The sequence below is a fragment of the Schistocerca gregaria genome, chromosome 8 (assembly GCF_023897955.1).
Source record: "Schistocerca gregaria isolate iqSchGreg1 chromosome 8, iqSchGreg1.2, whole genome shotgun sequence".
In the NCBI taxonomy this organism is placed as follows: Eukaryota; Metazoa; Arthropoda; class Insecta; order Orthoptera; family Acrididae; genus Schistocerca; species Schistocerca gregaria.
Genome location: NC_064927.1, coordinates 487,128,041 through 487,416,398, shown reverse-complemented (window position 1 = coordinate 487,416,398; position 288,358 = coordinate 487,128,041).

The window sequence follows — 288,358 nt, the reverse complement described above, 5'->3', positions numbered from 1 at the left end:
TAGTGGAGGTCAGTGAAGTGTAGTGGAAAGAAGACAAGGATTTATGGTCAGATGAATATAGGGTAATATCAACAGCAGCAGAAAATCGTATAATGGGAGTAGGATTCGTTATGAATAGGAAGGTCGGGCAGATAGTGTGTTAATGTGAACAGTTCAGAGATAGGAATGTTCTTATTAGAATCGACAGCAAACCAACACCGACACCGATAGTTCACGTATACATGCCGACGTCGCAGGTTGAACATGAAGAGATAGAGAAGGTGTATGAGGATGTTGAAAGGGTAATACAGTATGTAAAGTGATGGGAGACTGGAATGCAGTTGTACGGGAAGAAATAGATGAAAAGCTTATAGGAGAATATGGGATTGGGACAAGGAATGAGAGAGGACAAAGACTAATTTTCTGTAACAAGTTTCGGCTAGTAATTGCCAATACTCTGTTCGAGAATCACAAGAGGATGAAGTATACTTGAAGAAGGCCGGGTGATACGGGAAGATTTCAGTCTGATTACATCATGGTTAGGCAGAGATTTCGAAATCAGGTATTGGATTGTAAGGCGTACCCAGGAGCAGACATAGACTCAGATCACAATATAGCAGCGATGAAGAGGAGGCTGAAGTTTAAGACATTAGTCAGGAACAATCAATACACAGTGGGATACGGAAGCCATAAGGAATGACGAGATACGGTCCTTAAGGCTATAGATGCAGCAATCAGGAATAGCTCAATGGGCAGTACAGTTGAAGAGAAATTGACATCTCTAAAAAGGACCATCACAGAAGCTGGGAAGGAAAGCATAGGCACAAAGAAGGTAACCATGGATTACAGAAGAAATATTTCAATTAATCGGTTAAAGGAGGAAGTACAAAAATGTCCCGGGAAAATCAGGAATCCAGAAATACAAATCGCTGAGGAATGAAATAAACAGGAAGTGCAGGGAAGTTAAGACGAAATGGTTGCTGGAGAAATGTGAAGACATCGAAAAAGGAATGATTGTCTTAAGGACAGACTCAGCGTACAGGAAAGTCAAAACAACCTTCGGTGACTTTAAAAGAAAGGGTGATAACACTGAGAGTGCAACGAGAATTCCACTATTAAGTGGAGAGGAAAGAGTGGACAGGTGGAAAGAATACACTGAAATCCTCTATGAGGGGGAGAGTTGTCTGATGTGATAGAAGAAGGAAGAGGAGTCGATCCAGAAGAGAAGGAGGATTCAGTATTAGATCAGAATTTAAAAGAGCTTTGGAGGAATTAAGATCAAATAAGGCAGGAGAGATACATAACAGTGGTCTCGCGGTTCTAGGCGCGCAGTCCGGAACCGTGCGACTGCTACGGTCGCAGGTTCGAATCCTGCCTCCGGCAGTTCTAAGTTCTAGGGGACTAGCGACCATAGCAGTTGAGTCCCATAGTGCTCAGAGCCATTTGAACCATTTTTGATACATAACATTCCATCAGAATTTCTAAACTCATTGAGGGAAGTGGGAACAAAACGACTGTTCACATTTGTGTGTAGAATGTATGAGTCTGGCGACATACCATCTGACTTTAGGAAAAGCGTCATCCATACAATTTAGAAGATGGAAAGAGCTGACAAGTGCGATAATTTCCGTGCAATCAGCTTAACAGCTAAGTCATCCATGTTGCTTCCAAGAATAATGTACAGAAGATGGGAAAAGAAAATTGAGAATGCGATAGATGCGATCAGTTTGGCTATAGGAAATGTAAAGTCACGAGAGAGGCAATACTAACGTTGTGGTTAATGATGGAAGCAAGACTAAAGAAAAATCAAGACACTTTCATAGGATTTGTTGACCTCGAAAAAGCAAGATCTTCGGAATTCTGAGAAAAGTAGGGGCATGCTATAGGAAAAGAAGACAGTATGTATAAGAGCCAAGAGGGATTAATAAGAGTGGACCATCATGAACGAAGTACTCAAATTAAAAAGGGTGTAAGACAAGGATGTAGCTTTTCGCCCCTACTGTTCAATCTGTACATCAAGGAAGCAATGATGGAAATAAAAGAAACGTTCAGCAGTGGGATTAAAATTCAAGGTGAAAGGATATCAATAATATTATTCACGGATGAAATTGTTATCCTCAGTGAAAGTGAAGAAAAATTATATGATCTGCTGAACGGAATCACAGTCTAATGAGTGTAGAGTGTGGATGGTAATGAGAAGTAATATAAATGAGAACAGCGGGAAACTTAACATCTGCATTGATGGTCACGAAATAGAACAAGTCAAGGAATTCTGCTACCTAGGCAGTAAAATAACCAATGGCGGACGTGTACTCAAGATCGAACTCACAACAACAACCGATCGTACTGTACCAACGTCGCTATGCCGCTGATGTAGGGCTTCCTGCCGCGCAAAATTGCTTGAGCGAACCAATCGACCACTACAGCATGAATTTTGTACTGTTTTAATTTTACAGTCGCTGTTATAACTAGATCGCTATTAGTTTTCAGAAGATTTCAGTCGTAGCGAAGCATTAGCATTCCGTCTACAGGTCACAAGTGGCCCATCGGGGCCATCGAACCGCCGTGTCATCCTCAGTTGAGGATGCGGATAGGAGGGGCGTGTGGTCAGCACACCGCTCTCCCGGTCGTTATGATGGTTTTCTTTGACTGGAGCCGCTACTGTTCGGTCGAGCAGCTCCTCAATTGGCATCACGAGGCTGAGTGCACCCCTAAAAGTGGCAACAGCGCATGGCGGCTGGATGGTCACCCATCCAAGTGACGACCACGCCCAACAGCGCTGAACTTCGGTGATCTCACCGGAACCGGTGTATCCACTGCGGCAAGGCCGTTGCCACTCAGTCGTAGCGAAGCGCCTGTCAAATACCCGAAGTCTAGTTCGTATCGTAGCTGCACTCTTAAAAGACAAATTGAAAACAGATCAACCCTCGTATAATTAATGGTTCAAATAGCTCTGAGCACTATGCGACTTAACTTCTGAGATTATCAGTCGCCTAGAACGTAGAACTAATTAAACCTAACTAACCTAAGGACATCAAACACATCCATACCCGAGGCAGCATTCGAACCTGCGACCGTAACGGTCGGCCGGTTCCAGACTGTAGCGCCTAGAACCGATCGGCCACTCCGGCCGGCCTCGTATAATTAATACTGCAGCAATCATAACGATTGACGAGACGGCAGACTCAAATGTCGAATAATTATAAACAGCACCTTTACTACACACAACATCGTAATCGTACAGTGACGCTATTACACCACGAATAGGAACGCTAAAACATTCCAATGACACTGACAAACAATATAGAACAGCAATTACGAGACAGATAGATGTAGATAGCAACTCCATTTATCGTACTATCGGAGAAAACTAAACACCAACCACTTTAAATAGAATACCTGTTTACATTACGTAAAGCTAAATGTTACTTCTAGCTTGCAATTGTTCTCATACGCAACAAAATTCTCACAACGCAACACACTTGTGGCGACGTCATTTATCCACTGCACCAAAGACAGCGGGTGAAAGCTGCAGCTGATAGATATTTATCTTTGCCGTAGTCGGCTTGGTTTCGAGTTGTTTATTCTTGTTAGTTTTTGATCTGTGCTTAAAAAATAAAATGTTTTCTCATCTCATGAAAAAGCTGTTACTTCATAAAATATAAAGGCTCCCATAGTGGTGATCCCGAAAAATCGTAGCAGAAGCATAGAGAAAATATATAAACCGACGAGAATAATGAATTCAGAGACAAAAGCATGGGGCAGTGAAATCAAGATTGAAGACTACAGTCTGTTCGACCAAGGATGGCGGTCCACGCCCTTTGATTCGCCACAAAATGGAACGACAGATGTTAACGCAAAATATAGGAGTAGCTACGTGCGACACGGAAATGTTAAGCTTTCCGCGCTCTGGCCGACGCGCCCCCAGCTTTGATTTACGCAGGCTGAATGCATATTTCGGCACCGTGGGGTGTCTAACAACACTGACAACTTTAATATAGTGGTTTCACATCTAAATTTAGAAGTGATAGAGCAAGTAGAAGAAACCTTGTCGCAACAAAATTACTTTGTGCTAAAGGAAGCTCTCATACAGCATTATACGTTGTCACCAGACTTGCGACTACAAAAAATTTTCTTATACGAAGATTTGGGCGACAAGACTCCGTTACAAGTACTGAAAGCCTTACGTACGTTAGACGGCCCGGAACTCCTACCTGAAGAGTCGTAAACTTCCTGCCAACATCCCTGCCGTCATTGCAGCAGAAACAGACTTACCATTGCAAGTCTTAGCAAAAAAGGCAGACACCATCGCAAATACCTTAACCGAAGTTTCTGCGTGTTCCGAATCCAACTACAGCCAAGATAGAGGCCCAAGAACGTGTAGTGTGATGGAATCTAACGTCAGTGAGCCATGAACATGCAATAATACTTCCCAACAGCAGTGCTCATCGACCGAGCCCACCATACAGCAATTGGCAGCACAAGTGGCAAAACTCAACGTACAAGTAACTTCACACCACCAGCAGCTACGAAGTCGCAGTTGGAAAAAGGCGAAGAAATGCTATCCAACAGGATTTGACAGATCAATGGTGCTGGTACCACAGACGCTTCGGTAACACTGCCCGTCAGTGTATTCAACCCTGCAGTTCCCCAAACTTAAAAGGCGGGCGTTAAATGGCGCTAACGTTCGTCAACAACAACATAGGCGCCCGAGTCATAGCGTGATTCAAAGAGGTTAAAAAGCCACGGTATCTGCAGCCAACCAATCACACCGATTGTTCGTGTTGGACCTCTCTTCAGGTGAGATGTTTCTGATTGACACAGGTTCAGAAGTCAGTGTTTATCCAAGAAAGAGAGGTGATATACTCACGACAACAACGCAACATGTGCTGACTGCGTAAACAATTCCAGAATATCTACCTATGGTGGCATTACATCTGAATTCTAACTTCCATCCAAAATGGACTTTTGTGGTTGCTGATATGCCGAGTCCTATAACTGGAGCGGACTTTTTACGGAGCTACCGACTTATGCCCGACCTGGTTAACCGTCGTTTGGTGACAGTTCCCACAGAAGGGATATTGCCTACTGCGTCTTCCGCGTCGGTTCAAGTGCAGTGCGATGTGCCCGTGTCTTTCCGCACGAAGATTTCCGGCTCCTCTACCGCGTCATCCGCGTCGGGATATTGTGATACGATTTCGTACCCGCAACTAAGCGGGGCGCACACGTGTGCGTCACGCAAGAAGACACCCAACAGTCGTAACGATTCGTACACTGTAGGCAATATCAGAGCACTGTCGGAGGAATCACTTTTTAGTAAACTGCTTCAAGACTTTCCAGCACTTACCGAACCCGTCAACGCAACCAGGAAATGCAGACACAATACTCAACACCACATGAGCACGACACAAGGTCAACCCGTTGCCTTCCGCCCGCGGCGTCTGCCTCCAGAGAATCTGCTAGCGGCGCGAGCTGAGTTCGACAGACTTCTAAAAACAGGTATTGTAAGTAGGTCTGATAGTTCATGGGCACCTCCAATTCACATGGTCCGTAAAAAAGACAATTCATGGGCAGTATGTGGAGACTACAGGGCGCTCAATGCCCGCACGATTCCCTACCGCTACCCAGTACCCAATGTGACTGATTTTAACAGTACGATTAGCAATTCCAAAATATTTAGTGTGATTGATTGCGCCAAAGCATTTTCCCAAATTCCCATGGCTCCATCTGACATGAAAAAAACAGCAGTTATCACACCATTCGGTTTGTTTGAGTACAATTTTATGCCATTTGGCCTCAGAAATGCTGCCCAAACATGGCAAAGATTCATGCACGAGGTGCTTCGAGAATTACCATTCGTATTTTGTTATATGGACGACATTTTAGTATTCTCTGGTTCTGTATATCAGCATGTCGAACATCTGCAGCAGCTTTTCCGCCGTCTGACAGAGTATGGCATAATTATTAACGAAACAAAGTGCACGTTTGGAAAACGCGAGGTTAAGTTCCTGGGATATTTGGTTTCAGCAGCAGGCCTGTCACCTTTGCCTGAGCGGGTTGAAGCAGTACAACAGATGCCCCTTCCCACAACTTACAAAGGACTTCGCAGATTTTTAGGCATGCTCAACTATTACAGACGTCACTTACCTAAATTAGCTGCCGCCCAAGAGCCACTCACAACGTTACTTGCAGGTAAAAATACACCAGGAAATCGTAAAATTCCATGGAGTACAGATGCTGAAGCAGCTTTCCATGACTTAAAGAAATGTCTTTCTCGGGCAACACTACTGGGACATCCAAGATTGAGCGCTCCTTTAGCGCTCATGGTTGATGCGAGCCAAACAGCAGTGGGTGCAGTGCTACAGCAAGAAGTTGATGGCAGATGGCAGCCGCTCGCATTTTTCTATAAAAATCTGACTCGACAGCAGCAAAAATGGAGTGCTATTGACCGTGAGTTGCTTGCTGTTTACTTAGCCATAAAGCATTTTCGCACGTCTGTCGAAGGGAGGCACTTTGCAATTTTTACCGATCACAAGCCGTTAGTAGCTATATTTCAGCAAGACACAGAGCTCAATTCACCACGTCAGTACAGGCAAGTCGAGAACATTGCCCAGTTAACAACTGACGTGCGTCACATTTCAGGAAAAGACAACCTGGTCGCAGATTGCCTGTCTAGGAATTGTGCCAGTTTAAATTCAGTTCGTTGAGCCGAGTTAGCGTCTAAACAACGAGAAGATCCTTTCTTGCGCCGTCTAATAGAGGAACAGAGAACTCCGCTGCAGCTCAGACTTGTGTCTGTCCTAAATGTTCCAGACGGAATTTGGTGTGATGTAGCAAAAGGAAAGGAGCGACCTTACATACCAGAACAATATCGTCGCGAGATTTATAATGCACTACATAACCTATCACATCCAGGAGTACAAGCTACAGCCAAGTTAGTTTCCTCCAAAGTAGTGTGGCCTGGAATACAAAAAGATTGTCGTGCATGGGCGCGTGCATGCCTAACATGCCAGCGTAATAAAATCAGCAGACATGTCTTTGCACCTATTGCTGACTTCCCGACGCCATCTGCAAGATTTTCACATATACATGTGGACATTGTGGGCCCGCTATCATGCTCTTCAGAACAACGCTATTTGCTCACAATCATTGATCGTTTTACCAGGTGGCCAGAAGTAGTTGTAATACAAGACATTTCTGCGGAGTCGGTTGCAAAAGCACTGTTGCATTCATGGTTCCCCAGGTTTGGCGTTCCGCAAAACATAACAACAGATCGCGGAAGGCAGTTTTCAATGAACTTTTACTACTGTGCGGGTGCAACCATCTACACACCACAAGCTATCATCCATCTAGTAATGGAATGGTGGAACGATTACATCGCACGCTCAAAGCTGCATTAATGTGTAGTTCCACTTCATGGCCTGAAGCACTACCGCTGGTCCTACTCGGATTGAGAACGGCCGTGGAGGAGGACTTACAATGCTCTTCCGCAGAATTGGTTTATGGCGAGCAATTGAGGGTTCCTGGAGAATTTATCGTTCCAGCATCTACACAGCCGTTCGCCCCTGAGCTATGCACGCAATTCGCGAGACAACTCAGCGTTAGAATGAGGAAACATCAAACCCACTAACCCTGTCAGACATGGAGACCGGAGAGTGTTTTTACATAAAGACCTGCAAGCAACGTCCCACGTGTGGCTTAGGGATGATACGGTGCGCCAGCCGCTTGTTTCGCCTTACTCTGGACCATACAGGGTAATCACAAGACGAAGCCACAGCTTCAAAATCGATAAGGATGGTAAAGAAGAAACAGTCTCAATTGAGCGGCTTAAACCTGCTTACACCGAAGAGGGTACGCTCCTTCCTCGGTCTGCAAAATCACCCTCAAACGTGGAGGCGAAAGAAACAGCAGATAGTCTCGCCGAGCCCTCGGTTTCAGAAGAGAACAACGAAGCAGCAAGTGCAGAACAGGAGCAGCCATTGCCTGCACCAGATGTTTTCACGAGAGCTGGTAGAAAAATCAAGTGCAAGTTTCCCCACATACCTGGTGCACCCGGTTTCAAAAGGAGGCGGGCTGATGTGGTGACGTCATTTATCCACTGCGCCACAGAGAGCGGGTGAAAGCTGCAGCTGATAGATATTTATCTTTACCGTAGTCGGCTTGGTTACGAGTTGTTTATTCTTGTTAGTTTTTGATATGTGCTTAAAAAATAAAATGTTTTCTCATCTCATGAAAATGCTGTTACTTCATAAAATATAAAGGCTCTCATACACTATCTCTGGAAGAGTCTCGTAACCTTTTAATGACTTACAATATTTATATTCACTATATCGTCGTGTTACGAACAATTCACTTTAAGTTGCTTTCACCGATATCTATAATGACTAAGATAATTGATGCTACCATTAAATATGTTTCTGTTTAGTCCAGCGTTGCTATGTAAATAATACGACGTAACGTATTCCACAGATATACCATTCATTGTTATCAGTATAATCGCTGACTTTTCCGTGACAACTTTCGACAACTTCAATTCTAATTGAAGTTGCTTAGGACACTCTTTCCATAAATGAATTCGTTTTAACTGTTTACAATATCTACCCTCTGTATATTTAGCGCGGATCAACTCAATGAATGAACTTTTTGATCAGGAAAAACTTATAAATACCATCGTAAAATTATGTCATGCAAAGCGTTATTAATATCTATGAAAGTAAACCTTTGCTTTTCTCGCGAAATATAGCTACACACAACAGCAACTAGTCGCCCACACATACAATTTTCTATTAACCCAAGAAAACTGGTTTTTATTGGGTCTAGGTACCTCAATAAAATTTAATTCACGTAAGTGAGAGAGTGCCAGCAAAGACTAACACACCCTACAAAATCTGGAATTCAACAACCCCCCCCCCCCCCACAAAAAAGTCCTAGGCGCCACCGCCTCTTTAACCCTAACCTTAAGTAACCTTAAGTAACAATTTAACAAAATTCTGAGCCTCTTCAGGCGTAAGCTAAACGCTACCTGCTAAGTTCCTTAAATTGAAATAGGCCACTCGTCACTTTGACTAACAAAGTTTTCTTTTAGTTGCGTGTTGCTTGTAAATGGTTCCTTTTTTTTTTTCTCGTCGGTTATCAACTCAGTTACTGATGCGATCTATCATATTACAGTGAAACAGTTCGAATCTTCACGAGACAATTCTAGGTCCGCTGTATGGTATTTAAACAACAACAACAAAAGTGTGTTCGAGCCTTTCCCTTCTAGACACACACAAATCACTACCAAATCACTGCAACAAAGCAGCTAACAACCCAGCAACCACTAATCATACACCATGGACAAGATATCGGTTTAACATCAACTGCAAATCTCCTTCTCTATACCACGGTTCAAGCTGTATCTATCACAGAAAACTATTCCTTACTACCGAACTGTGCACAGGATGACAATAAATCGATCGCCCTACCACATAAATTCGCTAAAACTTATGTCTCATCCGCGACTATTTATAAAGTCGCACAGAGCCCACGCACATTCCGTAGCTCAGCTTTGGAAGGAAACTACCGTCACAGCAATGTATATGAACAGGGGCCTAAAATACAAAGTGTCCACGCTGCCTCCTTGAACTGCACCAAAATAAAATACTGGTTCTACCAGCAGAACTTCTTTCCCTCTCCCAAACCTTAAACACCAACAGCGGTACCTCAATACACTACGCGACGGTTCTTCAGTCTATCCGACCTAGACGTACTCCGATATGTCAACTTAGCCGGTGGGAGGTCTACTCGGGAACTAACTACCTTCTTATGTCATACAATAGGAACCATTTACACGAAGAAACACGCAGCGCCACAACAAATTTTGACAATTAATTAATTATTCGTTGCTGCTGTCGGTTCTCTACGACAGCGGCCGGCTGCTGCACGTCGCTCAGGCAGCATCTCTGGACCCAGATATGGCGAGTTGTTGCATCGATGAAGTCAGGTGCGCTCAAAATTTTTTTTTTTCGTCGACACTGTCGGATCATCTATAACATGTTTTTTCGCCCTTAATACATCGCACGCGTATATTTATAGTAACCACCAGGTGTTATTAGCCATTTATCGGGATTTCTAGTGGTGACATGTTGGAACCCTTTGCAACAAGCAAACGACTGTACCAAGGAGCGATTAGAGGACCTGCTAGACAGCCGCGTTATGCCGGTTGCATGCGAATCAGGCGAAATGCAGTTCAGGTCGTTCGGATACTTTTCTGCATGACTGTACATCTGGAGTACACATTTGTATGGTAGTGAAACAGGGACTGTGAGAAAACTGCAACAGAAAGGAATCGAAGCATTTGAGATGTGGTGCTACAGACAAATGTCGAAAATTAGGTGGGCTGATAAGGTAAGGAATGAGGTGCTACTGCGAAGAATCGGAGAGGAAAGGAATATGTGGAAAACACGAATAAGGAGAAGACACAGGGTGATAGGACATCTGTTGAAACATGAGGGAATGACTTCCATGATACTAGAAGGAGCTGTAGAGGGCAAAAACTGTTGAGGAAGATCTCTACATCCAGCAAATAATTGTGGACGTAGGTGGCAAGTGCTACTCTGAGATGAAGAGGTTGGCACAGGAGAGGAATTCGTGGTGGGCCGCATCAAACCAGTCAGAGGACTGATGAAAAAAAAAAAAAAAAAAAAAGAAAGAAAGAAAAGGTGAGTTAAGCTTCATGCGCTCGGGCTAGAAATAGTCACGCGAACGGTCGCCCGACGGTTTTCATCAATCTCGTGATGTTTTTCGTTTTTAAAGGTCATATTTCAATAAAATATCGACGTAAGATATCGCACACAATATTGCAAACACATTTGTAATCAAAATTATTTATTTAACAATAAAATATACATTGTAATACAAAAAGGAAGCAAAATACCCAAATGAAATATAAGTACATATTTGTAATTGTAATCGTTTGAGACTATATAATGTAATACTGAAGACTAGAATTAGTCACTAACTCGTCACAAGAAGAGCTAATTTAGCTTTGAAAAAATTTTTTGATTGAAAACGTTACAACCATTTTTGTCAGATGAAAAATGCTGATCAGTCTGTATCCATTTCATTTTCGTTTTGAGGCTGACAACAATTATTGCACGTAGCTGTCGTGCTTGAATGTCGTAGACAGACGTTTCTTCCACATTCACCGCATTCTCGCTTTGTTTTTATATTTTTTTTTTAGCCACACAAATAACATATTCCTCTCCTTGTAGGGGTTGATACAGCGGGATAAACTACGTCACTCTCTCTGTAATTTTCCAAAAGTACTACCAAATCTTTTGGTAAATGCTTCAATTTACTTCTTTCTTTCAGGTTTTCACTCATTAGTTCCAAAGATAAGGAATGGAAGAATTGTCTTCTCGTTTTTTCTTTCATTTTACCTGTGTTGAATTGAAAAATGCGTAACGAATTTATTCCTCCCAAGTCAAGTAATAGAAAAAATACACATGCAGGCCACCTTTGTGTTCTTCTTGATGTTGAAATTCTGGAGCACATGCACATTCACTAGAGGATTGGAAGAGTCTATAAAATTGAGGAATTATAGGGGAATTACAAAAAGAAATACTTACGTTCCGAAGTAGACGAGTAGAACGAAGTCTCGTAAGCGGTTGCAAGGCGGTAAACTGGCCGTGTTTGTAAGTGCCGTAAGAGCTTGCAAGGCGGTAAATTGACCGCCGAACGTGTTCGGACCTATTTGAATTTGTCCTGAGAGGCATAGAGATGCGACTTGGACCAACCTTGAGAAGCATCTGTCGGAAAAAGGTGCAACTAGAGAATACATGTCCCTCCCGCCGCCTCGTTACCTTTGTGGAGTAAGTATGGCGCGAACGGTCACTCCACCGCCCGCGCGAGCGCGTGAAGGTTGAAGAGAATTTCATAAGCCACACATTTGTATAGTCAGTGGTAACCATTGTCTTGAGCGGTGTGAAGAACCACGCCATACGCTATACCGCATGTCATACCGCTGGAGGAATCTGGGATTTACCAGTGCTGTACAATGTTACCTGTCAGCCGGTACAGTGTCAACACTGAAGGACGGAGGAGGTGTTGTTTCGGTATGGCACTGTTCTTCGTGATTAGGGTGTGCTCCCCTTACTGCGCTTTATTCAGAAGGATATGAACACATTTTACAGCGCTGTGTGCTGTGCACTGCAGAAAAACATTTCGGGCCGATGGTAGTTTGTATCGCTGGACATGGAATCCTGTCATAAGGCAGCATCTGCGTGACAGTGGTTTGTGGACAGTGGGCTGGCCACTTCATAGTCCATACCTGAACCCAATGGAAAAACTCTGGGATGAGTTAGATCATCAACTTCACTCCAGACCCCAGCGTCCAACAACTTCTTCTCTTGATAAAGAATGGGTTGCAGTTCCTCAAAATTGAAGCTGATCCCAGCAGAGCAGAAGCCGTCATAAAGACGGAGGCTGGACACAACCCATATTACTGTCCATTAACAAATGTCTAGATACTTTTGATCGGATACTTCATCCGAAAATAACTTTATATTTTCGAGGTGATGCACTTACTCATCAGATGCTATACTACCGAAGTAATATATTTTTAACCAACGAAACATTCTGACATCTGAAGAAATGAGATTTCTTCGGACGCTTAGCTCCAAAACGCAATGCCCTTACGACTTAACTACCTTCACGCCCACAAGGAACCACTTGTCAGCCTCAGATTGCCAGAACCACTCTTCAATTTCTTATCAATGCTTCATTTTACAGATTTCCTTTGGGATGTAAATCTCGTTTCGGATGTCTAAATCCGCTTCTGACAGTTGACTTGAGTGATCTTGTTTCCTATGTCGCAGAATTCTTTCAGTTCTATCAAGCCATCATGCTCTCCTATGTTTAGCAAGTAGTTATTCACCTTTCCGATATTATACATAACGAGATTTTGCACAGTAATACACTTTTGCAGTCATGAAAGCAGAGATCATTTATTGCCCGTGACCAGCTCCGTATTTTCCGTGATGGAAGGGGCTAGAACGGAGACCATACAAACCTCTTGATGCCAAATAAGAACAAATAAATATCGACTTTGGTATGTAAGCCGCTCAAACAGCGTCAAAGAATTTCTTGCACGAGACTCGAAGGCATAGAGTATTCATTTTACTGGTAAACTGGAAATCTAATTCAATCAAAATCTCGAAATAATAAAAAGCCGCTACCACGATTTACTAATTCAATCAGCAATTCTTCGACAACAGAACAAAATAATAGAAGATATCATACGTATACAATGGAGAAATATGTCGACAAAGGTTCCGAAATGAAAATGCACCATAAAATATCTGTTTACTAGCTGACAAACATGGAATTGCCAGGCTATTTGTTTTGCCAATTTTCTATTAGAAACGAACATAAAAATGAGCTCTGTTTGTAGGGAAGTATTGAGAAAAACCCATTTCCAGGTATTCGTGAAAATATCTTTAAGATTCTGAAGCAATCGTACAGAGAAATATACATAATGTACAAATTCATAAATACAGCATCCAAATTAAAAAATATAGTACGCAAAATACGAATTCTCTTTAATGCCTGGGAGCTAAAAGGCGATATTGTAAACGTCTCTACGGCAACACCTCTATATAACTCAATAGATGGCTGTAGTTTTCGTCTACATCTATTTTCGCTTAACATTTGAAAGGTGTCAAAGTCGTTGCCAGACTACAGGGATTTCCCTAAGTTGCCTCGACTGCAGGAGTGTCTCAGTAGAAAAAAACAAATGTATTAAGGCTTCATGCATGACGCGGCATTTTCTCTCGTATCTCAGTGTTTTCACATGATATCTCCTGAAATATGTGTCGTACAATAATAATGTGTTTGTGTAGGTATATTAATAGGCATTTTTGGGTATAGTCTGCAAAATGTATTGCGAATAGAGGAGAAAAGAAGTAATAAATTTAAACGTCGTGCACAATGTTGAGTTCTTCGCGGCTACCATTGTTTATGACGTCATATCTCCTGAACTATGCCTTTTATGTGGTTTATCTCCACAGTGACTGTTGCTTGACAGTAAGGGATATGTGTACAAAGATTAGGAGGAAATGTGAGACATATATACACAAAAACATCAATATACATACATTTTTATTTTACAGCTTGTGAGATAACTCTAGCGATGAAGTGAGAGAAATAATTCTTCAAATTGAGAACCGTATTTTCTCCTTAGACTGTTCTCACAAGTCAAATAATCAAACATGCAGTTCTTAATGAGGATAGAGTATCAGGCAAACTGATTTAACGCTAGGAATATCAGCTACCAGCATGAAGTGGCTTAAGCTTCACTAAGGGAGTTAGGGAATAGCGTGTTAACTGAAATTTTTTCTTGTCAAATATCGTAACCCCTCTGACACCCGCTTTAATATTCTGTCTCCGGTTTATTCTATTCTTACTCAGCAATGATGTTACTGCACAAAACAATGTCCACAGAAATAAAATTACCCTATAAATAGTATCTGTATGAGGGCACAGTAGGCTGCCCGCCACATCGACCTGGTGTTGCTATGCAGCGCACGTGCTGCGTGCTGCAACGCTACACATACCTGTGACTTTATGCAAATTGAACGCCGTGTCCTGTGGCGATGACTATGGTGCCCTGTACAGTAGACCACGTCTACATCCACAATTAGATTATAGTTGTAGCTGTTCCTAAAGGACGGGAAATACACAAAGAATGTTTAATTGGCTATTCCGCACACTCTACATATAGCAAAATATGGTGCAATCATGTTTTTTTTGTGGTTCTTCTTCTGACGTTTCCCTGATGTCATACTTTGAAAACGTTAGCAAATATAATCGTCACAACGAACGGTGTTGTAAAATATGGATCGAGTCTATGCAATTGACTGAATTATTCTGACAGTGAGTATAAATAGGAGCGTTCAAATATTTACACAATCGCCAGGCAGTACAGCGTCCCCTACTGGATTGAATGGGATCAGATACTGTCCGGAGAGCTACTAACTTCCACAATTTCAGTCAGAAAGGAAGTCTATATTTGCTTCTATTCCAGTATTCTGCATTTGCGCAAGAGGTTTCTTCCCCTACGGGACGCCACACGTCTATAGTTAATCATACCACTATTGTTCAAGTGTCATACGTAAGTCCTGGCAACAACGCCATCTGACCACGACGATGTAACAAATAACTGTTTCTGTATTTACATATATATATACATATACGGTATTAATAAGATGTTTAGGCAAACAGTCTATTGACAATATTTTCCACAAAATAGGTCTTTTTACCTTGTCAAAGGCTTTCTCAATATCAACTAATACTAAATGTGTTTCTAAGCCTAATTCTCGACTTTTCTCAGTAATTTATCTTACTATAAATTGATTTTCATTACACAAGCGCCCGTTGTTGGAACCTTTGTGTTCTTTTGAGATTATTGCATCAGTGGTAGTTTGTAGCCTCCATTCAGAATTATCCCATGAATATTATATCATGCATTTAGTAATCTTATTCCTGTATGACTTTCTGCATCGCTAGTATGGCCTTTTTTAAATAGAGAAATTACTTAATATGTGTTCCATTCTACAGGTACAGAACTGTTCTTTCAACGCAAATTTAAACATGGAGGAAGCAAAAGTCCAAAATGGTCCCTATATATTTGATTAATTCAGCATCAATGCCATTCAGATCAATAGCTTATAAGTTTTTTTTTTTTTTTTTTTACACAGAAGGCTGCTTTTAATTGTTTTATGTCTGTCTGATACATAGAGTAGTTATAAAAGTAGTTATAAATTTTTATAAAATAAATTTCTTCACTACGTTCATAATACTATAAATTTCTGTACTGGTGTATGCATTGATTTTCTGTAATTATATTAAATGTTTGCAGTATCTTTCTCCTTTTTATTCATATGCTTCATAAGCTTAAACGCTATTGCCTGTCTTCTGTGAATGTCAGGTTCAACATTAGCAATGAACCTTTCCCAGGGTTCATTAAATTCTTTTTATTTCTTTTGTCCAGGATTATAATCTACTTTTGTTTGTCTGTAGGCGTTCTCATCATTTTTTCTTTAATATTGTTAGCTATTTCTGTACTCCTTATTTTCAGAACCATATTGCGATTTTAGACTTTACCTTCCACCAACACCTCATTAGCTGTTTTCAACATATCTGTTTTTTATCTTTCCCATTCTCCTTCAATATCGTCTTTACATTCAACCATTTGCTATTCCTGCGTGAATCTTTCACTTTCTTACACTTTCTTCCCGTTGAAGATGAACTTCAAATGTTAGATTCTGGCTTTAGGTGTCCTATACATTTTTTTGGTTACTCAGTCATGTCCATATTCCAATCTTCGAAGAAACTTGGAAGTGATCAGAGCCCATATCATTACCTCTAAACGCATGAGTATCTCGAATTTGAGGGCTTATTTTTTATTAGCTATTACACGGGCAGTTGGGCAACTGACTTGCCGCAGTGGATTCACCGGTTCCCGTCAGATCACCGAAGTTAAAGGGCTGTTGTGTGCGGCGGGCACTTGGATGGGTGACCGTTCGGGCCGCCATGCGCTGTTGTCATTTTTCGGGGTGCACTCAGCCTCGTGGTGCCAATTGAGGAGCTACTCCACCGAATAGTAGCGGCTTCGGTCACAGAAAACCATCGTAACGACCGGGAGAGCGGTGTGCTGACCACACGCCCCTCCTAACAGCATCCTCAGTTGAGGATGACACGGCTGTCGGATGGTCCCGTTGGGCTACATATGGCCTGAAGACAGTAAATTATTGAGCGTGAAATTCTTGTCTTCCAGGTGTATTTATTAATGTGTTTCTTTCTGAAGAAGGTATTGGTAATTTGTAGCTGATTAAATGCAGCAAAATCTCTTAATGTTTTGCCATTTTAATTTAAAGTTATTTCACAAAACGTTATATCTGTATCTACTATTCGTACCTTTCTAATTATTGCGTTTAAGTCTCCTAATATTAGCAAATGATCAGTTTTATGATACCGGTAGTTATCTACTTGTTTTTAAAGCTCTTCAGAAAATATTTTCGCGTTTTCCTTCTTCAGACGCATGTACTTCAATGAGACGTAAATGTCCTCTATCAATTCTGAATCTCACAGTTATTATCCACTCATTTATGTAGTCATAAAAATCTACCTTTCTTTTCCAATTTCCATCTATACGAATGTCTATTCCACTCGATGCTCGTTTCATTTGTTCAACTGTAAGTTAACGTGTAATTATTTAAATCTTTTGTTCCTCTTTATCTCTTCTTTGTTTCTGTTATTACAGCAATGTTTATATTTCTTTGTGCCATGTTATCTATAAGCTATAAATCCTTTGTATTAAAAACCGCTCTTACGTTCCAGTTACCTACCTATAATACACCACTGGCCATTAAAATTGCTATACCAGCAAGATGACGTGCTACAGACGCGAAATTTAACGGACGGGAAGAAGATGCGCTGATATGCAAATGATTTTCAGAGCATTCACACAAGGTTGGCGCCGGTGGTGACACTTACACCGTGCTGACAGAACGCCAATTTCCAACCGATTTCTCATACACAAACAGCAGTTGACAGGCATTTCCTGGTGAAACGTTGTTGTGATATCTTGTGTAAGGAGGAGAAATGCGTACCATGATGTTTCCGACTTTGATAAAGGTATCGTATCGCGACACTGCTGATCGCGTTGGTAGAGATCCAATGGCTGTAGGCAGAGTATGGAATCGGTGGGTTCAGGAGGAACGCTGTGCTGGATCCCAACGGCCTCGTATCACTAGCATTTGAGATGACAGGCATCTTATCCAAATGGCTGTAACGGATCGTGCAGTCACGTCTCGATCCCTGAGTCAACAGACGGGGACGTTTGCAAGACAGAAACCATCTGCACAAACAGTTCGACGACGTTTGCAGCGGCGTGGACTATCAGCTTGGAGACCGTTTCTGCGGTTACCCTTGACGCTGCATCACAGACAGGAGCGCCTGCGATGGTGTGCTCAACGACGAACGTGGGTGCACGAATGGCAAAACGGCAGTTTTTCGGATGAATCCAGGTTCTGTTTACAGCATCATGATGGTCGCATCCGTGTTTGGCGACATAGCAGTGAACTCACATTGGAAGCGTGTATTCGTCATCGCCATACTGGCGTATCATTCGGTGTGATGGTATGGGGTGCCATTGGTTACACGTCTCGGTCACCTCTTGTTCGCACTGACGGCACTTTGAACAGTGGACATTATTTAGATCCCTGCGAAACCCTACATTTCAGCTGGATAATGCACGACCGTATGTTGCAGGTCCTGCACGGGCCTTTCTGGATAGAGAAAATGTTCGACTGTTGCCCTGGCCAACACATTCTCCAGATCTCTCACCAACTGAAAACGTCTGGCCTATAGTGGCCGAGCAACTGGCTCGTCACAATACGCCAGTCACTGCTCTTTATGAACTGTGGTATCGTGTTGAAGCTGCATGGGCAGCTGTACCTGTACACGCCATCCAAGCTCTGTTTAACTCAATGCCCAGGCGTATCAACGCCGTTATTACGGCCAGAGATGGTTGTTCTGAGTACTGATTTCTCAGGATCTATGCACCCAAATTGCGTGAAAATGTAATCACATGTCAGTTCTAGTATAATAATTTGTCCAATGAATACCCGTTTATCATCTGCATTTCTTCTTGGTGTAGCAACTTTGTTGGCCAGTAGTGTATATATCGTCGACTCTGAGAACTATCCGACTTATTTCTTAGATAGATTAAGACATCTACCTCCCCTTTTCTCCTCTGTGAACTGAACTCCAGCAGAGAGGGTTATTGCTTCCGATCTTCGAGTCATCGCCAGCGCCTGGCCCCACGTTGCCTCCCCTACTGTTGCAGCTTTCGGCGTAACCCTGGCAAGGGACACTCACAAGATACTATCAACTGGGCCAGGTGAATCAAAGTTTCCTAAAGAGGTTCTACTCCCCCCTCCTCCCCCCTGTTCCTTCCTCGACCGAACTTATAGCGGCTATGGCGAAGTTGATAGCTTATTTATATCTAGAGTAAGAAGGTTCCTTTCCTGGTGCACTCCTGACGAGGCCCTTGTTTCTGATGAACACTCTCCGTCGAGGAAAAAGTAATCTTCTATTACTCAAGAAATCTTCGAACTACTCACATATCTGGGATCCTATTGCACGTGCTGGTACCGTCATTAACAGTCAACAGTGGGGTACGGTGTGATAAAGTTTCAGGTAATCTAGGAATATAGAATCTGCCTACTGCCCTTCGTCCATGATTTGCAGGATACTGTGCGAGAAATGGCAAGCTGCGTTTCGCACGAGCGGTGCTTTGTGATGTTTTGTGGGCAAAAGCCTTTCTCTCTCGAGGAAAAACAGTGTATTTGAACTGAGAATATGTTCCGCAATTGTGCAGCATGCGGATGGAAAGATATGAGTCTGTAATTTTGCGGGTGGCGTTCTTTTATCCTTCTTATACACAGAAGTCGCTTAGGATTTAAACGCTGGCTGAGAGATAGCTATAACTGCTAATAAAGTAAGGGGCCAGTGCCGAAGAGTAGTTTCCGTGAAACTCAATTGTGATTCCACCCGAACACAATGACATAGTTGTTTTCAACTCTATCACCTATTTCTCAGCTCCAAGGTTATCTGTTTCAATGTTGTCCGTGCGACTGTCAAAGGATGGTATGCCTGTACCATCCTCCTGCATGAATGATTTTTAAATGCTAAATTTAATATTTCAGCTTCCGTTTTGCTATATTCGATTCCCACATCAGACCGGTCGACGAGTTATTGGTTGGAAGCCTTAGACCTGCTCAGTGATTTTACTTACGACTAGAAGGTTGTACGATTCTTGTCCAGATCCTTCGTCAATGGATGATGGTAGAATCTGAGTTGTTTCCGCACCGATGTTTTGGTACACGAAGTCCTACTAACTTCTGCCTTTTGACATTTCCACGTTCTTCTTCGACCCGAGAGTGTAAAATTTTCTGTTTCTTCAGCATTTGTGAATTTCCTTATATTAAAAATGAGTCTTTTCCATCCTTAATCCACTTTTTCGGCGCATAAACTTGTGAGAGCGTGATTTGCATACTTCGCCCATAATTGCTGTACTTTCTTTACATTGGAAGTAAATGATGGTCGTTCGTTGCCTATGTGTGGTACTAACCACTCTCCTGTAGTTCTTGGCGGATTTATTAATTTTGGTAACCATCGTCTCCACGATATCATGATCACTAATCCATGGCTCCATACTGACGCTAAGGTCAGGTCTGTTTGTAGTTACAACATAAGAAAAGTTTCCGTAGTGTGTGGGTTCTGGAACCAGCCGCTCAAGACAGGTTTCGAAAAGCATGTCCATAACTACTTTACAAAGCTGCCTGTCCATACCACCTGCAACGAATCCATAGATGTCCTAGTCTATAGTGAGTAGATTAAAGCCACCTCCAACTAATACTGCAAATTGGGTTTATTTGCGCACAGATGGGCGTAGAGTTTGTTAACTGCTACGCAGGAATGGGGTCGTCGGTAAAAAACATCCTATGAATAACTTAAGTTCACCTAGGCCCTTTACTGGTGTCCATATAATTTCACAGTTATATTTGATTCCAGCCTCAATAGGGACAATGTTTTTCTTGACTGCAACGAACACTACCCTTAACTTTATTTCCGGGTTATATCCAGCTCGTGTTTCCACGAATAATTTGAACGCAACTACAATGACGGAAGGAAGTAAATTCAGAAACTTAGTTACGAATGTTTCGGCAATTAATTGTTGAGCTTTTGTCCGGTTATAACTGAACACCTTCAATGCAAGACTTTGTATGAAGTCGTTGTGCCGGACGTGGTGTTGTTAGTTTTTCCTCCATATTGTAATTGGCCTTCAGGATCGTCCACTTTATTCACATTTGTACTGTCTTCACATGCTTGTACATTCGAGATTGAGCTAAGTGCCCGATAGCGCCGTAAAATATCATTAACCTAGCAAAAGTTCACTGATATCGAATGCTAACCTGTTCTACAGGATTCTTGCGGATGAGATCGTGAGAAATACTATTTGCTTACGAAGCGTGTAGCATTGGAACATTGTTATCCTAGTTCACGCCTACACTTAGGGAGACAGTGGATTGTTTCATTATCTTTGCTCATATTTAGTCGCTACGTAATTGCAGTGTCGCTGGCAGGTCGCAGCACTTGACAAGCCTTAATATCAAACTTTCTGATTAGAAGTCAGCAATGCAGTTGAAATGCAACTACTCTTTACCATCCACTCAAATATTATTCCAACGGCCATTATACGTGCAGGAAGCTGACAAATTTCAACGACGGAGCAAGTTGATGGTTGCAATGTTTAAATGTATTTTCTGAGTGCGTGGATTGTATGCTATGCGTGAAGGAATTACCAAACTCGGTGTGTAACTGCTCTTCAACTATCTCAGACATTACAGAGATACGAAACATCCTGCCCCTGATGCTACATCGAGTTTCAGCACCAGTCACGTAAGTTATATAATGCAGTTAGTTACAAGTACAAAGATAGAGATATAAATGCAAGGACTCCATTTATCGATCCCTTGTAGCGGGTGCCTTTGAAAAGTACAAAAAACCACTTCTTCTGCGTCACCAAAACCAGCACGATGTATCCTTACCGAATAGTAGTGAGCGTTAACAAGTTGCTAGTCGGAGTTCGAAAGATTATAAGTAACACAACAAGTAAGGCCAGCCAACTTTTTGACTGAAACTTCCTGGCAGATTAAAACTGTAGTTCGAGTCTCGGTCCGGCACACAGTTTAAATGTGCCAGGAAGTTTCATATCAGCGCACACGCTGCTGTAGAGTGAAAATTTCATTCTAGGAACTTTTTGATTATCAACGGAAGAAATAATGCCCACAGATGTACGAATAAAATTAATTAAAATAAAATAATTAAAAAAGAAAACGCAGAAGATGAGGGAAAACGCTGACTGTCATTGCCTGAGATCGATGCCGCTTAGTATTAGAGAGGATTACTGCTCCACTCGCATGTTCGTGCCATTCTTTAGCTGTGCCTGACAGGAAAATGTTCTGAGATGAGCTCGATAAAATTTTTCTTAATCATTTCGAATGGAGCAAACTGAGACGGTAACCAAAGGTACCTTGATAGCTGGAGATTAAAACTGAACACTATCAAGGATAGCAATGGAGTACGCTGCCCAACAACATAATGTTATCACCCGTCAAAAGCCTTAATGACCACCTTTAGCAGTGCAGAGTACTGCGACACTTCCAGGATGAGACTCAACAGCCGGCCGGAGTAGCCGAGCGGTTCCAGGGGCTAGAGTCTGGAACCGCGCCACCGCTACGGTCGCAGGTTCGAATCCTATTCCGGTCATGCATGTGTGTGATATCGTTAGGTTAGTTAGGTTTAAGTAGTTCTAAGTTCTAGGGGACTCTTGACCTCAGAAGTTAAGTCCCATAGTGTTCATAACCACTTTTTTGTTTTTTTTTGTTTTGTTTTGAGACTCAACAATGTTCCTTGTAGACTGTAGTAGAGGACACATGGCAGCTCCTAGTGGGTTGCACCTCTGTTAAATTTTATTTAATTCTATCTGACACCCTCAGGTATGACCGCAACTTTCGTATTTTTTGGTACGTTCTGCTGTAACATTTAGCTTTTATTTTGTCCTAAGAAGGTGTCCCTTGTGATACCGAAGCCTAGGTTACAAATTAATTGTCTTCGCGACTGAGGGCTCTGTTTTTCAAAATTTTGTATTATACAACAGTCGCTGATTGACAGCCATGTTAAAACCCTTAATGTTCTGGAAGGTACTGACAGGGATGTGGAGCCATGCCGACTGCTTTACAGAGGGCAGCTACCATAGTTTTCTCGGATGAAGATCCATGGCTCGGACAGACGTATCGAGGATTGTAGATTGGAGTTCGATGGCCATGGGAGTAGTGAAAAGTCATTCCGGTGCTCTTCAAGTCGCGTCCATACCCGGCGAGCTGTGTGACACGCTGCTCTGCCAGGGTACTGAAGAAAAGTAATTGCAAATAGGGATGGACATGGTCTACAAGGGTAGAAACATACTTGTGTTAATGCATTGCGAATAAGGGGATCACCTAGGAAATGCCATGAAAGCATTCCCAAGACTATAACACTCCATCCTCCGGCCCGCACCATTCCGACGATTGTTGCAGGGTGTTTGCTTTCTGACTGTCCTCTGTCCGATAGAGCATCCGTCTGAAAACCCACCTGTCGCCACTAGGTGGACGTGCAGTTGCGCTAATTGCATGTAAATTCAAGCTTTTGTCGCCAAAGAACAGCAGTCAGCATGTGTGCGTGAAACAGGTGGCTGCTGCAGAGACCCATATGCAGCAGTCTTCGAACGAACAGTCGTTGAGGGGACACTATCGATGTCCCACTGGTCCAGCTGGGCTGTCAGCTGCTCAGAAGCTGCAACTCAGGCCCAGACATCACCAAAGCAGTCGCTATCCTCTGTAGTTTATGGTCCATGGTGCATCACTGTTGTCTCGGAACCAGTTTTGGATGACCCCATCTTCTCATGTATGGTATACTTTAACTACGGCAACACGGGAAAATTTTACGAACTTAACTGTTTCGGAAATGCTTTCAGCCTTGGCACGAAAGCCAATGATCATGCCATTTAAGTCGTCAGATCGATCGCTCCGTATTCGCTTTACACTGACACGCTTTATACACCCTCCACTGTTAGTACTTCCAGCTGCCGTTTGCGAGTGGTCATTGCATGTTGACGTCAACACACTGTAGGTTGCGATCGCTTTAATTTGAGTGGACCACGTGTTCCTTACTCAGAATATAGTGTAGCAGGAGGAATAAATAATTAAATTTGCAGGTGTTTTTGGGGTGCAAACAGTCCGAAATTTAGTAGTCGCTACTGCCACCTCTTACTGCAGCAATGGCTGTAACCCGGCTGGGATCGACTCAAACTCTGTATGGTGGCAGACGGGGGAACGTCATTCGGTGATGCTTCAGCTGTGTGGCAGAGTTCATCAATCTCAACAGTTAGTGAGTGGTGGCATGGTAGTCTGTCAGCACACAATGACCAGATGTTTCCACCGCTGGCCAGTAAATCGAACATCCTCCGTGTGAGCCTAGATGAGGGGCGTACAAGCAACATACTGTTTTCCACTACCTACTGTAGTCGAATGATAACATCACAGAACGTGCGCCGGCCCTAAAAAGTCAGATGTGCGACAACTGTTGTCTAAGTTACTGGCTATGCCAAGCAGGGGTGATCGTGTTGTGTACCGTCACGACGACAGCAGTGCCTGTCTGACGATGACGAATGCAGTGTGGCAGTATCCATTCTCAGTTGGGTCGCCAGATGAGGTAAGTCCATCATGAGGCTATTTCTGAACTGTGCCTCGTTGATAAGACGATGTGAGGTCTCTCTTGTGTCCACTACTGTTTTGTGAGAAAATGAAACGCCTACAGCCGTCCTTATAATTTTATTTATTATGTTGCAACCAGTATCGCCGTATCAGGCAGTAGTTGTTGCTGAAGGGGTTGTCACGGTCTCTATACACTCCTGGAAATGGAAAAAAGAACACATTGACACCGGTGTGTCAGACCCACCATACTTGCTCCGGACACTGCGAGAGGGCTGTACAAGCAATGATCACACGCACGACACAACGGACACACCAGGAACAGCGGTGTTGGCCGTCGAATGGCGCTAGCTGCGCAGCATTTGTGCACCGCCGCCGTCAGTGTCAGCCAGTTTGCCGTGGCATACGGAGCTCCATCGCAGTCTTTAACACTGGTAGCATGCCGCGACAGCGTGGACGTGAACCGTATGTGCAGTTGACGGACTTTGAGCGAGGGCGTATAGTGGGCATGCGGGAGGCCGGGTGGGCGTACCGCCGAATTGCTCAACACGTGGGGCGTGAGGTCTCCACAGTACATCGATGTTGTCGCCAGTGGTCGGTGGAAGGTGCACGTGCCCGTCGACCTGGGACCGGACCGCAGCGACGCACAAATGCACGCCAAGAACGTAGGATCCTACGCAGTGCCGTAGGGGACCGCACCGCCACTTCCCAGCAAATTAGGGACACTGTTGCTCCTGGGGTATCGGCGAGGACCATTCGCAACCGTCTCAATGAAGCTGGCTACGGTCCCGCACACCGTTAGGCCGTCTTCCGCTCACGCCCCAACATCGTGCAGCCCGCCTCCAGTGGTGTCGCGACAGGCGTGAATGGAGGGACGAATGGAGACGTGTCGTCTTCAGCGATGAGAGTCGCTTCTGCCTTGGTGCCAATGATGGTCGTATGCGTGTTTGGCGCCGTGCAGGTGAGCGCCACAATCAGGACTGCATAAGACCGAGGCACACAGGGCCAACACGCGGCATCATCGTGTGGGGAGCAATCTCCTACACTGGCCGTACACCTCTGGTGATCGTCGAGGGGACACTGAATAGTGCACGGTACATCCAAACCGTCATCGAACCCATCGTTCTACCATTCCTAGACCGGCAAGGGAACTTGCTGTTCCAACAGGACAATGCTCGTCCGCATGTATCCCGTGCCACCCAACGTGCTCTAGAAGGTGTAAGTCAACTACCCTGGCCAGCAAGATCTCCGGATCTGTCCCCCATTGAGCATGTTCGGGACTGGATGAAGCGTCGTCTCACGCGGTCTGCACGTCCAGCACGAACGCTGGTCCAACTGAGGTGCCAGGTGGAAACGGCATAGCAAGCCGTTCCACAGGACTACATCCAGTATCTCTACGATCTTTTCCATGGGAGAATAGCAGCCTGCATTGCTGCGAAAGGTGGATATACACTGTACTAGTGCCGACATTGTGCATGCTCTGTTGCGTGTGTCTATGTGCCTGTGGTTCTGTCAGTGTGATCATGTGATGTACCTGACCCCAGGAATGTGTCAATAAAGTTTCCCCTTCCTCGGACAATGATTTCACGGTGTTCTTATTTCAATTTCCAGGAGTGTATATACCGCACCAGTGGCCAACGTATCGGTTTCTGCAGACTATCTGAAAACGCCGGTGTCAGCACTTCTGCCATCAACTGGCAGTTCCTCATATCTTTGTAACCTAGAATCTGTGGACTCCTGCAATCCTGTCTTTCACTCTCTTATAATATTTGGTATAGAACCCAAGTTGCAACATTAACACCTGTGGGACGCACACAGTGCTGTTTACCAGGATACCCAGCTCAATCCACTCAATCACTCGATGTGTTTTGATAGGTAAGCCGACAGAAAGGGCATTACACCAGGAAGTGCAGAGGGAGAGTGCGGTTAAGGCGAGGAGGGCCGTGGGTACCGATAAAGTCATTGGACAACGTAAAGAAGTAGTTACATACAATGGTGGATCGCTATAAGCAGTGAAGTAAGAATTTAGTAGTTCATACTAGCGCATCTGATGTACTGAGTACTGGAAATATTCAAAGTATGTGTTTGGGTAATAGATTAAAGGAACTTTAAGGTAAGCCTTACATTAAGTGGAATGTGTGAATAGTAGAAGATTAGCGCGATTAATTAAGGCGTGAACATTGATATCTTGTACTGTGGTATTTTGAATATTTAGTAAAATATGTACTAGGAGAGTGTGGAGCTGTGGCTATTAGAGCAGTAGTTAATGAGTGTATTTAGTTTCGAAATATTAGGTACATGGTAAAGCAGATGTAAACAGTGGGACAGCGTTATAAAGGTATATCTACTCCACCATGACTACACTGCAACTTATAGTTAAGTGCCTGGTGTAGGGGTCGTCGAACCCACTTCATACTCTTCTACTGTTCCAACGTGGCAAACAGAACGTGATCGAAGTGTAGCAGCAGTATCGGATGATTAGCATTTCCAGTATTTTCATTATGCGACACTGACTCCCAAGCAGCAATATTCTGAGATACCACACAGATTCTGGACGAGTTTATGGCGGTAACGTGGCCAATTAAACCGCTCCAGGCCCTCGAGATACACTGGGAATGATAGCAGAAAACTCCGATAATGATATGCGCCCAAGTTATTCATGCGACATTATGAGTAAATAAATGAGCTATTGAGAAGTATCATGAAGTATCAAAGGTGTACTAAGTAGCTGAGCACATACTGTGACTCAGGAGATAAGACCAAGGTGCCATGGAGCTCATGACACAATGCCACTATACTGCACTATCCAGCCGGGCGGGGTGGCCGAGCGGCTCTAGGCGCTACAGTCTGTAGTGGCGCGACCACTACGGTCGCAGGTTCGAATACTGCCTCGAGCATGGATGTGTGTGATGTCCTTAGGTTAGTTAGGTTTAAGTAGTTCTAAGTTCTAGGGACTGATGACCTCATATGTTAAGTCCCATAGTGCTCAGAGCCATTTGAACCATTTTATTAGACTCTCCACGAAAGAGGTAATTTGTGAGTTGAAACATTAAGGTGATAGGGCTATAATGATGAATTATCACTATCATAGTGTTATATTATGAAAAATCAAGGATTATTATGTTCATAATTGACGTCTTGAATTATGTTCGTTGACTAACGCAACAATGATGTTTTTCCATGTAAATACACTCCTGGAAATTGAAATAAGAACACCGTGAATTCATTGTTCCAGGAAGGGGAAACTTTATTGACACATTCCTGGGGTCAGATACACCACATGATCACACTGACAGAACCACAGGCACATAGACACAGGCAACAGAGCATGCACAATGTCGGCACTAGTACAGTGTATATACACCTTTCGCAGCAATGCAGGCTGCTATTCTCCCATGGAAAAGATCGTAGAGATACTGGATGTAGTCCTGTGGAACGGCTTGCCATGCCATGTCCACCTGGCGCCTCAGTTGGACCAGCGTTCGTGCTGGACGTGCAGACCGCGTGAGACGACGCTTCATCCAGTCCCGAACATGCTCAATGGGGGACAGATCCGGAGATCTTGCTGGCCAGGGTAGTTGACTTACACCTTCTAGAGCACGTTGGGTGGCACGGGATACATGTGGACGTGCATTGTCCTGTTGGAACAGCAAGTTCCCTTGCCGGTCTAGGAATGGTAGAACGATGGGTTCGATGACGGTTCGGATGTACCGTGCGCTATTCAGTGTCCCCTCGACGATCAACAGAGGTGTACGGCTAGTGTAGGAGATCGCTCCCCACACGATGATGCCGGGTGTTGGCCCTGTGTGCCTCGGTCGTATGCAGTCCTGATTGTGGCGCTCACCTGCACGGCGCCAAACACGCATACGACCATCATTGGCACCAAGGCAGAAGCGACTCTCATCGCTGAAGACGACACGTCTCCATTCGTCCCTCCATTCACGCCTGTCGCGACACCACTGGAGGCGGGCTGCACGATGTTGGGGCGTGAGCGGAAGACGGCCTAACGGTGTGCGGGACCGTAGCCCAGCTTCATGGAGACGGTTGCGAATGGTCCTCGCCGATACCCCAGGAGCAACAGTGTCCCTAATTTGCTGAGAAGTGGCGGTGCGGTCCTCTACGGCACTGCGTAGGATCCTACGTTCTTGGCGTGCATCCGTGCGTCGCTGCGGTCCGGTCCCAGGTCGACGAGTACGTGCACCTTCCGCCGACCACTGGCGACAACATCGATGTACTGTGGAGACCTCACGCCCCACGTGTTGAGCAATTCGGCGGTACGTCCACCCGGCCTCCCGCATGCCCACTATACGCCCTCGCTCAAAGTCCGTCAACTGCACATACGGTTCACGTCCACGCTGTCGCGGCATGCTACCAGTGTTAAAGACAGCGATGGAGCTCCGTATGCCACGGCAAACTGGCTGACACTGACGGCGGCGGTGCACAAATGCTGCGCAGCTAGCGCCATTCGACGGCCAACACCGCGGTTCCTGGTGTGTCGGCTGTGCCGTGCGTGTGATCATTGCTTGTACAGCCCTCTCGCAGTGTCCGGAGCAAGTATGGTGGGTCTGACACACCGGTGTCAATGTGTTCTTTTTTCCATTTCCAGGAGTGTACATCGTGGGGGGACGCTTGTGGGGTGCACTCAGCCTTGTCAGTCCAAGAGTGGAGCTGTTCGATTGATTAGTACTCGTTCCGAGGTCGAGACAGCACAACGACTAGGAGAGCGATGGGTTGACCACTTGCCAATACCGCTTCCAGCGTCTGCACTAACAGGGGATTACAAGGCTGTCGGCCGGGCTGGTTGGGACTTCTAGGGCCAGAACGCTGAATTTATTACTTACATGTCGCATTTATTAATAATCCCAAAGCGGAGTTGGCCCTTATGGAAAACTATTTGCCATTACTATTTTATTAATGGCCCACGTGGTCGCACAGGGAGTTGTTTACTTCTGTGTCTTCATATTGGTGAAAAAGTCATAGCCCCGATCGTCGATATGTATCAGCGGGAAGTCGGCGCTTTTTTCTCTTCTGTTTACCGTTGCTTATTTGCGTTTTATGAATATCAAGAGCTCAGATGGCAACCCAGTTCTAAGCAAAGAAGGGAAGGCAGAAAGGTGGAAGGAGTATATAGAGGGTCTATACAAGGGCGATGTACATGAGGACAATATTATGGAAATGGAAGAGGATGTAGATGAAGACGAAATGGGAGGTAAGATACTGCGTGAAGAGTTTGACAGAGCACTGAAAGATCTGAGTCGAAACAAGGCCCCCGGAGTAGACAACATTCCATTAGAACTACTGACGGCCTTGGGAGAGCCAGTCATGACAAAAGTCTACCAGCTGGTGAGCAAGATGTATGAGACAGGTGAAATACCCTCAGACTTCAAGAAGAATATAATAATTCCAATCCCAAAGAAAGCAGGTGTTTGACAGATGTGAAAATTACCGAACTATTAGTTTAATAAGTCACAGCTGCAAAATACTAACGCGAATTCTTTACAGACGAATGGAAAAACTGGTAGATGCGGACCTCGGGGAGGATCAGTTTGGATTCCGTAGAAATGTTGGAACACGTGAGGCAATACTGACCGTACGACTTATCTTAGAAGAAAGATTAAGAAAAGGCAAACCTACGTTTCTAGCATTTGTAGACTTAGAGAAAGCTTTTGACAATGCTGAGTGGAGTACTCTCTTTCAAATTCTGAAGGCGGCAGGGGTAAAATACAGGAAGCGAAAGGCTATTTGCAATTTGTACAGAAACCAGATGGCAGTTATAAGAGTCGAGGGACATGAAAGGGAAGCAGTGGTTAGGACGGGAGTGAGACAGGGTTGTAGTCTCTCCTCGATGTTATTCAATCTGTATATTGAGCAAGCAGTAAAGGAAACAAAAGAAAAATTTGGAGTAGGTATTAAAATTCATGGAGAAGAAGTAAAAACTTTGAGGTTTGCCGATGACATTGCAATTCTGTCAGAGACGGCAAAGGACTTGGAAGAGCAGTTGAACGGAATGGACAGTGTCATGAAAAGTGAATATAAGATGATCATCAACAAAAGAAAAACGAGGATAATGGAATGTAGTCAAATTAAATCGGGCGATGCTGAGAGAATTAGATTAGGAAATGAGACACTTAAAGTAGTAAAGGAGTTTTGCTACTTAGGAAATAAAATAACTGATGATGGTCGAAGTAGAGAGGATATAAAATGTAGACTGGCAATGGCAAGGAAAACGTTTCTGAAGAAGAGAAATTTGTTAACATCGAATATAGATTTATGTGTCAGGAAGTCGTTTCTGAAGGTATTTGTTTGGAGTGTAGCCATATGTGGAAGCGAAACATGGACGATAACTAGTTTGGACAAGAAGAGAACAGAAGCTTTCGAAATGTGGTGCTACAGAAGAATGCTGAAGATTAGATGGGTAGGTCATATAACTAATGAGGAGGTATTGAATAGGATTGGGGAGAAGAGAAGTTTGTGGCACAACTTGACTAGAAGGGATCGGTTGGTAGGACATGTTTTTAGGCATCAAGGGATCACAAATTGAGCATTGGAGGGCAGCGTGGAGCGTAAAAATCGTAAAGGGAGACCAAGAGATGAATACACTAAGCAGATTCAGAAGGATGTAGGTTGCAGTAGGTACTGGGAGATGAAGCAGCTTGCACAGGATAGAGTAGCATGGAGAGCTGCATCAAACCAGTCTCAGGACTGAAGACAACAACAACAACAACAACAACAACATTTGCGTTTTGTCAACGTGAGCTAGAATATGGCACTGACGGACGCCACAGTTGAGGTCACACACATCTGGGATCGACGCTACGACCTGCCGCGGATGTTAGTGCCATCGATGAGCTAGTAAGGTTCAAGTGGCTCTGATCACTATGGGACTTAACTTCTGAGGTCATCAGTCCCCTAGAACTTAGAACTACTTAAACCTAACTAACCTAAGGACATCACACCCCTGCATGCCCAAGGCAGGATTCGAATCTGCGACCGTAAGCAGCACCGCGGTTCCCGACTGAAGCTCCTAGAACCGCTCGGCCACCGCGGCCGGCAGCTAGTAAGGGATATGGTCTATGCCACCCTTTGGAAAGACTCTCTAGAACTCTCATGATAGGTAAGAAACTTCGACTCTGCCTCTGTGTAGCTTTTCCCGGAGCGTATTTGAAATTCGAACTTTTTCTAGTGTTTCCTGGCAAGCGTAGTAGTTGCTTGATCTGCTGGCATGTTGTCGTTCCATTTTAACATGATGTTAGCTTTAGTACGTGACCTTCTCCATTTAATACTTTCTGAGTTCACCAATACAGGGTGAACCCTTGCGATACCTAACACTCGAGCCGGCTGTTGTGGCCGAGCGGTTCTGGGCGCTTCAGTCTGGAACCGCGAGACTGCAACGGTCGCAGGTTCGAATCCTGCCGCGTGCATGGATGTGTGTGATGTCCTTAGGTTAGTTAGGTTTTAGTAGTTATAAGTTCTACGGGACTGATGACCTCAGATCTTAAGTCCCATAGCTCTCAGAGCCATTTTTGCCTAACACTCGTTTTGGTGAAACATCGTGAAAATCTTTAAACAAACACCGACAGCATAAATCGAGGCACAAACGAATTCTGAAATCTCAGAGCGATGGTATTTCACTGACGTAATTGCCATCACAATACCGGATGATGTTAATGAATTGTGCAGACGAATTAATATTATCTCACAAAACTACCCTGGAGAAATTATCATGTCCAAACAAGACGGGGACCACTTCCACGTTGTCCATGACTGTATCTACTCGTCCAGACGATGCCGATGCCGTTTCCGCTACACTCTGGAGCCGAGCGACCACTACGGTCGCAGGTTCGAATCCTGCCTCGGGCATGGATGTGTGTGATGTCCTTAGGTTAGTTAGGCTTAATTAGTTCTAAGTTCTAGGCGACTGATGACCTCAGAAGTTAAGTCGCATAGTGCTCAGAGCCATTTGAACCATTTTTTGAACCATTTTGAACGTTGTGTATATACACTGCCGAAAAAAAACACCCTCAGGGGAAAGGTAATTTTATTGACAAGTGACGTTTAGGTAGTTCATCAGTATAGGAGTATATGATAAGAAATTCGGATCAAGCGAAACACCCTTGGCACAATAAAGGACAGATCATTACAGAGTGTATCCCTGCCTCTGTCGGCAACACTGGCATGTATTCTCGGAGGTTCAAAAATGGTTCAAATGGCTCTGAGCACAATGGGACTTAACTTCTAAGGTCATCAGCCCCCTAGAACTTAGAACTACTTAAAACTAGCTAACCTAAGGACATCACACACACCCATGCCTGAGGCAGGATTCGAACCTGCGACCGTAGCGGTTGCGCTGTTCCAGACGGTAGTGCCTAGAACCGCTCGCCTCCTTCTCGGAGGAGAACGATCATTACGTCGCCAAATCGCATCCTGGGAGAGAGTGCCCGAAGCATATGGCGCCTACAGTTGCAATTCTGGAATGGTTCTTCCAGGCCCTGAGTAAAGAGTGCGTTACTCCCCCCTTCATCATGTCCTATATACACCACCGGCCATTAAAATTGCTACACCAAGAGGAAATGCAGATGGTAAACGGGTATTCATTGCACTGACATGTGGCCGGCCAGAGTGGCCGAGCGGTTCTAGGCTCTACTGTCTGGAACCGCGTGACCGCTACGGTCGCAGGTTCGAATCCTGCCTCGGGCATGGATGTTTGTGATGTCCTTAGGTTAGTTCGGTTTAAGTAGTTCTAAGTTCTGGGGGACTGATGACCTTAGAAGTTAAGTCCCATAGTGCTCAGAGCCATTTTTTAGAATTGACATGTGATTACATTTTCACGCAATTTGGGTGCATAGATCCTGATAAATCAGTACCAAGAACAACCACCTCTGGCCGTAATAACGACCCTTGATACGTCTGGGCATTGAGTCAAACAAAGCTTGGATGGCGTGTACAGGTACAGCTGCCCGTTGTAGCAACCCTACCACAACAAAGGTCAAAATTTTAATAACAATTGTGGTGTTGCTTACGCTGCTAAATACTGCATTTTCTGGCAACAACTAAGTTATTATGTGGCAGGTGTCATTAGAGCACAGTTAATAGTCATTTCATGTAATAATTTTTAAAAAAACTAGGCATTCATCTTTTTGTGTTTCCCACGCTGGTCTCGTCGTAAAACCATGGCTCAATCGTTGAAAATCAAGGAGGTTATGATTCCAAGCTCGGATGCAAAGAGGCCTAGGCTTTAGTCTGCTATATTCAAAAGTTTTGTAGATGCGCTTCACAAACCATTCTTGAAGATTTCACTTTTACTGGACAATGGTGATGTAAAAAAATTATCAGCACTCCGAAATTAAGTTACACTTTCTTTTAATTGCTTTTATTGCAATATCACGTGACACACTAATATCACTTCACAATACAAAACATACTTGAAAACATCCTCACAGTCACTGTTAAAGTTCACATTTTATAAGCTGACTACGTTAAGCGTCTTTCCAACATGACGTCCAAGACTGGACCTTTTCAAGGTCCGACACTCTAACGACTCAACAACTAACTAACTATCGCTTACGCACCCAAAAATAAGAGTTCAAGTACGTCAAAGATCATAGTGACAAAAGAAAGAACACACATCAGAATAATATCATTACAATATAAACATATCGATGTATCACAAATTAAATCAAATCTGAGTGTTGTCTCATTGCTACTTCGCAGAAACACAGTAGAATATCGCTGCTATCGAGAGGTTCAGGTGAGGTACCATAATTTTGCGTAATTCAAGTAGCATTACACAATGCAGCTTCAACACAATACCACAGTACATCAAGTGTAATCACTGGCGTATTGTGACAAGCCAGTTGCTCGGCCACCATTGACCAGACGTTTTCAATTGGTGAGAGATCTGGAGAATGTGCTGGCTAGGGCAGCACTCGAACATTTTCTGTATCCAGAAAGGCCCGTACAGGACCTGCAACATGCGGTCGTGCATTATCCTGCTGAAATGTAGGGTTTATGCAGGGATCGAATGAAGGGTAGAGCCACGGGTCGTAACACATCTGAAATGTAACGTCGACTGCTCAGAGTGCCGTCAATGTGAAGAAGAGGTGTCCGAGACGTGTAACCAATGGCAGCCAATACCATCACGCTGGGTGATACGCCAGTATGGCGATGACGAATACACGCTTCCAATCTGTGTTCACCGTGATGTCGCCAAACACGGATCCGACCATCATGATGCTGTAAACAAAACGTGGATTCATCTGGAAAAGGGTAACCGCCGCCACCATGGTCTCCGAGCTGATAGTCCATGCTGCTGCAAACGTCGTCGAACTGTTCGTGCAGATGGTTGTTGTCTTGCCACCGTTCCGATCTGTTGACTCAGGGATCGAGACGTGGCTCCACGATCCGTTACAGCCATGCGGATAAGATGATTGTCATCTAGACTGCTAGTGATACGAGGCTTTTGGGATCCAGCACGGCGTTCCGTATTACCCTCCTGAACTCACCGATTCCAAATTCTGCTAACAGTCATTGGATCTCGACCAACGCGTGCAGCAATGTCGCGATACGATAAACCACAATCGCGATAGGTTACAATCTGACCTTTATCAAGGTATGAAACGTATTGTTACGCATTTCTCCTCCTTACACGAGGCATCACAACAACGTTTCACCATGAAACGACGGTCAACTGATGTTTGTGTATGAGAAATCTGTTGGAAAGTTTCCTCATGTCAGCACGTTGTAGGTGTCGTCACCGGCGCCAACCTTGTGTGAATGCTCTGAAAAACTAATCATTTGCATATCACAGCATCTTCTTCGTGTCGGTTAAATTTCGCGTCTGTAGCACGTCATCTTGGTTGGGTAGCAATTATAGTGGCCAGTAAAAAAATTTTAATGGCCAGTAGTGTATGTTCTATTGGTGTGCGATCTGGTGCTCTTGCTGGCCATGTACACCGCGAAAACCACGTTGCATCGCAGAAGCCGTATGTGGCTGTACATTGTCCTAATCAAAAAACATAATCATATTCCTGTCGAAGAAATAACTGTAGCACGAAGATAATTGCCTGTGCAATGTAGTGGGCACTCGTTACTTATCCCTGGAGAAACACCAGATGGGACTACTAGCTATAACTGATAACACCCCATACCATGAAGACTGGTGTGAGACTTGTGTGCGTGGATGAATACGCTGTGTAACGGGCATCTCATCTCGTCTACGCCGTACAAGTGTACATCCATCACTTTTATACAGACAGAACACATCACTGAGGACAACATACACCCATCCCCCTCACATGGCACCTCTTTCTTGAAATCAGGATAGCCATGATGGACGATGTTGTGGTGCCAGTGGCGGCCTGGTCCGATACACATATGTTAGTGGTCGTGCTGCAGTCATACTGTTCCAACGGTTCCTCACGACGCAACATCCTGTTTCGTCCATGAACGATGTTCGGTCGGTCACCGCTGCTCGCACAATGCTTCGAACTTGTGTGTCTACACTGCGTTGACGTACAGAACCTGGTCTACATGTATGGAAATGATTCACAGACCACTGTTGAAGGCAATGACACACCACCGGTATATTGTGCTTAACGAGTGCCAATCTGCAGATGGATCCTTCCAGCTTCGTGCAAGCCTACCATACAATGCTGTTCAAATGACAAACAGTTGAACAGGAGTGAGCACTCCTTGGTGGAGTATGATTGTACCCTAGAATTAATGCTGCATACACCTTTCACCTCTAAACTGTCCTTTGCAAACACCTGTGAAGTAGTCACATTCTCACATCAAACATTGTGCAGCCATGACGTGTGCGGTGACTGCAGTGGGACGGGGAATGTAAGCAGTCTTTAAAACTGTCATATGCTTCCGTACCAACGAGGCTACAGTTTCAAGTTTTTTGATAACTCACTGGCACAATATCGATGGATTTAAATATACAGAGAAGCGGGAGACCTTCACGTCATAATGTGACGTCGATGAAATTTTTGTGAAGTAAGTTCTTCGCTGAAGCGCCAGGGAAAGTGATATAGGCATGCGTATTCGAATGCAAAGATATGTAAACAGGCAGAATACGTCGCTGCGGCCAGCAACGCCTATATAAGACAACAAGTGTCTGGTGCAGTTGTTAGATCGATTACTGCTGCTACAGTGACGGATTATAAAGATTTAAGTGAGTTTGAACTTAGTGTTATAGTCGGCGCACGAGCGATGAGACACAGTATCTTCGAGGTATCGATGAAAAGGGGTTTTCCTGTACGATCATTTCATGTACCGTGAATATCAGGAATCCGGATGAACATCAAATTTTCAAAATGACTGCGGCCGGAGAAAGATCCTGCAAGAACGGGACCAACGATGAGTGAAGAGAGTCTTTCAACGTGATAAAAGTGCAACCCCTCCGCAGATTGCTGCAGATTTCAGTGCTGGGCCATCAATAAGCGTCCGCGTGCGAATCGTTCAACGAAACATCATCGATGTGGGCTTTCGTAGCCAAAGTGCCACACGTGTATCCTTGATGACTGCTGTACGCCTCACCTGGGCCGATCAACACCATTGGGCTGTTGATGACTGGAAACCTGTTATCGGGTCGGACGAGTCTTGTTTCAAATTGTATCTCGCGGATGGACGTGTACGGGTATGGAGACAACCTCATGAATCCATGGACCCTGCATGTCATCAGAGGAGTGTTGAAATTTGTGGAGGCTCTGTAATGGGGTGGGTCGTGTGCAATTGGAGTGATACGGGACCTACAATACGACTCTGACAGATGACGCGTACGTAAGCGTCCTGTCTGATTACCTGCATCCATTCATGTCCATTGTTCATTCCGACGAAATTGAGCGTTCCAGCGGGACAATGCGACACCCTACACATCCAGAATTCCTACAGAGTGGCTCCAGGGACATTCTTATTAGTTTAAACACTTCCGCTGGTCACAAAACTCCTTAGCCATAGCATTATTGAGCGTACCTGGGATGCCTTGCCACGTGCTGCTCAGAAGAAAGAAGAAATCTGCACCGCCTCGGTCTCTTACGGATTTATGGACAGCCCTGCCAGCAACTCATGATGTCAGTTCGCTGCAGAACTACTTCAGACGTTAGTCGAGTCCATGCCACGTCGTTTTGCTGCAGTTCTGCGTGCTCGTGGGGGCCCTACACGATATTAGGCAGGTGCGCCAGTTTATTTGGCTCTTCAGCGTATGTTCCCAGCATATCGTAAGATCCCACCTGCTTTTGTATTCAATTATGAAGTGCTAACCAGAACATTTGACAAACGGTGCTTCCGCTGTATAGGTACTTGGTAATTGATTAAGACGGAAATTGCTCAACAGTACAACAAGTAAAGAGAAACCGACAGCTGTAGGCGGCACTACGTCATTTAAATATATTCGACCTGGTGATGGAAAATAAAAAGCTAATGTTAAGAGCGTCAGACTTAGCTACTTGCTACCAGGTAGTGTGTTGGTAATGCTACTGGAAAATATATTGGACTTTCACTGTAATGTGTGTCGGATTTGCTACTAGAATGTGTCAGTGTTAAGTGCATTCTTTCTTTTTTTCTGTCTTCCTAACACGCCCGTAGCGCACATTACGTCGAAAAATGACGTATTACATATATTCTTCCACGTTTTTGCTGCAATTGACAGTTTATTAATTAGTATTATTCATGTCACGATGTGACGGTACGTCACATAAATATTGACATTTTTATCGCTTGTAAACCGCAGTTAAAGTATTTTATGAATATAATTAGTGTGAAAGATACAGCTAATGTTCTTGAAACAACTGATATGCAGCGATGATTTAAGAGCAGCATTTTTATTTAATGTCTATGAAAATAAAAACGGATCGAAAGAGACGCGTTTGTACGGCCGAGGAGAGAGGACGTACTTTATGGTACACACACTGTTTTGTTTCGCTATACGGAAGGCAGCTATTGAGCGGCTACACATATTTTATGTAAGTTATTCTGTATTATTCAATAATAAACTTATTAATGTTATCAAAAATTAACTTCCTTGTAATAGTTGTCACCTTAAAAGCTCGCAGTGGCTAGTTATTTTTAATAAGCCTTTGTTCAGTAATTTGCGCTGCGAGAAGCTCATCTTCCGATGAAGCCTCTGGTAGGCCATTATGCACCGAAGTATTAATTTATTTTTCAAAGTGTTAACAGTAACTGTAAATGCGAGCGATTTCGTTGTAACAACTTTTTTAAATTGCAACAGATAATTTACGTTAAGATTCATTTTTTAAATTATACAGATTCCATGAGTTCAGTAAGTTTTATCCTGGTCGCTCCACGGCAACAATTGAAATTCTCTCGAGCCTTGCTTTCTAATCAATAAATAGAAATTAACAAAATTACATTCAATTCAGTTAACGGCAACTGTATTTTAGTCATCACGTTCATAATCTAAAGTTGGTACATGAATAACAGCGACCCTTGAAGAACCCGTTTCATATTTACTTATGCACGTAAGTAAAAGTGATAAGAAAAGATAATTTTCCTGAGAGAAAGAATCATGCTCTAACAAAAGAAAAATTCATGCTGATAAATTATACATATATATATAATACTTTGTATAATTTTTTTGTATATCACGACGTCACAACGACCAGCTCATTACGGCCATTTTTGCTATTTTCAGTGATCCTGCAATGATAGAACATTTTTTGTAACAGCTATTGTACTATAAAATCCTATTGCGTAAGTATATGTAAGTAGATCTTTGTTGTTCAAGGTATGCTACAATAGTATATGCCTTACTTTTATGTTAACAGTTGTTTAGCTTATTGTCCAATATAATGTAGAAGTACACGGCTTACGTATGTTCTGATAGTTACGATGCGTATTACAAAATTGTGTCCTGCAGTGTCTTTTTGATATACTCTCAGTTTTTGTGCTACCGGTAATTTTTTCACATGCAAAAGTTACCAATAAAGAGAAATTACAAAAAAAAGGAGAGATGATGCAATATTGTAATACATGTCGTAATATTTGAGTCAAGCAGTCAACTACTGACATGCAAGTATGCAATATACTTTTATCGTATAACATTACAGTAGATGTTACCTTCTGTTGTGTACATAGTTCCGTGTAGTCAACGCGTACACAACTTCCCCACTAGAGCGCGCCCCACTAAGCACAACAGTGCAGGCGTACGCTGGGCCATCTCCGCACTACGAGATGGTGCTGCCATAGAGACGGACCAAATTCTGCTTCCGCCGATCCACTACACTCAGCTGGCGGCTACACGGGTAGCGGAGGCTGTGTGGCGTGGACTGGGCGGTTTTTTAGTTTAGAAGGCCTCGGGAAAGTACGGGGTGGGCTGCAATGTCAAAGGGTGCATGGCAAATACAGGACGTGCTTGGATCAAGGAACAGTCGGAATTATAGTTGTAAATTGTTGTAGTTGCGCTGGAAAAGTCCCTGAGCTTCAAGCGCTAATAGAAAGCACAGAAGTTGATATCGTTATAGGTACAGTTAGCTGGCTAAAGCCTGAAATAAGTTCTGCAGAAATTTTTACGAAGTCTCAGACGGTGTTCAGGAAAGATAGATTAGGCAGAATTGGTGGTGGAGTGTTTGTGTCTGTCATTAGTGGTTTATCTTGTAGTGAAGTCGAAGTAGATACTCTGTGCGAATTGGTATGGGTGGAGGTTAATTCTTAACAGCCGAATTAAATTAATAATTGGCTCCTTCTACCGACCCCCAGACTCCGATGATACAGTTGCGGAACAGTTCAGAGAAAGTTTGAGTCTCCTAACAAATAAATACCCCACTCATACGGTTGTAGTTGGTGGGGACTTCAACCTACCCTCGGTATGTTGGCAAAAATACTTGTTCAAAACCGGTGGTAGGCAGAAAACATCTTCCGAGGTTGTCCTAAATGCTTTCTCCGAAAATTATTTCGAGCAGTTAGTCCACGAACCCACGCGAATTGTAAATGGTTGCGAAAACACACTTGACCTCTTAGCCACGAACAATCCAGAGCTGATAGAGAGGATCATGACTGATACAGGGATTAGTGATCACAAGGTCGTCGTAGCTAGGCTCAATACCATTTCTTCCAAATCCACCAGAAACAAACGCAAAATAATTTTATTTAAAAATGTGGATAAAGTGTCACTAGAAGCCTTCCTAAAAGACAACTTCCATTCCTTCCGAACTGACTATGCAAATGTAGACGAGATGTGGCTCAAATTCAAAGATATAGTAGCAACAGCAATTGAGAGATTCATACCTCATAAACTGGTAAGAGATGGAACGGATTCCCCGTGGTACACAAAAAAGGTCCGAACGCTGTTGCAGAAGCAACGGAAAAAGCATGCGAAGTTCAGAAGAACGCGAAATCCCGAAGATGGGCTAAAATTTACAGACGCGCGAAATTTGGCACGGACTTCGATGCGAGATGCCTTCAATAGGTTCCACAACGAAACATTGTCTCGAAATTTGGTAGAAAATCCGAAGAAATTCTGGTCGTATGTAAAGTACACAAGCGGCAAGACGCAGTCAATACCTTCGCTGCGCAGTGCCGATGGTACTGTTACCGACGACTGTGCCGCTAAAGCGGAGTTATTGAACGCAGTTTTCCGAAATTCCTTCACCAGGGAAGACGAATGGAATATTCCAGAATTTGAAACACGAACATCTGCTAGCATGAGTTTCTTAGAAGTAGATACCTTAGGGGTTGCGAAGCAACTCAAATCGCTTTATACGGGCAAGTCTTCAGGTCCAGATTGTATACCGATTAGGTTCCTTTCAGATTACGCTGATACTATAGCTCCCTACTTAGCACTCATATACAACCGCTCGCTCACCGATAGATCTGTACCTACAGATTGGAAAATTGCGCTGGTCGCACCCATGTTTAAGAAGGGTAGTAGGAGTAATCCATTTAACTACAGACCTATATCATTGACGTTAGTTTGCAGTGGGGTTTTGGAGCATATACTGTATTCAAACATTATGAATCACCTCGAAGGGAACGATCTATTGACACGTAATCAGCATGGCTTCAGAAAACATCGCTCTTGTGCAACGCAGCTAGCTCTTTATTCGCACGAAGTAATGGCCGCTATCCACAGGGGATCTCAAGTTGATTCCGTATTTCAAGATTTCCGGAAAGCTTTTGACACCGTTCCTCACAAGCGACTTCAAATCAAGCTGCGGAACTGTGGGGTATCGTCTCAGTTGTGCGACTGGATTCGTGATTTCCTGTCAGGAAGATCGCAGTTCGTAGTAATAGACGGCAAATCATCGAGTAAAACTGAAGTGATATCAGGTGGTTCCCCAGGGAAGCGTCCTGGGACCTCTGCTGTTCCTGATCTATATAAATGACCTGGGTGACAATCTGAGCAGTTCTCTTAGATTGTTCGCAGATGATGCTGTAATTTACCGTCTAGTAAGGTCATCCGAAGGCCAGTATCAGTTGCAAAGCGATTTAGAAAAGATTCCTGTATGGTGTGTCAGGTGGCAGTTGACGTTAAATAACGAAAAGTGTGAGATGATCCACATGAGTTCCAAAAGAAATCCGTTGGAATTCGATTACTCGATAAATAGTACAATTCTCAAGGCTGTTAATTCAACTAAGTTCCTGGGTGTTAAAATTACGAACAACTTCAGTTGGAAGGACCACATAGATAATATTGTGGGGAAGGCGAGTCATAGGTTGCGTTTCATTGGCAGGACACTTAGAAGATGCATCAAGTCCACTAAAGAGACAACTTACACTACACTCGTTCGTCCTCTGTTAGAATATTGCTGCGCGGTGTGGGATCCTTACCAGGTGGGATTGACGGAGGACATCGACAGGGTGCAAAAAAGGGCAGCTCGTTTTGTATTATCACAAATAAGGGAGAGAGTGTGGCAGATATGATACACGAGTTGGGATGGAAGTCATTACAGCAAAGACGTTTTTCGTCGCGGCGAGACCTTTTTACGAAATTTTTAGTCACCAACTTTCTCTTCCGAATGCAAAAATATTTTGTTGAGCCCAACCTACATAGGTAGGAATGATCATCAAAATAAAATAAGAGAAATCAGAGCTCGAACAGAAAGGTTTAGGTGTTCGTTTTTCCCGCGCGCTGTTCGGGAGTGAAATGGTAGAGAGATAGTATGATTGTGGTTCGGTGAACCCTCTGCCAAGCACTTAAATGTGAATTGCAGAGTAGTCATGTAGATGTAGATGTATTATTATGTAACGCAGCCAATGAGATTGCTGCTAACCTAGAACCTTTTCTCCTTGCGGGTACATGAACTCGCGAGGTATTATAACGAGTGTACAGACTTAGTCAGTCTGCATTAGTCTGCACCACTCTATATTAGTCTGTACCAGTCTGTATGAGTTCTACATTTGTCTGTACCAGTCTATAGTCAAGTTTCAGTCTGCGCCCAGTAAGATTACCATATTCCTGTGCGTAGCCATGAAGATAAATGTATAGACACTTTTGACAAGTATTAGAGATATATGTGAGAATAAGATTAACGTACCAAGACCAAACTAACTTCAGATTGTCAATCGTAAATAGCATCCCGAACCAAGTTACGTAATTTTTATGCTTTTTATTACATTAATAAATGTGTGTGAAAATTAATCAAGTTCTGTTTAAAGTTGGTCACCATCAACCTGCTACTCTAAGCGTGCAAGTGGCATTTCTATCGTCTGACCTAACCGCAGAAGATAAACACGCCACGATAAGACCACGAGACATATTGCTGACACTCGCTTACTTCTTTAGAGCGACAAGTCAAATAATCTGATGGTGTGTGTACTGAAGGTCTTACAGTATGCACACCACACATTCATTACAGGATCACTGGAAAAAGGCAGGAGCTTCTGAAACAAGCTTGTAGTGATGTAAATATAATCCGTTAATGAAGGCTTCAACTGCAGCAAAACCTAGGAGAAATGTATGTTAACAGTGCACTCTGGATGCAGTGAGAGAACTGCTGAATATCCGTAATGCGGTTTTCAAGATAAATGCACGGTGCGGCCGGCTGCAATGGACCCCGTTGGAAAAAAAAAATGGTTCAAATGGCTCTGAGCGCTATGGGACTTAACTCCTCTGGTCATCAGTCCTCTGGAACTTAGAACTATTTATACCTAACTAACGTAAGGACATCACACACATTCATGCCCGAGGCAGGATTCGAACCTGCGACCGTAGCGCTCACGCGGTTCCAGACAGTAGCGCCTAGAACCGCTCGGCCACTCCGGCCGGCCACATGTCAGTTCTAGTATAACATATTTGTGCAATGAATACCCGTTTACCATCTGCATTTCTTCTTGGTGTAGCAATTTTAATGGCCGGTAGTGTATATAGGACATGATGAAGTGGGGAGTAACGCACTCTTTACTCAGGGCCTGGAAGACTAGAACCGCACGGCCACCCCGGCCGGCTACCACCCCGTTGGAAGTGCCGCAGGAGTTTAGAGCGCGCTTGCTCTACGGCAGTCGGCGCGCGCTGACAGTGCTGTGTACGTACGTACGACTTGGGACCCGGCGCTTCCCGGCAGCACTCCGAATGCTCATTAAAACTGCAGTGTCGCCTAATGCGGCCCTCTGCCGCACAGGCAATTTTTGGACACCCCCGCGGGCGCCCCTGTGATGTCGGGTGTAATGTTTATTTGCACATGCAAGAGCCGCGCCTGCACGCGGGCGCAGAGGTCCGCCGCTACGGAGGAAACGAGTTAATATGCAAGCGCGGCGCCCCTTCGGCGTGTAACTGGCTGCACCTGCTGTGCAGCTCAACCTGGTTTACCTCATAAATTACATTCTTCGCGACATTAATGTCGAAATGCGAGAAACCTCAGCGAAGCATCGTATCCACATTGTCTCTTAAACTAGTAGCAAGGAAGAATGCAGCAAGTAAATCGGCAGTTTACAGTTCAAAAAATGGTTCAAATGGCTCTGAGCACTATGGGACTTAACTTCTGAGGTCATCAGTCCCCTAGAACTTAGAACTACTAGAACATAACTAACCTAAGGATATCATGAATATCCATGCCCGAGACAGGATTGGAACCAGCGGCCGTGTGGTTCCAGAGTGTAGCGTCTTGAACCGCTCGGCCACTACGGCCGGCGGTTACAGTTCCTTTCAGGTGGTTCTCCTTTCTATTCCAGTCTCGTATTGTTACTGGAAAGAAGGATTGTCCGTATGCTTCTGTGTGGGCTCTAATCTCTGTGATTTTATCGTCATGGTCTCTTCGCGAGATATACGTAGGAGGGAGCAATATACTGCTTGACTCTTCGGTGAAGGTATGTTCTCGAAACTCTAACCGAGCTACTGACCGTCTCTCCTGAAGAGTCTCCCACTGGAGTTTATCTATCATCTCCGTAACGCTTTCGCGATTACTAAATGATCCTGTAACAGAAGCGCGCTGCTCTCCGTTGGATCTTCTCTATCTCTTCTATCAACCCTATCTGGTAAGGATCCCACACTTTTGAGCAATATTCAACCAGTGGGCGAACAAGCGTACTGTAACCTACTTCCTTTGTTTTCGGATTGCATTTCCTTAGGATTATTCCAATTAATCTCTGCCTGGCATCTGCTTTACCGACGATCAACTTTATATGATCATTCCATTTTAAGTCACTCCTAATGCGTACTCCCTGATAATTTATGGAATTAACTGCTTCCAGTTGCTGACCTGCTGTTTTGCAGCTAAATGATAAGCGATCTATCTTTCTATGTATTCGCAGCACATTACACTTGTCTACATTGAGATTCAATTTCCATTCCCTGCACCATGCGTCAATTCGCTGCAGACCCTCCTGCATTTCAGTACAATTTTTCATTGATGCAACCTCTTGATACACCACAGCATTATCTACAAAAAGCCTCAGTGAACTTCTGATGTCATCCACCAGGTCATTTATGTATATTGTGAATAGCAACGGTCCTATGACACTCCCCTGCGGCACACATGAAGTCACCCTTACTTCGGAAGACTTCTCTCCATTGAGAATGAAATGCTGCGTTCTGTTATCTAGGAACTCCTGAATACAATCACACAATTGGTCTGATAGTCCGTATGCTCTTACTTTGTTCATTAAACGACTGTGGGGAACTGTGTCAAACGCCTTGCGGAAGTTAATAGTCATTTCATGTAATAATTTAAAAAAAAACTAGGCATTCATCTTTTTGTGTTTTCCACGCTGGTCTCGTCGTAAAACCATGGCTCAATCGTTGAAAATCAAGGTGGTTATAATTCCAAGCTCGGATGCAAAGAGGCCTAGGCTTTAGTCTGCTATATTCAAAAGTTTTGTAGATGCGCTTCACAAACCATTCTTGAAGATTACACTTTTACTGGACAATGGTGATGTAAAAAAATTATCAGCACTCCGAAATTAAGTTACACTTTCTTTTAATTGCTTTTATTGCAATATCACGTGACACACTAATATCACTTCACAATACAAAACATACTTGAAAACATCCTCACAGTCACTGTTAAAGTTCACATTTTATAAGCTGACTACGTTAAGCGTCTTTCCAACACGGCATCTACCTGTGAACCCGTGTCTATGGCCCTCTGAGTCTCGTGGACGAATAGCGCAAGCTGGGTTTCACACGACCGTCTTTTTCGAAACCCATGCTGATTCCTACAGGGTAGATTTCTAGTCTCCAGAAAAGTCATTATACTCGAACATAATACGTATTCCAAAATTCTACAACTGATCGACGTTAGAGATATAGGTCTGCAGTTCTGCATATCTGCATATCTGTTTGACGTCCCTTCTTGAAAAGGGAAATGACCTGTGCCCTTTTCCAATCCTTTGGAACTCTTCGCTCTTCTAGAGACCTACGGTACACCGCTGTAAGAAGGGGGGCAAGTTCCTTCGCGTACTCTGTGTAAAATCGAACTGGTATCCCATCAGGTCCAGCGGCCTTTCCTCATTCGAGCGATTTTAATTGTTTCTCTATCCCTCTGTCGTCTATTTCGATATCTACCATTTTGTCATCTGTGCATCAATCTAGAGAAGGAACTACAGTGCAGTCTTCCTCTGTGAAACAGCTTTGGAAGAAGACAGTTAGTATTTCGGCATTTAGTCTGTCATCTTCTGTTTCAATACCATATTGGTCACAGAGTGTCTGGACATTTTGCTTTGATCCACCTACCGCTTTGACATACAACCAAACTTTCTTAGGATTTTCTGCCAAGTCAGTACATAGAAATCCTTGAACGCCTCTCGCATAGCCCTCCTCACACTACATTTCGCTTCGCGTAATTTTTGTTTGTCTGCAAGGCTTTGGTTATGTTTATGTTTGCTGTGAAGTTCCCTTTGCTTTCGCAGCAGTTTTCTAACTCGGTTGTTGTACCACGGTGGCTCTTTTCCATTGCCGGCCGCGGTGGTCTCGCGATTCTAGGCGCGCAGTCCGGAACAGCGTGACTGCTACAGTCGCAGGTTCGAATCCTGCCTCGGGCATGAATGTGTGGGATGTCCTTAGGTTAGTTAGGTTTAAGTAGTTCTAAGTTCTAGGGGACTGATGACCACAGCAGTTGAGTCCCATAGTGCTCAGAGCCATTTGAACCATTTTTTTTTCTTTTCCGTCTCTTACGATCTTGTTTGGCACATACTCATCTAACGCATATTGTACGATGGTTTTGAACTTTGTCCACTGATCCTCATCACTATCTGTACTTGAGACAAAACTTTTGTGTTGAGCCATCAAGTACTCTGAAATCTGCTTTTTGTCACTTTTGCTAAATAGAAAAATCTTCCTACCTTTTATAATATTTCTATTTACGGCTAAAATCATCGATGCAGTAACAGCTTTATGATCGCTGATTCCCTGTTCTGCATTAAATGATTCAAAGAGTTCGGGTCTGTTTGTTACCAGAAGGTCTAATATGTTATCGCCACGAGTCGGTTCTCTGTTTAACTGCTGAAGGTAGTTTTCAGATAAAACACTTTAAAAAATTTCACTGGATTCTTTGTCCCTGCCACCCATTATGAACATGTGAGTCTCTCAGTCTATATCCGGCAAATTAAAATCTCCACCCAGAACTATAACATGGTGGGGAAATCTACTCGAAATATTTTCCAAATTATCCTTCAGGTGCTCAGCCACAACAGCTGCTGAGCCAGGGGGGCCTATAGAGACATCCAATTACCATGTCTGAGCCTGCTTTAACCGTGACCTTCACCCAAATCATTTCAGGTTTCGGATCTCCATCAATTTCCTTCTATACTATTGCACTACTTATCGCTATAAACACGCCTCCCCCCTCACTGTCCAGCCTGTCTCAGCGGTATACATTCCAATCTGAGTTTAGGATTTCATTACTGTTTACGTCTGGTTTCAGCCAACTTTCTGTCCCTAGTACTATATGGGCGTTGTGAACGTTTATTAATGAGAGCAGTTCTGGGACCTTTCTACAGACGCTCTTGCAGTTTACTATTAGCACATTAGTATTGTTATTCCCTGTTGCATTTTGCCTATTCCTACCTTGCCGCGTCTCAGGAGGCGTCTTGTCGGGCCTAAGGCGGGAATTCTCTAACCTAAAAAACCGCCATGTGCACTCCACACGTACTCCGCTACCCTCGTAGCCGCTTCCGGCGTGTAGTGCACGCCTGACCTATTCAGGGGGACCCTACATTTCTCCACCCGATAGCGGAGGTCGAGAAATTTGCACCCCAGCTCTCCGCAGAATCGTCTGAGCCTCTGGTTTAAGCCTTCCACTCGGCTCCAAACCAGAGGACCGCGATCGGTTCTGGGAACGATACTACAAATAGTTAGCTCTGATTCCACCCCGCGAGCGAGGCTTTCCGCCTTCACCAACTCCGCCAACCGCCTGTAGGAACTGAGGATGAGCTCTGAACCCAGACGGCAGGAGTCATTGGTGCCGACATGAGCAACAATTTGCAGTCGGGTGCACCCAGTGCTCTCTATCGCCGCCGGTAGGGCCTCCTCCACATCTCGGATGAGACCCCCCGGCAAGCAGACAGAGTGAACACTGGCCTTCTTCCCCGACCTTTCCGCTATTTCCCTAAGGGGCTCCATCACCCGCCTAACGTTGGAGCTCCCAATAACTAATAAACCCCTCCCCCCGTGTGCCTGCTCGGACCTTGCTGAAGGAGCGGCCACATGTCCACTCACAGGCAGAGCGGGCGATGCCACACGGCCAGCCTCCACATTTACCCTCCGCCTCGTGCGCCGCGAACGCCGCTGAACCCGCCACTCCCCTTGGGGAGAGGGTGGCCCAACCGCGCCCGGTACCCGCGAAGATGTCTCGACAGCAGGGACAGTGGGTGAAGCATGTAACACCTGGGGTGCACCATGCGACGCACCAGACTCCCCACTGCCGCTACACTCCGAGGCAGCAGCCTTAAGATGGCTGACCGAGGCCATCAACACGCTCAGCTGTTCGCGAAGAGTGGCCAGCTCCTCCTGCGTCCGTACACAGCAGTCACACATCCTATCCATCCTAAGGAATCAATTTAATGAAGAGACTTAGTCAACTTTTAAATTGACTGCTAATTCACTAAAGGCGGCTGATTATTGACTAAACTGTGATTGCTAACCACTTCTTGTCGAAAACAATGAAACTAGCACTACCTGTCTCTGGACTGTATTGAAAACAAACACTAGCACTGCTGGCACTATGGTTGACTAAAGGGAATCTCTGAGACTGTATTCAAAACAAACACGAAATCTATGGAACACTATTAATAGCACTCGACAATTAAAGCTTCCTAAAAGCAAAAACACATGGAATAAGAAGTGACAAGTAAGAAAAATACAGTTAATACTTAAATTAAGGTAGCTCGCTGCACAGCAGACGTGAAGCATTGGCGGTTAGAGAAAACGAAGGTTGTTGTGTGGAACAAAATCTTTCTCCTCTGACAACACCAACACTTTCATACACAGTGAAGAGTCAAAGAAATTGGTACACCTGCCTAATATCATGTAGGGAACCCGCGAGCATACAGAAGTGCCGCAACACGACGTGGCATAGACTCGACTAATGTCTAATGTGTGAAGTAGGGCTGGAGGGAAGTGACACCACGAACCCTCCAGGGCTCTCCATAAATCCGAAAGAGTACGAGGGAGTGCAGATCTCTTCTGAGCAGCAAATTGAAAAACGACCCAGATATGCTGAAAAATATTTTGTCTCGGGGGTGAGGGCTGGTGTTTAAACTCAGAAGAATGTTCCTGGGGAAACTCTGCAGCAATTCTGGAGTTGTAGGGTGTCACATTGTTCTGCTTGAATTGCCCAAGTCCGTGGAAACGCACAGTGGACATGAATGGATGCAGGTAATCAGACAGAATGTTTACGTACGTTTCATCTGTCAGAGTCGTATCTAGGAGTATCAGGGGTCCCGTATCACTCCAACTGTACACGACCCACCCCATTACAGAGTCTCCACCAGTTTCAACACTCCCCTGCTGACATGCAGGGTCAATGGATTTATGAGGTTGTCTCCATTCCTGTACACGACCATCAGCCTGATACAATTTGGAACGAGACTCCTCCGACCTTGTAACATGTTTCCGGTCGTCAACAGTCCAATGACGGTGCTTTGTGTCGTGCAGTCATCAAGGGCTCCGAAAGCCCATATTGATGATGTTTATTTGAATGGTTCGCACGCTGACACTTGTTGATTGCCCATCACTGAAATCTGCAGCAATTTGCGGAAGGGTTGCATTTCCATGACGTTGGGGAGAGATCCGGAGCCCAGAAGTTCAAGGCATCATTTGGCAAGCACGAAGACAAGAAGTAGAAACTCACGCCGTGTGCGGGCGGGCATTATCTTGCTAAAATACAACACCAAGATGGCTTGCCATGAGGAGCAACAAAACTGGATGTAGAATATCGTCAACGTACCGCTATGTAGTAAGGGTTCCGCAGATGACAACCAAATGGGTCTTTTGTAATTGCAGGACTCCTCTCGATAGGTCAGAGGTGCACTACACACAGAAAGCGGTACCAGAGTACTTGCGTAGTGCACATGAGGGTTTTTTAGGCTAGGTGGTTGTTTGAGGCATCCACCTGGGAACCCGTGTCTATGGCCCTCTGAGTCTAGTGGACGAATAGCGTGAGCTGCGTTTCACATGATCGTCTTTTTCGAAACCCATGCTGATTCCTACAGAGTAGATTTCTAGTCTCCAGAAAAGTCATTACACTCGAACATAATACGTGTTCCAAAATTCTACACCTGATCGACGTTAGAGACGTAGGTCTATAGGTCTATAGCTCTGCACATCTGTTCAACGTCCCTTCTTGAAAACGGCGATGACCTGTGCCCTTTTCCAATCCTTTGGAACGCTACGCTCTTCTAGAGACCTACGGTACACCGCTGCAAGAAGGGGGGCAAGTTCCTTCGCGTACTCTGTGTAAAATCGACTACCCAAACCCGTCTGCAGACGCCTTGGATAGTGGTGGCAAACCAACGTAATTCTCGCTCACCTTAATGCCCGACAGCCAGGACTGATGGTCTAGGGTGGCATTTCTTTTCATCGCAGGCTCGTTTTGGTTTGGATGCGTTGGCCAAATATAGTTTACGTGTGCTATTCTCTGTGCATTACAAGCGGCCTACAGTGAAATGACCTCAGTATTAACGTGAGTCTTTTATTAAAAATGCTATTCTTGGACTCCAATGTTTATATGACAGTGAAACTGTCCTAGGAGTTTGTGTAACGGCAATCCGATTTATTCCGGTCGCGATTAACTAACTGCTTACTAAAGAGCGAAAGCAAAGAGAGCTTCACTGCAAATTTAAACGCAGCCAAAACCTCTCACACAAACAGAAGCAAAACTATGTCAAATTTAGCGTAAAGAGGGCTATGCGTGAAGCTTTCGGTGAATTCGAAAGTAAAATTCTATGTACCGTCTTGACAGAAAATCCTAGGAAGTTCTGGTCTTACGTTCAATCAGTAAGTGGATCGAAACAGCATATCCAGACACTCAGGGATGATAATGGCATTGAAACAGTGGATGACACGCGTAAAGCTGAAACACTAAACACCTTTTACCAAAGCTCTTTCAAAGAGGAACACCGCACTGCAGTTCCTTCTCTAAATCATCACACGAACGAAAAGATGGCTGACATCGAAATAATTGTCCAAGGAATAGAAAAGCAACTGAAATCAGTCAACAGAAGAAAGTCCATTAGAGCTGACGGGATACCAATTAGATTCTATACAGAGTACGCGAAAGAACTTACCCCCGGAGCTGACGGGATACCAATTAGATTCTATACAGAGTACGCGAAAGAACTTACCCCCCTTCTAACAGCCGTGTACCGCAAGTATCTAGAGGAACGGAATGTTCCAAATGATTGGAAAAGTGCACAGGTAGTTCCAGTTTTCAAGAAGGTTCGGTGAGCAGATGCGCAAAACTATAGGCCTATATCTCTGACATCGATCTGTTGTGGAATTTTAGAACATGTTTTCTGCTCTCGTATCATGTCATTTCTGGAAACCTAGAATCTACTCTGTAGAGATCAACATGGATTCCGGAAACAGCGATAGTGTGAGACTCAACTTACTTTATTTGTTCATGGGACCCAGGAAATATTAGATACAGGATCCCAGGTAGATGCCATTTTCCTTGACTTCAGGAAGGCGTTCGAAACAGTTCCGCACTGTCGCCTGATAAACAAAGTAAGACCCTACGGAATATCGGACCAGCTGTGTGGCTGGATTGAAGAGTTTTCAGCAAACAGAACACAGCATGTTGTTCTCAATGGAGAGACGTCTACAGACGTTAAAGTAACCTCTGGCGTGCCACCGGGAAGTGTTATGGGACCATTGCTTTTCATAATGTTTATAAATGGCCTAGTAGATAGTGTCGGAAGTTCCATGCAGCTTTTCGCGGATGATGCTGTAGTATACAGAGAAGTTGCAGCATTAGAAAATTGCAGCGAAATGCAGGAAGATTTGCAGCGGATACGCAATTGGTGCAGGGAGTGGCAACTGACCCTTAACATAGACAAATGTAATGTATTGCGAATACATAGAAAGGAAGAACCTTTATTATGTGGTTATATGATAGCGGAACAAACACTGGTAGCAGTTACTTCTGTAAAATATCTGGGGGTATGCGTACGGAACGATTTGAAGCGGAATAATCACATAAAATTAATTGTTGGTAAGGCGGGTGCCAGGTTGTCATTCAGTGGGAGAGTCCTTAGAAAATGGAGTCCATGAACAAAGAAGGTGGCTTACAGAACACTCGTTCGACCTATACTTGAGTATTGCTCATCAGTGTGGGATCCTTACCGGGTCGGGTTGACAGAGGAGATAGAGAAGAACCAAAGAAGAGCGGCGCGTTCCGTCACAGGGTTATTTGGTATGCTTGATAGCGTTACGGAGATGTTGAGCAAACTCAAGTAGCCGACTCTGCTAGAGAGGGGCTGTCCAGGTTTCGAGAGGGTACATTTCTGGATGAGGTATCGAAGTATCGAATATATTCCTTCCCCCTACTTATACCTCCCGAGGAGATCAGGAATTTAAAATTAGAGAGATTCGAGCGCGCACGGAGGCTTTCCGGCAGTCGTTCTTCCCGCGAACCATACGCGACTGGAACAGGAAAGGAAGGTAATGACAGTGGCACGTAAAGTGCCCTCCTCCACACACCGTTGGGTGGCTTGGGGAGTATGTAGAGATCAATAGCTAACTCCTCTCTTATCTGTGTCTATCAGCAGCCTCCTGACTCTGAACTTGAATTTCTCCCGGTCTGTAAGATGTTGAAAAAACTTGTGGGAATGCAACTGCCGACAATGCGACGGTGAAGGTCCCGCCATTTTCATCGAACAAATGGTATGAGAGAGCTCCGTGTATTTAAATTTAACACATTAGTAGGTGTTTCTGCCTCACGCAGGTGCAATTTCCAGAATGCCTGGTCGTACTCTGCGGAAACACGGTGCGAAGTGTATTTTTCGACAGCCTTGTGATGTTACGGCCTATTTAGATCTGTATACGACGACCCTTGTTTGTGTAAAGCGGGTATCTGCCGTATACCGTGAAATTGTGGCATGTCGTACGTTTGTCACACAATCGGCACTGTAGAGGTACTCAGAACACGAGCGTAATGCACGCTTGCAGAAGCTGAACAAGTCTGATATTGCAGAACATTTCCTTGGTGCAGATCATCCTGCGCAGTATAGCGAACAGAGATTCGGGCGTGTACTTCCAATTGTTGGCTTAGTACTGTCAACGAAGCATCTGAGATGAAATCAGCAAGGGCCCTTAAAGATAGATACAGATGGTTTTGCTTTAAGTTTTCTTGCAGTTTTGCTCTCTCGCTTTTTAAACAACAGAAGGACAGAATTAATTGAAATGTGTTGTAAGTATATTGCTCGTACTGTATCCAACTTTTTTTGTCATCTCTTTTATGCACTTTGTCATATTTAATGGATGAACTGGTATTAAACCTTATTACATGTTGTCACGGCATAAGTATACAGAGGGGTCCAAAAACCTGTAACCACTGTTTAAAAATCCATATCTGGCAAACTAACTGACGAAGGTGTGTCATTTTTGGTGAAAGTGTAGCTTACAGTCCAACTTCACACACAAACGATGCCGCAGAACTGCAACACGAACTAATGACTGCAACGTATTCAGTTGGATATTTGCACTTGAATGTACGATGTATTCTCGAAGTTCATCCAACATGCGTGGCTTTTTCGATAAACGACGTATTTTAGTCAATTAGTTTGCAAGTTATGGACTTTTAAACAGTGGATACATTATTTTGGACCCCTTTGTATAATTCTTCTTTGAATGGCATTGCTTCTCACCACCAAGTATGCTTTGTAGGCTTACAAGGGAACCATCAGGCCTTTAATCACGGATTTTCGTGAGTCTCAGGGATGTTATAATTGACTGACTGATTGATTGAGATGGGTTTTGGGACCAGTCTAACGATTCCGAATTTAGTCGCAGAAGAAAGAGGGTCTGCTAAAAGTGGACGGATCCAGCCAGGAGAGTCAAGTCATAAAATAATAGACATCAAATATACACAGTAAACGGCATAAAAGGTGAAACCAAATCTAAAAACTGGAAGAACTCCCAACCACAACCAGCCTGCCCTGATCCAAGACTAAACTAGAACCTTATATCTGGAAATAAAAACCACTTTCACGGAGAAAACTGAAGACCAGTTCAACCATCGGTGGATCTTCTGCTAACATTAAATTTAAGGAATCGGGAAGACTATACCTGGTATGAAGGGCCGAAAGAGGGGACATTCCACCAATATGTGGGATATCGTCAGTCTGGCTCCACAACCACATCGTGGGGTTGGGTCGTTAGGTAGGAGGAATCAATGGTCGAGCCGGGTATTGCCAATATGTAAATGGCATAACACAATGGACTCCTTCCGAGAGAAGCGGAAGGAAGAACGGCAAACTGCAGTCGACTCATTGACCGTGCGGAGTTTATTACTGTGGCCAGTAGCGCTTCAGATGGCTTTCCACTTTTGCCCAAAGATAGATTTAACGTAGATCCGCATATCCGCAGCTGGAATCACGAAAGGAAATGGGGGCTAAGTATATGCGTCTCCAGCGAAACGGTCAGCCAGTTCATTCCCTGGGATGCCCGCATGACTTCGGACCCACAGAATTATTGAACAGGCTGAACGCTCAAGGGCAGAAAGGTCATGGATGGCAGAGACCAAAGGGCGATGAGAGTAGGATCGGTCTATAGCTTGCAGGCTGGTCATTGAATCTGAACAAATTAAAACACTGTGGAGAGAGGCCTGAGAGCCGGCCGCTGTGGCCGAGGCGCTTCAGTCTGGAACCGCGTGACTGCTACAGTCGCAAGTTCGAATCCTGCCTCGGGCATGGATGTATGTGATGTTCTTAGGTTGGTTAGGTTTAAGTAGTTCTAAGTTCTAGGGGACTGATGACCTCAGATGTTAAGTCCCATAGTGCTCAGTACATGATACCGGCAATAAATGATGTTCGAAACCAGTAGGAGACGTGAAAGCGTATCCTTCCTTACCGATTCTCTTGGAATCACCAGTGTAAAAGATAGTGGCACCCTGGAACTCTTGGAAGGATGGCACATTCAAGACGCTGGAAAACCAAAGAAGTGACAGAGAACTTAGGACCCTTGATGGGAGGAAAGACACGGTGTGCAGTCCAGTGTGTGGAGATGGAGATCCCGACAGAGAGAAGTGAGACGCTTACCAATCGGCAATCCCATCCGTGGGCGGGTGTTAGGAGGGAGACATCCCTTGTTGGCAAAGAGCGCAGGTACACAGGATCGTCAGGGAATTGGGGAATGGAGATTGCGTAAGAAACGAGGAGTTGGCACCGTCGTATGTGCAGAGGGAGAATTCCCGCTTCTGTGAGGAGAATGTCAATGGGACTGGTGCGAAAGGCGCCAATAGCCAGGGGCACCCCACAATGATGGACAGGGTCAAGCAGGCTCAAAGTGGAAGGAGTTGCCGAGCCATAAACCTGACGACCATGAACTAGTCTGGACAAGACCAGAGCACAATAAAGATGCAGAAGAGTGGTACAGTCTGCACACCAAGGTGTGTGGGCCAGGAGGCGGAGAGCGTTACGGTTCATGTAGTCTTTAGGTGGCAAATGTGGGGCAGCCATGTCAGCTTGTTATCAAAAATAAGGTCCTGGGAACGGGACTGTGCTACAGCATCGAGAAGCTGGTCACCTAAATATTCTGGATCGGGGTATGTCGTAGGTTGCGACAAAAATGCATGGCCCGCATTTTGGCGGAGGGATGTTATAGAGCCACCTGCTTGATTCCTCGGTGAAGGTATGTTTTCGAAGCTTCAACAAAATCCCATACCGAGCTACTGAGCGTCTCTCCTACAGTCTTCCACTAGAGTTTATTTATCATATCCGTAACGCTTTCGCGATTACTAAATGTTCCTGTAACGAAGGGCGCTGCTCTCCGTTGGATCTTCTCTATCTCTCCTATCAACCCTATCTGGTACAGATCCCACAATGGTGAGCAATATTCAAGCAGTGGGCGAATAAGTGTACTGTAACCTACTTCCTTTGTTTTCGGATTGCATTTCCTTAGGGTTATTCCAATGTCTCTCAGTCTGGCATCTGCTTTACCGACGACCAACTTTGTATGATCATTCCATTTTAAATCACTCCTAATGCCTACTCCCAGATAATTTATATAATTAACTGCTTCCACGTAATGTTCGTAAGGCTTGGACCACTAGATAGTGGTGTAGTGGTTAAGGTTACCGCCCATCACGCTGGTGGTACAGATTCAAACCTTAACGGTGCACTCGTTATTTTTTCCAGTTTTATCCTACGGGATATTATTAAGTAGCATAAGTCGCGTAAAATTATTCAAAAGTAGTTATTTTCGCAATAGTACTTTCATTAATAAATCGATCATTACAGCAAACTATATTGAAATGTGTATTCCATTTGTTACAGAACAGAGTACAGAATCGACGTAAGATGCCTGCTCTGTTACAATAGAATTATGGATGGTACTTCTCGCAGAAGCAACCGAAACACAAATTCAGAGAGCACCACGCACATTAAATGAAAGAAGCTGCCGTGCAAATTCACGGACTTTTTAAAAGCTGTACCGGAAGAAACAGTTGCTTTGAAGTGAAAAACATTGTTCTTCCTTCTGTCAACTACGATATGGACCGTACTTACTTGACCATGCCTGTGACAGCAGGGGCATTAAACTGACGCAGAATTAATGGAATCTTCTGTCGAAGCTAGACGGAGTCTTCTAAATTTTTTCATGAAAATTTTAACCTGTCTGCAAAAGTAAACATCACAGGGTTAGCTAACACGTACAGCTGGCCGTAAACTTTAATAGTGATCGAGACACTATTAACGTTACCGATATAGGAAGTACCCATAAAAATTCAACATCGATTTTCTCGGAGACTAGGGCCCTCGCATGAAAGACCGGTAACCGTGTAACTGAGGTAGGTCCCTCTACAGTATACCGAAGACTTGCCAGAATCCGTAATTAACAGATCTGATGGACTCCTTGTTACTAATAGAACATTCTTCACTGCAAATGCTAAATATGCAACAGTAGTCACACAAATGTGTTCACACACTGTTAACACGAACTACAAACAACTCATTTTAGCATAAATCAGTTTACTTGTCATACTTCGGATAGAATGAAAATTTAGGGGCCTCCATTAGATGCGAGAAAGTACGAAGAACGGATGTAATAACAACAATATCCTTACAACCCATTTAAATCCAACAGTTCACTCACGGAACAAATACACATGCAAACACCTTGCAACGAAATCAAATTTGGTTTTATATGAAACAAATACAATAATGAAATCATTTATCCCATCCAGTATTACAGATGCGATCAAGAGTCAGCCAGAATATGGGAAACATATTTTCAGAGCAGTTCAGAGACTCCAATGTACACAAGACGTCGTCATCAGGAACATAATGCGATGAAGCCATTTTCTCTGTCATGTTATGTCAGACGCCTGTTAGGTTGTGTCGCGTGCTAAAGCGGAATTATTTCAGCTCGATAATAGTCATCCAGTCCGAACTGTTATAGTGGGTATTAAATAACAAATAATTGGGCGGTCAAAAGATGATCACGACGTCATGTACAAAATTTTACATGGCTCTGCACCCCACATACGAGAAGCTGATCTTAGTTTTTGATCGAAATTTCTCCAAATATATTCCTTTGCATGGTAACAAAAACGTTTCCAGACATGCTCTTTACCACTAGTCTGCGAGGACCACCTAGAACTAAACTTCTACCGAAGAGGCCTTGAAGACCCAACGGTACTAGCCGGCTAGCGTGTCATCCTCAACTCTTAGGCGTCACTGGATGCAGATATGGAGGGGCATGTGGTCAGAACAGCGCTCTCCCGGCCGTATCTCAGTTTCCGATAACGGAGCCGCTACTCCTCAATCAAGTAGCTCCTCAGTTTGCCTCACAAGGGCTGAGTGCACCCCGCTTGCCAACAGCGCTCAGCAGACGGGATGGTCACCCATCCAAGTGCTAGCCCAGCCGGACAGCTCTTAACTTCGGTGATCTGCGGCAAGGCTGTTAGCACGAGGACCACCTACAAAGTTTAAATTAAGAAACTTACAATCTAACACTGCTACTTCGCAAAGCAAGAATATATATTTTCGCTCCATATTTTTCCACCTTCGAAGTTCACAGCTAGACCACTAACAGCCATTTCTGCTTCCCAATGGTTCAAATGGCTCTGACCACTATGGGACTTAACATCTGTGGTCATCAGTCCCCTAGAACTTAGAACTACTTAAACCTAACTAACCTAAGGACATCACACACATCCATGCCCGAGGCAGGATTCGAACCTGCGACCGTAGCGGTCACGCTGTTCCAGATTGTAGCTCCTAGAACCGCAAGGCCACTCCGGCCGGCTTCCTGTTTTCGTAGCACTTCTTATACACTGGCTGAAAAAAAAAATCATAACAACAAGAAAGAGTTGTGCGGGATAAACAGAGGGTGGCAGGCGTGTTTCTACATTAGAAAGATGTAGTCTATCTACATTGCGCTCACTGCGCATAAGCGTGGCACAAGGAGAGCCCTCTAAAGAGGACACAAGTCATGTTTTCCTTACATTAGCGTTGTAACGATCGCGACCGTTATTTACCTTCGAAACTGGACGCAGTGAGTTTATGTTGGTCAAGAGGAAAGCCTTTTATGCGCAAAGGCGCCAAAATCAACATCTCAATGAGTTTGAACGTGAACGTGTAATAGGTCAGTCAGAAACTGGACGTTCCTTCTGCGATATTGCAGAAAGACTTGATAGGAATATAACCACTGTGTATGAACGCTGGTAGCGGTGGTCACGAGAATGTACGGTGAAACGTCCGCTTAGAAAAATTAATAAATTACTGGGCTGGTAAACCCCTTACGTTATTCGATTTTCAAACAGCTGAGCAGAACTGAACGTACTCAGACATTTCGCTCTTTACCTATTCTGATCAACACTAAACTGACACCCAATATTTTTTAGCGTAACGCAATCTGGCTTTGGAAACTCCCTACAAAAGAATAGCCCTAACTAACAATAACCTATACCTTTCATGAATCACTTACCTCACAAAAGTCTTCGTTACTCGAACAACTGCAATACAGCGAGCGCCACTACTGCCAGCTAAATAAAAGATTCAAACTACGGAAGTCACAAACTACTGATAGGTATAGTTAGCAAATGAAAGATTTTAATAGAGAACAAACAATATATTTTAATAATGTTCAAAAATCACCACATATATGTCAGTTCATGATTTCCAGTCCTACAAATTTACTGTCTCTGATGGACACACGTCCAGATCGTCCGCTCTCAAACTTCCGCCATCTCTCTCCCCACATCCATCACTGCTGGCGGCTCTCGTCCAACTGCGCAACGCTACGCGCCGTTAACAGCCAACTGCCCAACACTACAATAGCAAACAACTGTTGTGGTTGGCAGGAGGGCCAACACCGTGTTACTAGAGGGGGCCGAAATGCACGCGTTTTAGCTCACGCAGGCTGGTGTGAGGTCTGGAGCAGGACAAGGAAATTAGGTTTTAGAGAAACGGACGTAGCTGGTGGATTACTTAACTTTAATCCATTAATGATGAACGTCGCTCTTGACAGTACATGATTCACAATATCAATAGTAACTGATAATGGCGCCTTGCTAGGCCGTAGCAAATAACGTAGCTGAAGGGCATGCTAAACTATCGTCTCGGCAAATGAGAGCGTATTTTGTCAGTGAACCATCGCTAGCAAACTCGAATGTACAACTGGGGCGAGTGCTAGGAAGTCTCTCTAGACCTGCCGTGTGGCGGCGCTCGGTCTGCAATCACTGATAGTGGCGACACGCGGGTCCGACGTATACTAACGGACCGCGGCCGATTTAAAGGCTACCACCTAGCAAAGTGTGGTGTCTGGCGGTGACACCACTACAACAATGCCACCCAGCCACAGACTGCACACAGCACAGTTCTAAACATTCATGGTGGTGTCTGTTTGTCTTATATGATGTCTCCCTACCATTTTCGCGCAACGACGCTCTGAGCGTGTTTTTTAGGGAATTGACTAGTTTGAACCTGGGACCTGTTGCTGGTAAGGAGACGCGAGACCACACATGACATGTAGAATTCAGAAGAGTTCAGTGAGACTAGCGATGATATAACCAAATACTAAATGATCTCAGCGTCAGCTCCACTGGGGTAAAATAACGTCGAAAAAGCAGTTAAGTTTACCATTGGAAATTTTATTCTACTCACAAAACATCGTTTATAAATTGCACTATTGATAAAAGGAAATGTTTTAATACAGGATGATAAAAACCAACTGCGTTCAACAAAAATGTGAACGAATATCCCTGAATGGGTTTCCAAGTTCTACAATCGATCGAAGGATGACCTATGCCATATCACATCTATAATCTAGGTTTAATTTAAGTTTCACAAAAGAGAAAACTATCAAAATGGTCTACAGTGACCCTCAATTATCTTTAATTACTTATCTAACTTGTCGTAAATTACAGTGGCTGTGTGGCTTCTCAATAACTATATTTAAAAAAAATCATCGCGTTTCAGATCTGTTCTTGAAGTGGCAAATGTGAACACCATGAGTTTTAATTAACGATCGACACTAGTATTACCAAAAAGGGGGTGTAACAGATGAGACTTCTGCAGTTCTGAGAGAAGCCTTATGCGCTCAAAAGTGCGGCATCGCGTGCGTTCATTACCTTGTCGGTGTTTAGGTAGCGTCAGGGCAACGGCGGGAAGCACAGCTCCGCTCACCTCGCCATCTTGGAGGAAGCAACTCTCCTCTAACTTCTCCTTACTACAATTTACCGAAGTTGGTTTAAAAAAACTATCTGGCTGTGTTTTCATCTAACCAATCAGGGTCTCAATATTAACCTTAAGCTCCGCCTACAAAAATTCTGTCTATCCAGTGGGAAACGTTATACTTTTCGTGGTGGGGCAATGTTTTTAAAGTTTGCATCTTAACAGAGACGCGAAAAAGTCTCACGCTAAAACCTACAGCTGGTGTGGTCCTTTTAGCGTTATCGTAAGATCTATACTCTTCTTCTGGAGGGCTCTAGCTTTTAAAATGGGCTGGGGGGTGGTCCTTGACGTAACAGAGACGCGAAACAGTCTCACGCTAAAACGTGCAGGTTGTGTGGCCCTAGTGGTTAGCTGGCGACGTGGGTGTCCAGTCCGTCCCTTATTGTAGGGCCTTCTAGCTTACCACGGTTCTGCTCTCGGCTTCTGTTCTCGTTTCTCCCCTTGGAACTGCGTCTGTCTCACGGTGGGAAGGTATGACATGCATTTAGGCATTCTTGTGTTAGTCTGTGGTATTCCATTTGCTCACTTATTACTCGTATTACTTTGGTTAGTTTAATGTCACGATTTATTCGGAGCTATGTGACATACTACTGGATTTGCTTATCATGTCAAGGTTTTCATGGAAGTTGTTGGATTTGCCTGACACCTTACACAGTCACTGATGTTCACACAGAGCGCTACGTGGCGTTACCAATAAGAAAACCTAAACAGCCTACTTACACAGCACAAAGAGCGGGCTCCGGACGGCCACATGGTACTAGCGATACGGAATACTGTCGTGGTCACCGTATGGCTTTGGCGCAGCAGCAGTTTGAGAATCACAGCGACACAACGAGCTGTTGCACATTGGTTAGCTGAAGAACAGCTTGGACCCAGACGCACTGTGTCCCGCATTCTACTGATCCCAAACCACCGTAGTCTGCGACCTCAGTGGCGTCAAGCGAGAGCTCATTTGAGAGTGGGATGGAGGCCTGTTGTGATTTCTGATGAAAGCTGGTTCCGGCTCAGTGCCTGTGATGGCCGTGCATTGCTTACAAGGGAATCTCCCCATCGCACCCACCTCAGATTTAGTTACACGTCAGCACAGTGGATAGGCCTTGAAAAACTGAACACAGATAAATCGAGAAAACAGGAAGAAGTTGTGTGTAACTATGAAAAAAAATAGGCAAAATATACAAACTGAGTAGTTCATGCGCAACATAAGCTACAACAAGGATTATGTAAGCTCCGGAGCGCCTTGGTCCCGTGGTTAGCGTGAGCAGCTGCCAAACGAGAGATCCTTAGTTCAAGCATTCCCTCGAGTGAAAAATTTAATTTTTTATGGTCCGTCCGTCCGTCCTATGCAAGGTAACTGACATCCACAAGAAAACCTAAATCGGGCATGGTAGAAGAATCTTTTTACCCATTCGCCAAGTGTACAAGTTAGGTGGGTCGACAACATATTGCTGTCATGTGACGCACATGCCGTCACCAGTGTCGTATAGAATATATCAGAAGTGTTTTCCTGTGGAGGAATCGGTTGACCTATCACCTTGCGATCAAATGTTTTCGGTTCCCATTGGAGAGGCACGCCCTTTCGTCTACTAATCGCACGGTTTTGCGGTGCGGTCGCAAAACGCAGACACTAAACTTATTACAGTGAACAGAGACGTAAATGAACGAACGGACAGATCATAACTTTGCGAAAATAAAGGAAGTATACTTTTCACCCGAGGGAAGACTTAAACCAATGACCGCGGCGCTCTTGAACTTAACTTCTCCTTGATGTTGCTTATCTTCTGCATGGACAACTCAGTTTGTATATTTTGCTTTTTTTTCATAGTTCCACACAACTTCTTCCTGTTTTCTCAATTGATATGTGTTCAGTTTTTCAAGGCCTATCCACTGTGCCAACCTATAACCAAATCTGAGGGGGGTGCGATGGGGAGGTTCCCTTTTTAGAAGTACGCGAATTGATGGCCTGTAGCCTACGTGTCTGCGTGCTAGGCACATTGCTCCTACACCTGGAGTTTTGGTCTAGTGTGCGATTTCATATGACAGCAGGAGCACTCACGAAATGTTGCCTCAGCCTACTCGATCACCAGATCTCTCTGCAGTCGAGCACGAATGCGGCGTCTTCGGACGACAACTCCAAGGTCATCTAGAACCCGTCCCTGTACTGACCGACCAAGTGCAACAGGCAAGGAATTCCATCCCACAAACTGACATCCGGTACCTTTACGACACAACGCATGAACTTTTGCATGCTTGCATTCAATATTCTGGCAGTCACACCGGTTATTAATGTGCCAGCATTCCAAATTTATATTTCACCTGTCATCTTGCGATGTTAATTACTTAAATACACTACTGGCCATTAAAATTGCCACACCCAGAAGATGACGTGCTACAGACGCGAAATTTAGCCGACAGGAAGAAGATCCTGTGATATGAAAATGATTAGTTTTTCAGAGCATTCACACAAGGTTGGCGCCGGTGACAACACGTACAACGTGCTGACATTAGGACAGTTTCCAACCGATTTCCCACAAAAAAACAGCAGTTGACCGGCGTTGCCTGGTGAAACGTTGTTGTGATGCCTCGTGTAAGGAGGAGAAATGCGTACCATCACGTTTCCGACTTTGATGAAGGTCGGATTGTAGCCTATAGTGATTCTGGTTTATCGTATCGCGACATTGCTGCTCGCGTTGGTCGAGATCCAATGACTGTTACCAGAATATGGAATCGGTGGGTTGAGGAGGGCAATACGGAACGCCGTGCTGGATCCCAACGGGCTCGTATCACTAGCAATCGAGATGACAGGCATCTTACCCGCATTGCTGTAAAGGATCGTGTGTACTCAGCGACGAACCAGGGTGCACGAAAGGCAAAACGTCATTTTTTCGAGTGAACTCAAGTTCTGTTTACAGCGTCATGATGGTCGCATCCGTGTTTGGCGACATCGCGGTAAACGCACTTCGGAAGCGTGTATTCGTCATCACCATACTGCTGTATCACCCGGCGTGATGGTATGGGGTGTCATTGGTTGCACGCCTCGGTCACCTCTTGTTCGCATTGACTGCACTTTGAACAGTGGACGTTACATTTCAGATGTGTTACGACCCGTGGATATACCCTTCATTCGATCCCTGCGATTTCTCATGATCTATGGACACAAATTTCGTGAAAATCTAATCACATGTCAGTTCTACTATAATATATTTTCCAATTAATACCCGTTTATCATCTGCATTTCTTCTTGGTGTAGCAATTTTAATGGCCAGTAGTGTATGTGGCGTACAGAAATGTATTGCAGAATTTTCCTTACTGTACATCAATTACTGTTTGATGTTTCGGTTCTCTTCTGTCAGTGTATTTTGGTGCCACGCGCAGTCCACCGTGCAGCTCGTCTGCTGCCGCTGCTCCAGTGCAGCGGAGAGTAATTGGGCTCGCGACCTGGGGGCGGCCCCCACACCTTCGTTGACCTCACTTACGGACTCCGCGCGCTTCTCCTGACGTCGGACACTCGAGGAACCAACGTGAAAAGCACAGAGAGGCGGCGGCTCTCTGACAGGAGAGAGCGAGTCGCAAGAAAAAATCTCGTAATAGGCACATGTTGTAAAAAGGAAAACTATAGGTTATGGCTCGTCCGACAACGTCGAAACCAGGGACGAATCAGCAGCTCATTTACGACGAAGAAAAGGAAGAAAAGAAAACTTATTTTTAATTATTATTTTCTAGCTTTCAGGCGAAGCCCATTTCAACAGATTTAATTTTCTCACGTCACAGTATAAACAGGAAATTTGTCTGACTTCATTACAAAATATAAAACAAATTGTGCGAGATAATTAATCTGCGAAGCACAGTAATCTAACTGTGCAATAAAACCCAAAAAAATTTTAACAGAAAATCTACGTGTTTATAACCACAATTAAAACTGAAGGTTGGAGATACACGCAATACATGCACAAAATATTATAATTCACCAAATCCATACTTTTGAAGTACATGATTGAAATTTTGTGCAACGGTTAATAATAGTCCAGTTCATCCACTGACAACTGAAATTTTGATTTTTATAATTTTTGTTTCATTACTCCATGATTCACAATGACAACATTTTCTCAAAAATTTTACAACAAATTGTCTTGAAAATTTTGTGGTGTAACGTAAATACGCTTAGAAACAAATTATCAGAAGAATTTTTATATATTCAAAAAAATGGTTCAAATGGCTCTGAGCACTATGGGACTCAACTGCTGTGGTCATCAGTCCCCTAGAACTTAGAACTACTTAAACCTAACTAACCTAAGGACATCACACACATCCATGCCCGACGCAGGATTCGAACCTGCGACCGTAGCAGTCGCACGGTTCCGGACTGCGCGCCTAGAACCGCGAGACCACCGCGGCCGGCTTATGTATTCATATTTAATGAGTTCTTATCTTTATTTTTGAACTGAAAAAATATACATAATATTCTAAATTCTTTATCGTCACCTACTCGAGTGATATTAAAATTTCGCCTGCACATATGTTTTTTATACATACTGCAAAGGGCATGTCAAAAATCGTTGATCTGCCATTTCTAGTATTTGAGGAAAATGTAGCTGGAAAATGAAAATGGTAATTCTGATAGAGTACCCTTTGATTCTGAACTAAGTTATTCGTTGCCATACACTGTATCAAAAGGCTTGAGGACTGTACTGAATGTCCTCCTTTACTTCCAGACTTTTCTTCTGACTTGTTCTTTTCTGTCTTGTGTTCCTTGTAAAACCTTTATGCACTGATTAGGGCCATTATACGTCGTGCCTCAATTCTCTTCAAGGTGTCTCGAGTGAATGTTTCTGACTTGAAGCAGATTCTCTGCAAGGCCCTTGTCTTCTCTTAGTCGCAACCATTAAATACAACAACTGCAATTGTAACTACGGTGGGTGAGCATTTTTCTTTTTCTTCGGGTGGCGATGGGGGGTGGGAGACTAGTTTTCCACATGAGGGCGTTCAGAGACTCGTCAGAATTCTGCATTTTGCCAAAAACACACATCTTGAGAAGCTCGACGTTGGACAGAAACATGAATGTTGGCTTGATGACGATCAGAATCGATTCAGTAAGAGTTTCCTTGTGAGAGTACGGAATGTCATCCCCGTAGGCCTGCTTATAAGGACACCAACTAATGGGGCAAAGATTGCTAATAGGGCATGGCAGGATGAATACGCTGGGCATTTAATTTTCTATACCACATAGGATGCGATTTCAATTACGAAACTTTGGGAAAGTATTGTGAATGAGAAGCACTGACGAACAAAAAAATCTAAAGATACTCTCCCTTTCCTATCATATATCCTGTTATACGAAGTCCACTGTTTTTCATGATTTTGCTAAAATATTTTAATTTAACTCCATTTTGCCAGTGCTAAGGAACTGGTGTCTGCAATCTACCTGCGAATAGTGTACATATCGTTCCAGCGTATATATTTTGTATCTGAACCGTTTGTGTATCGTATTGTCTGATATGAAGATTGGAGACCAGAGAAACATCTGCTAAGTGAGTGCGAGAAACCGCAGAAAAAGAACCACACTCAGATTGCCGGTGCACCGAACCAAAGGTCGATAATCCACTGCTTGGGTGTGTTCCGATCTGGCTTACCTAGCTGTTACCAAAACTAGCGCGGTACAAATGAAGCTATACTATCTGGTCGAATGCAGTCTGTGAAAAACACTACCAGAGCTTCAAGCGCTGATAGAAGGCACTGAAGCTGAAATCGTTATAGGAACAGAAAGCTGGCTAAGGCCGGAGATAAATACTGCCGAAATTTTTACAGAGGCGCAAACCGTGTTCAGAAAGGATAGATTAAATAAAGTAGGTGGTGGTGTGTTTGTGTCTGTTGGTAGTAGTTTATCATCTAGTAAAGTTGAAATAGATAGTTCCTGCGAATTACTATGGGCAGAGGTTATACTCAATAGCCGTACCAAAATAATAAGTGGCTCATTCCACCGACCCCCGACTTAGATAATATAATAGCTGAACGGTTCAAAGAAAACTTGAATCTCATTACAAATAAGTACCCCACTCATACAGTTATAATTGGTGGAGACTTCAATCTACGCTCGATTTGTTGGCGAAAATGCATGTTCAAAGTCGGTGGTAGACAGATAACATCTTCCAAAATTGTACTAAGCGCTTTCTCTGAGAATTACTTCGAACAATTAGCCCATGAGCCCACACTAATTGTAAATGGTTGCGAAAACACACTTGAACTCTTATCCACAAATAATACTGATCTAATAGAGAGCGTCATGACAGATACACGGATTAGTGACCACAAGGTCATTCTAGCGAGGCTCAAAACGATATCAACCACAACCACTAAAAATAAACGCAAAATATGTCTATTTAAAACAGCAGATAAAAATTCGCTTGATGCCTTCCTAAGAGAGAGTCTCCATTCCTTCCAAGCTAATTATGTAAGTGTAGACCAGATATGGCTCAAATTCACAGATACTGCATCGACAGCGATAATAGATTCATACCACATAAGTTAATACGAGACGGGACTGATCCACCATGGTACACAAAAGACGTCAGAACACTGTTGCGGAAGCAAACGAAGAAAGCATGCCAGATTCAGAACAACGCAAAATCGCCAAGACTGGCTAAGTTTCACGGAAGCTCGAAATTTAGTGGTTAGGTCAATGCGAGATGCTTTTAATAATAGATTCCACAATGAAACATTGTCTCAAAATGTGGTAAAAAACCCAAAGAGATTGTGGTCGTATATAAAGTACACCAGTGGCAAAAGAGAGTCAATACCGTCACTGCGCGATAGCGATGAAAATGTTACCGATGATGGTGCCACTAAAGCGGAGTTACTAAACACAGTTTCCGGTAATTCCTTCACGAAAGAAAATGAAGTTAACATTCCAGAATTCGAAACGACAACAGCTGTTAGCATGAGTGACATGAAAGTAGATATCTTAGGTGTTGCGAAACAACCCAAATCACTTAAGAACGGCAAGCCTTCCGGTCCAGATGGTGTACACATCAGGTTCCGTTAAGAGTATGGAGACACAATAGCGACTTTCTTAGCAGTCATATACAACTTCTCATTTGACAAAAAGTCTGTTCCTCAAGACTGGAAATTAGCACAGGTCACACCAGTGCCTCTGTCATGGATGTGTGTGATGTCCTTAGGTTAGGAAGGTATAAGTAGTTCTAAGTTCTAGGGGACTGATGACCTCAGAAGTTAAGTCCCATAGTGTTCAGAGCCATTTGAACCATTTTTGAACCATTTGTCACACCAATATTCAAGAAAGAAAATAGGAGTAACCCATTGAATTACAGACCCATATCACATTTTAGGAAATGAGACACTTAAAGTAGTAAAGGAGTTTTTCTGTTTGGGGAGCGAAATAACTGATGATGGTCGAAGTAGAGAAGATATAAAATGTAGACTGGCAATGGAAAGGAAAGCTTTCCTGAATAAGAGAAATTTGTTAACATCGAGTATAGATTTAAGTGTCAGGAAGTCATTTCTGAAAGTATTTGTATGGAGTGTAGCCATGTATGGAAGTGAAACATGGACGAAAAATAGTTTGTACAAGAAGAGAATTGAAGCTTTTGAAATGTGGTGCTACAGAAGAATGCTGAAGATTGGATGGTTAGATCGCATAACTAATGAGGAAGTATTGAATAGGATTGGGGAGAAGAGAAGTTTGTGTTACAACTTGACCAGAAGAAGGGATCGGTTGGCAGGACATGTTCTGAGGCATCAAGGGATCACCAATTTAGTATTGGAGGGCAGTGTGGAGGGTAAAAATCGTAGAGGGAGGCCAAGAGATGAATACACTAAGCAGATTCAGAAGGATGTAGGTTGCAGTAGGTACTGCGAGATGAAGAAGCTTGCACAGGGTAGAGTAGCAGGGAGAGCTGCATCAAACCAGTCTCAGGACTGAAGACCACAACAACAACAACATCACTGACCTCAATTTGCAGTAAGTTTATGGAGCATATACTGTACTCGAACATTATGGATCAACTTGAAGAAAATGACTTATTGATACATAACCAAAATATCGTTCTTGTGCAATCTCTTGTGCGATCTCAGATCGATTCCATATTCCTATACTTCCAGAAGGCTTTTGATGCCGTTCCACACAAGTGACTATTAATCAAATTGCGTGCATATGGAGTATCGTCTCAGTTGCGAGACTGGATTCGTGATTTCCTCTCCGAGAGGTCACAGTTCGTTCGTAGTGGTAGACAGTAAATCATCGAGTAGAACAGAAGTGATATCTGGCGTTTAGCAAGGTAGTGTCATAGGCCCTCTGCTGTTCCTGATTTACATTAATGGTCTAGGTGATAATCTGAGCAGCCCCCTTAGATTGTTTGCAGATTATGCTGTGATTTCAAAAATGGTTCAAATGGCTCTGAGCACTATGGGACTCAACTGCTGTGGTCATTAGTCCCCTAGAACTTAGAACTACTTAAACCTAACTAACCTAAGGACATCACACACATCCATGCCCGAGGCAGGATTCGAACCTGCGACCGTAGCAGTCGCACGTGCTGTGATTTATCGTCTAGTAAAATCATCAGACGATCAATTGTAATTACAAAATGATCTACAGATAATTTCTTTATGGTGCGAAAAGTGGCAATTGGCACTAAACAAAGAAAACTGCGAGATCATCCACATGGATACTAAAAGAAATCCGATAAATTTTAGGTATACGATAAATCGCACTCATCTAATGACTGTCAATTCGACTAAATATATAGGAATTACAATTACGAGCAACTTAAGTTGGAAAGACCTCATAGATGATATTGTGCGGAAGGCGAAACGAACACTGTTCTTTGTTGGCAGAACACTTAGAAGACCGCCTGCATTACACTTGTCCGTCCTCTGCTGGAATGTTGCTGCCCGTTGTGGGATCCTTCCCAGGTGGGATTGACGGAGGACATCGAAAAAGCGCAAAGAAGGGCAGCCCGTTTCGTGTTATCGCGCAATAGGGGTGAGAGTGTCACTGAGGAGATACACGAGTTGGGGTGGCAGTCACTGAAACAAAGGCGGTTTTCTTTGCGTCGAGATCTATTTAAGAAATTTCAATCACCAATTTTCTCTTCCGAATGCGAAAATATTTTGTTGACACCCACTTACGTAGGGAGAAATGATCTTCATAATAAAATAAGAGAAATCAGAGCTCGAACCGAAACATTCAGGTGTTTCCATTTTCTCACGCGCCACTGAAGAGTGGCATGGTTGAGAAGTAGTACGAAAATTGTTCGATGAACCCTCTGCCAGGCACTTACGTGTGAATTGCAGAGTAACCATGTAGATGTAGAAGAAGATCAGACAGTTAGGGGGATATCCACTAGGGCATCCAGACATAGTTAACTCGGCGCTGGAAGGAGAAGACGAGTGGAAATTGTTGTGGTTGGCAGGAGAGCCAACACCGTTTTATTAAAGGAGGCCGAAATGCACGCGTTTAGCTCACGCAGGCTGGCGTGAGGTCTGGAACATGACAAGGGAATTAGAATTGAGAAAAACGGACGTAGCTGGTGGAATATTTAACTTTAATCCATTAATAACGAACGTCGCTCTTGACAGTACATGATTTACAATATCAATAGAAACTGATCATGGCGCCTTGCTTGGTCGTAGCAAATAACGTAGCTGAAGGCTATGCTAACTATAGCCTCGGCAAATGAGAGCGTAGAAGTCAGTGAACCATCGCTAGCAAAGTCGGCTGTACAGCTGGGCGAGTGCTAGAAGTCTGTCTACACCTGCCGTGTGGCGGCGCTCGGTCTGCAATCACTGATAGTGGCGACACGCGGGTCCGACGTATACTACCGGACCGCGGCCGATTTAAAGGCTACCACCTAGCAAGTGTGGTGTCTGGCGGTGACACCACATTCCTCCCCCGCAAATCGGCGTTCGGTTGTGGCATAAGGCTTCCGCCCGCCGTGGGGAGGATCCCACGTTGACGTATGCGACGAGGTGGGGAGCCTAACAACAGGCGAGGCTGTGCCACCCGCACCCTGCCATTCGGACCGCGGGGAGCTAGGAAACGCCTGAAAACCTGCTCCAGGGTGCACGCCAACATGCAGTGTGTGCGCCCGTAGAGAGACAGGAGGGGCCGAAGGGTCGACCTCCATCGGGCAGGGGCACCCGACGGGCGAAGACGACATACGGTCCGGAGCGAGCAAGAGTTCCACGTCGGAGGACAACTGGTCACGGGAAGCGATCGGCGGCGCGTGACCCTGGGAGGTGCCCGGCGGTTGCAGCGACGCGTCCACTGCGGGCGTCGCCGGCGGGAGAACAGGCGGCGGCGACGGCGACGGCGGCGACTGCGGCGGCGGCGCGTCGCCATGGGGCAAAATGGAAGGCAGCGTCGGTAACACCTGGGGCTGAGGCGAGCCAGTAGATGGGTCCCCGGGGCGCTGACCGGACGGCACCGTCGCTGAAAGCAGACGGCGAGCGGCAGATCCCGTGCGACGACAGAGGCGCAACTGATTGAGATGCCGACGCACCTCACCAGAGGGCCCCAAAACCAGATACATAGCGCGTCCGAGACAGCGAAGAATGCGCCCTTCGAGCCAACGCAGTGAACCTCGATAGTGGCGATAGTAGACAAAGTCGCCTGGAGCAAAAGCAGGTATCTGCCGCTGCACAGGAACCTGATGCGGCGGATGTAGCAAAGACATCAAGGTTCGATAAGGGCGACCGTGGAGCAACTCAGCCGGCGAGCGACCATCTCGGGGCGGAGAGCGATACGAGGACAAAAAGAGCAATAACGTGTCCTCCCGAGAATGCGACTCTTTCAACTTCAACATCTGTGACTTGAAAGTCCTGACCAATCGTTCAGCCGCAACGTTTGACTGTGGCGAAAACCGTGCGGACGTCAGATGTTGAATACCATGGGCCCTGCAGAATGACTGAAATTCTGCTGACATGAATTGTGGGCCATTGTCGGAAACAATAGTCTGTGGAAGACCTTCAATGCAAAAGATAGCGGATGACGCTTGGATGGTGGCAGATGACGTCGTGGAAGACATGCGGACAACAAAAGGAAAATTACTGAATGAATCTACCACAACCAACCATCGAGCATTCCAGAATGGACCAGCAAAATCGATGTGTAAGCGTTGCCAAGGAGACGTGGCTTTTGGCCATGCAAAGAATTTCCGCGGTGGTGCTGATTGTGGTTAGACACACACCATGCAAGAAGAGCACATATTCGTAATCGCGGCATCGATTCCGAACTAAGCACACTGCTGACGAGCAAGTTGTTTCGTTCTCACTACACCCCAATGTCCTTGGTGGAGAAGCTGTAATACGGAGGACTGTAACGAACATGGTACCTCTACCCTGGACTGATCATTATCAGAACGCAACAGCAAAACACCACGTCGTACAAAAAGTCTCTCCTTGTGCGCAAAAAACCGGCGAACCAACGGGTCCCCGATCCGTGACTTTGATAAGGGCCATTGCGTAGCAACAAAACGCAGAACGGGAGCAAGGACAGGGTCGGCAGCTGTGGCTGTAGCTACACGACGAAAATCAATCGGAAACGATTCGACCACGTCATCGGTTTCCGCATCAATGAACATGCAAGTAAGTTCGGAGGAATCGAATGTCCTATTCTCAGCAACAGGCAAGCGGGACAACGCATCGGTGTTTCCGTGCTTAGCAGTGGACCGATACAAGATATCGTAGCGGTACTGCGAGAGGAAAATAGACCAGCGAATGAATTTCTGCGCTGTACGTGGAGGTACAGGCTTGGTCGGATGAAAAAGCGATGTCAAAGGTTGTGGTCTGTGATTATGGTAAAGTGACGACCATACAAGAAATCATGAAACTTTGTAACACCAAATACGAGAGCCAATGATTCTTTCTCGATCTGCGAATAATTTCATTGAGCAGACGACAGCAATTTGGACGCAAAGGCAATAGGGCGATCGTGCGATCCATCTTTGTGCGCAAGTACAGCACCGATCCCGAAATCCGATGCATCCACCATCAACAAGAGGGGCTTCTGGGGATCGAATGGCGTAAGGCAAGTATTGGAAAGCAACGCCGATTTCAACCGGCGAAAGGCGCGTTCGCATTCCGTCGTCCAGACGAACGGAACACCCTTACGGCGTAAGCGATGAAGCGGAGCTGAAATGGAAGAGGCGTGCGGCACATAGCGATGGTAGTAATTTATTTTTCCCAGCACACTCTGTAGCTGCTTCAAATTCTGCGGCGAAGGCAAGTCTTGAATGGCACGAAGGTACGTGGGACTGTTATGTATGCCTTGGGCATTGATTACATGTCCCAGGTATGGTAAGTCCCGAGCAAAAAACACACATTTTTCATTCCGCAAGCGAAGACCATTTTGTCGCAAGATCTGAAATAATGTTCTGAGATTGGCAAAATGTTCTTCTTCCGTCTTTCCGGAGATCACAATATCGTCCAGATAATTTGATGCAGTAGGGACCGACGCACAAACAGTTTGTAGATATTGCTGAAACAATTCAGGGGCGGATGCACACCCGAATGGCAGTCGTTTGAATCGATACAAACCAAGATGCATGTTAACCACCAAAACGCGCTGGGATTCTTCGTCCACCGGTATTTGCAAGTACGCATCTGCTAGGTCCAACTTCGAAAAATATTTACGCGGGCACAGTTTGTCAGAAAGATCTTCTGGGCGGGGTAAAGGAAAAGTTGCAATCACTAGTTGGGGATTCACTGTTGCCTTGAAGTCCACACAAAGTCTCAACTTGCCGGAAGGTTTTGGAAAATTACTAAGGGTGACGGCCAGAGAGAAGCCTGCACACGTGCAATCACACCTTGTGATTCCAAATCGTGTAATGTTTGTGCGACCTCATCACGCAATGCGTGGGGAACATTGCGCGCTCTGAAAAATTTCGGTTGCGCGTTTACTTTCAGTTCCAAATGTGCTTTATAGTTCTTAGCGCAACCGAGGCCCGGTGCAAAAATGTCTGCAAATTCTTCACGTAGACGAGAAACACTGTCTGAAGGCACAGTCTGGTTCACTGATAGGACCTGATTTATTATAGACAAGTTAAACAACTGAAATAAATCGAAACGAAACAAGTTCACTGCAGAAGAAGGACGAAGGACGTAAAATGACACAAGTTTTGTTGGTCCTTTGTATGTTGCAAGAAGGCTGCACTGTCCTAACACTGGGATACGTTGACCGGAGTAGCTATTTAACGTAACCTTGTAAGTAGGCTGTTTAGGTTTTTTTATTGGTAACGCCAACGCCACGTAGCGCTCTGTATGAAAATCACTGACTGTGCCGTGTGCAGTCTGTGGCTGGTTGGCATTGCTGTAATACTCGCCATTGTAGTGTTGGGCAGCGGCAGCTGGATGCTAACAGCGCGTAGCGTTGCGCAGTTGGAGGTGAGCCGCCAGCAGTGGTGGACGTGGGGAGAGAGATGGCGGAGTTTTGAAATTTGTAAGAATTGGTGTCATAAACTGCTATATATATTATGACTAGTGTGGTAAATACATTGTTTGTTCTCTATTAAAATATTTCATTTGCTAACTATGCCTATCAGTAGTTAGTGCCTTCAGTAGTTTGAATCTTTTATTTAGCTGGCAGTAGTGGCGCTCGCTGTATTGCAGTAGCTTGAGTAACGAAGATTTTTGTGAGGTAAGTGATTTGTGAAACGTATAGGTTATTGTTAGTCAGGGCCATTCATTCGTAGGGATTTTTAAAAGTCAGATTGCGTTGCGCTAAAAAATATTGTGTTTCAGTTTAAGCACAGTCTTGTATAAATTTTTCTAAGGGGACGTTTCATACGTCGACCCTTAGCCCAGGATACCTCACTGGAATCTTCTGATTTTTTCTTGTAGTTTGTGTAATTAATGTAGATTTTGTTTATTGCTAGCGCGTTATTGTAGAGAGAATCTCCTTTGTAGTTGTAGTCTTTCATTGTTGTACAGTTCAACAGTTGTTGCATGCATGTAGATTTGCACCAAGTATTTCGCAGCTGCGCTTGCAATTAACTAGATATTATTTTCAGTGCTATGTTAATGTGTTCTCTTATTTTTGCTCTTCAAATTGTTTTTTTTTCTGTGTTGTCGTGTGAAATATTGTGACAATAATGGCGTGTGAAAAACGTAATACTAGGCTCCAAAGTAAACTGAGAAATGACAGTGAAGACGAAAGCAGTGTTTTAGCGCCACCGAGTAATGAATTAACTAATGTTCAAAGTAGTAATTTGGTAATTGTACATAGGGAAATGGAGCGGGCTGCAAACAATGGTGTACACAGTGACAGGGAACAATTATTGATCGATCAGTCGGCAACAGCTCGCCTCAGGATTCCGAAATGACAGGACACATTCTTGCAAATACTGTAGATTCAAGTTTTGCGTCCTCACCGCTTTCTCAAATAAGTCAAGACTCATTTTCTGTTTTTCAAACTGCGAATATTTCCAGTTCAAATGAAATGCCGAATAGCACTAAGGAACATGTTTCAGACACCAGTGCATTGTTATTACAATTAATGCAACAAATGGGACAAAAGCTTCAAAAGTTAGACACAATGGAACAAAATCTTCAAAAGTTAGACACAATGGAACAAAATCAGAGACAAACACAGCAAAAGCTTCTAAAGTTAGACACAATGGAACAAAATCTTCAAAAGTTAGACACAATGGAACAAAATCAGAGACAAACTCAGCAAAAGTTAGACGCAATGGAGCAAAAGCTTCAAAAGTTAGACTCAGTGGAACATACGCTTGAACAAACACGTGAAGATTTAACTACTGAGTTATATAACATTGAATCGAAATGTCAAAAAATCTGTAATGACGTAAAAACACAAATTTGTAAGCATTTTCAACCTATTTTTTCGCGGCATGAACACTCATTACAGAATCACGAAGCAGCCATAAAAGAATTGCAAACTGTTGTTCGTGAAAATCACGATACCTTGCAAGCTAAAATGGACTCAGTTGCATCCACCGATTCGGTTACGCAGCTTGCAAGAACTCAGGAAAACTTAAAGGACACAGTAGATTCGATTTCAACACCAATGGACACTCTGAAACTTGGTTCAGAAAAACGCACTGAGGAAATGTGTTCACTATCGGAGAAAGTAGCCGAACTTTCGGATCAGTTCACTAATTTATCTACGAAGGTAGATGATAATCTGAATGACACAAAACCGGTAGTCTTTAATGACACAGAAGAGTTCGAACAAATTAGGAAATTCAAACAAAATCAGAATCAAATTAATACGCAACACCAAAGAGAAATCCGGGAAGTACAAGATCAGCTGACACAGGTAATACAAGAATTACGTATTTCAGAGGACACTCGCACTCCAATACGGGAAGAGGGACATAAAAATACGGAACTGCCACAAAATAACAACACAGGGCACTTTGGAGATTATGAAAGAAATTGGCAAAGTACACCGAATTTTGAGATGGAACCGCCGAAACGACGTAACAATGACCGATATGCGACCCGCCGACACGATGATTTTGACTATAAGCTCTTCATTACTACACGTAAATTCAAAACATTTAAGAATTCTGGCAACGATATTCATCCACAAGCGTGGCTCCATCAATTCTCTCATTGTTTTCCTCCCAACTGGTCACTAGAGTACAGATTAGAATTTATGTGTGGCTATTTAGAGAATGAACCAGCAGTAAGAATGCGATCGGTCATTCACGATTGCCACAGTGAAGGAGAATTTTACCACGCCTTCCTCTCAGCATATTGGTCTCAAGCCACACAAGACCGAGTAAAACATGGCATCATTATGATGAAACATTTCGAACAATCTGAATTTTCCAGTCTTGTGAAATATTTTGAAGACATGTTACATAAGAATCAGTATCTTTCAAACCCATACAGCCCCACAGAACTCATCCACATTTGCTTAATGAAATTTCCTGAACATTTACGACATATTATCTTGGCAGGACGATGCAAAGACGACATTGAAGCTTTTCAGGGACTGTTACAAGAATTAGAAATTGACACTGACAATCGCGAAATGCGAAAACAGGAACACAACAATTACAGGTCACATCCGTCGCAATTCCGCGATGAAAGAAATAACTGGACACGACAACACGATTCTCACAACACAAATCGTGACCAAAACAGACACCACCCATATGGCAACCACTGGCAGAGTAACAGTTACAGAGAAAGATCGCATTTCCGTAGTAATGAATATCACAGAGACAATCAGAGAAACAGACAATACGGGAACCAAAATAATTATTATCAAGGGAGACGGAATAACTTCAGACGCAACGTTCCAGCGCGCAGTTACAATTCAGGGAGAAATTCTCCACCACTTAACCGACACGAAAGGAACTACAGGAATTACCGACATGACGACAGACGATATGATCGTAACGACAGACCTGAATTGCATCAGAACTGGCGGGATTCAAGCAGAGCAGGGCCCTTTCGGCAAGGTGAATTTGTAGAAGTTAGTTCTCCCAATCCCAATAACGACGCGCGACAACAAAGAAACAGACAATGACTCGCACCGCAGGCAGCCATGTGCGCCGGCTGGCTCATAGAAAAATAACATAGACGCTAACGTTGAGAACAATTTTAGCATTGTTTAGCGACGTATACCACATGATAGTTGCTTTGAAGTTGAAAGTATGCACACTATAAAGGGTAAAATATTGCACCACATTTCACATGTAAAACCGTTTATTGAAAGATAATCTGCTTTTTAACTTTGTCTTTGCCATAAAACATTTCACTTCTCATTTCTAGTATGCTTTGTCACACTTAGAAACTGTTAACATGCAACAATGTTTTGAAGTTCACTATCCAGTCTAGAACCTACGGAACAAATTTAGACAGTATTTACGAGTGCATTGTTATAGTGAACAGACATCACTTTGTTATTTCGTGTGTACATTCTTGCTTGTTAGTTGCACGATTACGTAACGACTATAAGGCTCACATACGTAGAACATTTACCAGTATTGATAATGAGATTTTAATGCAACATTTTGGTTTACTTGAAAATACATTCTGGATTTAAAGTACTTTCTGTGAGATTAAAGATGACTTAGCGTTTGGTTTCTTTGATAGCTACACGATTATATCACGACGCTACTAATGAGTGACAATTTACAATGTTGCTTTTGCGGTATATCTGTTTTATATCTGCACAGTTTTTCTGAATTCTTCTGTAAAGGAAAACATGTTTTAGTAGTAACGTTTGTGGTATAGCTACAATGAGACAGCCTTTCCTGTAGCACAACAATACGTTACAGTACAGTACTTACTTCATCACGGCAATAAGCGTAATAACTAAGATATCTATACGCAAAGCATTTCAATTTCGTTTATCATGAGGTAAGTACATTGACTTCTGCAGAACTTAGCTTTCGGAGGACAATAACTACGACACTTCCACAGAGATTGTCTTACAGCAAGACGCACATTTAGCGCTACAGGACACGCATTAAACTATTTATTTTTCAACATATTTGAATTACAAAGAAAGTTTTCCTTGATACATTTCATTCCATTGCTGTAATCTGTAACACCTGAGGATATAATTACATTATTCCTCAGGGGGGTACACGCTTACTTTGTGTACCATGTGTTTGGGAAGCACAAGGAGCCCTAGCTAATATGGTATTTGTTTATACAACTTTACACATCGGTACCATATTTCTCTAACACATAAATTACACAGCTATCTGATCATTTAACTGAGAGAGACAAACATTTACTCTACTACATCAGTGACAGATGTTCACGTAATTACACCATTGGATAACTTCACACTTACGAAGTTGTATTTTGTCTGAACTTTGTGAACAGTTCATATTTTTTCGGAACCATTGTGATACTATGAGAGCTTTGAATGACATATTTGGTATGGGATCACGATTTTTAAAGTACGTTTGAGGCAGATGACACTTTTGACATGAACAGAGAATTTTTTTTTTAGGTTTTGAAATTATTGGAGGAAGCTATGGAGATTTTGAGAATTTGACTGTGGTGATATGATGTTATTATTACGATGATGATGTGAATTATGCTGCTGAGGTATGTTTAAGCTGATGCTATATGAGTTATTTGGTTATGCTACGTATCTGTTATGATGAAATATTGAAGAAGTGTCGACGAATATATATATGTGTAATAAGGTAAGAAATAATGAGTAGTGGTTAGGGACTCTGAATTGTGAAAAAGGATGTTGGAAACAGAGAATCGTACTTTAAGAGTTATGAAATGAGTGTATATGCGTGAATGTATCACTATGCTGGCGAAAATTTTTTGGACACTATTCTATTTAAAGGATTTTGTTTCTACATATTTGTAACGCAAATTCTTGACCTGTGAATTTTTTTATATGAGAGTGGCACTGTAGCGGAAACTGGTGTCATAAATATTTCGATAAGACAGTTAAGTGACCACCTGCATGTAATGCGTCGTGGGCACCCAGCTGCGCGACAACCACCTGACAAAAGAAAGCCATTAGTGTGTGCCTGTCAGAGGCACAGGTGGAGAAAAAAGAAGAGGTCATTATCCTCGCTATTGAGATTCCTTTGTAGAAAGCATCGCAAATACTACACGCCCAAACTTGAAAACATATGATTACACTGTGGAGCTCTTAATTTATGATATTTACTAAAATGCTTAATGAAACGACGAGAAACATTTCATGGCTATTGTCCTGCTAGTTGAGAGAAATGCCATGTGGCTTGCTTTATGCATTTATTTACTCATTTTGTTTAATATCTAGTTTCTAACTGCACTGAAGTATTGGTTAAAATAAATTTTATTGATGTACTAATATAAATATTTTATGCCTACAGATCCAGTGGTGGTTTTGGACTTGCTATATTATCCGCAAGACTCTTCAATGGTGATTGTGCGCCTGCACAGTCAAACAGGTGGCTGCTGGCCATCTCTACAAGGACTACAGTGGGTCTACACCTTTGATGACCCACCAATAACATTATTTCTACAAGGACTGCAGTGGGTCTGCACCTCTGGTGGCCCACCAATACCCTAATCTCTACCAGGACTACAATGGGTCTACTCTGTGACGACCTACCTACCAATATTCTTGAAAACTTCGACTGACTCTGCTGTGGGTTTGCTCTGTTGTGGCCCATTACCTGTCTGCATGTCAAGAGTCAGCACTGTCTTTCCGTTGGAAGTACTACACTACTTCTTCAAGACTGCATGGAAATCCACTACTTCTGTGTGCATTTTCTTTTACTACTCAGACTTTGAGAAAAACACTGCAATTTTACTTTGAATGAATGATCAGGACTGTCTTTATGGACTGTGACAAAATTTTAGCTTTTGACCAACATTGTATGGATAAGTGTGTGCATTTCATTTCTTTGTCATTGTAATTATGAAAAAAAATTTCAAATCTGTATTGGACACTGCCCAAAACAATTTGTAAATTTTTTTGTGGGGAGCATGAGGGCTATGTAAGTAGGCTGTTTAGGTTTTTTTATTGGTAACGCCAACGCCACGTAGCGCTCTGTATGAAAATCACTGGCTGTGCCGTGTGCAGTCTGTGGCTGGTTGGCATTGTTGTAATACTCGCCATTGTAGTGTTGGGCAGCGGCAGCTGGATGCTAACAGCGTGTAGCGTTGCGCAGTTGGAGGTGAGCCGCCAGCAGTGGTGAACGTGGGGAGAGAGATGGCGGAGTTTTGAAATTTGTAAGAATTGGTGTCATAAACTGCTATATATATTATGACTAGTGTGGTAAATACATTGTTTGTTCTCTATTAAAATATTTCATTTGCTAACTATGCCTATCAGTAGTTAGTGCCTTCAGTAGTTTGAATCTTTTATTTAGCTGGCAGTAGTGGCGCTCGCTGTATTGCAGTAGCTTGAGTAACGAAGATTTTTGTGAGGTAAGTGATTTGTGAAACGTATAGGTTATTGTTAGTCAGGGCCATTCATTCGTAGGGATTCTTAAAAGTCAAATTGCGTTGCGTTAAAAAATATTGTGTTTCAGTTTAAGCACAGTCTTTTAATAATTTTTCAAAGGAAACGTTTCAACCTAAGTGTCTTGATTGATCAGTGAAACCGCAGCTCCGGTATCGAGCTGGAAAGGTATCACTTTGCCGTTAATGGCCAAGTCCACAAAAAGTTTATTGTCCTGCTGACGACAAGAGCGACTGTCTCGTGCAACGTGAACTGACACTGGTACATCATCACTTGCGACTTGACGGGAGTTCCGGCGATGACGACGCACACTATTTTTGGGACGAACACAGTCACTGTTATGTTAGAGAGAGTGGCACTGGGCGGAGTGGAATGAACTACATGAATTTCCATGGGCGAAGTTTCGCGAGCCTGAGTATCCTTGGTTCGATTCCGATTCCGGCGCGAAGCAAAGGGCGTGGAACGGTTTTGAGCTTCCGATCTGAGCTTCTTCTGGCAAACTCTCTGAACATGTCCTTTTTTATTACAATAAAAGCAAATAGCTTGGCGTGACGGGCAATTCTCACGCGAATGTTTAGTAGTACACCGCGGGCGTAATTTGATCATTGCATTTGCTTGCCGGCGCGGTACACGTGGCTGAGAGCCTCGCGGCAGCGGCGGGGCCGGGCGCGAGGGCTGTTTACTGCTCCGTGCAGCTCGCCCGGCGGGCCGGTTAACCTGACACACTGCTGGCGAAGTTTCAGATGATTCCTGAGTAAAGTCAAGTGTGTCCTGCAGATCCAATATGTCCATTACTTGTTGAAGGGAGGGATTGACTAATTTTAAAATCTGTTCCCTTATACGAACATCAGAAACGTTCTGTGCAATTGCATCACGTACCATAGTATCTAAATAAGGGAGTCCACATTGACACTTAAAAGCACAATCCCTAGTAAGGCCTTGCAAGTTTGCAACCTAACCTGCCGTACGTTTTGTACGAAAGAAGGTATACCGTTTGGCAACTACATTGACTGATTCTTTGAAATATGCATCTATTGCAGACAAAATTTCTTCGTAGGACGGAGTTGCTACGTCGCGTCGGGGAAATAATTTGACTATTACACGGTACGTGGTCACGCCGACAGAAGACAATAAATAAGTCTGCTCCCCGTTACCTTCAATTCTGTAGGCGGCGAGATGCAATCCAAATTGGCGTGACCACTCCGTCCAGCTTTCCAGTGCAGCATCAAAAGGTCGAAAAGTTGGTGCAACAGCGTGTTGTGGCTGCGTTAGCGGTGAAGCGGCTGCTGCCGCATCGTTTTGCATTGCACATTGACCCTGGACGAGCTGTCCAAGGGCATCCAGTAAGGCCTGCGTCTGCTGATTCTGTAAGCGATAAAATTCGGACAGTACATCTGGAGATTGTGGCGAAGCCATTACACAAGTAAATCAGGGCAATTTAGATAAGAACACTTTTACTCTCGTCGCCAATGTTGTGGTTGGCAGGAGAGCCAACACCGTTTTATTAAAGGAGGCCGAAATCCACGCGTTTAGCTCACGCAGGCTGGCGTGAGGTCTGGAACATGACAAGGGAATTAGAATTGAGAAAAACGGACGTAGCTGGTGGAATACTTAACTTTAATCCATTAATAACGAACGTCGCTCTTGACAGTACATGATTTAAAATGTCAATAGAAACTGATCATGGCGCCTTGCTATGTCGTAGCAAATAACGTAGCTGAAGGCTATGCTAACTATCGTCTCGGCAAATGAGAGCGTAGAAGTCAGTGAAACATCGCTAACAAAGTCGGCTGTGCAATTGGGCGAGTGCTAGGAAGTCTCTCTACACCTGCCGTGTGGCGGCGCTCGGTCTGCAATCACTGATAATGGCGACACGCGGGTCCGACGTATACTACCGGACCGCGACCGATTTAAAGGCTACCACCTAGCAAGTGTGGTGTCTGGCGGTGACACCACAGAAATATCTTCAGGACTGGACGGAATATACAAAACTGATGCCAGAGAATATAAGATGTTTTAATTTTTGAAATGAAAATATTTTCATAGTATAGAGGATAGCTCTAGTTGAAAAAGCGGTATCTTAAAATAAGTCACCAGACAAGGTGCCTAAATAACCAGTTACGACGGGAAACGAAACTGCTGCAATAACATACTCTGTCGTAGCATTAATACAGCCAGTTGATAGTGCAAACCGCTTGACAATAAAGCACCCTCTTTGCATCTAGCTGTGTAATGAGAAAAGTAAAAAAAAAAACAATAGTGTTATACATTAAACTCTGAACAATGCGGTTAGAACAATGCATTTAGGTCAGAATATGCACGCAATATTTACCAGAGATTTACGGGTGAACACACCCTGTGTTAAGTAACTAACTACATTTGCTGTGCTGCAGTGGGCATTTCATTGTAAAGGCTGGAAAGCACACTGAATGTGCGTTCATTTTTTCACTGCTGTGGTACTGGTACTTGAACATGAGCACACGGTTGGTTTGTCAATCTTTCGATTGAGCTGTAGAAGGGCAAAGGTGGAGGGGCATTACTAATCACAGCGCTGCGATATGTACCCACTGATGGTAGCAAGACTCTATTAATGTTCGGCCCTGAAGTTATTGACTGATATGTTGATAACATTTTACATTTATAATTTGATTTTTTCGCTGACAAAATTGAAATTTCATTTTACAATCGTAATTTAAAAGTAATGACCTACAACGTCTCTTCTTTAGTGACAACAATAAGGTGAACATTTTATGGAATAGACACACAAAGACGAACTATCTGCATGCTGGAATTTTCAACAATGACAGCATTCATCTTCTGGATGATGGCTTCGGTAATGGGATGTGGTATTACAGTATATCTTTTGAGCCCTGTAGAGTATTTTGAAAATTAGTTACGATAGCTTACTAGTTGCGCAGGTTTTATCTCCGCTTAAACATCCACTGCCAGAAATTAGTTATAGCCTGATTATAATGCTATTGTAGGCCGGCCGGTGTGGCCGAGCGGTTCTAGGCGCTTCGGTCTGGAACCGCGTGACCGCTACGGTCGCAGGTTCGAATCCTGCCTCGGGCATGGATGTGTGTTATGTCCTTCGGTTAGTTAGGTTTAAGTAGTTCTAAGTTCTAGGGGACTGATGACCCCAGATGTTAAGTTCCATAGTGCTCTGAGTCAATGCTATTGTAGGGTTCCTTGCTGCTTATTACCTTCACTGGTTGATTCTGCACCTTTTACAAGAGTCCGATAACCAAAATTAATTTTATTGCAATAGGGATTCAGATTATAAAAATATAACACCAGACAGGACGGAGGTTATACATTATTATTTACATGTATTTCGTTCGCATGATGCATAAAGCGGGCAAACTATAGCTTTCCAGATCGTGCCAACGACATCCGTCCTTCCTTTGAATCACTTGTGCAATGTCTTGACCCTAGCAACGGACACGCAGTGCTCTTCATACCCGTCTGTTACTTGGCCGAAGCCGACCGGTGTGGCCGAGCGATTCTAGGCGCTTCAGTTTGTAACCGCGCGACCGCTACGGTCGCAGGTACGAATCCTGCCTCGGGCATGGATGTTGTGACGTCCTTCGGTTAGTTAGGTTTAAGTAGTTCTAAGTTGCAGGAGACTGATGACCTCAGATGTTAAGCCCCATAGTGCTCAGAGCCACTTGAACCATCTTTGTGTTGTCAGGCGGATGTGCTCCCTAGTACCTTTAACGGTGAGTTTTGGTCTCCGATCTCATAGTTACCACATTTTTGTCCGTGGGGTAATCCCTTCACCGATTATCATTTTACAGCCTCTGGCTCGTTTATTACTGAATGACACTAATATCTGGTATGCCGATGATAAATTATACACTAAAGCCTTCATCTTGAACTAGTGTGGCACCGGAAAAATCCCCGTGACAGCATCTGAGAAATTTTAAATATAAATAGAAAAACCCAGGGGAGGGATGTGCACTACAGTTCATCGTATTTCAGTCAATTTTCGAGAATTATTCATAAATCATATTAATAAAACGGTATCAAGATGCATACTGTACTTCTTGTGATTATCCATCACATTCTGGAAGAAATATGCGGTGGGAGCTTTAATTTATATGTACATACATACGATGGTGTATGAAACTTTGGGACGATAGAAGCTTTCACATGACGTGTCATAGCTATGATTCAAAGCTCGATGAAACTTTGGCCACACACAGAAGGAGCTCCTGCACTACATTACACGAGGTAAGTGAAAGAAACACGCAATGAGACGAACGGAAATGACCCTTTCATTCAAAGAGAGTAATTGCACTTGAGTAATGGCGATTCCAGAAGGTCGCCTGGACGCTACATTCCTCCATCAGCTCGACTGACAACATGTGGATGGTCGTTGGTGACGGAGGACGTGTTGCTTTACGCCTTGCCAACGGATACCACACGGGCTTTCAGTCGGGGAACGGGCAGGCCACTCTCCTCTTGCCGAGTGTCCTCCACTCAGAGAGCTCCAGCACCTGTTCTGTTCGATGCGGTCACATGTTGTGTGGCTACCGACTGCGCTGCTTCAATTAAGGTAGGAAAAATAGCTTTTGAAAACATCCAGTTCCAAATTCTTATTATTGTTAGATGTTAGTCTCTACACAATGGCGGCAAAATATTTTACATGCTTGAAGTGATTAGATGAGAGTGCATAATGTTTTCCTCTCACAGCGCATTCTCTTAGTCAAGTTTTTTTGATTTTCAAAGAAGTAAATTCGTTATTTAAATCTTCCATCTGCATCTACATCATCGTGATTACTCTGCTATTCACAATGAAGTGCCTGGCAGTGGGCTCAATGACACATCTTCATGCTGTCTGTCTACCGTTCCACTCTAGAATGCCAGGCGGGAAAAGCGGGCACTTGAATTTTTCCATGCGAGCCCTGATTTGTCTAATTTTATCGTGATGATCATTTCCCCCTAATGAGGAGGCATTGAATAGAATTGAATAGGATTGAATAGAATTGGAGAGAAGAAAAGTTTGTGGCACAACTTGATTAGAAGAAGGGAGCGGTTGGTAGGACATGTTCTGAGGCATCAAGGGATCACCAATTTAGTATTGGAGGGCAGCGTGGAGGGTAAAAATCGCAGAGGGAGACCATGAGATGAATACACTAAACAGATTCAGAAGGATGTAGGTTGCAATAGGTACTGGGAGATGAAGAAGCTTGCACAGGATAGAGTAGCTCGGAGAGTTGCATCAAACCAGCCTCTGAACTGAAGACCACAACGACAACAACATTTCTCTCTATGTAAGTGGATGCCAACAGAATGTTTTCGCAATCAGAGGAGAAAACTGGTGATTGAACTTTCATGAGAAGATCCCGTAGCAACGAAAAACGCCTTTGTTTTAATGATTGCGACTCCAATTCACGTATCATGTCTGTGACACTATCTCCCCTATTTCGTGATAATACAAAATGAGCTGCCCTTCTTTCTACTTTTTCGATGTCATCCGTCAGTCCCCACTGATGCGGTTCCCATACCGCACAGCAGTACTCCAGAATAGGGCGGACAAGCGTAAACAGTCTCTTTGGTAGACCTGTTGCTCCTTCGAAATGTTCTGCCATTGAATCGTAGTCTTTGGTTGGCTCTACCCACAACATTATCTATGAGATCGTTCCAGTTTATGGTATTTGTAATTGTAATTACTAAGTATTTAGTTAGATTTACAGCCCTCAGATTTGTGTGACTTATCGCGTAATCTAAATTTAGTTGATTTCTTTTAGTATTCGTGTGAATAACTTCACACTTTTCCTTATTCAGGGTCAACTGCCACTTTTCGCACCATACAGATATCTCATGTAAATCATTTTTCAAGTTGTTCTGATCATCTGATGACTTTAGAAGACGGTTAATGACAGCATCATCTGCAAACAATCTAAGACGGCTAGTGAGATTGTCTCCTACGTCGTTAATATAGATCAGGAACAATAAAGGGCCTATAATACTTCCTTGGGTAACGCCGGATATTACTTCTGTTTTACTGGATGAATTTCCGTCTATTACTACGAACTGTGACCTTTCTGACAGCAAATCACGAATCCAGTCGCACAACTGAGGCGATACTCTATAGGCACGCAGTATGATTAGAAGACGCTTGTGAGGAACGGTGTCGAGAGGCTTCTGGAAATCTAAAAATATGGAATCCATTGGACATCCCCTGTCGATAGCACTTATTACCTCATGAGTACAAGGAGCTAGTTGTGTTTCACAAGAACGATATTTTCTGAATCCATGCTGACTATATAACAATAAATCGTTTTCTTCGAGGTACTTCATAATGTTCGAATACAGTATATGTTCTGAAACTCTACTGCAAATCGACGTTAGTGATATAGGCCTGTTCAAAATGGTTCAAATGGCTCTGAGCACTATGGGACTTAACATCTATGGTCATCAGTCCCCTAGAACATAGAACTACTTAAACCTAACTAACCTAAGGACATCACACAACACCCAGTCATCACGAAGCAGAGAAAATCCCTGACACCGCCAGGAATCGAACCCGGGAACCATGGCGCGGGAAGCGAGAACGCTACCACACGACCTATAGGCCTGTAATTCAGTGGATTACTCCTACTTCCCTTTTTGGGTATTGGTGTGACTTGAGTAATTTTCCGGTCTACAGGTACATATCTTTCTGTGAGCGAGTGGCTGTATATAATTGCTAAATATGGAGATATTTTATCAGCATACTCTGAGAGGAACCTGACTGGCATACAATCTGGACCGGAGACCTTGCATTTATTAAGCGATTTAAGCTGCTTTGTTACACCGGGGATATCTACTTCTGTGTTTCTCATGTTGCCAGTTGTTCTTCATTGGAATTCCAAATACGAAGCAGATTATTTCATGAAAAGACGAGAGGCGGAAATCGTTCAAATCACTTATGTTAATGCTGACGTTGGAAAAAACTCATTTGTGATAAACAACAATGCATCGTAGCTAACGCCGTTAATTCACAGCTGCTATTTGACTGTATGTCTGTAAATAATTTGTATATAAACTACTTCTTGAAGCTATGATCTGATAAATCTACACTCCTGGAAATGGAAAAAAGAACACATTGACACCGGTGTGTCAGACCCACCATACTTGCCCCGGACACTGCGAGAGGGCTGTACAAGCAATGATCACACGCACGGCACAGCGGACACACCATGAACTGCGGTGTTGGCCGTCGAATGGCGCATTTGTGCACCGCCGCCGTCAGTGTCAGCCAGTTTGCCGTGGCATACGGAGCTCCATCGCAGTCTTTAACACTGGTAGCATGCCGTGACAGCGTGGACGTGAACCGTATGTGCAGTTGACAGACTTTGAGCGAGGACGTATAGTGGGCATGAGGGAGGCCGGGTGGACGTACCGCCGAATTGATCAACACGTGGGGCGTGAGGTGTCCACAGTACATCGATGTTGTCGCCAGTGGTCGGCGGAACGTGCACGTGCCCGTCGACCTGGGACCGGACCGCAGCGACGCACGGACGCACACCAAGACCGTAGGATCCTACGCAGTGCCGTAGGGGACCGCACCGCCACTTCCCAGCAAATTAGGGACACTGTTGCTCCTGGGGTATCGGCGAGGACCATTCGCAACCGTCTCCATGAAGCTGGGCTACGGTCCCGCACACCGTTAGGCCGTCATCCGCTCACGCCCCAACATCGTGCAGCCCGCCTCCAGTGGTGTCGCGACAGGCGTGAATGGAGGGACGAATGGAGACGTGTCGTCTTCAGCGATGAGAGTCGCTTCTGCCTTGGTGCCAATGATGGTCGTATGCGTGTTTGGCGCCGTGCAGGTGAGCGCCATAGTCAGGACTGCATACGACCGAGGCACACAGGGCCAACACCCGGCATCATGGTGTGGGGAGCGATCTCCTACACTGGCCGTACACCTCTGGTGATCGTCGAGGGGGCACGGAATAGTGCACGGTACATCCAAACCGTCATCGAACCCATCGTTCTACCATTCCTAGACCGGCAAGGGAACTTGCTGTTCGAACAGGACAATGCACGTCCGCATGTATCCCGTGCCACCCAACGTGCTCTAGAAGGTGTAAGTCAACTACCCTGGGCAGCAAGATCTCCGGATCTGGCCCCCATTGAGCATGTTTGGGACTGGATGAAGCGTCGTCTCACGCGGTCTGCACGTCCAGCACGAACGCTGGTCCAACTGAGGCGCCAGGTGGAAATGGCATGGCAAGCCGTTCCACAGGACTACATCCAGCATCTCTACGATCGTCTCCATGGGAGAATAGCAGCCTGCATTGCTGCAAAAGGTGGATATACACTGCACTAGTGCCGACATTGTGCATGCTCTGTTGCCTGTGTCTATGTGCCTGTGGTTCTGTCAGTGTGATCATGTGATGTATCTGACCCCAGGAATGTGTCCATAAAGTTTCCCCTTCCTGGGAGAATGATTTCACGGTGTTCTTATTTCAATTTCCAGGAGTGTATTAAGACCACCACGTATAAAATAATTCCAATAGCTCTCAGGGATTTCTCTTTTGCTAAACACCTTCAAAGAGGTTTCTAATACTGAATAATTCTTGATTTACGTTTCAGAGAGGCTACCATTCACCGTTGTTCATAATATTCAAGCAACTATTTTGTGAATAACTTCTTGAAATGAAATATCTCTAACACTCGATTTGTGATTCAGTCCAGCACCTTTCCAGTAGTTAGTATGTTTTAAATGAGTTGCTTGCAGGCTTTTCCAGTTTTAATAAAATTGGCGTAAGCTGAGTAGTATTTTCCTTAACAGTGGACTACAGGTATGTCGGTAAGGAAAAAAATTACTCAAGAGACGCACGCAATAAGAAATGAAGGGTGACTGTTGCCACCTAGAATAACTTCGAATGTACTGTAGTAGCTGAAAACTTTGTGGGATAAATGTTGCATGGGACAACTGGGGCCATAATAAGACGTTGACTTTTTTCTTGCTAGGTAGGGTCGCTTCAGAGATATGAAGGTCAACTTCTGTTTTTTTTTTTCAGTGGATGCTGTAGTTTGCTACCCACTTTCTCATACCGGCTATCGAGTCGAATCCAATGATGTGTAACAGTAAGGTCTTTGAAGGTCAACGAAGGTGACATGAGTGTCCATTTACAGAAGGTGTTCGAAGTGATGTCCATTGGAATCAATGTCGTGCTGCAGTCTTCTTATTATGGATTGAGTGGTACTCCTTATCACTTCGGCACTTATCGAAGCATTTGCTCTGACAATTCATGTGTTTCGGGACAATTTTCTAAACTTATCACCAATACCGTGGACGTACAGATCTGTGTCGTGTGTATTCCCTATGTGCCTATGCCGTTAGTGCGTTTTGGGTAGTGCCCTGTTGTGTGGAACCACATTCTGCAATTATCCTTAATTTATGAGCATGAGTGTAAAAGTGAATATTTCTGACTTACCTGACGTCACTTAAGCGGGAAAATAAGGCTTCATATCAAAAACCGATTCACTATATTTATCACGCTTAAAAATAAAGAGTCCGAATGAAGCCCTGAAACGTCGCGCTTGGCGGAAGAGTATAATGTGGGAAGCATAGCGGAGACGCATTGCAGTACGTACTAGGATTCAACGGTAGTCGACGGTGCTGGTGAAGGAGTGGGGTGCCCCACTACAAGAACCTCTTATCAACCTTGTAGTCAGCATGGGAGCACGTTGCGAGCACTTTCGTGATCATGCATACTATTAAGAACCATATCCCTCGTTGTAAAGCGCAGGGGACCACTGAGAATGGCGGTGATTTCATTGTAATTATTGTCTTCGAATGTGTCATTTATGTTCGTCTCATTCCGTATTTGTTTCAGTTACCTCCTGTTGTACACTGGATCAGTTCTTTCGATCTACAGACCAAGTTTCGTCGAGCTATGTTACGTAGCAGTGACCCATCAATCGACTTTGATCCTTACGTTTTGTACACAGGTGTAAGTACAGATTTCGTTCAAGATTCGCTTCTCTCCGTAATTGCGCAGACGTAAATTTAAGGGCTTTGCAGTTATCACTCTACTAGCTCACGTAATTACCAGGGGATGTCGCTCCAAATGCCAACGGAGTATGGAACAGATAACAATACATATACTACACACTCATCCTTACTGCTTATAACTTACCCACACGAACGTCCTCGTGAATCAGTCTGTCTGTAACAGTACGTATAGGAATAATTGGAAGGTAGTTAATTACCAAGCAGTGTAAGCTTCAACGAATGTATTGTAAAAAATCAAGGAAGCTAATTTAAGCAATTGATGTGCAAGATTCCGTACGAGTGCGTCTCTCTACCAGCTAGTTACACGAAACATTAAAACGAAGTAACTTACGTTGTCTTCCTCTCTTTCCGATATTTCGACATTATACAGTCTATTCTGGTGTTCTATGTACTTTAAGTTTTGTGGTTGAGGGTATGGCACTGTGCTTTTATGAAATAAGTGTGTTTGTCTTTAGATTTCAGTAAATCAGTCATAAAGAACCCATCTCTAACCTAATGTTCGCAAAAGTATTAGTAATTTGTAGTAAATAGTACGTTCTCATAACTGAATAACCCTTCAGACTAAAAGTAGAAGTTACTTATAGTAGGTTTTTGCATTTGAGGTCTATCTGTGGCGCTTTTTTTTGTTAAGTCAGTAAATTTTCTACTTTGGGAGTTCGGACACGAGAAAATATAGAGCATGCTATCTTGAGTAAGGAGTGAGATACCTCGTTTATCTGCTCATTATTTATAATTCCTGACAAATCTGTTATTAACTGTAGCTGATAAAACGCAACAATTTCGTCATCACATATCTATTAGCGAAAACCGCGTCAAAATCGCTACAAAAATTTCCTGAGTTTGGTCCTCATCTTCGAACAGAAAAATGCGGCGTTGAAATTTAATTTAGTAGCATGTATAAATACTGATGCTCATTACGCAGTGAAATTAATAATAGTCAGACATTTGTCAGTCCACCAAGGGATTCCCTCTGTAAGGCTGCTTTCAACCCAATTAAGGTGAGTGCGTTTAAAAGAAACAACTGGAATGGGCTTTCAAGGTAATTGCAGTATTAGGTGTTCTCTGCCCTGGACCATTAATGCCTCATGTGAACACTCAGCTTCCTCAGGCAGATGACGTATGGTACCACTGGTTACTCGGTATGTATTGGTCGGTAGCTGACCTCTCTTTGCACACACAGTGACGAACGCTGTACTGTGCCTGTATTCATTGTTATTGGAAGTTGGGAGGTTTGCATCCCACCGCCTTTCATGCAAACAGCTACTTTGTCTTCCGCATCTGGTGCCAAATGTTTCCTGATGCGTGATGTACGCGAACTTTTTGCTTACAAATTGGTACGACAGTCAACAGTTTGTAGACGGTGGGCTGTGTGCCGAAACTTCATGCGTGGGGCACTACGGATAAAGTGCGTGATCCTACATAATTGCAACGCACTAAGACTGTCTATCGAATGCAGGTCGTTAAAACATTGATGCACAGTTCAGCCACATGTCATGAGACTTGCAGTTTAACTATACTGCAGAGGTGGAGGACTTACTAAAGGGAACTTTTGGCTATTCGGGAAAGCCCCGCATCAGAAGTATACAGTTACACAGTTCGGCGCATATTGATTTACCGTTTTAGTTGCGTAACAGACTACTGGTAGACCATTATTGTGTGTGCCCTCTTTATTTCGTCGTAGCTCTTACTACCAAAATAGTACTCCCTCTGATTTAATCACGACGCTGTTAAAAATACACTCTTTTGCTCTGACCATTTGGCAAATATGTTTCAGAGTTTGTGCTATTGCTGCCATACGATTGAATATGTATTGCTCCTGAAAATAAGTACTTTTTGTTCAACAGACATTATCGGAGTGCACTTTTCTAAAATATCCTATACGCTTTTACAACATTAGAACCACATACAAATCATTCATTCATTGTATAGTAACGTAGTTAAAAATGATCTACAGAGAATTTCTGTATGGTGCGAAAAGTGGCAATTGGCACTAAACAAAGAGAAGTGCGAGGTCATCCATATGGGTGCTAAAAGAAATACGATACATTTTGGGTATACTATAAATCGCACAAATCTAACGGCTGTCAACTCGAATAAATACCTAGGAATTACAATTACGAGCTACTTAATTTGGAAAGACCACATAGATAATACTGAGGGGAAGGAGAAACGGAGACTGCCCTTTGTTGGCAAAACACTTAGAACATGCGACAAACCCAGTAAAGGGATAGCCTACATTACACTTGTCCGTCCTCTGCTGAAATATTTCTGAGCGGTGTGGGATCCTTACCAGGTAGGATTGACGGAGGACATCGAAAAAGTGCAAAGAAAGGCAGCCCGTTTCGTGTTATCACACAGTAGGGGCGAGAGTGTGACTGATATGATACGCGAGTTGGGGTGTCAGTCACTGAAACAAAGGCGGTTTCCTTTGCGGCCAGATCTATTTACGAAATTTCAATCACAAATTTTCTCTTCTGAATTCGAAAATATTTTGTTGACACCCACTTACGTAGGGAGAAACGATCATCATAATAAAATAAGAGAAATCAGAGCTGGTAGAGAAGTAGTATGACAATGGTTCGATGAACCCTCTGCCAGGCACTTACGTGTTAATAGCAGAGTAACCATGTAGACGTAGATGTAGATGTAGACGCCAAAGGACGTAGAAGAGCAGTTGAACGGAATGGGCATTGTGTTGAAAGGAGGATATAAGATGTGAACATCAACAAAACCAATACGTGGATAATGGAATGTAGTGGAATTAAATCGGGTGATGCTAAGGGAATTAGATTAGAAAATGAGACAAAGTAGTAGATGACTTTTGCTATTTGGGGAGCAAAATGACTGATGATGGTCGAAGCAGAGAGGATATAAAATGAAGACTGGCAATGGCAAGGAAAGCGTTTTTAAGGAAGAGACATTTGTTAATATCGAGTGTAGATTTAAGTGTTAGGGAGTCGTTTCTGAAAGTATTTTTATGGGGTTTAAGCATGTTTGGAAGTGAAACGTGGACGATAAATAGTTTGGACAAGAAAAGAATAAAAGCTTTTAAAATGTGGTGCTACAGAAGAATGCTGAAGGTTAGATGGGCACATCACATAACTAATGAGGTACTGCTTAGAATTGGGGAGAAGAGAAATTTGTGGCACAACTTGGCTAGAAGAAGGGATCGGTTGGTAGGACATGTTCTGAGGCATCAAGGGATCACCAGTTTAGTACTGGAGGGCAGCGTGGAGGGTAAAAATCATATAGGGGGACCAAGAGATGAATAAACTAAGCAGATTCAGAAGGCTGTAGGTTGCAGTAGGTACTGGGACATGAAGAAGCTTGCACAGGACAGAGTAGCATGAAGAGCTGCATCAAACCAGTCTCTGGACTGAAGACCACAAGAACAACAACATCGCTACAGACACTCAAATAATTTTAACACTTTCTTCATATTACAGTTGTTATTTCTTGGGTAACTATAGATTAAAGAAAGGTACTTTATGTGTGACACCCTGGTCCAATGTGATTGATGACCTAATATATTTATATTAATTAGTTAATTAATTAATATAAACTGATCTGGTTAGGCCATAAGCCCTCTCTTGCATTGGGCCAGGGTTTCACACATACAGTACCTTTTTTAAAACATAATTACTCAAGAAATAACAACTTTAATACGAAAAAAGTATTAAAATTATTTGAGTGTCTGTAGCGTTGATGTAAGTAATTAATAATTAATTAATTTAAGGGCCGCCAGTTTGTAGTTGTGGAGCTGGCGTCCGAATATGTCGAAGATGTGTTCCTTCTGTTTGAAAACAAGGGAATGGTGGACATCATCGTGAACCCACTGTTATAATCGTCGAACTATTATAGCACTATTCTGACCTTGAGATACGGACATTTATCCTTATTTCCTGTATATCCATTCTTCTGATTGAAGATTTTGAGGACTACGACCGTTCACTTATGTAATAAAATGGAACACCTACGTCTGTCCTTTCGGTGTAATTTATTATGTGGCTACCTGTTTCGTTGCTTCGGTACATCGTCTTTAGATCTTAACTGATACTCCAATCGCCTTTGCCGCGCGGGGTGGCCGTACGTTCAAAGGCGCCTTGCCTCGGTTCGCGCGGCTTCCCCCGTCGGAGGTTCGAGTCCTCCGTTGGGCATGGGTGTGTGTTTTGTCGTAAGCGTAGGTCAGTTTAAGTAGTGTGTAAACCTAGGGACCGATGACCTCATCAGTGTGGTCCCTTAGTATCACAAATTTCCAAAGTTTCCAATCGTCTCACGATTCCATAGATGGCGAACATCTATGAAATGGTTTTCGCAGATTACCTGAACCAACGATGTTGTGTGTCCAGGCACCAGCTAGGTGGTAATTGATGGGTGGAGACACAACATCGTTGTTACAGGTAATCTTCGAAAACCTGTTCGTAGATGTTCGTCACTAATGGTTGAGTGTAGATGATTGGAGTTAACCCCTCAGAGTCAGTTAAGGCCTAAAGACTGTGTACCGAAGCATCGAAACTGGTAGCCACATAATAAATAACATCGTGAGAATGGCAGTAAGTATTCCATTTAATTACATTTAGCTTTATGGAAGATGCCATCGCCATCATGGCGAATATGGAGCATGAAAAGATGCAGGTGGTCCATAACTACGTTCGCCTGGAGAACTACTTTCATGGTGCCTTCGGCTACAACCGTGGCCCCTAAAGAAGTCCAGATAACTGTCCCCATGTATCTGCGCCCATGGTGCTGTGCTTGTTATGAGCAGTTGTTTGTGTAGATAACGGCGTTTCCGGACACAACATTAGACCTGGTATGGCAAGGAACGTGAGTCACCCACAGAGGCGACAGATGTCCGTTGGGCAACAGTCCGATGTCGATGATATGGAGTCAGTGTGAGCTAAACAGATTGCTGATTGCTCCTAACCATTTGTGTGGGAACAGGCGCATTGTACCCTGTCATTAGATCTGTGGTGGATCGGCGCCTATACATATTTACAGACTGTGAAGGCTCCACAATCTGTCACGGAGAGTGGATGTCCTACTTTTGTCGCCTCATCTTAATTTCATCGTGTGAATGTTGTGATCTTACTGAAATGTGAAGAGGCCACGAATCTACTGTTCCAGTCCCTGACGTTGCGTATCGATGGCGTAAGTGATGAATTTTGACATGTGCCACATAGGCTCACCTCTTTTGTATTAATTTTATTAATGTTGGCAGCTCCAGTGTTTTCAGCACCTTTAACCATTTGAAAATAACCTAAGGTCGAAATTCCTATTCTTAAAATTGCGTTAAATAATAGGTCTACAGTCAATAGCGAATATGGCCTTATTTAAAAAAATTCTACCAGGCATTGGTCCTAAGGAAAACACAGTTTCTTGGTGCATTTCTTGCGCTGCAGTCTGAAAGTACTTGCAAATAAAGTTGCCCGATCTTCGAGACACGTCACGAGTTGTTAAAACTAAATGCGGAAACATGATATACGATTGGTTCTTAGCGTAGGATCACAAATGTTGATGCCACAGGCCACTTCCCATTACCCAACATATCAAGTTTACAAAAAAAAGAAAAAAAAAACTTCACACGCGTTGATTATTCAAGACAACGCGGTGCATGAAATATTCATTTTCGACCACTGGTTTTTGATCTCAAAATTTTCTATTTAGTACTTTCTACTGACTGTGTAATTTTGACGAGAATGGCTTGTTTTGTGCCGTGCGTTCATACAGCGCGGTCGCCGCACTTAAGACGCGACCACCGCCTTCTAGAGCACAGTGGAGGGAGCGCGGCATACTTGATTGCTCCAGTGGGGGCGCAACAAGAGATGCAGCAGTCATACCTCCGGAGTCCATGGAGCTAATCTGGATGCAGTCCCATGTGATTAAGTCGTTTCGTCGCACCCTGATGGGTCTCTCACAGTACGGGGCAGATCTCCTCTCAGTAGCGAAGGTGTTACTGTGATAGCGTTTACAGGAGATGAACTTAGGGTACTGACCTGGACACGAGTGATTACTCTGCGTTATGTTTCACCTTGTTGTCAAAATAAATCTTCTAAGTTGTAATTAATTCTGACTTTCCATTTGGTAGTTTCTACCTGAGGCACAACTTTTTGGGACACACTGTGGATCCAATGAAGAGCAGCACTTTTCGTCACAAAAAACAATTGTATTACACAACAGAGTGTCACTCATATATACGAAGGTGGGAGCTTTAATAGTGGCAAATATTTATTTACACCTCGTACAAAATACAAACGTGTTTCTAAGTTTTACTGACATTCAAAGTAGTCACCAGCATTGTGTATAACCCGTTGCTAGCGATGTTGAAGTCGTACGATACTCTTAGCAGTGCCAGTTGTGTTAACAGTTCGAGCGGCGCGGTCTGTTGCCCTACGAATTTGTAGCAGTTCTGAAGCGAATGCCGTGAAGTGTTTCCTTCAGTTTATAAATCTGGTTGAACTTACGAGGGCTTAAGTCAGGGGAGTGCAGTTGGTGATATAGCACTTAGCAGCCCCATCACTGAAACAAATCAGTAACAGTATGCACTGTACGTGCTTGAGCATTGCCCTGCAAAATGATGGTCAGTTCCTGCAGAAAGTGTCATCACTTCTGTCCCTAAACTGGTCGTAGATTGTGTTCCAAAAATGAACAGCTTAGAGACAGAAGTGATGACACTTTCTGCAGGACCTGACTATCATTTTGCTGGTCAATTCTGAAGCTCGTACAGTGCATGCTGTTACTGATTCGTCTGAGCTACTGCACTCCCCTGACTTAAGCCCTCTTGAGTTCAACTCAGTTTCTAAACTGAAGGAAACACTTCACGGCATTCGCTTCAGAACTGGTACAAATTCGTCGGGAAATAGACCGTGCCGTTCGAAGTGTCGTCACAGCTGTCACAGCTAAGAGTATCCTACGACTTCCACATCGCTGGCAACTGGTTATACACAATGCTGGTGACTACTTTGAAGGTCAGTAAAACTTTGAAACACGTTTCTATTTTGTACGAGCTGTAAATAAATAGTTGCCACTATTAAAGTTTAAACCCTCGTACAATGACAAATTTCGTAAGTAAAGTGTCGTATTTGGTTGAAAATGAATGTATATTTTTCATTGAAGATGCCTAAATAAATTAAGACGACAAAACAATTATTACAATTATGGCTTGTATTTAAGAAAGAACTGCATTCTAACACATCTTAGAGAAACAGTCAACGTCTAAAGCGATTTTAAACAAAAAAGAAATTATGCCTTATATAAAAGGAGTTTACTCCCCATTCCAGTTGGTATGCTCCTAGAAACATAACACTGCTTGGATTCCAGACCCTGCTGCGGGATATGTCGCCCGGTGCTTCTACAACGCTAGAGCCCTACATTAATTGACGCTCGCATCGATCGGTCGTTGTAAGCGTGTGTTATTAACCACACTAGCGTGAAACATGGACATCCGCGATGTTGTGGATGCATACAAAAGGTTTGAAAACACGCTTAATCGATCATTGAAGACCTGGAATACTTAACGACCAGAAAGAAGTTGACGTACCGAATGCACAGAACAAACTAACGCCGACAAATAAAATCTGTCTAGGGAAAGTTATCACAGTGTTCAGTACTTCGCTATGTGTGGTATCATGTAGCAAATTCCCATTCTGCTACTGACATGAAACTTCATTACGACATCTCACAAACGGTAGTCAATAGTTGACATGCTCCAAATTAAACGTTGTCGCTTCAGATACACCGTGAAACTAACATTGTATTTCCCACAGTGACTGCTGCACCCTGTCTGTAATTTGCTTCAACAGTAAATTGCGATCGGTGCAAAGATAAAAAATTTGACCATTAATATGTTCTAGTTGTAAGTAGGCTGTTTAGCTTTTTATATTGGTAACGCCACGTAGCGCTCTGTATGAAAATCACTGGCTGTGCTGTGTGCAGTCTGTGGCTCCATTGTTGTCTGCCATTGCAGTGTTGGGCAGCTGGATGTTAACAGTGTGTAGCGTTGGGCAGTTGGAGGTGAGCCGCCAGCAGTGGAGGATGTGGGGAGAGAGATGGCGGAGTTTTGAAATTTGTAAGAATGGATGTCATGAACTGCTATATATATTATGACTATTAAGGTAAATACATTGTTTGTTCTCTATTAAAATCTTTATTCGCTAACTATGCCTATCAATAGTTAGTGCCTTCCGTACTTTGAATCTTTTATTTAGTTAGCAGTAGTGGCTCTCGCTGTACTTCAGTAGTTCGAGTAACCAAGATTTTTGTGAGGTAAGTGATATGTGAAACGTATAGGTTAATGTTAGTCAGGGCCATTCTTTTGTAGGGATTTTGAAAGTCAGATTGTGTTGCGCTAAAATTATTGTGCGCCAGTTTAAGCACAGTCGTGTACAATTATTTTAAGGGAACGTTTCATATGTCGACCCTTAGCTGAGGATACCTCACTGGAATCTTATGATTTGTTTTCTTGTAGTTTGTGTAATTAGTGTAGCTTTTGTTTATTGTTAGCGCGTAATCATAGAGAGAATTTCCTTTGTAGTTGCAGTCTTTCATTGTTGTACAGTAAAACAGTTGTGGCATGCATGTCGTTTTGCACAAAATATTTCGCAGCTGCGCTTGCAATTAACTAGGTATTATTTTCAATGCTATGTTAATGTGTTCTCTTATTTTTGATCTTCAAATTGTGGTTTTCTGTGTTATCGTGTGATATATTGTGACAATAATGGCGTGTGAAAAACGTAACACTAGGCTCCAAAGCAAACTGAGAAATAATAGTGACGAGGAGCGTAGCTTACCAGCACCACTGTGTAACGAAATAACAGACATTCAAAGTAGTAATTTGGTAACTATGCATAGGGAAATGGAGCGGGCGTCAAATAATGGTGTAGCAGTGAAACAATTAGTGAACAGGGAAGCATTATCGATCGATCGGTCGGCAACAGCTCGCGTCAGGAATCAGAAATGACAGGACACAATCTTGCAAATACTGTACATTCAGGTTTTGCGTCCTCACCGTTTTCTCAAATAAGTCAAGACACATTTTCTGCTTGTCAAAATGTGAATGTTGCCGGTGCAAATGCACTGCCGAAAAGCATAGAGGACAGATTCCCGACACTAATACATTCTTATTGCAATTAATGCAACAAATGGAACAAAATCAGAGACAGACACAGCAAAAGCTTCAAACGTTAGACGCAATGGAACAAAAGCTTCAAAAGTTAAACTCAGTGGAACATACGCTTGAACAAACACGTGAAGATTTAACTACTGAGTTGCATAAAATCGCGTCGAAATGTCAAAAAGTCTGTAATGACGTAAAAACACAAATTTGTGAGCATTTCGAACCTATTTTTTCGCCGCATGAAAATACATTACAGAATCACGAATCAGCTATAAAAGAACTGCAAACTATTGTTCATGAAAATCATGAGATCTTGCAAGCTAAAATTGACTCAGTTGCATCTACCGATTCGGTTATGCAACTTGCAAAAACTCAGCAAAACTTAAAGGACACCGTAGATACGATCTCAACATAAATGGACACTCTGAAATTTGGTTCACAAAAACACACTGAGGATATAAGTACACTATCAGAGAAAGTAGCCGAACTTTCGGATCAGTTCATTAACTTATCTGCAAAGGTAGATGATGATCTGAATGACACAGAAGAGTGCGAACAAATTAGGAAATTCAAACAAAATCAGAATCAAATTAATACGCAACACCAAAGAGAAATCCGGGAAGTCCACGATCAGCTGACACAGGTAATACAAGAATTACGTATTTCAGAGGAGACTCGCGTTCCAAAATGGGAACGGGGACATAGAAATACGGAAAAGTCACAAAATAATAACACAGGGCACTTCGGAAATTATGAAAGAAATTGGCAAGGTACACCGAATTCTGAGATGGAACCGCCGAAACGACGTAACAATGACCGACATGCGACTCGCCGATTTGATGATTTTGACTATAAGCTGTGCATTACTGCACGTAAATTCAAAACATTTAAGAATTCTGGCAACGACATTCATCCACAAGCGCGGCTCCATCAATTATCTCATTGTTTTCCTCCTAACTGGTCATTAGAGCACAGATTAGAATTTATGTGTGGCTTCTTAGAGAATGAACCAGCTATAAGAATGCGATCGGTCATTCACGATTGTCACAGTGAAGGAGAATTTTATCATGCCTTCCTCTCAGCATACTGGTCTCAAGCTACACAAGACCGAGTAAAACATAGCATCATTATGATGAAACATTTCGAACAATCTGAATTTTCCAGTCTTGTGAAATATTTTGAAGACATGTTACATAAGAATCAGTATCTTTCAAACCCATACAGCCCCTCAGAACTCATCCGCATTTGCTTAATCAAATTGCCTGAACATTTATGACATATTATTTTGGCAGGACGTTGCAAAGACGACATTGAAATTTTTCAGGGACTCTTACAAGAATTAGAAATTGACACTGACAATCGCGGAACGCGAAAACAGGAACACAACAAATGCCGGTCACATCCGTCGCAATTTTGCGATGAAAGAAATAATAACTGGACATGACACTTCTATTCTCACAACACAAATCGTGATCAAAACAGACACCACCCGTATGACAACCGTTGACAAAGTAGTAAGGGTTACAGAGAAAGATCGCATTTCCGCAGTAATGAATATAACAGAGACAATAATAGAAACTGACAATATGGTAACCAGAACTATTATTATCACGGGAGACAGAATAACATCAGACGCAACGGTCCACCACGCAGTTACGATTCCGGGAGAAATTCTCCACCACTTAACGGACAAACTGCAGAAACTACCGACATGACGACATACGACATAATCGTAACGACAGACTTGAATTGCATCAGAGCTGGCGAGATGCAAACAGAGCAGGGCACTCTCGACAAAGTGAATTTGTAAAAGTTAGGTCTCCTAATCCCTATAACGACGCTCGCCAACAAAGGAACAGACAATGACTTGCACCGCAGGCAGCCGCGTGCGCCGGCTGGCTCAGAGAAAAATAACATAGACGCTAACCTTGAGAAAAATTCCAGTATTATTTACCGACGTATACCACATTGTAATTGCGTTGAAGTTGAAATTCTGCGTACTAGAAAGGATAAATTATTGCACCACATTTCACATGTAAAACTGTCTATTGAAAGATAATCTGCTTTATAACTTAGTCTTTGCCATAAAATTTTTCACTTAGCGTTACTAGTATGCTTTGTCAGAGTTAGAAACCGTTAACATGTAACAATGTTTTGAAGTTAACTATCCAGTCTAGAACCTAGGGAACATATTTAAACATAAATTATGAATGCATTGTTATAGTGAACAGACGACACAGTGTCATTGTGTGTGTGTACATTCTTGCTTGTTAGTGGCATGATTACATAACGACCATAAGGCTCACATACTTAGAACATGTACTGCTAATGATATTTTAATGCAACATTTTGGTTTACTTGAAAATGCATTCTGGATTTAAAGTAGTTTCTGAGAGATATCAGATGACGCAGGGGTTAGTTTATTTGACCGCTACACGATTATATCACAACGCTACTAATGAGTGACACAATTCATATTATTGCTTTTGCGCTTTATCTGCTTTATATCTGCACAGTTTTTCTGAATTCTTCTGAAAAGAAAAACTTGTTTTTGTAGTAACTTTGTGGTATAGCTACAATGAGACAGCCTTTTCTGTAGCATAACAATAATTTACAGTACAGTACTTACTTCATCACGGCAATAAGCGTAGTAACTACGATATCTATACGCAAAGCATTTCACTTTTGTTTATCATGAGGTACGTACATTGACTTCTGCAGAACTTAGCTTTCGGAGGACGATAACTACTTCCACAGAGATTATCTTACAACAAGACACACAGTTTAACGCTACAGTACACGTATTTGAGTGATTAATTTTGTACTTAAAACATTTATTTTTAAAAATATTTGAAGCACAATGATACAAAGGTTTTCCGTGATACATTTCATTCCATTGCTGTAATCTGTAACACCTCAGGATATAATTACATTAATCCTCAGGGGGGTACACGCTTACTTTGTGTATCATGTGTTTGGCAAGCACAAGGAGCCCTAGCTAATATGGTATTTGCTTATACAACTTTACACATCGGTACCATATTTCTCTAACACATAAATTACACAGCTATCTGATCATTTAACTGAGAGATAAACATGTTTTTTACTACATCATCAGTGACACATGTTTACGCAATTACACAGTTGGATAATGTAACACTTGTAAAATTGTATTTTGTCTGTACTTTGTGAACTGTTCATATTTTTTTGGAACCATTGTGACACTATGAGAGTTTTGAATGATGTATTTGGTATGGGATCATTATTTTTAAAGTATGTTTGAGGCAGATGACACTTTTGACATGGGCACAGAATTTTTTTTAGGTTTTTAAATTATTGGAGGAAGCTATGACGATTTTGAGAGTTGACTAAGATTTTATTATTTATTATTACGACGACGATGTGTATTATGCTGTTGAGGTGTGTTTATGATCAATAAGCTGATGCTATATGAGGAATCTGATTATGCTGCATATTTATTATTATGAAATATTGAAGTTCAGATGCAGGATTGACGTGACGACAAATATGTATATGTGTAATAAGGTAAGGAATAATGAGTAGTGGTTAGGGACTCTGGTTTGTGAAAAACCAAGAATCGTACTTTAAGAGTTATGAAATGTGTGTAAACGTGTGAATGTATCACAATGCCGACGAACATTTTTTGGACACTGTTATATCAATAGGATTTGGTTTCTACAGATGTGTAACTCAAATTCTTGACCTGTGAAATTTTTTATATGAGACTGCCACTGTAGTGGAAACTGGTGTCGTAAATACTTCGGTAAGAAAGTTAAGTGACCCCCTTCACGTTATGCGTCGTGGGCACCCAGCTGCGCAACAGACGCCTTTCAGAGGCACAGGTGGAGTAAAAAAAAAGGAAGCCATTATCCTCGCTATAGAAATTCCTTTGTAGAAAGCATCGTAAATACGACACCCTCAAACTTGAAACCATGATTATACTGTAGAGTTCTTAATTTATGTTATTTACTGAAATGAAATGATGAGAAACATTTCGTGTTTATTGTCTTGATAGTTGATGGATTGTTTTTGCATTATGAAATGCTATATGGCTAGTGAATGACGTTTCACGCCTTGCTTTGCCTATTTTGTTTAATATCTAGTTTCTAGCTGCACTGCAGCATTGGTTAAAATAAAATTTTATAGATGTACTAATATAAATATTTTCTGTCTACAGATCCAGTATATAATAATAATAATAATGTGATACACTTCCAAAAAAATGAGGGAGCACAAAAAGACGTTTCCCTTCACAGGAACTGCATACATAATTTTGTTTTCAAGCACTTGGTAATTTATTTCATAGAATAAGTTTTTGTGGTGCATTACTTTAATTACATAGACATTAAGATGTGAATATACATTTCCCTTATCTGCGTTGTTGTCTTTAGTGTACTATTCTTTCTGCTTGTAGGTTTGTCATGTTTAGTTATAAGTTATTACATTTATTGCTGCTTGCTTTGCTTACTTGCATTTTTTGTCATTGCTGTTTGTATTAATTGTTTTGTGCTGCTGCATTGCCCCGTCCCCTAGTTAAGCATCTGAGCTCGGTAGACTTAAGTTAGCTTAAGAGGGGATAGACTATACAAGAGAATGAGTTGTGATGAATTGGAAGGAATGCATTGAGAAGCTATAAGAAAATGGTTTGGCCAAAAATGTATTTTTAAAGAGGGTTTGAACAAAAATGTAGGGTTTAGGGACAACAGGTTTAGGTAGGATTTTCTTGGAAATAAATGATGAGGTAAGATGATGGAAAATAAATAATGAGGTAAGAAATATGTGAATATATAAGTACAGAAAGCATGCTTGGATAGGATTTTTTTTGGCTGAAGCAAATGTTGAAATAACAGGGACGATCTATGGAATCAAGTTTGGGGTTGGATTGCAGTACCAAATGTTACCCTGAAAACAAACCCTGTCCTTTCCTTTTGTGATATCCCACTATGTGTTTATGTACCCTTGTGTATTTATTTTCTTCCTGTCTCTGTGTACTGTTTCATAGAATTTTTTCTCTTCTCATACTAAGCTACATCCACTAAGATGAGAAATACTGTTATCCTCAAATATAATTTGCATTAATAATATGTTATTTACTTCATAAAGATGTTTACACGTTATTTATTTTGTTTTGTTCTATTGCTCATGAATGAAGTTGACGTTTCAAAAGTTATTCTGATCTTTTATGTATGTACTTATGTCATATTTTTTGTAACACTGATGTATTTGTTATTTCGATTCTTTTGTAAAGCCTGTATTACTGCAAATGTTATCTGTATTGTTATGTTGTTTAATGATGTATTTTGTATCTTTGTTATTGTATTCTCATGTTATAAAATTGTAATTGACACCAGTTCATCAAATTAAGTAACTTGTAAATTATATTTCACTGCACACGTTTCTGTTGGTCATAATATATGGACAATATGTGAGAAGTAGGGACTGATAGTGTTTGCATGTGTGTTAATAATTCAGCAAGGGACTGGACAACAGCATTGCTGGTTCTAAGGACATTTCAAACAAATTCTTTGTGAGTGGACAAGTGGTGGTTTATGGACTTGCTATATTGTCCACAAGACTCTTCGATGGTGATTGTGCGCCTGCACAGTCAAACAGATGGCTGCTGGCCATCTCTACAAGGACTACAGTGGGTCTAAACTCACCAATACCGTTATTTCTACAAGGACTGCAGTGGGTCTGCACCTCTGGTGGCCCATCAATACCATAATCTCTACTAGGTCTACAGTGGGTCTGCTCTGTGATGACTAACCTTCCAATATTCTTCAAAACTTCGACTGACTCTGCTGTGGGTTTGCTCTGTTGTGGCCCATTACCTGTCAGCATGTCTTTCCGTTGGAAGGACAACACTACTTCTTCAAGACTGCATGGAAATCCACTACTTCCGTGTGCATTTTCTTTTACTGCTCAGACATTGAGCAAAAACACTGCTATTTTACTATGATGACCTATCAGGACTGCCTTTATGGACTGTGAGAAAATTTTAGCTTTTGACCAACATTGTATCGATAAGTGTGAGAATTTCATTTCTTTGTTATTGTAATTATGAAAAGTTTTTTCAAATCTGTATTGGCCACTGCCCAAAACAATTTGTAAAATTTTTTTGTGACGAGCATGGGGGCTATGTAAGTAGGCTGTTTAGGTTTTTATATTGGTAACACCACGTAGCGCTCTGTATGAAAATCACTGGCTGTGCTGTGTGCAGTCTGTGGCTCGTTTGCATTGTTGTCTGGCACTTTAGTGTTGGGCAGCTGGATGTTAACAGTGTGTAGCGTTGGGCAGTTGGAGGTGAGACACCACCAGTGGTGGATGTGGGGAGAGAGATGGCGGAGTTTTGAAATTTGTAAGAATGGATGTCATGAACTGCTATATATATTATGACTATTAAGGTAAATACATTGTTTGTTCTCTATTAAAATCTTTCATTCGCTAACTATGCCTACCAATAGTTAGTGCCTTCCGTAGTTTGAATCTTTTATTTAGTTGGCAGTAGTGGCGCTCGCTGTCTTCCACTAGTTCGTGTAACGAAGATTTTTGTGAGGTAAGTCATTTGTGAAACGTAAAGGTTCATGTTAGTCAGGGCCATTCTTTTGTAGGGATTTTCGAAAGTCAGATTGCTTTGCGCTAAAATTATTGTGTGTCAGTTTAAGCACAGTCGTGTACAATTATTCTAAGGGGACGTTTCATATAGTCAATGCGAAATACAGAATTAACGTTCCCTGTTTCAGTACACGAAAATTCACAGAGAATGCCCCTCCAACGTCCACCGTGTACTGGCAACATTTCGATTGCTCACTAATGTCTTAAAGGGTTGTAACGGCTAGGACGCATAATTGTTGGACAGAGGGACTTCTTCTCCCTTACCCACTACAAAAGCCAATCGTAGATGTACAGGACGCTTAAAATTTACACAAAACTGAGTTTAATTCTGAGGCTACATTTGAACTACAGTAAAATTTTATTCTTCGACTGAAACGTAATTTTAATACGTTTGTTCAAAAAATTTGTGATGGCAGATTCGATTGAAAGTTTGCAAAGTAATATTTCAGAGCTAGATCAGAAATGTAAGGACTATGGTATGAAGATTAGCATCTCCAAAATGAAAGTAATGTCAGTGGGAAAGAAATATAAACGGATTGAGTGCCAAATAGGAGGAACAAAGTTAGAACAGGTGGACAGTATCAAGTACTTAGGATGCATATTCTCACAGGATGGCAACATAGTGAAAGAACTGGAAGCGAGGTGTAGCAAAGCTAATGCAGTGAGCGCTCAGCTACGATCTACTCTCTTCTGTAAGAAGGAAGTCAGTACCAAGACTAAGTTATCTGTGCACCGTTCAATCTTTCGACCAACTTTGTTGTGTGGGAGCGAAAGCAGGGTGGATTCAGGTTACCTTATCAACAAGGTTGAGGTTACGGATATGAAAGTAGCTAGGATGATTTCAGGTACTAGTAGATGGTAACAATGGCAAGAGGGTGTCCACAATGAGGAAATCAAAGAAAAACTGGGTATGAACTCTATGGATGTAGCAGTCAGGATGAACAGGCTTAGATGGTGGGGTCATGTTACACGCATGGGAGAAGCAAGGTTACCCAAGAGACTCCATGGTTCAGCAGTAGAGGGTAGGAGGAGTCGGGGCAGACCAAGGAGAAGGTACCTGGATTCGGTTAAGAATGATTTTGAAGTAATAGGTTTAACATCTGAAGAGGCACCAAGGTTGCACTGAATAGGGGATCATGGAGGAATTTTATATGGGGGCTATGCTCCAGACTGAACGCTGAAAGGCATAATCAGTCTTAAATGATGATGATGATGATGATGATGTTCAAAAAATGGTTTAAATTGCTCTGAGCACTATGGGACCTAATATCTGAGGTCATCAGTCCCGTAGAATGTGGAACTACTAAAACCTAACTAACCTAAGGACATCACACACATCCATACCCGAGGCAGGATTCGAACCTGCGACTGTAGGGACCGCAGGGTTCCAGACTGTAGCGCCTAGAGCCGCTCGCCCACCACGGATGGCTACTACATTTGTAGATTAGGTGTATGTTAGTGCCTTTTGTATTATTTACGTATGTATCCAGTATGTAAAGTAGATACGGACATTTCGGACCAGAAATCCAGTGAGATTAATGAACATGCACGCATTGTGCATGCAGATATAGGCAAACACGTTGGATGGTCTTGTAAAAGGCGTTCTTTCCTCGAAGATTGTCCTGCCAAATCTATCACGAACTAATGAGCTCCTCAAATATGAAATAATGTGTCGTTTACACACAGTGTGACAAAAAACTCGAAGCACCCACGATGGGAAGAAGAAACGAAGTGAAGCTTCACAGATTGAGAGGGTATGTGGTGTTATATAAGTGATTACAAAATCCAGTCAGATTTACAATGAACTTGACAGTGTGAGCCCGCTTGTCAATATGACGTTGCGCCCTCTCTAGGCAGGATGCGTTCCCTTATTCGGTGGGCAATGGTGCCTTAAAGCAATTTTATCCTTTCGTAAGGCAATCTGGTTCTTATAATAATTCGTCATCCATATACTGGATGCAGGCACAGGGGTGGAGTTTTGACTTCCAGGCTGGTTCAAAACATGTTCTATCGAGGACAGATCTGTCGTCTTGCTGGCCGCAGAAGTACCATGTGTGGACGAGCGTTATTCTGTTAGAAAACAGCAATACCACTGAAATATCACGAACTTTGAACACTTTTATAAGAAGCACATGCGAATGTAGCTCAGTCTTTATTTTTAAGAACACAATGAATTCAACCAAAATGGTCTTCGTTGGCCATCAAAAGAAACAGGTACTCAACTTTGTAACTCTTTCGTAACAGGGAAATAATTTCAAAACTAAAGCAAGGCCTTCACAGTCATAGTTCGTTTTCTACTAGTTATCAACTGTTCCAGTCCTCGCTTTCCTTGAGCGGAGCGCGTTGCAACAGATTAACCCTTAAATTACGGTTTTACGAGTTCATTGTTTCTACAGCCCTGCCAAGTGAGTCTGCCAGAATACCGAGAGGCCCGCAAGCCATTCCGAGGTGCTTTGACGACCACGGCCGCGTGCGGTCGGCGGTGCTGAATCCGGGGCACACTTCCTCTCTTGGCTGGCTGCGTCTTAACTGCCGTGATCGTTTTTTATCTTTACTGTATTTCAATTCCACATCTGGGACGGGCTGGCAGCAGCATAGGCACTGCTCCTCAGCACAGATACATTAGAAGTGTACAGGAAGACAGTTTAAAAATACACTCCTGGAAATTTAAATAAGAACACCGTGAATTTATTGTCCCAGTAAGGGGAAACTTTATTGACACATTCCTGGGGTCACATACATCACATGATCACACTGACAGAACCACAGGCACATAGACACAGGCAACAGAGCATGCACAATGTCGGCATTAGTACAGTGTATATCCACCTTTCGCAGCAATGCAGGCTGCTATTCTCCCATGGAGACGATCGTAGAGATGCTGGATGTAGTCCTGTGGAATGGCTTGCCATGCTATTTCCACCTGGCGCCTCAGTTGGACCAGCGTTCGTGCTGGATGTGCAGACCGCGTGAGACGACGCTTCATCCAGTCCCAAACATGCTCAACGGGGGACAGATCCGGAGATCTTGCTGGCCAGGGTAGTTGACTTACACCTTCTAGAGCACGTTGGGTGGCATGGGATACATGCAGACGTGCATTGTCCTGTTGGAACAGCAAGTTCCCTTGCCGGTCTAGGAATGGTAGAAAGATGGGTTCGATGACGGTTTGGATATACCGTGCACTATTCAGTGTCCCCTCGACGGTCACCAGAGGTGTACGGCCAGTGTAGGAGATCGCTCCCCACTCCATGATGCGGGGTGTTGGCCCTGTGTGGCTCGGTCGTATGCAGTCCTGATTGTGGCGCTGACCTGCACGGCGCCAAACACGCATACGACCATCATTGGTACCAAGGCAGAAGCGACTCTCATCGCTGAAGACGACACGTCTCCATTCGTCCCTTCATTCACGCCTGTCGCGACACCACTGGAGGCGTGCTGCACGATGTTGGGGCGTGAGCGGAAGAGGGCCTAACGGTATGCGGGACCGTAGCCCAGCTTCATGGAGACGGTTGCGAACGGTCCTCGCCGATACCCCAGGAGCAACAGTGTCCCTAATTTACTGGGAAGTGGCGGTGCGGTCCCCTACAGCACTGTGCAGGATCCTACGGTCTTGGCGTGCATCCGTGCGTCCCTGCGGTCCGGTCCCAGGTCGACGGGCACGTGCACCTTCCGCCTACCACTGGCGACAACATCGATGTACTGTGGAGACCTCACGCCCCACGTGTTGAGCAATTCGGCGGTACGTCCACCCGGCCTCCCGCATGCCCACTATACGCCCTCGCTCAAAGTCCGTCAACTGCACATACGGTTCACGTCCACGCTGTCGCGGCATGCTACCAGTGTTAAGGACTGCGATGGAGCTCCGTATGCCACGGCAAACTGGCTGACACTGACGGCGGCGGTGTACAAATGCTGCGCAGCTAGCGCCATTCGACGGCCAACACCGTGGTTCCTGGTGTGTCCACTGTGCCGTGCGTGTGATCATTGCTTGTACAACCCTCTCGCAGTGTCCGGAGCAAGTATGGTGGGTCTGACACACCGGTGTCAATGTGTTCTTTTTTCCATTTCCAGGAGTGTACGAAGAGAAACCGTGGCGGAACATAGATGTAAAAAGGGGGAACTTGATGGAAGAAGGCATACGAAAGTGGGGTGACTAAAAATGTGCACTACTGGCCATTACAATTGCTACACCAAGAAGAAATGCAGATGTCAAACGGATATTCATTGGACAAATAAATTAGACTAGAACTGACTTGGATTACATTTTCACTCAATTCGGGTGGATAGATCCTGAGAAATCAGTACCCAGAACAACCATCTCTGGTCGTAATAACGGCCTTGATACGCCTGGGAAATGGAATGTACAGGTACAGCTGACCATGCAGCTTCAACACGATACCACAGTTCGTCAAGAGTAGTGACTGGTGTATTCTGACGAGCTAGTTGCTCGGCCACCATTGATCAGAAGTTTTCAATTGGTGAGAGATCTGGGGAATGTGCTGGCCAGGGCAGCAGTCGAACATTTTCTGTATTCAGAAACGCCCGTACAGGACCTGCAACAGGCGGTCGTGCATTATCCTACTGAAATGTAGGGTTTCCCAGGGATCGAATGAAGGGTAGAGCCACGGGTCGTATCACATCTGAAATGTAGCGTCCACTGTTCAAAGTGCCGTCAATGCGAACAAGAGGTTACCGACACATGTAACCAATGGCACCCCATACCATTACCCCGGGTGATACGCCAGTATGGCGATGACGAATACGCACTTCCAATGTGCGTTAACAGTGATGTCGCCAAAAACGGATGCGACCATCATGATGCTGTAAGCTGAACCTGGATTCATCCGAAAAAATGACCTTTTGCCATTCGGGCACCCAGGTTCATCGTTGAGTGCACCATTGCAAGCGCTCCTGTCTGTTATGCAGCGTGAAGGGCAACCGCAGCCACGGTCTCCGAGCTGATAGCCCGTGCTGCTGCAAGCTTCATTGAACTATTCGTGCAGACGGTTGTTTTCTTGCAAATGTCCTCATCTATTGACTCAGGGATCGACACGTGGCTGTACGATCCGTTACAGCCATGCGGATAAGATACCTGTCATCACGACTGCAAGTGACACGAGGCCATTAGAATCCAGCACGGCGTTCCGTATTACCCTCCTGAACCTGCAGATTCCATGTTCCGATAATAGTCATTGGATCTCCACCAACGCGAGCAGAAATGTCGAGATACGATAAACCACAATCGCAATATCCTACAATCCGACCTTTATCAAAGTCGAAAACGTGATGGTACGCATTTCTCCTCCTTACACGAGGCATCACAACAACGTTTCACCAGGCAACGCCGGTCGACTGCTGTTAGTGTATGAGAAATCGGTTGGAAACTTTCCTCATGTCACCACGTTGTAGGTGTCGCCACCGGCGCCAACCTTGTGTGAATGCTCTGAGAAGCTGATCATTTGAATATCACAGGATCTTCTTCCTGTGGGTTAAATTTCGCGTTTGTAGCACGTAATCTTCGTGGTGTTGCAATTTTAATGGCCAGTAGTGTAAATGTCGTGTGACTAGGGCCTCCCGTCTGATAGACCATTCGCCTGGTGCAAGTCTTTCGGTTTGATGCCACTTTGGCGACATACATGTCGATGGGGATGAAATGATGATGATTAGGACAACATAACACCTAGTCCTTGAGTGGAGAAAATCTCCGACCCAGCCAAGAGTCGAACCTGGGCACTTAGGATTGACATGTTGTCGCGCTGACCACTCAGCTACCGGGGACGGAAAGGAGGTGACTGTAAAATGGAGATAAAAATCTAAAAAGTATTCTACACAAAAAACGCACACTGTAAGGACTGAAAGAGACAAGACGAAGTAGGGCTGGAGCATAAAAAGTTGCGGAATTATCAAAACAGCCACACAATGGACTGCATAGCACAGAACAATCAAGGACAGCGAAATTATATATAAGTCGAGCACACGATTAAAACCATATCACTTTACGACACTGTAGAATGGCCCGAACACAACACTGATGCACCAACATGATGACAAAGAAAAAACTGGGTGGATCTGTCAAGGGTAGAGATACAAAGGAGAAAGGATAAAGGGGGGAGTGGCAGTGCTAGAAGGGGGGAGAGAAGGGGGATGGGGTGGGGGTCGCGCTGAAGGGGACTGGAGAGGGAAGGACAGGAGCGGAAACAGCTGAGGAGGGAGTGCAAAGACTCAGGGGGGGGGGGGGGAAGAAGGAAAAACCACTCCGGGGTAAAGTGGGGGCCATGGGGACGAAGAGGGAAAACAACACCGGGAGAGCTTTGGTAGGAATAATAGACATCCTGGCAAAGTTGGAAGGCAAGACCAAGTGCATGCCAGTCAAGGATTTGGGTGGCCTTATAAAAGTGGGGGGGGGGGGGGGGGAGACGAAGATCCAGGCAAAGTGAGCATAACAGGGGATAGGATTAATGACGGTTTGGTCGGTGTGGAGGATGGTGGAAGGATGCAATCCCTATGTCCAGCTAGAGAGGAGTTTCAGGAGGTGGAGGCTGTTATGGACTTTCTGCAGTAGGTGTGAAGGATGGTGGAAGGATGCAACCCCCATGTCCAGCTAGAGAGGAGTTTTAGGAGTTGGAGTCTGTTATGGACTTTCTGCTGGATGGTTAGGAGATGAGGGTTCCAGGTGAGGTGGTAGTCATGGGTGAAGCCAAGGTATCCCAAGGTGTGGGTGAGCTGGATGAGACAACCATAAATGGTGTGGTAGAAATCATGGAAGGAGTGGGTCGTGCGGCCTTTGATGATTGCCTGGGTCTTGGAGGGGTCGATACGAAGGATCCACTTGTTGCACCAAGTGGTGAACTGGTCAAGGTGGTTATACAGGTTGCGTTGGGACCGTTGAAGGGTAGGATATAGAGCCAGGAATGTGGTGTAGTCGGCATATTGGAGGAGGCGTACAGGTGGGGGTGGCTTGGGCGTATTCGCAGTGTACAGGAGATAGGGGAGGAGGGAGAGGACGGAGCCTTGGGGGATATCAGCGATGGGGCTGTGATCATCACGGACGCAGTCCTAAATACCCGCCTCGTGAAGGTAAACTTTTTCCTGATTGGTTGCCCATGACATTGATGGATGCAGTAAAAGGTTTTTGGTATGAGCAACATTTGTTGCTGACTTACATGCTTACACAACGGTGTGTTGCCATGTGGCGTTGGGGCTTGACGGCTTTTGCGACACGCCAACGATACTGTTACATGAGAGGTAACCCATGAGGAGGCAGGATGTTCTAATTTACCGCCATAAACCGTTACCTGAAGACATAACCGATGGGTCCCTACACCGCTCTCTGCAAAACATTGGAAAAATGGGACCTCTCGCAAGGTCGCCACCGTAACCGCCATCCATGGTGCTCCAGGATAGTGCAGAACACAATACAGTGCCACTTGTCAGCAGTCCGTACTTCCCAGGCAGAGAACTGTTTCACAGGCAGACATTTGTGCCGCAGTGCTAATGGAATCCTATGTATGGATCGGTATTTCCCTACTGTTGCTGATCTCCTACTAATAGTGGAGTACGACACAGAAAGTTGTAGGGAATCGATTACTTGTTCTTGGATAGCAGATGCAGATGTGACGAAGATGCGATGTGCTTGGGTCACAATACGGTGATGGTCTGACATGATCGACTGTAACCTTGACGAGAAGTATGCCTACCCTCATTTTCCTGCGCTGTGCCAACATCGAGCCACAGTCACATCCGAATATCCTGCAAGTATGGAGAATAGGTGCATTGACGATCTTGCGAAATCGAGACGCACAATAAGGCCACTTTGAAATTCTGTCAGTTGGCGATAGCGTTGTCTCAGACGAGGACGTGGCTTCTCAGTGTCCTTCACAGTGATCACCCAACATCTGACCCTGTTAGCGCCCCTTCTATACTCTTCTAAACATGGTAACAACACTGCACACGAAGAGCACCATCGTACTGTGGTGGCCATTTCGTCTCTCACAAAGATATGCAGCTGTAATCATATACATACCCTCTAGTGGTTTTTTTTGCTAACGATCAGACCATGCTCTTATGGCTGATTTACTTCTGTATACTGGTTGACTAATTTATTGTGCTACGCAGATAAAAATGCATGGCTGTAGGTTTAGATTGCACTGGAACACGTGTTACTTTATTTTTCTCCGCAATGTTAGTAGTATGTGATTTCTCTCACATAGTGATTGTCCTTTAGTTAGTTTCACGCCTTTTTATTTTGTAACTGTAAGTTCAAGATCGATTCTATTGAATGTAGCTTGTACACTACTTTCCAAACGTGAATTAGAGTAACCACGTGAAACACTTTACCACGGACTAATTCTCCTGGCGCTCACTACGCCCCAGTTTGATTTAGTCGTTCATAAATAGGGCTCAGGGACATGTTTACATGTTTGAAGCATGTGCTCCAAATAGACGTGCGTTATTAAGCGGAGAGCATACTTCCTGTTTCCCAATGCTTTGGGCTGTAAGTGACTTGCATTATGTCACTATAATATTAAGTGTACAATTCACTCCAAAAGATTTCATTTTTTTCTGGTCTCAGGGAGTTTTCATTCATGTATTGCGGCCTATTATTGTACAAACGGACAAAATGTTCAAATGTGTGTGAAATCTTATTACACATAACTGCTAAATTCAACAGTCCCTAAGCTTACACACTACTTAACCTAAATTATCCTAAGGACAAACACACACACCATGCCCGAGGGAGGACTCGAACCTCCGCCGGGACCAGCCGCACAGTCCTACAACCGGAGACATATACCTCATTTCTACGGCTTGTTACGATGATGATCCCATTGGGTCAGTCTTGTGACGAAAATCCGTAACATGTAAATAACATGAGGCTGAAACCAAGAGGAAACTACAGCCGTAATTTTTCCCGAGGGCATGCAAATTTACTGCACGGTTAAATGATGATGGCATCCTCTTCGGTAAAATACTCTGGAGGTAAATCAGTCCTCCATTCGCATCTCTGGGAGGGAACTACTCAGGAGGACGTCGTTATCAGGAGAAAGAAAACTAGCGTTTTACGGATCGGAGCGTCAAGTGAATATATCTACATCTACATCCATACTCCGGAAGCCACCTGACGGTGTGTGGCGGAGGGTACTTTGAGTACCTCTATCGGTTCTCCCTTCTATTCCAGTCTCGTATTGTTCGTGGAAAGAAAGATTATCGGTATGCCTCTGTTTGGACTCCAATCTCTCTGATTTTATCCTCATGGTCTTTTCGCGAGATATACGTAGGAGGGAGCAACATATTGCTAGACGCCTCGGTGATGGTATGTTCTCGAAACATCAACAAAAGCCTGTACCGAGCTACTGAGCGCCTCTCCTGTAGAGTCTTCCACTGGAGTTTATGTATCATCTCCGTAATGCTTTCGCGATTACTAGGTGATCTTGTAACGAAGCGCGCTGCTCTCCGTTGGATCTGCTCTATCTCTTCTATCAACCCTATCTGGTACGTATCCCTCACTGGTGAGCAATATACAAGCAGTGGGCAAACACATGTCCTGTAACGTACTTCCTTTGTTTTCGGATTGCATTTCCTTAGTATTCTTCCAATGAATCGGTCTGGCACCAGCTTTACCGGTGATAAATTTATATGATCATTCCATTTTAAATCACTCCTAATGCCCACTCCAACATAAATTTGTGGAATTAACTGCTTCCAGTTGCTGACCTACGAATACAAAATCAAGCAGCGGTAATCCAGAAGTAGGTTTAATAATGAATAAAAAAGTAGGACTGTGGGTAAGTTACTACAAACAGCATAGTAAACGCATTATTTTGGCCAAGATAGACACGAAGCTCACGCCTACCACAGTAGTACAAGTTTATATGCCAACTAGCTCCGCATATGACGAAGAGATTGATGTATCATGAGATAAAAGAAATTATTCAGATATGAAGGGAGACGAAAATTTAATAGTCATGGGTGACTGGAATTTGATAGTAGCAAAAGGAAAAGAAGGAAACACAGTAGCTAAATACGGAATGGGGATAAGAAATGAAATAGGAAGCTGCCTGGTAGAATTCTGCACACAGCATAACTTAATCATAACACACCATTGGTTCAAGAACCATGAAACAAGGTTGCATACGTGGAAAATGCCTGGCGATACTGGAAGGTTTCAGATATATAATGGTAACACAGAGATTTAGGAACCAGGTTTTAAATTGTAAGACATTTACAGGGGCAGAGGTAAAGTCCGATCATAATTATTAAACTGAAGAAACTGCAAAAAGGTGGAAATTTGAGGATATGGGACTTGTATAAACTGACAGAACCAGAGGTTGTGGAGTGTTTCAGGGAGAGCATTGCGGAACGGTTGACAATAATGGGGGAAAGAAATACAATAGAAGAAGAATGGGTAGCTCTGAGGGATGAAGTAGTGAAGGCAGCAGAGGATCAAGTAGGTAAAAAGACGAGGGCTAGTAGAAATCCTTGGGTAACAGAAGATATGTTAAATTTAATTGATGAAAGGAGGAAATATAAAAATGCACTATATGAAGCAGGCAAAAAGGAATACAAACGTCTCAGAAATGAGATCGACAGGAATTACAATATGGCTATGCAGGAATGGCTAGAGGACAAATGTAAGGATGTAGAGGTATATCTCACTAGAGGTAAGATAGATAATGCCTATAGCAAAAATAAAGAGACCTTTGGAGAAAAGAGAACCACTTGTACGAATATCAGGAGCTCAGATGGAGACCCAGTTCTAAGCATAGAAGGGAAAGCAGAATGTGGAAGGAGAATATAGAGGGTCTTTACAAGGCCGATGAACTTAAGGACAATACTATGGAAATAGAAGAGGTTGTAGATGAAGATGAAATGGAAGATATGATACTGCGTGAAGAGTTTGACAGAGCACTGAAAGACCTGAGTCGAAACAAAGCCCCAGGAGTAGACAGCATTCCATTAGAACTATTGACAGCCATGGGAGAGCCAGTCCTGGCAGAACTATACCATCTGGTGAGCAAGGTGTATGAGACAGGCGGAATACCCTCAGACTTCAAAAAGAATATAATAATTCCAATATCAAAGAAATCAGGTGTTGACACATGTGAAAATTACCGAACTATCAGTTTAATAAGTCACAGCTGCAAAATACTAACGCGAATTCTGTACAGACGAATGCAAAAACTGGTAGAAATGTTGGAACACGTGAGGCAATACTGACCCTACTACTTATCTTAGAAGATAGATCAAGGAAAGGTAAACCTACGTTTCTGGCATTTGTAGACTTAGAGAAAGCTTTTGACAATGTTGACTGGAATACTGTCTTTCAAATTCTGAAGGCGGCAGGGGTAAAATACAAGAGCGAAAGGCTATTTACAATTTCTACAGAAACCAAATGGCACATGTAAGAGTCAAGCGGATATGAAAGGGAAGAAGTGGTTGGGAAAGGAGTGAAACAGGTTTGTAACGTACCCACGATGTTACTCAGTCTGTATATTGAGCACGCAGTAAACGAAACAAAAGAAAAATTCGGCGTAGGAATTAAAATATGTGGAAAAGAAATAAAAACTTTGAGGTTCGCCGATGACATTGTAACTCTGTCAGAGACAGCAAAGGACCTGGAAGAGCATTCGAACGGAATGGACAGTGTCTTGTGAGTAGGATATAAGATGAACATCAACAAAAGGAAAACGAGGATAATGCGATGTAGTCGATTTAAGTCGGGTGATGCTAAGGGAATTAGATTTGGAAATGAGACACATAATGTAGTAGATGAGTCGAAGTAGAGAGGATATAAAATGTAGACTGGCAATGGCAAGGAAAGTGTTTCTGAAGAAGAGAAATTTGTTAACATCTAGTATAGTTTGAAGTGTTAGGAAGTCGTTTCTGAAAGTATTTGTATGGATTGTAGACATGTATGGAAGTGAAACATGGACAGTAAATAGTTTGGACAAGAAGAGAATAGAAGCTTTCTAAATGTGGTGCTACAGAAGAATGCTGAAGATTAGATGGGTAGATCATGTAACTAATGAGGTGGCACTAAATAGAATTGGGGGGAAGAGGAGATTTTAGCACAACTTGACTAGAAGAAGGGATCGTTTAGTAGGACATGTTAATATTGGAGGACAGCGCGGAGGGTAAAAATCATAGAGGGAGACCAAGAGATGAATACACTAAGCGGATTCAGAAGGATGTAGGTTTCGGTAGGTACTGGGAGAAGAAGAAGCTTGCACAAGCTAGAGTAGCATGGACAGCTGCATCAAACCAGTCTATGGAGTGAAAACTACAGCAGCAACAACAACAACAACATAAATAACATCTGTTGTAAGTCGCATGGCAATATAGGTTGTTTTTGATTACATAATATGTTTCATTTCACAAGTTTCGGAACTGTTTAACTGTTATTTTGTATCTAATCCTCTACCGGTTTTCACGACGGTGCCCTATGTACGAAACCGATGTAACAGAAAGCTTTTAATGTAACTGAGAGGTGTTCTTTATAGTAAGATGCCATCCCTGAACTTTATAATTGTGAATTAATAGGTACTCACAATAGTACATATTGCTACTTTGTAAAGATAATCTTTTTCAAAATTCATAAATTAGGAATAAAAAAGCTGAATAACGGTGCTATGGCATCTTTCAAGCTTAAATGATATCTGAATGGAATAACTGGAGACTGCTAACGCAATCATTCTACCCTCTCCCGTCTGTCACACAATAGTTTTCAATTGGAGTAGATTTTTGTGTGTGTGGAGTTTCTCTCAAACCGTTCTGACATATACGGTGCATCCTATTCCGTTAGGACTTCGGGTATGGAAAATAAAGTAATGGATTATGTACACAAAATCACCGTATTTTATTCGTAATAGTCTTCAAAGGTAAAGTGTTTTTATATAGTGACTAGTTCTTTTTTTGGAACTGCCTGTAGTGTTGCAGTACAGTTTTCTTGGATGTCTGTAACTGCGTTATAACCCTTCCCTTTCACTGCCAGCTTCAATTTGGGGGACAACCAGAAGTCGGCTTTAGTGCCATGAGTCTCCAAACAGATGATCGGCTGGCCTTCTATGCAACTCTTTCCATCGAAGCAGAGGAGCTGCACCTTTTAGGGAGTCTGTCAGGAAAGTATGGTAGTCAGAAGGAACTGACTGTGGCCTATAGTAAGGGTCACACCACCGCATTTGCCTAAATTGAAAATGGGAAACCACACGAAACCATTTTCGAGGTTGCTGGCTGATGGTTTCAAAGCAACTCGCCTTCCAGATCCAGAGACTTCTACCTCAGCGCCTCAGCACGCAGAACTACCCCAAGTCCATGGAGAATTTGCTAAAACTGGTGGTTGTACATTGTTTTAAAATAAAATAAAGTGCCTCACTACAAAAGATTGAATTCTGACATTCCATGTCATTCCTTTAATTGTACATGCTTATTCATTTGACAGCTTATTAATGCATGCATATTTTAAGATTTAACTTTCAGTGAAATGTTTGGGTTGGTTGTTGTGGCATTACAAGAGCGTAAAAAGATTTTCGACGAAAGGGGGGTGGGAGGGGAGGAACGGGAAGACATGCAGGGTGCAGACGGCTCGGACAAATTCAAGCAGCTAATTGAAAAAAAAATCTTTAAGCATCGCACGAACTAGAGAATGTGCTGTCAGCACATACGTCTTCGGCTCACCTTAATGACCTCCCCACCGTTCCGTATCGGAACTGGTATTAATAAATGAATACGTCCTTAGTGAACAGACTGGGCGACTTTTGCCATTTGGACTACTAATAGTAGACATTTAGCAGATTTTTAAAGAAATGCAACCAAAGCCATTTGGGGTATATTTTTGTTGATGATGCTACTTTTGGGAGACCCAGGTAAATCCAAGTGTATTTTTATTCACTGATATTAATTTGTTGTTATTTGTAATAATATTTGCTGTTCAGCTGTCTTGTGACATACTGAATATTGCAACACCAAAGTTTTATCAGACTGCGACTTTTGGGAGACCCAGATAAATCGAAGTGTACTTTATTCACTCATTTTAATTTAGTGTTATTTGTAATGATATTTACCGTTCAGCTGCCTTGTGAAATGCTGAGTGTTGCAACCACAAAGTTGTATCGATCTCCAACTAATGAATCTGGTGATAACGTTAAACTTCTAGAGATAAGTAATTGGGCCATTATAGTAGTCCGTACTTATTTTTAACTCAACATAACGCTAGCGGATGAATCAGAATTGGTTTTCCTCTTCTCCCGTTTCACAAACGTACACATAATTATAGCACACAGCACACAGCCCAAAAATAATAAATCGTAGCACTTACAATAAATAAAACTACAGGCAAGAACTGAACTGGTTAACAAAACTGAATTCAAGCAAGGTCAACCAACTACTTGTGGCTAAAATCGGAACTCGTGGTAGCCGCTATGTTATGGATATATAGATAGTTTAAATGTATCGTTGGCCTTAGATAGTGTGTATCCCTATATCGTCATAAAATTTAAAATCAAAATATCTTTCAATTTCACTATACGGCAACTAGGTCATGTGTAATGTCGTTGAGGTGACTGGAGGGGTGCTGGAGGGTCCGGACCCCCAGACTCCTTCTTTGGCTACGTCCTTGAGCTCGCGTCGGTCTGGCAAATGGGGAGTCATGCTCCTTTCCTGCTGTTCCCTAAGAACCTACATCCTGCGATTGTTCACGTCCCCACTAGTTTAGTGGATTACTTTCCGTGGGTGTAAAACCAAAACGACCTTCTCTGCTACAAGAGGCATGGGTGTGTCCTTTAAAAATAGATCATCCACAATGTAGGTATTATGACGTTGTAACAACAGCACAGAAACGATCCAAGTTACTTTGTCAGACAGTTGAGAATGTCGCAACAAATTATCGGTTTTATTTAAAAAACAGTTAAACATATGAAGATTCGACCCAACGTTATTAATGTTATGATTCGAACTGTGACGCTATACTTATCCAGGTTTTATCTACATCTACTTCATGTGCTAGATGTACACTTGTATACACTCCTGGAAATTGAAATAAGAACACCGTGAATTCATTGTCCCAGGAAGGGGAAACTTTTTTGACACATTCCTGGGGTCAGATACATCACATGATCACAGTGACAGAACCACAGGCACATAGACACAGGCAACAGAACATGCACAATGTCGGCACTAGTACAGTGTATATCCACCTTTCGCAGCAATGCAGGCTGCTATTCTCCCATGGAGACGATCGTAGAGATGCTGGATGTAGTCCTGTGGAACGGCTTGCCATGCCATTTCCACCTGGCGCCTCAGTTGGACCAGCGTTCGTGCTGGACGTGCAGACCGCGTGAGACGACGCTTCATCCAGTCCCAAACATGCTCAATGGGGGACAGATCCGGAGATCTTGCTGGCCAGGCTAGTTGACTTACACCTTCTAGAGCATGTTGGGTGGCACAGGATATATGCGGACGTGCATTGTCCTGTTGGAACAGCAAGTTCCCTTGCCGGTCTAGGAATGGTAGAACGATGGGTTCGATGACGGTTTGGATGTACCGTGCACTAATCAGTGTCCCCTCGCCGATCACCAGAGGTGTACGGCTAGTGTAGGAGATCGCTCCCCACACCATGATGCCGGGTGTTGGCCCTGTGTGCCTCGGTCGTATGCAGTCCTGATTGTGGCGCTCACCTGCACGGCGCCAAACACGCATATGACCATCATTGGTACCAAGGCAGAAGCGACTCTCATCGCTGAAGACGACACGTCTCCATTCGTCCCTCCATTCACGCCTGTCGCGACACCACTGGAGGCGGGGTGCACGATGTTGGGGCGTGAGCGGAAGACGGCCTAACGGTGTGCGGGACCGTAGCCCAGCTTCATGGAGACGGTTGCGAATGGTCCTCGCCGATACCCCAGGAGCAACAGTGTCCCTAATTTGCTGGGAAGTGGCGGTGCGGTCCCCTACGGCACTGCGTAGGATCCTACGGTCTTGGCGTGCATCCGTGCGTCGCTGCGGTCCGGTCCCAGGTCGACGGGCACGTGCACGTTCCGCCGACCACTGGCGACAACATCGATGTACTGTGGACACCTCACGCCCCACGTGTTGAGCAATTCGGCGGTACGTCCACCCGGCCTCCCGCATGCCCACTATACGCCCTCGCTCAAAGTCCGTCAACTGCACATACGGTTCACGTCCACGCTGTCGCGGCATGCTACCAGTGTTAAAGACTGCGATGGAGCTCCGTATGCCACGGCAAACTGGCTGACACTGACGGCGGCGGTGCACAAATGCTGCGCAGCTAGCGCCATTCGACGGCCAACACCGCGGTTCCCGGTGTGTCCGCTGTGCCGTGAGTGTGATCATTGCTTGTACAGCCCTCTCGCAGTGTCCGGAGCAAGTATGGTGGGTCTGACACACCGGTGTCAATGTTTTCTTTTTTCCATTTCCAGGAGTGTATTTTCACACCGGCCATCGTAGATACGTAAAAGATTAGTAAGGAGAAACAAAGTAATTTCCGAAAGTTGTTACTTATTACATTGTTCATAATGAAGTCAGCAAGATGATCATTATGCATCCGGTCCCAGATAGCTGTGCCTGCGAAAACGACTGAAATAAGTGCCTGTTTGAAATCATCGTTTGCAGTTTTCACACTCAACATTATTTCATAAGGTCACAACAAACATAACTGTTTGCGTATAGTAGAATTATTCACAAGATAGCGGGAAAATGAAGTCAGCCTACAAAGGAGATTGCACTCAGGTGAACTATCCTAGAATATTGGTAATTTGGGATCTATAGAAATCAGGACTATCAGCAGGCTTTGCGCTTGTAATAAGAAAAGCAACACCAATAGTCGCGTGTCTGTTTGACCCACAACAGAGGATCACGGGAATGCAGGAGAAACTTGATGTGACATACGGTAAGCAAATTATCTCTCGGAAGGCTACGTACGTATCTTCAGGCATTAATATTAAGTGGAGAATCTATAAATACACTACAGTTTCCTGTGTATCCCGCTTTTAATAATCGCGTAAAGTAAGATTAATTTTCCCGCACTCCATACGCAATCAGAAAGGGAAGAAAATTCAAAGTGGTACAACAGAGAGTAGCCTCCGTCATGCACCTCACCGTGATTTGCAGAGTACAGATGTCGGAGGAGATGAAGACGTAATGGATGGTGTGTGAGAAACCGCATAAACAATGAGCAACTCTCTAGATAGCAGCGCTGGTAGAATTATCCTGCAGCTCAAGTTTTAGGATTGCCTACAATGCTGGGTGATCGAACCCCAAGCGAGTTTGATATCCTCGCCTGACGAGAATCGTAGCGAACAGCGATAGTGCAGGTTAAATGCAATGATGAGGCTCAGTAGGCTTGTTTCAACGTCGCGAATAATGGCGGTGAAAAAATGTGTGTGACATCTTATGGGACTTAACTGCGCCGGCCATTGTGGCCGAGCGGTTCTAGGCGCTTTAGTCTGGAACCGCGCGGCCACTACGGTCGCAGGTTCGAATGCTGCCTCGGGCATGGATGTGTGTGATGTCCTTAGGTTTGTTATGTTTAAGTAGCTCTAAGTTCTAGGGGACTAATGACCTCAGATGTAAGTCCCATAGTGCTCAGAGCCATTTGAACCATTTTTTGACTGAACTGCAAAAGGTCATACTTCCTAAGCTTACACACTACTTAACCTAAATTATCCTAAGGACAAACACACACAGTCATGCCCGAGGGAGGACTCGAACCTCCGCCGGGACAAGCTGATACATGTAGTGAAGATGCAGCATAAACGCACCAGAAGAAAAGTCTTTTTGTGATTTGTATTTTCTGAGATGGGGGTTTGGGGACGTGCCCAGTATTTGCCTAAACGAGTTTGGGAAACCACCCGAAGCCACATCCAGGATGACCAATGAAACTGACCAACGATCGTTAATCTTCTGCACGGAATCGATCCAGGACTGGATCATCTGCTGTCACGCAAACTCTATGACCTAGTCATCGGGGGACCATCTACTCCCACAAGGATACCTCCACGATCTGCTAGAGCGAAAAAAATTGGGCACTGAAGACGCACCACCTAAAGCGTTTTTTCTTTTCAGTCGTCTGCACGCACTGTGTCATCAGCGTATTCCTCAACCCTTCAAACCTCTCTCTAGGCTTTGAGCGTCCGGTAGTGTTGATCCTGCATCAGTTACAAACTCTTAGCTTGTGCTCCAGCATCGACTGGCAAGTCGTTCCCTGCATCGTGCCCAGTCTAGCCGCTGCTACAAATCACGATAATAGATGGTAACAACCCATGTGGTCATGCCCGTCAGGCTAGCCGTGCGGTCTAACGCGCTGCTTCCCGATCGGGAAAGCGTGCCTGTCACCGGCGCGAATCAACCCGGCGAATTAGTGTCGAGATCTGGAGTGCCGGCCAGTCTGTGAATGGTTTTAAGGCGGTTTTCCATCTGCCTCGATGAATGGGGGCTAGTTCACCTTATTCCACCTCAGTTACATTCCATTGCCGATTGCTGCGCAAACACTGTCTGCACATACGGGGGGGGGGGGGGGTTGTAGGGTAGGGGGGGGGGAGGATGTCCACTGGGGGCCACACAATAAACCTGGGTTCGGTGTGGGGTGGCGGTGGTGCAGGTGGACTGCTGTGGCCTGTTGTGGGGTTGTGAACCACTGAGGTCTACGGCGGGACGAAGCCTCTCCCTCGTTTCTAGGTCCCTGGCTTAAACGCAATGCGCAATACACCCATGTGGTCGATATACTGTGGTCCTCAAAGGATGACAGCGGCTACGGCAGTTTTCCTTGAGTGGAGTGCTCGTGGTACGCTCTTGATAAAGTAGCACACGAAAAGCCCAGGTCCTGTAAGCCTACAGTCTTGGAGATGAAGTGAGTCAAGTCACAGGAATCACTGATATGGCACGCTTTGCCAGTCGCGAGCTTTGTATCTTGTGACATAGTGAACTACTGAAGCGGCAGAAGTGCTTTTTCTGTGAGGGCAGGCCGGGCACAGTACGATCTCTGTGAGAAGCAGAAAAGCCTTTCGCTAACCATCGAAACTGCTGGCGCACTCGAATTTCGTCGAACCGATGGGATGTGTGTCAAGAGCTTTCAACTCGTCGATGGTCGTACCCAACAATGATTTTCGCACGAGCAGCACCTGGTTGGAAAGATACGCATCAACACAGTCTCTGGTCTATTACGCCAATAACTGAGCAGAAGTCAGTTTTACAGTTCAAGGCCACCAGCGAACAGTTGGATAACATCGCGTAATTGAGAAGTGATCCTTCTAACGTGTGCACGTTTTGTAACATTTCCGCTGTCTTCCTGCATCCACTGAGAAAGTAGAAATCATCTATTTGGTACCATTAAGCCTAATCGCAAGTAGCCTAAAACGGATCCCTAGAGAATCTATTCTGAATATTACGTGTACAGGGTGTTAAAAAAGGAAGGTGGTAGTTCGGACTAAGACGAGAAAAATGTTACAGTGCTGCTACGATGAAAATTAATAGTACAACGATGTCAAACCTTATTTTCGTGATATAAAGTAGAATTGACTCTATTAAAAATGTAATTATAATTTTATTATTTTAATTTTTGTGCTCAGTGAATCAAAGACTTTCTAGTGCACGGAATAAACTAGCATTATTTGTACTACGAAACTAATTATGATTGTTAAGTGAGAACTGATTCTATGTAAGACATTTTGTATTGGCGGATTTTGTTCTCGTACTGGTCGATAGAGAAAGAAAAGTTTCTTAATCGATGTATGTAATGTGAATGTATAAAGGCTATAAAAAGGAGAGAGAGAGAGAAAATCCTTGCGGACAATCACCATAATGTATAAGAAAAGGTAAATACAAGCTATTCAAAACAAATATCTCTAAAAGGTATCGTCTGGTGATTTCTAAAGACGGAAAATTGCGGTGTTTAATCTAAACCTGTCCTGAATAACAGCGAAGAACACTTATGTCATCATAAATTTTCTTCGTTTGACCACAGTTGTGATTAGTATGTTACTTTTTGTTACGCCACGTGTTAGGAATATTTTCATAATACGTCAAAAGTGCACACAGCTTTAATCGAACCTGCACCTTTCGGAAACGATAACTCTTAATCAGTATAATTACGCGTTACCGTCTAAATCGCAACCGTGATCGCTTAAGTGTTTCCTGGACCTGATTTTTATAAATGTATAGACTTGAAAGCGAACAGCATTGCACCATCGCTGGCTCGCAACAATTGAAAGAAAACAAAACAGGGACTGAACAACTTTAAATTTTAACGCTATCAGCGTTACGAAATCTGAACGACCTAAGTTAATTAATTAAATACTAACAGGAAGAGAATTATTAAATTTTAAAGATTAAATCAGAGGAAGAATTTAAAGCATTTTAGCATCATTACGTTTCTTTGCATTAGTTCTTGAGTATCAGATACCATCATATCTATTTAAATGGCAGTGCGTAAATAAAATTGCCACCTTTTATGATTATTATTATAGCAATTCAATGTCCAGTAAACATGGGACCTAAATACAGCTATGAGCACTTCTTCATCTTCGTTGCTATTGGACACATCTCTTCTACAGCGAGATTTTTGCTGTTCATATTTTGAGAGGGGGTAATACGAATAAAAAATAAATAAATAAACAAAATAAAAAGGCTAGTAAACATGGCTTCTAAAATACATACCTTAAGATCCATGAACTCTTGCTCAGTGGGAGACATATGTTTCACAGTAGCGAAGGAAAGCAAATGCTCATAGGTTTACAGGCGTGCACCTCAGCCCTCACGATTATTGTTCATTTCTTTCTTGTGATGCATGGTATCTACCACCTCTCAAAACATGGAATACAAAGATCTTGCAGTGGTAGATATTTATTTCACAGTATCGAAGAACTCTTGACGAATGCATTTTCGAGCACATGCATACTAGAATTATTTCTAGTTTCGGTCCATTCTAATAATATCCTGAAAATATTCGATACGTTTTCTAATACCCCGTTTACTGGTACATACACTGATGAGCGAACACATGACCACCCGTTTAATATCCTGTTTGTTCGTTTTTTGAGCGACATACATAACTGATTGTACGTGTCAGGGATCTGACAGTTTGTTGGAGGATTTGTGTCAATATGTGGTATTACATGTCTAAGCATAAGTCATGCATTTGGCAAGAAAACGGGATGCTGATTAGAGTACGCGGTGATGGCACCCAGTAGCGACCCACATGGACTCCATAGGATTTACATCAGGTAAATTTGGACACCAAGACTTCAACGTAAGTTCCCTATAATGTTCCTCAAACCATTGTAGTACAGTTCTGGCTTCGAGTCACGGACAATTACACTGATGAAAAATGACATCGCCGTAGGGGAAGACATCAAGCTTGAAGAGATGCAGTTGGTTCGAAGCCGTCAGTGTGTCTTCGATTACTACCTGAGGTCCCAAGTACACACAAAAGAATGTCTCCCATAGCATAATATTGCTTCCACCAAGCCGCTTCCGTGGCGTGGTGAACGTTTGGAGTCGCCGTTCACCTCGATGACGGCGTGTGTGTAGACGACCATCGACCTAATGCAACAAACATGTGATTCACCCGAAGAACCAAAACGTTTCCACTGATCGAAGATCAAATCCCGAAGGTCCCGTTCCCACTGCACTCGTAACTGACGGTGTCGTTGGGTCAACAACTGAACACTTAAGGCTGGTACACTTCGGAGCTCCATGTTCAACAATTCACGATGAAAGATGTGTTCCAAAACACTTGAGCATGTACGAGCATACTGCTCTTTCAGCAGATGTGCCACAGATCACCATCTATCCTACTTTACAGAGCCGACAAGCCTCCGAGCCCCATGCTCTGTGAGGAGTCGTGATCGCCGAACCATTTAGTGCGCCTACTGGTAGTTTCACTGTCCTACCTCTTCCAGTAGATGCTTCGCGGTGGGCAGTGGTCACAATGTTCTGGCTTCTCAGAGTCTACAGTAATTTCCTGTAATAACTGTTGCTCAAGAAAGTCTCAACACGTGGAACCACGATCATAAATAAATAATTTAAAAATTTTGGTACATCATTTTTCTCTCAGTTGCACATTTTTTTACGGTATGACATCGTGTCATCTTCAGATCTAAAAGACAAAAGACAAAATAAAAAGTAAAATTGGCACCAGATTGTTTTATAATGAGTAGAAATTAATCTAAAAACTATTGAATTTACCTCTGCAGTAACATAAGCAACAGGTATATGTGCAGGAACTACGTATCAGAATACCATGGTATACAACAATGGTTTTGTAATTAATAAGTAACCAGTGAAGGGAGGTGGAGGGGAGAGGAGAACGGGAGTGGAAAGCGAACGGAGAAGAAAGTGGGTCTAAGGGGTTTGGGATACGGGAGAGAAGGCAAGAAGGGGACGACTGGGGGAGATCATAAGAACAAAACGCATTTGCTTTCCGTAAAACGTTATAGTAACTCGTCTAAAAGACTAAAATTATAAAAAGAAAAAATATGTGAAACAGACTTAATATTAAAATAATAAGAATGTTGAAAAATGTAAGTATAAAAATATAAAAGCTAAAAATAGTAAAAATATAAAAATGTAATTGCGTGAAGCAACAAAAATTAAAGGGATTTGGATGCGACATTTATAGTTAGTTCGTAGCCTACACAAATGTACGAGAGGAGCGGATGCACGATGAAAACTGATACTCCAATTCGCACCTTGGCAACTCCACTCTGTTCCAAACCGGTTGTAACACTGGGTCAACACGGAAATTTATATTGTCTGCTGCAGGCAATGCATTTACAGTAAGTGCGATTCGATTCCCATGAGCAGGAGCCACTCAAACATCCAATTTGTCGCGGTTGTCGATATCAGCATCCGTTCAGCTCACCTGTTGATTGCGTCAGCCCGTTGACAGAAGCTGAGAGTGTGCGCGACTCCAAATTGAGATAGGCCTCGAGCTGAATGGTTGGAAACTAACGACGGATATTAATGTGACACTAACGTCGGGGCACTTGATATGACAATATGGACAATATGATATCACATACAGTTCACTCCTACAAGATTGCTGACTTTGTCGTAAGTGAGGACTAAGGGGAGTACATCCTCGAATTTAATATCAGATCATCTACTTATGTGGACACCTTACTTACCAAGCTAAGCGAAAATCGTTTCGAGAATTACTGATTTGAGCTTTCAATATATTCGAGCTATTTTTAGGCAGAGCTCTGACGAGAATAAAACTTAGAGGGTTGTAGTGCAAGCAGTCCTATCACAAGGCAAAACATTTATATAATTGTGAAAATAAAATAAAAGAGAATGCAGAATATATCTACGTTGAAAGACGAAGCGAGACTTAAAAAATACTGTGAATATTGGGAAAAAAAGCAATACGGACGAGTAATCTGCTGTATCTACAGCAATAAAGTGAGATAATGCGGTCACATGTGACTGGAGAGCAGTTTGTTTCCTGTCTGTGAGGTTTATATAAATGAATTAGTGGACATTGAAGTGTCACACAAAACTACCCTAATGCAAAATAAATCTTTTTCCTTATGAAGACTGACCCATAGAAATAATATCAAGACTCAATCTGACTACCCTTCAGGGATAACTTGACACATACACACATACCAAGGCCAACAGTAAAATCAGGTCTCTCAATTTCATATTATTTTTTAATGAAAAATTTTTCTGTCACAGAAACTGACACGTGATCCTATAAACATTTCATATGTGATGCGCTACAAGCAAAACGGTACCAAAAAGCTGCTTGGCTCTCGAGTGCAATTGAGAACACTTTTGTATAACAAATCTGAGAACACAATTTTCGCGGAAAACTCCATGGAACATGGCACTACAAATGATAACTGATAGTTGTCGACGGAAATCTTCCTCCGGGCAACTACTAGGACGCTGTAAGCAATTTCACTTTCGAAATGTCTGTACGGTGTTAAAAATAATTCTTGTGGCAGTAATAATGGTGCTGGAGGCACAAATATCTTTGTTAGAAGATGTGAATGTGCATAATCTCACCGTCTTCAAAGACAAACTTTCTAAACATGCTCATTTATGCTAAATTTGACTGAGACGACGTTTAAGTAAAAGAAAAAGATTTTGTTTCACTTGATAGTTATCGAAACCTAAAAGATACAAGTAGTTTAAAGGAATCGCACTGATTAATGTTACAAGAGCCACACAGTAACCATAGCAGTATTTGACAAAGACTCCACGTATAAAGCACTTGGGAAACTAACAAGAAACATTAAGTGAATGAATAAGTGCTTTTGTCGACTTGATTGCGAATCAAATACACCGTATAAATAGAACGGAAACTGGTCCACATTAAACGCAACTGCTAGTAACACTTCGTTATTCATGTTGCCTCAATACAAACAAAAACCTTTCCCACCAATGCGGTTCGCCAAGCCCGCATTTACAGGGAAATATTACATTGTTTTTCAGAGCAGGTGAGTGACGAAACGCTGTATAATATTCTCAACGTAACTTTACATATATAAACACAGGTTTCATTTATACATTACTCCCTTCTTTGAAAAATTCACGGTAGCCACGTTTATTAACACACTGTAAACCACAAAAGACTTGGAACAGGACGAAAGTCAGCACACGAAGCTTAGTGCATGCAAGCCATGCTACCCGTACGTGTTTTAATTCTCATTGGCTGAGCCAGTCCTTGTCCCAAAGACCATAGTTAACACAAACCAGCACTTTAAGATACTATTTGCATTCATAGAAGTTCGATGTGTTCAGAGTGTAGCTTGAATTTATTAGCTCAGAGAGGGTTCTGTAGCATTATGTGTGTCCATCAGCCGAATTTAACTGAATAAGTTCTCCAGAGAATGAAAGACTGAGTGAAACTGTAAAAGTCGCGTGATATGCCGTGACCTGTTCTGGCGCAGAGCGCCCGACCGCTGTAAAACAAAATATGAGATACAATTTGAAAACAAAATGTGTACTAAATCCTATACCACTTATGTTTTGTCTGTCTGTATGTGTAGACGGACGTTATTACAGTTCATTGTAATTTATAATTAAAAATACGTAATGTGAATAGTTTCGATGAGATACGTCCCAATATATGAAGAAGTACGACATATAAAAAAGCAATGGATATTTGCCTGTATCTGAGGAATTGTAATTATTAGAACAAAAGGTGGTTTATGTGGCGTTGTCGTGTGTGTGTGTGTGGTGTGTGTTGGGGCTTATGGGCGCTCAACATCGAGGTCATCAGCGCCTTGACACATATTAAAGGGAACGAACGTGGACACACCTAAGAAAACTAAAGCACACTCTCAGAGAAAGCAGGAAAAGAAGGAAAATGTTACATAAGAAAGTAAAACCTAAGGGGAAACATAGCAACAAGAATGTCACAGGAAATTGTTATTGGCTGCCCACTTACATAAAATATGGGCTAGCTTGTCACACAGTGAGCAAATTAAAATCCTCTCCCTAAAATCTTTGTAAAAACATTTGACATGTCACAGAACTTTAAAACTTTAGCCACATTCGTCCGAGTGTTGCCTAAAAGAGATGGCAGGTCCGCTGGCAAGTCAGCTGTGGCCCGCTGGTCAGAAAATAAAACGCAATCCAATAAAACGTGGCGCACAGTGACCTGGACGCCCCAAGCACCACACATTGGAGGGTCCTCTCGCCGGAGCAGGTAGCCGTGCTTCATAGGGCTGTGGCCTATTCGATGCCGAGTGAGGAGAACCTCGTCCCGTCGCACGATAATGCGTGAAGAAATGTTTAAAGTAAGTTTCTCTTTGGCTTATTAAAAATTAATTCTAAACCTAATAGAGTTCTTTCACTAATTATTTAAATAGCAATCGCCAGTCAATGTCTCATGCTCTATATTCATAAATGTTTAAATGTCATTTTAGTCAAATATTCACAGAAATCATTGACGGTTCCAAAGGGCGAAGGAACTTGAAAGAAGTTCTTGTAACCAGCAAACTACTATTCGTTACTGAATGGTAATTCACAGTACTTTATTTCCTTTATTTCCAAACGTGGGTCCCTTCGGTAATCTTGTTGAAACTCAGGCTCAGAAGCTATTAGGGGAAAGTGTGAATACAATGCCCGTTTTTGTTTTCTAGGAAAGTGTGTCAAAATTATTGATCCCTTCTTTCAAGTATTCCTCACGTCATTGCACGGAACATGTTGCGCTTACGTCGAAATCCGGCGTACTCGCACGAGGCTAAAAATCATCTTCTAAAACATCAGTTACCATAGTTAACAGCAAAATATTCTCTCCATTTTACCCCATTCAAAATATTCTATAATAATATACTGGCGCCCGAACAGGGACGCAACCGGAATTTTTGCTTGCGAACTTGTTCAGAATCGCCACATATATGATTTATTCTAATAGCGGCTAGTGAAAAATTCCTAAGTTCTGTGGCAATAATGTTGTCTTTTTATTTCATGCACAAAATCAACCCCCATGACAATACTGCACAGAGTCATTAAAGCAGAAACCAAATAAGACCGACGAAAATGCTGAAAAATTATAACCAAGTTAGCCGACCGGCAAAGAAAACTACAGCGGTGAGTACCATTTCAATTCTTGCGGCCGAACCTCATTAGTATCCAATAACGACCAAAATATCTGTGAATCCCATCAAACCCCAGCCTTTTTCACTCAATTTCCTGCGTAAAATCTGCTGGCAGTAGAAGTTGACATTGTAGAAGCATTAGCTGCATTACGATTATATTTGTCAAGTTTTCAAGTTTAATTGTTGTTATCCATTTTCGTTCACGGAGTTGGAATCCGTGTTGTCTTCCCCACTAGTATCGACAATTGTTTATATGGCGTTTGAGTTACGTAGACTGTCCCAGTAGGCAAAAATGAGCACGTGATAGTCTCCTTACCGTTCTGTTGACAACTGACGAGCGCGCAGTGTTCAAATTCCTTGCCACACCCCATCACTGTTTAAAAACACAGACGCGATGGCAGACAATTGTACGAGGGTCAGTCAAAAAGTAATGCCTCCTATTTTTTTTCTACGTTTAATTGTCAGGAAATTTAAATGCAATTACATAGGTTGAAAACCACAACATTGAGGATCATTTTCTCATTTTTCAATGTAATCTCCGCCCATCTCTACAGTTTTGGTCCATCTTTGAACAAGGGCATGTATCCCAGCACGGTAAAAATCACAGCTCTGCTTCCTAAGCCGTTGACGCACGGATGTTTTGACGGCCTCCTCATCTTCAAAATGAATCCCACGATGAGCTTCTTTTAGTGGCCCGAACAGATGGAAGTCTGATGGTGCCAGGTCAGGGCTGTATGGGGGATGAGGCAAAACTTCCCATCCAATTTTGACAATCTCGTCAGAGGTGTGACGACTGGCGTGTGGTCTTGCATTGTCATGAAAAAGAAGAACATCTGCCATTGATTTTGTTGGGCGAACTCGCTGAAGACGTGCTTTAAGTTTTTTGAGGGTTGTGACGTATTGAACAGAATTTATTGTGCATCCCTGCTCCAAAAAATCAACCAGAATCACACCCTCTGTATCCCAGAAAACTGTTGCCATAACTTTCCCTGCCGATCGCACAGTTTTGAATTTTTTCTTCCTCGGCGAGCTTGTGTGACGCCACTCCATTGACTGCCTCTTTGATTCGGGTTCAAAAAAATGCACCCATGTTTCGTCCCCGGTCACAATTTTTTTCAGAAACTCATCTCCCTCCAAACGGAAGCGCTGCAAGTGTTGGGAGGCTATTGTTTTCCTTGCCTCTTTATTCTGATCGGTTAACATTCTTGGAACCCACCGTGCACAAACTTTTGAGTACCCCAATTGTTTAATAATCGTGATCACACTGCCTTTACTAAGAGAAATAATGCGACACACTTCATCTGCAGTCACCCGACGGTCACCACGAATGATGTCATCAACTTGCTGAATGTTGTGTGGAGTCACTGCACTCACCGGCCTGCCGCTCCGCTTTTCGTCAGTCAACGGTGTTTGCCCTTCAGCTTCCTTACAACGACGAACCCATCGTCTAACAGTGCTGACATCCACTGTCCCAACACCATGCACCTTCTTCAGTCTTTCATGAATGCGTATGGGCGTTTCACCTTCCGCATTCAAGAATTCAATCACATAACGCTGTCTCAAACGAACATCGATGTCGGCCATCTTACAAACTTCTGCTGTGCTGCCACCTGTTGACACAGAAAGTTACTACTGCAGTGGATTGCAGAAGAAGGTTTGAGGAATGGCGCCAAATTCAAATTTTTCACTTAACTTAATTTTTTTAAGTAGAAAAAAAATGGGAGGCATTACTTTTTGACCGACCCTCGTATATCATTAACAGGTAACGCTGACGAAACGACCGACGTGCCTTACCGCCTCAGATCCAGACTTAAGACAGCACGTACTGACAGTACTTCCGAACATACTGAGGAGATATAGACAGGACGAATCACGGAAACGAATCAAACAACTGAAATGATTCCAGCTCAAACTTCCGTAGGTGGTAGCCCATCTGTGCCGACTACACCGACTTCTCGGATCGACTCACCCCCCCCTCCCCCCCCCCAATGAATCTTGGCTACAATAAATGAATTAAATAATGGCTAAATTAGCCACTGATCTGAACGCCAAGGCAAATGAAACTAAATCAGAAATGCTAAATTAGCTGAAAATCAAGTGACAAAGGCAGACCAATTTAATCTTGTAACAAAAATTATATTAGTAATTTAGCAACCCGTCAAGAAATTCAGACTACTCTTTACTCATTTAAAACCGATTTAGATGCCAAAATTGATCAAGAAGTTAAAACATCAAAACAAGAACTATCAGAAAACATCGAGCACAAACTCGACCAAATACATCCGCAAAATGAAACTAAAATAGATGCTCTGCTTCAGGCAGCTTGAATGCGATTAGGCAAATGAACTTCCGACAGTTTTGGTAAAATAAACCGCCATACCACTGACACACACTCGCGTGTCTAAATAATTGATCAGCTCTTACACAGAATCAACAACGCCGTTGGTACTGTCAAAGAACAAGTAGACCACTTGAAATATGAAATTAAACAGCTATCATTGCATACCGAAAAAAATAGCTGTACATCTCAGTGAGAAAGATTGATAAAAAATACCAAAATTGGTTGTCATCTAAGGCTGAATATATCGCAAATAAATTACGAATGGATTTAATGGAAGCAGACCAAACAGCCACACTGATTGTCCTAAATACACCTGGATCTTCAGGAGACACCATTGTGAAAGAATTAGGAATAATCAGACGTGTAGTGATTAACGAACTGCCAACATGGAAGGACCAAATAACGCAACGATTGCAAAACCTAGAGCAGCAAGCTCAGTCGAAAGAAAGAGAGCAGCGTCAGCGCTATCCATACTCTTTGCTGTCAGTAAGCGACATAGATGAGGAATCACAATTCGACCAGTACCCCACAGACCATTGCAAACACAAATGTAAGCACACAGCCTCAACCAATAAATGAATGTGGGTCATTGGCCCAACTCATGAAAGAAGAGAGTCTTCGTAAGCGCAGAAACTTCCAGTCCTTTAATACAGACAAAAGGAATCTTCACCCTATTTTATTTCTCAAGTATTTCTTGGGTATTTTCCCGAATAGCTGGACGGACAGACAGCGAATCCAGTATGTCACAGAACATATTACAGGTGAATCCGCAATATGGGGCACTCATATGCTCGATCGATGCCATACTTATAGGGACTTCGAACTGGCATATTTAGCCAAGTTTTGGAGCGAGGGAGTACAGAACCGTCTAAGGAAAGACGTTTATGAGGCTGAACGCTTTAATCCAAAGAATGGAGGTCTATGGAAGTACTTTGAGAAGTATCTAGGCAAAAAAAAATGGCTCTGAGCCAGATGGGACTTAGTATCTCAGGTCATCAGTCCCCTAGAACTTAGAACTACTTAAACCTAACTAACCTAAGGACATCACACACATCCATGCCCGAGACAGGATTCGAACCTGTGATCGTAGCGGTCGCGCGTTTCCAGACTGAAACGCCTAGAACCGCTCGGACATTAGTGGCCGGCATCTAGGCAAAATTAGCTATTTGGATACCCCGATTTCGAGTAAAGATGTGATACTGATATTGAAGTCGAATTTACCAGCATCCATACAAGACAAATTAGTTAACGTATCGGAGGATGATCAGGAAGTTCTCCTGTTTGTATTAGACTCATTAGATCTTATTCATGGCGAGACTCGCCCCAATAAGAAACACAGTTCAAATAACAACAGTTGGCAATCCCCGAATTGCAATAACAGTAATTCTTCTCAGTCGGGGGCACTGATGACCTCAGATGTTTTAAAAGTCCCATAGCGCTCAGAGCCTTCTCAAGCGGACAACACAACCACAACAGCGACAACAACGGTAGCTGTAGTGGTAATCATCAATGGAAAACAGACAATAACTAGCCACACAAGCGAAACCGGAATAATAATCGGAATCGTTATAGTCCTATGAATGACACTAATCGAAGGCAGTACGGAAATCAGCCTCTGTAGCAGTCGTATGGCACTAATTCAAATAACCGCAGTTGGCAGCGCGGCTATCAACAAACAGCGCAGCCGTGGAATGCAAGTCAACAACAGTCGCCCGCATATTACCAACACAGTAAAAATAATAACGCACCAAGGAAATTCAAAAATAATCGTCAAAATGACCACACCTCTCAGCAGAACTACGGTACACAGCCTAACAATAATTTTCATCCATCATTCAGTCAACCGAATAAGAACAGCAAAAACCAATTACAACGTAAAAACTACAATCATCCTGTCTTTGTCACCCAAGCTGATAAAGTACCGCCATTTAATCCCGCAAGTTTTCAGCCTCAATTGGAAACTCGTTTTGTGTATTATAGCCAATTCTATGCGCCGACAAATAAAGGAAGCCAACAAGCCATGAATTTGACAAACAACAACAGTACTTCAAATAGCCAACAGACAATGGAATACTAGTTTCAGCAGCTGACGAAATTCCTTAACCATGCTGACACACAACATGGGGGTAATTACTTCCAACGGTGTACTAATAACGTACTTGTTTTGCGGTATAATGACAAACAGTATATACGAGGCGAACTGCTACATATAAACGTCATTAGGCAAACAGACGACTCGTACGACGATCATGTACAGTCAGTAACATATGTATGTTTAGAACGAACTGGGGCAAATGTAGGTCGTTTCCCTTTGTTTGCTTAAACAATTGTCAAATACTTTAAAGATGCCGACTCCCCCTGTTCAAAATTGCACTATAACCGGAGCTATAAGCTGGCAGGTCCAGAACGTTAACATGCAAGCTTTAATAACGATTCAGTTTCAGTCCACTGTAGTACCAAGTACAGGGTGTTTCAAAAATGACCGGTATATTTGAAACGGCAATACAAACTAAACGAGCAGCGATAGAAATACACCGTTTGTTGCAATATGTTTGGGACAACAGTACATTTTCAGGCAGACAAACTTTCGAAATTACAGTAGTTACAATTGTCAACAACAGATGGCGCTGCGGTCTGGGAAACTCTATAGTACCATATTTTCCACATATCCACCATGCATAGCAATAATATGGCGTAGTCTCTGAATGAAATTACCCGAAACCTTTGACAACGTGTCTGGCGGAATGGCTTCACATGCAGATGAGATGTACTGCTTCAGCTGTTCAATTGTTTCTGGATTCTGGCGGTACACCTGGTCTTTCAAGTGTCCCCACAGAAAGAAGTCACAGGGGTTCATGTCTGGAGAATAGGGAGGCCAATCCACGCCGCCTCCTGTATGTTTCGGATAGCCCAAAGCAATCACACGATCATCGAAATATTCATTCAGGAAATTAAAGACGCCGGCCGTGCGATGTGGCCGGGCACCATCTTGCATAAACCACGAGGTGTTCGCAGTGTCGTCTGAGGCAGTTTGTACCGCCACAAATTCCCGAAGAATGTCCAGATAGCGTGATGCAGTAATCGTTTCGGATCTGAAAAATGGGCCAATGACTGCTTTGGAAGAAATGGAGGCCCAGACCAGTACTTTTTGAGGATACAGGGACGATGGGACTGCAACATGGGGCTTTTTGGTTCCCCATATGCGCCAATTCTGTTTATTGACGAAGCCGTCCAGGTAAAAATAAGCTTCGTCAGTAAACCAAATGCTGCCCACATGCATATCGCCGTCATAAATCCTGTGCACTATATCGTTAGCGAATGTCTGACGTGCAGCAATGGTAGTGGCGCTGAGGGGTTGCCACGTTTGAATTTTGTATGGATAGAGGTGTAAACTCAGGCGCATGAGACGATACGTGGACATTGGCGTCATTTGGACCGCAGCTGCAACACGGCGAACGGAAACCCGAGGCCGCTGTTGGATTACCTGCTGCACTAGCTGTGCGTTGCCCTCTTTGGTTGCCGTATGCGGTCGCCCTACCTTTCCAGAACGTTCATCCGTCACGTTCCCAGTCCGTTGAAATTTTTCAAACAGATCCTTTATTGTATCGCTTTTCGGTCCTTTGGTTACATTAAACCTCCGTTGAAAACTTCGTCTTGTTGCAACAACACTGTGTTCTAAGCGGTGGAATTCCAACACCAGAAAAATCCTCTGTTCTAAGGAATAAACCATGTTGTCCACAGCACACTTGCACGTTGTGAATAGCACACGCTTACAGCAGAAAGACGACGTACAGAATGGCGATCCCACAGACTGCGTTGTTTTCTATATCTTTCACATCACCTGCACCGCCATCTGTTGTTGAAAATTGTAACTACTGTAATTTCGAAAGTTTGTCCGCCTGAAAATGTACTGTTGTCCCAAGCATATTGCAACAAACGGTGTATTTCTATCGCTGCTCGTTTAGTTTTTATTGCCGTTTCAAATATACTGCTCATTTTTGAAACACCCTGTATTTTCATTGTAGTAAAAAAATTTGCTGCCTCATGTTTTGCTTGGCATGGAATTCCTGCGCCAAGCGAAAGCTAAAACCGATATTTATCATGGAATCTGTACTTTGAATGTTAATGACCAAGGAATTATCTTACAATTAATTAAAGATTGATAAGAAAATACAAGAATCTTCGAGACTATTGGGACGTAACTGACACTAAACCTTATGACCACAATGACGAAAGCAATCCTCCAGACAGAAATCAAATTGTTGCTTCAACTCAGGAATCAACCTTCTTAAATGACCAGCAGCGACAAGAACTTTACCGAATCCTAAACGCTTTCATCCATATTTTTTCTGCAGGACCCGGAACAGTAAAGGGCTTTGAATATCAAATTGAAGTAATTCCCCACTCCACCTTTTGCAGAACAACGTACACAATTCCCTTTTCTATCCGAGAAGCAATAAAAGAAGAAATTAAAAAGATATTAAGATGGAAAGTGACTGAGACCTCAGATTCACCCTATAGCAGTGCCTTGCTAACCATTCTCAAATCTGATAATACAGTACGTCTGGTACTCGATTCCCAGAACATAAATAAAATTATTTTCCCTGTCAGAACTCGTCCTGAGGCTCTCGAAGCGTATTTCCAAAGATCTAATGGTGTTCGCTATTTGTCTAGCATCGATCTGAAGCGGTCATACTGGCAAGTAAGACTTCACGAAGAATCGCGAAAGTATTTTTATAGGACGTTCCGACCAATTCAGAGTGATGCTTTCGGTCTGAATGTCGGTTCAAGCGTCTTTATTTCTGTACTTGACCATGTACTTGCAGAGAATTTACTAGATGAAGTTACCGTCTATGTAGACGATCTCTTGATCACTACTAACACTTGGGAAAAGCATATTGAACTCATTCAAAAGGTATTTCAGAAATTTTTTGAATATGATGTCACAGTTAACATTACGAAGTCTAAATTTGCCCGTTCTCAAATCAAATTCTTGGGTCATATCATTTCCCCAGATGAAATCAAACCCGATTTGTACAAAATCAGTGCAGTCAAAAATTTTCCTACACCAAGCACTAAGCGACAATTGAAAAGCTTTCTTGGTCTTGCCTTTTTCTTCAGAAAATTTCTATCCAACCAGGACATTAACCAGTCTTTACTGTGGAAACTATTAACGAAAAGTACACATTGGAATTGGACTCCAGAATGCTAACAAGTTTTCGATTCTATAAAACCAGCTCTTGTCAATAGCCCTATCTTACACCATCCCGACATGACACAGTATTTTTGCATCTCATCTGATGCTTCCTTTCAAGGGCTTGGTGCCATTCTCCTCCAAATAGTAAAACCAACAATGCTCAGGAAATTAAGATCATCAGTTTCGCAAGTCGAGTGTCATCTGAAGCAGACAGGTCCTATTCAGTAACCGAACTTGACGCACTCGCAATGGTTTGGTCATTTAAACGCTTTAACTATTACATCTCATGCCATAAAGTAAAAGTATTAAGCTTTCTCCTCTCCTGCACATTGCTACACCATCGTTGCCCTGGTGGTGCTTATTCTTAGAAGAATATAATTTTGATATCATTTATGTAAAAGGCAAAGATAACATTTAAGCTGACGCATTGTCCTGAATGCAGGAAGGATCTTCAGATTCCTACGATCTTCTGGAACAAATGTGCAACTATCGAATACTATTAATTAAAGTCCATTTACATCGAAGATATTTTCTTCAATTGTGCTATCATATTGAACAGCTACAAAACTCAGATCCGAGATGGAACAAAATCAAGTATTTGACCACCAACAATACTGACCATCCTATATGAAAATGCTTCAAGATGCACAACAATGTTTTATTTCATCGGACATCTCTTATAACTGACAGACTAATAACTCTTTGGGACATTTAGGGCCGAAAAGTGTCAGCGAAAGATAGCCACCTTCTGTTGCGTTCCTAACTTACACTTCTCCAAAATTGTATCATATGTCAAAAATCAAAGCCCTTCAATCTATCAAAAGCTCTTTCTCTAAACCTCATCTAACATGAAAAACCTAATCAGATAATAGGAACTGATCTTGCAGGTCCATATCCACGTGGACGTGGAGGCCTGAAATAAATTGTTTGCCTCACTGACCTATTTAGAAAACATTTTAGAATTTATGCGATGCGATCCGCCAACACTAAACCAATAATGAGGCGACTTGAACAAGACTGCTTTCCCCGATTCGGAATTCCTGAACCGATACTTTCCAATAATGGCTCTAATTTCATTTCCAGGCAATGGAGACACTTTTTAGACAATAAGCACATCAAACAGATCTTTATATCAAAATTTAGACCACTGAGCAATCTGACTAAACGTGTTTAAAGAACTCGATCGTTTCATTAGGACGTACATACCAAATCAACAGACGAAATGGGTTGAATGTGTAACACCTTTTGAGGAAATCGTAAATAACTTGTCACACTTCTCCACCGGTTATACTCCAAACGATTGGATTTCTCAGTGAAGAGAACAAAATGAATGGATTAACCCCATTCCTAAAGTACAAAATGCAAGGCCAAATCTTGATGCAAAAGTTCGACAAGCGTTAATTTCAATCACTGCCCAAGCTCAAATCCGCAAAAAATCTTTCGACGCAAGTTTTGGAATACAAACAAGGTGAAAAGGTACTCTTGAGAACACATTTTAAGCTATCACTTATTCTTAAGAAGAACCACAAATGGCGGTCACTTTTTCAGTGGCCGAATGTAGTATTAAGGAAGCCTCAAGCCGGCTGCTATTTAATAGCAGACCCGGTAAGTGGCAGAATTAATGACTAGTTTCACTACGCTGATTTGAAGAAGTATTATTGCAAGGAGTGAGTAATCAAACGCACCACCAATTAGCAACGGCAATGTTAACGACATATAGCATTGCGTTTGACAGAGAAATAGCTAATTAGTGTAACAACAACGACACGATTTATATATGTCAACTACAGCGACCACATATTATTACTAAAGTCCAATCCATTATCTAAGAATAATCAAAAATATGAATATGTGACATAAAAATGACATCTCTTGATGGATGAAAACCTCAGTCTCAACTCACAGCAGTAATGGATAATGTAATGATGAAAAGAATAGAGATCATCGAATCTTAAAGAGAAGCCCTCGGCTTACAACCACCTAGTTTTAACTTTTAGATTTAAGTATATTTAATGATGGTGGTGGTTAGTGTTTAACGTCCCGTCGACAACGTGGTCGTTGGAGACGGAGCGCAAGCTCGTGTTAGGGAAGGATTGGGAAGGAAATCGGCCGTGCCCTTTCAAAGGAACCATCCCGGCATTTGCCTGAAACGATTTAGGGAAATCACGGAAAACCTAAATCAGGATGGCCGGAGACGGGATTGAACCGTCGTCCTCCAGAGTGCGAGTCCAGTGTGCTAGCCACTACGCCACCTCGTTCGGTAAAGTATATTTTATGGCAAATGAATGAGTAGTCATAAGCGAAGGACGAGCTAAAAATGCCTACTTCCTCTGATGAAATGAAGTAATTAAGAAGAGGTGAATAAGCATTCACTTTTTGTTTTAAGGTTGTTATGTCCAAATAAGCGAAGCTATTCCGTTAAAGAAGGTTATATAATGTAGAACTCCCACTCAGGATTCTTCGGAAAAAGAACAAAGACACGACGTCACCATTACACGTAACTAACAAAGTTTCAGCGAGACGAAAAAGAAATATGTCATGTACCTGAGTGAGCTGCTGAAAGAATTTTTTAATAAGCGGTACGGTAAGACACCCTCCGTCTACGCCGCAAAACTTGTTTAGCAGCTATGTCTTTAATTATAAGATATGGTAATTGTGTCGGTTCCAGCAAAGCAGCGCTTACGGCTATAAAGCAGAAATATACATAAAAATGCGAGTCATCGTAACGATTTGTAACTAGATTACAAGTCCTATGAGAGTGACAGTACAAAGAAGATCTTTGTTATTATCAATAATTTCTATAAATCTATACATATTAAATGTTTTACACTGTTACAGGATACCTTTTAAGCTACAGTGAAATTCAGTATTTATAGAGAGAAAACAACGCACTCTTTAGAGAAGTGCGCCCACAACACTGAAAAGAATGGATAATATTTTCTTCAGCGTACAGTTCAAGTTCACAGTGACTGCTTATACTAAGTAACAAATGTATTTATATGTGAATTTGAATGATTGTGTGTAACACTTATGGGTTACCCGTCTATCCTTGTGATTCCATTCCCAAATTTGGTCACAGAATTTGTGTCTTATTGCGATGCTAATATCTTTTGACGACGCAGATTAGAAGAAAGTAGTCACGATGATTTCGTTTTTCCCACATATTTTATTAATTTTGTTAGTAATAAATCGGGAACGTGAACCTATATAAAAAGTTTGATGACTTATGCAGTGTTGAAGTAGAATGATGTTCCGAGGATAGATCCCCTGTCTAAGATTCTCAGCGGATGAGAAATATGATTCATTAAAAGGAGAGAATGTTCCCAACAACAAGAGTATTCTCCAGAATATCCTGATAACTTAAAAGAGAGATTTAGTACTTTAAGCGGCTGTGAACACGATATAAATTTTGCTACAAAGAGAAATTGACCAAAACTTGTTCTTTATGCGTAATAATGAGAAGATGGAAATGACCGAAGCTTGAGCAACTGTAGGGCTCAGCTCAAAGCTATTACAAAGCCGATACTCTGATGTAACGAATGTTTTTGTACGGTGACTACCTACAAATAACTGTTCTTATAAAGTTTGTAATCCTATCAATAGCATCTTGTGGCTGCAAAGTGACAGTGTCATTTTAATAAAATGCTGACGATCATCGACATTTGATTGCATAAGTGCACACAAAAACCGTCAGTGACCTCGTGTGTTTAGTGGAAAATGCACGTGTGGTTCGATTTCATTGTGCTACCAAAGGTGAAATTCAGCGAGCACGTTGTGGCATGGTGTTGCTGCAGCCAATTTACGTTCAATTCCCGGCTGTGATGCACCCATGGCCAGATGTGTAGGAAGTGATGTGATTTCTATCGTGTCATCACCTAGCTATCGCCGACACGGCTCCACACATCAAACGATGTTACACAGCACAGTGTAACCGTTGCAGAATATGCGCACGCACTCTCCAGCGCTGCGTGCTCACTTGCTAAGTTTGCCTGCCCAGGAATAATCCGAAGAAACGTGAATATACAGACGCTATTGTCGCACATTTTAACGCAACGAATATTGCTAAGTGATGACGTCATCAAAAATGCAAAGTCAACCAAGTGGGATCCACAGTGATCACCCGATGTGAGCTAATTATTAAAATAAGAAAGACACTACGAATGTAGAGAAAAACATCGTAGTGATGATACATCACAGATCCTATGATCCTTCCCCACGAAACCTGTAAATATTAAAATTAAGTTGTAGATTTATTGTAATATAAGTGTATGTATTTTTTTCATGAAATGCCATTGACTTCCTGGATGAAATGTCATCCATTCGTGACCAAGCTTTTTCTCACGAGCGCTCGGTCATCAATCGATGAAATGCTTAAAAGAACACTTATGTTCTACTAATGCCACGCATCTGTATCAGTGCACTGCGGACATGAGTGAATATTTCCTTATTCTTAGCTATAAATATTTTATGCATGTAAATTAATGTGTTCGTGTGCGTACCTCTAACATTTGTTAATACATCTCACTTGAAAACTAAAGCTTCTAAAGCTTCCTCTGTCACATTTTTGACGCCAATTTATGAATATGTACTGCTAGCTATAAACCTCATATTTTGTCAAACTTGTAAAATTTTATTTGTTTATTCCAATAATTGATTTCAGTTGTTAGCCCTGTCCAGTGTAAATGTTCTTCTATTTAAGATTCTGTAATTAGTGGAACAAATAATGTTACGAATGGAAATGCCTCTTGACAGATCTTTCGACCTGACGAGATGCATTCGGGCCCGATGTAACATTATGTGTGTCCATGGACCGAATTTAACTGAATAAGTTCTCCAGAGAATGAGAGACTGAGTGAAATTGTAAAAGTCACGTGATATGACGTGACCTGTTCTGGCACAGAGCGCCAAAGATTACTGTTGCGATCCGATGTCCTCAAGTCGGTCACAGACTTTTTTAAGCCCGACCGCGGTAAAACAAAATATGAGACACAATGCGAAAAATATGTGTACTAAATCCTATACCACTTACATATTGTCTGTCTGTATGTTCAGACGCACGTTATTTCACTTCATTGTAATTGATAATTAAAAATGTGTAATGTGAATAGTTTCGATATGAAACGTCTCAATATATCAAGAAGTACGACATATAAAAAAAGGAATGGTTGTTTGCCTGTTTCTGAGGAATTGTAATTCTTAGCACAAAACCTGGTTTATGTGGCGTTGTCAGCCACGATAATGTGTGAAAAAATGTTTAAAGTATGTTTCTCTTTATCTTATCAAAAATAAATTCTAAATCGAATGCAGTTATTTGATTAATTATTTAAATAGCAATGACCAATTTCTTATGCCCTATGTTCATAAATGTTTAATTGTCGTTTGAGTAAAATGTTCACAGAAATCATTGACGGTTCCACAGGACGAAGGAACTTGAAAGAACTTGTTGCAATCAGCAAACTACTGTTTGTCACTGAATGGTAATTCGCTGTACTTTATTTCCAAACGTAGGTCCCTTCGGTAATCTTATTGAAATCCAGGCTCAGAAGCTACCCGGCGAAAATTTTATCTCCATTTCCGTTTTCCAGAAAAGTGTATCAAATTGTTGATCGCTTCTTTCAAATATTTGACACGTCATTGCACGGAACAAGGTGCGCTTATGTCGGAATCCGGCGTACTCGCACGAGGCTAAAAAACGACGTCTTCTAAAACATCAGGTACCATAGTAAACAGCAAAATACTCTCTCCATTTCCCCCAATTCAAAATATTTAAAATAATGTAGTTTTCGGCTTCTAGTACACAATTATTATATACGTTTAAGTATATATATAAAATCAATTTAAAACTGAGGCTGCAATGTTTCACTAAGATGGCGGCTAACATAAGACAAACCGTCTGAGGATGAATCACAACGATTCGAAACCGGTAACGGTTTCCTTTGAATAAAGGAATTGAAAGTAAATTTGTGGCTGGTTGCTGTCCTATCACCATCAACATTTGTCTTCAAACAACAGCCACGGTCTCCATCATGTCATCATACTACAAAATTGCACAATCACTTATCGATTCTGCTACAGGCTCTATTTTACGCTTAATAAAAAATACATATTAAATCTTTTCTCAACTTCACTATATGCGTTTTCGAACATATTTCTCATAGTTTCGTGACACATTAGTATTCACTACTTATCAATAAACTGAGCTGCAGATCAGAAGCGTTAATGGCTGCGCTCTTCGGTAGCTGAGCCGAAAACTCAACAGTTATATAGGACGAGAATTACAATGAAATAAAACTCCAAACAAAGAAGATTCATTTCAATAACTCATAATCTCTATTTTCAAATATCAGTTAACAACATAACACTACTTTAGTACGGCTTTTTAGTAACCTCTGTGTTACGAGACATCAATTATATCCTATCAGTATAACAGTTCGAAGAAGAGGAAGGAATTTTGTACAGAAATCATAGATAACAAAAGATTAAGCTTTTCGTTATCTTTTTGCATGGGTATTATTTGAGGTATAAATTTTTTCAGAATAGTAAATTATGTCGATGACAATTATTTTTTATTAATTTACTAACAATGAAGTCCCTTTTTCAGTATTAAGAGAATACGATCAAAGTTCAGTCACATTCCACATACAATGCTGTCGTGATTATTATATTGAATAAAATATGGGCGTGGATATTGCAGCAGTCTTCGCTGTGATATCTGTACCTACTAGTCGATTAAATATAAATTCTTATCTGCTGATGTATGAAGCCTGGTAATTTCGTTAAAACTTTTATGAAAGATTTCGGCAGGAAAACACATTAGTGTTGCGTACGTGTGGTATGGTGTGTTGTAACTGTTTATTTTGCTTAAAGAAAAGTGTTGCCACCTCGAGAAAACAGTAACGTTAATTTTGGTGACGATTTACAATTAGCGAAGAGTCCTTTAAACAACATCACTGAAATTACTAAAATCATTACTCTTGTTTAGATCAGATTACTTGTCACACATTTAGCTTGTTTGTTAGTTATAAATGATTATTTTTGTGAATGATCTTAGTGACGTTTATACTGCTAGACAGACAACATTACTACATGTTCCCAGGTCGAGGGTTCTTGAACAAAATTACGTTCCTTGGCCGACAAAAGCAGTGATTGAATAAAACATGTTTCAGTAATAATAAAAATTTTACACTTGCAAGTAGGAAATTTTTAAAGGCTACTCGGAAGGTCATGTTAATTAGTGGAATGCCTATGAACGTCATTGGTAGTATTTATGAACTGAATTGTATTAATGAAACTGTGCAAGCCCCTAAATCGGTGTTTTAAAAAAATAAACTAATAAAATTAATTTGCATTGAAAATTAAGTTATAGTAATCTTAAACTGGTACGCAATTAAGTTTTGGGAGCTGTTGGTGAAAAGGATTTCTTTTAAGCAGACTGTAGAAAGGAAAGTATGTCTTTGGGTTTATATAGCTGCCTTGGCAAAGGGTAAGGAAGACTTGGAACTGTTGAATGTAATGGGCATGACAAACTACGATAACCACAGATAAATCAAATACAAAAATAATGATCAGTTGTTGAAGGATGAGTGGCAACACGTTAAATATTCAAACATGCATGCATTTAGTGAAACAGGTTTTTTAAGACTTGTGTTAAAATGGGTGTAGAATACTCGTAAAATTGTGCAATATGTTATAAGACGTGAGGTCCGAGCAGAAGGACTCCTCGAGGTTCCAGCGTGGCGCTGCTGTTTGATAAACAAGGCTCCACTATATATAATAGCACAAAATATCCTTTACTGTAATTGGCTAAAACACTCGAACCGGAAGTTACCTTGTGCGTTTCCTCTGTGCAGGTAGCGTCAGTATGGTTGTTGGAGCGACAGTGGGTGCTCGTAGGGGTGGGGGGTTCCCGTCAGTTGTTGTAAAATAGTAATATGCACACCTTATGAAAATACTGTAATATAGTCAGTTACTTTATGGTATAACATTTTGAAAAATATATTTATTTTATTGATGAATTCTTCCATCAGCCTCCTTATTTGTTTTAAATTTTTCAGTTCAACTTAACAAAAAACTTTAAGTTTCCGTACTAGATGTCAGTTTCCCAATTGAATCTCGTATTCAGTTTTGCTAGCTGCAGGGCCTTATCTACACGTGAATATCCCTTTATAAAGAATGTTGACAGCAAAAGTTAGCAACTATGAACGAAATTAGAATTTATTAATTTTTTGTGGTCATAAATTCAGCAGTACACGTTAGTGAAAGTGACTTGGTATTGCTAAGAGCGTGCTAAAAAATGGACTCCACTAACACGTCAGTACCTTTTTGAAAAGTATGTTGTTAATATAATTCAACAAGAACTAACCAATATGTTTTTCAATTTTTTGGGGGTGGACATACAGTACCGGCCATCCCTCTTCGTAACACGCGTTAAGAAAAACGACTTGGTACTGCTAAGGTTAAAAAGAAGATTGGGATGACGAACGAAGTACACGGTCGCGATAGTGATGGTGACAGCCAATTGTTATGGCAAATTTCATTATTAAACATGTCGGAATCGGACGCGAATGTGACGGCCTAAGTCGCTGCCATGCAGAATTAGTTTTGACTTAAGTATCGCAGAGGATAATCTTATCAATGTAAAGTGTGACAGGCATTTTTGGATTTATGTGCCAGCAAGAGGTACATGTGACTCTAATAAAAGGGTGCACATATAATTTTGTTTGGACACAGTGCTGTGACAAGACATACAGACCGTAATAAAACATGGCATTCCTTAAAATACAAGTTTTGATCTCCTCACTACCCTACATCCTTAACTTTACAGCGCTACATCATCTCAACGAGGCTACAGCCCTATGGTATCATATGCTACGAGAGTAAGGTCATCCGAAGACCAGTATCAGTTGCAAAGCGATTTAGAAAAGATTGCTGTATGGTGTGTCAGGTGGCAGTTGACGCTAAATAACGGAAAGTGTGAGATGATCCACATGAGTTCCAAAAGAAATCCGTTGAAATTCGATTACTCGATAAATAGTACAATTCTCAAGGCTGTCAATTCAACTAAGTACCTGGGTGTTAAAATTATGATCAACTTCAGTTGGAAGGACCACATAGATAATATTGTCGGGAAGGCGAGCCAAAGGTTGCGTTTCATTGGCAGGACACTTAGAAGATGCAACAAGTCCACTAAAGAGACAGCTTACACTACACTCGTTCGTCCTCTGTTAGAATATTGCTGCGCAGTGTGGGATCCTTACCAGGTGGGATTGACGGAGGACATCGAAAGGGTGCAAAAAAGGGCAGCTCGTTTTGTATTATCACGTTATAGGGGAGAGTGTGTGGCAGATATGATACACGAGTCGGGATGGAAGTCATTACAGCATAGACGTTTTTCGTCGCGGCGAGACCTTTTTACGAAATTTCAGTCACCAATTTTCTCTTCCGAATGCGAAAATATTTTGTTGAGCCCAACCTACATAGGTAGGAATGATCATCAAAATAAAATAAGAGAAATCAGAGCTCGAACAGAAAGGTTTAGGTGTTCGTTTTTCCCGCTCGCTGTTCGGGAGTGGAATAGTAGAAAGATAGTATGATTGTGGTTCGATGAACCCTCTGCCAAGCACTTAAATGTGAATTGCAGAGTAGTCATGTAGATGTAGATGTAGTGACAGTTTTAAAAGATACCAGGCAGGAGTCCTCTACACAACTTTTGCCACATGCGACTGATTTGCACATCTCCAACCACAACCTACACATCTACGGTTTGTCAGTTATGACGAGACACTGGAGCACGTACTTGTTAACACAAAGGGAGCGTTGGCGTCTGCTATCTAACGGAGCCATATGGCGCTGTGTTTATTAGAGTTCACTCGCGTTCTGCTTTCAGGTCGAAGAGGATGTCATCCGACGTCCCTGATGATTTCAATTCAAATGGTTCAAATGGCTCTGAGAACTATGGGACTTCATATCTGAGATCATCAGTACCCTAGAACTTAGGGCTACTTAAACATAACTAAACTAAGGACATCACACATATCGAGGCTCGATACATGATTTGAACCTGCGACCGTAGCGGTCGCGCGGTTCCAGACTGAAGAGCCTAGAACCGCTCGGCCACACCGGCCGGTGATGATTTCAGTAATTCTATTTAGATGAATACGAAGGTAGTTTCTTTCAAAACGCGAGCCCTGTTCATTTTCTAACTCTTGTCCTATCGGAACTTGCACTCCATATCTAAGGGGGTTTAGTATTATTACACACCACAGTATAACTAATGCAGAGCACTGAAGCTCATAAACAACTATCAAGAAGCTTTTCCTGTAAAACAGGACCTGTGCTGCTAAAATACTCAGACAGTGATGGAAACTATTACTGCATGGTGCACTGGTCCAATATTTATCAGACTCGCGTGAACGTTTACCACATAACCGGCATTAAATAATTTAACTTTCATTCGATTCCATCATCAACAGCAGTATGCGACGTGGCCACCAAAGGCATGAATACTCTGTTGTATTCATCGTGACATGGAAGAAGACAGCCTTTGAATGTCGCCTTGAGATATTCCTTGCCATTTGTCAAATATGTGTGGTAGCAGTTAATAAATTTATGTATGTTTACAGTTGGGTATATTCAGCCGCCAACTAATTGATAAAATTCATAGTGAGACCTTCAGCTGTCATTTATTTTTCGGAATAAGCTTTCATTTAGGTCAACAACCATTATCAAGTTCACCTGGTATCAACGGCAGGGAAGTTATTCCATAATTTCAACAAAAGTAGTTTGCTATTTTCAGCCCATTATAAAACAAAAAAATTTCTCTCAATAATAAGTGTGTACGATAATTTTCTTCAAGAAGTATGTCGACAACTATTTGATGTGGACTTGATTTCTCACAGTAACAATTATGTGCGATAAATTTCGTCAACAAGCAATTCCACATTGTCATCTAGTCGACGCGGACTTGTTTCTTCACGAAAATTATAGTATGGAGTAATTATTAACATACAGATTTTAGATACTATGGTGGGCCGAAGGAAAACTAGTAATAGCTTATACTATGTTCAAGAATCACAAGTGGAGGAGGTATCCTTGGAAAAGATCTGGTCATACAGAAAGATTTAAGTTAATTTCTATCATGGTCAGACAGATATTACGAAATCAGAGACTGGATTGTAAGTCGTAACCAGGAGCAGATATAGACTCAGATAACAATGAAGTAGTGATGAAGCTTAGGCCGAAGTTCAAGAGATTAGTCAGGAAGAATCAATACGCAAAGAAATGGGATTCGGAAGTACTAAGGGTTGACTAGACATGCTTGAAGCTCTCTAAGGCTATAGATACAGCAATAAGAAATAGCTCAGTAGGCAGTACAGTTGAAGAGCAATGGGCATCTCTAAAAAGGGTAATCACAGAAATTGGAAAGAAAAGCGTAGGTACAAGGAAGGTAACGGTGAAGAAACCATGGGTAACACAAGAAATACTTCAGTTGATCGATGAAAGTACAGAAAGGTCCAGGCAAATTCAAGAATACATAAATACAAGTTGGTGAGGAATGAAACGAATAGAAAGTGCATGAAAGGCAAGACGAAGCGACTGCATGAAAAATGGGGAGAAATCGAAAAAGAAATGACTTAGGAAGGACAGGTTCAACATAGTGAAAAGTCAAAGTAACCCTCGGTGACATTAAAAGCAAGGATGGTAACATTAAGAGCGCAATGGGACTTCCACTGATAAACGCAGAGGAGAGAATGGATATGTGGAAAGAGGACATTGAAGGTCTATATGAGGGGGAAGATTTGTCTGATGTGATAGAACAAGAAACAGGAGTCGATTTAGACAGAAAGGGGATCCGGTATTAGCATCTCAACTTAAGAGGGCTTTGGAGGACTTAAGATCAAATAAGGCAGCAGGGATGGACAGCATTTCACCAGATGTCATAAAATCATTGGGAGAAGTGGCAAAAAAGACGACTATTCACCTTGGCGTGTAGAATGCATGCGTCTGGCGTTATACCTTCTGACTTTCGAAACGATATCATCCACACAGTTCCGAAAATTATCGCACAATAAGCTTAACAGCTCACGAATCCAAGTTACTGGCAAGAATGATATACAGAAGAATGAAATAGAAATTGAGGATGTCTTAGATGTCGATTAGTTTGGCCTTATAAAAGGTAAAGGCACCAGAAAGGCAATTCTGATGTTGCGGTTGATAATGCAAGTAAGACTAAAGAAATCTCAAGGCATGTTAGTAGGATTTGTCACCTGGACAACGCGTTCGACAATGTGAAATGGTGCAAGAAGGAAGAGAAGGTAATATACAATACATACAAGAGCCAAGAGGGAATAATAAGAGTGGCATACCAAGAACGAAGCGCTCAGATTAAAAATGGTAAAAATGGTAAAAGACAAGTATGTAGTTATTCCTCACCCCCCATCCTCCGCCAACTGTTCAGTCCGTAAATCGAATCAGCAATGATGGAAATGAAGGAAAGGTTCAGGAGAGTAATTAAAATTGAAGGTGAAAGGGTACTAATGTGCGATTTGTTGATGACATTGCTATTCTAAGTGAAGGTGAAGAGGAATTAAAAGATATTATGAAGGGAATGAACAATCTAATGTGTACAGAATATGGCCTGAGAGTAAATCATCGAAGAAAGACAAACGGAATGAGAAGTAGCAGAAAAGAAAACAGCGAGAAAATTAATATTATGAATAATCATTTTGAGGTAGATGAAGTTAAGGAATTCTGCTACCTAGGCAGCAAAATAATTAATGATGGACAGAGCAAGGATGACATGGAAAGCAGACTAGCCCAATCTAAAAGGCATTTCGTATGATAACAACAACATCAAAATAAACATTTAGAAGGGAGGTAATAAAAACCCAACAGCACGACTAGATGAAGATGAATGTATAATATGGAAACAAGTTTTACAGTTCAATGACTGGGTCATAAGTAAATTGTAATTAATGTTAGTTTTACCAGCATTCTTATTCATAAGTATTGGAAAATACATACCGTTATTTTAACAGAATAGAAGATTATTTAAAATTTACAATATTGTAATTACAAGATTATAATTTTCCATATTACAAAACATTATGTACCATGACATGTGACCTATAACATACAGTGTAAACAGGCTGTTTAGGTTTCCTTATTGGTAACGCCACATAGCGCTCTGCATGAAAAATCACTGGCTGTGCTGTGCGCAGTCTGTGGCTAGTTTGCATTGTTGTCTGCCATTGTAGTGTCGGGCAGCAGCAGCTGGATGCTAACAGCACGTAGCGTTGCGCAGTTGGAGGTGAGCCGCCAGCAGTGGTGGACGTGGGTAGAGAGATGGCGGAGTTTTGAAATTTGTAAGAATTGGTGTCATGAAGTGATATATATATTATGACTACTTAGTTAAATACATTGTTTGTTCTCTATTAAAATCTTTCATTTGCTAACTATACCTATCAGTAGTTAGTGCCTTCCGTAGTTTGAATCTTTTATTTAGCTGGCAGTAGTGGCGCTCGCTGTATTGCAGTAGCTTGAGTAACGAAGATTTTTGTGAGGTAAGTGATTTGTGAAACGTATAGGTTAATGTTAGTCAGGGCCATTCTTTCGTAGGGGTTTTTGGAAGTCAGATTGCGTTGTGCAAAAAATATTGTGAGTCAGTTTAAGCAGTCTTGTATAAATTTTTGTAAGGGGACGTTTCATATGGCGACCCTGCCAGGATACCTCACTGGAATCTTCTGATTTTTTCTTGTAGTTTGTGTAATTAATGTAGATTTTGTTTATTGCTAGCACATAATTGTAGAGAGAATCTCCTTTGTAGTTGTAGTCTTTCATTGTTGTACAGTACAACAGTTGTAGCATGCATGTAGAGTTGCACCAAGTATTTCGCAGCTGCGCTTGCAATTAAGTACATATTATTTTCTATGTTAATGTATTCTCTTATTTTTGCTCTTCAAATTGTTTTTTTTTTTTTTGTGTGTTGTCGTGTGAAATATTGTGACAATAATGGCGTGTGAAAAACGTAATACTAGGCTCCAAAGTAAACTGAGAAATGACAGTGAAGACGAAAGCAGTGTGTTAGCGCCACCGAGTAATGAATTAACTAATGTTCAAAGTAGTAATTTGGTAATTGTACATAGGGAAATGGAGCGGGCTGCAAACAATGGTGTAGACAGTGAAATAAGTAGTGAACGGGGAACAATTATCGATCGATCAGTCGGCAACAGCTCGCCTCAGGATTCCGAAATGACAGGACACATTCTTGCAAATACTGTAGATTCAGGTTTTGCATCCTCACCGCTTTCTCAAATAAGTCAAGACACATTTTCTGTTTTTCAAACTGCGAATATTGCCGGTTCAAATGCATTGCCGAATAGCAGTAAGGAACATGTTTCAGACACCATTGCATTGTTATTACAATTAATGCAACAAATGGGACAAAAGCTTCAAAAGTTAGACACAATGGAACAAAAGCAGAGACAAACACAGCAAAAGCTTCAAAAATTAGGCACAATGGAACAAAATCTTCTTCAAAAGTTAGACACAATGGAACAAAATCAGAGACAAACACAGCAAAAGCTTCAAAAGTTAGACACAATGGAACAAAATCAGAGAAAACACGGCATAAGTTAGACGCAGTGGAGCAAAAGCTTCAAAAGACTCAGTGGAACATACGCTTGAACAAACACGTGAAGATTTAACTACTGAATTACTTAAAATCAAAAAGTCTGTAATGACGCAAAAACACAAATTTGTGAGCCATAAAAGAATTGCAAACTGTTGTTCGTGAAAATCACGACACCTTGCAAGTTAAAATGGACTCAGTTGCATCCACCGATTAGGTTACGCAACTTGCAAGAACTCAGGAAAACTTGAAGGACACAGTAAATTCGATTTCAACACAAATAGACACTCTGAAACTTGGTTCAGAAAAACACACTTAGGAAATGTGTTCACTATCGGAGAGACCCCCCCATGAACCATGGACCTTGCCGTTGGTGGGGAGGCTTGGGTGCCTCAGCGATACAGATGGCCGTACCGTAGGTGCAACCACAACGGAGGGGTATCTGTTGAGAGGCCAGACAAACGTGTGGTTCCTGAAGAGGGGCAGCAGCCTTTTCAGTAGTTGCAGGGGCAACAGTCTGGATGATTGACTGATCTGGCCTTGCAACATTAACCAAAACGGCCTTGCTGTGCTGGTACTGCGAACGGCTGAAAGCAAGGGGAAACTACAGCCGTAATTTTTCCCGAGGACATGCAGCTTTACTGTATGATTAAATGATGATGGCATCCTCTTGGGTAAAATATTCTGGAGGTAAAATAGTCCCCCATTCGGATCTCCGGGCGGGGACTACTCAGGAGGATGTCGTTATCAGGAGAAAGAAAACTGGCGTTCTACGGATCGGAGCGTGGAATGTCAGATCCCTTAATCGGGCAGGTAGGTTAGAAAATTTAAAAAGGGAAATGGATAGGTTAAAGTTAGATATAGTGGGAATTAGTGAAGTTCGGTGGCAGGAGGAACAAGACTTCTGGTCAGGTGACTACAGCGTTATAAACACAAAATCAAATAGGGGTAATGCAGGAGTAGGTTTAATAATGAATAGGAAAATAGGAATGCGGGTAAGCTACTACAAACAGCATAGTGAACGCATTATTGTGGCCAAGATAGATACGAAGCCCACACCTACTACAGTAGTACAAGTTTATATGCCAACTAGCTCTGCAGATGATGAAGAAATTGAAGAAATGTACGATGAAATAAAAGAAATTATTCAGATAGTGAAGGGAGACGAAAATTTAATAGTAATGGGTGACTGGAATTCGAGTGTAGGAAAAGGGAGAGAAGGAAACATAGTAGGTGAATATGGATTGGGGCTAAGAAATGAAAGAGGAAGCCGCCTAGTAGAATTTTGCACAGAGCACAACTTAATCATAGCTAACACTTGGTTTAAGAATCATGAAAGAAGGTTGTATACGTGGAAGAACCCTGGAGATACTAAAAGGTATCAGATAGATTATATAATGGTAAGACAGAGATTTAGGAACCAGGTTTTAAGTTGTAAGACATTTCCAGGGGCAGATGTGGACTCTGACCACAATCTATTGGTTATGACCTGTAGATTAAAACTGAAGAAACTGCAAAAATGTGGGAAATCAAGGAGATGGGACCTGGATAAACTGAAAGAACCAGAGGTTGTACAGAGTTTCAGAGAGAGCATAAGGGAACAATTGACAGGAATAGGGGAAAGAAATACAGTAGAAGAAGAATGGGTAGCTCTGAGGGATGTAGTAGTGAAGGCAGCAGAGGATAAAGTAGGTACAAAGACGAGGGCTGCTAGAAATCCTTGGGTAACAGAAGAAATATTGAATTTAATTGATGAAAGGAGAAAATATAAAAATGCAGTAAATGAAGCAGGCAAAAAGGAATACAAACGTCTCAAAAATGAGATCGACAGGAAGCGCAAAATGGCTAAACAGGGATGGCTAGAGGACAAATGTAAGGATGTAGAAGCTTATCTCACTAGGGGTAAGATAGATACTGCCTACAGGAAAATTAAAGAGACCTTTGGAGAGAAGAGAACCACGTGTATGAATATCAAGAGCTCAGATGGCAGCCCAGTTCTAAGCAAAGAAGGGAAGGCAGAAAGGTGGAAGGAGTATATAGAAGGTTTATACAAGGGTGATGTACTTGAGGACAATATTATGGAAATGGAAGAGGATGTAGATGAAGACGAAATGGGAGATACGATACTGCGTGAAGAGTTTGACAGAGCACTGAAAGACCTGAGTAGAAACAAGGCTCCCGGAGTAGACAACATTCCATTAGAACTACTGACGGCCTTGGGAGAGCCAGTCATGACAAAACTCTACCAGCTGGTGAGCAAGATGTATGAGACAGGCGAAATACCCTCAGACTTCAAGAAGAATATAATAATTCCAATCCCAAAGAAAGCAGGTGCTGACAGATGTGAAAATTACCGAACTATCAGTTTAATGAGCCACGGCTGCAAAATACTAACGCGAATTCTTTACAGACGAATGGAAAAACTGGTAGATGCAGACCTCGGGGAGGATCAGTTTGGATTCCGTCGAAATGTTGGAACACGTGAGGCAATACTGACCTTACGACTTATCTTAGAAGAAAGATTAAGAAAAGGCAAACCTACGTTTCTAGCATTTGTAGACTTAGAGAAAGCTTTTGACAATGTTGACTGGAATACTCTTTTTCAAATTCTAAAGGTGGCAGGGGTAAAATACAGGGAGCGAAAGGCTATTTATAATTTGTACAGAAACCAGATGGCAGTAATAAGAGTCGAGGGGCATGAAAGGGAAGCAGTGGTTGGGAAGGGAGTGAGACAGGGTTGTAGCCTCTCCCCGATGTTATTCAATCTGTATATTGAGCAAGCAGTAAAGGAAACAAAAGAAAAATTTGGAGTAGGTATTAAAATTCATGGAGACGAAGTAAAAACTTTGAGGTTCGCCGATGACATTGTAATTCTGTCAGAGACGGCAAAGGACTTGGAAGAGCAGTTGAACGGAATGGACAGTGTCTTGAAAGGAGGATATAAGATGAACATTAACAAAAGCAAAACGAGGATAATGGAATGTAGTCAAATTAAATCGGGTGATGCTGAGGGAATTAGATTAGGAAATGAGACACTTAAAGTAGTAAAGGAGTTTTGCTATTTAGGAAGTAAAATAACTGATGATGGTCGAAGTAGAGAGGATATAAAAGGTAGACTGGCAATGGCAAGGAAAGCGTTTCTGAAGAAGAGAAATTTGTTAACATCGAATATAGATTTATGTATCAGGAAGTCGTTTCTGAAAGTATTTGTTTGGAGTGTAGCCATGTATGGAAGTGAAACATGGACGATAACTAGTTTGGACAAGAAGAGAATAGAAGCTTTCGAAATGTGGTGCTACAGAAGAATACTGAAGATAAGGTGGATAGATCACGTAACTAATGAAGAGGTATTGAATAGGATTGGGGAGAAGAGAAGTTTGTGGCACAACTTGACTAGAAGAAGGGATCGGTTGGTAGGACATGTTTTGAGGCATCAAGGGATCACAAATTTAGCATTGGAGGGCAGCGTGGAGGGTAAAAATCGTAGAGGGAGACCAAGAGATGAGTACACTAAGCAGATTCAGAAGGATGTAGGTTGCAGTAGGTACTGGGAGATGAAGCAGCTTGCACAGGATAGAGTAGCATGGAGAGCTGCATCAAACCAGTCTCAGGACTGAAGACAACAACAACAACATCGGAGAAAGTAGCCGAACTTTCGGATCTGTTCACTAATTTATCTACGAAGGTAGATGATAATCTGAATGACACAAAACCGGTAGTCTTTAATGACACAGAAGAGTGCGGACAAATTAGGAAATTCAAACAAAGTCTGAATCAAATTAGTACGCAACACCAAAGAGAAATCCGGGAAGTACAAGATCAGCTGACACAGGTAATACAACAATTACGTATTTCAGAGGACACTCGCGCTCCAATACGGGAAGAGGGACATAGAAATACGGAACAGCCACGAAATAATAACACAGGGCACTTCGGAAATTATGAAAGAAATTGGCAAGGTACACCGAATTTTGAGATGGAACCGCCGAAACGACGTAACAATGACCGACATGCGACTCGCCGACATGATCAGTTTGACTATAAGCTGTTCATTACTACACGTAAATTCAAAACATTTAAGAATTCTGGCAACGACATTCATCCACAAGCGTGGCTTCATCAATTCTCTCATTGTTTTCCTCCCAACTGGTCATTAGAACACATATTAGAATTTATGTGTGGCTACTTGGAGAATGAACCAGCTGTAAGAATGCGATCGGTCATTCACGATTGTCACAGTGAAGGAGAATTTTATCATGCTTTCCTCTCAGCATATTGGTCTCAAGCTACACAAGACCGAGTAAAACATAGCATCATAATGATGAAACATTTCGAACAATCTGAATTTTCCAGTCTTGTCAAATATTTTGAAGACATGCTGCATAAGAACCAATACCTGTCAAACCCATACAGCCCCTCAGAACTCATCCGCATTTGCTTAATCAAATTACCTGAACATTTACGACATATTATTTTGGCAGGACGTTGCAAAGCCGACATTGAAGCTTTTCAGGGACTCTTACAAGAACTGGAAATTGACACTGACAATCGCGGAACGCTAAAACAGGAGCACAACAATTACAAGTCACACCTGTCACAATTCCGCAATGACAGAAACAATACACGACAAGGCTATTCTTACAACGTAAATCGTGATCGAAACAGACACCACCCATATGACAACCACTGGCAGAGTAATAGTTACAGAGAAAGATCGCACTTCTGTAGTAATGAACATAACAGAGACAATCACAGAAACAGACAATATGGCAACCAGAACTATTATTATCAAGGGAGACAGAATAACTTTAGACGCAACGGTCCAGCGCGCAGTTACGATTCAGGGAGAAATTATCCACCAGATGACCGACAAACAAGAAACTATGTAAACTACCGACAAAACGACAGACCTGTATTTCACCAGAACTGGCGGGAATCAACCAGAGCAGGGCCTTCTCGTCAAGGTGAATTTGTAGATGTTAGGTCTCCTAATCCCAATAACGGTGCGCGCCAACAAAGAGACAGACAATGACCCGCACCGCAGGCAGGCATGTGCGCCGGCTGGCTCAGAGAAAAATAACATAGACGCTAACCTTGAGAAAAATTCCAGTATTCTTTACCTACGTATACCGCATGATAATTGCGTTCAAGTTGAAACTTTGAGTACTATTAAGAGTAAAGGATTGCACCACATTTCATATGTAGAACCGTTTATTGAAATATAATCTGCTTTTTAATATTTGTCTTTGCCATAAAACATTTCACTTCACATTACTAGTATGCTTTGTCACACTGAGAAACTGTTAACATGCAACAATGTTTTGAAGTTAACTATACAGTCTAGAACCTAGGGAACATTTTTAAACAGAAATTACGAATGCATTGTTATAGTGAACAGACGACACAGTGTTGTTATTTGTACATTCTTGCTTGTTAGTTGCACGATTACGTAACGACTATGAGGCTTACATACTTAGAACACATACTGTTAATAAGGTTTTAATGCAACATTTTGGTTCAGTTGAAAAGACATTCTTTATTTGAAGTACTTTCTGTGAGATTAAAGATGACTTAGCGTTTGGTATCTTTGATAGCTACACGATTATATCACGACGCTACTAATGTGTGACACAATTTACATTGTGCTTTTGCGGTGTATCTGTGTTATATCTGCACAGTTTTTCTGAATCATTCTGGAAAGTAAAACATGTTTTAGTGGTAACTTTTGTGGTATAGCTACAATTAGACAGCCTTTTCCATGGCACAGCAATACGTTACAGCACAGTACTTTCTTCATCACGGCAATAAGCGTAATAACTAAGATATTTATACGCAAAGCAATTCACTTCGTTTATTACGAGGTAAGTACATTGACTTCAGCAGAACTTTGCTTACAGAGGACGATAACTACGACACTTCCACATAATTATCTTACATTAAGACGCACAGTTTATCGCTACAGTACACGTATTTGAGTGATTAATTTTGTACTTCACGCATTTATTTTTAAAGATATTTGAAGTACAATGAGACAAAGGTTTTCCGTGATACATTTCATTCCATTGCTGTAATCTGTAACACCTGACGATATAATTACATTAATCCTCAGGGGGGTACACGCTTACTTTGTGTACCATGTGTATGGCAAGCACAAGGAGCCCTAGCTAATATGGTATTTGTTTATACAACTTTACACATCGGTACCATATTTCTCTAACATATAAATTACACAGCTATCTGATAATTTAACTGAGAGACAAACTTTTTTTTACTACATCAGTGACAGATGGTTACATAATTACACAGTTGGATAACTTCACACTTATGAAATTGTATTTGTCTGTACTTTGTGAACTGTTCATATGTTTTTCGGAATCTTTGTGATACTATGAGAGCTTTGAATGACATAATTGGGTATGAGATCATGATTTTTAAAGTACGGTTGATGTAGATGACACTTTTGACATGAGCAGAGAATTTTTTTTAGGTTTTGAAAATATTGGAAGAAGCTACGACGATTTTGAGATTTGGCTGAGGTTTTATGATGTTATGATGACGATGTGTATTATGCTGTTGCGGTATGTTTATGATCAATAAGCTGATGCTATATGAGTTATTTCATTATGCTATGTATCTGTTGTGATGAAATATTGAAGAAGTGTCAGCGAATAAGGTAAGGAATAATGAGTAGAGATTAGGGATTCTGGTTTGTGAAAAAGGTTGTTGGAAACCAAGAATCGTACATCAAGAGTTATGAAATGTGTGTAAATGCGTGAATGTACCACAATGCAGACAAAAAATTTTTGGACACTGTTATATTTATAGGATTTTATTTTCTACACATTTCTAACGCAAATTCTCAACCTGTGAAAATATTTTTATATGAGACCTTCACTGTAGCGGAAACTGCTGTCGTAAATATTTCGGTAAGAAAGCTAGGTGACTGTGACGTAATGCGTTGCGAGCGGCCAGGTGTGCCAGCCGCCTTGTGAAAAGTCATTAGTATGTGCCTTTCAGAGGCACAAGAAAAAAAAGGGAGGCCATTATCCTCGCTATTGACATTCCTTTGTAGAAAGCGTCGAAAAAACGACACGCTCATTACTTGGAAAAGATACTTATTTACTTCTGCACACCTGATAATGACAAGCGTCTTTCTACGAGAGTTGAGAGAATTTGTACTAACTTATGAAATGTCACATGACTATTGAATGATATTTTTATGCTTTGCCTTTCATAGTTGCTTGTTTCATTTGATATCTGTTTTCCAGCTGTGTTGCAGCATTGGTTTTATAAAATAAAATTAAATGCAATTGCTAATGTGAACACTTTCTGTCAACAGATCTATTCAATAATTATTTTATGATCCACATTCTTCGAAAAAGGAGCTCTTGGAATGGAAAGAGCAATAAGAAGCGACTAATAACAGTAACTGTATATATAATTTTCTTTTCAAGTACTTGGTAATTTTTATGGTAGGATAACAACTTGTGGTGCACCACTTTAATGACATAGATATTAATATGTGAATAGACATTTCCCTTTTCTGCATTGTTGTCTTCACTGTAACATTTTTTCTGCTGGAGCTTTGTCATGTTTAGGTATAAGTTATAGCATTTGCTGCGGCTGTTTGCCATTCATAGTGCTACTGAATATCACTTTTTATTACTAGGTTAAGCCAATTTTATTACTGATTTATTTTTCTTGTTTGCTGCGCATTGCCTTATATTAGTTTTAATATTGCTGCCTTTTTTGCCAATTTCCATTTTTTTATCATTGCTGTTTGTGTAAATTGTTTTGTGCTGCTGCATTGCCTCGTCCCTTAGTTAAGCATCTGAGCTCAGTAGATTTAAGTTAGCTTAAGAGGGGGTAGCCTATGTAAGAGTATGAGTTGCGATGGATTTGAAGAAATGCACTGAGAGGTTATATGAGAAAAGTACAGAAAGCAGGTATAGATAGGACTTTTTGGAAATAATGAAGAACGAAGGGAGATCTCCGAGAAGTAAAGAAAGTTTTGTTTGCAAAATACTGCAGTAAAACAAACCCTGCCCTTTCCTTGTGTTATCGCATTATGTGTTTGTGTACCCTTGTGTATTTATGTTCTTCCTGTCTCTATATGTTTATCTGATAAGACTTATGATACAGAATTTTTCTAATACTAAGCTACATTCACTATGATGAGGAATACTGTTAACCTCAAATATAATTTGAATTAATAACATGTTATTTACTTTGTAAAGATGTTTACACATTATTTGTTCTGTTTTGTTCTAATGGTCATGTGTGAAGTTGATGTTTCAAAAGCTATCCTGATCTTTTATGTATGTACTTATGTCGTAATTTTTGTAACACTGATGTATTTGCTATTTCGATTCTTTTGTAAAGCCTGTACTACTACAAATGTTATCTGTATTGTTATGTTCTTTAATGATACATTTTGTACCTTTGTTAGTGTATTCTCACGTTATAAAATTGTAATTGACACCAGTTCATCAAATTAAGTAAATTGTAAATTACATTTCACTGCACACGTTTTTGTTGGTCATAGTATATGGACAATATGTGAGAAGTAGGGACTGATAGTGTTTGCACATGTGTTAATAATTCAGTAAGGGACTGGATAACAGCATTGCTGGTTGAAAGGACATTTCAAAAAATTTGTGAGTGCACAAGTGGTGGTTTATGGACTTGCTATATTCTCCGCAAGATTCTTCGATGGTGATTGTGCACCTGCACAGTCGCAACAGATGGCTGCTAGCCATCTCTACAAGGACTGCAGTGGATCTGCACCTCTGGTGGCCCACCAATACAATAATCTCTACAAGGACTGAAGTGGGTCTACACCTTTGATGACTCACCAATACCATTATTTCTACAAGGACTGCACTGGGTCTGCACCTCTGGTGGCCCACCAATACCGTAATCTCTACCAGGACTACAATGGGTCTACTCCGTGACGTCCTACCTACCAATATTCTTTAAAACTTCGACTGACTCTGCTGTGGGTTTGCTCTGTTGTGGCCCATTACCTGCCTACATGTCAAGAGTCAGCACTGTCTTTCCGTTGAAGGACAACACTACTTCTTCAAGACTGCATGGAAATCCACTACTTCCGTGTGCGTTTTCTTTTAAAACTCAGACTTTGAGAATAACACTGCAATTTTACTTTGATGAATGATCAGGACTGTCTTTATGGACTGTAAAAAAAATTTTAGCTTTTGACCAACATTGTATCGATAAGTGTGGGCATTTCATTACTTTGTCATTGTAATTATGAAACAATTTTTCAAATCTGTATTGGCCACTGCCCAAAACAATTTGTAAATTTTTTTGTGGGGAGCATGGGGGCTATGTAAGTAGGCTGTTTAGGTTTTCTTATTGGTAACGCCACATAGCGCTCTGTATGAAAAATCACTGGCTGTGCTGTGCGCAGTCTGTGGCTAGTTTGCATTGTTGTCTGCCATTGTAGTGTTGGGCAGCAGCAGCTGGATGCTAACAGCGCGTAGCGTTGCGCAGTTGGAGGTGAGCCGCCAGCAGTGGTGGACGTGGGTAGAGAGATGGCGGAGTTTTGAAATTTGTAAGAATTGGTGTCATGAAGTGATGTATATATTATGACTACTAAGGTAAATACATTGTTTGTTCTCTATTAAAATCTTTCATTTGCTAACTATACCTATCAGTAGTTAGTGCCTTCCGTAGTTTGAATCTTTTATTTAGCTGGCAGTAGTGGCGCTCGCTGTATTGCAGTAGCTTGAGTAACGAAGATTTTTGTGAGGTAAGTGATTTGTGAAACGTATAGGTTAATGTTAGTCAGGGCCATTCTTTCGTAGGGATTTTTGGAAGTCAGATTGCGTTGCGCTAAAAATATTGTGAGTCAGTTTAAGCACAGTCTTGTATAAATTTTTCTAAGGGGACGTTTCAACAGGATTTACATACTCCAGTGTTGCTACTCATTGACGGCCTTCCTTGGACTGACTGCGCGAAATATCGTGGAGTTCACTTTGATAAACGTCATCTTTAAGAAACATACAACCGAGGCAACAAATTAAACATACAATTATATGTGTAGTTACACATATTATGAAAATGGATATATATATATATATATATATATATATATATATATATATATATGTGTGTGTGTGTGTGTGTGTGTGTGTGTGTGTATGCACACCTCCCCCTAATATACTGGAACGACTTCAGCCACGCGTGGTACACATATCACTTACTGTGTGAAATCATCGCTGTGGGAGTAAGAATCGTCTATGAAATGGGTGGTGTTTATGGTGAAAAAGCATTGTAGTTCATGACGCGTGGACAACCATACTTACGTCATCCAGTATTTGAGAATTAGAGCATGTGTAGAACTGCAAGAAAAATGGTTTAAATGGCTCTGAGTACTATGCAACTTAACTTCTGAGGTCATTACTCACCTAGAACTTAGAACTAATTAAACTAACCTAAGGACATCACACACATCCATGCCCGAGGCAGGATTCGAACCTGCGACCGGAGCGGTCGCTCGGTTCCAGACTGTAGCGCCTAGAACCGCACGGCCACTCCGGCCAGCAATTACAAGAAACTTCACACATAATTGCAAAGCCTTACGAACTTCTCACTGACGAGCCCCGCAAAATGCTAAACGTAAAACGTTTGTCGCTTACTGCACTTTCGCTGTTCATGCTGTGAAACTTCCACATGAAGTATGACGTTTTAATTTATTATTTTCTTACTTCTAAACCGTATTCGTGACATACTTTTCAGGCAGTACTCACATATGACACTGAATGTACCAGAAAAACTACATCATTGTGCGACACATAGTTATGAAGATATGACGTCATAATTAATGATATGCGTGAAAAACTGCCGCATCATACAAGACATTTAAATTTATTACTGTATTCGCACCATATTTCACAGACTATATCCGCATATCTCGCTAAACCCACCTACAAAAATAAATCATTTTACAACAGTAGGTCAGGAGGTACGACGTTATAAACATTGAGCTGCGCGCAAACGAGACTGCAGAGCGAAGTTACCTAGATGAAATATGTGTACAAAAATATGTTAAATATATGTGACTTGTTTATACGGAGGGAAGCCACGGGTAAAAAGCTCATAATTAGCCCCTGGAACGATTTCAAATAAATTTGCTATTCATTTTAATTACAATCTGTTTTGAAATACTGGGCGGCAAAGATCACGAACCCCTCGTTAGGATGAGCGTGATAATGTGTAGCGAGAAGGAGGGAGATGAAGATGGAGAAAGAATGGCAAGGTGGAGGTGAGAAAGGAGGGGGGCGGAGATGGAAAGAGGGGAATGGGCAAATGGAAAGAGAGAGTAGAGAGGAGGAGATCAACACAGAGTGAGAGAGAAGGTGGAGATGAGCTCAATGAGGGGGGAGGAGGGGGAATACATGTACAAAGAGGAGGGAAGGGGGAAATGAACAGAGAGAGGGACAGGAGGATATGGACAGAGAAAGAAAGAGGATAAGCAGAGAGATAGGAGGAGAAAGAGATAGGCAAAGAGAGGGGGAGTGTAAGACGAACAAAGAGAGGCAGAGTAGGAAATAGAGGTAGGATACAAGAGAAGACAGAGAGAAAGAGAGGGGAGAGAGTGGGAGATGAACAGAAAAAAGAAAGAGGCCAAGGTGGGCAGGGAGAGGGGAGAGGAACTGCTGGAGGGGCAGGAGGAGGTGGACAGAAAGGAAGAGATGGGCAGAGAGAGATGGAAGCAAGAGATGGAATTAGATGGGCAAGGAGCAAGAGGGGGAAGGAGCAGACTGACAGAATAGGGAGAAGCAGAGCCATAAGACAGAGGGGAGGAGAAGATGGACAGAGACAGGCCAGGAGGAGATGTACAGAAAGTTAGGATGTTCAGGATGGACAGAGAGAGAGGATGGTGGAGTTGGACAGAGAGTGGGGGAAGGAGGATATGTACAGAGAGGGGGAAGGGGCAACTGGACTAACAGAAGATTAGAATAAACAAATACTCGGGTGATTCCGGCTTCTTATGAAAAAAATTCACTCCAGTTGTGATTTTCAATAGGTCCACACATCAAAATTCTGGGAGCTGTAGATGAACAGGTGTTGAGAGGCGCTGCTTTATATGACTTTAACCAGGTTGTCTACGGAAACGTTGACGTCTATTTGACCGCCACAAACAGAAGCGTGACTTATCACTGAACGCCACAGAATGTCACTCAGTGCCTCAGTTAACTCTGGTTCTCCAGCGTGCATGTTTCTTGTGTTTGGAGTATGGTGTCAGCAGTAAACGACGAGTAGCAACGCGGGAACTCGACCTATCTTCCATGAACCTGTTCCCGACCATTATCTGTGACACCCTCTCAGCTCATGTGTGGCGGTATAACACAAAACAAAGCTGAATAAATAGTTGATGAAACTTCTCAAAATACACTCATGCTCATAAATTAAGGATAAATGCTGAATGTGGCACTACACAAAACTCGCGCTAATAGCATAGGCACATAGGTAACACACACGACACACATCTGTAAGTCCACGGTATTGGTGATAAGTTGAGAAAACCGTCCCGAAACACATGTGCTACAAAACGCCACTCTTTCCTGCGCATGTACCCCGACATCAGTATAAGATATGATCACCATGCACACGTACACAGGCCGCACAACGGGTTGACATCCTCTGGATCAGGTGGTCGAGTAGCTGCTGGGGTGCCTACCATTCTTGCACCAGTGCCTGTCGGAGCTGCTGAATGGTAGTAGGGGTTTGAAGACGTGCAGCAATACATCGACAGAGAGCATTCCAGACGTGATCGGTGGGGCTTAGGTCTGGAAACAGGCAGGCCACTCCATTCGCCTGATATTTTCTGTTTCAAAGTACTCCTCCACGATGGCAGCTCGGTGGGGCCGTGCGTTATCATTCATCAGGAGGAAGGTGGATTCCACTGCACCCCTGAAAAGGCGGACATACTGGTGTAAAATGATGTCCCAATTCACCTGACCTGTTACAGTTCCTCTGTCAAAGACGTACAGGGGTGTACGTGCATCAATCACAATCCCAACCCACACCATAAAACCACGATCTCCATACAGGTCACTTTCAAGGACATTAAGGGGTTGGTATCTGGTTCCTGGTTCACGCCAGATGAAAACCCGGCAAGAATCACTGTTCAGACTGTACCTGGACTCGTCCGTGAACGTAACCTGGAAGCACTGTTCCAATGATCTGTCACCAGGCTTTACGGGCTCTCTTGTGACCAGAGGTCAGTGGAATGCACCTTGCAGGTCTCTGGGCGAATAAACCATGTCTGTGTAGTCGCCTGTAGACTGCGTGTCTGGAGGCAACCAGTGGTAAGGTCCCGAGCTAGGCTATGTACAGTACTCCGTTGCCGTCTGCGGGCACTGATGGTGAGATATCGTTCTTCTTGTGGCGTTGTATACTGTGGACGTCCCTTACTGTAGCGCCTGGATACGTTTCCTGTCTGCTCAAATCTTTGCCATAATCTTGAGATCACACTTTGTGGCACACGGAGGGCTCGTGCTACGACGTGCTGTGGTTGACCAGCCTCCACTCGCCCTAGTATTCTACCCCTCATAACGTCATCATTACATGTTATTTGAGGCATTTTCAACAGAAAGTCACCAATAGCACGTCTGAAAACGTCTGCACACTTACTCCCTGCACTGCACTCTGACATGCACCAACACACCTTTGCGCATGTGGACTGCTGCCAGCGCCACCGTGCGACGGCCGCAGGTCAGATGCACCGCATGTCATAACTCGAGGCAATTGAAACCAGAAAACCGCCCACTAGAGCATTGTTTCACGATGTATCAGCAATAAGCCTTAATTTATGAGCATGAGTGTACTTCTATGAGAGGTATGAAAGTTTGCAACGAAATCACAATTCTTGTGTAAAATAGACTTGTTTGATGCCTGACATATGTAGCTGTAATTAAATACTAAGATGGAATTTGAAAAATCACAGTTCCGGAATCAATGTTTCACTCTGCAGAGGAATGTACACTGTTGTGAAACATCCACTACAGATGTTTTATGCCTGAGATATGGCGCTGTAATGAAATACTGAGATGAATTTTCATTCTGCAGCGGCTTTTTATAGATATGCCCTCTGCAAAGCTCATAAATAATTTTAAGGTATATTACAAGGAACCGTTGAGAGAGATACAATTTTTGAAACGTCTTAGAAATTATAAAGAGGCACCTTCATTTTGAAAAACTGGAAGATTTACGAGTAGACAAGATGACCCAAAACCGTTTGCAACAAATATTGAACTCCACTGGAAATGCCCATCATTATAAAACAGTGATACTACCAGAACGCACATAGACAACAGGAGCACTAGTCTTGAAATCGATAAAAGGAAATGAAGAAATTATGAGAATTGAAAGACAGGTTATGATGCAAATAATGGTCAACACAACGACAAAATATTAACTACCGGAGTGACGCATAAGGATACAAAGACGTAAAAAGTAAATGGAAGTGCTATTAAGTATACACTATAAATATGTATAGGCTTTTACAAGCAGTAAGACCTACCAGGACTGCTATCGAGAATTGTTCATTGTAGCGAAAAATTAAGAAGATGTTAGGAAAGTACGTTGAGATCTGGAGAAGATTATAATAAGTAAAAAGGAAAATGAAGTAAAAAGAAGTGGAAATACCTCCAAGATAAAACACATGACAAAACGCAGCGTATGGAGAGGACAAGAGAAAATACGAAGGAAGGTGATCAGAACAAAGGGAGTGCTGTTGAAGAAAGCTTAAAGCTGACTTTTCTGCTTACTGTTTGACAAGAGAATATACGAAGGAAGGTGATCCGAACAAAGGGAGTGCTGTTGAAGAAAGCGTAAAGCTGACTTTTCTGCTTACTGTTGGACAAGAGAAAATACAAAGGAAAGTGATCCGAACAAAGGGAGTGCTGTTTAAGAAAGCGTAAAGCTGACTTACCTGCTTACTGTTACCTGTGTTCCTTCTCTTGGGTGTTACAGAACAGAAGACACTAGGAGTGAACCGGTTACTCTCAACCCTCACTATTTTATTCTGGTACCTCTGGTTAATCCGAGCAGACACGCACTGCCAGTAGTAAGACCGGACGTGGGGAGAACATTAATCAGCAAACACGTCAGCTGCCCGGCACCGGACGTGACAGTATTGTTGTGAGTGAGGGCAGACGCCGGCTCTCATACCGTCATCTCTGATTAATGGGAAACGGATCGCTACGGGTGAGCGCACAGTGATGCGAGCTGCTGACGGGCCATCTGCAGCACGCCGCTATAGGGGGTGTCGTGGCCGCTCCTGATACGTCATGATCTATTCAAGATACAGATACAAGGCTTCTGGTAAGCGACAATATACGGAGGAGCCGGTGTTTTGCTTTATGCAGAGTCTTCCTCACACCAACACTGCAAAATTCGTGGAACGATGTTCGTGGTGCAGTCTTTGATTAGTGGTCTCTGTTGGAATTACTCAGTCCAATGTGGAGTTTTGTCAAGAGCTGCCGAGTTGTTAGTATTATTATTTTATTATTTATTTTTCAGAACAGGCCCATAGATATTAGCTTCTCATAAATCATATTATCTATTCCCTGTCAACAATGAAACTAATGAGGTCAACAGTACGCATCTTTTTTTTTTGCTAACTAATGAGCAAGGAAGTCGAAGAAACATACTTGAGTAGCTTGTTATACACACAATAATTCGGAAATAACGCCTTCTGGGATATCCTGTTTTTCATAGACTTCCTATCTTCCTGCACATATCAGAATGACTGGGATGGAAAATGCACCAGCAAGACGGTCAGCTGATGAAGACATTGTCCCCTTCAAAATTCTATACTGGTCTAAAATCAGCTATGTGCGCAAACTCTACCAGAAGACTGTCCAAAGGTCCTGCTCCATCCATTACACAAAAACGGCAGCTTGCAAAACGTCAACAATTACAGAAGTATCTCCCTGCATGGAATGACATACAAAATTCTGTCAACTGCATATGGGCAACGTTTATAGGTTCAAGCTGTGGCTGAAACAGCCTAATGTCAACTCTGACACACTACTAAGAGAAATGTGACAGTTAAATTTTTCAGATTGGGCGCTGAAGTGTTGTGAAGGTACTTGAAAGCCAGACAAATTTATTATCTGTGGGAGTGAAAAATCGTTCCGCAGGATTGTATCTCAAGGAGTGCTATTGAGGTTAGACCCACTATTGCTTTTATTGTATGCCAATATTTTGTCGCTTCTGTCCTCCTATTAATATCATTTCTATGCCGACGATTACCTAAGTGCCGGACCTGAAGATATAAATATTGCTACCGACCAGACGAATAGTTATCTGTCTTCAGTGGTAATACGGCCGAAAAACTTGGAGCTTAAACTAAGCGCAAAGAAGCTACAGGTAATCTTAGTATCCCATCAGATGTTAATAAGATCAGCGTTCTGCGAACAGTTACCTCCGATTCAGATCGACGGTATTCCAATACAATACCAGGAAACATTAAAGCTTAATTTTGGTTGAGCATCTCAACTGGGCAGAAACTACTATCGCAATGTGCCAGAGGGCCCCAAAAACTTTCATGACATATTTATACAGACTGGGAAACGCTAACTCATTCAAGCCCTTGTTTTACTGAATCTTCACTCTTTTTATGTAATTCTACATGGGATGGGTAGTGAAAATAGAAGACGGTTGGAACTAACATAAATGCTTGTGTGCATTTCATCTGCGACATTACTGAAAACACCATTCCTGTGCTCCATACGTCCAGTTAAGGTGACTGCGGCAAGTGATTAGTCCAAGCTATGTCTACTTCACCGACTCCTCACTGAGAAACCACCCCATTACCTCGCGAGAGAGATTATGCAATCGTAATCGAAAGACAAAACCCCTCTTAACTAGTATCGTAGCTGTGTCAATTCTGAAAACAAAGGTATTTGCAAATTTCTTCTCTGTCACTGCTGTCCGCGTTTGGGAGAAGCTGCTTCGCACCCTGAGCACGATTCGGAGATCCCCTCATTTTAAGAAAAGTTGAAACACTTCCTTCTGTTACCCATTTAACGCTTCCCCCCAATGTTTCTGAATACCTGAAAGACTAACGCCACGTTTTTTCCCTTCTGTTGATTGACAGTGTGCTATTAGGTTCCTCTTCTCCCCCCTTCCTCCCTCCAGCCCTTTCTCTGCCCATTGCTACTAGCATTCATAATTAAAAACTTAGTTTACTATAATGTCTAATTATTACTGTACCCACCAAGAACGAATATAGGGAGCAAGGAAGGGGTAGAGTGTAATTTTCCTTTGCGACGTGCTCATTAGAGACAGAGCAGACGCTCGCGTTAGGGAAGAATGGAGAAGAAAATCGGCCATGCCATTCCAAAGGAACTAAAGGAACCAGCCACTATTGTCTTAGGTGATTTACAGGAATCGCGGAAAGCCTGAATCTGGCTATATGAACCGTAGGCCTCTCCAATGCGAGTCCAGTGTACTAATCACTGCGCTACCTCGCTCCGTTTGTAGCCTTCAAAATGGTATCTGTAACCGAGGTGCGTCCAAAGTGAACAACTAACCTATACGATCAGCCTCGTGCTTGCCGGCTGTGAAATTGAAATAACGACTTCTACGTGTTAGTCGCCACGAAACTGCAAACCAACTTTTCCTTCCACATAATAAGGCAAGGCTTCACACAAGTCTTCACACCCTAGAGGAGCTCACAAAACTTCATTGGACTTTTCTTTCTCATCCATCCTGCAACCCGGATCTCGCATCTCCCGACTGTCATCTGTTGATGCAGGAAGACGTTGCCTCCTACGTCCACCGGCAGAGTGGTACCAAGCGGGGGTACAGGCTCTCCCAGAAAGGTGGCGCGATGAACGTAGACTGCATTGAAAAATAGGGCTTTGTAGCCAAAACAGTTGAGAATAATATGGTGAACTCAAATCCCGAATAAAGCCAATAAGTGATGTGTTGCGTTACTGGTTGAACACCTCTTATACACTGTTGGCCATTAAAATTGCTACACCAAGAAGAAATGCAGATGATAAACAGATATTCATTGCACAAATATATTATACTAGAACTGACATCTAATTACATTTTCCCTCAATTTGGGTGCATAAATCCTGACAAATCAGTACCCAGAACAACCACCTCTGGCCGTAATAACGGCCTTGATACGCTTGGGCATTGAGTCAAACACAGCTTGGATGGCGTGTACAGGTACAGCTGCCCATGCATCTTCAACACGATACCACAGTTCATCAAGAGTAGTGACTGGCGTATTCTGATGAGCCAGTTTCTCGGCCACCATTGACCAGACATTTTCAGTTGGTGAGAGATCCGGAGAATGTGCTGGCCAAAGCAGCACTTGAAAATTTTCTGTATCCAGAAATGCCCGTACAGGACCTGCAACATGTGTTTTGCATTATCCTGCTGGAATGTAGGGTTTCGCAGGGATCAAACGTTGAAAAGTGTGTGATATCTTATGGGACTTAACTGCTAAGGTCATCATTCCCTAAGCTTACACATTACTTAACCTAAATTATCCTGAGGACAAACACAGACATCCGTGCCCGAGGGACGACTCTAACCTCCGCCGGGATCAGCCACACAAGACGTGACTGCAGCGCCTCAGTCCGTGACTGCAGCAGCGCCCTACACCGCTCGGGTAAACCCGCTCGGCCCGCAGGGATCGAATGAAGGTTAGAGCTACGGGTCGTAACACATCTGAACATCTGAAATGTAACGTCCACTGTTCAAAGTGCCGTCAATGCGAACAAGAGGTGACCGAGACGTGTAACCAATGGCACCCTATCCCATCAAGCCGGGTGATACGCCAGTATGGCGATGACCGGTGCACGCTTTCAATGTGCGTTCACTGCGATGTCGCCAAACACGGATGCGAACATCATGGTACTGTATACGGAACCTGGATTCATCCGAAAAAAATGACGTTTTACCATTCGCGCACCCAGGTTCGTCGTTGAATAGACCATCGCAGGCCATCCTGTCTGTGATGCAGCGTCAAGGGTAACCGCAGCCATGGTCTCCGAGCTGATAGTCCATGCTGCTGCAAACGTCGTCGAACTGTTCGTGCAGTTGGTTGTTGTCTTGCAAACGTCCCCATCTGTTGACTCAGGGATCGAGACGTGGCTGCACGATCTATTACATCCACACGGATAAGATCCGTTACAGCCATGAGGATATGATGCCTGTCATCTCGACTGCTAGTGATACGAGGCCGTTGGGATCCAGTACGGCGTTCCGTATTACCCTCCTGAACCGACCGATTCCATATTCTGTTAAAATCATTAGATCTCAACCAACGCCAGCAGCAGTGTCGCAATACGATAAACCGCAATCGCGATAGGCTAAAATCTGACCTTTATCAAAGTCGGAAACGTGATTGTATTCCTTTCTCTTCCTTACACGATGCATCGCAACAACGTTTCACCAGGCAACGCCGGCCAACTGCTGTTTGTGTATGAGAAATCGGTTGGAAACTTTCGTCATGTAAGCACGTTGTAGGTGTCGCCACTTGCGCCAATCTTGTGTGAATGCTCTGAAAAGCTAATAATTTGCATATCACAGCATCTGCTTCCTGTTGGTTAAATTTCGCGTCTGTAGCACGTCCTCTTCGTGGTGTAGAAATTTCAATGGCCCGTAGTGTAGTACATCACGCTTACTGAAATATATTTAATGTAAAATATGTAGAACTCCTGGTTAGATGTAAGAGATAGTCAGATGGCCCTATTACTGCTTTGTTAAATCAATAAATTAATTAAAAATTAAATATGAGCGGAGATTCATTAAAAGTATTTCGACAGTCGGACAGATCCTGAATCTCAGAACCATCATCACACATTCCAGGTCAAACATAATGTGTCACTCTCTATGGTCTTTAAGACTGCGTACGATGGCTGCACCTAGTTAGACTGCGTGGTCTTATAAATCATCGTTGGTGGATTTGTGGTTGATTGTAAACTAACTAACTGCGAGTACTGCTACCCAGGAAGACAGGCAACCACAGGGTGAAATTTCTACGACGTCTCTCGCATTTCTCCGCTGCTTTTCTATTCTGTTCTTGGTGGTTCATCCAAACCTGGTGATCGAAAGCACCGGCAAGCGACTACACCACGAAGAAAATGGAACTAATTTTAGAGATGTCACGGTACGCTCTCTGACCGCTGCCTAAAATATCACCATACCGTACCCTGATATAAAATCACCAGGATACGACTCGACATGCTCAATAAAATCCCTAACTGACTTCACTCGAAAAAACATTCTTATTGATCAACGTGAAAGATGATTTACCAAGTATCAAGATGAAATAACACAGAATGAAAAACAATTAGCACAGGAAAGCATTTTTAGAGCTGGAATCCAAAACTTGGAATCGGCTACGAAAGACTACGCGCCATCACCAACATGAAATGGGTTTTCCTAAATATCTTTATGCGTCGTTATACAGCAGTACCTAAACCAGTAGTTACATACGCTGTCAAAATCCTATATGTGAGAGGTGACAAAGAAATCTTCGGAGAGTGGAGAGAAAATGGCGCAAAATCAGTAGAGAGAAACTGGGATCCAGTCACAAATGCTGCAATCACAAAAAATCGAAGAAAGATATCTACACGAGTGTTGAATACGATCCGTAAAAGAAAAGAGGGATTTTAATCATACCTTCTCACAAAAGCGAGGTATTTGACTTTTTTTGGCAAAACATCCAAAATTGCAATGTCCTGATTTTCAACAACCAAAGAAGATCTTCTAACAACAGAAAGTTTTCAACACAGCTTTCTCTCTTAAAAAGAGTGAAAAAAAATGGGATTACTCGAGAGGAAAAAAAAATTCTTTGGCATGAAAAAATGCATCAAGGCTTCACGTGATCTTGATTGGCTCCATCGAATAAATAATAATAATAAAGGGCGAGGGGTTGGAAGAGATAACACTTTTTATTATGCAGTGTGATCCCCATCACCTCCAATTAAAATCTAAGGACAATACAGATTAAAGAGCACCGCAAATTCTCCTTGTCAAAGACCACTGCGGACGGTGTAGAATCACATCCTGCACGAGTTTCTCACGTATTAATAGAGCACAGCAGATCAAAAGGAACAAACGTAGGGAAAAAACAGTCACAAGGTGTGAGCAATCGTACATAAGACGTTAACCGCTTCAGTTTGATTAGATGTGAGCAATGCGCTGAAGTGCAAGACAATCTCCGGTTACACATAGCCTTATTGTAGCAATGAGGGGCAATATTTCGGCCGATTTGATATATTTCGTTGGAACAAGTCTCGTAATGTTAAGTGGTAACAAAAATTCTATTTACAACAACTCCAGTGAGGTTTACGCGGAACATAACCTGGGAACCTGTCAGAACGTGGTGGTAATTGAGGTTGATGGAGCTGTACACACGTGTGAAAGCACTGCCCCACAGGAAGAGTTTTGAAAGTGTCTACCGCCGCGCCGGCCGGAGTGGCCGAGCGGTTCTAGGCGCTACAGTCTGGAACCGCGAGTAACGCTACGGTCGCAGGTTCGAATCCTACCTAGGTCATGGATCTGTGTGATATCCTTAGGTTAGCTATGTTTATGTAGTTCTAAGATCTAGAGGATTGATGACCTCAGAAGTTAAGTCCCATAGTGCTCAGAGCCATTCTTCTACCGCCGCTCTAACAATTCCGCTGGAAGTACCAAGACACCGCACGAAATGACACGCAGAAAGAAATACACGTGTAGTCTCTACTAAATTATTCAGTTTGAAATCAAGAAACAGGTTAGGGTCGAAGCTTTTCGTTAATGAAGAGAACAATATAGTTTATGCTCTACAGTAAAATTTTTAAGAAATCATTTTTGAGGTTACAAGACCATAATCAGTTTTAATTGACTATCACCGTTGTAAGAACAACATAATTATAAATGAGAAGCACAGTACCGTGTGTGCTATAAGGAAATGATTTATTTCCTTAACCACTTTTTGGCTTACAAGGCCTTCATTGGACTTTAGCTATCATGTAAACAACGCTGAAAACGATGTTAGTCGTCAAGAGTGAGGCACAAGTCATGGAGGTATAATAATTCGAGATGATACTGCAGACTTATGCTGTACCTTCCTTTCTTCCTGTGAAGGCGGCGCCGCCATTTAGGTGCCCCAAAACATTAGCAGATTAGTGTTTAAGATTGCTTCTTGATCCTAATTCCTTTCACATAAGTGCTACTACTGTTTTAAACAGTAAATACTTCAGTGCTTTCGTGAATAAAAGTGAGAGGAAGGTATTTTCAGACGTTTTTATGATATGAAATGCGTATTTGATCCAGTTATACGACGCATTTGTATTCATTGATGTAACATTTTCTGTCATACGTTTCGAGTAACCAAGAGGAAAAGTATGTGATGTGAAAAGGCATTTACCTTTAAACGGGCTGACGAAACTGATGTTCGGTCTATGTTCTCTAGTCCAAATGCTGCGAACAGATTTTACTATGTATGGTCGCTTCCCAGTCTTCTATTCTCACAGCGATCACCCAAAAGCTTTTCGAGTTGGGTTTACGGGAAATCTAATGTCAAATTACAGAAATAAAACCACTGCATTGAAACTAAAAAGTGCAACAAAAATTTATTTATATGAAAGAAAATATCGCTTGAAGGAATCCGTTTGCGAATGAAGTTTGATTCCTTTACTCTTTAGGCAATACTCAGATTATAATTACACGCACGCTGACGTTTTTCATCAACACATTTTCACGAACAAAGCATCAGATGTAAGTGTTTGGGGCCACAGACATGGCGAATGTCGGCAAGTTTGTGACGCCACGACAGCTGCCCTCATTGTACCCGTGATGGCACGAGCGCAGGATAAATGTCAAGTATGACAGTGCAGTTGTTTTCACATTTAGTCCATGTTCGTTCCTCTTGCCACGTCGGAGGCTCTCGCCTAGCACATTGGCAACCCTTGGGGCAGCTCCATGACACCGGCAGCCACCACTGTCCCTGCACGCCTCAGCATCGCAAGTACTAAATTTCATTCATCATTTCAGATGTTTCAGAAAAGTTTGCAACTGTGTCATTTATCATTTGAATAATGATACATGTACCATTTACATATTGTTTGATTCTTAGCACAACGCATTTAGAGATTTTATTCTCATTTTCAAGTCCTTTTGTGTATCTGTTTACATGAATATATTTGGTGATGTTTGCCCATGTTATTTTCTGCCTCACTTGCGCCTTTTTACGGTTGGACTGTATTCAGAAAATAGCAGAAAATGAATCTTTCATGGTTTCTAAATTTTAATGTTAAAGTGATTTTTTATTTATCGACATATATAGGTATTATGCTCATCCATTATACAGAATATGACACACATGCAAATCATCCCATACAAACACACTCAAGAATATTAATGCTATTTTTTCGTACTCTGCTGTTAAATTCATTTTCTTATGTACATTATTAAATGAATATATGATGTTATTGGCAGCTTTAATGTCACATTTGGGTAAGATTAAGGTATCGTCTATGAATCTTTTGTAGTGTACTATGTTTTTTAAGCTTGGTTCCTGGCTGATGGCTAACCCATTTGGTTGTTGATTAATGTTATCACTGAATGAAAAATAGTTGTAGTTGAGGTTTATTCCAAGTAACTCTATAAATTCAATAATTTCAACATCTGAACACTTTTTGTGCTTTATTAAGTTGTTGTTTATTATTGTAATGGTTTCTTTAACAGCGAGTTTGGAATATTGGTTTGTAATGTCTAGTGATATAAAATGGGCATAATCGGGAATGTTTGTTTCTTTTATTTCTGTGATTTGTATGGTACTGTTGTTTTACGGTATATGTTGTTTCACAGGTGAATACCATAGCTCTGTGCCATCCACGTTATATGATCTTCCGAAGATTCATAAAAAAGGGGCTCCGTTATGGAAGATCGTCTGTAATATCGACGCCCCCATCTATTATTTGGCTATCTCGCCTCTCTACTTAGACCTTTCCTGGAGAATTGCGCGCATCATTTTCGCAACTCTGCTTACTTTATCAACAGATGGTAGCCACTTCAACTCAATGAAACTGACTTATTAGTGAGCTTCGATGTCATTTCACTTTTCAGTAAAATTCCTCTTATGGACTCTTTGTCACTCATCAGCAATAAGTTCACGGCTGATATAGCAACACTTTTTCATCATGTCCTTTCTTCAACCTACTTTTTGTTTAACCATGAATATTTTGAGCAAACTGTTGCCATTGGCAGTCCTCCCTTCCCTCTGGTAGCAAACTCTTTTTGTGGAAGATTTTGAGGAAAGGGCAATTGATTCGGTAGAACTTAAACCGAGAGCCTTCAGACAATATGTAGATGATACTTTTTTAGTGTGGCCCCATGGTGAAGAAGATGTCACGTCTCTTGCAACATCTGAATTCAATCTAATTGCTCACGGTTTTTGGACGTCTCGGTTAGTACGAAAGTGGATGAGTCACTAGTGCATTCCGTCTATTGCAAGCCCAAACTTACGGGCTTCTGTCTGCAAGCGTCGAGCTGCCATCACACTTCACAAACTATCGGCGTCCTTAAAATGTTCGTGCACGCGGCACACGTTATTTCTGACACTAATAGCCTTCAAAGAAGGTAGAACATCTACATTCGGCATTTCAAAGATAATGGTTAATCTCCACAGCAGATTAGTACAGCGCTAAGGATGCAGAAACGTGTCCACTCACATCAAGAAGATAAGGAGCGGTTCAAGTCCAGGGCGTTGCTTCCACACGTCGACAACCTTTCATATAAAGTAGGCAGGATCTTAAGGCAGTATCAGGCTAAAGTAATCTTCCGGTCACCGATGAAGATTAGTGCTCTTCTGGGAGCGGTGAAGGACGGTCTGGAACTGCAGAAGGCCGGAATTAATAAAATTCCTTGCCAGTGTCGCAAAGCTTAAATAGGTCAGATTTTACGTACAATAGATGAAATGCGCGTTGAACATGAGCGCCAAACTCGCCTTACATAGCACAGTAAGTTGGCGATAGCGGGGCATTGTATTGCCACAGGACACTCTATGGATTAATCTGCCACAAAAATCTTGGCCTCGAAGAGGTCCTTCTGGGAATCAGTAATTAAAGAATCTGTGGTAATACGTCTAGCACAAGATCTTATAAATCGTGCCGGCGGCATTCAACTGGAAAAGGCTTGGGACCTGGTGATTTCTTTATTTTTTTCTGAGAGAAAACATTTTATTCATAACGACAAGTCTGGCGACATCTGACGTCTGCTTTTAGCGCCACGAGCGCGCATTCCGACAGAGGGGAGGCGATGGGGGGGGGGGGGGGGATAATGTAGTTTCATCTCACAATTGTAACAGTACGACAGTTATCCAGAAAATAACGCACTGCATTTTTTTCTCTGCCAAAAACAATGGTACCAATGCGAAATGTTGTGTATGTGTTATTTGAAGTCTCCTGAGTGAGTGCACCAATTTTCCGTCACTTCCGAAAGATAGCATAACTGCAGGACAATTTCTAAATAGCGTCTGTACGTGATTTAGGTCACAAGTAACGTGCCGTCATTTAATTTCTCACTGTAGAGAAAGAAACTGTGGAGAATATTCACAAACGCTTGTACAAAGCCTTTGGAGCATCTGCTGTCGACAGAAGTACAGTTAGTCGCTGGGCACGGAGGATGGTGTCATTAGAAGTCTGTTCGGGGGTGATCCACGATTTGCAGCAGTCGGGGAAACCATCCACGCCTGTCACACCTGACACACCTGACTCCGTCGCTTGGCGCTTACACTTGTTTGGGTCATTAAAGGATGCCGCTCGTGGAAGACATTTTGGGAGCGATGAGGAGGTGATCCACACAGTGAAGCATTGGCTCCGCCATTAGGATAAGTTTTGGTACCGACAAGGCATACAAGCACTTATGTAAGTGTGCAGGCTGTCGTGGCCGTTGTCACTGAAGTTAAAATCTTCAAGTTTATTTGGCTGAGTCATATTTCCTTTAAAAAAAGAGACGTTTCGACCCCTCTGCTGGGATCTTTCTGAGGAAGAAGCACCAATAGTATCCACAAGAGTTTTGCCAACAGCGCCCCTTCTTCCGCATCAGCGCATTAGCTTATGACGATGGCCCACTAATGGTAGCCATAAGAATTTTAGCCAATACTACCACTTCTCCAGCACGTACACGGGAAAATTCCCCTTTAAAAAAGAATGCGACACTGGTCTCTGACAGTGTTCTAGCAGTAGTGGACACCGGAAGATCCTGAAGAAGAATCCTGCAAAGGGTAGAAACGTCGATTATTTTAGAGGAAATATGACGCGGCCTAATTACCCAGAAGGTTTTAACTTCAGTACATGCCCTTGTTTCCCGCTTGAGGAAGACCACAGAATGGGATGGAGACTACGTGGAAAAATGGGGTGTGTAGATAAAACACCATTCTTTCGTTTGTGACTCTCATTATGTTCAATAAAGACTTGTTGAAGATAAAAAATGCGGTACATTACTTTCTGGGCAAACCTCGTATTTGCAGAGGGCGTGGATTTAGACCGCCAATGTGCATGCGTCTCCAAGTCAGTTTTTGCTACAAAGCCGACACAGTGAACAAGCTGTCTTCCGTCGTATCGTCGCTTCCTGCGCCCCACCGTTCTAACTTTCCTCTCTCCCTCCTCTCTGACCTCCCATCCCCTGGCAGGCCCTTCCAGTTTTGATCCAGTTATACTGTCGTGTTTTGGGTCTCGCCGTGTATTTAACATCAGTGCATTGTGTTTCCAGTGTCGTCATCCTGAGTGGCTCTAGTTACTGAGAACGGCGTTTTTAAATTGTGCTCCACGTGCTGGCAGTGTTTATGTCTTTATTTGTTACACATTCGTCATGTGTCATTTTAATTATATGTGAATTTTATCCAAACATGCTTCATGAAAGTACCCCATCTTTGGGTATTTTACCTGGCATTCTTTCCCCTTCTCACGTGTAAACTTCTTTTATCCTGTATGTACTGTTCTTCTGCATTGTTTTATGTAGTCTCTTGGCTTTTAACATCGAAAACTGTTTTGTTAATGTAATGTTAATGTAAAACGTTTTCGATGTTTTAAAGTTTACAACAAGTTGTGTGTGACGTTTAGTGTGTCTGAGACTCTGCACACATGGTCCATAAGGAAACTGGAAGTATAAATTCTTCTAAAGTCCACCACTAATTTCACAAAAAGATCGACAACCAACTAAAAATCGCGTGGTTTCTTATATATTGCAGTAAAGTCAACGAAGTGAAGCGAAATCTCACACAGCGACAACATGACATAGGAATGACATACCAAACACAAAAAACGCACTTGAAAATGGGAATCATTTCCCGAAACACGTCGTGAGAAAAATAAAATGAAAAAAATCGTGACGGGTAGCAGATCCGTTATATATAAACAAACCTGTTACATTACTAGCATGTCCTTTGAATTCATTTTCTACGAAGAGGATAAAATAAATTGTGGTCTTGTATAAAACTGTACATCGATGTGGTTAGAATCGATGAATGTGTGAAGCGTGATGTATGAGTAGTGTACAACCATATCGACAGGTGTACAGAGAAGAGCACCAACAAAGAGTCTGGAGCGGAAAGAAGCGAGTGGAGGTGATCACCGTACATCGCGTTTGCTGCCATGCATTGTGTCTGTGGTCTGTGAAACAATGTCAGTCTTTGAACCAAGCAACATTTATGATTTCGACGTATACCGCGATCAAAGAAATAGTAACTTTATTTGCCGAGTTGCTCATTCGGTGGAACTGCAGGTCGTCTCATTAAGCATAAGAATTTGGTGTGCAGACAGGTAAGATTTCTACACACCTTAAATATGACATTTGCGATTGTAGATAGCACACACTTTTTAGCGTGTATCACGGATTTTGAAATTAACCAGAAAATACGTTATCCCATTTTCGTGTAGTATATTGAACGTGCGGTGGGCCGATCGCTGCGTGATTGAAGTGATTACGTAGACAAATGAGCACGGCACGGATTGTTCGGTATAAACAGCGAACTAATGTCTCACGATACAATCAACTTTAAGATCTATATTGCAGTGTATCTGGTTTTTGATTGTACTCTGCAATGCCGTCCGGATTTACTTGCAATAAATTGTTCAGCACGAGTCTGATCATATTCGCAACTGCGAATACATTTTTTGCAACCTGCAAATTTCTTGCAACTTGACACACTTTCGTAGTGCTGACGGATACACTGCGAAAAATGCTGCATCGCGATCTGATAATAAAGGTGAACTCCAAAAACTGTGACTAAGCTATATGATAAATATTATGATGTCAGGTTACGTCGCAGGTTAATGGAAATAAGTGGGTTTACATTCGGAACAGGTGCTCACAATCAAGAAGGTCAGCAAGACGACACCAGTTACTGGAATGCACGCTCAAGGCTCATGGACTAACAACGTGAAGGATGACAGCTCGCCGTCAGGATAAGCTAAGCGGAGACGGTTTTGGAAGAGCTTTGTCTACGAGAAACCACGAATTATAATGTTCTAAACACTTAAGTAAATGCTCAGTATGCATAAGTAACTTTTCTTTGTCATTAATTTTAGATAATTGTAAGTTGTCATTTTGCAATGCCTTTTTTTCAATAACATTCATAATGGCAGTTAAATTTTTGTTTCGTTCACTGAGTTATTTCTTTCCATACTCATAACAATTTCACAAGCTTACTAACGTACGACACAGTACCTATTAGTGCGAACGGTTTGCTATCGATATCACAGAGATATAAGTTAAACACTCTTTATTCTCTTTTAATAGCCAATTCCTTATTGATTATATAGTTTGTAGATGTTTATCTGCATTTGCATGTTTTATTGTTTTGCTTTTAGCCTCATGTGAATTACTGTGTTGTCCCCAGGACGTAAGCGTGTTAAACATTGTCGACCATTACATTAGCACGCAGCAACCCGCCATAAGCTGTTCAGTTCTTTTAGGAGACTATCTTACATGTGATAATCTGTTTAATTTGAACTAATGGTCGGTCATTTATAATGCTTTAGTTTCTGGGTAATTACTTGTATGCGTTAGTGTAAAGTTTAGTTAAACTGTGGAAAAAGTAGAGTGAGTATTCCACGTTTCAGTAGCTTAAAGGAGGAGACTCATCGGGATTTTGCCAATTAGAGTAGTTGAACAAGGTCGGTTCTAGCTTAGTCTATGTTCGAGGAAGTAGAGTTTCCGAAGATAGAATTACGTTTTCTGATACCCTCTGATCCAATTTCTTCCCAAACTCATGCTTATTAATACGTTTAGACTGCTGATCGGGCCCTCAGCGAATAGCGAACATTTGCAGGTGTCTATTCACCGGGCCTTATGGTTTGAATGCGAATTTACCATTCTGTCTGTTTTTGGTCCTGCCTTCATGTCGTTGGCTTTCTGAATGCTGCACTTGGAGTCCTGGAGGACGAATATTTTTGATGAGTTCATTCTAGTTACTTGCTATGGAGTCTAATAGCTGATGCATTGTTTATTTCTAGACATTTGTGCAATCTTACCATCATTCTGTGTACGTAACTTGCAATGAATTATAACATAAAATTTTATCCTTGTGTTTGGGGAAACAAAGGCTCATACAATACTTACTTTTCATGAAATGGAGACTGAGTTATGGCACTGGATGATAATTTTTCAGTTCCTTGCATAACACTTTCAAACATAACATGCATTATAAATGGTTAATAGTCTTGGTGTAAATCGTATCTTGGGCACATGTAAATCGTTACCTATACGTAGAATTCTTGAGAAGTCCTGTGGGCTTTACTGTTTGACTGCACTGTTTCGAGAAGAACATACAAGTTATTTGCAACATTTATTTCAATTCTTTCCTCAACACTAGTCACTTCTTCATTATCGTACATAAAATAGTTCAATGCTGCCTTGCTGCTCTATTTTGCGAGCCTGTGGCTGCAGGCTTCGTCATATCAATGAAGTGTCATGGCATGATTCATTAAATGATTCAATCCTGCGTTACTATTGTAGCCCACTAATAATAAAGACCGCCTCTTAGCTAAACAAACTTAGTTCACTGGACAATGTCGTGGACTGCTGATGACTTCGAAATACACAACAATGAGATATTTCGTGGACCATAAGATAGCGTGTGGTTCTCTATTTTCAAGAACATGGGGAGGTTTATCCTTAAGTTACGTCACGTTTTCACAGGTTTAGTCGAGCCTTAGACCGCTTATTTTTTCACGTCGAAATTCAGTGTTTACCGATACAAGCAGAAAGCCTCATTGGGTTGCTTTTGGCCACAAGCGATAAGTTAAACATCATAAAACTTTTGGGCAGGTTTTGATGACAGCTTAGACTACTATTAAGTATTAAAATACATAGCTATGCATATTCACTACATTTGCGCTTATGTTGAATAAGAGTGTCTGTGACCACTATGTCAATCGTTGTCATTAACAGTTGCATACAAGGCCACGAACAGTGATGTTTGGGGCCTTGCATAATACACTCCTGGAAATGAAAAAAGAACACATTGACACCGGTGTGTCAGACCCACCATACTTGCTCCGGACACTGCGAGAGGGCTGTACAAGCAATGATCACACGCACGGCACAGCGGACACACCAGGAACCGCGGTGTTGGCCGTCGAATGGCGCTACCTGCGCAGCATTTGTGCACCGCCGCCGTCAGTGTCAGCCAGTTTGCCGTGGCATACGGAGCTCCATCGCAGTTTTTAACACTGGTAGCATGCCGCGACAGTGTGGACGTGAACCGTATGTGCAGTTGACGGACTTTGAGCGAGGGCGTATAGTGGGCATGCGGAAGGCCGGGTGGATGTACCGCCTGAATTGCTCAACACGTGGGGCTTGAGGTCTTCACAGTACATCAATGTTGTCGCCAGTGGTCGGCGGAAGGTGCACGTGCCCGTCGACCTGGGACCGGACTGCAGCGCCGCACGGATGCACGCCAAGACCGTAGGATCCTACGCAGTGCCGTAGGGGACCGCACCGCCACTTCCCAGCAAATTAGGGACACTGTTGCTCCTGGGGTATCGGCGAGGACCATTCGCAACCGTCTCCATGAAGCTGGGCTACGGTCCCGCACACCGTTAGGCCGTCTTCCGCTCACGCCCCAACCTCGTGCAGCCCGCCTCCAGTGGTGTCGCGACAGGCGTGAATGGAGGGACGAATGGAGACGTGTCGTCTTCAGCGAAGAGAGTCGCTTCTGTCTTGGTGCCAATGATGGTCGTATGCGAGTTTGGCGACGTGCAGGTGAGCGCCACAATCAGGACTGCATACGACCGAGGCACACAGGGCCAACACCCGGCATCATGGCGTGGGGAGCGATCTCCTACACTGGCCGTACACCTCTGGTGATCGTCGAGGGGACACTGAATAATGCACGGTACATCCAAACCGTCATCGAACCCATCGTTCTACCATTCCTAGACCGGCAAGGGAACTTGCTGTTCCAAGAGGACAATGCACGTCCGCATGTATCCCCTGCCACCCAACGTGCTCTAGAAGGTGTAAGTCAACTACCCTGGCCAGCAAGATCTCCGGATCTGTCCCCCATTGAGCATGTTTGCGACTGGATGAAGCGTCGTCTCACGCGGTCTGCACGTCCAGCACGAACGCTGGTCCAACTGAGGCGCCAGGTGGAAATGGCATGGCAAGCCGTTGCACAGGACTACATCCAGCATCTCTACGATCGTCTCCATGCGAGAATAGCAGCCTGCATTGCTGCCAAAGGTGGATATACACTGTACTAGTGCCGACATTGTGCATGCTCTGTTGCCTGTGTCTATGTGCCTGTGGTTCTGTCAGTGTGATCATGTGATGTATCTGACCCCAGGAATGTGTCAATAAAGTTTCCCCTTCCTGGGACAATGAATTCACGGTGGTCTTATTTCAATTTCCAGGAGTGTGTATAAAGATATTCATTCACTTTGCCCACTGACTTTATGATGCTGCAATGAATTATTTCTCTTGTCATGTATTCTATTTGCATTGAACCGTTTGATTACGTACATCTTTGGTCTAATACATTTTGACTTGTTTATGATTAACCTAATGATCGGTTCCAACTACATCTCCACGTTCAGTACAACCATTATCCTCAATTTATGGAGTTCCTGTTGAAAGTTTCTCTTTTGACGAGGGCACCAGATGTTCTGTGGAAAGCTGGAATAGTCTTCTACTGTCCAGTCAGATTAATGTGAGCAGCTGTTCTAAAGCGGGCCGTGGCGAGACTTGTGGGAGGAGGCTCTGGAATCTACCGACAGGAATGTGGAGGTACGACTACTCCATTGCTGTGGCCTCAGTTGAGGTTCCGTGATGCGTAGAGCCCGATCAAGATGGTCCAAGATATTCCCGATTTGACTTGAATCTGGGAAATTTGGTGGCCTAGGGCGTACGGTAAACTCATGCTCGTGCTCTTCGAACCACTCACGTAAACTGCGAGCTGCGTGACATGTTGCATTGTCCTGAAGGTTCTCCAAAGCTCTCTTAAATTCTGATTCTAATGCTGGGTCCCCCATCTTTTAAAAATAGACTTCTGTTTCTTATTCTATCGCTTCAGACAAATCAACCCCCTCATAGAGGCTTTCAGTGTACTCTTTCTACCTCCTTTGCATTTACCAGCGAAATTCCCGTTGCGCTCTTAATGTTACCACCCTTGCTTTTTAGTTCTCCGAAGGCTCCTTTGAATTTCCTGTTCGCGGAATCAGTCCTTTCGACACTCATTTCTATTTCGATTACTTTACATTTTTCGTGGAGCTATTTCGTCTCAGCTTCCTAGAACTTCGTATTCATTTCATTCCTCAGATACTTGTATTCCTGCATTCCTGAATTTAAATATTTTTGGAAGACGACTTCCAGCAACCGTGAAGTAAATGTTACTTGAGGCATCAGCTGTATTTATTTTAAATCCAAATTGTACCGGTTTCGGTATTGCACCATCTTCACGGATGCTATCCAAGGATACAAATAATTATATGTGGTATGCAGGAAATGTTAACCGTTCTTTCTACAAAGGAGTGCAAAATAACACTATTAAATTTTCATCTTCCTTTACGTACTGTATTACCCGTTCACTATCCTCATACATTTTCCCTATCTCTTCCTATTTAGCTGTCCGACCGCTGTGTCTGAGCGTTCCAGGCGCTTCAGTCCGAAAGCTCGCTGCTGCTACGGTCGCAGGCTCGAATCCTCCCTCGGGCATGGATGTGTGATGTCCTCATGGTTAGTTAGGTTTAAGTAGTTCAAAGTCTAGGGGACTAATGACCTCAGATGTTAAGTCCCATATTGCTCGGAGCCATTTGAACCATTCTGAACCTATTTAGCTTGTGACGTCGGCATGCATACTTGAACTATCGTTGATGGTGTTGGTTGCTCTTGATTCTGGTAAGAATAACCCTATCACTGAATTGTTCACAGTAACACAATCTTTGCCCTTACTCGCTTTTCATAAGGAATGCTAATCCCGTTATATCATTTTCTCTTGCTGTTACTCTATACTCATCTGACCAGAAATCCTTGTCTTCTTTCCATTTCATTTCACTGACCCCCCACCGTATCTAGACTGAGCCTTTGTATTTCGCGTTTCAAATTTTCTAGCTTCCCTATGTAATGGTACTTGAATTACGTAACAATTATGGTATCTCACCTGAACCTCTCGATACCAGTAATATTCTACTGTATTTCTGTTCACTACTTAACATATTTATGAGACAACATTCAGATTTGATTTCACTTTTGATACATCGATATGTTTAAATTGCAATGACATTATTCTTATGTGTATTCTTTCTTTTGTCAATATGATCTTTGACGTACTTATGACTCTGATTTTTGGGCGCGTAAGCCATTATTAGTTAGTTGTTGAGATGTTAGAGAGTTGGACCTTGAGAAAGTCAAGTCTTGGGCGTGATGTTGGAAAGACGCGTATTGTAGTCCCCTTATAAAATGTGAACTTTAACAGTGACTGTGAGAAAGATGTTTTCAAGTATGTTTTGTATTGTGACGTGATGTTTTGTGTTTACGTGATATTGCAATAAAAGCAATTAAAAGGAAGTGTAACTTAATTTCGGAGTGCTGATTATTGTTTTACATCACCATTGTCCAGCAAAAGTATAATCTTCAAGGACGGTTTGAGAAGCTCATCTACATAACTTTTGAATATATCAGAATAAAACCTAGGTCTTTTTGCATCCGAGCTTGGAATCATAACCACCTAGATTTTCAACGATTGAGCCATGATTTTACGACACCAGCGTGGGAAACACAAAAAGATGAGTGCCTAGTTTTTTCATTATACACTCCTGGAAATTGAAATAAGAACACCGTGAATTCATTGTCCCAGGAAGGGGAAACTTTATTGACACATTCCTGGGGTCAGATACATCACATGATCACACTGACAGAACCACAGGCACATAGACACAGGCAACAGAGCATGCACAATGTCGGCACTAGTACAGTGTATATCCACCTTTCGCAGCAATGCAGGCTGCTATTCTCCCATGGAGACGATCGTAGAAATGCTGGATGTACTCCTGTGGAATGGCTTGCCATGCCATTTCCACCTGGCGCCTCAGTTGGACCAGCGTTCGTGCTGGACGTGCAGACCGCGTGAGACGACGCTTCATCCAGTAACAAACATGCTCAATGGGGGACAGATCCGGAGATCTTGCTGGCCAGGGTAGTTGACTTACACCTTCTAGAGCACGTTGGGTGGCACGGGATACATGCGGACGTGCATTGTCCTCTTGGAACAGCAAGTTCCCTTGCCGGTCTAGGAATGGTAGAACGATGGGTTCGATGACGGTTTGGATGTACCGTGCACTATTCAGTGTCCCCTCGACGATCACCAGAGGTGTACGGCCAGTGTAGGAGATTGCTCCCCACACCATGATGCCGGGTGTTGGCCCTGTGTGCCTCGGTCGTATGCAGTCCTGATTGTGGCGCTCACCTGCACGTCGCCAAACACGCATACGATCATCATTGGCACCAAGGCAGAAGCGACTATCATCGCTGAAGACGACACGTCTCCATTCGTCCCTTCATTCACGCCTGTCGCGACACCACTGGAGGCGGGCAGCACGATGTTGGGGCGTGAGGGGAAGACGGCCTAACGGTGTGCGGGACCGTAGCCCACCTTCATGGAGACGGTTGCGAATGGTCCTCGCCGATACCCCAGGAGCAACAGTGTCCCTAATTTGCTGGGAAGTGGCGGTGTGGTCCCTTACGGCACTTTGTAGGATCCTACGGTCTTGGCGTGCATCCGTGCGTCGCTGCGGTCCGGTCCCAGGTCGACGAGCACGTGCACCTTCCGCCGACCACTGGGGACAACATCGATGTACTGTGGAGACCTCACGCCCCACGTGTTGAGCAATTCGGCGGTACGTCCACCCGGCCTCCCGCATGCCCACTATACGCCCTCGCTCAAAGTCCGTCAACTGCACATACGGTTCACGTCCACGCTGTCGCGGCATGCTACCAGTGTTAAAGACTGCGATGGAGCTCCGTATGCCACGGCAAACTGGCTGACACTGACGGCGGCGGTGCACAAATGCTTCGCAGCTAGCGCCATTCGACGGCCAACACCGCGGTTCCTGGTGTGTCCGCTGTGCCGTGCGTGTGATCATTGCTTGTACAGCCCTCTCGCAGTATCCGAAGCAAGTATGGTGGGTCTGACACACCGGTGTCAATGTGTTCTTTTTTCCATTTCCAGGAGTGTAATATGAAATAACTATTAACTGTACTCTAATGACATCTGCCACATAATATGACTGTTTCCGGAAAATGCAGTATTTAGCACTGTGAGCAACACCATAATCGTTATTAAACTTTGACCTTTGTTGTGTTAGGGTTGTTAGACCTACCACGTTCAAGCTTCTGACATTCCACTCCCCAACTCATGGGTTAATGAATCTTTTTCTCATCACCACTTCCCCCTTGGCAGTCCCCTCCCAGAGATCCGAATTGGGGACTATTCCGGAATATTTTGGCAATTGCGAGATCATCATGACACTTTTTCAGCTACAGGCCACATGTCCTGTGGATACAAGTTACGCGCCTTAAATCACTGGACTCCATTGACTTCTGGATCCTCATGTCGTTGATCATTGCTGTTTGTTCTCCGTTTAGGGGTAGTTTCCCAAACCAAGGACAAGAGAGTGCCTTGAAGCTCTGTCCGCTCCTCCACTGTCTTTGACAAGGCCGTCGGCGAAATGAGCATGACTTCTTATGACGGAAGTCTTGGGGCCCAGTGTTGATTGTTAAAATTCGAACCCTGGACGGAGGAAGTTTTGATTACTAATCAAAGGCGCTATACCTAGACGATGGGATGCATGGTAGTATTCTAATCAAAATGCGATAAGCCAAAAACAGTGGTTTCTTGTTTTCTGTTAAAAAGGACTGTGAGGAAGAAAACAAAGCAGCACATAGTCATGTATACAGTTTGTTGTTAAAATTACGCGTGAGAAGAGAAAATATGCACGGCTGAAACAATTTGCGTAGTAGTTTAAATGCACTGCTGTCATAGTTAAAACAGAACGTTAGAAAGAAAATGAAATCGCACTTTATCATAAGGCAGCATAGCAACGAATCTTTTTTCACACAGTTTTAACAGAAAACCTATACATTATTCATTAGTAAAAGATATAGCCTACGTCCATCCAAATGTTTATTAGAGTATCGTCTAAAAAACTGAAATAAATCGGCCAGGATCCTTACGAGAGTCTTGGTAAAAGCTTTTCCCCTTTATATAGTATATAGAGAGCGATCAGAAACAGTCTGAAAGTCTTGTAAGATTGCCGCGGGGGTTTAGCCGAGCGGTCTCAGGCGCTGCAGTCATAGACTGTGCGGCTGGTCCCGGCGGAGGTTCGAGTCCTCCCTCGCGCATGGGTGAGTGTGTTTGTGCTTAGGATAATTTAGGTTATGTAGTGTGTAAGCTTAGGAACTGATAACCTTAGAAGTAAAGTACCATAAGATTTCACACACATTTGAACATTTTTTTCTTGTAAGATTTATGTAGGACATATTGCGCTAAGAAGTAATTGCTAAGAAAAAATTCGATACACTGCTTCGTTTGCGAGTTAGTTAGATTTGAAGTTAGCCAATCAGGCCGTTGCGATTGCAAATTCAAACGAATCGCCAGAGACGGAAACGCCAAACGTTTGGTTTATTATAACTCAAAAGGAGGACTATACTAAAATTGGGCATTAGACGGTAGTAAGGATCGAATCCAAGCCAAAGCCTAAGCAGTTTCTTGCTCTATCATCTACGTTATAAGAGCAATTATAATTTTTGGCCGGCTGCTTGAATTTGCGCTCTAAACTGTCTGAATAGCTAACGTCAGTGCTCATTCACTGAGAAACGGAGCAACGAATCGAACGTTTTCCTTAACAGTTATTTCTCAGCACAACGTACCCTGCAATACTCTATCACCCTTTTCATGCTGTTTCTGATCACCCTACGTACGTGGTGTAATGAGTAAAGGTACAGGTATTTCTGTCGGTGACAGACTGGCATACTGGACAATATTACACCAGTATTTACTTCATTTGCAGATTAATAATTATAGCTATTAGGAGTAGTGTGTTTTTAGGTTGGTTACTAGCTCAAAGTACATGTGGCGAGAGCAAGGCAAAATGCTTTTTTTCCGTGAACAGCAGGTCGAGTGTCGGAGTGTTAGCAGGCGTCGTCTCCATACTGACATAGTTACGACCGTGTATAAAACATCAGGTCGTAAAGTCGGTGACATGTTTGAGCGAAGACTGTTCCATGCGGAGGAATAACAGCCAACACACTGATTTTGTACGTGGTAAGGAACTTGTACCCCTAACAGCCTATATATTTATTTATCATATATACGAGGTGAGATTGGAAAGTTTTAAGAATGGATCCACTACTGCTGGTACACGGAGGGTGGGGAATGAATCATTGCCTTGTCCTTGAACGCCCTTGACAGGAAACTGCGTTTCCTTTATTCAGTTCGTTGTGGCAGCTGGTTGAATGTGGGTCTGTTAGGGCTTATTGCCGGATTCTGTCTGCATGGAAATGGACGTAGAAACGGAGCGGTGAGTTTGTGTGAAATTTTGTATTGAAACAGGGAAATCAGCTTCTGAGACTTACGAACTACTAAAAGAGCTTTTGGAGATAATTGTAAGAGCCAGTCAAATGTTTTTGTTTGGTTCAACAGATTTAAAAATGGTCACGAATCATTTGAAGATGAACCACAGTCCAGCTGTCCTTCCACCTGAAAAACGAATGAAAATTTTGTGAAAGTTTGCGGCTTAGTGCACTCTGGTCGTAGACTTACAATTAGAGAGATGGCTGATGAACTTAATTTAAGTTTCTATGCAGTTCAGTCACTTTTAACTGAAGATCTGAACATGCGTCGAGTGCCTACAAAATTCATTCCGAAAGTTTTGTCAAGAGACCAGGGACAATACCGACTTGAAATGTGCCTAGAACTGATTAACATGTCTAAAAATGATCAAGATTTCTTAAATGGGGTAACTACAGGTGACGAATCGTTGGTATATGGACATGCTCCTGAAACCAAAGTGCAGTCTTCGCAGTGGAATTCTCCAGGTTCACCACGACAAAAAGAGAACGGCAAAGTCGGTCATAGGTAAAGACAATGTTGGTGATTTTTTTCGGTTCTACCGGTACTGTACATCATGAGGACAGAAAATTAACCAGGAATACTAAAAATGTGTCCTTGTGTGTTTCCATGAGAAGGTGCAGAAGAAAAGACCTGCATTGTGGAAAACCAGGAGTTGGATGCCACACCATGACAATACTCTGGCTCATCATGCCTTCTCCATCGTTGAATTTTTGACCAAATTCAAAATTGCCGTGTTTCCACAACCACCATATTCCCCTGATTTGGCCCCTGAGGATTTATACCTGTTTCCTAAACTGAAATTTTCAGTGAAAGAGAAGCGATTTGTCTCGACTGAAGAAATCCAGGTAAATACAGAGAGCGTCCTTAACACACTTCAGGAGAAAAATTTCCAGGAATTTTTCCAAAAGTGAAAACACCGTTGGAGTCGGTGTGTTCAGTCAGAAGGAGAGTGTGCAAATGTGTGTCAATTAATAAGGGACCAAACTGCTGAGGTCATTGGTCCGTAGACTTACACACTGCTTAAACTAACTGATGCTAAGAACAACACACACACCCATGTCCGAGGGACGATGACTCTAAGGGCTGGCAAACCATGACATGGCCCCCTAGACTGCCCGGCCACTCCTCGCGGCAGAAGGACAATCATTTGAAGGAGATGCATCACAGTATCATATATGTACTACCATTGCTCCATTATCAGCCCATTCTTAAAGCTTTCCAATCACACCTCGTATTTAGAAAATACGTTTAACAGTGTGTCGCGTAAATTTTTTAAGTAAATGGGTCTATAACTTTGCACGATTTTTTGTAAGAATGTTGGACAACAACTTTATACAGTCGTTTATATTACCACTATGCCAGCAAAACTTAGTGTTCCTAGGTGAAGCCCGGGGAGGGTCGATGTTTGCCTACAAAATTATGTTCCTATTTTATTCTGTTCTCCACTACCATTGAGGTTAATGTTATTTCATACAAACGGTGTACATCACTGCGCAAACAATATGTGCGCCATGAAGTTATCTTAAGAAATAGTTGCTTGTCACTTGGGAAACATTCACATCAGCCTGAGCGGGAATATCTCTTCCAATTACCCTATGTCTGACGTCGCAGAACTCATTCCATTTGAAAGCAGGGCGATCACAAGGCTCTTCCGCTGAACCTTCATGTTAAACATTCAACTTGACCATTGTCATTCTACTAAAATCACCTACAAGCAAGTACTAGGTGCAACGCAGTAGTAATACTGGCCAAGACTGCCAGCCCAGCGGCAGTTATGTCGTTCTTTGGTAACACGTTCTGCACAGTACTTGAAGACAAACCTTCATACAAAGAACTTGTTACACACTCCAAAGGAAAACGAAGACGCACTAAGATGCACTTACGCACGTGGGACGAAAATAAATTTATGTGATGTACATATACAGACAAAAAGTTATTAAACTTTCAGAAAACTGTCATGCGTCATTCAAGAGAATGAGCTTCACACCTCTCCTCCCTATGGGAGGGATTATTCAATAATGACTCTGGCACTATGGAACTTAACTTCTGAGTTCATCAGTCCCCTAGAACTTAGATCAACTTAAACCTAACTAAACTAAAGACACCACACACATCGATGCCCGGGGGCAGGATTCGAACCTGCGACCGTAGCGCTCGCGTGGTTCCAGACTGTAGTGCCTGGAACCGCTCGGATACCCCGGCCGGCAGTGATTATTCGACTTGGAGTTGATTGACAGTTTTTATCTGTGTCTTCCTGAGGGATTTCGTTAAAAGTTCCGTCCAATTGGCCTGTTAGATAGTCCAAACCCCGAAATAGTTGGACGGACCTGTTCATAATCCTCCAAACATTCTCAGTTGAGAAAAGATCTGGCAAGCTTGCTGGCCTAGTTGCTCTTTAGTAAGCATGCAGATAAGCAGTAGAAACTCTCACAGGGTGCGAGCGAGCATTATATTGCTGAAATGTAAGCCAAGGATGACTTACCATTAATGGCAACAAGCCACGGCGTGAAATATCATCGACGTAACATTGTGCAGTAAGGGTGTCCTGCTACGAAAAAACTTAGGACCCCACACTATCACCCCAGGTTGTCAGGCCATAAAGCGGGCGTGGTCAGAATGAAATCACAGCTGCCACGGCGTTTCCAGACAAATCTTTGTTGGTAATAGGAGATTAGTTCGAAGCGAGACTCATCACTGAAGACACATATAATCTGGTGAATGAGATTCCAGACCGAAGACGTGTCGGGAAACGCCGCAGTCAGTGCTGGGATACGGAACTGTCTGTTGTTCACCAATCGGTCCGACAACCAGGAGTGATGGTGTGGGGTGCCACCTCATTTCATAGCAGAAATCCTTTGGCTGTCATCCGGCGCAGATTTACAGTACAGTTACTAATTTTTGTCTTCGTGTTAGCCAAACCATGCCTTGGCCATCAGGGTTGCCGTATCTCTCCCCAAATGAGAACATAGGAGTATTATGGCAGGAGTCTCCCACCATCTCGGGATTTTTATGTTTTAACAATTGCACCGAATTTGGAACGATATCCACCAGAAGGACATCGAGTAGCACTTTCAATCAGTACCAAGACGAATAATTACTTGGGTAAGGCCCAGAGGTGGACTGAGTCATTATTGAAGTGCTTCTTTTGTGAACCTGTGTCTACTGAATAAACCATCCCATTTTTCTGATGTTGTAATCATTTATTTGCCTGTACATGTACATCACATATACCGATTTCCATCCTATTTGGATAATTCCTTCATTGTGCTGGTTTTTTTTTTTGTCTTAGAGTGTATGTTCATAAAATTCGTAGAGCTGTTACAATGTCTTAAGTACTGTTCATGGTAGGGAAATGAACCTTTAGTATACAGTAAACAGTAGTACAGATATTATTAGAGCCTTGCCGTATGGTAGTGTACAGGGAACTGTATGAACACCTTGCACCTGCAGCGACAGCTTTCAAATGAAATGGTTCAAATGGCTCTGAGCACTGTGGGTCTTAACATCTGAGGGCATCAGTGCCCTAGAACGTACAACTACTTAAACCTAACTAACCTAAGGATATCACACACATCCATGACCGAGGCAGAATTCGAACCTGCGACTGTGGTGGTCGCACGGTTCCAGACAGAACCGCCTAGAACCACTCGGCTATACTGGCCGGCAGTGACAGCTTTACTGCCATCTACGTTACAATGATTTATGACACTGCACACAGTGAAATTTGCACACAGTTTTCATGTAAACTAGCTGTTCACAAACTCATGTCCTACCTGCACACTGAGAGTCCTCGTCCACTGAAACGATTCCTTATGAGTCAAGGTGCTTAAGCACTCCATAAGTCTGCGGCAACCACACTGTGTAGTCTCACCCACAGTACGACTCACACTTGCACAGTGTTTAGCTTGTGTGCCTTGTGGTTAGTATACTTACAGGTTCGAAATCGAAGGCTCAACGAATTCTTAAGACTATAGTTTGTAAAGCGCTTAGTTCAGATGATTATTAATAATACGGAGCAAGGAGGAACGTTCGCTTATAAGTGTAGAGGAATGGTGGACGTGGATGGAAACTGTGAGGATGTGCCCAAGTGATTTATTATTTCCAGCTGCAGTGCCCCGTTCCTCTCGGTCTGCATCACTATCTTCCGCAATGCTGAGAACACCACTTCGCTGTCTGTGAAACGGCTTGGTGCCGAGTGGCTGCGTCAGGGACCTGTGCAATGCACAGCTGTGTGTCGGCCTTGTACGGCCGTGGAGTTGCGATGACATCAGGATGCTCCGCCAGCCGACTCTGCGGCCTCCACCCCCCTTGTCTCAGCACTGCTCGATGGGGAGCCGCAGAGCGTGCTTCTTCTCCATCATGGTTAACATTCGGTGACAACAAGTACCTGCGATCTGACAGACAAATCTGTGGCCCTCACCTCGGGATGCCTCCAGTGTGCCAACAAGACTGCCCGCAGTAGCGACCCGTGGCGTGTCCCGCCACTGGATGTCTGCAGACCCCACATTGGCCTCAGAGGGTCGAACCAGCGACCTGTGGACTGGAACACTGGCGCCCCATCTGCTGCTGCGTGTAGCCAGTGGTGACACACCTCGCCGTCTAGGAGAGCTGTCACGCTTGAATGCCTTGTCAGTGAACCGGTGCCTCCTTATATGTGGCTGTGCACCTCTGTTTAGTTAACGTGCTGCTCCGAGTAATGAACTGATAACACCTGGGTTGTGCCAGTGGGCCCCTTCTGCCTATAGCTCTGCTGTGTTTACTCTTTTCAGTGCGTCTACGGCCCTGTAGCCTCCATTCTACTTCCCAACCACTGGTAAGCATAACTTACTGTCAACAGGCGCGCACCTGGCTGTAACTTGTGCAGTCAGAAATATTGCACCAAATCTAACTTTCCTATCTTAAACAGTGGTGCCGCTACATACGTACAAAAGAGTTTGTCCTTTTAAACTATTTCTTACTGAATATATGATTTGGTCTGCCCGGTTGGCCGTGCGGTCTAATCCACAGCTTTCCGGAGTGGGAAGGAGCGCCCGATCCCCGGCACGAATCCGCTTGGTGGACTTGTGTCGAGGTCCTGAGAGCTGTCCAGTCTGTGGATTTTAGGCGGTTTTCCATCTGCCACGCCGAATGCGGGCTGGTTCCCCTTATTCCGCCTCAGCTACACTATGTCAGCGATTGTTGCACAAGCAAGTTCTCCACGTACGGACACACCACCATGACTCTGCCACGCAAACATAGGGGTTTCACTTGCCTGGTGTGAGACGTCTCTGGGGGGTCCACCGGGGGCCGAACCGCACAACAACGCTGGTTTCGGTGTGGGGTGGGGGAGGGGTGAAGTGGACTGCATTAGCTGTCGTGGGGTTGTGGACCACTGCGGCTCCATCGTTTCTAGGCCCCCAATTAACATACAATACATACAATACAATATATAATTTGATACTGCTCATATATTTTCAACTTGGCAACACTGGCAACGATATGCAGAGTTATAAAGCAGTAGTTTTCGTGTTTTGAAACAACATATAGAGGGCGGCCACATGTGACACTAGAACTGGGAGGAACAGCCATGTACTAGGTTATGTCTCCTTTACAGGAAATGTACAAATTCCTTGCCTTTTTAGTTAATATAACAACGCATATTACGTACATTACATGTACCACACGTTGATCCATTGGTATGCACTGTGTCAAGGCTACACAGAAAGAAAGGTTTCATTGACACTTTTGCCGATCTGAATATCACATGTTGCTCTCAACGTGTTCCTTAATATCGATTACTCTTATTGTGAAAAAACGAGTTCCTTGCAGAGAAAACGACATGAGACAAAAACACATACAAAGAAAGTAGGGCATCATTGACCTTTTCTTTTTTTTTTGCATGTGACGAGATATTGGCACTTGGGTGTTTTTTGTTTACTACTAGTACGTTATTTATTATCTACATTCTTTATTCAGTATTTCTCTAGCGGAGTTTGTGATACTCCTTTCTTTTGTGTTTTGTAAGTGACATACAGCATGGAAACCAAAACAAAGAAATTTAAATCCTACGGAGAATTGCCTGCAATGAATAAAAGACTGAACTACAGTTACTCGAAATGGGAAATAACTGTCAATATACGAAGCAGTGTGTTCATTCAGTACTGATAAAAAACAAGACACAAGTTTTTAAAGCAGTTCACTTGTCATGAATTGACGGATGAACAGAATATTTACCTTCGCGGTTTAATTTCTGTGTTGTCAGTAAACAGAAGTGAAAAATAATTAGTTTCTCAGCATTTTGCTCCATCTCATTTCTGCAGTTTGTGGACCAGTTTAAAGCAAAGGCCAGATGGAATCTGTAAAAGTAATTTAGCTATGTCACAAAATATCACGATTCAGGCAAGTTGCTTTTGTTGCTATTCAAGGAATAAAAAAGAAGAAAATTTAATATCTCGCCAAGAGACTACAAAGAGCAGACTGTACACCAACTGACATGAGTAGAAAACATGGCAATCATCACAACAGATTTAATGTTCAGACTAAAAGGAATAAACGGAAGCATATTAATTCCTTTAAATGTCAGCAAAGCCACTGTGGCTTGCATGATTCCTTAAAACTATCTTTTAGAAGAACTGAATGTTACCAAAATGCCCTGTGGAAAATATAGTGATACATAAGTGCACTACGAAACCTATGGGATCACCTATTCTAGAGACTTCAGCATCGCATTCGGGTATCCAAGGACGGATATATACAGCGTATGCGATGAGTACATAATAAATGTGACAAGTTTAGAAGCTGAGAAGACGTTAAAGTCCACTCAAGAACAAATGAAAACTGTGGATTACGAATAAATAAACTGACGTTCCTCAGCGCCTGATACAAGAAAAAACTGGAGGTATTTTATTATAGGAAACTGTCTGAGAACGAAAAACCAAAGAAACGGACGGAATCTGAAGGAATTAGCTTCGATTTCTGTAAGAAATTTAACAGTGCCTAATGTCTCTACTAACGACGTTTACTACAAAGGGCAACTGTTCGTATTTACATTCAGCAGTCATGTACAGCCGAGTTCCTAAGTGATGATGTTTGTGTCTTGCTGCATCACTTCATTCTCAGTTCCTTCCCAGTTCCGCTGAACCCCTTCTATTTTCTGTGACTCATGTAGTGGGCGACAAAAGAATTTCGCTTTTATTCGGGTACATCAGTAATTTGTTGAATGTTGGGAAAATAATAGAGTCAGTCCAGATAACCGGGAGCTGTAGTTCCTCAGGACTGGATCTCTGTTACCACAGATGCCCAACAGAAACCTTCAAACTTCGACGTGGTATTAGTTGACCAAAGCATGTTTCAAGTTTGAACAACGTTCTTGGATAAGAATTTGGCAAATAAGTCGCCATTTACATCCAGGCCAGTAAAAGAGATCAACATTCAGAGAGACAGAGACTGCTGCTGCTATAGAAAAAAGACTCCCAAGTTCCACTGTAAGAGGTCCGGAAACACAACAGAGTACCTCAGACACAGTGTAACATCTCTGACTGACAGACGCACGTCCATGAACCACTCGCAAACTTAAGTGATTAATATTAATAAGAGCTAATTTAATTAATATTACATTTTAGACTAGTGCATTTACTTATTCTCCATGCTATATATTGAAGCCCCCTCCATGAACCATGGACCTTCCCGTTGGTGGGGAGGCTAGCGTGCCTCAACGATACAGATAGCCGTACCGTAGGTTGAACCACAACGTAGGGGTATCTGTTGAGAGGCCAGACAAACGTGTGGTTCCTGAAGAGGGGCAGCAGCCTTTTCAGTAGTTGCAGGGACAACAGTCTGGATGATTGACTGATCTGGCCTTGTAACACTAACCAAAACGGCCTTGCTGTTGTGGTTCTGCGAACGGCTAAAAGCAAGAGGAAATTACAGCCGTCGTTGTTACTGAGGGCATGCAGCTTTACTGTATTATTAAATGATGATGGTGTCCTCTTGGGTAAAATATTCTGGAGGTAAAATAGTCCCCCATTCGGATCTCCGGACTACTCGAGAGGAAGTTGTTATCAGGAGAAAGAAAACTGGCGTTCTACGGATCGGAACGTAGAATGTCAGATCCCTTAATCGGGCAGGTAGGTTAGAAAATTTAAAAAGGGAAATGAATAGGTTAAAGATAGATATAGTCGGAATTAGTGAAGTTCGGTGGCAGGAGGAACAATACTTTTGGTCAGGTGAATACATCGTTATAAATACAAAATCAAATAGGGGTAATGCAGGAGTAGCTTTAATAATGAATGAGAAAATAGGAGTGCGGGTAAGCTACTACAAAAAGCATTATTGTGGCCAAGATAGACACGAAGCCCACGCCTACTACATTAGTACAAGTTTATATGCCAACTAGCTCTGAAGATGACGAAGAAATTGAAGAAATGTGTGATGAAATAAAAGAAATTGTTCAGATAGTGAAGGGAGACGAAAATTTAAGAGTCATGTGTGACTGGAATTCGACAGTAGCCGAAAGACATAGAACAAACAATAGAAGACATTTAAAAATAACAAAGGAGAGAATAAGGTGAACATTTTAATTCTCTCTCTCATTACAGCTCCTTTTATACACGATTGTCAAGCGCAGACACTGACGTTTTGCTGTCCAGCGCCATCTGTCCGACATTTTGTGAACTTTTTTTGTTCTAATAAAACCCCATGACATTCCAAGCTTGTGTGTCAATCTTTACCTCTGTGTCCACATTATTCCGTGGTTTGTTAAGTTTTCAAATTTATACTGACTTTTTGATCGCCCGGTATGTCCAGAACGAGCACATGACCTGCGTGTCGTGTAGTAAGTCTTGGGACAAATACAGTTTAGAGCGAGTCCAATAGCAGACATGGATACTTGTGACTCATTGAAGGATGCGGCTACAACTAGGGCGGAAGGTTGCACTGTACCGTAGATAAGCGTCAGTGGGCAGCTCTATAGCCCAGAGGCTTGGGAAACGCTGACACAGGAGGAGGAAGAGCTGGGTGGCATTGTTTTTGCGACGAGGGACTCCCGCAGAGCTCTACGGAAGACCTCGGGAGCCTTACCGAAGATCTTCGGTCGCTGTCGCGCGCCATCGTCTCAAATCCAGACAAATGACGGTTACGCCGCCGAGATCGCATCTGCAATGCGGCGAACGATTTCTCCCGCAGCGCCCTGCAGTCCGCGATCATGTCAGAGCCGCATGCAGCCCGTCCATATCGTAACACGGCGTGCTGTGTGTTGCGCCCAGAAAAAGTTCACCGGTCCCGAAAATCGCCCGACAGCTAGAGGAGCCGAGTGCTCTTTTGCAACAACTACTTGCGACGAGCCCAGAGATGCTCCAACAAGAAACGTAACGTTGAAATTTTGCAATCGAAAGTGAATGTAATTTATGTTGTCTTCTGTCTGACGCATTCACAAAACTATTAAATGAAACAACAAATTACTGTTACCAGTCATTATTTATTTACCTACACGACGCGTTTCAAAACTTTAAACCTCCATCATCAGGTGGTTTTAGATTTAAAATTTTTTGTTTCTAAAATTCAGTCTTAATCACACCACGTATATTACAAGAACATAGGTGACCGGTTTCGGTCATATCACATGACCATCATCAGACCTGTAATTTAATTTAGAAAGTAATAGAAACGTTACTAGATTTACAATAAAATATGACAAAATAATTGTAAGGATAAAATACAATAAGACGTGTTATACCCATGGCATCCTTCGAAGATGGTAGGTGGAGTACTCCTCTCAGCTGTTGTGATGTCAAGTGATGCCAGCAGCCGGCCGCGGTGGCCGAGCGGTTCTAGGCGCTGCAGTCCGGAACCGCGGGACTGCTACGGTCGCAGGTTCGAATCCTGCCTCGGGTATAGATGTGTGTGACGTCCTTAGGTTACTTAGGTTTAAGTAGTTCTTAGTTCTAGGGGACTGATGACCGAAGATGTCAAGTCCAAATAGTGCTCAGAGCCGTTTGAATCATGTAATGCCAGCAAGTGACGAGCACACGGAAGTACGAAGATGCTCCGCCTACCTCTTCTCCCTACACTTCACATCAACCAATCACTATAAAAATGGGTACACATAATCGTCAAAACGTAAAAAAAACTTAAAAAACTAAGTACAATTTACGTTTGTTAGTATGACATGTGCGTGTGTCCGTGTGTGTGTGTGTGTGTGTGTGTGTGTGTGTGTGTGTGTGTGTGTGTGTCGTGTTGTGTTGTGTTACGGTTTTTTGGAGGAATTTGTGGCTCTGTCAAGTGGAGAAATAAAATGCTATTCTCTAATGGTAAAAATAAAATAAGTAAAATAGAGTACTTCCAGTGCTCATAAAATTGTTACTTTGACCAGATCTTTAGAAAGTGCAATATAAAACATAAATCCAAATTGCAAACACACAATCTAAAAATCGAATATCTTCCATTTGACTAACTGTACTTTGAAACAATTAAAATAGAATATGGAAGCTATACAGAAAGAAGGGGCTCATCGACAATTCAAAAATTTTTCAGGAGAAGCTTCTAAAACATTTAATTTTCTGTAGAACCTGTGTTTTACAAAACATCCATGCATCTTTAGCATTTTAATTACAAATGTGTAGATTCTTCTAAATTCAGGGTAACAAATAGTTCAGAGAATAAACAACTTTACGTTGATAATATTGCACAATTTTATATTAAAACAGTACCTCACTGCACAACGTTATTTTCGTTAATGTTCCTATCTTTTTTTTGAGAAATAAAACCGATTCAGCTGTAAAATCCTTTTATTGCCAGGCACTTCCAGTTTCACAGATCTTATTGTTGCATTTTCCGATGCAATTCAGCATTAAGTGGAAAACAATCGTGGAGAACAATAAATAAATTATCCACAAACTAGGATGAAACTGTATAAAATATGTGCGCACTAGAGTGACTTCATGTCTTACATAATATCAGATACTGACAGGAGTCAGTCAAGATAACCCTCACTTCAAACCTTGGAAATGACAAAAATATGGGTCACATGAATTCTGAAGCGAGGTCTGTAGTTCCTGAGGTTCCTCTGTTATCAAAGAGCCGATCAGGAACCTTCAAAGCTTGTTATAATATTAGTTGACCGAAGCACGTTCCAAGTTTGCACAACGTTCTCGGATAAGAGTTTCGCAAAGAACTCACCACTTCTATCCTGGCCAGTAAGAGAGATTAACATTCAGAGAGGTTAGTCTATGTTGTTGAGAACAAATATCATTACTGAGTAAATGTACTGTGAGATTGTTGTAAGAATTCCTAACCTTTTAAACATATGCCTAAAAGATGTGCGACTATGGGCTCTTCACATTATTCTAACTACTTTGTCTCGAGCAGTGAATATTATTTGCTTAAGTGTTGAGTTAACCCAAAATATTACTCTGAATGACATCAGAGAGTGAAAGTATCCAATGTTCGTTAGCTTACTAATATCTATATCGTCAAAATTCTTCTGTTTGCAAAAGTTGCTAAACCTAGTCGCCTTAGGAGATCCAAAATGTGAATTTTCCAAATAAGATTCTCATCTATATATACACACAAAAACTACTGCCATTCCAGTAATATGTGAGAAGCCTCCCCCACCCCCACCCACCACGCTCCACCCCCCCCCCCCCCCCCCCCCGTGCCTTGACTATTAATAAATTACTCTGCTCTCACAAATAATTTGTTGATATAGTCTTAGATACAAACAATATGCACAGTTTTAAGTATTCGTAAGGAACGACAGAGAATTCTTCATCATTTTTAGTGAACGGGAAACAACAACAGTGACGAAAATTAATTTACATATTGCGCAAATTTCCTGCAGGTTCCTGTAACTAGTTTACCTGTCTCTGCCTGTGATCGCCCATACAGACCGTCAGAGGACTACTGTCCGATTGTTCACGCTTTGTCTGGCCGCGGCTACATCATAATTTGCTGACCCACGTGAAGTCATGTACAGTGTCTGTACATGCAAGGAGCTAAGAGAACGTGTTGTCTTCGCTGCTTAAAACGCATATTTTCTGCTGAACAAGTGCTCATATGCTCTTAAGGTGTGCATTTCAGGGCCTACGTTTACTGGACAATTTATTGTTATTCTGGCCCATATTACCTCCTCCAAAAGTATGAAAAACTAGGAACGCGCAGGAGACGAGACTGTTTCACACTATCGAAGATGAACAATTACTCGTATGCTCCTGAGAGCTTATTTTTACTACAGATTGTTTTTCTTATTTTGGTCCATAATGCCACCTATGCAAGTCTGTCGGTGGAGTTTTGGTGCTCACCCTGTATATATTCAGAGAAATTATACTCTCCAAGATTAATTAACTCCTTACTCACAAGCGTTTCAACTGAAAGAACAGACGTCTTTCCGATAAACTCTCTCATTAAAATCATAAAACCCCCAAGCTAAGAATGATAACCGTAGGGTAGCTTTCCTAGACTTAATTTATGAACACCCTTACAAGAAATGAACAGCTGTAGGCTGAATCCCACAGCACTGCTTTAGTGCCTGTCATTAGCAGTCAATGATCGATGCTCGGAGGCTTGCGTATTTAGACACTGAGGCTGGGAGTGGCTTCATCAGGCAGCTGTATTGTCTGCGTGCAAGCCACGGCCAGGCTGGACTGAGGCTAATTCCAATGACCCATCATCATGAGTGTTCACAGTGTTGCCAAAGCAAAGGGCAGGAGCTATGGAGCCCCATATCACGTACAGAACGAAAGCGTCTCACAGTGTACCTTGAAAGATGTCTGTTATGATTTGTCAACTTCCATACATTATGTTCTCACATGTTTTCTACTCGTGAGAAATCTCTATGAAATCTGCGCTGATTGATCGATTTTCCGAATATTACCCACTGCGTCAGCTATACTAGCTTATCTTTGCCAAGAACTTTGAGGCTAAATCAACCTCAGCAACCGAGAATTGAGTTACTGAGACACTCGCCATGGCTTACAAATTTGAAGGAGAACGAAGTATTATTTTTCGTGCCATTCTGTTTGAGGTATTCTGGAGTGAACGTGTGATTTTTCTTGTGAGTGATATGTAGTGCTTTTGGGTTTGGCTGCATTGAATTAAAAAATACTTTTTTTTTCAAAATGGTTCTGAGCGCTATGGGACTCAACTACTGAGGTCATCAGTCGCCTAGAACTTAGAACGACTTAAACCTAAATAAACTAAGGGCATCTCACACATCCATGCCAGAGGTAGGATTCGAACCTGAGACCGGAGCCGTATCGCGGTTCCAGACTCTAGCGCCTATAATTGCTTGGTCACCCTGGCCGGCGAATTTGTTATACTGATAAAAAAGTGGAGGGCGATATCTGAAGACAACTTACGGTTTGTGTTCGGTATTTCTCTACGACTGCTCTAGAATACTACGTAATGTATCTTCTTATTTACGATTTTGTGAGCCGTACTGGAAAAGTAGTGTGCCGTGGTTAATAACTCGGCGGTATCCTCAGTTACGATTAACGTAGGGTGGTTTCCTTTTATGTGTTACATTTGTTCTAAAGTGAGTTTAGCGGTGCGGTATGTCATACACCAAAGCGTTTTTGCACTTTGTATGTTTCATGCATCACAATGACGCGTGTTCTACCTAAGCCATGTAGTGTCAATCTTACTATCGTGCTTAAAATATTTGTAGAACCAAAAACAAACCCAAGTTCCAAATTTTTACTTTTAGTTCATTCGATAACTTGTTTCGTGCACAGATCGTTTTCAAATCACCATAACAGAGTCGAAAGTGGCATTTACGAAGGTGTCAAAAATGTGCAATGAACATTTACAGCGCATATAGATTGAGTGACGATAAATTTACTCGGTTAATAATAGTAAATCATTTCAAATGCTAATGTAGACATGTTGCGTTAAGTATGTGTGTATGTCTCGAATCATACTTGGAGGATAGTCAGATCGCGTGATTATACACTCCTGGAAATGGAAAAAAGAACACATTGACACCGGTGTGTCAGACCCACCATACTTGCTCCGGACACTGCGAGAGGGCTGTACAAGCAATGATCACACGCACGGCACAGCGGACACACCAGGAACCGCGGTGTTGGCCGTCGAATGGCGCTAGCTGCGCAGCATTTGTGCACCGCCGCCGTCAGTGTCAGCCAGTTTGCCGTGGCATACGGAGCTCCATCGCAGTCTTTAACACTGGTAGCATGCCGCGACAGCGTGGACGTGAACCGTATGTGCAGTTGACAGACTTTGAGCGAGGGCGTATAGTGGGCATGCGGGAGGCCGGGTGGACGTACCGCCGAATTGCTCAACACGTGGGGCGTGAGGTCTCCACAGTAAATCGATGTTGTCGCCAGTGGTCGGCGGAAGGTGCACGTGCCCGTCGACCTGGGACCGGACCACAGCGACGCATGGATGCACGCCAAGACCGTAGGATCCTACGCAGTGCCGTAGGGGACCGCACCGCCACTTCCCAGCAAATTAGGGACACTGTTGCTCCTGGGGTATCGGCGAGGACCATTCGCAACCGTCTCCATGAAGCTGGGCTACGGTCCCGCACACCGTTAGGCCGTCTTCCCCTCACGCCCCAACATCGTGCAGCCCGCCTCCAGTGGTGTCGCGACAGGCGTGAATGGAGGGACGAATGGAGACGTGTCGTCTTCAGCGATGAGAGTCGCTTCTGCCTTGGTGCCAATGATGATCGTATGCGTGTTTGGCGACGTGCAGGTGAGCGCTACAATCAGGACTGCATACGACCGAGGCACACAGGACCAACACCCGGCATCATGGTGTGGGGAGCGATCTCCTACACTGGCCGTACACCTCTGGTGATCGTCGAGGGGACACTGAATAGTGCACGGTACATCCAAACCGTCGTCGAACCCATCGTTCTACCATTCCTAGACCGGCAAGGGAACTTGCTGTTCCAAGAGGACAATGCACGTCCGCATGTATCCCGTGCCACCCAACGTTCTCTAGAAGGCGTAAGTCAACTACCCTGGCCAGCAAGATCTCCGGATCTGTCCCCCATTGAGCATGTTTCGGACTGGATGAAGCGTCGTCTCACGCGGTCTGCACGTCCACCACGAACGCTGGTCCAACTGAGGCGCCAGGTGGAAATGGCATGGCAAGCCGTTCCACAGGACTACATCCAGCATCTCTACGATCGTCTCCGTGGGAGAATAGCAGCCTGCATTGCTGCGAAAGGTGGATATACACTGTACTAGTGCCGACATTTCCAGGAGTGTATTATCCTTCTAGGCTTTATTCACTTAGCTAAGAGGGCATATAATGAGGGGAATTTCATTGGAAACCCAGTTACCACTACTACGGCAAACTCATTTCACAGACACCTCACAACCCATTGACTTTCTCGATGTTGTATAAATCTTTCCATGGATGCGTCCATTAAACAATTTGTCGAGATTTGATATTGAGCCCGCTATTCGAATTATCTATAAACAACAAGGCTCGTTGCTCTTAAGTAACACCCTCTTATCGCACATTAAATGCACTTACTTGTTAGAAAATTACGACCTCTGGAAACATTTGAAAATAAAAATTAATTTGTCAAGACCTGTCCTAGAGCCTTTCAAATGTTTGTGTCCCTCGAAGTCATAAATAAATATGTCGTACACGGTTCTTCAGTATTCACTGTGTGCATTCAGTCAGCTGCTATTCTACAACTAAATCGATTTCCCTCTCGTGTGTACATCATACCTTGCAGCCTTGTTGACACAAGACAGGTGAAATGTTTCTTGTTGTATGCCAGACCTCCCTTTGTACAGGTCTCATAAAATTCTCACGAATGTTGTTCTACAATTCAAATAAAATATTTTTCGCGTTCTAATAACTTTTAAGTCACATTGTTTGTAAAATGAATTATTATCTCGTTTATATCTGATAGCATGACGGAGAGTAATAAGTCTGATAACGACAAAACTCTCTCTAGCTTTCATCCACGTCAAGTGTTTTACAATCCACTACCTTTCGGTCAAGTACTTCTCGGCAACTGTCAAGTGGTAACTATCTGATGACTACCGTCATTATATAGCTGCGCTGCCTTATTTAACGTAACTGGCGTTCACCAGCGTCTTATGTGGCAATGTTTACGCCGTTTGCCCGCCGCGTCCGCTTCATCCTTCAAATTGCCGGGGTCTCAAGCTGTGCTCAGCTGCCGCTGTATTCTTTGAGGGTGATGTCACAAATTTTTTTTCCACCGTTTCTTTTATTACCTTATCCCAGAAATTATAATGCATGTGATAACAGATGGCTCGTCCAATGCGATATCCGTTTTCTACAGAATGCTCTGTTACCCCTGATTTCTGAGGGTACCGAAGGCCAAAACATTTCTCTTGTTCTCAAAGCCGCCGTTCAGTTGTGTGTATAGTCTATGCGACATATGACTGTCGACATTCACAAGGCAGTTTATAAACTCCTGGCGCTCTGAGGTCTACATCGTCTCTCACAGTCTTCTGACTTGTGAAGTTTTGCTGGAGTCCTAGAGACCGAATCGATTGTATGTGTCTTTATTAACTGGATAACGTTTACTGTTACTAAGCCAAAGAACGGCATAAACGCAGGCTACGTTGTCCCTCCTTGGGACCCTACTGCTTACCTGTCTTCTGAAAGATGTCTCGCGTAATTTGGCGGTTGTTGCAGTCATTTTATTTGAATACCTTCTGTAAGTGACCCAGTTCCTTCGAGAGGTTTTCAGCGCCTGAGACAGGTTCCTGTCAATGCACCATGGTCCTCAGAATAGAAAGTTTCTGTGCCAGATCGTGGTAGCTACTGGCATACAGATATCTGTCCGTGTTGGTGGGTTTCCGGTAAACACTGCGACTGAGACACCCATTTGCTTTACGGCGGACAAGGTCGTCAATGAATGGCAAGGCGCCCTCTGTCTCTATTTGTATCGTGGACTTGATTTTGACATGGAAACTATTGATGAAGTCCAAGAACTCTCTCAGATTTTCACGTACATGACTTCAGACAACGGACGCGTCGTCGAAGAAACGATAAAAACAGCAAGGCTTCGCAGGACCTGTGTCCAGAATGATGTCCTCAACGTGCTCCATATATACGTTGGCTATAACTGGAGCTAAAGAGCTCCCCATCGCGAGGCCGTCCTTCTGGTTAAAGTACTCTCGATTACACAGAAAGTGAGATGACGCCATACCGTCCCTAAATAAAACCACGACAGCGTCATCAAATAACTGGGAGAGCAGATGTCCAGAATAAATTTGTTATTAAACTTAATTTAAAAATCTTAATCGTGAATTAGGGCACAGAGAAGATGATTATATCATAATATTTAATTCCATAGAGACGTGATGAAACAACAGTAATATAAACAATTAAGAATTTATGGAAACATATTTAACATTGTTAGGAATACTCAGCTGTTTGAATGTGGGCTTTCTGTGAGTGGATTTGGAGTAATCTGTATTGTCCTTGTGATGTATGACCTTCAGGCACTGAGCAATGTCACGTTTGTGCTCACATTCGCGAGATGTGACAGCTGGTTTGGATGTAGTCGCCCAGTGCGTGTTGCACAGAGCCCAGGCATCAGACTTGGGAAGCGAGGAGGAAAGTCCCTGCTCGGTCTGCAGACGACCAGTAATAGACACGTGCTCGTCCAAACCCTACTCCTGACAGACGTGTTTGTCCAGGTTGGAGGGCAGGAGGTGGTCGAGAAAACACGTGGTACTGAATTTGGTCCTTGGTGTCCGCTGTAAAAGCCTACCGTCACCTGACGGATATTTCTAAATAAAAAGTATTTGAAGGACGATACTTAAGTCTCGACGAGACGAAACAAAGAATCCTACATTGAATCTCGTAACAGAGAGATTACGATGGACATATTATTGAACATTAAGAAACTAAATAACCTTTAACTTTATTAACGAGACAGAGCAGAGAGATGGTTATAAGGAAGCGTAATGGAATGCAGAGTTCCGGTCTGGTACCCAAAGTTAGAAATTTATATTTACTTTTATAATTTTAGCATTTTGCTATGTTTAGCACATAATTCTAGTAAAAAGCATTGTTAATACCAAACAGAAAACGGGTACAACAGGTCAATGTAGAGATAAATGCTGGTCGAGTAAGATCTCACAATTTATTATCTTCTCATTGTTACTCCCGTAATTAGGCCTTAAACTACTCAAAAATGCGATCCAGAGCAGCACCTAAAAGAACGACCCACTTCCAATAACACGGACCAACAGATGCTGCTGATTTCCCCTACCTGCATGTTGTTGTTGTTGTGCTCTTCAGTCCTGAGACTGGTTTGATGCAGCTCTCCGCGCTACTCTATCCTGTGCAAGCTTCTTCATCTCCCAGTACTTACAGCAACCTACATCCTTCTGAATCTGCTTAGTGTATTCATCTCTTGGTCTCCCTTTGCACCTTTTATCCTCCAATGCTAAATTTGTCATCCCTCTATGTCTCAGAACATGTCCTACCAACCGGTCCCTTCTCCTTGTCAAGTCATGCAATAAACTTCTCTTCTCCCCAATTCTATTCAATACTTCATTAGTCATGTGATCTACCCTTCTAATCTTCAGCATACTTCTGTAGCACCACATTTCGAATGCTTCTATTCTCTTCTTGTCCAAACTATTTATCGTCCATGTTTCACTTCCATACACGGCTACACTTCATACAAATACTTTCAGAAACGACTTCCTGACATTTAAATGTATACTTGATGTTAACAAATTTCTCTTCTTCAGAAACGCTTTCCTTGCCATTGCCAGTTACATTTTATATCCTCTCTACTCGACCATCATCAGTTATTTTGCTCCCTAAATAGCAAAACTCCTTTACTACTTTAAGAATCTCATTTCCTAATCTTATTCCCTCAGCATCACCCGACTTAATTCGATCACATTCCATTATCCTCGTTTTACTTTTTTGATGTACATCTTATATTCTCCTTTCAAGACACTGTCCATTCCGTGATAATGTAATTCTACGTATATCTACATCTACATGGTTACTCTGGAATTCACACTGAAGTGCGAGGCAGAGGGTTCATCGAACCACTTTCATACTACTTCTCTACCATTCACTCTCGAATGGTGCGTGGGAAGTACGGACTGACTGCATCAGCATTCTCTGGTTAGAAACCTTATTGACAGATTCTGGAGTGGAAGATTTCCTAGTATAAGTGATTAACATTGCTTAACTACACCGATTCTATCTGCTTCTAAGTTACACATGTTAGTAGCTGTTCGTGACACGAATTATGGAATATTTATAACGTCTTTTTTGGTGAAGAAATTTCGGAAGGCTATGTTTAGTAAGCCTGCTTTAGCACCAACGTCGTCGATAGTATTTCCATTACTACATCGCAGACTGTGTCTTGAAGTTAGCATGTTTTGCCTACGACCAGAATCTCTTTGGATTTCCTGCCAGGTTTCGAGACATAGTTTCGTTGTGGAAACTATTACAAACATGTCGCACTGAAGTCCACAGTAAATTTCGAACTTCTGTAAAAGGTCGCCAATCTTGAGAATTTTGCGTTCGTTTAAAATTGACATGTTTTTCATTGTTTCTGCAGTAGTGCTCTGATATTTTGTGTACCATGGGCAATCAGCTCCATCGTTTGTTAATTATTTTGACATAAATCTCTCAAGGGTTGTTGATAGTGTTTATTTGAATTCAAGCCGCATCAAGTCTACGCTTACCAGTACTTTGTTGACTTGGAAGGAGTGGAGCTGTCTCTCAGGAAGGCGTCAAGCGAATTTTTATCTGATTTTTGAGCAGATATATTTTTCGTTTATTTTTGGAGGATTTGGGAGTTGCGGTATTTAGTGTCGCTACGACAACGCTTTGTTCACAAATCCATGTATCCTTTTTGATGCTCACTGTCAGCTGAGGTGTATTTGAGTCGGACTCATGAACTAATTGCTCGAATAATTTTCACGTAATCCTCTTAGCACAATTCCAGATGAAGATTTATGCGTACCTACGTATTTAAAGGCGTATTTTCGCTAACATGTCGAGGTTAAATTAAATCCAACACCAGTTATAATTATACGAGTCCGGTGCGTCTTTAAAGCCAGAGTCAAGTTTTCTTTTGAATGTTTCAGCAATTGTATCATCTAAGTTTAGAGGTCGGTACGACGATCCTAATATTTCATTTCGGTTGCTTAGGATGACCCCTACCCATACTAACTCAAAGGAACTACTTGAGTCAATTTCGCTACAAGATAAACTACTTGTAACAGCATCAAAGACGCCACCGCCAACTGTATTTAGCCTGTCATTTCTGAACAAAGTTACTGCCTTCGCAAAAGCTTCGTATGAACTTATCTCCGGCCTTAGCCAGACGATTCGAGCACCAGTGCTTACGATTAACGCTTGAAGCTCTGTTACTTTTCCAACACAGCTACGACAGTTTACATCTGTTATTGCGATGGTGTCTAGATCTAGATTCTGCCTGTGTTCATGTTGCATCCTTTGAGGCTGAAGCCCTTTTTGTGTTTCCCCTAGCCTAGACCCTCTGACTTAGAAAACCGCCCAGTCCACGACACACAACCCCGGCTACCGGTGTAGCCGCCTCCTGCGTTTAATTGACTCCTGGCCTATTTAACAGAACCCGAAGCCCCATCGCCCGTATGGCAAAAGTCGCGGAACCTGCAACCTACACCATCGGAGGGCCGTCAGAGCCTCTGATCCCGACCCTCCACTCGGCTCTCTACCAAACGTCCACGATCGGTCCTGTCTACTATGTTGGTTGTATCTCGCAAGCAAGACTGGTTCAAAAATTGCTCTAAGCACTATGAGACTTAACATCTGAGCTTATCAGTCCCCTAGACTTAGAACTACTTAAACCTAACTCAGCTAAGGACATCACACACAACTATGCTACCTTCACCGTAGCAGCAGCGCAGTTCTGGACTGAATCGCCTAGAACCGCTCGGTCACACGGCCGGAAGAAAGACTGGCATCCATTGCCAGTTCTGACAGGCGCTCTAAACCAGACATAATGTCTTTCGATCCAAAATGACTATCATCAATGGAACCGACGTGAGCCATCACCTGCAGCTGGCTGCACCTGTGCTTTCTATGGCATCCAGAAGAGCCCGTCCCACGTCTCTAATGACACCACTTGGCATGCACAAGGAGTGCACTCTGGCTTTCTCCCCTCTTGGACAGCCATGTCCCTGAAGGGCCAAATAACGTGTCCAACACTGGAGCTCCCAACTACAAATAATTATAGAGGCTCAAATACTACATTGCGCTAAAGATTAGCCATATCGAAAATTCGAACTGATAATGACTCGGCTTTATTGCGGTGGTTTTTAGATTACAAATAATCGCGTCTTTGCCTAGTCTCAGTACCTATGTGTTTGAAAATTTTAAGAACAGGTTAAACGGCTTTTTGAATAATACCGCCAGTTCACCACTGTTCTTTTGTCTTAACTCACAGATCATTTACGAATTCTTGCATCAACTTTCGATCATATATTTGTAAAAATTATTGATGGCACAAGCGACCAAAATATCTACTTCAAATACCTTTGGATTCACCCCTTCTCGATATTTTACGCTTTTCACAGACATCGCGTAAATTATTATTTTATCTGGAGGTGTTATGATGGCGATAATTAATTCAATGTGTACCACAGATGCACGGACGCAGCCATTTATATCAAATTCATGACGTAAGCAGTAAATAGAGCCCATAGCTGGTAGCAACAATGCATTATTTATTTCGAGCTCTTTGACGTTTATCAGTTTGCTTACGCTGAAATGAAATGACTGGAAAACAGAAAAAATATAAAAATATAAATTGTAAACGATTATTTATATCTAATTGCTAGACCATAACGGAGAAAAATACACCTGAATAAGTATAGCTACGTGCATATGACGGAGTACACCGGCTATGATTTGCAGAGTGTACGGGCAATCACGTGTTTCAACAGAGGCAAGCGAAAAGACATAGAGCTCCGAAACTGAAACGCACACACCATCGACTGAAGAGAAGAGACCAATTTTAATCAAACAATTTGTAAAGGAAAGAGCAGAATAACAGCCTCCTCTATTTCTGAAGTCACGGTCGGTGATCAAATGAATCCGATTACATCTTTCTACCAGTAATAGGATTTACCCAGAGCATCTAGTTTTCTGCTTCAGTAAACTCTTTCCAACTGATTACGTCCGACTAAAAAGAACGTATGTAAACAAATTCGCCATTGGCCCGCCAAAAACTACCCGTTGCATTAAGTTCCCCGCAACCTTCTTTCATCCCTCTTCATTCAAGACCGTAGAGGTAAAAAAAACAAATCGCTACCTTGCGTAGTGGCTATTATAAGTGTGTATCAGTGATTAGCCTGACTTGCTCTTCACGAAGTACACAAATTTGTTCCGTATCTATATACCTTTGACGCGGTAGCGCTTCACTGATCCCATTTGCTTCAATTGACTTCGCAATTAAACAACTTTTTCGCAAAGCCACTGAGCAAACACCCCTTGTTTCTGATTCTAAATGTATTGCTATATTTACATTTCTGCGCAAATGTGAAACAGTATATTTATTGACATTAGGATTGGATACAGCGACTTGTGCATTTATCACCATATTCGTGAGCTGATAATGTAGTCGAAAATGTGCTCCCAGCAATTTAACAAGGACTCATTGCGTTCTAGGTAGCAAGGAAAGTAAACGTGTTGATGCAGACCAAATGAAAGTAGGGAATTTGCCAAGATGGACATCCGAGAATCGACGAAAAGAGAAGCGAGATGTATAGAGGCAGATGTTTTAGGAAACCAAGGCCTATCACCAACTGTAGAGTCAAAGTAAAGGACGCAGGCGTACTTCTGTGAAGTCTGGAAGGTAGGAGACGAGGTACTGGCGGAATTAAAGCTGTGAGGACGGGGCTTGAACCGTGTTTCGGTAGCTCAGTCGGTACAGCACTTGCCCACGAAAGGCAAAGGTTCCGATTTCGAGTTGCGGTGGGGCACACAGTTTTAATCTGCCAAAAAGTTTGATATCAGCGCACATTCCGCTGCAGAGTGAAAATCTCATTCTCAAACGATGTATTTTGGCCTTCAGTATGAACCGATAAATAATCGACCGAATCCTCTGGCCCGATTAACGATCGCTGGCGTGATTTTGAGGCTCCACTCGTTTAAGGTAATTCTTGGCTGATTTCTGACAACCCTAAGATAACTCGAAATGTATTTAAGGGGATACGGAATCGGATTTTGGGTTAAAAAATCGATTTTCATTTTATTGACGTATTATATTCCTCCAAGTTTCCTCTTTAATATGACGTATCGTACAGAGCTCTACTAGAATTATAATTATTTTATTTTTATAGATTAATGAGATCTGGTATTGGGCTTTAGTTATCCACGTCTCTCATGGCAGTACATTATGTGACATGAATTCAAATATCCCGCTTTCCAGCGACGCTTTATACACTATTATTTAAAAAATGTTTCCCTCTGGTTCCTGACGTTACTCTTTGAGTTTGTGACGGGATTGTTTGTAAACAGTGTGCTAAATGAAAGTTCTTGCTGTCGAGTTAATTCGTATTTGGTGCTTCATTTTCCGCAGTGAAAATGCCTAGTGCTAGAGCAAAAGTGTTTAAAAAGCGTGTGAACTGGCAAAAGAAAAAAAAATGATGATTCATTAGTAAAGCAAAGCACTTCTTCATAATCACTGTTGGAAAATGTGAGTCCACTTAGTACTGATATGCGGAACGAACTTACTCCAAATGAAAACAGTGCTGCTCATAAAAGACTAAAAGATCTGGAAGAGAAATATAATTTACTGCATAAAGGGAAAGAAGTTTTTGAGCTGATCAATACGAGGATATTGTGCGAAGCTCTTGAAAACAGTGTGTGCTGCAAAAAAAGTCAAGGAAATGTTTCTCTGAAAGTAGAGTCCCATGTTGGCCTAGCTACCCAGTTAATTTTTTTGTAAGTACAGCTGTAAGTTTCCAAGATCTGTTTCAGTAACTGTAAATAATGCATACAAGAAAACTGAACTTTATAGTGTAAATATTAGGTTAGCTTATGGATTGCGAGCAGTCGGTAAGGGCAAGTCAGCTGGTGATATGCTATGTGGTGTTCTAAATCTTCCAAGTGTACCTTCAAAGTTTGATACTTACAACTATGTAGTAGGACCTGCAGTTGAAGATGTAGCACAGGAGTCAATGCAGTTAGCTGTGGAAGAAGCAGTGAAAGAAAAAGATGGCAGTCGTGACCTCACAGTAACTTTTGATGGCAAATGGCAAAAAAAGGGGTCACACCTCCAACAATGGTCGTAACACCAACTAGTGTTGACACTGGCAAGGTTATTGATGTTGCAATAATGTCTAAATACTGTAAATACATAGACAGTCTGAAAAATGAACATAGTGATGACTGCGTTGCTTATTATTATGCTAGTAGTGATGCCATGGAGGTTGCTGCGGTGAAAAAAAATTTTCATCGCTCTTCAGAGTGGTATAATGTTTTCTATGTCACGTATCTGGGAGATGATGATTCTAAAGAATTCAAAGAAGTTTTGGAAAGCAAAATATTTGCAAACAGCGGAAATATAAGCAAACTTGAATGTATAGGACATGTACAGAAGAGAATGGGTGCCAGGCTGAGAAGATTAAAATCAGTTATGAAAGGGAAAAATCTAGATGATGGGAAAACCTTGCAAGGCGAGGGAATATTTACTGATTCCATAATAGACCACATTCAGAATTGCTATGGCCTTTCAATCAGGAAAAATACAGGCAATCTTGAAGAAATGAAGAAAGCTACATGGGCTTTGTGTTTCCACACCGCATCCACAGATGAGCCTCCAGCACATGGATTTTGCCCCAAAGGTGAAAAGAACTGGTGTAAATACAATAGAAAACTAACAACTGGAGAGAAATACACTCACCACCACAGTCTACCATTAGCCACCATGGAAGAAATAAAGCCGATTTTCAGAGATCAGGCTGACAGAAGTTTTCATAGAAAAACGCAGAACACCAACGATATCTTGAATAGTGTGATATGGCATCGTCTCCCAGAATCAATGTTTGTCGGAAGTAATACACTACATTTTGGTGTGTATGATGCTGTGGCAACCTTCAATCTTGCGAATATATCTAAATGCCAGGTCCTTTAATAGTTTGGTTTGCGTTTTGGTTCCCGCACAGTACGTGCTGTGTTAACTTTAGAACAGCACAGACCAAGGCATGCTGACAATATAATCAAGATATTAGTGAAAAGAGCAAGACAGGTGCAGAGGGGTGATCAAGAAGACTTGCAGATGATTATGAAGGCTGTGAAGGGGGTATTAACTATGGATCAGGAATGTTTTAACCTTCTTTCTCCGTTTCCCGTAAGTTTGCTATTTACTTCTTCTAGGAACATTATCTCAGGTACCGATGAACCTAGAAGTCTGAAATTTTTATGTTTTGTCACATGGGGTTGGTTTACACACTGCAACAACGATATTTTAATTACTTGATTAACAAAAGACTTAAGGATGATCATCTAGTAAAAAGTGATGTAAAAAATTTAGTTAAAATAAATGTAAAATATCTCTGTAAAAAAATACTTTGACAATAAGCTGTTGTTTCAGTATTATTATAACATATCAATGCAAGTACAATAAAAATGTTCTCTCTCTGTCTCGTAGTTTGTGAGACATTGTTCCCTGTGGTAGGCATATTTTAACATCAAGAGGACATGCGATTCACGCTTCACTGATTCCATTTGCTTCAGTTGACTTCGGAATTAAACAACTTTTTCGCAAAGCCATTGAGCCAACAACTCTGGTTTCTGATTCTAAATGTATTGCTATATTAACATTTCTGCGCAAATGTGAAACAGGATATTTATTGACATTATGATTGGATAAAGCGACTTATGCATTTAACACCACATTCGTGAGCTGATAATGTAGGCGAAAATGTGCTCCCAGCAATGTAACAAGGACTAATTGTGTTCTAGGTAGCAGGGAAAGTAAACGTGTTGATGCAGACCAAATGAAAGTACGGAATTTACCAAGATGGACATCCGAGTATCGAAGAAATGAGAAGCGAGATGTATAGAGATACAGAATTTTTAGGAAACCAAGGGCTATCACGAACTATAGATTCAAAGAAGAAGAAGAAGAAGAAGGAGATAGCCTCTCTCAAACGATATATTTTGGCCTTAAGTATAAACGGATAAATAATCGACCGAAGCCTCTAGCCCGTTTAATGATCGCTGGCGTGATTTTGAGGCTACACTCGTTTAGGGTAATCCGTGGCTGATTTCTGTCTACCCTCAGATAACTCGAAATGTATTTAAAGTAAGACAGAATTCTTTTCTGTATTTTCAGGGAGCCAGTAATAGCGCTATCAGACGTATTAAAGGAAATAATTAAAAAAGACGAGAGAGTTAAACATAAGATAACACACTAAACAAAATTTGCAGAATTCACGGACGGATGGTACAGAACACATTTTTATAATACTTGCAGAGTGCCCATACACGCCCCCCCTCCAATATTCATTTTGCCTTAATGAGATTTTTATACTGTTTGTTGGTTGTCATAAGCTAGATACTAACTTTTGCTTTGTTACTTAAATCCACATTGACAGAATATACCTTTCTGAATAGCAGATGTGGGTGTGAGCAGTACATACATCCGCGTTGGTCATCTACGTAACACTTTTATTGATTGTATTTGTATATTTTATTTTTTTCTTCTTCACTTCATTTTTATTCTTGTGCGGTGTTGAGCTCAAATGAAATTCAAATGGTTCAAATGGCTCTGAGCACTCCGGGACTCAACTGCTGTGGTCATCAGTCCCCTAGAACTTACCAAGATGGACATGCGAGTATCGAAGAAATTAGAAGCGAGATGTATAGAGATACAGAATTTTTAGGAAACCAAGGGCTATCACGAACTATAGTTTCAAAGAAGAAGAAGAAGAAGAAGATAGCCTTTCTCAAACGATCGAAGCCTCTGAAACGCTGTTTCAAGCTCTGTAAGGTAGCGGGACGTAAATAATGGGGTAGATAAAAGTGAAACAATAAGAAGCCTGAAGAATCATATTTTACAGAAGAATGTTGAAAAACCAAATGGATTTGAGTAAAACTGAAGGAGTCCAAAGAGTCAAGGATAGAGAACATCTAATGCATGCAAGATGGATCTAAGAGATAAAGGTAGAGGGACCAGATTCATTTATAGAGTTGCTACGCTGTAGCGTACTTGATATTAGCAGAATGACGAATTGTTTGTGATGCAATGAAAATAGCAGATCTTTGGGGGAGAAATTCGTGAGATGGGACTTGCGTGACACTCCTAGCTCACTAAGAACAGGAAGTCTGAAACTGCAACCAGCAGCCGCATTGAATCACGAAACGTAGTCCCAATTTATAATGAAAGTGAATTCCTAGAAGTTGTGCATGTTTTGCAAATAAAACTGCAGCATATGACGTCCGAAGAAACTATAGAAGAGTGCAGTCTCTATACGTGTTATACCAATATTTTAATGAACGAGGGTAACCAATGTTCATATTTTGACACACAAAACAAAGTACCCAACCGAAATTAAGAACTAGAAGAAATAGAGGCATTGAAGACAACACGCTGCTAATATGAATGTCAAAGGAAATTTATAATAAAACATAAACCTACCCCATTACTGTTCAGTGGCTCTGAGCACTATGGGACTTAACAACTATGGTCATCAGTCCCCTAGAACTTCTTAAACCTAACTACCCTAAGGACATCACACAACATCCAGTCTTCACGAGGCAGAGAAAATCTCTGACCACGCCGAGAATCGAGCCCGGGAACCCCTGCGCGGGAAGCGAGAACGCTACCGCACGACCAAGAGCTTCGGACTTAAAGGAGAACATTTTATCGACAATCGACTACAGTATATGAAGCAGAAAGAATCATTAAAATTGTATGGAGCCCCAAGAAATTTATGGGAATTTTCTAAAATACCTATTGGCGCTTGATTCAGCGTCACATTTAATGAATAATATTCCCGGGCAATTTAATTTAACGTGTATTCGTTTGTCGACTAATTTTAACGGCCGCGGAATTAAACTCTGGTAATATAAAAGACATATTGTCTGAAAAAAGGTTGTAAAAAGGGTTGTGCTCTGCAGTAAACGGTCTGAACAAACCAAGTGGAAGATATTCCTTACGCTTAATAACAGTGAAACGTTTTGCAGCCCATAGATGAAAGGCAGAGGAGAAGTTATAAGAAACATGAGACTTCCGGCTGCGGCTAGAGCAGTGCTCAACAAATGCCATATTCTTCTCTACGTGTTACTGGAATAAAGAAATTTTTAAAATCATTTGTAGCCTTTATTCTTCAGAAGTCAAGAAACTGAACGCTACTGAGTGATTTTTATTAATGATCTGTGTAAGAGTAGCTTAGTAGGCCTCTCGTCAAATAACATAAGGATTCGAGAAATTCTTAATTTGTTGTTAGAGTCTTAATCCCTTGAAATGAGACTGATCTCAGTCCCCCAGGAGACACTCCGTTCCATCTCATACCGTTGCAAATGAGTAGATCATTCTTCTATAGATTTCGGGTTAGAACCAAGTCGGCGATATTCTATCTCCGAAGTCCTGAGATTTCTTATTATTCAAAATACTTGCGAATATATCTTTCACATGAACTTCCAGACTAATATGTCAGTAACCTCTAGCTGTACTTAGACATCAACAACTTAGCGCCATATTTTCACTTTGTGGCAGAAACTGGAACTATTAGTTTTTCAGCATACTCATGAGCGCGCCGATTAGTGAATATATCGATTTTCAGCATCCTGCGGTGCATACAGCCCTCACTGCAACACTCGGAACTCCGTCAGTATAATTATAACCACCCAGCACAACGTCAGTCCATAAACTCAAAGTGGGAACAAAATGGGTCATAAAAATCATTCAAGTATAATTATTGTCTTTGAATAAAAGAGTCATTTCTGTCCATCACATTGCGTTTTTCTTTCGTTTACCGCCCTCCGGGCTGGCTGAGCGGTTCTAGGCGCTACAATCTGGAGCCGTGCGACCGCTACGGTCGCAGGTTCGAATCCTGCCTCGGGCATGGATGTGTCTGACGTCCTTAGGTTAGTTAGGTTTAAGTAGTTCTAAGATCTATGGGACTGATGACCTCAGCAGTTAAGTCCCATAGTGCTCAGAGCCATTTGAACCATTTTTTCGTTTACCTTCTGTGTTATACCATAGTAGTTGTCTCCACATATGGCCCACGTATCGTCGAAATATGTTACTTGGCAGTGACATACCTTGTTCGTGTTGCTTTCGTCCATAAATTTAGCGCATCAGTGTACTTATATATGTGAACTGAAAGTGGAAGGCAGTGCTTTTAAAATGAATTAATTTAAAAACGGCACTTGTTTGTAGTTATATATTCTCCTATTGCTATATTGCGAATTCTTAAGAAGTTAGAACTGTTTTAAGCAACTTAACAGTCTCTTCTAAAAAAAAAAAAAAAAAAAAAAAAAAAAAAAAAAAAAACGCTATTGACTTGGATCTTATTATTCGGTATTGATGGATGGAAATAATTTGCTGCACAACGAATATTTAGGAACTGCATTGATGCAATTAAAAAATGTCACTCGTTCATGTCCTACCACAGCGTGATGGAAGTGTGCATCGAACTCAGCCACTGTCAATCTCTATAAAAAGCCGGCAGAAGTGGCCGAGTGGTACTAGGTGCTACAGTATGGAAATCCGCGACCACAACGGTCACAGGTTCGAATCCTGCCTTGGGCATGGATGTATGTGATGTCGTTAGCTTAGTTAGGTTTAAGTAGTTCTAAGTTCGAGGGGACTGATGAGCTCAGAAGTTAGGTCCTATAGTGCTCAGAGCCACTTTGAGATTCTATAAAATCCTTTTGGCTGTTAGGTCCCGACATCTTAAAACACTAAAAAAATTATAAAGATGTAGTTTCGAGTGCATTTTCACATGTCTTCTTCAGGGCGGTTAAATTGTGGGATTCTCTGGATAGTCTTCCACATAATCTATGTGATCAAAAATATCCTGACACCCCGAAAAACATTCTTTTTTCATATTAGGTGCATTGTGATGACACCTGCTGCGAGGTACTCCATATCAACGGCCTCAGTAGTCATTAGACATCGTTAGAGAGCAGGATGGGGCGCTCCGCGGTACTCACGGACTTCGAACGTGGTCAGGTGATTGGGGGTCACTTGGGTCATACGTCTGTGTACGAGATTTCCACACTCCAAAATATCCGTAGGTCCACAGTTTCCAATGTGATAATGAAGTGGAAACGTGAAGGAACATGTACAACACAAAAGCATACAGGCCGACCTCGTAGGTTGACTGACAGAGACCGCCGACAGTTGAAGGTGACAGTACTACGTAATAGGCAGACATCTATCCAGACTATCACACACCAGTTCCAGACTGCATCAGGATCCATTGCAGGTACAATGAGCGTTAGGCGGGAGTTGAAAAAATTTGGATTTCATGGTCGAGCGGCTTCTCATAAACCACACATCACGCCGATAAATGCCAAACGATACTTCGCTTGGTATAAGGAGCGTAAACATTGAACGATTCAACAATGGAAAAACGTTGTGTGGAGTGACTAATCACGGTGCGCAATGTGGCGATCCGATGGCAGGGGTGGGTATGGGGAATGCCCGGTGAACGTCATATGCCAGCGTGTACAGTGCCAACAGTAAAATTCGGAGGCGGTGGTGTTATGGTGTGGTCGTGTTTTTCATGGAGGAGGACTTGTACACCTTGTTTTGCGTGGCAATATCACATGACAAGCTTACTTTGATGTTTTAAGCACCTTCTTGCTTCCCACTGTTGAAGAGCAATTCGGGGATGGCGATCTTTCAAGTCGATCGAGCACATGTGGTGGAGTGGTTACACTACAAAAACATCATTTTAATGGTCCGGCCTGCGCAGAGTCCTGACCTGACTCCTATAGAAAACATCTGGAATGTTTTGGGATGTTGTTGTTCTGGTCTTCAGTCCTGAGACTGATTTGATGCAGCTCTCCATGCTACTCTATCCTGTGCAAGGTTCTTCATCTCACAGTACCTACTGCAACCTACATCCTTCTGAATCTGCTAAGTGTATTCATCTCTTGGTCTCCCTCTACGATATTTACCCTCCACGCTGCCCTCCAATGCTAAATTTGTGATCTCTTGATGCCTCAGAACATGTCCTGCCAACCGATCCCTTCTTCTAATCAAGCTGTGCCACAAACTTTTCTCCCCAATCCTTTTCAATACCTCCTCATTAGTTACGTGATCTACCCACCTAATCTTCAGCATTCTTCTGTAACACCACATTTCGAAAGCTTCTATTCTGTTCTTGTCTAAACTATTTATCGCCCATGTTTCACTTCCATACATGGCTACACTCCATACAAATACTTTCAGAGACGACTTCCTGACACTTAAATCTGTACTCGATGTTAACAGATTTCTCTTCTTCAGAAACGCTTTCCTTGCCATTCCCAGTCTACATTTTATATCCCCTCTACTTTGTCCATCATCAGTTATTATACTCCCCAAATAGCAAAACTCCTTTACTACTTTAAGTGTCCCATTTCCTAATCTAATTCCCTCAGCACCACCCGACTTAATTCGACTACATTTCATTATCCTCGTTTTGCTTTTGTTGATTTTCATCTTATATCCTCCTTTCAAGACACTGTCCATTCCGTTCAACTGTTCTTCCGAGTCCTTTGCTGTCTCTGACATAATTACAATGTCATCGGCGAACCTCAAAGTTTTTATTTCTTCTCCATGGACTTTAATACCTACTCCGAATTTTTCTTTTGTTTCCTTTACTGGCTGCTCAATATACAGGCTACAACCCTGTCTCACTCCCTTCCCAACCACTGCTTCCCTTTCATGCCCCTCGACTCTTATAACTGCCATCTGGTTTCTGTACAAATTGTAAATAGCCTTTCGCTCCCTTTATTTTACCCTACCACCTTCACAGTTTGAGAGAGATTATTCCAATCAACATTGTCAAAAGCTTTCTCTAAGTCTACAAATGCCAGAAATGTAGGTTTGCCTTTCCTTAATCTATTTTCTAAGATACGTCGTAGGGTCAGTATTGCCTCACCTGTTCCAATATTTCTACGGAATCCAAATTGATCTTCGCCGAGGTCGGCTTCTACCAGTTTTTCCATACGTCTGTAAAGAATTCGCGTTAGTATTTTGCAGCTGTGACTTATTAAACTGATAATTCGGTACGTTTCACATCTGTCAACACCTGTATTCTTCGGGATTGGAATTATTATATTCTTTTTGAAGTCTGATGGTATTTCACCTGTCTCATGCATCTTGCTCACCAGTTGGTAGAGTTTTGTCAGGACTGGCTCTCCCAAGGCCGTCAGTAGTTCTAATGGAATGTTGTCTACTCCGTGGGCCTTGTTTCGACTCAGGTCTTTCAGTGCTCTGTCAATCTCTTCACGCAGTATTGTATCTCCAATTTCATCTTCATATACATCTTCTGCCCTTTCCATAATATTGTCCTCAAGTACTTCGGCCTTGTACAGACCCTCTATATACTCCTTCCACCTTTCTGCTTTCCTCTCGTTGCTTAGAACTGGGTTTCCATCTGAGCTCTTGATATTCATACAAGTGGCTCTCTTTTCTCCAAAGGTCTCTTTAATTTTCCTGTAGGCTGTATCTATCTTACCCATAGTGAGATAAGCCTCTACCTCCTTACATTTGTCCTCTAGCCATGACTACTTAACCATATGGCATTTCCTATCGATCTCATTTTTGAGACATTTGTATTCCTTTTTGCCTGCTTCATTTACTGCATTTTCGTATTTTCTCCTTTCATCAATTAAATTCAATATGTCTTCTGTTACCCAAGGATTTATACTAGCACTCATTTTTTTACCTACTTGATCCTCTGCTGCATTCACTGCTTCATCCCTCAGACCTACCGATTCGTCTTCTACTGTCTTTCTTTCTCCCATTCCTGTCAATTGTTCCCTTATGCTGTACCTGAAACTCTGTACAACCTCTGGTTTAGTCAGTTTATCCAGGTCCCATCTCCTTAAATTCCCAACTTTTTGCAATTTCTTCAATTTTAATCTACAGTTCATAACCAATAGATTGTGGTCAGAGTCCACATCTGCCCCTGGAAATGTCTTACAATTTAAAACCTGGCTCCTAAATCTTTGTCTTACCATTATATAATCTATCTGATACTTTTTAGTATCTCCGGGATTCTTCCATTTATACAACCTTCTTTTATGATTCTTGAACCAAGAGTTAGCTATGATTAATTTATGCTCTGTGCAAAATTCTAACAGACGGCTTCCTCTTTAATTTCTTAGTCCCAATCCATATTCACCTACTACGTTTCCTTCTCTACCTTTTCCTACTGTCGAATTCCAGTCACACATGACTATTAAATTTTCGTCTGCCTTCACTACCCGAATAATTTCCTTTATCTCATCATACACTTCTTCAATTTCTTCGTCATCTGCAAAGCTAGTTGGCATATAAACTTTCACCACTGTAGTAGGAATGGGCTGCGTGTCTATCTTGGCCACAATAATGCTTTTTGTAGTAGCTTACCCGCACTCCTGTTTTCTCATTCATTATTAAAGCTACTCCTGCATTACCCCTATTTGATTTTGTATTTATAACGCTGTATTCACCTGACCAAAAGTCTTGTTCCTCCTGCCACCGAACTTCACTAATTCCCACTATATCTAACTTTAACCTATCCATTTCCCTTTTCTAATTTTCCAACCTACCTGCCCTATTAAGGGATCTGACATTCCATGCTCCGATCCGTAGAATGCCAGTTTTCTTTCTCGTGATAACGACGTCCTCTTGAGTAGTCACCGTCCGGAGATCCGAATGGGGGACAATTTTACCTCCGGAATATTTTATCCAAGAGGACGCCATCATCATTTAACCATACAGTAAAGCTGCATGCCCTGAGGAAAAATTACGGCTGTAGTTTCCCTTTGCTTTCATCCGTTCACAGTACCACAACAGCAAGGCCGTTTTGGTTAATCTTACAAGACCAGATCAGTCAATCATCCAGACTTTTGCCCCTGCAACTACTGAAATGGCTGCCGCCCCTCTTCAGAAACCACACGTTTGTCTGGCCTCTCAACAGATACCCCACCGTTGTGGTTGCAGCTATGGTACAGCTATCAATGTCGTTGAGGTACGCAAGCCTCCCTACCAACGGCAAGGTCCATGGTTCATGGGGGGGAGGGTTTTGGGATGTTCCTCAAGAAACCGTCCAGCAACTGATCGAACGTATGCCTGCGAGAGTGGAAGCTGTGAAGGCCAAGACCCTGTTGAATTCCAGCATTACCGATGGTGGGAGCCACGAACTTGTAAGTCGTTTTCAGCCAGGTGTCCGGAGACTTTTGATCACATAGTGTATAAACTGGCATATTTCGATTGACTGGTGATAACCGACGGCATGTCACGGTATGCGATCTGTCTTTTCGAAGCAGCCAAAGTCACAGAACAACAGCGACATTCAGGAAAAAAAAATGACAGGAGGTGAAAAAATGAAATAAAGAGAGTACCATAAAGAAGAATGGAAAAAGCCCTCCTGGTTTCCTCCAAATGGCGCCGAAGGTTTTGCAATTTTTGACAGTGACTATATTTTTAAAGACTGCTCTTCATAAAAATCTTATGGCTGCTAGTCAATAATTTTCATTAACCAAATCATTTTATTTATTCTAATACGTTCACCTTTTATAAAAAAATTGCATTAACTTTGTTTTCTTACATAAACCAATGATTTTGTTTTACGTGCACCTTTTATAAAAGACAATATAATTCATTTTTCTTAGTTGGACCCTGGCAAGAAATATATTCTTTTGAATGAAATGGGGTGGACTAGACCTGAACTATTTGGAAATATAGTAGATTGTTTTCGTAGGTTTTGGCTATTTAGCGAAGTCTTTGGCGAAATCGAGGAGAACTCTGATATGAGCCAAAACTGAGCTGACGAGCCAAAACCTACCAAAACACTCTACTCACCTCATTCATCATTACATGAGCGTGCCACTGTTTTGTAGGAAGAATGATGCAGTATTCCTTGAAATCCATACAGGACCTGTATTTGCCCATTCCGAGACGACTGGAAGCTGTTCTTAATGCTAACGGTTTTCCCACACATGGAAGGCCAAATATGCAATTAAAATCTGCCCTGGAAGCAGACCACAGTTTACTTAGTACCGCACCGTTGCGATGATGAAGCTGAAACGTGTGGAGGCAGTGGGGCGGTAGCATCGTCATGAGCGTCCTTCCTATTATAACTATGGACGTCCGGCTCGACCTGGCTGGAATCTCTCCTCAGACCAGTGGGTAATTATGTCACTAATCCCAGCTTCTGACACAACGGCTATCAGGGAGAGCATACAGACACCTTTTTCATGTAGCGTACAGTTCAGTATCTAGCGACCATCCTGCGTTCAGACAGTTCATTAACAATGCCTACTTAAAATCTACTGCGCTTGGCCATATCTTTGGATACCGTAAATTAATACAGTCCTCCCCCTGATTGTTGCAGCTGAGACTATTGACATTAATGACAAGAATGCTAACAGTTTATCTTCCGCTGTTATTTCTTTAATTACACATGAAAAATTTGTGCACTTGTAACAACACCATAGCTCTAATGCTGTACTGATTTATTTTGGTTTTTGTTTCATTTAATATTTCATCATTAAGCTTCTGTAAATGTTTTTGATTGAATAGATAATACAGAATTGTATACTCCTTCCTTTGTAAGAACTTCGATGCCATGATACGATTCTATGCACTGTAGTATATCTGTCATTTAAATTCTTTGTCCCATTTGGAGGGAACAAATCTTACTGTATATAATTGTAATTTCTGTGTGAACAATTTTTTGTAGAAATGTCAATATGTGCAAATATTCTGTTTTATTGAATGAATTTGGTTGCTTTTATGTAAACTGCTGCTCCTCACTTAGGGTTCTTAGTTAGTTTGTATGTAAAAGGTGTTATGGTTCCCCTCGGGGACGGAACTGTGTAGCGCGCGCAAATTGTGGTTGGCCCATGTAGAAAAGGTGCAACTGAGAGTCAGTCGGGGGCGAGTCACCAGTCGGGGACGAGCTACCAAACTGTGCACTGCCATGTAAAAGTTGCATACTGTGCTGGTTCCGAGAGAGGTTTTTTCTGCTACTTTCCAATGCGTCGGATGGATGGATAAATAGCTGGAACTATTCTGGAATTTGTATCTATCATCGCCAGCAAGAAATGACTGAGTCCAGCAATTCTACCTGCAATTCCACCTACCGACATGCAATCGCCACCACATTGCGCAATCACTGTAATGGAGCACTATAGCAATGTACAGTGTGGGATCAGCTTAATGGATGTGTTAGTGTGCTCAAATATAAGGTAATTTATGACTGCATTCATGTACCCACCTTGATTTTTCTCCTTATCATAATACCTCTCAGGTTCCTCTCCGTTTGAATTAAAGTGATTTCCTAGTGTCCCTACTGAAAGAACATTAAATACCAGTGTTTTTGCTAATTAATGCCTCTTGAACATAATAAAAAAGAAAGTTAATTAAAGTAATTTTCCTAATAAAACTGCTTATTAATGTATTGTTGGCAACTTCAAATTAAGAGTTCGTAAGACTGAAGCTTATAAAGTTTTGCTTCGTAAATGATCTCATTACTGCCTGTTGTAAATCACAGAAGGTGAGTCAGTATCTTACATATATGTTAATTTTGTCTCTCAATGTAGTAAAAGTGGAAAACTGCAGTGTGGAACCTTATATACTCATGTTTGCTAAGTGTTTGTCTCTCCTGTGTATTAGAAGTGCTTAATAATAATATAACAGGATCCACAGTTTGTCTATTGGGTTAATGCTCGGTAACAAGTAACGGAAAGACCACTAATTAGGAAAACCTTAATTTCTTTAGTCAAATGATAGTGAGGAGCAACCTGTAAGTGGATTCAAATTAACTTTCATTTTAAATAGTAACGTATTTAACTGAGAGAGACTTAACCTATATCCGATTAATGATTCTGCAGTTAATAGTAATAATAACGTTACAAAGACCATTCAGTTTGTGTAAGTCCTGAAAGTAATAGTGTGTGTCGGTATCTGTTACAATTTTGCAAATAGTTTGTGCTCTTTAACTGTTAGTTTCAATCTTACCGTACACATATGTATGTGTCAAGAGTTCACTGCACTCGCGTGTGACAAAGTATAGGTTGTGTTTATCCATTCAAGTTACTAATAACTATTTTCTTGAAGGAGAATGTTAATCTTTGTCTTGCCTAGTTGGGCTGGCGACCGTTTTCTTTACCTGTTAAACAGTGCAGATAGGCAAAATTTTGTTTGTTACTGTTCAAATATTTCCGTAATTCTGACTTTCACTTTCGATAAGCCACCTCCGTTAGGTACAACACGGTCAACACAACAAAATTCCTCTCAGAGGGTAACACTGCTCTGTTGCGTTGTACTATAATAGCTTTAATAAGATAGTTTTATCACACAACCTGCTTCCAGCTTTAAGGTTATGGTACAGCGGTAGCAGACGGTAGTTATACACTGTAGGAAATTAAAATGTATTAGAAACACAATACTAATGTCATGTGTGAAAGATTTAGAACAATGTGCCATTTACAAGATTAACAATATAAAAATTAATATATTAGTCAAGGTGTTACAAGGCACACAAGTTTGTTACCGAACCGTGTCAACACTAAACTTTCGCTGAAGACGTGGCTACCTTCAGTGTCAAACACTGCTTAGACTCTGAGGCGTTACATCTGGTGGTCGACAGAAGCTTACAAGGAGACAGTCTCAACTTAGGGTCACGTATTTTAAAGCCCTTTTAGGATAACGAAGCACTCGTTGTAAGTAAACTAAAGACCACCCCTTTTCGCCGCCAACGCTCAGCCGTTTACGAGTAATATCGGTTTGAATAACGTGACACGATTCATATACCCGTACTCTTTCATAAGCTAACGCCAGAGTTGCACGCCTCCGAGGTTGAGAACCCGATTACTAACCTATCGGTCAGTGATCAGTTTCCTTCCCTTTTATTTCTTTTGCATTACCATCTAAAGACATGTTTTCATTCTTACACGAATGTGTCTACTAAACTGTGCAATGTAATGCTATCAGTCTTCATTATTTACAACTATTTGTTATCAGATTTTACAAAAATTTACAATATATTTCGTCTGTGATGATGTTGTTAGTCGCTATCGCTGCCGTCGTCTGGGGCACTGCCCCTACATTCAAGGGGATGGTAGTTGTCGTAGAAGCAGGCGAAACACAAATTATCGTTACACGAAGCGCAAAGCGCATAGTATAAGTGCAGTGTCATCGCTCTGACAATAACTGTTTTCTTTCTTCTTCTATTTTATTTTTTTACAGCTGTCACAGGAAAGCGAACTCCATTGTCAAAAAAAAAAAAAACCATGCTCAAATGTGTGTGACATCTTATACGGTCATCAGTCCCTAAGCTTACCCACTACTTAACCTAAATTATTCTAAGGACAAACACACACACACACCCATGCCCGAGGGAGGACTCGAACCTCCGCCCGGAACTTCGTTGACACTTAAAACTTCCGGCCCCTGTTCTGTCAAATTGGCAGAAATCGAGAATACTGCTACACATTTTGAAATAGCGACGCGCTTAACTTGTAACCTCCCCCTTGTTAATCGGCCAATTGGATTGTGGTATAAATGACTGTGATTGCATATGACTAATGAAGTTTTGCAATGAGTAAGGATATCATTACCGAAGGAAAATAATACCGATTAGTAGGAGGAAAGTGTACTACAGACTCTCCTCAACGAAAAATCTGTTGTAAAGTTGATACAATACTGACGACAATTTTGATATGTGTGGAATGTAGTGCAATCGACCACGAACCACACAGGGCAAAAGGGTGCCATGTAATATTTAATACAAAAAGAAATACTAATTAGCAAAAAGAAGACGGATAATTAAACGGTCGCCAGCCTACTAGGACAACCAGTATACAAAATCCTGGGAAGGGTAATGGCAAAGAAAATTAAGCAAATAATCACTCGCGTGGCAAAATAAATGAATTAGAAAGCAATGAGTTTGCAGCTACTTAATCCTAAATTTTGAAAGCAAAGTTAAATGAAGTTTCAGCTTAAATAAATGACTGACTGTAATTGAAACACTGTTACGTAAAAAAGACTTTTACTAACCTCACCACAATGTAATGCAAAATTTGGAAAAAGACAAGCAATTTACTTTTAATCATTGAAAGATTGAATTTAGTCTACTTTAAGCAAAGGAGCAACTGATTTGCTTTTAACATAAGAACAATGAAATGCGCAACAAACCAGCAGATGCCACTCGCCAAGCTAAATACAGAATAGATTAAGTTGGACGCTCTTTATTTGTATTGTATCGTAAGTTATTGGTTTTCCCAGTTACTTTAAGTAAGAGAAGTTAATACTCAAAACTGCAAACTACTTAAACCTGTGTTATGCAGTACAAGTAGGAACAGTGATTGAGGCAGCAAACTTTAGACAAACTGCTCATTAGCAAACAAGCGAACTGGCAGTAAATAGTTAATATTTTTAGGACACGGTAGTTGCGTGGAAAGGAAAGGGACCCTGGTTGGTGAAAATGCCTGAGAACAATGAGAACAGAGGTGCCGCACAAGTCCTAACTACTGCAGATTATTATTCAAGAAAGTTGTTCATTAAAGTTCGTTTCAGAAATGCCTTTGGCTAATGCCTGTACAATATTAGTTATACCCTGTCAGTTAACAGTCTTATGATACAGAAATGCCACTGTGTGATGTCTGTACAATATTAGTTATACTCTGTGTGTTAACAGTCTTAAGGTGCAGCTATGCTCACGACGAATTTAGCTGGCGACAATACTGACCTGTTGCTCGTGGTTGATAACCACAGGTCTTCGCCAGAGCCACGGATAATTACGGGGTATTCAGTAGTTGGAATTGCAGCTTTCTCCGCCTGTCCACTCCGACCGGACCCTTAGTAATTACTTCCTAGTTAATAAAGTAGACGCGCCAATATTGGTGTTAACATAATTGCACATCGCATCTGGTTGAACGCCCAACAAACACTTCCGCACTCTTTCAATACTCAAGCTGCTGTCTCTTGTCTCCGCTTGCAGCGTGACAGAAACTCTCCGCACGCAAAGATAAACAACGGCACAGCTATCGATACATTTGAAGAAAGTTCCCTTGGCGATTAACCAGTGATTTACATTATAATTACAACCAATTATACACGTTCAAAAATAAATATACTATTAAATCCATTATGTATTAAATATGCTTTATGTATTAATGCTTACAGATTCAGAAATATCAGTATCTTACAATTTATCGACAGATAGTAAACAGCGAAAAATTTTGGATGGTTCAAAACATATTTCATCTGCATTATCGGTGTCAAAAACTGATTCACAATCAAGGAAAGAATCTTGCTAGAATTTTCGCACGGTGCTACATCCCTCTGGTCTGTTACTAAAATAGGATCTGTTTGCTAGTGCTTCATCCAAAGTTTCATCTATCGGTAGAAATTTACGTCACAAGGCTGATTGACGGGTACACATTTAGGCTGTACGAACTTGAGCGTGCACGTCGCTTTTCCAGCCTCATTGGTAAAAATCTCTTCGTGTATACCGCAATCGGTTTTTCCGTCCCTGGTACCATTAACGAATAAGAATTTTTCATTCTTCACATGAGGGTGGAGGACTGTTTCGACACAGTTCAGAAAAAAAAACCTTTGTTGAGCTCCCTGGACATTGAAGAAGTCTGACAACATTTTTACACTTTACGGCCAATTTACCAACGGTTTTCGAAACAAACAGCCCAAAAACATGTTTTTTTCTTGTAGACAGATGAAAATCCTGGGGATCACACTGGTATGATGCAGCTCTCCATGCCACGCCGGCCGCGGTGGTCTAGCGGTTCTAGGCGCTCAGTCAGGAACCGCGCGACTGCTACGGTCGCAGGTTCGAATCCTGCCTCGGGCATGGATGTGTGTGATGTCCTTAGGTTAGTTAGGTTTAAGTAGTTCTAAATTCTAGGGGATTTATGACCACAGCAGTTGAGTCCCATAGTGCTCAGAGCCATTTGAACCATTTTTTTTCTCCATGCCACTCTATCCTGTGCAAGCCTCTTCATCTCCCAGTATCTACTGCAACCTACATCCTTCTGAATCTGCTTAGTGTATTCATCTCTTGGTCTCCCTCTACAATTTTTACCCTCCACACTGCACTCCAATACTAAATTGGTGATCCCTTGATGTCTGAGAACATGTCCTACCCACCGATCCCTTCTTCTCGTCAAGTTGTGCCAATTCTATTCAATACCTCCTCGCTAGTTATGTGATCTACCCATCTAATCTTCAGCATTCTTCTGTAGCACCACATTTCGAAACCTTCTCTTCTCTTCTTGTCCAAACTATTTATTGTCCATGTTTCACTTCCATACATGACTACACTCCATACAAATACTTTCAGAAATGACTTCCTGACACTTAAATCTATACTCGATGTTAACAAATTTCCTCTGTACTTCGACCATCATCAGTTATTTTGTTCCCAAAATAGCAAAACTCCTTTACTACTTTAAGTGTCTCATTTCCTAATCTAATTCCCTCAGCATCACCCGACGTAATTTGACTACATTCCATTATCCTCGTTTTGCTTTTGTTGATGATGCTGTACTGTGTGGCGTACGAATGTGATAGGTTGTTCAAACTTGGTTTTGTGACGTTGTGCGTGGTTTCATACTGCCAACTCATTTGATCAGTGTTTATAACAAAATCCGTTTCGAAGTCAGAGTTTGGGCAACTTGTTTGTTTCAACAAAGGATTACACAGCCAACCGGTTGCACATAAGTGGTAGGTACACTGACCTAGGTTTAGACATCTACTAGGGGTATCTGCATCAGAATGAAATTTGGATAAACCATAAAATTGCACTGCTAAAAATCAATGTGAGAATTTAGATCAGCTTTGCTCCATTCAAAAGTGAAATAATGTTGTTCCCAATTTGCCACACGTGGAAAAGACTAGTACGTTTATCTCACTTTTGACTTGGGCATAGCTGCTCTAAATTCTGGCCAAAGATTTTTAGCAATGTAACTTTGTGATGTATCGAAATTTAATTCTGCTGAAGACACCCCTAGTAGGTGTCGGAATTACATTTGTCTATATTAAGGGTCAGTTGCTACTCCCTGCACCAAGTGCCTATCCGCTGCAGATCATCCTGCATTTCGCTGCAATTTTCTAATGCTGCAACTTCTCAGTATACTACAGCATCATCCGCGAAAAGCCGCATGGAACTTCCGACACTATCTACCTGGCATTCCCAACCATTCTACATGCAATTCTAAAATTCTAGCCAATAATTCGTCCTGTTTTTCTGAAGTTTAAGATGATAAAGAGTCCTGTTTTGCTAAAATTTCTATTTGCGAAGCTGACAAAGCATCTTGCCGGAAGTTCAGACGACATATTATATTGTTCTGCAAAAGATTTCCGACTACGTATTTGTCAATTCTTGTACGTTATTCAATGCCACAGACGTTTTCGTGGACATTGTATCTAGTTTTCTTAATAACTGTGTTAACGGATCGATTTTCTAAGTTCCCTTCGCTGTGAATTGTTCAATTATGACAGACGTGGCTGTCACCTGTCACGAGTGCCATAGCGATCAGGCCTGGGTGGTGCATTTCCTCGGTCCGCCGAAGCACCTCGGGAGGGTGGTGGGGCAGGGAGGGGGGGTGCAATTTGAAAATACCCCATTTAAATGGCAATGCAGTCCAGCTGTATACGACATTGTTTTATGTTTCACATTTCTCAACAACGTAGATAAAAAACAAAACAAATTATCAATGATGAGTTATTTTTGCTGCGCTGAAAATTTCACAGATATTCACCTTCAGGTTTCCATGTTACCGTGACTTATTTAGATTCATAAACGAAAAAACTTCTTTCATACACATGTTTTGGTCGAAATACATTGCAGACTCATTACGGAAACGTGAGAACTACCTGAGAAAAGCAATGTAGGAATCTTGGACAGTTTTAATGTTAAGCGGATTTGTCTTTAAAACAGGAATTACCTTGCATGCCAAACAATTACATGGTGAATAGTGGTTCTTTCAACTAAAATGGCAAACAACTTCGAAGCCAGCCGTAGTGGCCGAGCACTTCTAGGCGCTTGAGTCCAGAACCGCGCTGCTGCTATGGTCGAAGGTTCGAATTCTGTTTCGAGCATGGATGTGTGTGATGTCCTTAGGTCAGTTACGTTTCAGTAGTTCTACACTCCTGAAATTGAAATAAGAACACCGTGAATTCATTGTCCTAGGAAGGGGAAACTTTATTGACACATTCCTGGGGTCAGATACATCACATGATCACACTGACAGAACCACAGGCACATAGACACAGGCAACAGAGCAGGCACAATGTCGGCACTAGTACAGTGTATATCCACCTTTCGCAGTAATGCAGGCTGCTATTCTCCCATAAAGACGATCGTAGAGATGCTGGATGTAGTCCTGTGGAACGGCTTGCCATGCCATTTCCACCTGGCGCCTTAGTTGGACCAGCATTCGTGCTGGACGTGCAGACCGCGTGAGACGACGCTTCATCCAGTCCCAAACATGCTCAATGGGGGACAGATCCGGAGATCTTGCTGGCCAGGGTAGTTGACTTACACCTTCTAGAGCACGTTGGGTGGCAAGGGATACATGCGGACGTGCATTGTCGCGTTGGAACAGCAAGTTCCCTTGCCGGTCTAGGAATGGTAGAAAGGTGGATTCGATGACGGTTTGGATGTACCGTGCACTATTCAGTGTCCCCTCGACGATCACCAGAGGTGTACGGTCAGTGTAGGAGATCGCTCCCGACACCATGATGCCGGGTGTTGGCCCTGTGTGCCTTGGTCGTATGCAGTCCTGATTGTGGCGCTCACCTGCACGGCGCCAAACACGCATACGACCATCATTGGCACCAAGGCAGAAGCGACTCTCATCGCTGAAGACGACACATCTCCATTCGTCCCTCCATTCACGCCTGTCGCGACACCACTGGAGGCGGGCTGCACGATGGTGGGGCGTGAGCGGAAGACGGTCTAACGGTGTGCGGGACCGTAGCCCAGCTTCATGGAGACGGTTGCGAATGGTCATCGCCGATACCCCAGGAGCAACAGTGTCCCTAATTTGCTGGGAAGTGGCGGTGCGGTCCTCTACGACACTGGGTAGGATCCTACGGTCTTGGCGTGCATCTGTGCGTCGCTGCGGTCCGGTCCCAGGTCGACGGGCACGTGCACCTTCCGCCGACCACTGGCGACAACATCGATGTACTGTGGAGACCTCACACCCCACGTTTTGAGCAATTCGGCGGTACGTCCACCCGGCCTCCCGCATGCCCACTATACGCCCTCGCTCAAAGTCCGTCAACTGCACATACGGTTCACGTCCACGCTGTCGCGGCATGCTACCAGTGTTAAAGCCTGCGATGGAGCTCCGTATGCCACGGCAAACTGGCTGACACGGACGGCGGCGGTACACAAATGCTGCGCAGCTAGCGCCATTCGACGGCCAACACCGCGGTTCCTGGTGTGTCCGCTGTGCCGTGCGTGTGATCATTGCTTGTACAGCCCTCTCGCAGTGTCCGGAGCAAGTATGGTGGGTCTGACACACCGGTGTCAATGTGTTTTTTTTCCATTTCCAGGAGTGTATGTCAGGGGACTGATGACCTCAGATGGTTAGTGCCATAGTGCTTAGAGCCATTTGAACCATTTGAACAATTTCGAAAACCGCTCGAAATCAGACGTAGGATTGCAAGTGTTCTCAAAACGTTTAGTAAACTATTCTTGTAATCCTCTCAAAGACTCAGTGACCTATTCGAACCTCACATTTTGTTTAACGCCACTGAGCTTAGAGAACTGGACTGCGTTTGTCAGAATGTGTTCTTTCTAGAACGCGATTTTCTCCTTGAATGCATCCCCATCAAATCAGAAAAAAGTAGTTTCTCACCTAGCACTGATTTAAGTGTGGGTAGTGTACAGTCGAGTCTATTTAAGATGGGAGATCTATAATCCATTTCATATGCTGTAATTTTCATTCCTACACACCTGTTTCCTGCATAAATTCAACGATAGTGAGTTTTAAACCGAAAAGTCGTACCAGACATGCCCCTTAACTTAACCAACGTACTTTTCAGTAATATGTAATCTCCACACTGGTCTCTCAGTTTTATGCAAACCTGTTGCAACTCACATCCTGCGTACGCCTTCAGAAATTGGTTCACCTGTTCCATGGCTGCAAATTTTGCACAAAGTGCTTTTTAATGTACAGAACAACGATTCCCATCCATTGATCGTTGTAATTATATGCTCTTTCATTGCCAACTAAATCTTAAAATTATTTCTTCTTAGTATAACAGTGTCGTTCCATAGTAAATTTTGGGGTACTTTTCACTTAGATGACTGCATAATAAGTGTCGAGTGTCTGCGTCCCTGTCTTCTGTCTTTCCCTTTCATTTTCAAACGCTAGTGGCGCTAGATCGCTAGAGTACCTCTTTTCGTAAAACAGCTACTGGCCTGTGAACGTTCTTCATACAAACAAATAGTGAAGGGTAAACAGAGCTGATACACGGCCGAGAAAATGCGACACCGTGAAACAAAATGAAATGGAGGCTTGGCCCACCTGCAGGCTGCACACACACACACTGACACACACACACACACACACACACACACACACACACACACACACACACACATACACACACACACACACACACACACACACACACACACACACACACAGAGTAGAACCCTGGAACCGCGTGGCCTATCCGCGTGGCTTATCCGCGTGGCCTGCACGCGCCTGTGGCTGTGGTTTGCGAGTGAGAGCGCTAATATGATTCGCGAACGTTGGCGGAAGTTCGAAGACTATCTATGCTATGACAGTCGCGTGAGTGCGTATACACACGGCTGGCATAGCCGCACGGATATCAGACGCCCGTACTCAGCTGCACACACGTTGCGAATCTGCAGTGTGCACATGTGTGCTGGCCATCGGTCAGCAAGCACATTATGCGAATGGTGAATACAGATATAAATTACGATTCGTTATTTTGAATAACAAATACTGTCCGAAACGTTATTCACTTACACAAATAAAAACAATTGTTTCTCATCTGTAAATTGGTTCTCAGAATAACGCACTTTCTGAAATGTCTCATCATAAAATATTCCTTTTACGCAGATTTACCGGTGTGATACTAAAGAAAACACGTTCTACTCATCCAATCCACACTCCTGTATTCGTCTTTAATCGTGTCTTCGATGTATGACTTTCAGCTCATAATCTTCTTCAGCAAAATTTGAGGAATCACCAATTTTTAGCTAATAATTCATGGTTCAAATGGTTCTAAGCTCTATGGGACTTAACATCTGAGGTCATCAGTCCCTTAAACATAGAACTACTTAAACCTAACTAACCTAAGGACATCACACACATCCAAGCCCGAGGCAGGATTCGAACCTGCGACCGTAGCAGCAACGCGGCTCTGGACTGAAGTGCCTATAACCACTCGGCCACAGCGGCCGGCTAATTGATTGTGACTCGGTTTTAGCTTCACTACCCAAATCGCATTTCTAAGAAAACCCTTATACATCATAATGTCATAGGTGACTCGCCACCCAGTTTCCTTGATATTCCGTTGTCTATTAAATTGCAAAATTTGTGAAATTAGTTCATGCATAGCTTTACTAAAACTGGTTTATCGTTGGACAAACTGCCTCCCTTTCCTGTGATACCCTTTCTTAGGGCATTTCTCTCAGTATTAAATTCGCGACACATCCGTAACAAGTGACCTACTGTTTGATCCCCCTCTTCGCACATACAAGCAGCTCTTGGGGCTAGCCTAAACCGATCGATGGTAGTAAGGCATTAATTTTCCGTGTCCGGTTAACACCGTTGTAAGGTCATGGACAGCAATAAATATGAATTACTTGTTTTTAAATAGCGGGTAAGACTTTACGGCAATAATTGCAATTGGCAGAGAAAGTTGAAAAAGACTTACAATCGTGTCTTGACACTTTCATGATCCACTAGTTGCAAGTGCGTTGCAGTATTATGAACTCTTTTTATATACTCGAACCAAGAGCAATTATTGAATCTCAACGCAGTCTGGGCTGTAAGCACTTTCATGTTTCATTTGTTACGTTGTGAATCAAGTAAAGCTGCGACCAACTTGAAGGATGGTTTCAGCACTGCAGATCTTTACTGGACTTGATGGTGTGCCACTGACGTCTCCCATCTGAAAAGAGACAGCCAATTAGAGGGGGATCTACATTTCAACAAGTACTCCGAAATACAATGCAATTTGACTTGGCATTATTGCCATTGTTATAAATGACAGAAGCGACAATAACAGAGAAAAATTGCTGGACCAACCAGGGATCGGACCCTAAGCCTAATTTTTGTAGTCTCAACCACTCAGCAACAAAGGCATATTTCTGTACAACCCTTCAATGATTTATTTATAAAACAGAAACTGCACTGAGGCAAGGGAATAAATACTAATTTCGTGCAAGAGGTAAACAAATAAAATACAGTGGTATTATATGTTATTCGTTATTTAATTTACAGATAATTTATTGGCGAATAAATTTGTTTGACGATCTGCTTATTCGAATATTACCCCGATAGAAATCTGTTCAAATGATACCCGTCTCTAGTGGCAACTACGCTTTTCGCTTCCTTTCTCTTTCTGTTCATACTATGAAATGCAACAAGTTCTACTAGATCAATTGCTCGATTTATTGATCAAAGCCTACAGTGCAGTTTGAAGTTCATAAGTTAATTATAAACAAAGTTTGCAGTTATACGCTGTTGTCACACTCTCAACGTAAATCGTTTTAATTTCTTCTGATCAAAATAGTCTATATAACAGCGCGATTATGCCAGCTGACTAAAAGTGAGCATTAATTCATCAGCTACACTACTGGCCATTAAAACTGCTACACAAAGAAGAAATGCAGCTGATAAACGGGTATTCATTGGACAAATATATATAAAACTAGAACTGACATGTGACTACATTTTCACGCAATTTGGGTACACAGATGCTGAGAAATCAGTACCCAGAACAACCACCTCTGGCCACAATAACGGCCTTCAAACGCCTGGGCATTGAGTCAAACAGAGCTTGGACGGCGTGTACAGGTACAGTTGCCCATGCAGATTCAACACGATACCACAGATCAACAGTAGTTACTGGCGTATTGTGACGAGTCAGTTGCTCGGCCACCATTGACCAGACGTTTTCAGTTGAGAGATGTGGAGAATGTGCTCGCCAGGGCAGCAGACGAACACCTTCTTTATCCAAAAAGGCCCGTGAAGGACCTGCGACATGCGGTCGTCCATTATCCTGCTGAAATGTAGGGTTTCTCACTAATCGAACGAAGGGTAGAGCAACGGGTCGTAACACATCTGAAATATAACGTCCACTGTTCAAAGTGCCGTCAATGCGAACAAGAGGTGACCGAGACGTATAACCAGACCTATAATACACGCTTACAATGTGCGTTCACCGCGATGTCGCCTAACACGGATGTGACCATCATGATGCTGTAAACACAACCTGGATTCATCCGAAAAAAATGACATTTTGCCATTCGTACACCCCGGTTCGTCGTTGAGTACACCATCGCAGGCGCTCCTGTCTGTGATACAGCGTCAAGGGTAACCGCAGCCATGGTCTCTGAGCTGATGGCCCCTGCTGCTGCAAACGTCGTCGAACTGTTCGTGCAGATTGTTGTTGTCTTGCAAACGTCCCGATCTGTTGACTCGGGGATCGAGACGTGGCTGCACGATTCGTTACAGCCATCCGTTCCAGTATAAGGTGCCTGTCATCTCGACTGCTAGTGATACGAGGCCGAGCACGGCGTTCCGTATTATCCTCCTGAACCCACCAATTCCATATTCTGCTAACAGTCATTGGATATCGACCAACTCAAGCAGCAGTGTTGCGATACGATAAACCGCAATCGCGATAGGCTACAATCCGACCTTTATCAAAGTCGGAAACATGATGGTACACATTTCTCCTCCTTACACGAGGCATCATAAAAACGTTTCGCCAGGCAACGCCGGACAGCTGCTGTTTGTGTATGAGAAATCGGTTGGAAACGTTCCTCATGTCAGCACGTTGTAGGTGTCGCCACCTGGGCCAATCTTGTGTGAATGCTCCGAGAAGCTTATCATTTGCATACCATAGCATCTTGTTCCTTCCTGTTAAATTTCGCGGCTGTAGCACGCCATCTTCGTGGTGTAGCAACTTTAATGGCCAGTAGTGTATTATTTCACATAAATATCTAGTTCTAGACCTGAAACAGTGACCTTCAATAACATTCAGTCTTCGGTTGTACTTTAATTTTCGTCATACTGTGGTTACATCTGGTGAATCTCAGGCATAGAACCCACAATTGCTCCACACAAACTTGGATAATCCTCAGCTGAAAAGAAATTCTAATTCTGAATTGCATTTGAATGCTAGCTGAGACCATTAGTGTAGCTACGTCGTGTCGAAGGTGTGAGCGTGCTGCTGTGTCCTCTGACATCACCCGCAGCAGTGGGACCCGCGTGCACGGCCACGCGGTTGTTGAACGTGACTCGGTGAGTGAGCGCTGCGTGCTACCGAGTGAGTGAACCGCCAGCCGCGTGTGTCTGCGCTCGCGTGCATAGCGAGTGATGCAGACGAGCGCTATTCACGCAGCTTAGGCACGCGGCTGCAACGGTCTAACATGAACTGTATGCGTGGAGTTTGGCGTGCTGTGGCTGGCACAGAATTACAGGCTTCATTTCGCTTTCATTAGTTAGACGGTAAACCGTTTGTGTTTGTTTTGCTATTCTCAAGATAACACGTTCTTAAACAAATTGCTCAAAAGCTAAATTCCTTTGACTATCAAAATCAAAATAACAGATCACCATATTCAGTACTGTGACGGTACAAACGCCCATTACTAGATGGATATTTATTGTATGCTACGATTGCTTTGTGGAGAGCGAGCGCGCTACATGGCGCGCGAGATTTGCAACGGTCGGTGGGATGGTCGCCGGGCGGCTACGTGGCCCATAGCTTGGGGCATTGTTTGGTTTCTCGCGCATTACGCGGAAACTGTGTCACTTACCGTGAAGAGCGATGCGGCAGTGGACTGTGGTCAGCAATATGCACCTTCTGAAAGATCGAACTTTATTTGAAGTCACGAGACTTAGTAGCCTCAAAATCGGTTAATATCACGAATACTGAAGGACTGATAAACATAGTAAATAACAACTTACAGGGAGGAGTGAGCACTCAGTAAAAACGTCTCGTCATAGCGGACCGAGTGCCGTAGTCAGGTGTTAAGATTCATAAATAATTAAGCTCGTAAAGAGCAATAAAGTTTGGAAGGTAGGAGACGAGGTACTGGCAGAAGTAAAGCTGTGAGGACGGGGCGTGAGTCGTGCTTGGGTAGCTCAGTTGGTAGAGCACTTGCCCGCGAAAGACAAAGCTCCCAAGTTCGAGTCTCGGTCCGGCACACAGTTTTAATCTGCCAGGAAGTTTCAGCAGTAAACAAAGTTTGAGGGGAAACTGTTTATAAAATTCAATAGAAAATTCATGATGTAAAGAACGGCACTATATAACATTTTGGGTGGCATCCCACCATTTTAAACTAGTCAAGTTATACTATACACTTAACTTGCACTAGTTTTCATTGTTTGCAAATTATTATTAACATTCATCTTCTATAACTAATTAATTATTATAGATGTGAAGATTTTGAGAAGCGCAATGTGTGGATCGCTGTAGATTACGTCTAAAAATGGTGCCATATGCAGTTCTATGTAAAAGCTTTGCAGCACAAATGTCAACAAACAAATTTGCGCTAAGTGGCGAAACTTTGCAAAAACTAAAACTTGATTTACGGGCGATAGAATAATCCTAGAAATTAATGTAACATTGTGGATAAGAAGTACTTTTTAGCGTGGTTCCGATGGTGAACTTATTTCCGTCTAGGGATATATGTATCAAATTTCGTATCCATAACTGGTGTGACTGGTACTTGCATAACCAGGGGGTTGACGTCCGAGTTATGTAAGCGAGTGGCCATCTTGGCCAGGATCAGTCGTTTTGGAGGGTGGGTGGCGAGCAAGCCCCACTTTAGGGTGGCCCATGTGGTCCTTTGAGAATTCTTTTTCGCGCCTCTTTATATCGACAAAGCGTATTGTGTAACAATGAAAGTGTGCAAGCATGTATTTGGTGAACTGGAAGTGCTACGATTATTTGTGTGAGTGCGATTTACGAGGTATACATCTTCGTAAGTGAACATGTGGCGAACTGTGATTTCGCGCCAAAACTGTTAGAACAAAAAGGACAGTGGGACTTGTGGTTGTGTTCGAAATGATTGAATAACTTTCGATTATAGCAGCCTACATTACTGCTATTGGGAGCTCGGAGTCAAATTATTATGAAAGTAAAACTGTAAACCGTCTCACCAGTGATAATTTCGTTGTGTGCAAGAAAAGGACAACGCCAATAAGTAGTGATTGAACTGTGTTGTGAAAAACTGAGTTTGATATGATAATCGCTTAATTCTTGTTCCCTAGCATAAACTGTACTTATGTCTGAGTGAATAATTAATTCAAAACTATGACAAATGCGTGGGTGTGGAAGTGTAAGAATGAACCATGTGTGGAAATCATCCTCTGAGACTCACATGGGAGCTAAAATTTGCAATAAAATTTTTTTACGAACATTTGTTTATGCGTATTTGTGTGAAAACGCTGCAACCGCACTTCTTCTTGCCGGCCGCGGTGGTCTAGCGGGTCTAGGCGCTCAGTCCGGAACCGCGCGACTGCTACGGTCGCAGGTTCGAATCCTGCCTCGGGCATGGATGTGTGTGATGTCCTTATGTTAGTTAGGTTTAAATAGTTCTAAGTTCTAGGGGACTGATGACTACAGATGTTAAGTCCCGTAGTGCTCAGAGCCATTTGAACCATCTTCTTTATCTTACCGCCCCGTCGCAGTATTCAGTGCAAGAGCCAGCAGCAACGGTTACGCTAAAATAGCAAGAACATGTAACAATGCTTACGTTACAGCTGGTACTCAAGATAGTTTGGTAGTTGGTTTACTGTACAAATTTCACTTTCACATTATGTAGAAATTCTAATTATTGCATACACTTCACTAGAACTATGTATCGCTACTAGGTTGAGCCTTTATTTATTGTATACTACTGCTTGGTATCAAGTAAACCAGCCGGCCCGAGTCGCCGTGCGGTTCTAGGCGCTACAGACTGGCACCGAGGGGCCGCTACGTTCGCAGGTTCGAATCCTGCCTCGGGCATGGATGTGTGTGATGTCCTTAGGTTAGTTAGGTTTAAGCAGTTCTAAGTTCTAGGGGACTGATGACCACAGATGTTAAGTCCCATAGTGGTCAGAGCCATTTGAACTGTTTGAACCATCAAGTAAACCAGAATACAAATAAGTAAAGTTCAAATTGAGTTTCGTGCTCCGTAAGTTCTCCAATCGAATTTGTAATTTTTCAGAAGTCCACGAAACAAAGAAGAACATATAACAGTAATTACATATGAATTACATTAACGAAACACATTTGCTTATTCGTCCTGTCACGCAGCGACACTTTTTTCATGAGCTGCACATCTGCAAGCAGAATTACATAGTGTTATCTCGGCTTGTCCTATTCACGGTTTGACGCCGAGAAAAATAGTTTTGCCAGAATCTGTTAAGTAATTTATCGTTTGGAAAAGTTCATAAAGTTGCAGGCTGGAATTACCGCCAAAATAAATGTTAGAATAATTCGTCTCAATTAATAGTCTTTCCAGGCAGGAAGACGAATACATTTCGCATAATAAATACTGTTGTTGTTATTGTTGTGGTTTTCAGTCCTGAGACTGGTTTGATGCAGCTCTCCATACTACTCTATCCTGTGCAAGCTTCTTCATCTCCCAGTACCTACTGCAACCTACATCCTTCTGAATCTGCTTAGTGTATTCGTCTCTTGGTCTCCCTCTACGATTTTTACCCTCCACGCTGACCTCCAATGCTAAATTTGTGATCCCTTGATGCCTGAAAACATGTCCTACCAACCGATTCCATCTTCTAGTCAAGTTGTGCCACAAACTTCTCTTCTCCCCAGTCCTATTCAATACCTCCTCATTAGTTACGTGATCTATCCACCTTATCTTCAACATTATTCTGTAGCACCACATTTAGAAAGCTTCTATTATCTTCTTGTCCAAACTAGTTATCGTCCATGTTTCGCTTCCATACATGGTTACACTCCAAACAAATACTTTCAGAAACGACTTCCTGATACATAAATCTATATTTGATGTAAACAAATTTCTCTTCTTCAGAAACGCTTTCCTTGCCATTACCAGTCTACATTTCATATCCTCTCTACTTCGACCATCATCAGTTATTTTACTTCCTAAATAGCAAAACTCCTTTACTACTTTAAGTGTCTCATTTACTAATCTAATTCCCTCAGCATCACTCTATTTAATTTGACTACATTCCATTATCCTCGTTTTGCTTTTGTTGATGTTCACCTTATATCCTCCTTTCAAGACACTGTCCATTCCGTTCAACTGCTCTTCCAAGTCCTTTGCCGTCTCTGACAGAATTACAATGTCATCGGCGAACCTCAAAGTTTTTACTTCTTCTCCATGAATTTTAATACCTACTCCAAAACATTACTTTTTTCTGACGCCAAACTCAAAATTATTTAAGGATCTGAATAATAATTTTTAGTGAAATGATTTCATAATTATTACACGAAGTATTAAGTATGTCACAAATGTTATCAGTTTTATTAGCGTAACATAAGATAGATAACTTTGAACTGAAACGTACAGGCCATGGACGAGAACAGAACGGGGATGCAGAATGTTTGACTAAATTCTTTAGAATACTGCATGGCCGCAGACAAACATTGCAAACATCGCCAGTCGGACTACGAGGGCGTGCTGAAAATTAATGGCTCCGAATATTTTATTCTGCCCTCTACATCGCTTGAGGTGTTACATGTCATCCATATTACTCGGTCAACTTTCCGCATGCGCGGACGCAAGTTGCAACTCTCTGCCACTAGAGGGCTGACAACTGTAGCGCGTAACATGGCCATGTGTAACGTAACTACGCGTATACCGGTGCGTGAGAAACAGCGTGCTGTAATCGACATGGTTTCAGTTGTAATCGATAGAAAAATGAAAGTCAAGTCGTAACGAAAGAAACGACGGTGTTAACTCAACGAGTGTGGCTAGATTTGTAATGGCAACCGACGAGCCTGAATCGGGTTGATACTGCGCTCATCAGAGGAACTCGTTGGATGAAACAGATACAACTTTGAGGTAAGTATGGCATATCACGAGATTGTGTAGCGGTCTGCGGTGCAGGAAACTGGATGCACAGTGGATACCTCGAACGCTCATTCCTGACTTGAAACAGAGGAGACTGAACGTATGTCAACATTTTCTTTAGCATTTTGAACATTAGGGTGATGTATTCCTTAACATCGCGACAGGTGATTGGAGCGGGTTTCACCACTTTGACCCTGAAAACAAGAGAGGATCAATGGTCTTCCGCCACAAAGAATCACCGACAGAAAAATGTCTAGTGGCAAAATGATGCTCACATAGTTGTGGGATCGTCAAACTATGGTGCATTTGGAATTGGTGCCCAAAGGCACCACCATAATCTCTGCAAAGTTCTGTGTGACCATCAGGAAACTGAAAGCATGAATTCGAAGTGTTCATCACACATGGAGCCCCTTCTCATTCAGCACGACAATGCCTGACCGCACAGGTGCCCTGCGACATCAGCAACGATCTTGACACTTTGCAATCACTGTCATGTATCATCGTCCACATAATCCTGACTTAGGTCCATCCGACTGTCATATGTTTTAAAAACTTAAAGAACATCGAGGAATTCACTTTGATAGTGGTGGAGTGCTGCAAGCAGAGATTGTGGCTCTGTCAACAAAGTCAAACGTTCTACAGAAGATTGCATCAACAAACTGGTCCTTTCTTATTGGGGAGAAACGTGTCTGTCGTCCCAGTGACTATGTTGAGATGTACACTACTGGCCATTAAAATTGCTTCACCACGAAGATGACGTGCTGCAGACGCGAAATTTAACCGACAGGAAGAAGATGCTGTGATATGCAAATGATTAGCTTTCCAGAGCATTCACACAAGGTTGGCGCCGGTGGCGACACCTACAACGTGCTGACATGAGGATAGCTACCAACCGATTTCTCCATACACACACAGCAGTTGACCGGTGTTGCCTGGTGAAACGTTGTTGTGATGCCTCGTGTAAGGAGGAGAAATGCGTACCATCACGTTTCCGACTTTGATAAAGGTCGGATTGTAGCCTATCGCGATTGCTGTTTATCGTATCGCGACACTGCTGCTCGCGTTGGTCGAGATCCAATGACCGTTTGCAAAATATGGAATCGGTGGGTTCAGGAGGGTAATACGGAACGCCGTGCTCGATCCCAACGGCCTCGTATCACTAGCAGTATAGATGAAAGGAATCTTATCCGCACGGCTATAACGAATCGTGCAGCCACGTCTCGATCCTTGAGTCAACAGATCGGGACGTTTGCAAGACATCAACTATCTGCACGAACAGTTTGACGACATTTGCAGCATGGATTATCAGGTCGGAGACCATGGCTGCGGTTACCCTTGACGCTGTATCACAGGCAGGAGCACCTGAGTTGGTGTACTCAACGACGAGCCTGGGTGCACGAATGGCAAAAGGTCATTTTTTCGGACGAATCCAGGTTCTGTTTACAGCATCATGATGGTGCATCCATGTTTGGCGACATCGGAAGCGTGTATACGTCATCGCCATACTGGCGTCGCACCCGGCGTGATGGTATGGGGTGCCACTAGGTACACGTCTCGGTCACCTCTTGTTCGCATTGACGGCACTTTGAACAGTGGACGTTACATTTCAGATGTGTTACGACCCGTTGCTCTACCCTTCGTTCGATTAGTGAGAAACCCTACATTTAAGCAGGATAATGGACGACCGCATGTTGCAGGTCCTTCACGGGCCTTTTTGGATAAAGAAGGTGTTCGTCTGCTGCCCTGGCGAGCACATTCTCCAGATCTCTCAACTGAAAACGTCTGGTCAATGGTGGCCGAGCAACTGACTCGTCACAATACGCCAGTAACTACTGTTTATCTGTGGTATCGTGTTGAAGCTGCATGGGCAGCTGTACCTGTACACGCCGTCCAAGCTCTGTTTGACTCAATGCCCAGGAGTTTGAAGCCCGTTATTGTGGCCAGAGGTGGTTGTTCTGGGTACTGATTTCTCAGCATCTGTGTACTCAAATTGCGTGAAAATGTAGTCACATGTCAGTTCTAGTATTATATATTTGTCCAATGAATACCCTTTTATCATCTGCATTTGATCTTGGTGTAGCAACTTTAATGGTCAGTAGTGTAGATATTAAGAATGAAGATATGGAATCTTAACACAGTTTGTTCTGTTTAAAATACTTTAAGTGTTTTTACGTAAAAAATCGGAGGCATTAATTTCCTGAACGCCCTTGTATAAAGCTACGATATGTTACACCGGGATGATCAAGAGCAGCTCTGACAGAGAAATCACAGGACTTATATAGGTGCACGTTCACTTCACAGCGCCGTAGTATTTAACTGACAACCTAATTTGGTCTGTTAATTTGCTCCCGGTCATAACATTTCCTTCCTATGTGCAGTAATTGTGCTCGACCGGTATTTTGTGAATTGAATGAGTACCGTTAGCTTTTAATTTGAAACAGTTCGGCAGGTTTGCTCTGTGGTAATGAGGTCAGCCGGAAATTTGTTTCGGTTGTTAATCATTGCAGAGCATATACCCCTTCTAGTTTGCAGTAGTTGCGTCAACACTGTGCAAACTGTAAGTCAAACTGGCTGCTCGCAGTGGCACTATGCTGTCTGCTTTAGCAGACCATAAGTTCTGTGAAAACGTTCGAGATGTTTGGATGACATAGACAGAGAGGTTAAAGATATCACGGGGAAGTAACTTTACTCGAAATACACCGGTAAAAAGCCCACAACCTACATATTTTATTAGTTTTTACTTAAAGCTGCTTGTCCAATTAATCTTCAGCTACGAATATTTCACACATCTGTTAAGTAAGATAGTGGGAAATTCAAGATAAATTTGCAAATCACAGATTGTGACCACTGTCAACAGTTATATGTAATTTACCGATATTTACATGTGAAACCGAGTGAGATGCATAAAAATTTATTTTTATGACTATTTCAATTTAGAAAATATGAGTGTGTCATTCTTAATCATTTTTCTTTCTACCTTTCCAAGATGCAACAGCGTTACTGTTTGTAGGACAATTCAGCTTTTGGGAAGAAATATAGTTTTATTTGCGCTTCTTCTGGCTGTGGTACATTGTCGAATAACGTCACCAACAGTTTCAGCAGGAAAATTAGGTACCTCCAATCACTGAGCCATTTATGAAGGAAATAATTCGGACTGTATCAACAGAACACCACGTGACACTGGGTGTTTGTATCACGTCAGTAGTAAATGCGGGAAGCCTATTGCAAAGCAAAACTACATAAAGAACTTCAATATTTCCGCAAGAGTAAAACATTAGTAGGTTCTGCTTTTTCATAGTATGGAAACGGATATATCCGGAATGCTTTTGTTTCGCATATTTTTTATGTTATGTGACACAAACTAATTTTTAACGTCCGTCAGTGCTATTTTAGTTGGAACGTCTTCCAGATGGTTAAGATGGACAGCAGGATGTATCCATAAAAGTAATTGTAAAGTAATTCACTGATCCACTCAAAATTAAGCTGAAAGAAAATGATAGTGAGTGACAGTAATTGTTCTAACTTAAATCTTGCCACCACACGCTAAGCTTCACAATGGCATTGCAATGCTTCTTCTGTTAAGTTATGGTAGCTTTATCGCATGTTAGTTATTATTTCGAGAGAAATGAAACACGCTTGGATGCGTTTGCGTATTTCAGTACTAGGGGGCAGGTTTGTTATTTTACAAGCCTCGTTGGCAACTGACATGGGATGACGAGATGGCTGGAGTAGCGAAGGCACGTAGTTTTGTAGTGATGGGTCTACATCTACGTCTACATCCATACTCCGCAAGCCACCTGACGGTGTGTGGCGGAGGGTACTTTGAGTACTTCTATCGGTTCTCCCTTCTGTCTCGTAAATGTGGGAAGCCTACTACAAACCAAAACAACATAAAGAACATCAATATTCCCGCAAGAGTAAAACATGAGTGTGTGCTACTTTCTCAGTGCATGGAAACGGATGTATCTGGATTGTTTTTGTTTCGTATTTCTTTGATGTTACGTGATACAAACTAATTTTTAACGTCCGTCATTGCAGCTTACCATGGACACGAAGAAAGGAGATAGCAACCTTGGAAATATTGACAAAAGTCAACGATGGTCCCCTATCCGACCACAGGTTTGTCTCCGTCTGTCGACTACATATTACTAACAGCTCTTTTCTGTCTTCTATCATCTTCTTCTACACATACAGAAATAGAGGTACCTTGAAATGGTTCGTGATAAACCCAGTATCTGCTGCACGGATTTTGATGCCATTGACACCAATTCATAGATTAAAGGTAGGTTTCTGTTTATAATTTACAAATATTTCGAGCAAATTGTGTACATATTATGAATTAAAGTCCCTTGAAGTCGTGGCAACGAGGAATTCCGCGAACAGGTGTTATTGCGGGAGGGTGTTCTGCAACAATGTTAAGTGGCAGAGGGTGCTTCATATAAAATTTGCATGACAAAGGATTCCTCGTACCGATGTTATGTGACAAGGGTGTTTTCTGCTGAATGTCACGTGACGAAGGATGTTTTGTGCCGAAGCTGCAATGTAGAGTGTGCTTCATAGAAATGTAACCTAAATCAGGGTGCTTCTCCCTACTGTTAATTGGAAGAAGGTGCTTCATATCGATGTTAGTTCGCAGCGCCTTTTCCGTACCGATGTTGGGTTGCAGGTGATGTTTTGTACGAATGTCACGTGGTCGAGGTTTTTTTGGGAGAGTGTGCTTTATACAAATGTAACCTGGCAGATGATACTTCGTGACGGTGTTGCTTTGAGCAGGGAGCTTCATAACATTGTAGCGTGGCGGAGGGTGGATTATTCCAGTGAAAGGTCAGTGGGTGCTACGTATCAACGTTGCGTGGCACAGGATCGATCGCATCGATGTTTCGTTGTAGACGATGCTCCATTTCAGTCTTGTGTGGCAGAGGGTGCTTACTAATGATGCTGTATGGGAGAGGGTATTCTGTACCAGTATTGTATGGGGAAACGTTCTTTGTAAAATTATGGTAGGGGCTGCTCAGAAACTAACAGCGTGTGGCAGAGGGCTTATCGTATCAATGATGTGTGGAAGACAATGCTTCTTAACTACGTTGCGTAGCAGAAAGTTCATTCTACCTCTGTTGCAGGAAGCAGGAGTTCTGTAGCTAAGTTGCATGACAAAGGATGCTCCATATCGGTATTGCGTGGAGGAGGGTACTTCGTAACGGTGTTGCATGACGGAGAGGGCTTTGTACCACTGTTACATGGCAGAGTGAGTGACTTTTCTTTGCTGACTTGCAAGGGTCCATTCTACTGATATTGTATGGCAGACGATTGTCCATACCAAGGCTCGATGGCAGAGGGTGCTTCGCAACGTTACCTCGTGGCTGAGGGCCGCTGTGAATAGGGGCGCTCTCTACCGATGTTACATGGTAGAGGGTGCTCCGTACCATTCCTGTGTACATGAGTGAAAGAGAGTGCTTCTTACCAGTTTTGAGTGGTGGAGGTTTCTTTGTATCATTGTTACATGGCAGAATGCGTTTCATACTAACATCGGGTGGTGGAGAGTCCTTTGTTTCCAATGTAACGTGGCAGAGGGTGCTTCATAACAATGTCGTGTGGAAAAGCGTGCATCGTACTGATTTTGCGCGTCAGTGGGCGCTTTGTACCAACGTTGTGTGTGATGTAGTGACAGCCCACACCGAACTGGATCTGTAATCAGGCAGTCTAATCAGTATCGTAGCTTGGATCCCACATCATTGCCACTGTACATCACTCCAAGCGCTAATTAAATTTGAAAAGGTAACATTCATGCCTTTTTGGAACTTCTCTGGCTCGCTCAGGAGAAGTCTTTTAAGTTGTACAAAAGTGATTGAGTCAATATACTTCTACTCACCATATAGCGTAGATGCTGAGTCACAGATAGGCACAACAAAAAGACTGTCATAAAATAAACTTGTGGCCATCAAAGCCTGTGTCAAGAATAGATGACACACACACACACACACACACACACACACACACACACACACACACACACAAATGCAATTCACATACACATGACTGCAGCCTCTGGTAGCTGAAGCCAGACAATGAGCAGCAGCAGCAGTGCATGATGGGAGAGGCAAACGGGTGGGGGTAAGGAGGAGGCTGGGGCAGAGAGGGGAAGGGCTAGCAGGCTAGTGGTAGGTGAAGCTGAAGTGTTGCTGGCTAGCGTGCCACAACAAGTTGGAGAGGGAGTAGGGTTGCTAGACGCAGACAGGAGGTTAGATGGAGGGCGAGGGAGAGGGGTGACAGCAGAAAAGGAGAGAAGTAAAAAGACTGGGTGCGTTGGTGGACTACAGTGCTATCTAGTGCAGGAATGGGACTGGGGACAGGACAGGGGCTAGAGGGATGAGGACGATGACAAACGAAGGTTGAGGCCGGGAGGGTTACAGGAAAGTACGACATGTTGCACGGAGAGTTCCCACCTGCACAATTATGAAACGTTGCTGTTGGTGGGAAGGATTCATATGGCATAGTCTGCGAAGCAATCATTGAAATGAAGGATGTCTTTTTGGGCCCATCTCTGGGCACCACCCCTCATAACACAATGACCTCCGTCTGTTCAGTTTCCGCCAATTCTTAGTCCTCACCAACACAGTCCTGGAAAACGATATCAATCATGCCCAAATCTCTTTGTAAAACCTTTTCTTCATTTGCAAAATTCTCCCACTGTGCAATCCCAAATTCTTGTACCCATAATACACATTGAAACTCTTAAACTCTGGGCCTGTAGAAACTTGAACAACATGCTCAATGCCGGCCGCAGTGGTCTCGGGTTCTAGGCGCGCAGTCCGGAACCGTGCGACTGCTGCAGTCGGAGGTTCGAATCCTGCCTCGGGCATGGATGTGTGTGATGTCCTTAGGTTAGTTAGGTTTAAGTAGTTCTAAGTTCTAGGGGACTTATGACCACAGCAGTTGAGTCCCATAGTGCTCAGAGCCATTTGAACCATTTTTTGAACATGCTCAATGCCACCTCAAAAAACTCTCAATCCTGCTCATTTCCTACTGCAGCTTTGGAGTACCACTGTTCACCACTTCTACAGCAATCTTCCAATGTCCCCCACATCTCCTCATAGCTGACAAAACCTTTTCTGCAGACATACTACACCCCCCCCCTCCGAAACTCCCACCTAACACCATACAGAATTCGGAACATAAACAGAATCATAACACAGTTATAAACCTTTTCTCCAGAATCCTTAGCCCTGCAGAAATACCAGTTCTTTCCAAAGGCCTCACCTTTTGGCCCATTCCTAAACTCATTCATGCAAGACTCGATAAAGATCTTCTCTCCTTCTCCTGGTACCTACAGTGGAAACATTTTTTCGCTACCAGTACTATCAGTCAGACTCAATTAAAGACCAACCTCAGTTCACTCCTCCATCCAACTGTAATACACTCCTAATGCCTACACTCCTACTGCCCCGAAATCAGCCCCTGTTAACCTTCCAGAATTTATTAACCTCAAAATTTGCCTCACCATCATTCCCGAAATCCCTCAGCATGCAAACTAACCTTACATTTTCGGAATGAACCACAGTCCACCACCTAAAAACTGATCCTGACCATATAATTTTAGCTCTGGACAAAGGCTCTACCTTTGTTGTTTTCATCTGCAAGGATTACCTGGCAGAAGGACTCCGACACCTGTCGGTTACATCCACCTATAAAACGTGCCGCAGTGACCCCATTCCAGAAATCCAGCAGGATCTCCAGTGACTCCGTAAGTCCTCAGGCCCATCCCAGAACCTCTTCCCAGAGTCCCTCTCCCCCTCACGCCTACAACTGTGCGACTAATACCTTCCACATGCTTTCTTAAGTCGATAAACCCAAACACCCAGGATGCCTCATTGTAGCTGCTTACTGTGCCTCCACCGAGAGAATTTCTGCTCTCATACACCAACACCTTCAGTTTGTTACCAAGAACCTACCCTCCTACACAGAAGACAGGTACCATTTCCTCCACTGACTCTCACTATCCCTCTTTCTTTACCAAATGGTGGCCTGCTTGTCACTATTGATTCCACCTCCCTTTACACTAACATCCCTAATGTCCATGGCGTTACTGCTATTGAACACTACCTTTAAGAAGTGTCCAATGGATTCCAAACCAACAACCTCCTTCGAAGCTGCAATGACCAACTATATCCTCACAGACAACTACTTCTCCTTTGAAGGTATTACATACAAACAAGTCTGGGGTGTGGCTATAGGTACCTCCATTGCACCATCATATACTGTTCTATTCGTGGGCCATCTAGAGGCATCCTTCCGAAACACCAGAATACTAAACCATTCACATGATTCAGATTCATTAAAGACATCTTTGTGATCTGGATTGAGAGTGAGGACATTCTATTCACATTCCTCCAGAACCTCCACAGCCTCTCCCTGCTTTACTTCACCTGGTCCTACTCAACCCAACAAGCCACCTTCCTTGATGTTGACCTCCACCTTAAAGATGGCTACATCAGTACCTCTGACAATATCAAACCTATTAACCAGCAACACCTCCACTTTGACTGCTGCCACCCATTTCATACCAAGAAGTCCCATTCATACAGCCTAGCCACCTGTGGCTGTCACATCTGCTGTGATGAATGGGCTCTCTCCAAATACACCGAGGGTCTCACTGAGGTCTTTAAAGACCGTAATTATCCTCCCAAACTTATCTTTCCAGCCACCCACCACTTGTGAAAGTCACACCATCTGGACACAGAGGAGCATTCCCCTCATAACTGAGTACCATACAGGAGTGGAGCAACTGAATTCTCCACAATGTTTTCAACTACCTCTCCATTCCCTGAAATGAGAAATGTCGCATCCACTATCCTTCACACTCCTCCCACAGTGGTATTCCTCCATCCACTGAACCTACACAATATACTCATCCATCCCTAACAATCCCTGCTCCCAACCCCTTACCTCATGGCTCATATCTCTGTAATAGACCTAAATGCAAGATTTGTGCCATACATCCTCCAACCACTACCTACTCCATTCTGGACACAAACATCACTTATCCAGTCAAAGGCAGGGCTATCTGTGAAACCAGTCACATGCTCTACAAGCTAAGCAGCAACTACTGTACTGCATTCTGTGTGGGCATGACAATCAACAAGCTGTCTGACTAAATGAACGGCCACTGACAAACTGTGGCCAAGGAACAACTGGACCACGTAGTCACAGAGCATGCCACTCATCACAACATTCTTCATTTCAGTGGCTGATTCACAGCCTGAGCCATATGGATCCTTCCAACTAACACCATCTTTTCTGAATTGTGCAGGTGGTAACTCTCCCTGCAATATATCCTAAGTTCCCATAACCCTCCTGGCCTCAACCTTCATTAGTCATCGTCCTCACCCATCTATCCCCTTCCCTGTTCTCATTCCTATTCCCCCATTCCGGCAATACACAGCCCTCCATTCCACCAAAGCACCCAGTCTTTGTAGTTCTCCCCTTTTCCAGTACCCTCACCTCTCCCCTGCCATCTAACCTCCCAACTGCATCTAGCTGCCCTGACCTCTCTGCACCTCATCCATTCATGCTCCCTAGCAGCACTTCACTGTCCCCCACCCCTACTCTGCTATCATTCCCTTCACTGCCCCTGCCTCCGCCTTACTCCCCCCACCCCTGTTGCCTCTCTCATTTTGCTGCTGCTCAAAACCTTTCTTCAGCCAGCAGAGACTGTGGTCATGTGTGTGTGAGCTGAATTTGCATGTGTGTGTGTGTGTGTGTGTGTGTGTGTGTGTGTGTGTGTGTGTGTGTGTGTCAGCTATTTGTGGCCAAGGCGTTGTTGGACGAAAGCATATTTTGTGAGAGTGTAACTAGCCTATTCATAATGTTGTTACATTCCATCCTGGATTTTCCATTATTTTAAGAGTGATTGTATTTCACAACAAGAGCGAATTAAGTATGAAAGGGGTAACGTTCATGCCCCTATAGGACTTTCCTGGCTTGTGTAGGATAAATCTTTTAAGTTATATAAAAATGATTATATTCTGCTTCCTGCAGTTTTTCTCCGAGTTTTAATCACAAGTCTACATGGTAGCTGGTAACTGAAATTATCTATATGGCACAAAAGTCATCTGGTCTTAGAAACTTAGTGCTTCCCATGTGAAAATAGGGTCCCGTGGGAAAATAGGGAAAATACTGAAATTGCTTGTAGTGAGATTACAAAGTAAATGAAAATGAAATCGAATATCATGTGGCGAGAGCCTCCCGAAAGGTAGACCTGATCGCCTGGTGCAATTCTTGAGGCGACGCCATTTCGGTGAATAGCGCGTCGATGAGGATGAAATGATGATGCTGAAGACGACGCAAACACCCAGTCGCTGAGTGGAGAAAATCTCCACCCCAGCCGGAATCAAACCTGGGCCCCCTGACATGACAAGCTGGTGTGCTGTCCACTCAGCTACAGTAGTGGACCACAAAGTAAATGATGATATCAAGTTAAACATCTGTACACTGCACGGTTAATGTATCGCAGCATGATCTTATATGAACTCTATAGCTGGAATCTGTTATTAAAAGCGATTTTAATAACATTAAATTACATTACTTATGAACGGTAAACGCCAGAGCCAGAGTCATAAATAATACGATGGATAGTCTTTGATCTGTACTCTGAATACATGATAATGCGGAGTGAGTGAACCTTAAGTAGATCTCGAGTATTAAATAGAATTAAAAACCAGAAATATAGGTACTCGACAGTTACACAGATTATGAAGAGAGCACGTGGTGTCCTATACGGTCACACTTTTCTTAAGTGGACTTACGTTAGAATATGTAAGCAGTTCTTCTGTTAAATTAAATGTTTTCAGTTTGATTGGAATAGTTTGGAATAGCTGTCTAATTAAAGTAGTCATTTTTTGAATGTTTTATTACAGTATAGAAATTTACAGTTTCATGTCAAAATGCAGGTAAATATACTCTATGTGAAGTAGATACAATTTTTCTATTCCTTTTCTGTCATGTGATGTGGTAGCTCCGGACGTACATATCATGGATGGAATGTGTCAGTTGAGTGCGAGCTCTATCTTCTTATCTCGTGTTTTCTACTGAAAATCTCGTGCTTGTACTCTTGTTAACTTTACTATTACAGATATCGCCAAAACTTTATTCTTTTTTTTACTGGTCCTGTACGCAACAAATAACTTACTTGGTCTTTCTGCTGTCACTGCTTGATCTGCTGCATTCCATTATTAAAAAAAACAAACTATTATTCATGCTGAGTGCATTGCATGTTCTGCTGCTTCTTACTACAACTACATATAATACAAGAGAAAGGGTTTGGTCAAATCTAAACTCGATAAATGATAACCGAAACAAAAAACTATATTCTCAAAGCGATTCTTTCTCATTCAATTAACAAAACGCTTAGAAGCTCTTTGAACAATCGCTTCGTTTGTAAATCTGCCTCCAGTGACATTAAAGCAATATTACAAATTAATCAAACTCTTGAGACAGACTGAAATACTTCTCAACTGAATACATAGTGAAACAATTCCCTGACAATTACAAAAGAAATCAATGACAAAAATCAATACTTAATCTAACAATGGTTTCCCCTTTAGAATTCAACTACTTTCATTATCAAAATTACTGTCTTACACAAACCCTTTTCTTTAAATTAAGAAGCGCGCTGGAAATTATAAAAAATATCAACTAAATACCAAATCCTGTGTCGCTGCTGGCGGACAAGGCAGTACGGCAGCTCGGCGATGACCCCTCGCCCAACACACCTGCGCACCACAGCAGACGGGCTCCTACACTGGCTTCAAAACTGCCACTAGTTAATCCGTGTGCTGTGAGGCGCGACAACAATATCTTAGATTCCAGAGCTTGTGTGCTAACAGAGTACTGCCAACTCCCACAGTGACAGAGATTTTTATTAGGAAACTGTCACAACAAGCACGGCAGCCACGTTATGACTGAGCGGGGACTGTCTCTAGGAGCCAGGTCAGGTGAGTAGGGAGCATGAGGAATCACTTCAAAGTTGTTATCACGAAGAAACTGTTGCGTAACGTTAGCTCGATGTGCGGGTGCGTTGGCTTGGTGAAACAGCACACGCGCAGCCCTTCCCGGACGTTTTTGTTGCAGTGAAGGAAGGAATTTGTTCTTCAAAACAGTTTCGTAGGATGCACCTGTTACCGTAGTGCCCTTTGGAACGCAATGGGTAAGGATTACGCCCTCGCTGTCCCAGAACATGGACACCATCATTTTTTCAGCACTGGCGGTTACCCGAAATCTGTGTGCTTCCATTGAGCTGACTGGCGCTTTGTTTCTGGATTGAAAAATTGCATCCACGTCTCATCCATTGTCACAACCGACGAAAAGAAACTCCCATTCATACTGTCGTTGCGCGTCAACATTGCTTGGCAACATGCCACACGGGCAGCCATGTGGTCGTCCGTCAGCATTCGTGGCACCCACCGACCCACAAATGACTTGTTGACTTCTGTTCTTGAGGTAGCTGTCGAACCAGTGTATTGCGCTGTTTGAGAAATTCTGCTGTTTCATTTTAATTAGTAATATATCGAAGTCAACTGTGTCAAAAGCCTTGCTAAAGTCAAGCAGTGTTAGGATAGTAGCTTCACGTCTGTCCATAGCATGTTTAATGTCATCAGTTACTTTGATTAATGCAGTTGCTGTACTATGGTGCTTTCGAAAGCCTGAGTGATATTCGTCATGGATGTTATGAGTTTTGAGGTAATCCGTCAGCTGTTCATGGACAATGTATTCTAGGGCTTTAGATATTTCAGGTAGTATGCTGATCGGCCTGTAGTCACCTGGCGACTTAGGGTTGTTAGTCTTGGGTATAGGTTGAATTAAACTTTGCTTCCACTCAGTAGGATATGTACTACTGACAAGAGACAGATTGAAGATGTCTGTGATAACTGGAGTAATAGTGTCTACGACGTTCTTAATCATGCCAATGCTCACTCCATCATTTCCTACTGCCTCGGAAGAGATTCTGATATTTGCCTTGTGTATTGTGCCGGTAGTGACATGTTTTAGAAAAAACTTGTCTCTCGAGAGATTGATATCTTGGGGCTGGTAATTTGTCGCTGCGTGGCAGTTTACAGCTGTTGAGAAAAAAACGTATAATTCTTCTGCAGACGCTTGATAAACAGCGTCAGATCTTCGCTTCCCTACACCGAAAGTGCGCAGCTTTTTCCACAGTGCAGCAGGTTTTGATATGCCGCATACGACAGAGCGGGCATGTCTGATTTTGGCATTCCTCACGCTTTGCTTGGTTCTGTTTCGGAGTTTCCTATAAGCTTCGTACGCCTCAGGAATTGGGTTACGCTTGAAAGCCCTATGTGCAGCATCGCGTTTATTCATTAACTGGCGTAATGCAGTGGTGAGCCACGGAACGGGAGCTCTCTTTACCTTGACAGTGCGTTGAGGAGCATGTTTATCATACAGTGCAATAATTTTGCGACATAATTGCCGAATTTTTCCGTCTGAAGTCGGTTCATTGCTTATATCATGCCAAGGGATGTCTGAGCAATCCTTTTGAAGAGCGTCATGGTTAACATTTTTTAAGTTTCTGTAGGTGACCAGGTGAAATTTTTCTTTGATAGTATGCATTGAGTAATTTAAGAATATCACGTCATGACCAGAGAGTCCCGGAGCGGATGTCTGATAGGCGCGGATTATTTTATCTGGTCTCTTTGTTGCTACTATATCTATAAGTGTGTGGCTGTGTGGCGTGTGATGAGTTGGGTCCAGCGGTGTTAAACTCATATCATTGGAGTGGAACAGTCGCCTTAGTTTTTCGCCAGAGGGAGATTTTAACTGTAAGTCGATGTTTGTGTCGCCCATAATGATTATGTGTTCATACTGTGTCACGAGTGAGGACAGGGAAAACTGAAAGGAGGACATGGCACCGATGTTTGGATCTTTATAGATTACTCCAATTAGCAGTTTCTGATTTGATGTATTTATTTCGAAAAACAAGAACTCTGCTTCTCCTTCGCCCTTTGCATCCGATGTGCATAGTACAGCAGGTGTCAGATCAGAGGGAACACAGGCACCCACACCACACCCGCGTCGTGTTTCGCGATCTGCCCTTAGGCAGGTATATTAAGGTAAATACATTGTTTGTTCTCTATCAAAATCTTTCATTTGCTGACTATCCGTATCAGTAGTTAGTGCCTTCCATAGTTTGAATCTTTTATGTTGCTGGCAGTAGTGGCGCTCGTTGTATTGCAGTAGTTCGTATGACCAAGATTTTTGTGAGGTAAGCGATTTGTGAAACGTATAGGTTAATGTTAGTCAGGGCCGTTTTTTGTAGGTATTTTTGAAAGTCAGATTTCGTTGCGCTAAAAATATTGTGTGTCAGTTTGAGCACAGTTATGTATAATTTTTCTAAGAGGTCGTTTCATACTTAGATAGCGGGTCAGGCTTGTAAGTGAGCTGCAGTTTATGGCGGGCCATGTTCCATCGAACATAGACTGGTGTGAGGTGGAGCGCACACCATTAAGTACTGGTTTTGACATTGTACATATGTACTGTTTGTGTTGTCTTTTTCGTTTATAAATGTATAGCTATGGTGTTCTTTTAATAATTGACAAAGGTCTTTTTAGGCACTTGTGGGTTTTATTGTTGTTTTGAAGAAAGTGTAGTTATCTACGCCAAAACCTGGGTTAACACGTAACACTAGGTGCTTCTTTCGTAATCGAGGCGGGTTTTTAGTTTTTTAATATCATAGTACAGTATTTGCAGCAGAACTTTGAGCTCCATTTGGCACCACAGTGACAGAAGGAACTGTTGCACTTCGCCTACTTCTCGGACAGCTCCGACCCTGAATCACTGTATCGTGCTTTCCACTGATCCCAAACCAGCGCCATTTGCGACTAAAGTGGTGTGAAGCGAGAGCTCTTGGAAGGCAACGTGGACGTCTGTTGTGTTTTCCGATGAAAGCTGGTTCTCCCTCTCTGCCAATGATGGCCATGTGTTGGATAGCAAGAGGCCAGTTGAAGGCCTGCAACCACTCTGTCTACATGCTGGACACACTGGACCTACAGCTGGAGTATGGTCTGGGATGCGATGACATATGACAACTGGAGCATTCTCGTGGTTATCACAGGTTCCGTGACTGCAAATCTGTACGTCGATCTGGTGATTCGACCAGGGTTGCTGCCATTCATGAACAGTACTCCAGGAAGTGTTTTCCAACAGGATAACGCTCTCCCACATACCGCTATTGTAACCCAGCGTGCTCTACAGAGTGTCAACATGTTGTCGTGCCCTGCTCCATTACCAGATATTTCTCCGATCCATCACTCATTTGACGACATTGGACGATAACTCCACCGTCATCCACAAACCATCCCTTTATTGACCAACTGCAACAGGCATGGAACTCCATCCCACAGACTGACATCCGGTACCTGTACAGTACAATACAGTGCATGCATGTTTACGTGCTTGCACCTTTTCACATTTGCAACGGTTTCCCTCTCGCTTACATTAATCTGTGATCCTCCAATGTTAATCTCTCAAATAGGTTGCCTAGACAAATGTATTCCCGAAATTTCATGTCTCCACATTAATTATTTGTTGGTGTTTCGATTTGTTTCCATCAGTGTTCTATGGATCAAGCAATAGATGTGTCAACCATAGGTAGAAGATACAAATGCAGTCACGTAAACTCAACAGCAATTTACAGTAGTCGTCCAGAAAGATGTAGAAAAATATTTTCAACCCGCAATTCATATTTAAGGTACAACCAACAAAAATATATTTATTGTAAATCTATGCTTCAAATGTCTAGATGCTTTGTTTTTTGCACGCCAGCCTGCTTGCTTGTAGCTCAAAACGATATTTTAGATTTTTGATCGATTGTGAAAAATCTTGTACTTCGCAGACAGTTACGGTGTCAGAGCATATTAGAAATTTAAATCCAGGAGCAGCAAACGAGGATAAATATCATCGTATGTGCACTTCAAGCTCATTTCTACGAAATATATTTTTGCAAAATGAATCACCTGTGGACCACTAACAACACTTGGACAAATGATTTGATTTCATGTGATACTATATTGTAGACTATTCGCATCTAGACTGGACACTCTTTGAGTTGATCAGCAATTCTTGCTGATCATCGGAAATAAAAAATGACGCACGACATGATATGAAAACGAAAATCAGACATATATCATCTTGTAACTCATTGCAACTGTTGGCTCACTGCAAGTGTTCGCTAACTATACCAGCATCGACTCATTACAAGGGGAGGTGCAATAATTATTGTAGAAAGTAATATTAAAGAGTATATGTATTTTTTTCAAGGTCGTAACTAAGGAAAGTTGGTGAGGGGCTAGGACAGAATATTTTTTCTTAATGGCTAGCCACGTCTTGAAACGTATATTAATTTGTAGTTTGGGAGTAAAAAGGCAATTACGTATTTGTGAAACGCATAATGCAAATAAAGGTAATCTTTAACTGTTATTTAGACATCTGAGGGAAAACGAATTGCTAAATGTTTTTGAGCGATCTGTAAGCCCATACAGTCTGAATATGGAGTTGAAAACGAGTAATTTATGGACATCTATTATGTGAAGTAATAAACGTTTTTCCTTTTCCTTCTAAAATATTTAAATAATACTCTCAACTTATTTGCTTTTTAAAGTTCTTTCCAGATTTTTAGTTCAACACAAATGAATTTGAAAGTATGATTTATTTATTGGAGGCAATTATAATAACTCACATGTTTTAATTATGAGAAAACTTTTTGCGAAAAACTGGCAATCTTCCAAGTAACTTCAGTTATTCTCGTAATGTGAGAAATTTTGTTGTGGAGAAGTACAAGCCGTCCTCGAAAGACGAAATGTTCTATCTGTTTGGGAATATTCTGAAATTTGATTTCAGGTATCTTGATTATAACACTACTTATGAATTTTCACGTTTTTATTTATATGTTTTTCATGCAGGAAGAGCAGCAACACTGTGAAAAAACTGGAAAACACGTTGCCCGATGTCCTCCAGGCGGTCTGTAGCTCCCGGCGCCGACACTGTTCTCATCCAATTCCGGGGAGAAAAACAATTTCCCGGAGGCGGCTTGAAGAGAGCAAAGGACAGAGGCGCTCTGCTTGGCCGTTAGCTCGGCCTGGCGCTGCTTGCATGGTGAGCACAAATGGCTCACCATGTAATGAAAATTCCTTCCGTACAGCCTGATTTGATTTGGTGCTGTTCTCTTACGTTCTTTCCTCTGTCTGTAGCGTGCTTCTACTCAGGTGGTTGCACACTTATCTTGGTTAAGGGTTATTTTGGTGGCATTGTTAATTTTATACGGCCATTTCCCTAGTCCGTACATTAGTGAGAGAAACACTGTATTTATGCTTTACAGTAGTATGAGTATTACGCTTCCTGAACAGTCGTTTCCGAAAAATTATATGGAGTGAAGCAACATTTGGAACATATACTGTATTCGAACATTATGATGTACTTCGAAGAAAACGATTTATTGACACATAGTCAGCACGGATTCAGAAAATATCGTTCTTGTGAAACACAACTAGCTCTTTATATTCATGAAGTAATGAGTGCTATCGACATGGGATGTCAAATTGATTTCATATTTTTAGATTTTCAGAAGGCTTTCGACACCGTTCCTCACAAGCGTCTTCTAACCAAACTGCGTGCATACGGAGTATCGCCTGAGTTGTGCGACTGGATTCGTGATTTCCTGTCAGAGAGGTAACAGTTCGTAGTAATAGACGTAAAGTCATCGAGTAAAACAGAAGTAATATCCGGCGTTCCCCAAGGAAGTGTTATAGGCCGTCTATTGTTCCTGATCTATATTAAGGATATAGGAGACAATCTGAGTAGCCGTCTTAGACTATTTTCAGATGATGCTGCCATTTACCGTCTTCTAATGTCTTCAGATGATCAAAACGAATTGCAAAATGATTTAGATAAGACACCTGTATGGTGGGAAAAGTGGCAATTGAGCCTGAATAAAGAAAGTGTGAAGTCATTCACATGAGTACTAAAATAAATCAGCTAAATTTCGTTTACGCGATAAGTCACACAAATCTGAAGGCTGTGAATTCAGCTAAATACTTTGGAATTACAATTACAAATAACCTAAATTGGAACGATCACATAGATAATATTGTAGGTAGCGTAAACCAAAGACTGCGATTCATTGGCAGAACACTTAGAAGGTGCAACAGGTCTACTAAAGAGACTGCTTACACCACACTTGTCCGCCCTGTTCTGGAGTATTGTTGTGCGGTGTGGGATCCGCATCAGGTGGGACTGACGAATGACATCGAAAAAGTACAAAGAAGGGCAGCTCGTTTTGTATCAACGCGAAATAGGGGAGATAGTGTCACAGAAATGATACGTGGAGTGGCAATCATTAAAACAAAGTCGCTTTTCGTTGCTATGGGATCTTCTCATGAAATTTCTATCACCATTTTTCTCCTCCGACTGCGAAAACATTCTGTTGGTACCCACCTACATAGTGAGAAATGATCATCAAGATAAAATAAGAGAAATCTGGGCTCACACAGAAAAATTTAGTGCTCGTGGCATTAGAGACTGGAACGGTACAGAGACAGAGTAAAGGTGCTGCATTAAACCCTCTCCCAGACATTTTTTGTGAATAGCAGAGTAATCCCGTAGATGTAGGTGTAGAACAATTTTGCGGGTCGTTTTGACTCACTGAGAGTATAAGAAATTACGATGTCAGTATATATAAAAAACTTATTGAACTTGAATAGACCTTTTGCTTTTGTAAACGACTTCGTGACTAAGACAGCACATTTGAACAGCACAAAAACAAATAGAAATTCTTAAAGTGACAATAGAAGAAGTGGGGCTCCAAGTATCATTCGAGAAAACAACATACACGTCTAGCAACAAACTGGCCTATAAACTTCTGAAAACTAAATACGGAAAAATCAGAGTTCCTCAGTTCAGCAAACTAGCGTCGGAAAGGTTGATTGTAAAATTCGTTGTCTTAAAATTGTAATAGCTATCAGGCTTATAAAACCATCCATGACGAGAAATGTATCTCAAAATATACCACCAGATACGATACGGTTAGGAAAGAGTAACTAACTGTTTATTATTTCAAAAGTAATCGCCATATATGTTAACAAATGTATCTCAGTCTGAGGGAAGCATGTCCTTAACTCGATGGAAAAATGTTAGCGGTTGCCTTTGAAACCATATTTTTATCTGGGCGTGCACCTCTTCGTCCGAAGCAAATCTATGGCCATGAATGTTAAAAAATGGCTCTGAGCACTATGGCGTTTAACATCTGAGGTCTTCAGTCCCCTAGAACTTAGAACTACTTTAACCTAACTAACCTAAGGACATCACACACATCGATGCCCGAGGCAGGACCTATGACCGTAGCGGTCGTGCGGTTCCAGACTAAAGCGCCTACAACTGCCTGCCCGTGAATGTCCACAGTCCACTTGTTGCCAAGGTCTTACGCTGCAGAAGTTTTGCTGTGAAGTACTCACACATCCTCCACACAGTCCCAATCTCTCTGTGTCAGTTTCATATTTTTGGAGCTCTGAAGACACACATTTGTGGCCATCGATTTGCTTTGGAGGAAGAGGTGCTCGACTGGGTAGAATCATGATTCCGGTAGGAAATCACTAACTTGATTCTTTGAAGGCATTGGTCGTCTTCTCTGGCAGTGAGATAAATGTATTGACAGTTACTGCTATTACATTTGAGATAAAAAAATTTACTTACTTTTTCCCCATATTTCTCGCTCTCATTTCACTGTCCAGGAATATTTAAGTGTAAATTATACCTAATAAGGAACGCACAGACTAAGAGAAAATATTAAAGCTAAAAGTATACCACAATTTACTGGGATATGGGAAACGCAGTTTAAAATTCTATAGGGAAGAACAGAAGAAAGTTTGGTTGCGGAATTCTATGAAACTCCCAGCAGTGTAGCAACTGAAACAATAAAATGGGTCGGTGCTGATCAGAAGACTTGAAAACATAAAATAATACAACCTGATATACCACACAGGAAAATTTTGAGGCAGGAAATCCACGATTGGACACTTGGCCGGGGAGAAAAATCCAAGTAGACAGTAAAAAAGTAACCAAAATGCAGAGTGGAGCCAACTTTTAGAGCATGCAGGTAAAATGGGTACATTGAGAAGTCAAAGCAAAACTCTGAAACAGCCCCACATTGTACATGCCAGCAGCGAAGATGAACTTGCAGGGTTACTGATAAAGGACTTTAGTGCCTTGGATCAACCATCTGCGACACGGGAAGCTGTGGAAATGTGAAGACGGATCACGCTAGGCAGAGTGGCTATGAAGATTCTTACCAACATGTGGCACACCAGAGCAATAACGAACACTGCTATTGTCGAGCTTGCTGAAAGACTTGTGTATTCTGTGTTTTTCTATGGTTGAGAAACATGAACCCTTAAAGCCGGAGATAAGCATTTGAGTTTCTGTGCTGCTGCAGGAAGCTGCTTATAAAACGGATGGAAAGAGGGACAGATGTTTCCAGTATTGAGCAAGTCAGTACCTTAGACACCTTTTTTCTTTCTCATGTCAACCCAAAAACTTCTCCAGTTTTTAGCGCGTATTGTGAGAAGTAATGGAGAATACCTAGAGGAAATAATCATACAAGTGAAGATCAAGTTCTAGAGAGCGAGGGAAAGAGCAGCGATCAGGTGGACACATCGAATCAAGAAGATCTCTGGTCCATCTCTTCAGCAGGTTCTAAGGGAAGCTGGTAACCACGCATCAGAGAGACGCTTGGTGTCTCGACGTTCAACAGTGCCTACAACGACTTGTCATGATGATGTATATCACATAGTGACTAATAATAAAGTGGTGGAATGTTTAAGAAATTTGTCATTTAATCATAGTCCATAACAAAACGACACCAGACTCATTGACGATCAATTCTTTACTCAAAATATGCCTTTAGTATACACATGCCTTAGGAATTCTTACGAAAGAAACTCACTTATTTGTTTATAGCTTCGACTGGGAGTAACTCGTCCTTGGGAACTCACTCTTTCTTATTTCTTTTTTCTTTTGGTCTCTTCCCTTAGCTTCGTGCGTTGATGTGCTCAACACATTTTCTGAACACAACTCCTTCTCCCCCTCTTTGTGCTCTTCCTCCCTCCATCTATCTGTTTCACGCTCCCATCTTTATCGATCTATCTATCTCCTCCTCCCCCCCCTCTCTCTCTCTCTCTCTCTCTCTCTCTCTTCATCTCATCGTCCATTTCCTCCACCTTCTCTCTCTGATCATATCTTCCACCTAGTCCCTCTCACCATATGCACTTCCCGCCTCTCTTCACATCTCTGCCTCCCCTCTTCCTTTCCACTTGCCCACCATCCCCCTGCACCTTCCACCTGCCTCACACATCTCTCCTGTCTCCATTCTCTATGTACATTCCCTCCTCCCCATCTTCCTCACTCTGTCCATCACCTCCTCTGTCCATCTCAACCTGCCCCAAATCATGCTCGTCAGCATGTGGAACATCTGCACTACAGTTCAGAAAAGCACATCGATGCTACTCCCACAAGATGTGTGTCATACAGGGCAAGCTAAATATCAGAGGCATGAAAATTATTTATTTGCCCCCAACCTACACATCGCTGTGCAAAGCAAATTGGTAAAGCGCGACGATACTACCGCAACACAACACACTTATCAATCCGGGCTGTCTCCATGACAAGGCCCAGAATACAGTTTCTTGCCTCTGATATGTACCCCTAAATGCAGTTTGATTCAGAAGACCAATATTGTTCCCATAAATAATGCTTGTTGTGCAGGGTAGCCCATATACTGGGGGCTAAAAACAGTTTTTCACCCATATTTATCCTCTTATTGCAGCTAGGAGTTTGTAAACTTCACGGTGCTGAAACTCTTGTGCCAAAGTTGGCTTAAATCGATCCAAGAGTTCAGGAGGCAATCCTGGACATACACAAACACACATATACTCTCTGATTTTACAGGCTGATTCAAAGGTAACTCTACACACTTAGAGGGTATAATATATGAATCAAAATAAGAGTAAAATAGTACATAAAGTTTAATCTGAAACTGCTTTATTTCTGAGTTGTGATCCATAGTGCCATTTGTGATATGGATTAAAACATGGGCCAGTAAGGCTTTTGCATGTCGTATTCGCCTGCATATCGACTGATGTTCCTTTATCAACAATGGCCCTGCGCATTTCAATTGGGAGGCAAGACAGTACTCCAAGTTTTTCTCCTAATACGTGGACAGGTCTTATGGGACCTGCTGCTTGGCCCACCAAACCACCAGATCTTAACCCTGGACCTCTCTACCTTTGTGGTTGTCTCAAGGAGCTCGTGCGTGGTGTTCCAATTGAGAATGCAGGATAACTACAGCAGCGGACTATAAATAGTTGTGCCTAATGAGATACACCGAAGCCAAAACATTCCAAGAGCGGTAAGATCTCGAGTACGTCACTGTCTTCTTCTACACTGACATCATTTTGAAAATGTTCTGGGGTAAATGTACAGTACGTAGTTGTGTAGAATTTTTGGCCCTTCATTTCGTTGCTTTCTGAGAAGAATTAATATTGGGCTGTTTGTGCTGCTCTTGTGATCCCTACTGTACTGCGTAACTCTGAAATAAAGAAATTTCAGATAAAATTTTAATTAACATTTTACTGTTATTTTGTTCACTACATTACACTCGTAAGTGTGTACAGCTACTTTTGAATCACCAATAATTAATCTTGGGTTATGTGTGATACCTAACGTACTGCGTATCTCAGAAATAAAGCAATATCAAACAATACTTTATTAACATTTTACTGTTATTTCGGTAGATTGAACTGACAAAGTTCTTACAGTTACTTTGAATCACAATGTAGGTATAAGAGGTAAAAGATTACTCATCTTCCTTGCTGCGCCGGCACTGTGGCCGAGCGGTTCTAGGCGCTTCAGTCCGGAACAGCGCTGCTGTTACGGTCGCAGGTTCGAATCCTGCCTCGGGCCTGGATGTGTATGATGTCCTTAGGTTGGTTAAGTTTAAGTAGTTCTAAGTCTAGGGAAATGATGACCTCAGATGTTAAGTCACATAGTGACTAGAGCCATTTTGTTGCTGCCTTCGGAACTGATTGGATGTAATTTTTCCGAAAGCCTTACGGTATGTTTCCAGTCTCACAGAGCACGCAAGTTTATCTTGAATAGTCGTTTGCCTGCCGTTTTGATTTTTGAAACTCTGAAGGTATGTTATCTATGCCATCCATCTTATTTGATCATACGTGTTCCAAAGCTCCGTGAAATACTGTTACACTCTTTATCTCGCAGAGGCCCTGGCAGGGGAAAAGCAGGTGAAGGAATAGCATTAAAATTCAGGTTGAAAGGATATTAACGATAGGGTTCCCCTGCGCCATAGGTATCTGTCAGAGAGGAGTCCACTGTTGTCCAACATAATTTGAGAAATATTTCGAAACATAACACTGCATGACAATGGATCATTCAGGTTGGGAAAAAGTAGACTCTCGAAACGTTTAACATGTGGTGCTATAGAACAAAATTGAAAAAACGTGTATTGATGAGATAAGGAATGAGGAAGTTCTCTGGGGAATAGGTGGGGAGATAAATATGTGGAAAACGGTGATACGAAGAAGAGATTCAATGGCAGGACATAGCTGAACATATCAGATGAATTCCACGGTGTTGAACCTAAAGAATAGTGTACCTAGAAACACATGATGTTTTTTGGTCGGTGCTTCAGTTTAGTGACTGGTTTTAGAATCACTTTAAGGAATGTGCACTACACGCTGCCATAAGCAGTCTCCGCCATATCTTCTACATGTTTTTAAATCTCATCATACACTGTGGGGACGCTTAGCCAGTACATATCGGTCGTGCATCGTCAGAAGGTCTTTTACCATGAAACATCTGATACTTATAAATAAACTTCCTCTTTTTAAGGTTTTAACAAGGTTATCTGTTTGGAAAACGGAAGTTTGCATTACTTTCCAATAGATTCTGTATCAAAATTTATTTAGCTTCTAGTTGAATACTGACGATGGAATTGTTTATTTTGATTTCACTTACTGCCTATTGGTGTTTAATACAATAACAGCGCAACAGTGGGAAGATTAAATATAATAACGCAATTAAACCCTAATAGAATATTTGGTTCTAGGCTGATGACCCTGTTTTAATTTGGGACATATTTTCACATTTGGTAAAACGTTGTTCTCCGGAGTAGTTAATTTTTGAACTTCAGACAAAATCCAGCAGTCACGTTGAGCAAAATAGTGAATGCTATCAATTAAAAATGGAAAAATAAAAGACAATCTGATAAAATAAATGGACGCTCCACGAAGGAATTATCCGAATGGGGAGTAGATCAGCAGATGTAATGTACATGTGGAGACAAAGAAATGATTACATTTTCAGAAAAACTGGTTGGTTTGTTCAAGATAAAGAGCTTCACAAATTGAGCAAGTCAGTTACGGGTCGGTACTACTCCGGCCCTCATGCAACGAGTTACTCTGCTTGGCACTGCTTGACAGAGGTGCTGGTTGTCCTCCTGGGGCATATTGTACAGCAATGTGTCCAGTTGGTGCATTAGACTGTTAGTTGGAGGACTCTGCCCATTAATGCTCCAAACGATCTAAATTGGTGACAGATCCGGCGACTTCGCTGGTCAAGGTAGTGTTTGGCAAGCATGGGGACAAGCAGCAGTATCTCTCGCCGTGTGAGAGCGGGAATTATCTTGCTGAAATATAAGGCCAGGAGGGCTTCCCATGAAGGAAAAAAGAACGGAGAGAATAATATCGTCTGCATACCGCTGTCCTGTGAGAGTGCAGCGGATGACGAGCAAAGGGGCGCTGACATGAAAAGGAAAGGCACCCCATTCCATGTCAGAGACAGCAAAGGACTTGGAAGATCAACTGAACGGAATGGACAGTGTCTTGAAAGGAGGATATACGATGAACATCAACAAAAGCAAAACGAGGATAATGGAATATAGCCGAATTACATCGGGGGATTCCGAGGGTGTTAGATTATGAAATGAGACGCTTAAAGCAGTAAATGAGTTTCGCTATTTGGGGAGCAAAATAACTGACAATGGTCGAAGTAGAGAGGATATAAAACGTAGACTGGCAATGGCAAGGAAAGCGTTTCTGAAGAAGAGAAATTTGTTAACATCGAGTATAGATTTAAGTGTCAGGAAGTCGTTTCTGAAAGTATTTGTGTGGAGTGTAGCCATGTATGGAAGTGAAAAGTGGACGATAACTAGTTTGGACAAGAAGAGAATAGAAGCTTTCGAAATGTGGTGATATAGAAGAATGCTGAAGGTTAGATGGGTAGATCACATAACTAATGAGGAGGTATTGAACAGAATTTGAGAGAAGAGAAATTTCTGGCACAACTTGACTAGAAGGAGGGATAGGTTGGTAGGACATATTCTGAGGCATCAAGGGATCACCAGTTTAGTATTGGAGGGCAGCGCGGAGGGTAAAAATCGTAGAGGGAGACCGAGAGATGAATACACTAAACAGATTCATAAAGATGTAGGTTGCAGTAGGTACTGGGAGATGAAGAAGCTTGCACAGGATAGAGTAGCATGGAGAGCTGCATCAAACCAGTCTCAGGACTGAAGACAACAACAAAAAACCGTCACTCGTAGTTGTCGCCCCACATTGTGGGCGACAACCAGGCTGGCATTGCACCGCTATCTGTGGCGGCCCCAGAGACCTCTTTGGACTGGAATCTGGTAGCCTGGAGTAGAATTGTCTTCAATGATGATTACCGCTTCGAAATGAGCACCGATATCCAGCGGTGACGTGTCCGCTATATGCCCGACAACCACGAGTGACTCGTAGTAAAATGAAACACCTACATCCGTCGTTTTGATGTGACTGCAACCATCAACTAGCTGACTGCAACTTGTTGATGGTTACGGTCAGAACATCGCTATTGTTGTATTCTACAGAAGCTAGCTCCTAGATGTGGGACACTGATGTGATCGTTTATACGATTGGAGTTCACCCCCTTAGCGTCATTTGACTACATGTGGTGATACATTATCCTTGTTTTGCTTTTGTTGATGTTCATCTTATTTCCTCCTTTCAAGTCCATGTCCATCCCATCTTCTCTTCCAGGTTCTTTGCTGTCTCTGACAGAATTACAGTCTCATCCTACGTATATCTCGCGAAAAGGCCTTGAAGATAAAAATTTGAGACGATCGAGGTCACACGGACCCTTACCAGAAATGACGGTTAGCGCGAAACATTCGCTAGTGCCCGGTGTCATACTCCGTACCCATCGCCACACACCAGGAAAGAAAGCGTGTTAATATTACACTGAAACAGGCACCCGTAGCTATTGACGAGACGAAATCCTGGGACAGTGGCTGGAGCTCCATCTGACACTGCTGTGGTCATCCCTTGCCGTTGACAGTTCATGAGGACAGATGCGTCTGGCGTCCTGTATACACTCTGATACGGTCGTGTGCAGAGAATGTCGCCAAGCAACTGTGATTATCTGACCACATATGAGAGTGAGGTTCTGGTTTTGGGGCGGTACTTATGAGAGTCTGCTCGCCTGTACTTCTCCAACAGCAGTACACCACATCGCATGGGAGAACATGCTGTAATGGCAAGGGGTCGCCTTGCTAGAGCTGTAACATTGCTCTTCTTCCATTTCATCACCTTCCTGAATAAGCGCTCTTTCATTTCAAAGACGCATTGTGGCGAAACAGACGATCGCTTCCCTCTGAAGGACGCCCTTCTGTTGAACATCATGGAGGCAGCAGTTCATCGAACTCGACGGAGTCGTGCTGGAACAATACCAGCGGATCACTGACTTTATAAACGTGTACTTGCGCCAGACCACTGTTTTCCTTAGAAGACGACCGAGCGGCTCTAGGCGCCTCAGTCCGGAACCGCGCTGCTGCTACGGTCGCAGGTTCGAGTCCTGCCTCGGGCGTGGTCGTGTGTGATGTACTTAGGTTAGTTAGGTTTAATTAGTTCTAAGTCTATCGGACTGATGACCTCAGATGTTATGTCCCATAGTGCTTGGCGCAATTTGAACAGTTCGAACCTCAATTGGCGACAAAACATGTTTTCTCTCAGTGCACAACAAAAAGAGAATTTTATTTGTTCTTAGTGTGTTTAAAGCTAAGCTATTCTGCATACGTCTCCACGAAAGTAGATATGAATTCAATGTAATGCTTGATGCCATTTAGATACTGATCTATGAACTCAAAATTTTAGATACATCTACTCATAGTATTAGGTGCACCCCTTCCTGAAGGAGAACTTGCAAGATCGTGGAACGACCCAAGAACCACATTAATAAAATAAAGCAATCGTTAGATGATGTGTTAATAGTCAAACAGCTGTATGCATTGAAGCTAATTTTAACGTAAAGGAAATAACGGGAGAGCTATTACTTTAAAAGAATTGTAGGTTTTTTACTTATATTAAATGGTCTTTGCCAGTTTAACATCTACATATCTCCACGACACTACCGATAATGGTCATAGAACAATGCTTATCTACAGTTGCAACAATAGTAACTTTTAATAAAAGCATTGAGGATGACTACTTCCGCCGGCCGGTGTGGCCGAGTGGTTCTAGGCGTTACATTCTGGAACCGCGCGACCGTTACGGTCGCAGGTTCGAATCCTGCCTCGCGCATGGATGTGTGTGATGTCCTTAGGTTAGTTAGGTTTAAATAATTTTAAGTTCTACGGGACTGATTACCTCATAAGTTAAGTCCCATAGTGCTCAGAGCCATTTGAACCATTTTGACTACTTCCTCCTGTCGTTATGAAGACCAACGTTTAGGTCAGTCTTGCGCGCTGCCTTCTAAGCCAGAGTGACGTTTCTATCTGACATACTGTTATTTCATCCTGCAGCTAGTGTCAGTTCGTCAAGAACGTCCTTTTAGTTCGTTTTTTGGTTGGACCTCAGGACTGTCGGTGTGGGCTCTGGCGTCCTTTACTGATGGTAGAGTGTTATTTTAATTCCTATTCGCCGTTACTGCCAAATAAAGGGCAAACCGGCAGTTCCTGGTGTCGGCTGAGACAATTATGTATTGTGTCTCGAATATTCTCACTTACAAACCTGCCTAAACGGAAGAAAAGAAGTCCTGTTCTCATATCTGAGCTATTGTGGTAGCCCTACTCTTATCTTGTGGCTGCTCACTTCTCCACTCAATTTGGATTGTAGCGTCATCTTTCTGAATCAGGTAGGATTGTTCAGTATCTCCAGGCCGAGACTGAACTCACATGAAGAAGGGTCTGTTGCAGTTCACTCCTGTGAAACACCAAACTTCTCAAACAATGCAAGACAAACACAAGAGAAATGTCTCACTCTTGAATCGCAAGTTGGGTTCTGAGGACAACTTGCGAAAGTATGCTTGATATCTTGAACAAGCAAACAAGGGCTATTGGTGACTTTCCTAGTAAATATACAACCAGTGCCTCGAAACTGCTGATTCAGACGTCGAATGCTGTGAGCTGTACGAGATGAGCTGTCGTACTCCCAACGGAAATCACGCCACAAGGTTGTAAATGAATTGCGCCTGTTGAAGTGCAGAACTGTAAAACGACCTTTGCTGCTGTAGTATCGCCATTTCGACTCGATGCACATCACTTAATTAATAAACGCGCTGCCAGAGTCAGGAAGACCCGCATGAAAACGGCAACTCATAACAGGAGGTAAGGTAAATTTTACATTTTAGAGATTGAGTTAACGTTCACCCTAAGTTTCATATTCAGCTTGTAAAACATAACAGGCTTCTAAAACAGAAATGAATCTTTCTCAAAAGGCTTTTATTAGTAATTCTGAACACTAACAAGTGCATCAATACCTCATTTTTCAGGAACTATTAATCAGGATTTTCTCGAAAATTACGTCAAAAGCTTTGTTTAATGTCGTTCGCGGTTAACTGTGGTACATGAAAGAAAGCATTTTCCTTTCTTTGACCAATATCGAATTCTTTTCTGAGCGGCTGGGAATGAATGTAATAAAAATGATGCACATTACGGAGAGTTGGAGTTTTGTGTATTTTGTCTGTTTCACCTACTTCGCCCTATAAAAATTACTGGAATCTTCCAGTCAGGAAGAATTTTCTTCCTTTGAAAACATTCTATAATTTTTATTCGAATTATGATCAGAGATAGAAAGTAAAACACGGAAGGCCATCAGTATGTTGAAAAGCAACGTAAATAAATAAAAGAAAATTGGAATAAAAGAATGGTGTCAGAGTAAGCGTAAACAGACAGATGAAAATGTGATATAAAGTAATATATGGCGAACCTGCCAACAAATTCAGACTTCATTAAATAGAAGAACAAGACCGTTAGCTGTTATGCGGCAGATAAAAGATAGTGATACATGAATAAGGAATAGTAAAAAAGGTACAAATATATATAGAGGTATACTTTGCTGGAAAAGGTTCGGATGAAATTGATCTGGAAAATGCAAAGCTGCATAACGAAGACTAACTTGCTACACTAATACAGAGAGAAGAATTTGACAGAACGTTAGTAAGTGAAACACCTTTGGAGAGATTGTAAGGCCACTCAGAGACATTACTGAAAACGTGGTATTTCTAGCGAACATAAACAAATACTTGATATACGGGGTATTCGAGTACTATAACGTTTTTAACAGATGTTTATGATATTTCCCCTGAAGACCAGTAATGCAATTGCTGAAAAATACGGTGTCCACACGACACCTCACTGAATTCCAAATGCAATCGAAAAAATGATTTGAGACATAGCTACTTTCAGTTAGCGGTATCACCTAAAGCAACTCTAAAGATTTCCTGCTCATATTATTGTAAATGATTTCGTTTTTAGTTTCAGATGCAAAATATTTGTCACAAATTATAGTACATCAACAGAGAACCCAATGGGTGATGTGGTATGATGAAACGAAATCGCCTACTGTTCTTCGAAGAAATTACCGACGTGAAACTCGAAGGGGCCAATCGTTTTGCCGCAGTGGTAACACCGGCTGCCATCAGATTACCGTATTTAAGGGCTGTCGGGCTTGGCTAACACTTGGATGGGGCACCCTCAAGGATTGCCGAGTGCTGTTGACGAACTGGGTGCTGTCAGCCCTTGTGAAAACAATTGAGGACCTACGTGATTGAGAAGCCGGTCTGTACTGTTGTACCTTCAAGGCCTGTTCAGACTGTGTTTGTTTGTTTGTTTCTAATTTCAAAGGTGTCCACCAGGCGATAAGACGATTAAGGCTAGGTGTGAGCCACTGGCAGTGTAAAGAATACTCAGGTTCTGGCAGAAAACGCACATATGAAGAAATGGTGGAGGAAATCGCAGAGACCATCCAAAGAAGACCATCAAAGTCAATTCGCCGAGCTCCAAAAGAGCCAATATCTCTCGTTCAAAAGTATGCAAGATGCTGCACAAATGACTTCGCTTGCATGCTACCTAACTTCAAACAGTGCAAGGACTGAAGCGAAACTAAACGGCTTCATAGCACGTTTGCCATTGAGATGTTACAAAGGTACTCCAAAATGTTGCTTTCTTTGACGAAGCACCTTCCACACATGTGGGAAAATTAATTGTAGTGATGGGTGCAATAACCTCCACCATTCCAGCTATGCTTGTGCTCCAGTGAGTTGAGATAGAGCATCTTCTATACATTTTACAGCTCATGAGAGCACTCCTTGTAGAAGTGTATTAATTTCTTATACTGCCTCACAAACCGCAAGTATTGATGTTTCATATCTCTCTTTAATTTCAGTTGAAAATCAGGGAAGTTCAACCAATGAAATATTCAGAGGACGATTAATAAGAAAAGAAGAAAGTGTACAGCTTAATTAGTTTGGATTTTGACGGAATAATAGAACTCTGGAGCTAATATGTGTCTTGCAATTAATCGCGGAGGAATTATTGAGGCTCAGGGTTTATGCAGTTACAGAAAGTGCTCCATAGCATTAACTAGCACAAAATGTTGTATGGTATGAAAATAACTTGATTAAATTACAAGGAAAAATGAGTGATAGTGAAGGTTTGCACGAATTAGAACGCTGCCATGGTGGAGAAGCAATCACAGGATAAGATAACGAAAGGAAAATACTTTTATGAAACAGACAGATAAGACAGCCAGATCATTAACGCAATGATGAAAGTAAATATGGCAGGAAATTCCACACAATCAAGAAACCAACATTCCGATTCAGGTGGTAAAGGACATTAACTGTGGTTACGAATTTATGAGGTTAGGGTTCTGATAACTGAATTAACGCTTTAACGAAGGTAATCTCAGTCTCACATGAAGATTTAAAACCATAAATCTCCTCTCTTTTTCTAACCAGATCATCGAAACCGCTACATTCTCGCAAGTAGTTTGATACCGCCAGAGAGACAGAGGAGTGAACTCTACGCGTCCTGGACATTGTCGCTGGCAGTGACTAATCGATACCTGGCATTGGTGGTCGATTGTCAAGTGCCAAGCATGTCGATATGCGTCATCCGAACCGCTTAGAATGTCGTGCGGCTGAGCACAAAGTCCCTCGCTCCATTCTGCGGCTACTCTGTCACGCATACCCTGTTCTTTGAGGTCGTTTACTTCACACGTCACTTTACTGCGTCCCATTTTCTTTTGCAAGCCAAAGCTTTCAAACAAAAAATTTCGCTTGATGTACTACGACAGCAAAAATATTGATATATCCCTACCTGGGACGTGCTGTTGGTCTATTTATGAACAAGAAACATCACCAACAAGTTTCAGCGGCGATATATAAACAACTCTATGTCGAACATGCTTTGAAAATAGTATTTCAGCTTCACAAATACAATGGACGCGTAAAATAATGAGCAGCATCTACTGATAACATTATTTACCTACTGCAGCACAAATACACACTTCGAATTCTTTTTTAAATCTGGAAAACTTTTCTTTGTTTGTATGACAAGAGCAGTTCCTTATAAAACAAAATCTTCCCACCACGCAGCACATTTTTAACTCTGACAATAAATTACTGAGTAAAAATGCATTTAAAATTTAGATTCCAGTTATTCTTCCGGTGTAAAGACGAACTGTTTGTCCTATCAGTTATATAATGATTTGTTATAGTACCAAATAATTAATTAGTAGATTCAAATTTGTAAAACAGAAACAAATCCAATAACAATTTTTATTTTTTTAAGTTACGTTTACTAACAAATGACTGTTTGACGTGTCTATGGAGAAGAGTTATGAAACAGTTTTTAAAGCAGTTGATAATTTAATTCGCTTTTCAGCTGCTCACAACAGAATCTTCAGATGGAAAATTAGAATTTGAATATGATTTATGTATCAAGCACTCCTCTCGCAATGATTTTAGTTTGGACGAAGAAGTGGCTCACTGAATTCACAAAACTTAAATCTAAACACAAAACGGATTGCGGTGTACACTCTCTATTTTACCACAACTTTACCAGTAACGTGAATACGTTACACAAGATCGAAGGAAAGCATTCCAAAAACAGAATAACTCTTGTAGTAGATCTACTGGCTGCTCTAGTAAAATAAAAAAGCTATGTTTTCTTTTCCGTTATTGAAGAGTTGAAGTAACATAAGGGGGAGTGCTGAAAATTAAAGACTCAGAATTTGTTATGTGAAAACTCTTAAATCTTTTTAAATAAAATGAACGTTGTTAACAATCTACTTCTTTATTCTAGATGTCTGCGTATTTATTTCACAGCATAATCAGTAAGAACGAAACAGAAAAATAATACTTAATACTATTCGAATGAGAGCAAATGAGGACTTGTGGAGCAAGACAGAACCTATCACACAATCAATTACGAAGAGATGGTTGTTATTTTACAGTCATTTCATGAGGATGGATGGTGATCAACTAACATAAGGAATATGGAGTTTTATCCAGTCTAAGAAAATAAGGCCGAGATGGTTCGAAGAATGTGAAATGGATTTTAGACAGATTGGTATCTCACGGAGAGAAATTCCTAACAGGAAAAAATTTACCGGTTTGGTGAATAATTACCAAGGGTTTAAAATGGCATCGACGACCGAAAGATCGAGAGGACAATTTCCAAAGAGCATAAACAGGCGCTTCTTGATGGTTTCAGCAGATACTGGCAGGAAGTCAAAGCTGGAACAAGAATAAGACCTACACATCTGGAAATTGAAATAAGAACACCGTGAATTCATTGTTCCAGGAAGGGGAAACTTTATTGACACATTCGTGGGGTCAGATACATCACATGACCACACTGACAGAATCACAGGCACATAGACACAGGCAACAGAGCATGCACAATGTCGGCACTAGTACAGTGTATATCCACCTTTCGCAGCAATGCAGGCTGCTATTCTCCCATGGAGACGATCGTAGAAATTCTGGATGTAGTCCTGTGGAAGGGCTTACCATGCCATTTCCACCTGGCGCCTGTACCGTGCACTATTCAGTGTCCCCTTGACGATCACCAGAGGTGTACGGCCAGTGTAGGAGATCGCTCCCCACACCATGATGCCGGGTGTTGGCCCTGTGTGCCTCGGTCGTATGCAGTCCTCATTGTGGCGCTCACCTGCACGGCGCCAAACACGCATACGACCATCATTGGCACCAAGGCAGAAGCGACTCTCATCGCTGAAGACGACACGTCTCCATTCGTCCCTCCATTCACGCCTGTCGCGACACCACTGGAGGCGGGCTGCACGATGTTGGGGCGTGAGCGGAAGACGGCCTAACGGTGTGCGGGACCGTAGCCCAGCTTCATGGAGACGGTTGCGAATGGTCCTCGCCGATACCCCAGGAGCAACAGTGTCCCTAATTTGCTGGGAAGTGGCGGTGTGGTCCCCTACGGCATTGCGTAGGATCCCACGGTCTTGGCGTGCATCCGTGCGTCGCTGCGGTCCGGTCCCAGGTCGACGGGCACGTGCACCTTCCGCCGACCACTCGCGACAACATCGATGTACTGCGGAGACCTCACGCCCCACGTGTCAAGCAATTCGGCGGTACGTCCACCCGGCCTCCCGCATGCCCACTATACGCCCTCGCTCAAAGTCCGTCAACCGCACATACGGTTCCGTATGCCACGGCAAACTGGCTGACACTGACGGCGGCGGTGCACAAATGCTGCGCAGCTAGCGCCATTCGACGGCCAACACCGCAGTTCCTGGTGTGTCCGCTGTGCCGTGCGTGTGATCATTGCTTGTACAGCCCTCTCGCAGTGTCCGGAGCAAGTATGGTGGGTCTGACACACCGGTGTCAATGTGTTCTTTTTTCCATTTCCAGGAGTGTAGAAACTAAAACGAAATCGTTTCTTACCACACAGTCCATAGAGGCTCAACTAAATAATAAAAAAAAATTTATATTCGATGATCACCAAAATTTCATTGACGATTATATAATGATGGTCTTCGATACCAATACTGTTTCCTTATGCAAAAAGGGTGTGCCTGACTTAGATATACTGTAGGTGCTTTGGATTGTGACGGTGGAATAAAATTTTATCTACAGATTTCGAGTAGCAAGGAGAGGAGAAGTTATAATACATATTTCCTTATGACGTTAGTTTGCTAAATGTCGTGTGTTACAATCGACATCTCCTTACAGCGCCTGATCTGGTGGGAAAGTGTGATGCTAATCCGTACCGTAAAGGCCCATTTTATGTACTTACATTGGGTTACCTTTCCAGCTTTCACTGTCATCACATCTTGGTCTTAATATACTCCACAAGGTGTACAAAAAATTTATAAAATATTATTTTGCATAATATTATCACTAATGAAATAGAATACCAGACATTTATCGTTTCTTGAACAGTTTGACTAACTACTGTTTTGATTAACTACTGTTTAACACAAAATTTCGCATTCAGTATGTTATGATGCTTTGTCTCATATGTAAAAATCATTTTAAGTTTTTAAGATTTGACTTTACCATACAATGCAGGTAAGTTTAACATTTTTTCTACTTATGTTGTGAAAAATGCTATCCTTCCTCTTTTATTTTTCCTTCTATAACAAACGATATCATGAATTTTTGAAGCTCTTCATCAACAGTTCTGCACTCGTAAACAGCTTTCTGTTAAACTTAATCCCATCAACTCTTATATCTCTCATTTTTTAGACATGACGGAATTTTTCAAAAATAGTACTAGTATTTATAAGGAGGCATTATTTAAATCTCTTGTACATAGTGCTAATGTTTGTCCCTGATGAATATGATAAATAAAAATCAAAATCACTGAATATTTCGTCAGACTATAACATGATAGCACTAGCACTGTCATACAAACACACACTTACACACCCAAATGCACTCTTGTTGATGACATTCAATTACAGAAGGTCAACTATTTAATTAACATACTCAAAGTGCTTATGTCATGAGTCTAGTGTTGGGTAGCTATTTTCTTTAAACGCTTACCATCGGTTATATGGTGATGGATTTATTATATGTATTACGTGGGTGACAGTCTAATCCGTATTAATAACATTCATTAACTACAAAATTTCACTTTATGTGGCATTAGTCATCAGTGTGAAATAAAATGATAACCTGTGCCGTCTTCTGGAAAGTAGATGTAGTAAGATATAATTTCTTTAATTTCCACAAGATTTATCTTATTCCGAATTGTAGGTAACTTCATTACAATTACCAACCCAAAAACTCATTCATAGACCATTATCATGTTCCATCACATGCAATGATTAAAATGAAATTATACTCTGTCTGTTCTACTAACAATTTTCGCATTGTCGCTTCCTTGGCTGGCAGTTACTACATTGAGAGAAATGGACCATTGGCAGGTTGACTTTACTTGCATATGTTAGCGCGTTTATGTGTCAGACAAGACCCTACACCGAAGTGTTCCACAGTGAGAGTATCGTCTCCTTCCCATGTTGCTTTGCAAAATGTTTTCAGTGTTTATCCTTACAAATGACTGGCTGAGATGGATCCTTCATCTCTTCAAACCGTCAATTTTTAGCACCTGCCGTTACGAGCTATAACGATGTTACTTCTCACATATCCCTCATACTAAATACAAATTTGCACAGAATGAAACTTTCTAAGATAATTTCTAAGCAATGGTCAGCTTACACGGTAGTAGCAAAAACTGTATCATGCCAAACGGTAAAACTCTAAATTCATTATCATTACCCTGTTATTATAAATTTATAACTGAAACAGGAACCAGCCACAAGTATGGTTTCAAGAAGCTCATTTTAATCAGAGCATTGCTGGTTTGGAATTTCTTACAAATCTATCTTTAGAAATCTTGGAGATTTCCTTGCTATCCTGACAGGACACCATTTAGGCAGTCGTTATTGGTCTGCGCACTAGGATAAAAAAGCCTTTCGTTGAAAATTCGGTAGACTCAAGATATTTTGTCCCTTTTTTGGAAATTTGCTGAAAAATACATGAAACTGCCTTAAGGCTGATAAAATATGAAATTTGTTGACACCTGGCATGGTGTTTATTATTGAACTGTGGACTGGTTACGGGTTTCCATCATACATTCGAAAATTTTTACATTCTCAAAGATGCATTATGTAAGTACTGTTAATTTCCTTGAAAACAGGTTTAATGCAATCCCATCATTTACAAAACTTGGTCCTGTTTCACTTAAGTAATGCGAACATTAGCTTCTCAGATGCTAAGATAGTAGAGATTTTGAGTTACAGATGCTGTGTAGAATATATTGGCACATTAAAATATTTCTTTAATAAAGCGATGAAATTTATTTAAAGACTGGAAACAAAAATTTAATTTACATGGTAAATCTCTGTTTCCTGATCTCTCTGTCTATCTCCTCCTCCACATTTCTGTGTCACCTTCTCTCTGCCAATCACCTCCTCCACATTTTCTATCTCATCCTTTCCCCTCCGTTTGTCCGTTTCCTTCCTCCTCCTTTGTAGCTCTCCTCTTCCACACTCTCTGTGACCTTGAGCCCTTCCTATTGTTATTGGAAGAGCTTTTAGAGATGTTTAATAACAACATTTCCCTATTAAAAATATATAGCATATGTGTGTCCACAGGTTTTTTAAAGTTATGTACAAAAACTTAAAGTAAATCAGTCAAATTCTTTTGGATCTTTTTGCCAACGAGTTTCCCATTGATATATTATATACACATTTACATCTACATCTACATCTACATGACTACTCTGCAATTCACATTTAAGTGCTTGGCAGAGGGTTCATCGAACCACAATCATACTATCTCTCTACTATTCCACTCCCGAACAGCGAGCGGGAAAAACGAACACCTAAACCTTTCTGTTCGAGCTCTGATTTCTCTTATTTTATTTTGATGATCATTCCTACCTATGTAGGTTGGGCTCAACAAAATATTTTCGCATTCGGAAGAGAAAGTTGGTGACTGAAATTTCGTAAAAAGGTCTCGCCGCGACGAAAAACGTCTATGCTGTAATGACTTCCATCCCAACTCGTGTATCATATCTGCCACACTCTCTCCCCTATAACGCGATAATACAAAACGAGCTGCCCTTCTTTGCACCCTCTCGATGTCCTCCGTCAATCCCACCTGGTAAGGATCCCACACCGCGCAGCAATATTCCAACAGAGGACGAACGAGTGTAGTGTAAGCTGTCTCTTTAGTGGACTTGTTGCAACTTCTAAGTGTCCTGCCAATGAAACGCAACCTTTGGCTCTGCTTCCCGACAATATTATCTATGTGGTCCTTCCAACTGAAGTTGTTTGTAATTTTAACACCCAGGTACTTAGTTGAATTGACAGCCTTGAGAATTGTACTATTTATCGAGTAATCGAATTCCAACGGATTTCTTTTGGAACTCGTGTGGATCATCTCACAATTTTCGTTATTTAGCGTCAACTGCCACCTGACACACCATACAGCAATCTTTTCTAAATCGCTTTGCAGCTGATACTGGTCTTCGGATGACCTTACTAGAAGGTAAATTACAGCATCATCTGCGAACAACCTAAGAGAACTGATCAGATTGTCACCCAGGTCATTTACATAGATCAGGAACAGTAGAGGTCCCAGGACGCTTCCCTGGGTAACACCTGATATCACTTCAGTTTTACTCGATGATTTGCCGTCTATTACTACGAACTGCGACCTTCCTGACAGGAAATCACGAATCCAGTCCCACAACTGAGACGATACCCCATAGCTCCGCAGCTTGATTAGAAGTCGCTTGTGAGGAACGGTGTCAAAAGCTTTCCGGAAATCTAGAAATACGGAATCAACTTGAGATCACCTGTCGATAGCGGCCATTACTTCGTGCGAATAAAGAGCTAGCTGCGTTGCACAAGAGCGATGTTTTCTGAAGCCATGCTGATTACGTGTCAATAGATCGTTCCCTTCGAGGTGATTCATAATGTTTGAATACAGTATATGCTCCAAAACCCTACTGCAAACCGACGTCAATGATATATGTCTGTAGTTAAATGGATTACTCCTACTACACTTCTTGAACACTGGTGCGACCTGCGCAATTTTCCAATCTGTGGGTACAGATCTATCGGTGAGCGAGCGGTTGTATATGAGTGCTAAGTAGGGAGCTATAGTATCAGCGTAATCTGAAAGGAACCTAATCGGTATACAATCTGGACCTGAAGACTTGCCCGTATCAAGCGATTTGAGTTGCTTCGCAACCCCTAAGGTATCTAATTCTAAGAAACTCATACTAGCAGATGTTCGTGTTTCAAATTCTGGAATATTCCATTCGTCTTCCCTGGTGAAGGAATTTCGGAAAACTGCGTTCAATAACTCCGCTTTAGCGGCGCAGTCGTCGATAACAGTACCATCGGCACTGCGCAGCGAAGGTATTGACTGCGTCTTGCCGCTTGTGTACTTTACATACGACCAGAATTTCTTCGATTTTCTACCAAATTTCGAGACAATGTTTCGTTGTGGAACCTATTAAAGGCATCTCGCATCGAAGTACGTGCCAAATTTCGCGCGTCTGTAAATTTTAGCCCATCTTCAGGATTTCGCGTTCTTCTGAACTTCGCATGCTTTTTCCGTTGCCTCTGCAACAGCGTTCGGACCTTTTTTGTGTACCACGGGGGATCCGTTCCATCTCTTACCAATTTATGAGGTATGAATATCTCAATTGCTGTTGCTACTATATCTTTGAATTTGAGCCACATCTCGTCTACATTCGCATAGTCAGTTCGGAAGGAATGGAAATTGTCTTTTAGGAAGGCTTCCAGTGGTACTTTATCCGCTTTTTTAAATAAAATTATTTTGCGTTTGTTTCTGATGGATTTGGAAGAAATGGTATTGAGCCTAGCTACAATGACCTTGTGATCACTAATCCTTGTATCAGTCATGATGCTCTCTATCAGCTCTGGATTGTTTGTGGCCAAGAGGTCAAGTGTGTTTTCGCAACCATTTACAATTCGCGTGGGTTCGTGGACTAACTGCTCTAAATAATTTTCGGAGAATGCATTTAGGACAATCTCGGAAGACATTTTGTGCCTACCACCGGTTTTGAACAAGTATTTTTGCCAACATACCGAGGGTAGGTTGAAGTCCCCACCAACTATAACCGTATGAGTGGGGTATTTATTTGTTAAGAGACTCAAACTTTCTCTGGACTGTTCCGCAACTGTATCATCGGAGTCTGGGGGTCGGTAGAAGGAGCCAATTATTAACTTAATTCGGCTGTTAAGTATAACCTCCACCCACACCAATTCGCACAGAGTATCTACTTCGACTTCACTACAAGATAAACCACTACTGACAGACACCAACACTCCACCACCAATTCTGCCTAATCTATCTTTCCTGAACACCGTCTGAGACTTCGTAAAAATTTCTGCAGAACTTATTTCAGGCTTTAGCCAGCTTTCTGTACCTATAACGATATCAGCTTCTGTGCTTTCTATTAGCGCTTGAAGCTCAGGGACTTTTCCAGCGCAACTACAACAGTTTACAACTATAATTCCGACTGTTCCTTGATCCAAGCACGCCCTGTAATTGCCAAGCACCCTTTGACATTGCAGCCCATCCCGCTACATGCGCTATATGTATACCGCTCAAGAACTTTTCGAGGATTATGGTAACAATAATTCTCCTTTACATATTACATAAATACTTACATATTACGTACAGTTTAAAAAAGTACAGCCTACGTCGATTCAAATGTTCATTAATGTATCGTGTACAGATTTGAAGGAAATCAAGGAAATGAGTTATTACAAGTAGATGGGCTCATTCGAGGCTGACCCCCACTGATGTGACATGGCCGAATAACGACAAGGTTTCGCCTTCCAACGCTACAATGAATTCCGTTGCTTACAACTCCTTCCA